At 35.4% G+C, this 288,358-nt stretch overlaps 2 protein-coding genes and 2 pseudogenes across 6 annotated transcripts; all 4 read left to right on the plus strand.

Annotated features, from left to right (window-relative positions):
* The first annotated feature begins 34,763 nt into the window (after window positions 1-34,763).
* Window positions 34,764-35,290, plus strand: LOC150019992 (ferritin light chain pseudogene; annotated as a pseudogene).
* Window positions 35,291-62,540: 27,250 nt separating this feature from the next.
* Window positions 62,541-213,290, plus strand: ANKRD17 (ankyrin repeat domain 17). 4 transcript variants are annotated; one of them, XM_090266774.1, is made up of 34 exons: window positions 62,541-62,578; window positions 62,818-63,463; window positions 131,250-131,403; window positions 134,501-134,657; window positions 137,768-137,915; window positions 138,149-138,296; window positions 139,263-139,496; window positions 142,184-142,278; window positions 144,199-144,436; window positions 146,242-146,433; window positions 146,806-146,915; window positions 148,822-148,909; window positions 150,069-150,196; window positions 150,447-150,590; window positions 150,992-151,094; window positions 152,564-153,316; window positions 157,487-157,635; window positions 165,611-165,722; window positions 165,864-166,009; window positions 169,994-170,136; window positions 170,709-170,922; window positions 171,435-171,610; window positions 172,671-172,833; window positions 175,330-175,425; window positions 176,237-176,353; window positions 187,888-188,059; window positions 189,163-189,613; window positions 190,090-190,245; window positions 192,029-192,178; window positions 193,410-195,046; window positions 200,067-200,264; window positions 210,417-210,665; window positions 211,168-211,346; window positions 211,716-213,290. In XM_090266774.1, exons 2-34 carry the CDS (start codon window positions 63,008-63,010, stop codon window positions 211,899-211,901), a joined length of 7,842 nt encoding a protein of 2,613 aa, XP_090122900.1. In that variant the 5' UTR covers window positions 62,541-62,578; window positions 62,818-63,007; the 3' UTR covers window positions 211,902-213,290. The 4 variants fall into 4 exon arrangements, with proteins under 4 accessions (XP_090122900.1, XP_090122902.1, XP_090122903.1 ...); XM_090266776.1 differs by having other exon boundaries at window positions 62,548-63,463; window positions 211,716-211,880; window positions 212,560-213,290; XM_090266777.1 differs by lacking the exon at window positions 152,564-153,316 and having other exon boundaries at window positions 62,550-63,463; window positions 211,716-211,880; window positions 212,560-213,290.
* Window positions 213,291-219,296: 6,006 nt separating this feature from the next.
* Window positions 219,297-230,218, plus strand: COX18 (cytochrome c oxidase assembly factor COX18). Of its 2 annotated transcripts, none has more exons than XM_090266778.1 (6): window positions 219,297-219,746; window positions 221,268-221,368; window positions 224,154-224,317; window positions 225,005-225,129; window positions 226,891-226,998; window positions 229,639-230,218. In XM_090266778.1, exons 1-6 carry the CDS (start codon window positions 219,405-219,407, stop codon window positions 229,810-229,812), a joined length of 1,014 nt encoding a protein of 337 aa, XP_090122904.1. In that variant the 5' UTR covers window positions 219,297-219,404; the 3' UTR covers window positions 229,813-230,218. The 2 variants fall into 2 exon arrangements, with proteins under 2 accessions (XP_090122904.1, XP_090122905.1); XM_090266779.1 differs by having other exon boundaries at window positions 225,008-225,129.
* Window positions 230,219-267,452: 37,234 nt separating this feature from the next.
* Window positions 267,453-267,862, plus strand: LOC150019995 (large ribosomal subunit protein mL42 pseudogene; annotated as a pseudogene).
* Window positions 267,863-288,358: the final 20,496 nt, after the last annotated feature.

Raw genomic sequence — 288,358 nt, forward strand, 5'->3', positions numbered from 1 at the left:
AATTACACTGTCAGCCAGCCAACATTTCAAACACCTCTGGCTTTCTTGATGTTTATCCAACTATTTGTTCTTTTCATGTAATGTTCACTCCAAGGCCATGGGAGCGTTGAACATTAAGTTCTTCTACCTTTGCACTTCAGGACATTAATAGATGATAGACATTTCTACAGTCTTTTATATGAGAAAAAATATATTTCATAGAGGTTGGATTTGTGTAATTATAATAAAAAGCTAGCATTTATTGAGCACTTATCATGTGCTTGGAACTGACTTTACAGTCTTATTTCACTTTAGCCTTCAGAGTAAATAAGAATATTGAGGCTTGGAGAAGCTAGATAGTTTACCCAAGGCCATAGACCTAGTTGGAAAGTAAGCTAGGAACCAAACTCATATCTGATTCAAGTACCTGTCTCTTAGCATTCACCATGTTGTCACTAAAAAGCAGTTGATTAAATCTTGCAGGAAATCCAGTGTTTCAAAAACACAATGTGTACTGAGGAAGACTTAGATAGCATAACCTTTCCAATTCTATGTAGAACCATTATTTTACCTGTGTGTAGACCCATAACAAAAGAAGGAGAAGAGGAAAGGAAGAAAAATAAATTTTATATTTTTCTCCCCTGGAAAATAAAAGTTAAATTCCAAATATATATTATTATTTGGACCATAATTAGTTGGCTCTTAAATCATCGTCTCCCAGGTCCAAACCTATTCTTCTTTTCTATATTTTATAAAGCTGGGACTAGAACTCTGAACATTGCATTTCTTCTTTGTCAGCTAAGTCCTAATAAAAGGAGAAAATTAGAAGGCAGGAGGAGGTCTAATAAATATGAAAAAGAAACAATGTAGACAAGAGCTGAAGTTGGTATAATAGGAAAGATAAAACAGAGAAACTCATTACACACAACATATGGTTCTTTAAACACATTAATAAAATGTTCAAACCTCCAGCACAAGTGATCAAGAAAGAAAAAAAGAGAAAAAGCACAAGAAATTTAAATTAAAGAAAGAACACATAACCAAAATTAAAACAGAGATGAAAAGAAATAATAATATTGGGAGTTTCTGTTTCCAGTGCAACATACTAGAAGATTCAGCTCTTACAAATCAATGAAAGTCTAACATCAATGGCCAATGGACTAGAAACAAAGAAAAAAATGCGTGAGATTATCAGAACACATGATAGTAAACTTTAAACATACACAAAATAGAAGGCTAGTACAATGAATCTTAGAAGAAACTGGGACCCAGACGCTTGAGGAGAGGGCATTACAGATGCTCATATTTCTAAGGCAGCACAATAAGGCTAGTTGTGGGAATATATAAAGAAGGTAGAAACTGGGACCAATTGCTGTTGTGACGGTAAAAGGCCATTGCTAAAGCTAAGCTGATGTCACAGCCAGCAGACAGGAAACAGAAAGCAAGAATCAGAATATGTCAAAAATATATCATTCACGGTGATAGTGAAAGCATGTGACATTTGTGTATAACAGTATACAATCTTTCTGAAGACAGTGTGGCAATATGGATCAAGAACCATAAAAATGTTCATACCATGAGACATGGTAATCCATATTCTGTAGCTTATCCAAAGAGAGGGTTTAGAGATGTGCTCAAACATTTATGTTCACAGTGGCTCATGACAGTTTAAAAATTTAACTACATGCCTAAACATGTCCTATATAGATAGGATTCTCTTTTCATCTTGTTGCTTGAGAACTTGCATTAATGTGAGCTACATAGAATGTCTTCAGTTTAGCTCCTAATTAAGCAATTCCAAAAACACTAAAATTATCCCCCAAAATAATCAGTCAGAAAATTAAGATTACAATGCTCTTTCCAGATGCAGAAGGATAAAAATAGTACAGAGATTAGTCCAGCAATTTGTGAAATAAAAATTGCTGATATCCATGTTAAGCAAGCTTATAAAGCATAACCAGGAATTAATAAGGTGAATAAATTCAGTAAATTTAATATACATGAATCTGTATATAAAAATCTGTTGCATTCCTATATGCTAATAATGAACTATCTGAAAAGTTAAGAAAACAGCCTTATTTACAATTGCCTCAAAAAGAATAAACTACCTAAGAGTAAATTTAACCAAGGAAATGAAAGATACATAAAAAATTATAATGATAAAATTAGTTGAAAAATACAAATAAATTAAAAGATATTCTGTGTTTATGGATTAGAAGCATAAATATTCTTAAAATGTCCATGCCACCCAAAGAAGTCTGCATCTTTAATACAATCTCTATCAAAATTCCGATGGCATTTATCACAGAAAGAGGAAAAAATGTAACATTTGCATGGAACCACAAAAACACCAAATGCCCAAAGTAATTTTGAAAAAGAAAAACAAAGCTGGAGACATCAATCTCCCTGATTCCAAATTATATTATAAAGATACAGTAATCAAACAGCATGATATTGGCATAACAGACACATAGATCAATGGAACAGAATAAAGAACCCCAAAATAAACCCACACATATATGGTTAATTAATTGATGACAATGGAGCCAACAATATACAATGGAGAAAAGACATTCTTTTCAATAAATGATGTTGGGAAAGCTGAACAGCCACATGAAAAAAATAAAATCAGACCACTATCTTAGACCATACACAAATATTAACTCAAAATAAAGGAGGTGGGCAAAATTATTGGAGAGGGTTAAAAATTACAAACTTCCAGATATAAAATAAATAAGTCATGGGGATATAATGTATAGCATAATGACTATAGTAGTAAGACTGTATTGTATATTTGAAAGTTGCTAAGAGAGTAGACCTTAAAAGTTTTCATCCCAAGAAAAAAGAATGTTGTAATAATGTATGTAGTGATGGATGTTAACTGGAGTTATTGTGGTGGTTATTTTGTAATATATACAAATATCAAATCACTATCATTCATCTAAAACTAGCAAAGGAGGGCTAAAAGATATATTGTGGGCAAGAGTCAATGCACTGGGGACTTACTAATATAAACTATAATTATAAAATGACAGAAAAAATCTATCAGTTATAATCCAGGAAAAACATTATTATTACCAGATTTTAGCAATGATGAAATTTAACTTTGAAATTTTAATGCTTTGAGTGCCATGCATAATTTGAAATTTGGATCAACATGAGAAAAAGTTATATCAATATATAACTTGAGGTACAAAAAAAGAGAACAAAACATAAAATACAAATTATTCCATTGTTATTTACATTCATAGCCATCAAAAAAGGAGTCACTGGGAGCGACAGATTTTCCCAAAAGTGCTAGCATTGCTTTCAGAGACTCTTTTTTCAATGGCTATAAATGTAAATAACAATGGAATGATTCATATTTTATGTTTTGTTCTCTTGTTTTGTACCTCAGATTATATATTGATATAACTTTTTCTCATGTTGATCCAAATTTCGAATTTTTACATTTGTTCAAATACTGGCATATTAATTCTGTTATAATTTTTACTTATATTTTAAACGGTCTTTTAAATTTCATTTACCTTTGCAATAATCGTCAAAACTCTATGCAGTGTGCATGATAAGGAAGCTTTTGCTAATGGACATTTTCATTGCTTCATGGTATAGCGTTAGCATTTTGTTTATAAACTGTTTTTCACTGTTGGTATCTATTGATATATGTCTCTAGTGTGAATGCCATTTGTGTTCATTTTTTTGTACTTTATGAAGTTTTCTTTTTTTTTTGAAAAATTTATGCAATATTTGGCATACTTCTTGCTTGTTATCCATGTTACTGTGTGTTTTTTCAAATTATAATCATAGGTTTTATATTATGCCAAATATTATACTTCAAAAGCCATATTGAAGAAAAGGATTTATTTTTCTAAAATAATTGTTATAATAAAATAATTTTAATGCAATAAAATTTTTGATAAATTGTGTCAAAGAACACTGCTTACAAAAGAAGAGTGTATTTACTATATGTTGTGAAATTTTCAGCAAATTATTATGAATAATAATGGTTTTATAGACATTTTTCATAAACTCTGCATTTCTCAGCAAAATAGCCTGGCATTTCTCACACGAATTTTAGCAATTATGCATGGCACTCAAAGGGTTAAAGAACAATAATATATTAAGAATCACTATACAATGTTTCTTCATATGCTCTCCATTTTTATACCCTGTGATCCCAGTACTTAGAATAGCACTTTGTACATAGGAACTAAGAAAGTGCTTATTGAGTGACTTAATCAGGAAGAACACTAAAAATAAATAAATAAATATATAAACAAACAAACAACAAAACAAACAGAAAAATGCCACCTGATAAAGGGGAATACGAAGTAGCATTCTGGTCATTACCTAACAATAAAAGCATAACAGGCCTGAAGATGGATCAAGAAATAATAAATAGTCATGGATAAATAAATGACAATGATTGGTATGTAAATATACTAAAATAATTGGACTTGTTTGACAAAAATAGATTACATTTGTTACCACACTGTTACATACTTCACATATACTTCAATCTTCACACTCCTGCCCAGTGGAGGTGCTCAAAGAAGGCTTGTAAAAGGAAGTGATATCAGTGTTGACTCCAAAACGACAAGCAGAAATCATCCACAAAGATGAAAGGACAGAGAAAGCTCTAGCTCGAACACTACCGTATACAAATAAAGCAGGTGCAAGAGAGCAGGATGAATTTTAGGAACCTCAGACATTTCCATCATGAAGGAAGGGGGAAGATCGATGGTAGACGAAGCAGGATTTTATCCTGAAGACCACGGAGAGCCTTTATTTCTAATAGAAGTGTCATCTAATAATTGTTTTAGGCATGTATATAGAGCAACGGTAAAAAGATGATTGTTATAAAGATTAAAATAAATAATGAAGATAACTAATAAGTGTACTATGAAGTACTTTCAAAACACTAGTTCTTATTTTTCTTAGGTTATTGCCATACAATGTTTTGCCTCTCTGTCCTATTGTGTCAGTCTACTTTCTCAAGCCCATATATGGCTCTGGGCCCCGTTTCTGTCAGGAAGAACCTCAATGATGTTCTGACCAACCACATTTTCGGCTCTGTAGCACTCACAGGACAAGAGTGCCACCTTGTGTTGTATTGCTGACTCTTCATAATCTTTTCACTTGATCTACTTGTGGATGAAGCCACTCAAGTTTCCTTCCAGGAGTAACTTGGAAAAGAAAATTGTTAACTGATGTTTTGCCAAATACAACGGAGAGGGAGACCAGGACCTTTTTAAATATAGTAATAGTACTATTGCCTGAGTTTAGTAGATTGGTTGCTACGTGCTGGAAAATGCTTAACCTATGTCCTCTGAACTATTGGTTTTAAACTTAAATTTAAAAACACAACTGAAATTATGATCTAGGGCTGACATAGGTTAAGTGAAAACCTACCCTGCTGTCTTTCATAGATGCCCCATTTCAATAATAAGTTCTGAGAAGAGGTTCCAAAAGGTTACTTGAAAGTACATTCCTTGACGTCTGCAAAAGAGGCTGTAAGCCTTTGCAGACAGACAAACTATTTAAACTATTTCAAGAGAATTATTGAAGAAAGAAATTTCCTTAAATTCCTGGAGAAGGACCATGCATGGATTCTTTCTGCCTCCTCCTCCCCACACTCATCCACAGGCAGTTTTGCTCTACTTCTCTTCTGGCTTCTTTTTTTCTTTTCTTTTCTTTTTTTTTTTTGTATTTGTTGAAAAATTAGCTACCACCACCTGAAAGTTTATTCTTATTTTCTTAATCAAAGTATAAGACAATATACTGTTGCTACATATCTAAAAATGCCACTGTGCACACATGGTGAGCTTGTAATGCAAATTGACATTCTGTGTAAGAAAATAAAACATGTCTTTACCGAGCACTTTACGTATATTAACTCATTGAATCCTCACAAAAATCTAATATAAGTGTTATTGTTCTCACTTTAATATGGGAAACTGAAACTCAGAATGAATTATACAAGTTCACCTATTTATGAAGTGGTTGAGTCATTTCAAATCCAAGTATCTCTGACTCTGTACCCGTGCCCATAACCATTATGCTTTATTGCCTCTGACCATAAATCTCCAAATCATAAGGACATGCTAGTACCAACTACCTCTAAGTAAAACCCAAAGATAAATTATGTATATATGTCAAAACTGATATAAATTTGAAAATAAGATGATTATTCAAAACTTACTGCAAAGCTACAGTAACCAAGACAATGTGTAGTGGCATAAGGATAGACACATAAATTAATGTAATAGAATTAATAGCACAGAAGTAAACCCATTTAGCTATGGTCTACTGACTTTTGGTGAGTGCAAAAACCATTAAATGAAGAAAGAATAGTCTTATCAACAAATGGTGTTGGGAGGAGTAAATAACTACATGCAAAATAAGGGCTGGACCCTTACTGCAAGACATAAATGTAAGAGCAAAAACTATTAAACTCTTAGAAAAAAATAGACATTAATCTTTGTGACCTCAGATTAGGCAGTGGTTTCTTAGCTAAGATACCAAATACACAGGCATCAAGAGAAAAAAATAGATAAGTTGTATTTTATCAAAATTTAAAACTTGTATGCTCCAAAGAATGACATCAAGAAAATGAAAAGTCACCCCAACTGATGGGAAAAAATTTTTGCAAATTTTGTATCTGATAAAGGACATGTACCTAGAATATACATATGTAAAAAAACAAAAACAAAACAAAACAAAAAAAAACCTCTTTACATCTTAATAACAAAAAGAAAAATAACCCAATTTTAAAATGAGAGAAGTATCTTAATAGATAGTTCTCCAAAAGATATAAAAACAGTCAATAAGCACAAGAAAAGCTGTTCAACATTATTCGCCATCAGAGAAATGCACCTCAAAACCACAGTGAGATATCATTTCATACCCACTATGACTATAAAAAAAAAAAACAGACAATAACAAGTGTTAGCGAGAATGTAGAGAAAATAGAACCCTCACACATTGCTCATTGGACTGTAAAATGGAGGACTTGCATTGGAAAATAGTCCCTCAAATGGTGAAAGATAAGTTACCAAATGATCCAGCACTTCCATTTCTAGGTATAGACCCAAGGAAAATGAAAAGATAGTCACACAAAAACAAGTACAAAAATTTTCATAGCAACATTATTCATGATAGGCAAAATGTGGAAACAATGCCAAAGCCCATCAACTGATAAAGGAATAAACTACATGTGGCATACTCATACAATGGAATATTATTCAGTGATAAAAAGAAAAAAAGTAATGATACATGCCACACCATGGGTGAACCTTGAAAACATTATGCTAAGTGGAAAATATAGTTTCAAGGGACCACATATTATATGATTCCATTTATATGAATTGTCATGAATGGGCAAATAAATAGAGACAGAAAGTAGGGCTGAGGAAGATGGGGAGATTGAGGGGTGATATCTAGGGGATGCAGGTGGATTTGGGGGTAATGAAAATGGTCTAAAATTGATTTTGGTGATTGACGCATAACTGTAAATATACCAAAAGCACTTGAATTGTACACTTTAAATAGGTGAATTATATCTCATATGAATGAAATGTCAATAAACCATTAAATTAAAAGTTGTATGTGATGGCATACTGCATGCAATTTAATGTGATTTTAAAATTTAATCATTGCTTAAAAGGTTTCAATAGTTAAATGTATATCTAAATGCTGTTGAATATTTGAAGTAATATGTATAATAAAATCACTTAAATGCACTGTCTTGCCACAACCGGTACATATGGGCTCTATATTCACATGTCCTTTTTTTCTGTGCAAACATGACATTCATTACCCATTAAAATTTTTTTTTTCCTGGTAGGCTAACATTTCTTAACTAAGCTGCAAATTAGCATTGGAATGATAGAACATTTTGCAAATGCATCTTAAAATATGAATTCATTAATTTGTGGAAGACTATTTCATTTAGAATAGCTTCTTGAGGGCAAAAAAATTCATAAGATATTTTGCTTGTTATATCAGCCAATCAAACTCGAGACTTTATGGAGAGTACCAGAAAAAAAGATAAGAGTACATTTTGGAATGGTAAATGGTCTAAGTATGAATTGATGAAGGCTTTTCTTGATTTTCAAAATTATTACTATTATTGCTTCCTGATAAATGTTACTTACAATTTTGGTTTAAAATATTTGAATCATGTTCAACAAATTAGAGACCTAAACCATTCTAAAATGTCATATGTACCAGCAAAGTATATTTATACACCTAAAAAAGCCATGTACTAAAATTTATTATACTTCTAGTTTATGTAGGGAAAACTGCTATTTGAGGGTATCTGATTTAAAAGTACTGGATTAAAGTAAGAAACAGCATCAAAGTTTATGGGAGCTTTTCATACAGGTGCATATTTACTGTATACTGGACATAGGCAGAAATACCATTTGCATAACATCCTGTACAGATCTTAAACTACGTGAATATACATTTACCACTAGCTGGCTTTAACTAAGCCCTAATTAAGGATGGGTTGTTTTAAATAGAATTTAAAATATACTTATATTATTTAGTGATTTTTATAATAAAAATTGTCCTGGCTGGTTTTGGCTCAGTGGATTGAGCGTCGGCCTGCGAGCTAAGTGTCGCTGGTTCGATCTTCCAGTCAGGGCACATCAGAGAAGGAAAACTCTGATTCCAAAAAACCTCCGCTGCCTTGCGGCATACCTCTTCAGGGGAAAGGCTAAGGGAGTAAACCCCGACAGAAAATCCGGAGCCGGAGTCCCTAAGGCGGTTCGACGTTGTAGTCAACACCGGCAATTCCTGCGGCGCACCTGAAGCCAAGCTGTATTGACTCCGTCTTTCCCTTGGACCCTTCAGCTGCGAAGAGAGGGGGGGTCTGCTGCATGGGCAACAGCAGACCCTCCATATCACCCTGCCCAGGCTTTGTAGCTTCACTGGAGAGGACACTCCAGCGTCATCGCAAGATGTCGATTCAACACGGGAGGAGACAGATACCGTGTCACTCCCCAGTCGGACTGCACAACCATTCTCGGCGGTGCAGATAGACTCTTAAGAAGCTACACCATCGTCTCTCGAGACGGACGGCTGCCGACGATATGATGGCCATTCAGCAATATTTAGCCTTGAACACAGCAGCAGAGAATCACATACTGACTTTGAGAGAATGCCATATGTCATATGTGAATGTAAAGAACTACAAGCCTCTAAACCTCATATAGCTGCCCTTCACAAATGTATTAAAAACATTATTGGCTTTGAAAATAAAAGAGTTAATGAGAAAAGTAAAGAAAAAGTACCTAAAGCAATGAAACTGCTGCAAAGGTTACCTTGATAATTTTGAGGATACAAGTTCATGAAGATAAGTTATTGCCATAGACTATAGACTTTCAGGTTCCTTTTGTTATGGGGAGCAAAGAGAATATGAGTCAATATTCTTGTGCCAAAAATGAAGTCTTGGTAAGCCTGGAGATTTTTCAGTTTCTTTAACCAGCCTTAAAACGATAGTAAGAGACTGAAGAAACCATATTACTTCAGGAGAAGCCCTACTCTTGAGTTAATCTTTGGAAATAATGTAATAGACATGTAATATCTTAGTAATGAAGAAGTGCTTTTGAAAAATATTCATTTTTTACTTGGAACAGCCTATCAAGGATTCAAGGTAGAAACTGCAAGGAATATTCTGAGTAGATATATAGGTCAATTTCTTTAATGATAATGTTATACTTATGTTTTATTTTTAATTTTATAATTTGTTTTGAGAACATGTATAAGTATATACACATATACATCAGTATATATATTGTCTTTATGGGTTGTATATTAAATTTTAATTATCTTAAATTTTAACTATGAACTGATATGCAATTATTGATGAGTTTATATACAAATCATCTTTTGCTAGATTATGCTACAATAACAAAAGTCACAGTCTCTTGGGGCTTACAACACTTAAAACAACAAAAATATTGTGACTTTACTTGTCAACTAGGGGTTAGTTGTGTGCTACACATTCTCTTCCCTTCACGATCCAGGTAAAGAACTAGCCTCTATGTGGAACTTTGTCATTGTTGTGGCAGAAGGAAAAGGGAGAGAGCAGAATGTAGAATGGCTCTCAGAATTTCTGGGCAGAAATGGCACACATAACTTCTGCCTGCACTCCCGTGGCCAACGCATGAATCTGGCAATGCCTGACATCACTAGCTGGGAGTTAAAATTCCCACAGGGAAGAACACAACTGGTCACATGGCTAAGTCTGACATCAGAGGAAGGGGAATGATCAACCTTTCACAGGAGGAAGCAGCAGATATGTAAGAATAATAATCGACCATCACTGCAAATCATAAAATCTGAAGGAAATCTTAAAGATCATCTCATTCAATCTCAGCTGTGGGGGAGAAGTCAGAGGCCTAGAAAGGGAAAACGATTTACTTAGAGTTACAGAACTAATTAGGACTAAATCTTTGATAAAATTCTCTCTCTCTCCACACAGTAAGTTACCTTTTTTACATGAAAAAAAGATCTATAAATAAAAAAGCTATAGAGTAGGGCAATTTAACTATGCATCTGCACAAAAGAGTAACTATTTTAACCAACAAATTCAAGTATATGTTACTATTGATGAATATCATTTATATTCAACAGGGTACTTAAAAAGAAGCAAAATTACAACAAACAACAAGTGCTGGCGAGGATGTGGAGAAATGGGAACCCTACTGCACTGTTGGTGGGAATGCAGATTGGTGCAGCCACTATGGAAAACAGTATGGAATTACCTCAAAAAACTAAAAATGGAACTGCCTTTTGAATCAGAGATTCCACTACTAGGATTATACCCAAAAAATCCTAAAACACTAATTCAAAAGAACTTATGCACCCCTGTGTTCATAGCAGCACTGTTTATAATAGCTAAGTGCTGGAAACAACCTAAGTGCCCATCTGTAGATGAGTGGATCAAAAAACTGTGGTACATCTACACAATGGAATACTATGCAGCAGAAAGAAAGAAGGAACTCCTGCCATTTGCAACAACATGGGTGGAACTGGAGAGAATTATGCTTAGTGAAATAAGCCAGGCAAAGAAAGAAAAATACCATATGATATCACCTAATACAGGAAACTAAAGAACAATATAAACAAACGAACTAAATAGGACAAAGATCAGAATAGCAGTCAATAGGGGGGAGGGGGGAGGGAGAGAAGGGGGATAAGTAAGGGAAGGGTTTAGTCAAGGAACGTGTATAAATGACTCATGGACATGGACAATGGGGAGGGATATGATTGCAGGAGAAGGGGTGGGCTGGGTGGCAGGGAGCAATGGGGGAAAAAATGGGACAACTGTAATTGAAAAACCAAAAAATAAAAAAATAAAAATTTTAAAAAGGAAGAAAAATTATTTTTATTTAGTTTTGGACACAAATAATTGAATCTCGATTTGTTGTTTTAATGATTTTTTAAGAAAAGTATGAGGAAACTGTTAATGCAGATTAAACTTAAAAGTATATCATTTCAAAAAAAGGGGAAAAAGAAAGAAAAAGTGTATTATTTCATACCACATTGTAACAAAAAATTGGAGTAATATTCTTTCAGTATTTAAAAACTATCTAATTTACACATGACCGGCAAATAAGTGAAGTTTCAGCATTGATCTGGGTTTTCTTCTGTCTTACTTGTTAAGGTAAACTTATCAATAAACATTATGCTGGAAACACGCCTATTCATCATTTGCAAACATAGGGCAGCTTTGGATACCAGATTTTGGTAAAAATCATTGAAAGAATTCTGTGAGAATCAATTGGCTATATGAAATTCATAACATGAAGCATTATATAGTTTATTATTATTTGTAAAGTGTTACACATCCCTTATGTCAATAAACTCTATAATAGATGTATGTTAAATATATGCATACTTTTTTCAGAAAGGTGTAGGAATAAAGTTTCTGATATTTGTCAAATGCTTTTATGTTCATATAATTAAGCACCTACGAAGTGTAAAGATTTATTTCTAATCTCTATGTTAAAAACAAAGATGAAGTCTCCTTAAAGAGTTAAAAATCCAGTAGAGGAAACAGTTGGCTAAGCTTGCCTCTTGCAAACACTCTTAAAACCAACAAGAAGAGAATAGGATTTAAATACAAATGGGGGGTTGAAGTTCAAATAAACTTCAGGTTAAACACAAAAAGATAATAAATAAGAGTCAATGATAGATTCTCAAATTTGTCCTGGTTTTGAGGAGATAAATAGATAAAGAGAAGAGAGGCTGAAGAAAGGAAAAGGACTACAGAAATAAGAATCTAGGAATGAAACAACACTCTGAGCCTTCACATCTTTGACCTAGAAAAAAAAATTGTGGGCTACAATATTTTGTGATAGAACTTCAATAATAGTTTAGGTTTCATAAAAGTTTTTTGTATCATTTTTATGCTGAGAGCACTCCCTGGGACTTTAACTGATGTCTCAAAATAAGTATATGTAGATTGATTTCATTCCCTTGAATTCTATGTCAGAATAATATATCTATTATTTTATTTCATAATGTGGTACATGGAAATATGATGCAATAATGTCTAGAATCTACTGCATTTGAAAGATTAACTTACATAAATAGAATTTTTAACTTGTTAAAATGAACAATAAAAATGACATTGACAATTAAGAAAAAAAAGTAAAGTTCTATATACTAAAATTTGTTGGGTACACCCAAAGTGCACCTAGAGGGAAATGTAAAACATTAACTGCATTTATTGGTTGAGAGGCAGAAGAAATGGCAAAGGAACAATAAAAAATAGAAAATATAACAGCTAGTTATTTGAAAACGCTAATAAAATTAACAAGTTTTTAGCAATCAAGGGGAAAAGATTAAAGTAGTCACACAAAGGAACTACATTAGGAATAAAAGAAATTCTGAAAATCATAAAACAATGGTATAGTTTACCAACACTTTATGCTTTTATATACTTTATTTTGTTAATTTTGATAGACAGTACATCCACATGGCACTAATCTTCAAACACTCCCAGTTCATATGGTAGGAATTCTCCTACCATAACCTACAACTACTTGGTATTTTTTCCAAAGACATCTCAGTCTTTGTCACTTATTTGTGAATACTTGCAAAGACATTTCATTCATTTACAAATTAATACCAATATGGCCTCTCTTACCCCTTATATCACACACAGAATAAATTTAACTGGTAGATTTTAAAGATTTTCCCTGACAAAAATTTACAGGTATATGTCAGAAAACATTCAGGAAACATATCATTCTTGCTTGTACATGTTGTTTCAGACAACAGAAAGTGAGGGAGAGTTACACATGAACACCAATGTAGGTTGCCCATTTAATACCTAGTCTACCTTCTTGGAACAGGCAGAAGCCATATAAAACACTGACTTCCCTAGAATCTCTTTTTCTCAGGTTCCAGATGTCCTTTGAGGTCTGCTATGCAACTTGACTCATATGAAACTTTAAATTAGAAGTGAATCTAGGGAGGGAGGCAGCGTGAAGAGCACTTTGCTGCTGTAGATTGTAACAAACTCAGTGTAATGCCTAAGTCAGTAGCCAAGCTAAGGTGATGCGATTCTGGAGCTGGCAGTAGAGAAATTTCTGTATCCTGACTGGCAGGTAACTTCTTGATTCAATGGCTTACTGATCATGGAAGAGATGGTAACTTAACTTTTCAAATTCTCGATCATAACACTGGCACTATGTACCTGGACGACCCAGTTCTGTAACATGGATTGTGTATAGTTCCAGAAAAGTCAGATAAAAGTCTCTTTTCCCCCCTAGTAATATATCTCTAAGTAAGTCATTTAACATCCTTTAGGACAAATTCCTTTTAACTTAATGTGAAATCTATTTTCTTAAATTGAACCCTGACTAGCATACTACCCAATTTACCTTCTGACTAAAACTGGAAAAAGACAATATGAAAATAGAAGATTGTATGTGGCTTTCATTACAAATATAGATACAAGATGCTAAATAAAAAATTAACTAATCAAATCCAGCACTGAGGAGCTAGAGCCAGAGTAACCAAGCAGGGTTTACTCCAGAAACTCCAAAAATAGAACAACCTCAGAAAGCCAATTGATGTGGTTCATTGAATTAATAGATTAAAGGAATAACTTATGGCTATTTCAATTAATGAAAACTGCATTAGAAAAAGTCAATATACATTGATAAATTTAAAAAATATCAATCCAAGAAGACAAGAAAATGTGTTTAACTAAAGATCATTTTTAAAAACCTTCCGCAAACATCATTAAAGATGTAAATCTAGGAAGTCTCTAACTAATAAAACCTCTACTTTTCATCAATGTGCTGGAGTTTTCAGATAATGAAATCAGAAAAAAAATAACAATTATAGACATTGTAAAGAAAAAAGATTTTCTTCTATATCTTTCTTTGTCCTCATTGTGTAGCAACAACCTTACCACCCTTCATAAATACAATCAATCAACTCTGACAACACTCAAACCTCCTTTTTTTCTAATCGCCCAAACAGTCAGTTGGATGTATCCATTTTCAATTAAATTAAACACTATTTTTGATCTCGGAGAACAATTTATTTTAGATATTAAATCCTCTAAAACAGTAAAAACTAGTGTTCTAAAGACAGAATGCAAAACATTTACATGTAGAGCATTAAGGTGCAATTCTGTAGACCATCACATAAAGTCATTGCTCCCCAATATATGCATCCTGGTCATAAGAAAAATTGCACCACACAGAGGTTGCTGGTTCTGAGTATATATAAACGCGTCCTATAACACAACAATTTGACCTCTGAAGATACTGCCTTTCCGTCTAGTAGTGTAAGTTAGTCTTCAGTAGTATATTCTTATAACCTATAAGCAAGTGGTAAGGGATAAACTGTAAACTATAAAATCATTTCTTTGAAGACAATGTTGTATGGGATACACTGAGTGTAAATAAGATAGTCAGACACGCCATGCAACAGTGGTGCTAACAAAAACATAGCAGGAAGAGAAATCCAATATATAACCTTCCTAGCTATGTGCTCTCCACCTGTGTACTCAACTCCAATTTATGGTACTATGGCAGAAAGACCCTAATGGTGGCCCTCAAGATCCCCACCTCCTTTTATAATCCCCTCCCTTTGAGTATGGGCAGAGCCTGACTTGGCTGTAGCCAATAACTATGGCAAAGGTAATGCAGTGTCTCTTCTGTGACTACATTATATCATAAAATGTAATAGATATCATTACTGTGGTTACCTAATGTTAAAAAAGTCTCAGACTTAATACACTGGAGCTAAAGACTCTCCTTGCAGTATAGGACTGGCTACATAATTTGTGGTGCCCAGTGCAAAAGCAAATGCAGGAACTTTTGTTCAAAAATTATTAAGAATTAAAAAATTATAGTACTTTACACAATAAAATACTATGCTGCCATTTAAAAAAGGAGGAAATCTTAACATTTCAACAGTATGAATGAACTTGGAGATTATTATCATAAGTGAAATAAGCCAGACACAGAAAGATAAATACCATATGATCTCACTTATATGTGGAATCTAACAAACAAAATAAGATGATGAACAAAATAGAAACAGAGACATGGACACATGGAACAGACTGACAGATCTCAGATGGATGAGGGGACTGGATGAAAGAAGATGAAGGGATTAGCAAAAGAACATATATGTATAACCTAGAGACATAGACAACAGTGTGGTGATGACCAGAGGGAAGTGGGGTGGGAGGCTGGGTAGAGGTGGACTGAGGGATGGAAAATGGGGACATCAGTAATAGTGTCAAAACAAAAATAAAGTTATAAAAAAGGAATTTCAAAACAACTACAGAAGAGCATTAAGCCAGCTGCTTGTGGGTGTAAAGAAGTGGCCATGTTTAAGAAAACTACTTGTCAAGAAAATATGGACAGCCTCCAGACAACAACATGCAAAAAACTGGGGCCATTGATCATATGACCAACGACCTGAATGCGTTTAGAACTTGATTCTTGCCCATTCAAGCCTCCAAATGAGAATACAATCTGTCCAACACTTTGATTACAGCCTACCAAGACCTTGAGCAAAGGACTCAGCTAAGCCATGTGCCAACTTAGTACCCATGAAAACTGTGAAACAATAAATGTGTACAGTCTTAAGCTGCTAATTTTGATAATTTTTATGCAATAGAAAAACTAATGGATTTATGACATAAAAGGTTGAGGATATGTTGTTGCTATTGGCAAGTTAAGCATTCAGCAATGGTAAACAAATCAGCATTCAGGAGTAAACACTGAGTTCATACATATAACATGCATTCCTACATAGGCTTTTATTCATAAGCCTATTGAAAAAGCAATGATGTGGCTGTGGAAAGAAGCTAACAGTTAAATGAATTGTCATTTTCTGCATCTGATTATTTTCTATGGAAAAGACTTCTCCATGAGCATTCATACAGAACAATATTCTTCTGTTCTAGGTCTATTGGACCTCTTGTCTCTAACATTCCAATCTAATCTTTCTTCCAGTTCCATTAGCCAATGACCATGACTGAACGTGGATTTGTGACTCAGATCACACCTTGCATGAAAATTGGAAAATTACCTGAAATATTTAAAATTCCACTCATGAGGAGGATTCCTTCTAATAGTCCTTATGGGCCAATCTTGATTGAGGTTGTAAGGCAACAGCAGTTCACCTCCACATGATACCAGCAAATCGCATAGATTAATTTGCTAACCAGAGTCAAATATTTAGAAAATAAGGAATTCACCCTGAGGTCCTAAATGAGGTTGAGGGAGAAATAACAGTATAGTAGAAATAGTATGCTCAGAATGTGATCCATCCACATCTGCAAATTACTTATGCTTCTAGATATTTTCAATTTAGTTTGATATATACTACTTCCTTGAGGATGGATTACTGCTGGACATGACCAACTTTTTGGTTATTTTTATTTGATAACATGTGATTCATCATGGACAGCTATGATCAAGCAGTTACTTGGTATTTTAATGTGAGCTATTGTCTGAATCTGTCAACCAGCAAAGAAAAGAATTATAACCACTCCCATCCAGTTAAGATGGAGGCATAGGTAGACACACTTTGCCTCCTTGGACAACCATAGAAAGAATTATAACCAAATCTCAAAAACAAATAATAACCAGAGCCACCAGAAAATTGAGCTATATGGAAATCTGACAACCAAGGACTTAAAGAAGCCACATTAATCCAGATGGGTAGGAGGGGCGGAGTTGAGGAGACGGGGTGGAAAGACAATGGAGGTCAGACAAGCCGCAGTGACAGCAGAACAGATATGGCAGACAAAAATTGGGAGGAATAACCTGGGAATGAGTGATCCCATCCACAGGCCAGACAGCATAGCCTAAGGTTCCAGCATCAGGAAGATAAACTTGTAGTACCTCTGAGTATAAAAACCAATGGGAGTGGGGCAGCAGAAGAAACTACAGGATTTTCATCGCTTAAAGGGCCTGCATGGTCTTAAAACATATGCAAACCCCAGGGCAGCAACTAGAAGGGTGCCAATCACATACAGGAAGTGAGTGAAGTGACTGGAAATGAGGCGAGAACCAAGCAAGTTGCAGAAGCCAGACAGCGGCATGGTCCCCTCTCCAGCCTACCACCACAAACAGTGAAGTGGGTGACCTCATCCTGGCAATTACCTAAAGCTCCACCCCACACAATTTATAGATGCCTTTGCTATGTAGGCCACACTGCTAAGACAGGGAGTAAAAGCAGCTCTGCCTAACACACAGAAACAAACACAGGGAGGCTGCCAAATTGAGGAGGCAAAAAAATATGGTCAAATGAAAGAACACAACAAAACTCCAGAAAACAAACTAAACAAAATGGAGATAGTCAACCTATCAGATGAAGAGTTCAAAAACACTGGTGATAAGGATGCTCAGGGAACTCATAGAATACAACAGAAAAATAAAGGAAGAAATGAAAGTTGCACAATGTGAAATAAAGAAAAATATACAGGGAAGCAACAGTGAAGAGAAGGAGACCAACATTCAAATCAATGATTTGGAACAAAAGGAAGAAATACTCATTCAACCACAACAGAAAGAAGAAACATGAATGTAAAAAAATGAGGAGAGGCTTAAGGACCTCTGGGGCAACTTTAAACGTACCAACATCTGAATCATAGGGGTGCCAGAAGGAAAAGAAGAGCAAGAAGTTGAAAGCTTACTTGAAAGAATAATGAAAGAAAACTTCCCTAATTTGGTGAGGAAAAAGACATGCAAGTCCAGAAAGCACAGAGAGTCCCAAAGAAGTTGGACCCAAAGAAGACCACTCCATGATACATCATAATTAAAAAGTCAAAGATAAAAGATAAAGAGAGAGTCTTAAAAGCAGCAAGAGAAGAGAGTTACTTACAGAAGAGTCCCCATAAGACTATCAGCCAATTTCTCAAAAGAAACTGCAGGCAAGAAGTATTCAAAGTGATGAAAGGCAAGGACCTACAACCTAGATTACTCTATCCAGCAAAGCTATCATTTAGACTGAAAGGGCAGATAAAATGCTTCCCAGATAAGTGAAAGCTAAAGGAATTTATCATCACCAAGCCATTATTACATAAAATGTTAAAGAGATTTACTTAAGAAAGAGAAGATAAAAACTATGAACATTAACATGACAAAAAAAACTCATAACTACCAACAACTGAATCTAAAAAATAAAAACAAAAACAAAGTAAGCAGACAACCAGAACAGGAACAGAAGCATAGGTATGGGGATCATTTGGAGGGTTATCAGCTGGAAGGGGGAAGGGGGACAATGGGGGAAACAGAGCAGGTATTAAGCATAATTGGTAGGAATAAAATAGACAGGGGGATGTTAAGAATAGTATAGGAAAGGGTGAAGCAGAAGAACTTATACACCCACAATCCATGGACATGAACTAAAGGGGAAATTGCTGGAGGGAAGAGATGGTGCCAGGCAGTGGAGGCAAAGGGGGAAAATTGAGACAATTATAATAGCATAATCATAAAATATCCTTAAAAAGAGAAAGATTAATAAAAACAAGTAAGATAAAAAATAAATAAATAAAACCATTCCAGATGTTTAAGCTAGTACATTAAAAGTCAAATTCTGATTCAGTTATATATTAAATTATCGTCTTCTTTTTTTACTGGTCTAGCATGCTCAGATTCCATTATCATATATATTGGTCAGATGTCTTTTACATAGTTTTCAATCTATCTCCTAAGTTAAAATTTTCAGAATGTCATTCCTTTTTTTAAAAAACTGTTCAGCAAATCTATAAACAAAATTCCCAGTCCATTCGTGGTGTTCATTAAGTCAGAATTTTTAGTTGGAAACAAAAAATAACAAAGTTCATTTGACTTAAGTAAAATATGAACTTATTAAAATAATTTTGGATAACTCAGAGAATCACTAGGAAGACTAGACAATTAGAAGTGGGGTTTTGGTCCAAAAATTACACCATAGAAGTTGTCAAATGGGAACCCCACTATGGCTCCCACCAAACAACAGTTGTTGCAGCCTGCATTGAAAACAGCTGTCTCTGTACACTAAATGACACCAATAGGATCTGTGCCACTAACGCTATATAATGTAATCTTGTTGCAATGACCTACACAGCTGTCCAGAGTTCCTCTTATCTGATGCACTGACTCCCAATTCTGAGTACAGAGCCAAGATTATGTGTCCACATCCTAGCTGGAAGGAAAGCAGAGAAAGCATTTGAAATTTTCAGTATTATAATGGAAAGGAGGCTCTGCCTCCCTTCATATCTATAAAATGGAAAGTTTCCAAAGCATAGGAAGGCAAATTAGTTGATGAGCCACAATGAATGACAAATATCAACTATCATTAAAGTTATATATGTACTCTATGATCCACAAATTTGGCCTCTAGAATTTCTAAAGAAATCGTCACATTTGTACAAGACAGGAGCAAGTATGCTTTTTGAAGTGTTGTATGTAACAATAAAAATGTGAAAAGAACTCAAATGCCATTGGGAGAGAATTGGATAAATATGTTATGATATGTTAATATCATGTCATTTTTTTATTTGGATATTGAGAAACTGTTGTGTCTGACACAAGCTAAGCACTGTAGACAGAGATTGGGATGGGTTGGGCAGAGGGTTACAAATAAAATTTTTCAAAAGACTGCCTTTGAAATGCCCCCAATGGAATAGGATATATATAGAAGTATATCAGTAGCACATATGTAATGCAGCGAAGGTTCAAATGAGTCATGTATATGGTGCTGTGAGGGTACACTTAGAAGAATATAACTGCCTGCATTAGTAGAAAAGGCATCACAGAGGAAAAAGATACAAATGTAAGTTAGTATACTCTGGTTTCTCTTCAGATCGTATAAATCTTTCGCCTTTTACAAATGTAAGTTAGGCCTTAAAATATACAGAAGAGTATAAGGTGTAAAGGAGGAGAGGTGAATTCCAGATAGTGCAAGTTTTATTTGTAAAGTCATTGAAGTTTGTTATAACACAATGTTTTACTGAAAAGTGCTCTTAGTGTGTGCCGTGCCTGATATTAAGCAAACTCTGTAGCCTGTATCTATACTATAGCATTAAAGAAAACCTCCAGGAAGAAATTTTGTTTCATAAGAACTCACCTTCAACCTCAAACTAATGTAAAATAAAACATAAACAGATAGAAAAATAATGTAACACTCCAATTTCTGTGCACTTAGATTGCTGACATCACTATATTACATCATTGAAAAAGTTTTCTAGAAATAAAGCGATTATAATTTGGCCAACCAAAGATAAATAATCCCTTCACAGAAAACCAATCAATAAGAAAACTGATACAAAAAACTTGTACAACCTAGAAGAAATGAATAAATTCCTAGAAATGCACAACTTACCAAAACTGAATCATAAAGAAATAGAAAATCTGAATAGACTAATTACTTGAAGGAAGGTTGAATCAGTACTCAAAAACTTGCGACAAAGAAAAGTCCAGAACCAGATGGCTTCACTGATGAATTCTACTAAACATTTAAAAAACTAATACCAATCTTTCTCAAAGTCTTCCCCCAAAAAGAAAAAATAGAAGAGGATGGAACATTTCCATACTCATTTTATAAGGCCTGTATTATCTTGGCATTAAAACCAGACAAGGACGCCACAAGAAAAGAAAATTATTACAGGCCAATATCCCTGATGAACAGAAATGCAAAAAATATTCAACACAATAGCAGCAAATTTAATTCAACAGAACATTAAAAGAATCATACACCATGACCAAGTATAATTTTTTCCTTGGATGTAAGGGTGGCTCATATGACATATCAATCAATGTGGTACATCACATTAACAGAATGAAAAATTAAAAATAATCTAATCAATAGATGCAGAAAAGCTTTCGACAAAGTTCAACATCCATTCAGGATAAAAACTCTCAACAAACTAGGTACAGAAGAAATGTACCTCAACATAATAAAGACCATAAGACAAGCTACAGCTAACATACTCAATAGTGAAAAGCTAACAGCTTTCTTTCTAAGACCAGGAAAAAGACAAGAACATCCATTCTTGCCTTCTGTATAATATAGTTCTGAAAGTCCTAGTCAGTTAGGCATAAAAGAAAATAAAAGGCATCAAAATTGATGATATGATACTATATAAAGAAAAAAATAAAACTCTACCAAAAAAACTGTTAAAACTAATATGCAAATTCAATAAAGTTGCAAGATACAAAATCAATATACAAAAATCGGTTTCTTCTTATATACTAACAACAAATTATCAGAACAAAAGAATTAGGAAAACAATCATATTTATAATTGCATCATAAAGAATAACATACCAAAAAATAAATTTAAACAAGTTGATAAAAAGATCTATGCACTGAAACCTACGAGATTCATAAAACAAATCGAGAGCACATAACTAAATAGAAAGGTATTTCATGGTTATGTAGTAGAAGAATTATTATTGTTAAAATGTTCATTCTACCCAAGAAGTCTGCACATTCAATGCAATTCCTGTCAAAATTCCAATGAAATTTTTCACAGAAATAGAAAAACAATCCAAAAATGTGTATGGAGCCACATATAAAGACCTGAATAGGGTCTTTGAGAAAGAAGAACAAAACTGGAGGCATCACACTTTCTGATTTCAAACTATATGACAAAGCTATGGCATTGGCATAAACACACATGGAATTGAGAGCCCAGAAATAACCCTCCACACATATGGTCATTTTATTTATGATAAAGGAGCCAACAATATACAATGGGGAGAAAATAGCCTCTTTAGTAAATGGTGTTGGGAAAACTGGACAGCCACATGCAAAAAAAAAAAAAGAAACTGCACCCCTTTCTAACATCATAAACAAAAATTAACACAAAATGAATTAAAGACTTGAACATAAGACCTGAAAACATGAACCTCACAGATGAAAACATAGAGATTAAGCTCCTTGACATTGGTTTTAGCAATAATTTATTTTATTTTATTTTTTTTATCTAAGTATAGCTGGTATACAACGTTATATGGGTTATATTAGTTTCAGGTGCACAATATAGTGATTCAATGTTTTTATACCTTACAACGTGATTACCCCACCAATTCTAGTAACCATCTGTCAGCATGCAAACCGATCACAATATTATTGTCCATGTTCCCTTTGCCCTTTTCACCCATCTCCCCACCCCTTCTCTCTGGTAACCGTTGCTTTGGTCTCTGTTTCTATGAGTTGGTTTTTGTTTCATTTTCTCATCTGTTTTGTTTTTAGATTCCACAGACAAGTGAAACAATATAGTATTTGTCCTCTGCTGACTTATTTCCTTAGTATAATTTCCTCAAGATCCATTCATGTTGTCACTGACAATGATTTTTTTTTAATTTGACACCAATAGTAAAGGTAACAATAGCAAAAATAAACAAGTGAGACTAAATCTAACAAAAGAAAGCTTCTGCACAGCAAAAGAAACCAACAACAACATTTAAAAGCAACCTACAGAATGGAAGAAAATATTTGCAAGTCATGTATCTGATCAGGGGTTAATATTCAAATTAGGTAAAAAATTTATATAACAAAAAAATCTGATTTTAAATAGATAAAGGATATGAATAGATAATTTTCCAAAGAAGACATAGAAATTGCCAACAGGTACATGAAAAGGTGCTTAACATCACTAATCATCCTGGAAGTGCAACTCAAAACTACAATGAGATATCACTTCACACCTGTTTGAATGGCTATCATCAAAAAGCCAAAAAGATAACAAGTGTTCGCAAGGATGTGGAGGAAAAAATCCTTATTCACTGTTGGTGGGAATGTAAACTGGTGCATTCACTATAAAAAACAGTATGTAGGTTCCTCAAAAAATTAAAAATAGAACTACCATATGATCCAGCAACCCCACTTCTCTGAATATATTCAAAAGAAATTAAAACAGAATATTGAAGATATATATGCACCACCATGTTCATTGCAGTATTTACAAAAGGCAAACTATGTAAACACCTTAAGTGTCCATGGATTGATAAATAAAATTATATTTATATTATATTAATTATATTATATTACATTATTTAGCTGTGAGAAAGAAGAAAGTCCTGCCATTTATGATAACATGGGTGGAACTTGAGGGTCTTATGCTAAGTGAAATGAGCCAGACAGAGAAAAACAAATACTGCATGATATCAATGATATGTGGAATTTTAAAAAATTCAGACTCTTAGAAACAGAGAATAGAAAAGTGGTTGCCAGAAGGTGGGAGATGGGGCAAATGGAGAGAGGTTGGTAAAAGGGTACAAACTTTCAACTAACTATGAGATTAATGAGTTGTGAGGATCTAATGTAAAACCTGATGACTCTAGTTTATAGCACTGTATTGTATAGTTGGAATTTGCTAAGAGAGTAAAACTGAAATGCTCTCACCTAAAGAATAAATAAATAAGTACATAAGTAAAATAAAGTGATGGGTATGGTAATTAACTATGAGACTGACGTGCTGCCTACTGCGCTAAGAGGGCACCTGGGTATGATAATTAACTAGATGGGGGGAATCCTTTCATAATTTATGCACTTATCAAATCACCATTATGTACACTTTAAATATCTTGTCATCTTGTTTGTCCATTGAACCTTAATAAAACTAAATTTTTAAATAAAAAGTTACTTTTTCACCTTAAGCAATAAGAACTTTTGAAAATGATGCCATCTAGTGGCATCAAATTTAAAACAACAACTAGAACAACAACATCAACAACGAAAACTGGAAATCAGCCAACCAAGTTTACTAGGAAAAGTTTCCTTAACAGTTTCAAATAAACAAATGTTACACTGTGCCTCTGTTTTAAGAGAAAGCACTCTGCGTTTAGGCTGCTGGGGTTTTAAATTTTGACTTCTTCATTTACTAGCTGAATGACCATAAGCAAGTTGCTCAATTTCTCTGTAAAGTGCACATAAAAATAGTACCTACCTCTCAAAGTTGTTAAAAATTAATGAGAAAACCCATATAAAGTTGTTTAGCACAGCTTTTGGCTCATAGAATATACACAATAAGTAGTAATTATTATATTAATTGATAGGAAATAGTTGTTGTCAATGAGACTAAAGTTGAAGTGATGTATCACTTAAACTATGGTACTTTGTTTTGTCAATTCTTGTTTCAGTGTCATACTCTTTCTTTCCTTGAACTACTAGAAACATGGTATTGGGATATGCTTGCTATCTAAATGGTAGGTGTTAATGACTGCCATTCTCTAATTTTGAAAGATCTCTGATTCAAACTATGATTTTGATTTACTGTCAAAAGATTATCAAGTATAATTTACCCCTGATTTTGTCTGTTGACAATTCTACAAGAAAATATAAATCTTTCTACGAAGAGCATAAATGAAGTGAAGGAAAGGAAGCTTCACTAGTTGGTTTAAAAAAATCTTGGCCTATATAAAATGTAATCAGCCCTGTCTGGAAGGGAAGGATAGGACTGGTCCTCTCTATTTCTGACATCCTTTGAACTATAGCATTGCTATGACTTATTTTACATCCTTGAAATTTATTTTTATTTTTATTTTTTTAACTTATTTATTTATTTGTTTGTTTGTTTGTTTTTAGAGAGAGGGGAAAGGAGAAAGAGAGGGAGAGAAGCATCACTGTGTGGTTGCCTCTTGAGCCCCCAACTGGGGACCTGACGTGCAACCTAGTCATGTGCCCTGACTGGGAATCGAACCAATGACACTTGACTCGCAGGCCAACTCTCAATCCACTGAGCCACAGCATCCAAGGCTTTGACTTGATCTCACCTGTCCAATGAAGTATAAGTAGTGTGATTTTTTTTAAATGTTTGACAAAAATGTGTCCTAAAATCTCCAAGGACATGATGATAAAATGTTAGTCCAGTGACAGCACTGTTGAGAATTTGCAGCTAGGTAACCAGCAATAGTCATAGCATTATTTAGTGGACAGGAATCAGTCAGGGGGTGGGGAAGCATGCCACAGGGCTCTCACAAACACCACTTCTTCAATATGTTTTTATCAAAGACTTCAGTAAATAAAGAATGCTTTGTTTAAGTTGCAGAAAATTCTGGATGGACTGCTGTGGTAGGCAGCCTCTAAGATGGCCTCAATAGTTTCTGCTTCCGGGCATTCACACCTTTGTGTAACCCTCTCTCTATGTATGAACAATCCTAATGACTCACTTATAATGAATACGATACAGCAAAAGTGATGGGAATCACTTCTGAAATCAGGTTACAAAGAGACTATGGATTTTATTTTGCATGTTCTCTCTAGCTCTCTCATGCTAATTTGCTGTAATGTAATCAGTTGTTCTTATGGAGAGGCCCACCTGGTGAGGAACTGAGGAAGGCCTATGGCTAACTGCCAATGAGGAAGCAAGGCCCTCAGTCCAACAGCCCATGAGGAATGGAATCTGCCAGTAACTACATGAGTGAGCTTGGAAGCAGATCCTTTCTCATTTGGGGCTTCCAATGAAACTGCAGCACCAGACAGCACCTTCATTAGAGCCTAGTGAGGAACTTTGATGCAGAGGCACCCAAATATGCCATACTCTGGATTGCTGACCCAGAAATCAATATGTGAGATAATAATGTTTTATATTTTAAGTCACTATGTTATGGTATAATCATGGTATAATTTGCTATACAGCAATGGATAACCAATACAGTTAACCAGGGGTCAGCAAACTACAGCCTATGGGCCAAACCTGGTCTCAGGGCTGCCATTGTATGGCCTGTGAGCTAAGAACGGTCTTCGCACTTATAAGGGATTTTTGTTTTAAATGAAAAAAAAAAAAAAGAAAAGAATATTTAACCAAGACCCACGGCCCACAAAGCCTAAAATATTCAGTATCTAGCTTTTTATACAAAACCTTGCCAACTGTGCAGTAAATAATATAGTCAATAAGAACATCAAGATTCAAAATTACTGAATCTGATAACTATAAAAAAGTGAAGTAAATGAGATAAAATTTGGTAGTCATTAATAGTTCTGCCCTTAAGTTCAAAAATGCAGTCTCAAAAATATAGCATAATGATTATGTGAAAAGGATTAGAAGATTTTTGTGAATCCCAGGCTCACAATGAGCAAAAATTTGATGTGGGTGCTTTAAAAAGAGCTAATATAATCCAAGATTGCATTAACATATATATAAATCCAGTTCACAGAGAAATATAACCTCAAGGTTACTATGCATTAGTCAGACCACATGTGGAGTATTTTAACATGAATAATTTAAAAACTATCTAGAGACAATGGAAAACACTTTTGTTTATTTCAGTGAAAAGACTTTTATTTCCTTAACTAATTCCAAGATACATTTTTAAAAAATCATATAATAGGTGGAACAACTAGTATCCAAAGATATGCATTTTGTCTGTATTAATCTCTCTCCATATTTTTACATGATTCTTTCTTTGATGTCTATTTGTATTTTATAACATACTTATGTTTTTCTTCCTGTTTTCTTTCCATGTATACCCAAAGGGAAGGAAGAGACACCCAAGTCCATATTTTTGTTTGATTATGGAGGTGGGATACAGTCTGTGTGTTTAAGAGTATTGTATCTTAAATGTCTTTTATAACTTCTTGAAATTGGATCTATCTCTATCTATCTATGTTTATATAGCTGTACGCATCTATGCCTACAAATATATTTCTTAGAAATTTAAGATAAAAGTCACTGCAAAAAATGCATGTAAAAACAAATAAAAAGCAAGTAATTTTAAACTAACTAAATCCACATTTATGCATGTTAAGAATGACAAATATAGAAACTAACCAAATGTTATTTGAGTTCAAAACATTTTGAATGAATTAACTCAAATGAATTAAAGACTTAAATGTAAGACTCAAAACCATAAAAATGCTAGAAGAAAACATAGGCAGTAAAATCTCAGACATTTCTTATAGCAATATTTTTTTCTGATATATCCCCTTGAGAAATGTATACAAAAGAAAAAAATAAACAAATAGAGCTATACCAAACTAAGTAGTTTTTTCACAGCAAAGAAAATCTCAACAAAATAAAAAGACAATCTACTGAATGGGAGAACATATTCACCAATGATATATCTGATAAGGGGTTAATATTCAAAATTTATAGGGAACTTATAAAATCAACACCAAAAAACTAAACAATCCAATTTAAAAATTTGCAAATAACTTGAATAGACCCTTCTCCTAAGAGGTTATATAGATAGCCATTAAATACATAAAAGGATGCTCACCATCACTAATCATCAGAGAAATGCAAATTAAAACCACAATGAGATATCACCTCACACCAGTCAGAATGGCTATCATCAGTAAATCAGCAAACAAATGTTGGTGAAGATGTGGATAAAAGGGAACTTTTGTGCACTGTTGGTGAAATGAAAATTGGTGCAGCCACTGTGGAAAACAGTATGGAATTTCATCAAAAAATAAAAAATGAAACTGTCTTATGACCCAGCAATTCCACTTCTGGGAATATATCCAAAGAAACCAAAACACTAATTCAGAAGAATACATATACCCCTATTTTACTGCAACGTTATTTACAATAGTCAAGATTTAGAAGAAGCCCAAGTACCCATCAGTAGATAAGTGGATTAAAAAGCTGTAGTAATTTACTGTTACTCAGCCATAAAAAAGAAGAAATCTTTTTGCAACAGCATGGATGGACCTGGAGAATATTAAGCTAAGTGAAATAAACCAGTCAGAGAAAGACAAGTACCATGTGACTTCCCTTATATGTGGAATCTAATGAACAAAATAAACAAACAAAATAGAAATAGACTTATAAATGCAGAAAACAGATTAACAATTTCAAAGGGCTCAGGGGCTGGGTAAAAAAGGTAAAGGAATTAAGAAGAAGAAAAAACCCACCCCGTAGACACAGCCAACAGTATGGTGATTATCAGAGGGAAAACAGGGTGGGAGGAGGTAGAAGAGGGTAAATGGGGGATAAATGGTGATGGAAGGAGACTTGAATCAGGGTGGGAACACACAATACAGTATACAGGTGATGTGTTATAGAATTGTACACCTGAAGCCTATATATTTTTATTAACCTATGTCACATTAATAAATTCAATAAAAAATACAGATGATGCAGTATAGAGTTGTATACCTGAAACCTATGTAATTTTCTTAACCAATGTAACCCCAATAAATTCCAATTTTTAAAAATGTTTTTGAAGATAAACTAAAGATATGATGTACTCAGAGACACAATAAACTCCATTCATTCTTTATATACAACAAAATCCAATTTCATCTTGTTTTCTGGAAAGCTACTGGTATTTACTTAACCTTTATAGTCCACGATTCCTTGTTGTTTGCTGTTATCTCTGAGAAATTGTCCTGAATGTGGTAAGCAGTGATTGAGTCAGAACCAGTGGCTTCTTTAGCTATCACACCAGCCAAGGGGAGTACAATCAGGGAAAACGGTGATAAAAATAGCCTTTGATGCTAAACTGTGAAAAGCAGAACTGTGGTGGCACTAACAAAATCCCTCTTGGAAAGAATATTTCCACTCAACGTGAGAGAAAAGTGACTGCTATTTTCATAATCTAAAGGGAGGTGCAGACTTTTACTAAACTGACTCAGTGGTAAAAAGACAGAAAAAAAGATTAAAAGAAAAGAGGAAACAAAAGAAAGAAGATGACTAAATGTTCAATATTCTTTCACTTATCTTAGAACTGGAAAGCCACATGTCCAGGAAATATTCTTTTTTAATATGAAGTATAGTTATATGCCTATTGCACCTTAACTTTGAATTTGACTTTTCTTTGTTACCATGTATTGGCCATAACAGATATTAATACATGGGTCAGCTAGAAATGAAAATGCTTCTAGAATTAGTATTGTTTAAAACATAGTTCATCATCTAATTATTATGAAGTAGAGATATTACTTATATTATTAAATATCATTATTTTAAAATTTTATATTCATATAATGCAGAACTTTATTTTTCTCCTGATTTTTATTAAGTAAACAAACAAAATGACAATAAAGAAAAAGAAATATTGACATGCTCCTCTCATACAGCTACTTTGTCATTTCCTTTGTTCCCTTATTGTTGTGCCTATATTTATGTATATTTTAAATGGTTGCTTTCATTATAGACAAAATGTTATTCTTTAACCTTTTCCCTTAAAATTATATCAAAACTGGTTTTCTGCTTACTGCATAGATTCATAATTATCATATTAATGTGTAGATACTCAAAGACTTAGAAAAATGAGATAGGGTATTGAAACTGGAAAAGTCTGCACTTGTGCTGCCTGTCTCTACCAGAACCAATAAGTAGAGACAAGAGAGTGCTTTCTTTATTCAGATGCCAGCTGAGTAGACAGTAGGTTACGTGCCCTAAAAACTGTCTTAACATCTCATCTCAAGCCAACCTTTTTATAAGGAGAAGGAAAGGGTATGTAAGGGGTTTGGAAAAAGGTTAATCAGATATGAGTAGCAGTCTGGTGGCAATTTTCCTAGTATTTCTTTCTGTACTGATCAGCAGTTCTTTATCTGCAGCACAGAGAGACATTCCCTCCCTAGAACGCAATGGCTCAGATACTATCTCCATTGATTAAGATGCCCTGGGGCACAAAGGCTGAATTGCTTGTCGACCTCTTATAGTTACATAGATCATGTATACCAGTCCCTGGAATAACAGCTTTCTACATGCCTTAATCACTTAAGTCTATCAACTATAACTACAACTAAAATCTTTAACTCTTGAATTCCCCTCTCATTCCCCACTGTTAGTTTTAAATTATCTCATTTCTATGAGATTAGTTTCATATGCAAGCAATCATTTTGCTGTTGAACAAACAGTCCTTCCACAAATTAGAAATGATCTTGCAGGCAAATTGCCATGATTAAAGACATAAGATACATTAGTGGTGGTGTTGTGATTCATCTCCACATCTACTGAGAGCATAAAAGAGTATTTAGTAAAGTCAACAAAAGGTGCTCACTCCCCAGCTGGAGCTACTTAGCAATTTTTAAATTATAGTTTATTGATTATGTTATTAGAGTTGTCCTGATTTTTCCCCCTTTGCTCCCTCCACCCAGCAGCCCCCCTCTCCCTTAGGCAATCTCTTCATCAGTGTTCATGTCCATGGGTCACGTGTATAAGGTCTTTGGCTACTCCATGTCCTATATTGTAGTTTACATCCCAATGGCTATTCTGTAACACCTATTTGTACTTTTTAATCCCCTCACCTCTTCACCCATTTCCCTACACCTCCCTCCCGTTCGGCAATCATCAAAAATGCTCTCCATGCTCTCCATATCCATGATTATGTCTCTGTTCTCTTTGTTTATTTAGTTTGTTTTTTAGAGTCAATTGTTGATAGATATGTATTTTTGCCATTTTATTGTTCATACTTTTGATCTTCTTTTTCTTAAATAAGTCCTTTTAACATTTCATATAATAAGGTTTGGTGATGATGAGCTTTTTTAGTTTTTTCTGGTCTTGGAAGCTCTTTATCTGCCCTTCTATTTTAAATCATAGTTTTGCTGGGTAGCACATCTTGGCTGTGGGTCCGTGCTTTTCATGACTTTGAACATTTCTTGCCAATCCCTTCTAACCTGCAAAGTTTCTTTTGAGAAACCAGCTGACAGTCTTATGGAAATTTCCCTGTAGGTAACTAACTTCTTTTCTCTTGCTGTTTTTAAGATTCTCTCTTTACCTTTAACCTTTGGCATCCTAATTATAATGTGTCTTGGAGTAGGCCTCTTTGCATCCATCTTGTTTGGGACTCTCTGTGCTTCCTGGACTTGCATGTCTATTTCCTTCACCAAATTAGGGGAGTTTTCTTTTATTATTTTTTCAAGCAGATTTCCAATTTCTTGGTCTTTCTTTTCTCCTTCTGGCACCCCTATGATATGAATGTCAGACCTCTTGAAGTTGTCCCAGAGGCTGCTTTTACTATCCTATTTTTGGATTCTTTTTTTTTTCTTGTTGCTCTTCTTGGTTGTTTTTTGTTTCCTTTTGTTCCAAATCATTGATTTGGTTCTCAGCTTTATCCACTATACAGTTGTTTCCCTGTAAATTGTTTTTTTATTTCAATTAGTGTATCCTTCATTTCTGACTGGATCTTATTCTGCTGCTGAGGTCCTCACTAAGTTCCTTGAGCATCCTTATAACCAGTGTTTTGAATTCTGCATCTGATAGATTGCTTATCTCCATTTTGTTTAGTTCTTTTTCTAGAGTTCTGTTCTGTTCTTTCATTTGGGCCATATTTCTTTGTCTCCTCATTTTGGCAGCCTCCCTACATTTGTTTCTATGTATTAGGTAGAGCTGCTTTGACTCTGTGCCTTGGTAGTATTGTTGAATATAGTAAGTGTCTTGTAGGGTCCAATGGCATAGCCTTCTTTATCACCCAAGCTAAGTACTTGAGGTGCACCCTTCATGTGTTCTGAGTATGCCCTCCTCTTATCATTAAGCCCTGGCTGCTATTGGCAGATCAATGGGAGGGATTTACCCAAGCTAGTCAGTTGCAAGGACTGACTGTCACCAGTATCACCAACCTCCTCCCTCTATGGAGGATCAGTTGTGCAGGGGCAGGGTGGTGGTGCTCCAACGTGGTCTGTAGCTGTCCACTAGTACACTGGCCCTGGGGTTTCCTGGGTGGTGCAGGCCAAGGTCAACCCCCACCTGTGTTTTGCCATGGGCCACCCTGCCTGAATTTAAAGCAATCTGAGATGGTTGCTACTTGTTCTGGGCTTGGAGATTCCCAGGTGAAGCCAAGCTATGAATCTAAGCTGGCTGCTGCTGGTGCCAGGACTGGGGCTCACTGAGGCCAGCTGTTGCTTGTTTGGGAGGATTTAGGAGGTTGTGCAGTATGAGCCAAAACCAGCTGTTCAAATGGAAAAGCAGTTTCAGTGGACCCATAGGTTGGGTGGGGCTGAATCTCTGGGGATCTCCATGGCAGGTCAAACAGAGTTAGCCAGGTTGATGGAGTCTCGGATGTGGCAACAGTTTGCCAGCTCTGTGGCTCTGTGGGGGGAGGGCTTAGAAAAGGGACAATGGTTTCTGCTCACCTTGATGCCAAAATCTTCAGTTCCTCCCTGTATGCCACTGGTGCCTTTCAAACTGCTACACCAGTGCTGGAGCTCAGAGGGAGTGAGTCTGAGTAGGTGATTCTGTTACTGGGTACTTTAAGAAGAACTGTGAGGGGCTCCAACTGTTTCTTTCTCCAACTCAATCCCCACTTGTTTTTGCAACTGGAAGTTGCAAAACTTATTTTCCTGGCGCTGGAACCCTGGACTGGGGGGCCTGGTATGGGGCTGGAACTCCTCGCTCCCAAGATAACCCTCCTGAATTTTTATCCACTACATGTGGGTGTGGACCAGCCCATTCAGCATCAGCACCCCTCCTCCAGCACCCCTACAGCCTCATATTCCACCATACACTACTTAGAGGTGCACCCTAGAGAAGCAGTTCAATTGCAAATCAACGACAAAAATCAAAATTACTTCCTTTGTGAATTTTGATTGAGGCTTATATTCAAAACTCTTTTCTGTTTTCTTTGTTCAGATGTTTCAATATGTAAGACCTGTCTCTCACAACTGAAGTACCACAGGCCTCAATTTGGGCTGTCCCAGAGAATTACTGCCTATGTTTTTTGAAGTGCTCTCCATAAAAGGATTTACTTATAATGTGGTACATCCTGATAAACCCATCATAAGTTGAAAATATCATAAGTCAAAAGTGCACTTAGTACACCTAACCTACTAAACATCATATTGTAACCTAACCTTCTTGAAACATGTTCAGAACACAATATCCAAAATACACTGGCAACATGGTACACTGCAAAACATAGGTTGTTTACCCTTGCAATCATGTGGCTGAGTGGCAGCCATGGCTGGCTCACACTGCCCAGCGTCAAGAAAGGGTATTGTACCACATATCGCTAGCGACAGAAAAGATCTAAATTCAAAAATTGAAGTACAGTTTCTACTTAATGGTATCACTTTTCCACCATTTTTAGTCAGAAAAATTGTACATCAAGCCATCATAAATCAGGGATCATCTTTATTTAGACTGGGTCTTCCTGGGTTCCTTTTCTGAGTTCATGTCATATCATATCATATTTACTATATCATCTTATATATTACATTACATTTTTGGTCACTTAATTCTTTTGCATTTCGATTTGCATCTCAGTAGTCTAAGAGTATTCTAAATTTAATAATTATACACATTGAAATAGGTTAAAAATAATATTCTTCAAAGTATAATAAATTATGTGTGCTACATACATCAGCTATCAAACTGCAATACAAAAATGAAGGGAAGGAGAGAAGAAGAGAGGAAGCAAGAGAGACTGAGAATTTACAATTATAGCCTATAACTTTTTTGTAGCACATACGTGAAAACACAAACTGTATTTCTTACATTTACATTTGTAAATGCCTGCTGTTTTCACTTCCAAGATGCAAGGCTCTCTACCATTCCTGAGAATAAATACTATCCTAGGTTTCAATCACAGTTAGACATTCTGTAAGGTATGATTTTATATATCTTCCAACCCTTGTATTTCTAAATTCTAAAAACAGGAATGTATAGATTTAGATATATACCGCTCAGGGCAACAAAGAGAGCCTGTCAACTATGCAGACAAGTCCTTTCCTGTTTGTCTGGTCTCATCTGTTTCACTAAAACTTATGTGTGTTTCTAGATTGTCACAGTGTTCATCAGTGAGGTACTGGAAAATGGAAGGTTAAAAAAAAAAGTAGTGTAGAAGTCCGTGGATTAAGAGCTCTGAAGTAATTAGGGCTATTTGGGGTGGCAACAACTAACATTTATAAGAGGAAGCTAGTGTTACAATTTCTCATTCTTAGTGTAATATGAATATAAAAGGGAGGGAGTGGGAAAAATGTCAAATATTAAAATGCTTACACAATTCCTGGGTAAGCCCCATGACCACGTTTAAATGATTCCTGGTATTCACTCAATGTATCCAAATTATTTTGGAGGAGATTTTTAAGTCTTTATCACCCTCAACAAACATATTGAAGGTGGAATTTAGCACTTAAGAGATTAACAACAAAATTTTCAGTTAAGATTTTTAGGCCAATAGGTGACTTTGTTTGCAACAAAAAGCATTATTTGTTGACAGTGCCCTCCGCGGCCCTGGGATCTTTTGCTTCAAAAGGGTTTGGACGGAACAGACCTAGGGTCGCGCTTTCTTTCCAATTACTGCCCAACCTTTTTTCTAGTCACCACCTTTGGAACCACCTCAGCGATCCTCGGCCTCCGAGACCAGCCAACACCATTTTTTTGGCCTTAAATCTTCATTTGGGACCATGAGCTCCCAAATTCATCAGAATTATTCTACCGAGGTGGAGACCGCCATCAACCGCATGGCCAACCTGCAGCTGCGGGCCTCCTACCCTACCTCTCTCTGGGCCTCTTTTTCCACCCAGGCGACGTGGATCTGCAGGGTGTGGGCCACTTTTTCCGAGAGTAGGCCAAGGAGAAGTGCGAGGGCACCAAACGTCTCTTAAAGCTGCAAAACCAGTGCGGTAGCTGCACTCTCTTCCAGGACGTGGTGAGGCCTCCCCAAGATGAATGGAGTAAAACCCAGCATGCCATGGAAGCCACCTTAGCCTTGGAGAAAAACCTGAACCAGGCCCTTTTGGATCTGCATGCCCTGGGTTCTGCCTGCACAGACCCTCATCTCTGTGACTTCCTGGAGAACCATTTCCTGGATGAGGTGGTGAAGTTCATCAAGAAGATGGGCGACCACCTGACTAACATCCGCCGGCTGGCTGGCCCTCAAGCTGGGATGGGTGAGTATCTCTTTGAAAGGCTCACCCTCAAGCACCACTAAGAAGCCTTTGGAGCCCAGAGGCCTTTGAGGGCCCCCCTTGCATTTCCCTGGCATCTGCCTTTTGCCTGAGCCTCTCCCTGAAACAACTAGACACCCTTTGAACCACCCTGGAGCCCCTCCTATGCATTGGACCAAATGGAAACAATAAAGCTTTTAAGTGGCAAAAAAAATAATAAGTAAAGTATTGTCATTTGAACATGGAAACAACCGAGAGTATGGAAAGTTATAGACTGTCACAATTAATTTTTAAATTATTTTTTAATTTTACTTTTCAGTTACCATTTACATTCAACATTATTCTTAGTTTTCACGGTTGACTTTAATATTTTGTGTTTAATGTGAACTCTAAAATCCTAAGTGAAAAAAAAGTTTTTAAAAAAAGATCTGTCATATATATATAAAGAGAGAGCAAGCAAGTAAGCTTTTGTAAGGACATCTAACTTCAATTCTCAGAAAGGTATTATTTGCCCCTAAATGCCTTAGGAAGAAAATGATTTTTACAAATCTATTTGTGTTTTTAAAATATAAAATCTTAATAATCATGCCATAAAATTATGTAAAGATAATTTCTGCTTCTTTAAATGTTTATGACCTTTAGTTAAAGAAAACAAAAATTTCAGCCTTTAGATTTTACGCACTGTTGATTTTTTCTATTAATGTTTCATCATACCCCTTTTTACATGTTCTAACTTCTAGCTAAAGATCGAAGTAGAAGGCACAGAGTAGAAGTTGCAAAAACTGTTGCCAATATGACCTCCTTTTTAAAGTATTTCCAACAGTGAGTCCCTTTTCAAACTCTCTCCATCTAATCTCCTTTTCAGGGTCTTAGAGTTTCCAGAGAAGTGGTGCAGGACCCAAGTGAAAAGATTCTTTAAGAGAGTTTCAACCTTACCCAAAAGTAATGAGAAGCAATTTGGGGATTTTAAGAAAAAAGACATTCTGACCATATTTGAGTTTGAAAATTAAGGGCTGCAGGGTGGAGAATAGATTGGAGGAGAAAGCAGAGAATAGGATCATCTCTTATACTCTACAATCATGACATGCTTTACTATATTTCAATAACCAGATAAATACCATAGTAATTGGAAGGACTTTCTTTACTGCTTGAGCTCTCATTGAGCACTTTCTTTCTTTTAAATTCCAATAGCATTTTTTTTAATTCTGACAACACACCTTTACACTATAACCTCATCACAATGCCAGTGTCCTGAGGAGAGGAAGGTTACGGAGAGTATTAGTCATCAGTCTTTCAAGAACAGCTCCAAGAAAGACTCACAAGGTATACAGGTTGGATTCCTGGAAAGTACACTCTGAGATTGAATTTAGTTGATGAGGACAAAGGAGTACCCATGCAATCAGCATCTGTTGAAGGGAGGGAAAGGAAACAGGAGTGGGGAGAAGGAGAAGTCAAACAATAGCCTTAACAAAACCCATGAAAAGCTTTGGAGTTAGAATGGGCTTTCAGATGGCAAAGCCTTTATTCTTTACATCCATCAGCTATTGAGGATAGGACTTCCTGTGACTCTGTCTGAGGCAATCTCTGAAAGTGCTGAAAGCTCTCTGTAGATATCTCCTTCAGCAGCTAAGGCCTCAGTCATTCATTGAAGGGGGTCCAAGTGGTATACCACATACTGGGATAAGATAGCCTGGACTTCTGACCAAGCTGATTAAAATCTTTTATCAAACTTCATATATAGCAAGCTAATCATACATCCTAGTAGCTGTGACCTCCTCAGAAGAATGATGGATTTCCACTGTAGATAGACAGGTAGAGAGGAGGACTATGGAAGAGAAGAAAAAGAAACTGAGTTTGTACTGAGCTCCAAACTGCCAGAACGTTTGGGGGGAAAATATCTAGACATATATGTTAAATAGATATATGCTGCTAGAAGATTATTATCAACTAACTAGAGATACACAGTGCTGTGAACTCCTGGAGTAAATTAGACAATATACTTCACCTGAGTCTAGCATTGCCACAGGTCATGGGATAACTATTATACCTGATGCTCTCATTCTTGAGGATACACACACATACACACATATTACATATGTGTGTATATATCCTCAAGATATATCTAGAATACTATAATATTTACATGTATATATATTTAAAGATTTTATTTATTTTAGAGAAATGGGAAGGGAGAGAGAAAGTGAGGGAGGGAAACATCAATCGGCTGCCTCTCACATTCCCCCACCAGGGACCTGGCCTCCAACCCAGCCATGTGCCCTAACTGGGATTCGAATCAGTGACCTTTTGGTTTGTGGTCTTCTAGATACACTTGGAATAATTCAAGTGTTTGATGATACTCTTTAGCCACTGGAACACTCATGTAGTTTTTTGATTATCCATAATCAAACATGTAGCCTCATATGATTTCCTGGCTTTTGTGGCCCTAAGACCACTATATCATCTTTATCTCGGAGGAAACTCAAACAAATATATCTTTGAGTTTTGGATTTGAATGTCTGTGCTGTATTTTGTCAATAATTTAGCTAGTACTGAAAACTACAGTTCCCAAAATTCTCTTCCTTCTATGTTATTAGGTTAGAGTTGACCAAAAGAAGAACTGCATGAAATTTGGAAGGCAAAAGTGAAGTAGAAGTCATTACTCTCAGAAGGTCATTGAAGTAAGACATGGAAACAAACACATAAAGAATACTAGCAAGTCCTCGCTTGTCCTCACCTGCATTTGGCTCATTTTCCCAAATGTTGGCCTTGCTGATCAACAGTGATCCCAGGATCTCCACCAGTTGCTTGTCAACCAAGGCAATAGCTATGTGAAGTAATAACTTCTAAGAGGCAGCAATTTCCATAGACCTCACCACAAGTCCCCCTTTGCTATTGCACTTTGGCAGTGTTAAGTAGTTGGCTTCTTGCTTTTTCCTGCAAGCTTTGACTTGCCCACTAGGCAGGTATTTTTGAAGTACCAATTGGTGATTTCTCTGAGACTCTGACTCCCCTCTTTCATAATTTCATTCCAATAGCTCCTTTCACATTTTGTAAGTACCTTATTCCCACTATAAATTTTATAGTGGCTCTGTTATCCTGACAGAATTCTAAATGATACTATTTCCAGCAAAGCAAGTTAGAGGGAGCAGATATCAGTGGTCTACAAATGGTAATGACCTTTCAAAAGTGAAAGAACTTCTTCACCTCAACCTCAACCATACCCTGCCATCCATTTCCTCCTCTCATCATAAAAAGTGGCCTCCATCATCTCCATGGAGCAAGCGTGCCATGGTGGCACCTGAGGCTGAGGTGAACTCTGCCCGTGCACATATTTCTGGAGAAAGCTATATATGGCCATAATAAATGACACAATATATGAGACTGAACATGGCCACTGTAAATACTGTCTTTAAAACCTAAATCCATTTACTTGAGAGGCCTTAAAACTATTCCATGACCTGATATTCTTAACAAGGAACAGCACAAATGGCAGGAGGGCTAAACATATGTCAGGTGCAGTGTATCATATTCTTCTGGGAAGTCTAACTCCATATCGTATATATACCAGGTACCTATAAGGCAAGGTTATTTATGTCCAAGTGTCTTTGCTCAAAGACTGACATGGTCCTACAACCACAGATAGGAGTAAAATACTTCATCATGGAGAAACATGAAGCAGGCACTTGGGCCAAGCAGCACCTGAGGGAGCTCCAGAATTACTGCAAGCAGCCTTAAAGAATCAAGATGTTGCTTCACCACCCTGGCCAGGAAGCTTGGTTGGAGTGTGGAGTGTGGAATGTTGTCTCGATGTGCCAAGGCAAGGTTGCAAGTTCAATCCCCAGTCAGGGTTCATACAGGAATCAACAAATGAACACATAAATAAATAAGCGGAACACATATTGACCTCTCTCTCTCTCTCTCAAAATCGATCAATAAATTTTAAAAAATTAAAGATGTTGCTTCACCAGAGAGAAGCCCAGACAAATGTTGACCTGGTTGTATACTGAGGTCCATTCAAGACCCTAAATATGATCCACGAGGATGTCTGGAAATCCTTTTTCTGACAGAACTTTCTGAAGAACAACACTGCTTACATGATTTGATTCTGGAATCAAAGTAAGCTCAGGATGTCCTGGGAAAAATTATACTCTGATCCCTCAGAACTCATTAAAAAACTATTAACCATAGTTTGTAATATCCCTTCCCTTTCATATAGATTTAGTATAATTCTTAGTGCTTCCACCAAGATGGGGCACAATGTATTCTTCACATTGGGTCATATTCTGAAATAGAGCCTGCTGCCTTGCTGAGTAAGGAGGTGTTCTATCTCCATAAACTACCAGAAAATTCAAAGTGAGTCTATGTATTGCATTTAGTGTTATGTTTCTAGAGCGCATCCCTCAAGATCTTCAATGTCTGAATTTACCCCTCTCCTAGTAACTATCCACAGATGAAGTTTAAAAAGAATGATCAACCAGATATAGAAAGAAAACCTCTATGGCTGCGTAGCAAATAAACAATATGACTAGGTCACTCATCATACAACAGAGAAGTTGACCTTTAACAATTTTTATATATTCCTTCATCAACAAATACAGATGTCGTGCCTACTGCTTTCTTTATGCCCAACATCACCATCACTTTTGCCACAAGTCTATTCCTGGAAGAAATCCAAAACAACCTAAAGGAGTTACAGACATCCAATACAAAACTTTTGTGATTTCCATTATCACCCAAGCCCCTTAGCATATGAGTTTTAGTTTGTACAGTCAGCATTGTCCAGATCTTCCAACATGTGGATTGTCAATTTCTATCCACATGTTGGTCAAGTCCTTTGGCTTCTTCCCACAATCTGTCCCCATCAAAGAAATTCACAATGCCTCCCACCCATGCTTCCATCATCTGGCAAATTGTATGGTCACCCATCCTCTGCTTCAACATCATCACCATATTACTTTCCATTTCCTATCTTCAGATCTGTCCCCACCCTCTCCTTCAGAGCCCAACAAAACTGCAAGGACTTATCCTGAATACTCCACTATATCCTTAGAAACTTCTCTGAGCGCTCATTTTACTCCCTTTCTTTAATTGAAATCTGGCTGTCCCTTGAAGATACCACTTCTCCTAAGCCCCACTCTAGTGCATGTTTGTTGGCAGGTAAATATGAAAGTTACTGTCTAGTGGCTTCTATTGTCTTAGTAAAATAGGGGGTGAGATCATCTAAAAGTGATCAAGGAGGTGTGTGGGGATGTGGTTAGAGATCAGAGTAAAATGTTGTGTTTCATTTCTAAATCATGAGCAAGTTTTATTTCCTCTGATTTCAAAATAAATTTTGAATCCAACCACTTCCAGCTATCTCCGCCACAAACACAGAAGTATAAGACCGAATTATATCTTGTCTGAAGATACCAAATCAGTATATCTGACTGGTCTACCTACATCCTATTTGTCTCCTCCATATACACAAATAAGACGACCTTTTCAAAACACAGATCATAGCACTATCTGGCTCAATACATTTCAATGGTACTCCATCTCTCGTTGGTAAAGGCAGAAATCCTTACAATGGCCCACTCTGATTGGCCTTTACTTGCTTCCTAGACTGATATGGCAACATGCTTTATACAGCTTCCTGACATAATGGAACAATAACATTCTTTCAACTACTTGATGCCACCATAATTCCTTTACCACAGGAACTTTGGATGAATATGGTTCATCCTTCCTTTACTTAGTTAGTTCCTACTTTCCCTAAAGATCTCAAATCAACCATAATTTCTCAGGAAAGCACTATTATATTCTCTTATAGTACCATGTACTTCTTCATTATAGCACTTAACATAGTTATAATTTTCCCTTAATTACAGTTATATTATTATAATTGGTTATATGAGATAGTTATTATATCTAGTAATTATTCTCATCAAATAACTTTTGGATTAATGTAAAATGTCTTTCCCTCACTTAGCTTGTACACTCAATAACAAAAGGGACTATGTCTCTTTTTGCTCATCATTGTTTCCCCAAGTTCTAGCCCAGTGCCTAATACATTTATGGTCAGTGCTCAATAAGAATCTGTTAAATAAATGAAAGCTTAAGTTGACTGTCTTGAACACTGAGGGAGACAAATACAGAGAGCAAATTCTGTGGCTCCTCTCATAATAGATATGTACCACCCATTTCTACTCTCTAGCCTGTAAAATAACAAGATTCCTGACCCATAAAGTGCAGACCTTCCACTTCTAGGTTTACTATCCTTGCATTCTAAATTTATTTTTATTAATCCCTGTGCACATGGCCTTAGAATTCCACTTTGGAACCAATACCTTTGCAACTTACCCCAACTGCCAGGGAAGAGGAGCCAAAATACACAATAGAAAATGATCTGGACTTTGCCATTATTATAGCTAGACTTCATCTGGTAGAGACAGCACTTAGTAGAGGAAAAAACATATGAACAACCACAGATGTGATTCCCTCATGTAAGCCCCAGTGGTCTTGGCTGAGGCACTGCTCCATAACCAGAAATAGGGTTTTGGTCCCTATAGAAATGAGGGTGAAGTCCTACAGAGTAATGAAAATGAAGTAGTTTGAAGTGGGAATGATCATTAGAACACTTTTTTGAGAGCAAGCCAAGAATCAGAAAGAGGAAACCAAATACCAAGTCTAGTTCAAAGGACAGGGGCAGGACTATAAAGTGGGAATGGAGCCACCATCCGAGGCCAGATGGACTATGGAATGAATGAGTGCAGATCAGGAACCAGGGAGGTGTCTACACTATAATTATAGTAAACAGATCAGAGAAGGCAAATGCCTGAGGTCATGGCTCTAAATGACTGATTTAAGACATATAGGTGGAATAGAACTTCAGATCAAAGAAAACTGACAATACTTTCCAGGGCAAGCCCTGGGAAAGTCTTCCCTTCCTTAAGAAGGGGAGCCTGGGTGTTTGTGTAAAGATCAGAGGAGAAATCCCCCCCTAACCAGTTTCCTTTAATTCAGGCCCCTCACATACTCAGCATGTGACCCACACCCCAGCTTCTCTGGTAACTAACAGGGAGTGTCACATAATCTAACCCTTCTCACATCTAGAGTTCTAAATACTCTAACTTCATTGCCACCTTACTCCTTTCTCCCACTGTATTCTTGTGTTGACACAACTTATGACTCTGATTTGTCTTCTGGGTTTTGGGCCAATATCCATTCCTTTCTTCTGACAACAGACTGAATTTTATCAACCTGCTTTCCAGCTTTTTACTTTGGGCAATGCTTTATACTTACATTTTTCCTGCTTTTGTTTCTAGCTACCACAGATAATGAACTAAACTATCTGATACTGCCTCTGGAGTCCTTTATCTAGCTTAAACTTGAGTAGCTGATTTCTCAACATGTCTTAAACCTTCCCACTCTCAGGGTAGCAAGGGCAGGACTTATAGAATATATAACTTGATATGCAGGGTTTTTTTTTTTAATTTTTGATTTATTGTTTTTCTGTTACAGTTGTCCCACTTTTTCCCCCATTGCTCGTCTGCCACCCCTTCTCCCACAGTCAATCCCCACCTTATTGTACATGTCCATGGGTTATTTGACTATAATAGTTCCTTCCCCTACTTAACCTCTTTCTTTCCCTCCTCTCCTCCCCTCTGGTAACTGTTAGTCTGTTCTTTGTTTCCATGCCACTGGTTCAATATTGCTCCTTTGTTTGTGTTGTTCATTAGTTCCCTATGTTAGGTGATATCATATGATATTTTTCTTTCATTGTCTGGCTTATTTCACTAAGCATAATTCTCTCTAGTTCCATCCATGCTATCACAAATGGTAGGAGTTCCTTTTTTCTTTCTGCTGCATAGTATTCCATTGTGTAAATGTACCACAGTTTTTTAATCCATTTATCCACAGATGGGCATTTAGGCTGTTTCCAGCACTTGGCTATTGGAAATAGTGCTGCTATAAACATAGGGGTGAATAAGTTTTTTTGAATTGGGGTTTTGGTATTCTTAGGGTATAATCCTAGCAATGGAATTGCTTCAAAAGGCAGTTCCATTTTTAGTTTTTTGAGGTAATTCTATTCTGTTTTCCATAGTGGCTGCACCAGTCTGCATTCCCACCAACAGTGCACCAAGGTTCCCGTTTCTCCACATCCTCACCAGCACTTGTTGTTTGTTGATTTGTTTATGATGGCCATTCTGACTGGTGTAAAGTGGTATCTCATTGTGGTTTTTATTTGCATCTCTCTGATGGCTAGTGATGTTGAGCATTCTTTCATATGCCTATGGACCCTCTGTGTATCCTCTTTAGAGAAGCGTTTGTTCATGTCCTTTGCCCATTTTTAAATTAGGTTGTCTTCTTGGTGTTGAGACATGTAAGTTCTTTATATATTTTGGAGATCAATTCCTTGTCTGAGGCTTCATTGGCAAATATGTTTTCCCATATGGTTGTTTCCCTTTCATCTTGCTGATATTTTCTTTTGCTGAGCAGAAACTCTTTAGTTTGTTGTAGTCCGGTTTGTTTATTCTTTCTTTTATTTCCCTTCCTTTAGGAGATATATCAGTGAAAATATTGCTATGTGGATAACTGAAATTTTCTTGCCTATGTTTTCCTCTAGGACTTTTATGGTGTCATGGCTTACATTTAAGTCTTTGATCCATCTTGAGTTTATTCTGGTGTGTGGTATAAGTTGGTGGTCTAGTTTCATTTTTTCGCACGTCCCTGTCCAGTTCTCCCAGTTATTAGCTTTTATTTTTATTTATATTTTAAAAAATCCTCACCCAAGGATATGTTTATTGATTTGAGAGAGACAGAGAGACATCAATGTGAGAAGGAACATTGCTTGGTTGCATCCCATATGTGCCTCAACCAGGGACCCAACCCACAATCTAGGTATGTGCCCTGACTGGAGATTGAACCCACAACATTTTAGTGTATGGGATGGCATTCCAACTAATTGAGACAGACACCCACATCTGTTAGCTTTTAAATAATTGTCCAATTTCTTTTGTTTCCTGTAGGTAGGCCTTATCTCACTAAATAAATATTAACTTTCTTAAGGAATAATATTGATTTTATATTATCTCTCTTGTGCTTATAATACTGAGTACCTAACAAGTAATGACAAATTGTAGGTAAGGGACAATGGGTTTGGCAATTAAGCCTAAGTTAAATGCTACCAGATCCTACTCAACACTTCTACAATCAAATTTAATAAAATACTCGTCGTCGTCGTCGGCAGCCGTCCGTCTCGAGTGCAGTCCGACTCGGGAGTGACATGGTATCTGTCTCCTCCCGTGTTGAATCGACATCTTGCGATGACGCTGAAGCTACAGAGCCTGGGCAGGGTAATATGGAGGGTCTGCTGTTGCCCATGCAGCAGACCCCCCCTCTCTTCGCAGCTGAAGGGTCCAAGGGAAAGACGGAGTCAATACAGCTTGGGTTCAGGTGCACCGCAGGAGTTGCCGGTGTTGACCACAACATCAAACCGCCTTAGGGACTCCGGCTCCAGATTTTCTGTCGGGATTTACTCCCTTAGCCTTTCCCCTGAAGAGGTATGCCGCAAGGCAGCGGAGGTTTTTTGGAGTCAGAGTTTTCCTTCTCTGATGTACCCTGACTGGAAGATCGAACCAGCGACACTTAGCTCGCAGGCCGACGCTCAATCCACTGAGCTAAACCAGCCAGGGCTAATAAAATACTATAGTCTTAATAAGTAAGATAGTTTTCAAAATTATGTGTTTGTTTTCAAAGAATGCACATTATCAGCTCTGGCCAAATAGCTCAGTTGGTTAGAGCATAGTCCCAATACATCAAAGTTGTGGGTTCAATCCCTGGTCAGGATACATACAAAAAGCAACCAATGAATAAATAAATAAGCAGAACAACAAATACTCTTTGCTATCTCTCTCTCTCTCTCTCTCCCAAAATCAATAATAAAGAAGAATGTACATTATGTCAAATCACAGAGATTTACAATTGGAAAGACCCTCAGAAATTATTTACCATAAACCTTGTATATTGCCGAGAATCTACTTAATATTAATATTGATCTCTAAGCTTGTGGAAACAATCATAGAAGGATAACTTATAAGGTAGGCCAAGGACAGTTTCCTGAAAAAATGACATTCAAGACAAATTCTAAATTATTGGTATGAGTCACCTAGGTAAATGGGGGGTGCAAAAAGTATGAAGTAAAGCATGGGGGAGGAGAGGCAGAAGTGTCTGCTGAGTTTGAGCTACTTGAAAGAAAGCTGAAACAGAAAGAATAATGAGCTAGAAGCAGCCAGATTTTGAAGACCTTCCTAAGAATTATGGACTTTATCTTATAAACAGTGAGAGAACATTGACAAGTTTTATAAGGAAAATATACTTGTGTTTTCACCACACAAAAAAATAATACTATATGAGGTAATGCATATGTTAATTAGCTTGATTATGGTAATCATTTTACAATCCAGGTGTATATCAAGACGTATTGTAAACCTTAAATAGATAAAATTGTGGTCAATCACACATAAATAAAGCTAGAAAAAACTCATTATTATTTAAGTTATTTACTTATTTACTTTTTTTTTTATCCTCCCAAGAGGACTATTTCTTTTTATTCCTGTTAGAGAGAGAGGAAGGGAGAAAGAGCAACATTAATGCAAGAGAGAAGCATTGATTTGTTGCCTCACGTCCATGCTTGGATCCGGGATGGCATGCTTCTGGACCAGAAATCAAACTTAGGCATGTGCTCTGACCAAGAATCGAACCAGTAACCTTTAGATTATGGGATGACACTTCAACCAACTGAGTCACACCCCCAAGGCATTATTTAAATGTCTTTAGAGACAAATGACTCCTTAAGGAACCGAAAATAACATATTGTAGTGTTTGTTAAATATGTAGAGATAAAATAAGGCAAAATACTAAAAAGGCAGGAAGGGAAAATAGAATTAAACTTTTGTAAGGTTTTTACACTGTATATTAAAGTTAATATAATATGTAATAATATAATACTTGAAAGTAGAATGAGGTAAGTTAAAGATATATAGTACAAATCATAAATAAGCTAACAAAGGGGATAACATGGAGTAAAAATTGCACAATTGCTCCAAAAGAAAGCAGAAAAACAGGGAAATGGCAACAAAAAACAGATAGGACAAATAGAAAAAAAGTAGCAAGACAATATACTTAAGCTCAAACATATCAATAATCATATCACATGTAAATGGTCTAAACACTTATTTAAAAACCAGAGATTGTGCCTTGGCTGGTGTGGCTCAGTGGACTGAGCACCAGTCTGTGAACCAAAGGGTTGCCAGTTCGATTCCCAGTCAGGGTACATGCCTGGGTTGAGACCAGGTCCCCAGTTGGGGGTGTGCAAGAGGCAACCAATTGATGTATCTCTCATAAACATCGGTGTTTCTCTCCCTCTCTTTCTCCCTCCCTACCCCTCTCTTTAAAAAGAAAATCTTTAAAAACCAGAGATTGTAAGATTGGATAAAAACAAAGACCAACTATGTGGACATATAAGTTAAAAGTAAAATGATGAAAAAAAAGCCTCATGCTAATACTAATCAAAATAAAACTGGGTGGTTATATAAATATCAGACAAAATAGATTTCAAAGCAAATAATATTACCAGAGTTGAAAAAGGACATAAAATAGACAAATTACTTGAAGTACACTAATTACTAAAGTTCATTCAAGAAAAAATACATAAGCTAAATAACTTTATAGTCATTAAATAAAGTTTTTAGTTAAAAACTTTCTCACAAAGGAAACACTATGCCCATATAGCTTTAATGGCAAATTCTACCAACCATTTAAACAAAATAATAGCAATTCTACACAAACTCTTCCAGAAAATTAATGAGGAGGGAACACTTTTCAAATCATTCTGTGAGGACCACATTACTTGATACCAAAACCAGAAAATGACATTATAAGAAAACTATAGACTAGTATATCTCATGAATATATATGCAAAACTTCTTTTATTGATTGATTGATTGATTGAATGAGAAACGAGAGAAAACGGAGAAATAAAGAGAGAGAGAGAAACATCAATTTTGTTGTTCCACCCATTCATGCATTCATTGGTTGCTTCTTGTATGTACCCTAACCAAGGATTGGACCCACAATCTTGGTGTATTGAGATGACGCTCTAACCAACTGAGCTATCTTGCCAGGGCTATGCAAAACTTCTTAACAAAATACAATAATATACAAAATGGATAATAAATCATGAGCAAGTGGGATTTATCCCAAGAATGCAAGGTAGGTTTGATAGTCAAAAATCAATCAATGTAATTCATTGTAATATCAGACTAATAAAGAAAAACCACATGATCATCTCAATAAATACAAAATGGCATTTGAGAAATACAAAATCTATGCCTGGTAAGAATTCTCAAAAAAATAGAAAGAGAAAGAAATGTCTTCAACCTGATAAATGGCATATATAAAAAATCTATAGCTAACGTTGTACTTATAGTGAAAGACAATGTTCTCTTCCTAAAACCAGGAACAAAGAAATGATGCCTATCTTACCATTTCTAATCAACACTGTACTGGTGGCTCTAGCCAGTGAAATCAGGCAAGAAAAAGAACTAAAAGACATCAAATTGGAAAAGAAGAAATATGATTCCCTTTATTCACAGACAACATGATTACTTAAATCTACTTAAGATTGTCCACCAGTGAATTATTATAACCACTCCAAAATAATGATAACTAATTGAATTGAGAACCCTAGATCAATAAATTTGACTCTAACATCATGTTCCTTTCTTCTTCATCCTTATATATATTCCAGTTTTGGGGAGCTGTTGGTAAATTAGCAAAATCTTGCCACATTTTGTGCACAGAACTTTGCTTAATTGATTATGAGTCCAGTTATAGTTCTGGACTGGATCAAGTGGTATGACATGAGGTTGCTCCCTCAAATTAGATTGCTACAGGGATTTCAGGCATTTGAAGGACAGTTTCAGCATAAAGAGAAGAGGAGCTGCTGGCAAGGAAGACCCACTGAAGTTTCAGATGTTTTGTGGACCACTTAGTTATCTGAATTCACCCAAAGTTCTCAGGGTCCCATTATATCCTACACCTAAAGTCCCTGTTTACACATCAGCCCGAGAAATCCTGTAAACTCAACTTTCATTTTAATTCTGCAATTGAGAAGATCAGACTCTACATTTTATTTTCAGGTCTGATTGTCTTGCATCTAAAGATATGAGTTTCTTCTTTTTTTCCTTATTAATTTGTTTGTTTGTTTATCTATCCTTCAAATCCTCACCTAAGGATATGTTTTTTATTGATTTTAGAGAGAGAGAGAGGAAGAAGGAGAGTGAGAAACATCAATAATTTGCTGCCCCACCCCCGGTACAGCCCTAACCAGGGATGGAACCCACAACCTCGGTATGTGCCCTGATGACGGATCAAACCCACAACCTTCTGGTGTATGAGACAATGCTCCAACCATCTGAGCCACCTGGCTAGGGCACAAGAGTTTTTTGTAGGGCAATCACAGAAGCTCCCTGAATCTCAAATCTTGCCTGAAGCCTGGAATTTAAAATCCTAGGTTTATCATGGCCTTTATTTAATGTTTCTTGGTACATTTAAAAGCAGAGCCCACTCCACAAAACTTATACTCCTCATTCTCACTGTAGTCATATGGTTTGCTAGTCTTGCCTTCAGTAAACACTTCATTCCAGGCAATCACAAAGTGATTCTTTAAGTAAAAGCTTTTCTGGTTCCCACCTGCTGATGCTAGAGTATTTTTGCTCCCATAAAACTCACCGAGGTCAGATAACTAATCACAGGTCCCCATTTTCTTGAAAGGATGCTGTCTATAGCAACTTTTGGTACTTCTTTATTGGCAGAGTTACATTGAACATAGATTATACTGTAATTTAAGCAGAAAGAGATATATTACAGGGCATTAAGTGACTTACAAAATTATTTTAGTGGACAGATAAAATTGATTTTAGGTGAGCTTCCAGAATTAATACTTAAAGCCCACAACTCAGAAAAGGGCCACCAAGGGAGCTACTACTGCTCCTGCCAAGATCAGGAAAGTGCCTGCCAAGTTTAAGTCATAGCTGAAGCATCTGGCTCCAAAACCATGTGTAGCTCTGTTGCTAAAGCTTTTGGGTAAAAAGTACCATTGTGGTTACAATCAGAAAACTTCCTCCCAAATCTTGAAGTTTATGCTTTAAAAGTTTCTGTCAAAATTTGTACCAGCAAAACGCATGTCCTACACTCTGTCTCTCCTCTTTTCTCAGTTCTGACTTCAAGATTGGAAGAAGCTATATCAGATATGAACCGCTATTTTCAAGGCAGGCTGGAAAAAGTAGTTTTTACTCTTCCAATGTCTTCTGTACAGGAAGACACATTAGGAGGAGGCTAGGCCTTTCTATTCTCCTGTATGTAATGTTTGTCCCTCCAACTACTTGTATGCTTCTCTTGTTCCTTCATTAGTTCTTTGTTCAGCTGTCACTTTTAAGAGGGTAGCTTCTGTCTATCGTGGATATGAGTCTCCCCCTCTTTCAGCACACTCTATCTCCTTCTTTTAAATTTGTCTTATTCTCCAACTGGAATAGAAGTTAAATATGGGCAGAAGTTTGGTTTATTTTGTTAACAGCTGGGTCCTCATTGACTAAGCAAATGTTCATTATTTGCATGAATTAATGGCAAGCCACCAAATTCACTAGGCGCAGTGTAGATATCTTTGGTCATAAGAAATGTTCCTTCGGTTGGTGAAATTTATCATGTTTTTCCTTATGGATTATGCTTTTTAGTATCTTGCTTAAGAAGTCCTAACCTCCTATGTAACATATGCATATTTTTTAAGTTTCAAACTTTTGCTCTTTAGATTAGGTCTTATATATGGTATTAAGTGGGGCATTAATTTCATTTTGTCCAGTTCTCTCATCATTGACTGACTAGTCCCTTTTTCTCTTCTGAATTATAATATCCCCTCTGTCATGTACCAAGTTCCCATATATGAGGGCAGACCCCAAAAACTGGAATTTATTTTTTAAAAATTGTGTATTTACTTACATATTTAAACTTTAGACACCTTCAAAGTACTCTCCATTTGATGCGGTACACTCATTGAGACTCTTTTCCACTGCTCAAAAGTTTTTGTTTTGGATTTTTTTTTACAAATTGAAGGCTTGTGGCAGCCCTGCATCATGCAAATCTATCAGTGACATTTTCCCAGCAAAATTTGCTCACTTCATGTCTCTGTGTGACATGTAATATTTATAATATTCCAAACATTTTCATTATATTACATATGTAATGATGATCTGTGACCAGTAATCTTTGATGTTCCAAATATAATAATTTTGGGGCACCACAAGCTGTACCCATATAAGATGATGAACTTAATCAATAAATGATGTGTGTTCTGACTGCCCCACTGATTAGCACTTATCCCATCTCTCTCCCTCTCATTGGGCTTCCCAATTCCTGGAGACACAACAATATTGAAACTACGACAATTAATAACCCTACAATGGCCTCTAAGTGTTCAACTGGAAGGAAGAGTCCCACATTTCTCACTGTAAATCAAAGGCTAGAAATCATTAAGTTTAGTGAAGACCTGTCAAAAGCTTAGACAGGTTGAAAGCTAGGCCACTTATGTCAAAGAGTTAGCCAAGTTGCGAATGCAAAGGAAATGTTCTTGAAGGAAATTAAAAGTACTACTGCAGTGAACACACAAAAAATAAGAAAGCAACACAGCTTATTGCTGACATGGATAAATTTATAATGGTCCAGATAGATCAGACCAGCCACAGCATTTCTTTAAGCCAAGCCTAATCCAGAGCAAGGCCCTAACTCTCTTCAGTTCTATGAAGGCTAAGAGAGGTAAGGGAGCAATAGAAGAAAAGTTTGAAGCTAGCAAGAATGTTTCATGAGGCTTAAGGAAAGAAGCTGTCTCCATAACAGAAAAGTGCAAGGTGAGCAGCAAGTGCTGCTGAAGTTGCAGCAAGTTATCCAGAAGATATAGCCAAAGACAGTTGGTAAATATGGTTACTCTAAATAACAGATATTCAATGTAGATGCAACAGCCTTATAGGTATTGAAAGGAGATGTCATCTAGGATTTTCATAGCTAGGAAGAATTCAATGCCTGGCTTCAAAGTTTCAAAAGACAGGCTTATTCTCATAGGTGCTAATGCAGCTGTTGACTTTAAGTTGACATCAATGCTATTTTACTGATCCAAAATCCTAGGATCCTTAAGAATTACGTGAAATCTACTCTCCCTGTGATCTATCAATGGAATAACAAAGCCTGAATGACAACACATCTGTTTACAACATGGTTTATTGAATATTTTAAGCCTACTGTTGAGGTCTACAGCACAGAAAAAGATCTCTTTCAAAATACTACTGCTCATTAACCATGCACCAGGGCACCCAAGAGCTCTGATGGAGATGTAAAATGAGATTGATGGTGCTTTCATGCTTGCTAACACAACATCCATTCTGCAGCCCACAAATCAAGGAGTAATTCTGATTTTCATGTCTTATTATTTAAGATTGTACACCTTTTAAGGGTATAGCTGCCATAAATAGTGATTTCTCTAATGATTCTGGGTAAAGGAAACTGTAGTAAATAGGTCTTTAGTAATGTAATGGTAAGGTGTGGGGAGAAGGGAAGAGTTATATTGTTCTATTTAGGTCTCGGTCTCTGGTGAGCCTCTGCCCCTAAACCAGTGATTTTCAACCTTTTTAATCTCATAGCACACTTAAACTAATTACTAAAATTCTCTGGCATACCCCCAAAATGTATTTTTTGCCAATATGACAAAAAAATCAGTATAATTTTTATTGATTTACAAAACAAATAACAATTACCTACGCTTCTGCTCCAAAGCGACTGTTGTTGTTGTTCTGGTTCTGTGAAATACACCACTAGCATCTTGATAGAAATTGAGTTGAATCTATAGATTTTTTAAAAATCAGGTGCCTATATTTGTATATAAGAATTTCTGGTACCAAGAATTAACCAATCAGATGCAATCTTACTATGCCACGTGACCAATAAGATGCAATTGTATTGTATGATCTATATATTTATGGTTCAAGACAAAGCATTCACACCTGACAACTATTGTGTGTTGGCTGTTGTCACTTTTCTATTTGACAGTCTAAAGGAAAAGAGGTCACTGACCCTGACTAGTCAGATATTGCATGTTTTAAAAATTATTGTGGTACACTGGTTGAAAATCGCTGCCCTAGAATGAATTTCAGTAAGCCTTCTTAGTCTCTTCCCTTCCCTCCCCCACACCCCGCTTAGGAGAGACAGGATGGCTAGGGGGAGCTAGAGTCGGGTATTTCCTTTCTTCCAGGTAAATTAGACTTTGATAAAAATCCCAGCGGGTTAGGCTTTGGTAAAATAGTCTGTTTTCAGGACAGGCCTTTTTAAGAACATAATGCTCTGGCATATTTCAAAATGGTTACTTTCCCTCTCCTCCTGCAAGAAGTATGAACATCAAATTTTCCTCCAATATTCACTGTGAGGACCTGGTAGGGTTCCTAAAGGTAAAACCCACTAAAGCATGGGGCTCTCCTTTGATTAGATCTCCCAAGGATTTTACCTCTCAGACTTAGTCACTATAAGCCTGTAGCAATATTTTTATTCCAGTTCAGGTCCCTACCACAGCGCTGGTTCTCACGGAGATTTCTGTGCTAGTATGCTGCAATTCTCTGTGTCTACTTGTCTTGTGTATCTAATTTTGGGCTAGTGGTTGTTCTATGACCTCACTTCTCTGATAGAACTATGAAGAGTTGTTTTCAGTTTGTTCAGCTTTTTATTTGCTGTGAGAATGGAGTGGCAACTTTTAAGCTTTTTATATGCCAGACCAGAAACTGTGCATTTTTAAAAGTCATTATGTGTGAAAATGTCAAAGATTAGTTATAATTTATTCTATTTTCTGGGTTAAGTTATATAAAATATTTGCATATTTGAGGATTTAAGGTTATGGGAGAATCCCTTGCATGAATGCCAAGGATCTACTAAACTATTTTCTAAAAGGAAAATGCATAAACTTTGCCCTTTTGTCTGAGCTATACCCAGTGCCCTAAATAGCATATATCATACAGTAGATACTAATAAGTATTTGTGAGATAATCAATAAATGAATGACAAAAAGATTACTTTGGGAATCCCTGGTATCTTTCAGATATTACCAGACTACTTCCCAACTTTCTAATGGACTTAATTTATCTTGAGAAAGAAACAAGCCAGGAATTGTTCCAACTTTTAATATTGCTGCTAGTAGTTAATATATTTGTTTGCTCAGAACTTGAACTCTGCAAATGCTTCTCTTAATGTTCAATTTGAAAGTAACAAATTTAGGAACTCACAAATCTCTATGTAGTTGTTCCATGCAATAACTACTTTAAGTCTTCCAAACAAACAAGGACAAAAATTGTCAAACTGACATAAAATGAAACTGAAAGTTAAATGTGGGTAGCTTATTTGTTTAATAACCAAGAGCTAATACACATTATTAGTTGTAGAGTGTCTTTGGCATGTTTTAAATCTCAGACTGGCTTTCTCTTGCTATCCAGGAATCTCTGTTTTTCCATTCAAATTTATTCCCCTCTTTGTCCAACCTGAGAGTACAAACAGAAAAGCAATGCTGATTTTAATTTTAAGCTACATGAAATTTAAGAGAGACAAATTTTTGAACAAAATTAAATTTAAAATAAAGTGTAAAATTGTTACCCAACAATATTTAATTGATTATGAATTATGTAGCAACTGCGTTCTACTAAAGTGGCCAATAGTTAATTAGTATTCGTGTTAGATTGTCATTCCCCTGGCCCTCTGCTTAACTATTTCTTACTTGACCCTTTTCAACTCAAATGTAACTTCCTTACTCCAAAACAAAAGCAAACAAACAACAACAAAACATGTAACAACAATAAAATAAAAACAGGTGACAAAAACGAGGGATAAGAAAATATGAATTTGTGGAATTGTGGAAACCATGGGGAATTGAAGAGAGTTGATCTTTTGTAAAAGCATTCAAAATTCAAACAACTTTGAAATGCTATGATGATAAAATATAGCCATGTCCATATACCAGTTTTAGTTATAGGCTGCCAGATTGTACTGCTTGTCTTAAATAAATTAATATATTCATTACATGTCCAATACAAATGATATTATAGAAGACATTTAATGCCATGAGAATATGCTCACATTTTTTAAAAAACCACATTAAAAGCAGCAGCAGCAGCATTCTTATTTTATTTAAAATACATAGAAAAACTGAAAATGTCTGTATTGAAATGTCATCAGTGGCTGTCTCTAGCTGATGGAATTATATATTCCTCTGAGTTTTTTCCTGTATTTTCTTAATGTTCTACAATAAACATGTATTGTTTTTGCTTGTTTTTACAAGGTAGAGAAGTTATGTGGCAATATGGAACAAAACGGAGTACAGTAGGATCATCAGAGATTAATAGTATTGCAAAATACGGGTGAAAGATGGAAGAAGCCAAATTAAAGCAATGGCTGTGAGAACAAAGAATGTAATTCAATGTAAGACATAGAAAGGATTTGATAATCTTGGAATTTTTTAGCGTGAATAGAAAGGTTAAGAAAACGTTAGCTTAAAAATAGTATTTCCATTGGTGATCTTTGATCTATGTGGGTTGGATACATGGGTTATAAATTCATTACCCTTAAACATGGCAATTGAAATTGTGACCCTAAATGAGATTCCTTAGGGAGAATATACAAAATAGAAACAGGGCAATGGCCTGAATCATGGGGAACTCTTAATAGTTAAGAGCCAGACAAAGTATTAAAAAAGCCTACAAAGAAAACTAAGTAGGAATGATTAGAGAGATAAAGCAACAAAGAGATTATTACAGAAATTAAAGGTAGGTTTCAAGTAAGATTTGGTCCATGATGCTAACAGAGAAAGGATCTTGCTTGTTTCTGATGTCTGCTTTCTACAAAAGGACTTCAACTAGTTCTAGGTCTCTCTCTGCACTTGGGGCAACTGAGTGACTTATATTAGGGAATTTGTGAATAATATCTGATTTAGCTTTGTCCTCCAGCCTCCAAGAACAAGATTGTCTCGACATTGAATTCTCATTTGATCCTCCATGTTGTCTTTGTCAAGCGTTGCTAGAAATTGGAGGTAGAAATCTGCCTAATTCTAGGAATCAGGTGGCAGGCCTATTTGGTTTTCACACTAAGCAACATCAACCAACTTAGTTTTATTAGTAATAAAGTGATATTTTAGCTCCCATTTCTACACTTTGTTTTATTTCCCAAATTGTTCAGAACTTAGGCAAGAAGAGGGGAATTAGTTTATTGGGCTCTCCTTATAAAATGCACAATTGTTAAATTCCACAAGAGTCAGGTAAAGTAAGGGCTGAAGGGGTTAATGACTTTGATAGTTAGGAAGTAATCACAAATCGCTATCTTCTTTTATAAAGTTAGTTTCTGTAAGGAAGGCAATGAAAGAATGTCTTCGTGGTGGTGTTGGTGGGGCAGCTGTAACTACTGCCCCAATCCTCGTTCTGTAAGATTCTCTGAGAATGGGACTCTGCCACCCAGGGAAACCATACCACACTCATGGCTATTTTATTTGAAAATTAATAAAATTTACCTTAAAACGGCTTCAATGAAGGTGGCTGGGATGGGTGGGAGAAAAGGCAGAACTCAGTGGCCAATTAATTAATGAAGAACAATGGGTGACTCTTTGATCCCGGCTTTCAAATGATATAATCTGGTCTCTACTCTCTACTGATCATATCTGCTTCCTTCCGTTCTTGCTGCATGGTAAGAAAGGCTTGCTCCGTGTTGTGTCAAAGACATAGTCAACAGATCTAGCCTCAGGAAAATTTTCATAAATGACTCTGGAAAGACTGGCTTGGCTCATATGCCTATCACTATGGCAGGGAAAAAAAAGTCACATATTGACAACTTTATCAGTCAGGTAGGTGAAAGGCATTTCCTGAAAGGATGGACATACGAAAAGTAACAACATGCTGTGTACTTCATTCTACTCTTTGGTTATCCAGCATCTATATTTGTGCTTCTGTTAGTACACATAATTTTTAAAATGCCTGAGTCCAAGACAATGTAATTATCCCATAGACAACTCTCCTCCCCAGTGGTAGACATGCCCAGCTCTCATCCAATTACTGCATCTTGCTTGAAAACCAAGAGTTCTGGATAATGTGCATTCCTTTTGGTCAGGTCTGGGTGCAGCACTTCATGGTACAGCATAATAAACATAATTTAAAATAGTGGCATATACTTAACAAGAGGAAGAACACCCCAATTACCTATTAGATGAGGTCTTTGGTCATTTAATATAGTGGTCTTGAGTTTGCTCTCTGGAAGGCACTCCCTTACCTCCTGCCCACATGTAAAGAACACTGGAATTAAGCAATCATAGGCCTTTGTTTGCAAGGCTTCGTGTTTCTGTCAACACAATTCTCTTGCAATCTTAGCTGCCTGCTGGTCACTTACTTTGCTTTTCAGTAACTGTGGTTTAGAAACAAAAACAGAGATGGTATTTCAATGCTTTCTATCCCTTTGTAAAGGGTTTCAGGTTGGAATACAATGTATACCTTCAGGCCAACTAAACTAAGTATTTCTATTTTGATCTTTGTAGCCAAAATTATAGCTGAAGAATGAGTTTAGAAGAAACACAGCTAGGATTTTTCTCTGTTCCTTTGACCCTAAGTTCCATCTCAGTGAATGGCTTCTCATGGTAGGACTAATTTGACAACCTTTGTCAGACAGGATATACACAGCAAGAGGCGCATGATGTGATCAGACTTAGTCTCTTTTATCCAGGGTTCGAGTAATGTCTTTTATTGTGTTTCTAACTCCCTACCTTTGCTTGCACTATTTAGTTCAGGAGAGAATATGGGTTTTCCAACCGACAAACTGCAGGCTTATTTGATTCTCAGACACATGGCTTACTGAGTACAGGCAGAAAGGGGATGGCAGAAACACATTCTTTCTTTTGCATTTAGTTAGCTAGCTTGAAGTGTATCTCTTTCTTGTAGGAACTCACTAATGGACACACTCCAAAATCCTGACTTTTTCTACCAAATTCCCTAACACTTCAATCTTGATATATGGCATTGTCTAAGGTCGAAAATTCCAACAGGTTCCTTGCTTGCTACAACATAGTAAGTTTTGCCAAAATCCTAGCCAGGGTTAAGGAATTCTTATTACTGTGCACCCACCTAGGCTCATCACCTCTACACTTCAGGGTGGCTCCTCTGTTGACACTGGTACAATTTTATGTACTTGTCAGGAATAAAAATCCAAACCTTGCTATTTTGAGATTTCTTACTCCCTTCCAATTTCACATCAAATTTGGTTTCAAGTTCAGGGAATTTAAAGTTTAAGGTATTATTAGACTCTTTTCATCTCTCTAAGTTTTTATCTGGTTGCTAAAGATAAGTTCTTCACTGCCATGACATTGGAAGAGGGGCGTCTGGTCTGCATGCTACCTGAATTTGTTGCTGAAGGGTCCACCGTTGCTACAACTTGCAATTTATTCTCAAAGTATGACTTTTCCCTCTAGCCTTACATCAGAACTTATGGATGTTAGTGTCCTCTCAATAGGATCCTCTATCCAACCCATGGACTCATACCAGTCTGTGCCATGAGTTCCCATTACCCTGTACTGCAGCAAACCCCTGGAAAGCAGTTAGGCTCTTCCTGTGAACCAAATTTACGTTCCTTCTTAAGAATTCTGTATTTTCTTTTCAGTCCACTGTAGCCAAGACACAGGAGTGGTTATCAATGCTGTCTGGTCCTTTCCGCTTAAACATATTATGCTGCCATTTCTACCTGATTGTAGTTGCCTACATTAGGCAAATTTCCAGGTGGGCTCTGGGCACAAGCCATAAGCTCCCTGTTTTTGAATTCCAAAGTCTTCCTGACTGTATCTAACTCTTACTCTTTAGGGTTTCAATCCTGAGGGAAGAGTCAGGAAATATGTGTCTCAATTCATGGGCTTTTTCCTTCTCCTACAATACCATTGACACTGCCTCCATTTTCTTCTAACGATTTCATTCTCAGGCAGGTTCCCTCAGCATGCTGGCCAAAGCCATAGTTAACACGTTTTGTACTGGGGTATTTAAATGCCTTTTAATCCTCTGTTCCAGCAGGTTTTTAAGATTTAAATATGGTTATATGCCTAATATTAATGAAATGACTTCACGAAATTAACAATTATGCTACTACTATCCTTGATTAATAAAAAAAAGTAAATGAAAAATTACTACTGTATGTCTAAATAACCTTATTTGTTTAAAATTACGCGATCAAATGACGAGAATTCTTGCCATCTGAACGCAATGTGTTAAAATGTTTGCTCAATTCCAGAGTGAAGTCCCTTTTCTCAACAGTGCTAACTCAAATGATGAGGCTGTCTCTTGTCTCTGATTGGCTTCATTTTGTTAATTAACCTGCCCATTCCTGAACTGATCATATTATACTTGAGGAATAGGGTGCTTTGGCTGGCCTGATTCGTGGGACCACAACCCTGTGCTGCAGGAGTTAGGACCAGGTAATGGATGGTTGCACCTGGGGAAAGAAGGGTAGGTCTCTATTAGAATAAATTCTCATCGCAGTGACTAAACACAAAAGAATGTATATGAACTCTAGCACAAGTATTACTAATAGGCAGGCAGCTATCCTCCAAGTGACAATTCAGGAAACCAGGGTCCTTCCTCACTGAGTTTCCTCATTTTCAGTACATGTCTTCCAATAGAAGTGTTCATCTTTCCTCAAGTTGATAGGGAATGAGGAGATCTTGGAGGACTTCATGTGATATTTTTATGGACTAGAGCTGCAATAGCAGCACACCACTTCTACTCATATTCCTAGTTAATTAGACCCTAATTGGCACATCAAACCAGTTAGCCTAATTGCAAGGGAGGCTGGAAAATATAATCTGTGTGCCCAGAAAAAGAATCTTAGTGTCTGCAAGAGTCCACTATTATGATCACCAAATATTTATTTTACCTCTCTTCATACACATAGAATACATCCTACCCCAATGGAAACAACATACAATTCTACCCAGTCACTAAGTCAGGCTTAAAATCTAGATTTTAAGATAATGCTTACTTAATCTTAGATGCAACCTATGAACTAAAAAGATACGTTCTCTCTCCTATCACCCCATGTCCCAGGAAAACAATGTATATAAAGATGGGAGACAGGTAACTACAATATGTTCATATTTAGAAGAGAAAAATGTGACACAAAGCAATACACATGTATAGCAATAAGGAAATGATGCATAGGCATTCTGTGATCTACCTCCCTTAAGAGTGGAAGACGTTTTGATGAGACCTCAGTCTAGTCTTTGGGAAGAACTCCCTTGTCCTCTGTTTCTGTATGGACCTGATACAAGTCTCTGAAATGTCCTTTGTCATTCTCCATGGCCGCATCCTGTGTAGGTATTGGGGAGCTGTAAAGCATTTAAGCCCCATTTTCTACTTATGCAAGTTGCTTGTTTTAACATCTGAACAATATTTGAACCAGGTTTATAATTTGATTAGTAATAAAATTCCTTCAAAAATTTAGTCTTATATATATTTGCTTGTAGTGACTACTCCCAAAGCTCTTTCTTACATAATTGTCAAATCTGAATTAATTCTTTGCTTTCTTGCCCCCATGTCAGTATCTGTAAAATATTATCACAGCAAAAATAATGGTCTTGGATCTTTGTTTCAGAACTAAATCTTAAAGCAACTGCACTCAAGGCCTTTTTACTTCTTTTATTTATTTATTTATTTTTTAAATTATTCAAGGTCTAGAAAAAGTCATCTCTTCTAATCTTTTCAAATGTCTCCATTCATTTTAATTTCTGCAATTATTTTCAGAGCTCATTTCTTTAGTAAAATCTTTCTAAAAGTAAAATGTAAAATCAAAATATACTATTACTTTTATTTTTTTTAACTATTTTCCTCTGGACTACAGTCTTAATAGATGGGTGATATGCTTTTCAATTATTGCAGGTAACAGTTTTACCAATTATTTTGCCACTACAGAGCATGACTCTCCTTCTAGCCTCTGATATCAGTTTCTTTAACATCTGCTGTATCATCACTAAGCCAATACAACATATTTTAGATTATGTCTTAGCAGTACCCCAATTCTGATATCAATTTATGGATTAATTATAGTCATTCTAGTTCCTGTAACATATAAATTCTCAAATCTCATTTTTTTTCTTCTATAAGAAGTCCAAAATGAAGTGTTTTCTAATTTGGAGGTAGCTGTCTTCTAAGTAGTGATTTAGCCACTCAATGCTCCTTCTCTCTTCTAGCTCTGGCATCCCTAACAGTTTTCAGGGTTACCATACTCTCTAGCTTCAAGTTGGTAGGGAATGATGATGGGAAAATGGGAGGACCCCATCAAGCCTGGAAATGAGCATAGTATGTTCATTCATATTTCACTGACTAAAGCTAACCACATGGCCACAACTAACTGCAAGGGAAATTGGGAAATTTAGCCTAGCTGTATGTCCAGGAAGAAGAAATAATTCTCATGAATGACTGGCTGGTTAAGTTTCTGCCACAAGTTTCTAAAAGAAAAAAAATGCTAGATAAAAATAACAGGAAATCACTTCATTTGAATAGGTCTGACCTTATCCTATGAGTCCCACCAAGATAATTTCACTAACTATATAAAAGAGCAATAATTCATTTTCTTCTAAACAATGGGATTACTTTAAAGAGAGTATTTTTGGTAGTGTAATAAATACAGAATTTAGACGGCAGAGGGTTAATGAATGAAATTCAGTTAACAAAGACATTGAACATAGAATACTCTTTAAATCTTGATTGTGAAGGAAATAGAGTGGAACTAGAAATGTGGAAGATTAAAGACAGAAAAGATAATATTTGGAAGAGGTACAGATGAATAATACCTCTTTTATAAGAGTGGGGAATGTTTCATTCTTCTGATACTGGAGAAAAGCAAAGAAGTACAGTACCTAATTTTCTAGTATTTGGAAAATTGTAGGAATTTGTGCCTAACACCATTAATTTTCTTGTAAAGTATGAAGTCATATAATGAAATGTGGCCGGAATTTAAAGACTGCAAAAAGTATTCCAGTGGGAAGGGAGACAAAGGTGCTAAAGGATACACAAAGTAGGAGGGAGAAATCCAGCTGAAGTTACAGAACTTAAATCTGTAGTGGTAAAATACAATGTAGCCTACTGTTCTGCACAGGAACTCAGTAACCACTGTGGGAAAGAAACACGCAGAAGATTAGTACTTTCTGTGTGGATTACTGTAACACTTATTACACTGGAAGCAGAGACTTTGATTTCTTAAACTATGCACACAGTAGGCACATGATTAATATTTGTTTGAATGGATTGATTCAGCCATTGCCAATTCTGCTATAGTACTCTGTAGAGTACTGGCAACTGCCCACATTTCATCCAGTATGCCAATGCTAAAAAGAAAAAAAAAAATGCTAAAAAAAATTCGGGAACACACAGCTAAATTGGCAGTTTGAGATGGCAACTATGTCAGCGGAAACATACTTCTTATCTTGTGCCAGTGCATCTGTTTTTGACGTTTGATTCATTTTCCTTATGCCACTGTGCTTTAATTGGATCAGAAAGTGATAATTTTGAGTTTAATAAGCTAGGCTGTTATTTCGAAAGTCTCAGAGGTTCTACAGACACCAACAATAAACTCGAAACCCCAAGGTTGATTGTTTATAATACACACTTCACAGATAAAAGTTAAGTCGGTGAGGGGTGGGAGAACTATACCGGAGTCTTTCAGTGACTTGCCTGCCAAGTATGGCACAGATCCTGTTTTCTTTTCCACTTTGGAAATTTACCGTTGTAATGATCAGGATTCCATCTTTACAGAAGCGTAAACTCAGGTTCAGGAAGTCTATGACCCAAGACTTAACTAGGCAAAGGGGGCTCTTTCCCTCACACTAGGCCATCTCTTGAGCTCCAAACCCCTAACTCACGATTTGACAGCGAGCAAAAAGGCCAGGGATGAAAATGTGTACAACAGTTCAAAATAAAGCCCCACCTCCCGGACCTGGCGGTCCCGGACTCCCGCTGGCAAGGCTTCCGGGCCGCGCTTCCGCACTGGCTTCCCACTCGGCACGCAGCCGCTCCTCCGCGGCCGGTCCCACGCACCGGAGAACTGCCCGCCCGCGGGCGTCGGGCACTGGCCCTTGAAACCTCACTTTCGTCCACTCCCGCGCCACGGTTCTGGCGACATCTGATTGCGTCACGTGCACTTCCGCCTGCGGCTGCGTTCTAGTCTAAAGCAGGGAAGGAAGAAGGGACGGCTGAAGGGCTGTGAGTTGGGGAAATAGCGAGGAAAGAGAAGAAATCGGGGCACTCGCGGGCGCTACGGCAGTGACCGCAGCCTTCCTCTGTCCCCGCTGTTCCCCCATTGGAGGTCGCCGTAGGCACACTTCCCTCGCTTCTTCGTACTCTTCCCCTCCGCTGAGTCTTCCGACACCCGGGTCTTCCTGTACGTCTCACCCCCCCGCCTTGCTCCCTTACGCTCCCCCCTTCCTCCCTCCCATCGCCAGGCTCCCCGCCCTTAGTATCGCGAGACGAGGTGAGAGCTGGCAGAGCGGCGGCGGCGGCTGTAGAGGTGACCGAGGCGGTGGAGGCGGAGGCGGCACCGAGCACTGTGTCGGCCCCGGTGCGGCAGAAGTCGAGGTGGAGGTAGCCCCCCCACGCCCCTCCCCCGTCCGCGCCCTCCCTTTTTCCCTGGAGATGGAGAAGGCGACGGTTCCGGTGGCGGTGGCGGCGGCGGCGGCGTCGGCGACTGAGAGAGAAGGGAGCCCCCCGGCGGCGGCGGCGACGGCGGCGGCGGGCCCCCCCTCGGCGCCGGCGGCGGCGGCGGCGGCGGAGGTCGGCGGCGGCAGCGGGATTCCCTCGGTCTCCTCTCCTCGTGGGATGGTGCGAGTCTGTGACCTGCTCCTGAAGAAGAAGCCACAGCAGCTACAGCTGCAGCAGCAGCAGCAGCAGCAGCAGCAGCAGCAACACCAGCACCACAAGGCCAAGCGAAACCGGACTTGCCGACCCCCTAGCAGCAGCGAAAGCAGCAGCGACAGCGACAACAGCGGCGGCGCTGGAGGCGGCGGCGGTGGCGGCGGCGGCGGCGGCACCAGCAGTAACAACAGCGAGGAAGAAGAGGACGACGACGACGAGGAAGAGGAGGTTTCTGAGGCAAGGGCCTGCTTTAAAGGAAGGAGGGAGGAAGGGACTGTGGAGGGTAGGGGCCAGAGGTGGGAGGGCACTGGCGGTGGGTCAGATTCCCGTGGGTTGATTTATCCTAGGTACTAGGCGTCCCCTGCCCTCTTTATTTCCCCGGCCTAATTCGTGAGGTGTGGGGCTGTGGGGGAGGGTAGTGACACGTGGGGGTGGGAGGGCCACAGAGTCCACGGAGTTGGTGGGTAGGACGTAGCCCGGGGGTGGAGGGAATTGGTTAGACTTCTTGCAACACCTGGTCGGGTCGGCCAGGGGCCGGTGGGGTCCTTTTATTTCTGGGGTGGGGTCGGCACCAAAGCGATAGGAGTAAGATAATGATGGGTGGAGGAGTCTCTTGGGGAACGACTGCAAGTTTGTCAATTTCCCGCACTTGTGAGGGTCGGGGAGCAGTTTGGGGGGAGGTTAAGTTGTAGTGGATTTAGAGCCGAGTGTGTATGTGAGAGACACGTGAGAAGCTGTACTTTTCCATAGTGTTCTGCTGCAGATTTTTTTTTTTTTTTTTTCATAATGTGGCTGCCGAAGTAACCTTCACTTCCTCCATCTTTCAAGGATTTTGCGTGAACTGATCTTATGGCCGGATACATTTATGTAAAATGCAGTGGATGAAAAATACATTTAATCCTTACATGTACATTCGCATGTATCTTCAAACGCTTCCGTAGTGAGGGAGAATTGTTAGGTTCTGTTGTTTTCCGGATGACACGGGGCAGCTGAAGTGTCTGCTTGGAGCCAGCCTTGGTTGTGGTGAGTTGGAATAGGAAGGCCTCTTGGTTTGTCCTAGTGATCTGGTTTCATAACTGTTTATAATTTTTCCTGGCTCCACAGACAGGCGGCGTTGCAGGACCTCGTTCTTCACGGAAGGCCGATAACCCAAGGGCTTAGTGAAACATACCTTGCTGACAACAAACTGAAGGGTTAGCCTTACTAGTTATCAGCTTTTTTGGTAATTCTTGGCTACTCTGACATGGAAGCTAGAACATTTTGATGTGGATAAAGAAGTAGCTTAAGGCAGCGAAGTAAAACAGCTTTACAGGCTGATTATAAGTTTAGTTATGAGAGAACAACTGAATTATGTAGAAGTGCCACTTGCCATTTATTCTCTCCCACAAACACAGAGATGAACTTGGTGCACGGCTGGTTTTTGAAAATTGCATTTATTGGATCTTGGTTTCTGTTCAAATAGAGAAATACTTTTTCAAGAGTTTGAGACTTGCATATTAGTAGAGCACCCGATTCTCTTTTACCTCAGACTGTAGGGTGTTATATAAGTAGAGATGTAACAGTTCAAGTATGTATACTGAAAAGATGGACCCTCCCTGCTCTTCCACTAACCTATTGAATTCTGTGGATGCGCTTGTACTGATGGATTAATACTTGTATTGACCTAGTTGAATGTGTCAGAATAGTTAGGCTCCAGCTGCACTTGAAACATTGAAAAGAGGGATGTGATGAGGTCCTATTGCTAATACAATCTATTGCAGTGGGTAGAATTATTCGATTGCATGGGTTCTTCACAGAGATGAGAACATTTTAGAGAAATCTAGTCCAACCCTTTTGTTTTAAAGATGAGGAAAACAAGGCTTAGAAGAAACTGGTTGTGGTGGGTAGTAGCAAAAATAGAAATCAAAGTTTTCTAATGGTTCAGACCAGTATGCTTCTTATGACAGTTTTATTTCCTTATATTCCCTTCCTGACCTCTTTCAAAAAATAGGTAGCGAATTGCATGGTAACACGATCATGCAGTTATGGGGAAAATACCAGCATTAGGATTTTAAATTCTCCAACAAAATATCAAGCTCTGGCTTAGGAACTCAATGTCAAGTTGAGTGCATTACTTACTGGAATATTATGCTATAAACTTCACATACCTAGGTAGTTTTGTCCTTTAGATTTGACCTGATAAGCAGGACTTTTAATTATTTCTTAAATCAGTAGAATAGTGTTTAAGTTTATAGGTGTGATAATTTTGTGTTGACTTTTCCTGAAAAACAGGAATGGTATATGTTGACTTGGATCAAGTAAGTTTCGTTTTTAATTTATTTTGTCTTCTGCACGGTGGTGTAAACAGTAGGTTTGTCATTTGTTTTGACGATGAGTCAAAAGATGTAAGTGTAAGAAAGTACAACCCTTAAAAATAAATCTATACGGGTACATGATGAGGGATGAGAAGAAAGAAAGGAGCACAATATGTCAACAACTGGTTGCATCTTACACCAAAATAAAAAATAAAAGAGACCTCATGGTCGCTGTATATTATAAGCTAAAGTAAACACTTCTGCAGTGTTTTTCACTTCATTACCATTTTATTGACATTGTCAGCAGAAGTTTAAATTTCTAGTGTTAGGAAATCATGTGGCTAACACTCATATTTAACTCCTTTTTCTAATTCACTTATTGGCTATACAATGAAAAATGTGCATAACGTGATCCTTGGGATTTTATTTCCATTAAAAATCACAAGGTTAAAGAGGAATATGACAGGTTATGGGTTTTGGGTATTAACCTGAAGAGATGGAGGATAGTTTAACAATATATACATTTGCTATGAAGAAACACTAGCTGGATATTTGCTATTCTACTGAAAGAGGAAAAGTTGAAAAGAAAGGAGATGTGATTTAAATAAGAGCTTTATTTGAATGTTGAAGAACAAAAATCTAACTCTTATTAAATGTTAGAACAGGTTATTGAGATTGGATTTTCTGTTCAGTATTTCAGAATAGAATAATCATGTTTTAGATAATTTGTGTAACTTTGTATATACCTGGGAACAAAGTACAAAACCAAGAGCTTCCCCGTCATTTGAGAAAAAACCTTAGATGAAAAAAGGAAAAATGTGTAATTACCTTGTCTTTTCAGTGGATAACTGACCAATATGGAAAATAGAAAGTGCTGTGATACACTTCTTTTCAAATTAGTGGACTAAATTAAATTACTAAATCAAGTGTTACAAAGAAAAAAAACTTGTTGAAATTGCAAGTGTTTATACTTAATTTCAGATTGTAATATTGCATTCTACTGAATGTTTTTAAATGTAACTTAATTGCATCAGTGTTTGCTAAAGCAGAATTCAAAGGGAAAAACTTGCTCTTAAAAGTAGGACTCATGTACAGAAGTAGCATTTTTGTGTGCATAAAATGTAATTGTAGCAGAAGTTGATCAGAATTTCCATATATTTTTATAGGTAACTTAAGGCTTTAAATTTAAGGGACAAACCTAGCAAACAAATTTTAGATAAAGAGAGCCAGTAAATAAATTAATACTGACTTAATTTCGAAAGGATTTGGGAGAATCTGTTTCTTGACATGAAAGAATTAGGGCTGAAAATGAGAGAGAAATCTATTTCAGAAGTAGCTTGTGTTTCCACAAGTTCACTTCCAAATTCTTTTTTTCTTTGTGTTTTAATGGAAAAATGCCATCCAAGTTCCTCTGTTGTAATGGTAGAATTCCAAATAGCCCAGAGAAGCTTACTTGTTTCCAATTTCATATCTTAATTGATGAAACAGTATTTGTAAACTAGATGTTAGACTCTTTGAAGCAATAATTGTGTCCTAATTATTTGGTCTTCTATTCTGCTTAGTTCTTGATTAAAGAAAAAAAAAAATTTCCATGAATTCATTTAGGAAATCAAGAGAAAGAACAGTGTTCCTTCTTTCTTGGATACAGGGCTGCTGAATAGTTGAAGTTTGAATTTCAACATCTTTCAGTTACTTAATTACTTCTCTTAGTGATGATGATCCTCCATAGGTATTTGAGGGAAAGCCATTTAAACTAATAGACATTGATTATTGGATGTCTCGTTAAGTACCTTAAGCCATCTAGATATGTTTTTTTTTTTAATATAATAAAAACAATTATTTATTCAGTGCCTATCATGTGTCAAGTCTAACTTATAACTTAATGGTTGAGCATGACCTGGAGCTTGTATTCAAATCTTTGATCCATCCCCTTGGTCTTGGGCAAGTTACTCAACCTCTCTCCACCTCACTTTTCTTGTATATAAATTGTGATAATAATACTTCCTACCTTATAACATTGCTATGAGATTTAAATGAATTAATACAATTTTCCTGTATTCTTATTTTACCATAACCCTATATGAAATAGATGCCATTGTATTTGTTTCATTATTTAGTAAACGGTTGGAGTTCCTACTACATGCCAAGCATTTTTGCTGTACTGGGTAGACAATGGTGAGCAAAGCTGTCTTAACACACACTGATTTGAAAATGTACAGTGATTAAATATAGATTTGGGGAGGTATAAGAGTGGCATTAAATGGTTACATATATATTCTGAATAGTTTCAGAAGTAAAGAAATATTAAAGGGGATATTTATTTTAGAGGCAAAGATACTAGTTTAGAAGGGTTTTAGGTAACTTCACTGGTGTGGCAGAGCTAGCCGCCGATTCGTGGTAGAGTGGGGCTTAACCTGTATCGGTTTGATTCAGACTTGCTCATTCATTCACTCATTCACATGCTTTGTTATGCCGTATGATGTTGAGTGTAAAGTAACGTTTTTGATGTTGGCATTTCAGATAATTTTAAGATAACTTTGGATAGTATAGAGTAATATACTTTTTGGCAATAAGGCCACCATTGAAGACAAGTTGACTGTCCCGAGTTTTTCTTTCCTTTTCTTGTTCTGAAAAACTTACTAAAAAAAAATTAAAGAAAGAAATAAAGAAATACAGCAAAGTCCAGATATATATACCCACAACCTAGAATTAACAGTTGTTAACAAAATGAAACTTGATAGTGAAAATTACCCTTTTTAGAGGAAGTCTGTTGCTTCTCCCTGACTCTCAAGATCTTTACTTTTAAGATTATCTTCCTTCATTACACTAAAAAAAATTCCATTTTAAATAGCAGTTGCTAACTTGTGGTCTTGATAGGCGATGAATACCCTGAAATTAAACACAAGATTTGTTGAAAGTGCTTATAATTTTTTTTCCCTCTCTACCTCCGTTGTATGTGTGCAAAAGAGGTCTGTGACTACCTCCCCCCTCTCTCCCATCATGTTATTTTGAAACTTTATCACTGCAATGGTAGTGGGGAATCAGGCTGGCATTTGTGTAAATGGATAGTTTGTAATTGGGAAACTTTCTGATACTGTGGTAACAAAGAAGGCCTATTTGTGTAGTGAAGTAGGGGAGTCCAAGATTTAGCTGTTCTTCCTGGTAAACTGGCCCTATACTTACCCTCTCTTCTCTTAAATTGTTATATTTTGTCTTAATTGATGAAGCAGTTTTCATCTAGTCTGCTATGGACTATTAGATCTGAAGACAGAAACTTTGTCTTACACATCTTTATATCTCCTACTGCCTGTACTATGTGTATTCCTTAAGTCTTAACTTCTTCTGCTAGATTTTCATGAAGTCAGATCTCTGAAGTAAAAGTGATACATAAATATTACTTCTTCAGCCACTGCTCTGGAAATATGTGGTACCTCACTTCTTAAGGTATCCAAACTTGGTTGTAGCTCTATGGTGGACCTCTGTCCGATGTTTTTATTGGACGCTATTCAATTTAACCCAGTCATCGTTAAACCTCACCAATCTAATTGGAGTATTGTAAAATTTTTCATTGTTGAATAATCATCAAAGCAGCACATTGTGGCTCCTAGAAATTCACTAGACTGTTCATTAGACTGCTTCTACTGGCATCCAGTTGACTAGGAGGTTGATTTTTTTTTTTTTTTCTTTTTTGGATTGGGGGGTGTGGTGTTCTTGAGGCAGTGTATTTGCATTTATAACAGTATCCTACATTTTTATAAAAATAATTTACTGGGTTAGGGGATGTGCATATAGTGAACTTCCTTATAATTTTTCCCTACTTGACCATATATGAAAAGGTGTTTTTACTTCACAACGGTGTATAAAGTAGTGCCTGCTATTAGGGCCAATAGGGGGCACCAGTATTCTTGGTAAACTATGCCAAATCTAACTTCTTTAATCATTCACCTTCTGGAAAAAGCAAGTATGTTAGGGAATTCAGGTAATGGATAAATATGAATGCACTTCTGGTCCCTGGAACCTTTCCTGTCTGGTAGAGTTATGCTTATCCACTTGCAATCCAGAAGCAAAATACCCTTTCTGACTTATGGTGCTTAACTTGTTATTTTATTTTATTTTTAAAGAAACTGTCTTATCCAGTCATGAGCGGAAGTGGAATTGTGGAGCAGTATAGTTATCACTTATCTGATTTATATTTTGGGATTTTAATTTTTAAAAGCAGCACATTGAATTTTATTTTCAACAAGAATGCTGTGAAACTTAAAATTAATATAGACCTGATTATTGAAAGCAAAACTGAAGTTGCTTTCTGTCATCCTGCAGAACTCATGCTAGAGAGTGACATTTTAAATTTACTTTTGAATGAGACTAGAGATAAAAGAGGGTCGGGTGGAAAAAATTTAAAAATCACAGTACTTAAGGAATTCATTTTGTAGCCAATATTAACTTAGTTTCTTAATAAAACAAGTTTGATATGTATGATGCAGTCTCTCTCCAAGCGTGCAGATAGATCATACTGAATTGTGGTGATGGGAATAAACAGCAAGACTGTTGGGAATAGATGGAAAACTTTAAATAGGTTTTTTGAGTCATGGATAAAAAATGTTCTCTTTTGGGTAAATGATCTGGAAAAAAAGTTAATCATTATAATAAATAAGATTAAGGTATTGGAGATAGACAAAATCATAATCCTTATTTAAATAATGCTATAATACAGCTATTCAAAATTGGTTTTATATATATATATATATATATATATATATATATATATATATATATTTCTGCCTGCTGTACCATGAAAATGAGCACTAAAACTAGGGAAGTTTTAGAGAGAAGTAGTTTAAAAGTGATTGGGGGTTTAGGGATGGAAACCATGAATAAGGAGGACTGCATATAATACTTAATTATATTCTTATTGCTTGGTAATTAATGTTCAAATTAACCAATTACTCAGACTGAATCATAACGTAGAGAAAAAGGTGAGGTGTATTAAGATACTGATATTTCAGTTTTGAAAATAAGTGAAGTCCTCATTTCTCATTTCTTGAGATTATTTGAAAGTACAGTGTAGACATGACAAATTTATGAAACTAGTCTATAGCTATGCATCTCTAGCAGGGCATGTCCCTTTCCTAGGCTGTCATTTGGTCTCATTTAATCTTCTATTTTGTTTATCATCCCACCCCCTCAAAAAAAAAATCCCCCTAGAAAAGTAATAAAAATAATTTTTAAAAACCTATTGTAAAATTAATTATTGATCTGAGTTTTTCCTCATGGATTGTCTTTTAATTAAAGAATCTTGGAAAAATATTTGAGTCTTTGGAAAAATTGGTTTCATCAGTTTTGAATTTGGAATAAATAGCATGGAGTTCTATTTTCCTTTTTCTCTCCTATCACCCTAAACATGAAACCTGAGAAGAAAAGGAAGTCTTCCTGTTTGTCAGGTCTATTTCCAGTTCAGTCTTTGACACCATTATTATCTGTCTTTTCTGTGCCATGTTTCCTTCTTATTACAAGTTAATAACAATAATAGTTCTGTTGCAGAGCCTCTGACTGTATAGCTTTTGCTAGTGACAGATGCAATGTAAGAGTTAATTCTTTACTTGACAGACATAAATACTATTTCCTATCTGTGGCTGTTTTCAGTATATAATAATTTCAGTCATTTCCCTCTCAGTGAATTTGAAAAAGTTAATACATTTAAAATCATAGCTGTATGTGTTGAGTTCAGTGATTTTATACATACTGTCTTTAGTAAAGCTTTTAAACTTAATGTATATCAAAACTAGAACAGTGATGGAATTGTTTTTTATGATTTTTAGAAGATATGTCACTACTAGTATACCTTTCTAACTAAATTTATTTAAGAAGCATTATTGACATCCAGCAAAGTTGCTTAGGGATTATGAGGGTTTTGAAGAAACTGAGACAGTATTTCTAGCTTTATACAATTTAAATCTTGTTGAGATAAAATAATAATAATTTTAAACTATGAAGATGATTTTAATCCTGTGTAGCTACTTTATTTGGGAGTGTATGTTTTCAGTGTAACTGTGTTTAGAATTTGGTCTCTTTTTAGGGATTGTTTTGTTTTTGAATACTGGAAGGGTGTGCTCTGTATCTTTTAAGAGTGTCTTTTGAAATGCTTGATAATTTTTGATATCTTTTTGTTTTTTTGTAAGTCGAGGTCTGTATGTGATATGTTCTAGAGAGTCCTTGACCATAAATTACACCAAAGGATTATCCATTCTAATTTTTATCCTGAAGATTTTGTAGTAAGAAAAAAGGTAGCTATATATTAATATACTTGTTGTTGCTACAGTAGGTATGTGTTAAAATATGAGAAATTGAGGTGTAGGGCAGTGGTAGGGCGCAGTGTTAAATAGCTTTTAAATTTGATTTTAAATGAAGTGTTTCTGTTAAATATTATTAATTAAATGTACATATGTATAGAAACATATACCTACATAATTAGGAAAATTGACAAAATCAAAAAGATCCAAAGCATGCAAAAATGACCTAATAATCCTACTGTCCAGAATTAATCATTATTATTTGAAATTGTCCTTTCATTCTTTTTCCTTGGTATGTTTAATCAGATTATCACACAGAGCAGAACTGTCACTAGAAATTTTGTCTGCTAAAATTTTCATTGATGAGCATTCTTAAAATGTATCAGTTGAAGAGATGAGTCCAGATAATGATTATACATTGATTTAACTATGAAAATTAATGAATGCATTCATACTTCTAAAAATGAGTCTTCTAATACATAAAGGTTTTGTCCCACTCTTTGTCAATGTAAATGCTGGTAACAGGTTGGTGAGTATCAAATGTTAGGCTGGCTTTCTTGGTGGAAGAGAGTGTGTGTGTGTGTGTGCCTGAGAGTACATTAGGATTTGCCTCATTGTTCTCATTGATTATGAATGTGCATAATTCACTTGATTTTTATGTTGGTAGACATTTAGGTTTTTTGAATACACTGCTATTGCACATACAGTGCTGAAATGACCATTCTTTTACAGTATTTTTGAGTATTAAAAATATTTCTTTGAGATGGATTCCTGGAAATGGAATTACTGGACCAGAGGTTATTATGCCTATGTTAAATCTGATGAACACTCCCAAGTTTTACTTCCATCAACAGTGTATAAGAATGCTGTTAGACATGGCCACTCTTATTAGTTTATAAAATCTTTTAACGACAGTGTTTTATCTGTTTTCATTTTTCTGATTACTTGTGATGTTGAGTAAATTTTTCTGTTTATCTTTTATTTCGATTTCTTTTGAAAATTTACTGTTTTATCCTTTATTGTTAGAGTTGTCATTTTGTTACTGATTTGTTGGTGCTATTTATATTTATGGGTACTAATTCTTTACAGTGTTGTTACATGTATTCTCTATCTCTTTACAGTATTTTCATGATGTAGGAAAATGTTTATTTTTGTATAGGAAAATGAATTATTCTTTGATGACTTCTGGAGACCCTCACCCCAGTTTTTTTAAAAAAAGCATTTAGAAATATTTTTCAAAGATATATTGATTTCTTTTTGAATGTAGTGATTTAATTGTTGTGTTCATTTCTTATTTACTCTCTTCAGTAGCATTTGACCTTGTGGATCCATTCTTGCCTTTTAAAAAAAGGTCTACCCTCTTTGCTTTTATAATACCACCCTCTCCTGTTTCTTTACTAGTTGCTTTTTGTTCTTTCTTCCTCCTGCTTCCCTCACTCTATATCCTTTGATTATTTTGCCTCATTGCTGAGTTCTGGGCCCTTTTCCATCTTGTTATCTGGACTCACTTTTTAGATGATTTTATCTAGTCTAGTGTCTTTATATACTCATTTGCTAGTGACTTTCAAGCGTAATTCTCCAGTTTAATCCTTTCTTTTTGAGTACCAGGCTGACTCTCTGGCCACCCAACATTTGTACCATCTTTTCTTCCAGCACAATCCTCTTCCCTCTCAAGAGAATCAATCCAAAGTCCTATCCAGTACTCACAGAGCTCAAAATGAGGAATATCCACATAATGTTTTGCCTCCTAATTCAGTGCAGTAGTCTGTAAAATAGTAAACAATGTATCTGTCCCTCTTTTACCCAACCCACTGTACAGTTGTGAATAGGTAGAGGATAATAAAAGCTGCTTTGGAGAAGGGATGAATAGAAAGTAGACAGCAGTCATTGGTCTATATTAATAACTGAAATTCTTCTGGACAGGAGAATACTTTGCTCTGGCAACTATGTAAATTCCTTGGTTAAACTCTGATTTAGCTCTATGGGGGAATTGCCCTTTTGACAATTATGTGTGCCCTTGGCTTTGTTCTTAGGTAATTCTTCCTTGTTTGTTATCTTCTTTTGCCATATCTGAAGTAATAGGCACTTGAGAATATGACATTGCTAAGAATTGCACAACTTTTGTAGCTCCCTACCAGTTGGTATAGATTAGGAGTTGCAGGGTTAAAGTTCAGTCATAGGTTTGTATAGGCCATTAATATAGTTTGGTGGTAATACTCTTAAAAATGCTTCATAGATTTCTATTGTCAGTACCATGTGAGAATAACTATAGCAAGATCTCTTTTATGTTATAATTTTTGAAAATCTACTCATTCTCTCTTTTACTAGTCTCTGTGTTAGGCCTGTTTCTTCTCTCCCTCTCTCTCTGTCTCTCTGTCTCTGTGTGTGTGTGTGTGTGTGTGTGTGTGCGCGCGTGTGCGTGCTACCTCCCTATCTTGAGGGCATGTGAAATAATAGGCTTGGATGGTTTTTCAGGTAGGGTTTAACACAGAATAAGCAGGAGATTTATAATAAGATAGAAAGTTAGGTATGTACTAAGGGGGCTGACTAAGCAAGACCAGTTTGTAAAGCGGGACAATCTCAGGCAGGTTGAAACCCAATGGCCATATGCTGTTCTTCATAGACAGTCCGGAAAGGAGGATTCAGGAAGGGAGAGTAGTTGTAGACTTAGCTGCTGTTTGAAGTCTTATTTGCCAGGAAAAACCCATTCTCTTTAAGAGTTGGACTAGGTCAAGCTCAGTAAGGATGATCACCCTACACTAGTAAAGTCAACTGATTAGGGATTTTAAATACATCTGCAAAATCTCCCCACAACACCTGGATTTGTTTTTGAATAACTGAGAGATGGTATTTACAAAATGGCTGCTGCCCTCCTCTCCTTTTAGATTAGCCTAACCAAGTTGACACACAGAAAACCATCAAGGGTGGGAAAGCAACACTATTAACCTGATGAAATTTGTTACTATCTGGCAGAGAACCATGGAGGTCACAAAGTATCCATGTATTTGGTACAGAGAAGCAGCTGCCTTTCCCAACCTGTGAGGTCTCAAATTACTGGACTCTTAATTGGTTAGAGTTTGCTACTGAGTGGCATAGTTCTTATGTCTGTTTCTTCTTGCAGACCACCTTATTTTTAGTTGAGTTGGTCTTTCTGGTTGTTCTTTAAACAGCTAACACACACCAGTGTTCTGAGCTTTCCTAATTGATTTACTTAGAACTACACATTTGATAGTCATGTGATATGCCTTCCAGGCAAGAGTTTTACTAAATGTTTTGCTGTTGTATATTGTTAACTTTCTATCCGGAGTTATGTTTCTTTGCTGTCTGTTCTCTAAGTCTTATCAGAGTTTAGAGAATGTGTTATAGTAGCACTCCACTTCTAATTTATTCTGTTAGTTAAGGTATAGTGAACAGACAGACTTTAAAACACATGTGGTTCAAGCAAGATAGATTATGTGATACTCTGGTGGTACAGTCCTCAGGTCACATGTAAATCTTCAGTTTCTACTGTTTTGTTACACCACCCCTTAACTTGTGTTGTTATGTGGCCAGTACAGCTGAGGGTCTGGATTTTTAATTTTATTAAATTTTAATTAGTCATGTGTGGCTGGTGACTACCATATTGGACAGTGCTGGTGTAGAACATTTTCATCATCACCCAAAGTTTTGTTGGTCAGCTTTGCCTTAGGGTGTTAACTTCATCTACAAGGTCTAATCTGGCTCACCAGCACCACATCTATTTTTCAGAATATTTGAACTGTGTTCCCTCAAAATTCATGTTGAAGAGCCAAACCCCAGAGTGTCAGAATGTGACTGTATGTTGAGGTAGAGCCTTTAAAAGGTAGTTACGGTTAAATCAGGTGAAGTGGGTGGGCCATAATCCAATCTGACTGGTGTCCTTATAAGAGGAAATTTTGACACCAGGGTTGTGTGCTCACAGAGATGAGGCCATATGAAGAACATATTGAGAAGGTGGCGATCTACAAGCCAAAAAGAGAGTCCCAGAAGAAACCAAACCTGATGCCTTCTTGATCTTGGACCCTCAAGAACCATGAAAACAAATTTCTGTTGTTTAAGCCACTTAGTCTGTGGTATTTTGTAGGGCGGTCCTAGCAAACTAATACACAGCCCATGAGAAATAAGAAACAGAAAGGTGGGCACAGATAACTTCCTTTTAAGGAATTGACCAAGAAATTGTAAGCATTACTTCCTGTTATTAATGGACCAAAGCTTAGTTATATGTCCATAGCTAAGACCTTGTTTTGCTTATGTGGCCCTTATACTGAGATGTAGCTTGAGAAATATTTTAACGAAAGAAGGAAAGTGTGCATATGGAGGGATAATGTCTTATATAATTCTAGGATTACACTGTTCTTATGGCTAATGATACCAGAAAAAATTACTCCACATTTCTGCAACAGACTTGTTGGCCTGCCTTGGCCTAGTGCCCATTCCTGAACCAGCCACGCTGTCAGTAAGGAAGAAGATGCTTTGTTCAGGCCTGTGTGTTATGTGTTGTTAAGTTGGTTCTGACTCCTGGTGATCCTATGTGTGAATGAGTGACGGCCACAATGCCCTTTTTTCCTCAGCTCTGCTCAGCTCCTATAGGCTTACTCCTGTGGCTTCTTTTATGAAGCCAATCCATTTCATTTTATATTTGGTTAAGAGGTGGACTAGGAGAGGTCATCTCTACTTGGTCTTCATGGAATGGTTTCCCAAAGAAAGAGTTTTTCTGTTGCCAACATGTGAGGTTGGGAAGTGGGAAGGGAAAGGGTATTGGACATAAGACCTCCAAAGTATAACTTGAAATTTCCCACCTCTCCATCTTAGCTACCTTCACCGTAGCCCAGGCTCTTATTATCTTGGATATTATAGTAACCTCCTAGTTTGATCTAGCTCTCTTCTGTCTCTTTATATTTCATTCATTTTTGCTGCAGCTACAAGGATAATTGCTCTTAGAATAAAACCCAGAGTCCTAACCTAGCCTAAGACTTTGTATGGCTTGTTCTTTTTATTGTTCTACCCTTATTTTTTATCTCTTTCAGTTCATTTGCTATATTTTAGGCACACTGACCTTTCTGCTCTTAGAGCATGCAGACTTTCTCACTTGGGATCTTTTTACTGTCCTCTGTGGTGTTCTTTCCTTGGTTCTTTGCTTCTCATCTTTTAGGTTTCAAGTTAGATATCCTTTTTTTCCCCAGGGTTGTTGGAATAAACTGACCCCCCCCCCCCCCCCCCACCATCTTTCCTCTTCTTCACTTGCCTTTGTAGTTTTTGCCTGTAACTGGGTAAGTTTAACTGGCATGAGAACCACAAGACCCTGTTGGTCTTTGACCAAGCTATAATGGTATTAAATAGTTTAGTGGACTCTTACCTGTTTTTTAGCACTGAAAGAGGGATTTGTGGGTGGTGGGAGTAGGGGAATTTGAGTGTTGAACTTTCTCAGATTATTCCTAACAGCCATTTGTTTATTTCTATGTCTACACCAATTTTAGTTATTAGAACCATTAGAAATTGCCTGCTTTGTACCTCATAAGTCACCAGATATCTGTGATTTCATGTGGTTCCCCTAATATGTGAGCGCCCTTTGATGTGTTAGAAGGCACTTCTCCCTCATTGATCTTCTTTGCCAAGAGTTTTGGATATTGTGTGTTTAACTTTTCAGGTGTCTTTTGTAAACTGCTGTAAAATATGCCTCTTGAGATTTCGATTGGATTTAAATTAAAATTTGGAATAATTGGAGGAGAAATAGATATGTAACACTGAGCGTTCTCATCCAGAAATATGGCATGCTTCTTTTTTTTCATGCCCTTTATTTGTCTTTATTGAAATTTTATAGTTTTCATATAGAATTTACACATTTCTTATAGAGTTCAATCAGGATTATTTTGTAATTCTTATTGCTATTATGAATGGTATTTTTTTTCTTCCATTACACTTTCTAATTAGTTATATTTGTAGTATAGGAACCTATTGGTCTTGTGTATACAGCCACTAAACTGAATTCTCATGTTAAGTGAGTTTATTCTGTGTCTTTTCTGACTAAACTGTTGTATTGATGTCAGTAAATGATTTTGTCTTGTTTTTTTTCAACATTTATACCTCTTGTTTTTCTCCTATTGCGTCAGTTTTGAACACTCCATAAATGCTGAATAAAAGTGGCAATAGAGGCTGTCTTTTTTTCCTTTGTTTTAATGCTTGTGCTGTTGTGTCACTATTAAGTGTTCTGTAGTAATTTAGTATATCTCTATTAGCTTACTGTGTTTTATCAGAAGTACCTACTGCATTTTATCAAATTCATTTTTGGCATCTGTTGAAATCATTATTTCTCTCCTTGCCCCTGTGGTCTATTCATATTTCCTTACATCAGTCTTGTAAAGATTTGTGCTTAATAGAGTCAGTTTATATGCATCCTATTTCCTTTTACTTTTACATGTTATATTTTTAACCATATTTGCCACTGAGAATTTAGAAAGGAATTTGATCAGGTGCTTTATCTGATTTCTCTATAGTTTAGAAATTTGTAAGCGGTTTATATAATTTGGTGTGTGCCTCTTATTTTTTAATAATTAAAAAATTAATTGTGGTAAACAACATACAAAAATTAACATTTTAAACATTTAAATGTACAGTTCAATAGTATTAAGTATATTCATATTGTTGTGCAACATCTCCAGAACATTTTCTCTTGCAAAACTGAAACTTGATACCCACTGAACAACTCCTTTTCCCCAGTTCCTGGCAGCCATCTTTCTACTCTTTGTTTCTGTGAATTTGATTACTTTAGGTATGTCATACACGTGTCATCATACAGTATTTGTCTTTTTGTGACTGGCTTATTTTCACCTAGAATAATGTCCTTAAGATTAATCTTAAGTAGGCTGATGTTGGACTTGGACATTTGTATAATACTTGTATTATTAGGGCAGGACCTGTGAACTCTATGGATGTGTTTCAGTTCTCTTGCATTATCATTCCAATGTTCTTTAGTTTTGTTTCCATGTTTTTAAAATATATTTCAGATAAACTAAAAATAATTTAAAACTGACACAGTTGCTATTCAGGAAGTGCTTGAATAAAATAGAAGAGCTACTGTAAGACCTGGGGAGAATGAGCTTTAATTCTGTTGTGGGGATGACAGATCTTTGAAATCAAACCTGTGCAAAGGATGCGGCGATGATACTAAACTATGACTGGTATTTTATTTCTGCTTATTTAACATTTTTATGTGGGAGGAATCTTAAAGGGAGATTGCATTTTTTCTGTTTTTATTAAACATGTAGTACATGTAAATGTAAAAATTTAAACAGAAGAAGAAAAGCAATATGAATTGAAAATCTCTTATTTTTTATCCCAAGGTATAAATTTTAAGGGCACATAATTTCATGCCCCTTTTTTGTGTGTGTTTTCACATATATTCACATGTGTATTTATCTAAACTAATTTGTTTTGCATAAATGGAGTTATGATAAAAATATTCTGAAGGTTTCTTTTTAAGTTAATAGTTCATTATAGACCCTGCTCATATAAATAAATACCCGTATAGTTCATCTTAGTAATGGCTGTGGAGTATTCCCTTGTCATGTATCATGAATTCCTTTGTTTTAGCCAGTGTTTGTTGCCAGTGTTTTTTTGGTTGTGTTCAGTGTTCTGCCATTACAAATAATAATACAGTGGACTCTTTCTGACATATATCTGTGTATGCGTTTCTATATCTTGATAAGACATATTTCACTGATGAAAGTGGTAGACCAAAGGTGGGTGGGTCTGTTGTTGTAATTCCCATTTTATTATTTGTGTCAATACTATGTGTGTTTATTTTTTTTAACTACAGTGGTTTTGTAGTGATTTCGGATGTGCTAGGTGTGATGTCAGCTTTCTAGCCTATTAATCTATTTTATCTGAATGTTACTCTCTTTTGGCTGCTAATTTGTCCATAAAGTACCAGATAAAAAATATTTTATTCTCCGGGGTGTTCATAACACTTAGCACATTGGATAATTATAACCTCAATAACTAATATTAATAACTAATATTTTCATAAATGCTTACTATAGGCTAGGCGAGTTATAATTGCTTTACATATAGTGTGTCATTTAATTTTACGACAGCTCTAAGGTAGATAATAATATTATCTACATTTTATAATTAAAAAATCAAGCCAAAAAATAACTCGCTCAAGGTCACAGAAATGATGAAAATGAAATAAAATATGGTAAAGAAACTAAATAGAGCAAAGAGTAGAATAGCAGTCAATAGGGGGGAGGGGAGAGGGAGAGAAGGGGGAAAAGTAAGGGAAGGGTTTAGTCAAAGAACCTGTATAAGTGACTCATGGACATGGACAACGTGGAGGGATATGATTGTGGGAGAGTGGGTGGTTGGGTGGGGGAGAGAAATGGGGGAAAATGGGACCACTGTAATTGAAAAACCAAAAATAAAAAAAAAAATTAAAAAAAAAAGAAATAAAATATGGGCAGTCTCACATCAAAGTCTTCTTTTTTAACTCCTGTAACCCACTGCCTCCTTTCTATTCTTTATGGCCTCCCTAATAATTGCTCAAGAAATATGTTTTATGTGAGTTGTAGAGCTCACTAGCTCAGTTGATCTTGTTTCTAGGTTCTCATTATAGATCTTTGTGAATGACATCTTAGTCTCATTCAGGACCTGCCTCTAAATCATTACACTTAAGTATTGTAGTAATAGTCCAGTTACATTTTCAGAGTTGGTTAGAACTTCAGGTTATAAGACAACTCCCCTTCCCCAAAAATGACTTGATCAGAGTGTAACTGGTTAATGTTACTCTGTTCTGTTGTGTCTTGTTTTCTTGATTCTATCCATTCTGGGAAAAATTCATGTGGTTGATCTTGAAGCAGATTTCATAGTATACTATTGACCTTTTCTGGAACATTCAATCCAAGTACATATCTTCTGGTTGGCCTCTTTTATAGTAAGTTCTCAAAATGTGAAGTGAGAAGAATGCAGTTTTAGACCCTGTTACATCTCTTAATGCATGCTGTCAAAGAAGTATGATATGCAAGCTAAATCTCAGATCCTCACATAAAAGGGACATGAGAATACCTTCTTTTGGTATTCTTATAATGTATGTAAAACATTTGTAAACTATAAGGGTCTCTAAAATTTTAGCTAAATACTAGCTGTTAAAACTGAACTATGAGGAAAAATGAGAGTTTTGTGAAAATGGGATTACTGACTAGTGAGATAAGATGTTTGGCTATTTAAAAAATATATAATTAGAAATATGTAATTTCAAAAAATATAGTTTTTTTCTTCCGTTTAATTTGAAATTTTTTTTTGGAATTCATAGATTGCCAATAAGTTTCTTCAGCTGTAATTTTGCATTTGGGTAACTTTATTTTAGGTGGAATTGATGTTAGCTTAAGGAGTGGGATTCTGTAATGAAGATTTCACAGATGATAGTTAAATGGGACAAATGCTCTTTTAGGATTATATTCTGGGTTTATTAGATCTTTAGTATATAAATAGAATATTTAAATTGTCCCAGAATTTAAAAATGTATAGTACTTTATCATACTGTTAAAGGACAGATAAGATTGATGGGGAGAAAGGTAAATATTTTTATCTTTTTCTGGAATTATGGAGCAAACCATTTTTCTGTGACTTCTCTACTATAGGCTTAGCAGATGATTCTGTGGTTCTAGATAAAATGGCAAAGTATCAAATCAGAGATTTGACCACGCACTTTTCTAAATCTCGAGATTTTTAAAACATCCCTAACTTGCTGTGGATTGCTTTTGCTTGTACTTTTTCTACCTTTCTTTTCTTACTCTGCCACCATATAATCACCTCACAGTATAAATTCTCTATTGTTCAACCCAGCTTTCTGGCTCCAACCCAAACTCTAGTACCCGAGTTCTCTTGACTAGATCCAAGTACTGGAATATGTTTTAAGTTGTACCTTAGTATGTGGGAGGTCTTACATATTTTAGCCTATCATCAGATCCTTGTCTTCTCTGCCAAGACTTAAAATACATGAGCTTGGTATTAGCAGCTTTTTGTCTTATATGCATGAACAACTTTGTTTTGCATTTCATGGAGTCCAAAGAACACCTTTGCTTGAAAGAGGACCCATTCATTGGCTTTGGCAGCCTTGAACATTAATAAGGTTCATTCATCTTAATCAAATACTAAGGTCCTCCTGACCTCACTATCAGAAGCAGAATTTTCCCTGAAAATCTTAAATACCAATTAGGAAGAAGAGTCAGATTCCAATTTCATTAAACCCTAGGCATGTGAGTGCTTCTCAATTTCTGTGCCTGACATAAAATTACATTCCATTATGAAGTGATTCATTGCCTTTGTTTTTCTGTCCTTATCAATATTTCTCCTGGAAAAAGGATTACATGGAAAGAAGTTGAAATCAACTTGGGAAACTTACTTTTGAATCCTGCTTTAATAATGTGTGACTTTGAAAAGTGACTACTTAACCTCATTTTCTTCATTCATGTTGGTGCTAATAATATTTTTCTGAGTTTTTCTAAAGAACAGAGATATCTTTATATCTAGTATACTACTGTCTTATATGTTGGAGGTGTTTATTCATTACTTAAGATATTTTTCTGGATTTAATCATTCCATATAGTTCTTAAATGAAGTTTTCATTGTTATTTTGCATTCAGGAGCAGTTTTTACCTTTTTGTGTCATGGATTTTAGTTAGATTCTTATGAAAATTGTGGACCTGTTTTCTCCCAAAATGTATTTAAATATATATATATAGAGAGAGAGAGAGAGAGAGAGAGAGAGAGAAAGAGAGTATTTTACAGATTGTTTCAGGGCGATTATAAAGTTCCTCAGGCATAAGTCTATGAACCATGGATTATGAACCTTAGGTAAAGAATACTCGATTTTATCTTATATTCATTGAAGCATTCAGTGACCTGTGCTCTTCATCACCTCCAAAATTAAAAAGTAAACAACCTTTTCCCTACCTATGCTACAGAGTTTGCCACTATGTAACCATTCAGAGAGGTTTCCTTGTGTAGTAGTAGATTTAGAAAATTTTAAATCACTACACTAGCATCCTTCCCTTTGCTCTTTTTGAAATAATTAGAATCTTCACTCAGAAAAAACTAATTTAGAGATTATTGGATTTGAAATCTCTTTCCTCCCCTTAGAGGGATGAAGGCTGCCTTATGCACTGATAAGATGTACTTAATAAAGTTTGCATCTGTTTATGCATTATATGTTTAACCCCAAACTACAAAACTTTAATTTTATTTTAGGGGGCTTATTTTACAGTTATTGTTTTAACTTTTCTTTTAAATACGGTAGATTGAGCAAATTAAAAAAATAGATTAATTTGAGAGACAGAAGAAGGGAGAGGGAAAGAAACAGTAATTTATTGTTCTACTTATTTATGCATTCATTGGTTAATTCTTTAATGTGCCCTGACCAGAGATCGAACTCACAACCTTGGTTTGTAGGGACAACGTTCTAACCAATTCAGCTGCCCGGCCAGGGCAACAAATTTCTTTAACTTCCTTTCTTGTGAATGTCCCACTGATATTGTTTAAAAATTGAATTAAACTTTAGTTCTGAAAAGCAAGAACAGATGTTATTATATTAGTCAAATGACTATGAAGAGGAGCAAAGGGCCTCATTAGCTCTCTAACTTTAATGTGTGTTTGCTTGTGTGTGGGGAAGGAGGGGCCAAGATCCACCTTAGGCATAGATGAATCCAGATATGAATAATGTCATTTGTACTGTTTTTCTCTCAATCTTTTTAGTCTCTCTTTTCTTCTTTATTAACTTTATTTTCACCAGGCAAAGATGGCTGTCAAAGGAGAAGGGGATGGGATATTCTAGCCAGACCTGGGTCATATGGCCACCTCTGTGGTGGTTGGAAAGAATCACCTCTACCCAAATCACATGGAATATTTTCCCTATAGACAATAATGATTATTTTTACTATAAAAAGGGGGTGGGGGGAAAGGCATGTTGAGCAGTAAAATTACAGTTCACAGTCCACTACAGGTACCATCAGAGGACCAGAAATTTTGGAGAAGATAGAAAGTTCACAAGATCGGATTGACAGCAATATCTCAGAGGAAACTGGAACTCAAGATAACAGAGGTAAGCTCAGGTTTTCTTAGGGGAATCTCAAAAGGCTCCAAGCTTGGAGTCAACCAATACAAAGAACAGTAGTAGGCAATTGGGTAATCAAGAATTTTTAAAAGAATTATTTTCCAAAGTGCTGTGTTAGGTGAGCCTTCTTGCTTCCCTTTCTCCACTCTAAACAGTTCCCTTGGCACTGGTGCCTGTCCTCAGGCCTGAAGTCTAAGAACTGAGTTCAGTAGGACAGCTACTGAGATATTGGAACCTGAGAGAGAAGCAGAGGCACTAAGGCATTGTACTCCAGGGGAAAAAAGAACAGTTTTGGCAGTACCCACCAAGTTTAACTTCATGTCCAGGTACCTTTCTGGGATACCTGCTTATCCATGTGCCCTGTCTGTTGAATTAGTACTACTTTCCCATTTAAGGGAGAAGCCAGTTGGGAAAACAAACCTGAACAACCTCAGAGAAAGGTCACATTGGTTTCCTATACTACTCTCTCTCTAAATTAACCATTCGTTCGCTAGTATAAATAGGGATAATCATACAATTGAGGAGAATCATGATGGAAGAGAAGATAATAAAAGAACAACTAACCTCAGATACAATTCAGAAGAAAACTTCAAAGAAAAAGTGTAATCGTATTTCATTTAAGATTTAAGAGTGTGTTGAAATGATTAATTGGAAGTTTCACTGAAAAGGGGGCAGAGAACCAGAAAAGATTTTGAAAATTATAAAGAAAAAACTTAATGGATGGGATGGGTGGGCTAAATAACAATTTAGTGTGATTGAAGACTTAATTGTTGATTTGGAACTAAAGAGGAGGAACTCTGCGTATGAAGCAAAAAACAAACAAAAAATAAAAACTGGAAAAACAAAATTAAAGAGGTATGGAAGACATATCACAAAGCTTTCATGGCCGTAAGTATGAGTTCTTCAAGCAGAGAACAGGAATGGTGGGAAGGAGAAAATATTGAAAGAAGCAATTGAAGAAAAGTTCATGAGCTGAAGAAAGATAATGAATTTCAGACTGAAAGAGCTCATCTAATACCAAGCAGGATGAATGGAAAAAGATCAACATCTAGACACATCTGGTAAAATTTCAGAACTCTCCTAAGGTTAGAAAAAAACAAACAAACCCAAGTTATTGCTAGAGAGAAGGAATAAAAAATGGAAAATCAAATGATTGAGTTCTTCAGTGCCTTCATCATTTGACGAGGAATAGATTTGGGCCTAAATTTTCTATATTAACCACACTATCACATGAGGACAAGTACATGTTTTACACTTGTCAAAACTATGTCTCTTATATGAAGATATTTGAGATACTATAATACAGTGAAAAGTATAAGATAGCAGATATCGTGATAGGGCAGTGCGGAGGGGAGGAAACAGTGGCAATCTTCGGCCCTCATAAAGAACTGGAGAAAATTTAAGAATATTATCAGCCTAGAATATGTGGACAGTTCTCTTTCAACCAGTACTGTCTAATTGACATAAAATTACATTTCCTTCATTAATTAGTATTTACCTATTCACATTATATATACGCATTTATTTTTTAGTTTTTAGAATCATCCTAGAAAATATATAAAATTTAGATGCATTATGTATATGAAGTAGAATACATCATAATCTTTATAATATAAGTAATATAACCTATAAAATTAGGATATAGAGGGCAGTAAAGTAAGGGTTAATGCTTGTTTCTTCAGTGAACAGTTGATCGCATATAAAATTGGTGAACAAGAAGCAGAAATAAAATATTAAAGTTGATAACTACACTAGAAAGCTGTTAACAGTGTAGTAATATATTGCCATTTTGATGCCTTTGTGGACTTTGAATTTTAAAAAAGAAATCCCACTTGTATGTATCACATTTGTAATATTAAAAAAGATTGCGGACATGCTGCATCTTCCTAGTTAATGCTTTTATTTGTAATGTAACATACAGTACCACATGGTTTTTATAATCTATCTGATACAGAAAGGAGGAAATGTATTCTAGAAATTGGAAAGTTGCATAGAATATACATGTGACTGCTTTTATGCCAGATGTGTAATTATTTATTGACTGTCTTACATTCTTGATTTTGTATGTCAATTCCTGAATCCTTTCTATGATTTTTTTAAAAGTTTATTGTTAAAAATGTGGGTATACGGGAAAATTCTGAATCCTTCCTCCTGCCAATGCCTCTAAATAAGAAGACATTTTCTCTTGATATATTGAAGACCCAGATTAGAAGCCTCGCTTGTCCGTAGAAGGAACTCATGTGGTCAAGAAATGTCTTAGCTGCTGGGGGCTGAGTGTGTCTTCTGGAAAAACTGGAAGAAGGAAGATGCCAGTAGAAATTATCTCTTTTACCTTCTAAAGAGAGAGCTGATGTTACGACCCTAGCCAGACAATATTTGTTGAATGAAATAATTTTCTTTTAATGGCACTTCAATTTAAAGGCAGATTGACTGCCTGTCTATGCTCCACACAGGTAAAATGTTGCTTTGTTTTAGGAGTGTTGCATCAGAAACATGATCTTTTTTGGAAGCGTATTTCTAATTGTATGGTTTTTGGATTTGATTTTTTAAAATATAAAATATTAAGATATTATACACCTTTAAATATTGAAAATATAAACTGGAAAAGACCCTACAACCTAGGTACACTATAATAACTCAAATTATATATAGTTTTCTAAGCAAACTGGGTTGCTAAACAATCAAGTTATACAAATACATACCTTTAAAATAATTTAATTATGAGAAATTCTTTAAAAACTAAGCATTTTACTGGAAATTGTGGAATTTGTGTAAGAAGGAGGTGGTTTCCTCAGTCACTCACAGATTATTAAGTATAAACTCTTTGACAGTTCAGTTATGCTTTTAAACATTTTGTAAGCTATCATTCAGTGCCCTACCCTTTAAACAATATTAACTACCATCACTGAGAGACATAGCTTTATTTTTTTGAAGAGGATGGGAGTCGATAACCTTTCTTTAAAAATTCTTGATTCTGATAAGAAATTGGTGATAGAGAAGTTGAAATATATGAATGTGGGTTAAATTTCATGTCATAATGCATCCTAATGAGATTACTACTACACACATCCAAGTTAGCATATATTGCTTTTAGTGTTTTTATATTGTGTTAGTTTTTGTTGGACATTTGGTAATAAAGTTAGATATCTAAAATTTGGGGTGAGGCGGGAATTGAAACTATTGATAACATTGCTTCTAGCATAGCTATGCTTGAGATATATCCTCAGGATAATCAAAGAGGTAGTTCACAGTTGTAGTGACTGAAAAAAGTTATAAAGTTATATATATATATATATATATATATATATATATTTATGAGCACTGTATGGTAGTCATGTCTATTATATCTACTTTGGGAATATTGGAATGTCACAGTTATGCTCTGAGATTCTCTCTATGTGAAGACCCCTAAAGATCCTCTATCTGGTCAGGATTAGGTTAGTGGAAAAGGAAATGGTGCTCCTTTTGTAATTTTTGGTCTAGTCGTATTTCTCAGGAGGTAAAATTATGAATTTGAAAGAGTAGTCTTTTGGTACTTGGAATAATTGTTTACAGAGAAACCATTCAAGATTTGGTGTAAATAAGCTAGAAATAGCATAGTGGTAGCAGGCATTTTGAGAGACCAGAATGAAGGAGCTTGTTATCAGTAACCCCAGGCCATGAAGGAACCAGAGGAAAACCAGTGACAGCAATTGAATTCCAAGGTTGCTTTGGTAGTTTTTACAACCTGATTATTCTCCATGCCTTTGATACTAAATTTTAAGTGAATTACCTGGCACTTCTTTTTTAGTCCCCAAGGCTAGGACATTTGTCCTTTAGAAGAGTAGTGGAAATTGGTGGCTCTAAACAATAGGCTTTGGACTTAAGTCTTTTCTTGTAATTTGTACTTTTATTCCCAGCCCCCTCACTCTACCACTGTGCGTGTGTGGTGTATGTGACAGCGGTGGAGGTTGTTGGTGTATTTTATTTGTTTGTAGACACTTGTTGCTTTGAAGCAGAAGATGGTTAATGTGTTGCTGACCAAATAGAGAATGCTATACTATCATAGATAGAACCTATTTAAGGCAAAACCAAAAACATTGAAATAAGTAATTTCTATTACGTATATGCTTGTTTTATTTTTACCTGAAGGTGTTGTACAATGCAGACAGATTTGAGGGGGCGAATGTGATTTAAAGACAAAAAATATGTTTTATCTATTTGATACATAGAGCCTATTGTGAAATACTGAAAACAGAATTAATTCATGGGTAGAGACAACAAATGCAAGTGTCCAACACTCACGACTATTATTGGAGATGTGAAAAGAGAGACAAGCTACTTTGTTTTTTTTACTATGCTTAGTATGTTATAATATTTGGACAAGATTGTGCTTGTATTTTATTATGTACGCAGGACACATCTGGGTAAAATAGTTTGTTTAAATATGATATTTTTGTAATGTTCAAGTTGAGCTTTGGGTTTTACTTATTAGTTGGATTATAGGAAAATGAAAATGTTTGTAAGTCAGAGAAGAGGAAAAAATTATTGAAGGTTTTGAATAACTTTGTCTAGAAACAGGATCAATATTCTAGGCATAAGAGTCTCCATTATAGACTCTTCAAGATGTGTACTAATTTTATTTGTCATTCTGTGACTATTATGTAATTTAAAGTGTGTAACGTAGTAATCATTTAGTAAATATCCGTATAAATGAATGATCAAATCTGGTAGTTATGATCTTTAAAAAAAAAACACAGTTTACTAGGGCTTATAATAACATTAGCCTTGAGAAAAATTTTACTTACGCAATTAAGTAAATTATTATTAAATAATTCACACCCATACTTACATTTAGAATATACTCCTGGATGCCTTTTGTATTATTTTATTTATGAAGTTACAATTTTATATATCGTTACTTAATCCTTTGTTACCTAAATCTTTTAGTTATTCCTACACGTATATGAAGCAGTGTCCAACTGTTAATGTTTACCTTGAAGGTTCTGGTGAAGTTTTAATCATTCTTATTTTTAAATACTGTCAAAGTCAGACTGGGATATACGTATATCAAGGAGCTAAGATAGAAACTATGCAGGGATATTTGTGCTAATAAAAACTGCTTATGTGTGGCTTTATCTGCTTGGTACATGTTTGATTTTGGAAGGATTGCTTTAGAATTTTATGCTTTAAAAATGAATAGTATGAAATAAATGTGTATGGTAAGCAAATAAATATGTCCAACAGTACAGTATTTTATTTACCTTAGTGAGAATATACTCAAATAGTTCTAGATCTTTAGAATACTACATTCTGGCAGAAACTTTAGAATTTACTCCTAAATTTAAGAAGACCCATTAAACCTAGATGGAATTTTATTTTAGTAGAACAGATTATTTGACTCCTCACTCTTCTCTCTTCTCCACTCACATATGTATACAATAAGAGTCTGTTGTGGCTTTTTCTTTTCTTTTTCTTTTTTCTTTTGTAAATAATTGAATTTTTTAACCTGTCATGGAATTGAATTTATGTGATGGGAGTTGGGGTGGGTAAGGGACAAAAGTTAGATGAAAGGAGGTGTAACTTTCATTTGAGATTTCTTGAAAAACAGAAATGATGAGGTACTAAAAATAAATCTAGATACGCCTTTTAAAACTGCTGTTCCCTGATCTGGGTTTTATTTGTAGGGAAACAGGCAGTCTTCTTCAATGTCAGAGTATATCTGTATTAGTTCAAGTTGTTCAGAGGGTAAATTAGTAACAAAATTTTAAATACATATACACGTCTATAAATTAGCCATACAGTTATATTGAGGCATGTGCAGAGTATGGGTACCTTTTCATCGGGCTTGTTCATTGCAGCATTATAAAATGTTAGAAACAACACAAGTGCCATTCAATAGGGAACTGGTTAAATACATTGTAAAGTAACTCTTAAGTGAAAATTTAAGCAGCTATCAAAATCAGAGAGATCTACATGTGCTAATCTGAAACAATTATGGAGAGATCTATAATATGTATAAGAACAATCTTACACTAAGATATGCTTCATATAGGTAGGTTATTCTGAAAGAATACACTAATTGTGTCTTTTAGAAGTTGTGAGAGGTTAGTTACTTTTCCCTGTATAATTTTTTTTAGTAGCGTGTATTACTTTATAGATGAAAACCATTGTTAATAAAAAAGTAAGTTATGAAGGTAATGGAAAGAATATTACCCTGCTGTATTAGCCATGTATTTAAAACTTTCAGTTATATTGTGGCATAATCGATTCTGGAGAAATAAATAGTAAAATGATGGGGATAGTGCTGTTTGATTAATGTATAGGCTTTCAGAAATTTGACCAGATTTGATTAGCCTTTTAATTTAAATTCTGTTTAACTTTTAACACCTGTATCTCATTTATGTTCAAACCAAGCTGTTCTCAGTTGAGTTTCATATATCTGCTAAAATGTAATTTACAGTGTAAAAAAGAGAAAAAATAGAGGTACTGTAAAGTAATGACTATATTTCATTTTGTTTGAGAGGTGAAGAGGGTTCAGATTTTGTTTATGTAGGTAGGTGAAATTATTAACATTTGTCCTACCACAAATTATCTGTCCTTGCGTCAGTTGAAAATATGAATTTTGAGAAGTCTTGCCCTTTATTAAAATGAAAAAATACATAAAATATATATTTGATGAGAACAGAACTCTTTTACAAGTAATTTTTGCTTAATGTGGGGGAACAAACATCAACAAAATGTTAAATCTTACAATATATGGTTGCTTGCTTGACAGTACCTCTGTGTGTGTTTGGTTTTCTTGTTCTTTGCTTAAAAACCCTGTGCTGGTCCTAAATAAAGTTGTAAATTTTAGATGATTCCTTCATTGAGCCTTCTTCTGCCATTCACCGCCCCCCTCAAACACCCTCCCACCCCCAACCCTGATTTTAATGGTAAGCTTTTCTCTTCACTTTGAATCTTCTTATTTTAGTATTTTCTTTTATGATTTAAGTTATTTATATGTATTGGTTTAGTTTGCATAACTGTTAGTATTTTAACTACTATTTACACTTTAATGCTTTTGTTATTGGCATAAATAAAAGACCTTGTAATATTGAAATCCATTTTAGGCAGATGGAAAAAGTTTTTTTGCCTACAAAATGAGGTTTAAATAGAAGGAAGGTGGCTCGCTTTTAAAATATAGGATCTTAAGGCAGACCTATATGAAACTTTTTCACACTCTTTTGCCCAGAGTATCTTATACTGTGGCATATAGGTCATCATATTAACAAAAAGGACTAGAAAATAAAATTAATATGGTATATAACAAAGAATTACAGGAATTCTGAAAAAGTCATTCTGTTTATATTTACTATTTCTATCGTGACCTATAGGTAGTAGAGAACAAATGTTTTTGTCATCAGAATAATTTAAGAAGAATTAGGATGCATTACTGGATATCAGATTATTCCTTTATTCATTAATTTGTTATTTAATCAACAAATACTTAAGTTCCTGTCCTATGCCAGAGACTGATGGTGCTGGCTATACATATGGTTAACAACTTTTTGCCTGTTTTCATCAAGCTTCTGCTCTGTAAGGGAGAGAGATGACAAGTGGTATATAAACACCCATAATTCTGTAGAAAAACTATATCACATATTTATCAGTAAAAAGTTAACAGTAAATGTCAGAAAACTCGAGAAGCACCCTAATAATCTTGTAACAGAAGGGAAGGAGAGAGTGAGTGGTTTGATTGACTTGAGCCTTAGAAGGCCAAATATCTTGTCATTTAAAATTGGAAAGCCTTATTGGTTTTGGGAAATGAGTACCCCAACGTGAGTAGTCTTTGAACTGAAACCTCTCTTTGCTTATGGTAGAGGAATGTTTGAAAAAGAAACTTTATTGATGACTTCTCTTAGTCTAAGGATGAAGCATTTACTTGAAGCGTAAAAAGAATTAACCTGGAAGGCCTGAAATAGTAAAAGCCAGTTGGCTAGTTCTTTTTAAGCTAGGTCTTAACAGTGAAAATTATTTTGTTTGAGAACCCTCCAAATGCCAGACATATCCATACATAAGCACTGTATTGGGTTGGCCAAAAATTCTGTTATGTTTTTTTCCGTACCGTGGCTCTAGTAGTGCTTGGTTGTCTTTAACTTCATTTAAAACAATTTTGTTAGATTGTATTGTGACAGCCATCACATCAGCGTGTGTTTTTTAAAAAAACTTGCCAAAATTGGTGAATTTTTGTGCAGCCATTTTAATACTGAAGATGAAAGGAAATAATACAACATTTTCGTCAAATTAAACTTTATTTTCAAGAAAGATAAAACAACTGAAACGCAAAAAGAGATTTGTGCAACGTATGGAGAAGTTGCCATGACTGATCGAACATGTCAAAAGTGGTTTGCAAAGTGTCTTGGTACTACTTTGGTCAAATAATTCTTTGCTGTGGAACTGTCTTATGCATTGGAAGATATTTAGCAGCACCCCTGGCCTCTATCCATTAAAAGCCAATAACGGGCGATAGCTGACATACTCAAAATAGCCAAATTCATAAATTATTGGTGAAAATGAAAAATGTGTCTTTTATTTTACAGAAGAGACATAACAGACTTCTTGGCCAACCCAATATATGGTGTGAAGGAAAACATTATTTTTAATACTATTTGTTTTCCATTAATTTCACACAGCCTTTGGTCAGATTGCTCTTGGTTTGAGTCCTAGTTCTTCTATATGACTGTGTATACTATCTGAGATTTGATCTCCTCATCTGTAAAATAAGGATAATATCACCTGGACGGAGTATAGTAGATGGTTCAGAGGACATACTCTGGAACCAACTGCCTGCATTCAGATGCAGCTCACCTTAATTAGCTCATTAGTAGTAAGTTCGAAAGTTGCTTAAGCTCTCTCTGCCTCAGTTTCCACATATATAGAATGGAAATAATGATAGTACCTTTTTGTTCTTTTAGGATTATTGTGAGAATTAAATTAGTTAATATATACAAAGCACTTAAAATGGCACATAGCATATACTAAGCACGGTGTAATTATTAATGTTACTGTGCTTTTAAGTTATCATTTAGGGTTATTGTGAGGGTTAAATAACATGTTTATGAAAAAAGGAACACATTGCCTGACACAATATAGGTGTCTGCTTGATACCAGAAACTGAGTAGTAGATACTTGATCACATTTTATCGTCATATAAACCTGCAAGAAGAAAGTTTTATCTGTCCTTTTGACTGTACCTAGAACAGTTTCTGATAAACAGTAGATATTTCATGTTTAATAAATGTTATCTCTTTTCACAGATTAATAAACAGGCTCAGGAGAACTCCAAAATCTCTTTTCAGTGGCATCCCTTTTGGGGAGACATTACTCGCAATGTGACTCATAACACTTTCTAAGCATAGATTTTGCCATATGTGTTAATAATAACTTTTTCTGTTGTTGGGTTTTTTTTTTCTTTTAAAAATTCTTTTTTTTTGGTTAGGAAATTTTAGACTGGAAGAACTCTTTACTTTAAGATTGATTAATCTGCACATTAAAGGATCACTTTGAATTCAGTTTGTGTGGCCCTCCTAGAAGTGCAGTTATTTTATTAATGCTACAGAGCATAAAACATTGTTCCTTTCCCATTGAATTTCTTCATATTCCGGGTTACATAGGGGGCACAATTTGACAAAGTAACAAACTTTACTAAACTGAGGAGCAATTACAATAAAGTGTGTAATATGAATTGGTTCTGTCCCTCATTATATTTGCTGTTTAATGATCCAGATACAGCGTTTCTAAATTTCAGTTATCTGATATATCTTCGTCTCTTGTAATATTTATGATGGAGTGGGGGCATTTATTCGGTTAGTAAATGAAATTAAAGGCATTTCTAGAAAATAAATATAACTGTGTTATGTCTTGCTTTAGTAATTGTAAGTCAGCTCAATGTTCATGTCATTCTCAGATATTTTCAAACAGATCAATGTATAGAAAACCAGTTACCATAAAAAAAACTGCATCAAAGTAATTATTTTTGACACCCTTATGTCAACACCTGTAATAAGTATGCCATATAATGCATTTGTTTGATGTAGTGAATTCCTAATTTGCTATTACCTTGCCTCCTTTGCATTTTTAATACAGCCATTAATCTCACTGCAAGGCTTTACTAAAGATAAATTGCTGTGTAACCTACTTCAACCTCTTTTGTTCAGCCAGGAAGCCAGGCATGTTAAATAGCTTTAAATATATATATGTCTTTTTTGAAATTTTAGGGTTTTAAGTTTTGAAATGGTAAAATAGGAGACTGTCTTTATTTTGTCTGTTGAAATTACTTGAGAGAAGTTTGCTCTGGAATAGGGCTTCTGTATCTTTAAAAAATACAGAGTGAGTCACCCCCTGCTCTTTTGGTAGATGCCTGGCTAGTGAACAGCTAAGCTGCTTTAGGCATGTAATAGAACATTCCATTTCCTGTTCCCTTGCTGACACAGAGGAGTGTTCCTGCTGGCAATGATCTAATCATAGTGCAGTAAGAAACATGGCAGTTTGATAAAACATGGTGGAGACAGCGGCTGAAATGGAAGCATATGTTCTAGAAGACATTCTTGAGGTAGGGCTAGATTTGTAAATGAAATGAAAGTTGCAATCTAAACAAAGAAATTTGTGTGACAGAATTATTTTACAGATGAATAGATTAGAGGAAAGAGCAAAGAGAGGCAGAGCATAAAAGCAAGATACGGTCAGACCTTGTTCCGTGTGAGAATGCCAGTCTGATTCTTGTGATTACTAAACAAATCTTGAATTATTTTCTTTAAACTTCATGTTTTATAAATTGTAAGATATATGTCTGATAATAAATTTTAAAAAGAACGGGTCTCGGACTTAATAAAAAGCCTGTGCTGATGGTGACCTTTAGATTAACTCATTAGAAGGTGGGGTCTGAAAAGCTGCTTTGAGTAGGTTTAGTATCATATGTCTTAGAATTCATTTACATATTTAAGCCTAAAGCCCTACTTGCAGTTAACTATTAAAAACAACTGGTTAATTTTGGGGGTAAAATTAAGCACATATATATATCTTGCTTAATTTTAGCTGGTACATTCTGGTTCTAGATTTTTCATGTGACTGATTATTATAAAATAAACTATTAAATAAAAATGAAAGGATCTTAAAATATAAGGCACTAATGCTTCAGAGCTCACAATAAAAACATGTATTTTGAGTCATGAGAATTTTAAATTTTGTTTTTATTTTCCTGGTTGTATCAATTTTATAAGAACCTATTTGAGTATATAAATCAGTTCAAGGAAATACATGTCAAAGTGTAACTATAATTGGTTTTGCGTTAGATGTAGTATATTAAACATTTGTATTTATAGGTACAGATATTTAAAGTACATTTTCTTATATCTATAAGTTGTAGGGTATTTCCCCCCTCATTAATATAAGACTGGCTAATTCAGATAAAGAGGTTTCATGATGCTGAGTGGTATTACTAATACTCAGACTGTTAAGATGATTTATTAAATATTCCCCTATTTTCAGAAAGAGATTTGATTAGGGGGAGAGAGCTTGAGAGAATAAGCTGCAAAAGGAAGCTAGGCGGGGTTAGCAGGGGAAAAAAGCCTATGCGCATTATAAAGTGCTGCATGATCAATGAGCATTTTCTGGAGTCCCTCAGTGTGAGCTTGGAGCTGACATTGCAGCAAGTCTCATGGTTGTTCTGCAGAATGAAAACTGATTCCATTGTACTATCTAGCTTCTTTCAGACACCTGCCAACATACTCTTTTCCTCCTCTCCCAACAGCTTCTTGTCTTGAGTTGAATCCTCTGGTTAATTTCCATTATCTACCCCCTGCCCCCAGCTTTTTTTGATACTATTAGTGAGTTTCCTTAGAAATGGTATGGTGAATTATCTACTTAGAAACAGTGGTATATACACTTACATCAAGGAGATTCAGTAAATAGGAGTGGTCACATGACTTTAGTGGTTGAGTTTAAACAAGTCTAATTCTATTAAAAGGTTCCAGTGTTACGTTATAATTTGCTTTAAGAAATTTTTGCTTTGGAATTTAAAGAGGTGTACTTAGTATGTTTCAATAGGTCTATTTGACTTTCTTTGCCATTTAAAATTGCAGTATATAACAGATTTTAAAAGTCTTATTTTCTAGGGAAACCTACTCGAACATAGTTTTGTGCCTTAAGTATAGATTTTTCTAATTGGCGTTATATGATTTCCACTAAAATTGTTTAATACTGTGTTAAGATTTTACCGTACCTAATTAGTTCATTTTTACTAGTTATTACAATAACCTCTGTAATTTGAATTATTTGTCCTAATTTTCAATCTCTTAATTTGGTTCCTTTATACCTTGTTGCATTAATCTGTTGTGACTAGTTTTCTCTTTATTTAATATTATTTGATTTAACTGAATACTTTTCCATAATTGGCAGGCCAAATGTAAAAATTTTCCAAGTTGTACTACAATATGCTTTCATTCCGAAAGTTGTAAGTTTTTATAATGACCTAAGGCTAAAATAAAAGTTCAAAGAGGATGAACTTGCTAACTCTGAAGCTAAGTGTACCATTTTCTGAAGTTTCTCATATTTCAAGTAAAAAGATATAGTTACACAACAAGCTTTCCAGAAATTTATTTGTTTAAAGGATTAACTCCTTGTATAGATGTCCAACAGTGAATAATGAAGTTCCTCTTTATACTGTAGTGACAGTTTTATTATTGTACCTAATGTCAAGCTATTTTAAGTGTCACCTTAATATTTATCTTTGTGATTTTATTGAGCATCTGGAATTTTATGTAGATTTCTGTTTATTTACATTAATCATTGGACCCCTTCTATTTTTTTTACCTGTTTTCCAGTGTAATTTGGTTCTTTAAATCATTAATTTTTTTTTAAGGTTTTATTTATTTTTAGAGACAAGGGAAGGGAGGGAGAAAGAGAGGGAAAGAAACATCAATGTGTGGTTGCCTCTTGTGCCCCCCCAACTGGGGACCTGGCCTGCAACCCAGGCATGTGCTCTGACTGGGAATCAAACTGGTGACCCTTTGGTTCGCAGGCCGGCCGGCACTCCATCCACTGAGCCACACCAGCAAGGGCTGAATCATAAATTTTAAAAAGCCTCTCAAATCCAAGTCATCAGTGAACATAGTACAGATCAATTCATATAATGCTATGGTTTGTGGTGATTGTTTTATTATATATTTAACAATTGTTATTTAACTTGAATTTTTAAATGATGTTTAAAATCTTAAGTAATATATTGTGAGTTTTTAAATTACATAAAACTGGAAGAGGCTGATTTCAACTTGCAGCATTGCTTCTCAGATATCCCAAGGTAATGGATTAAATAGAAAAACTGGGTTACTTAAATTATCCAAGTAATCCAGTTAGTAATTTTATTCTCCTAACCAAAGTAGTCAAAGTATTTCTGTTACTTTTGCTCACCTTAACTAATATTGAGGGCATTAGCCAAATACAAATGATAGGAGAGGGCTGGGAGCCTGTTTATGTATCTTTTCTTACATTGCTAAGACATTATTATAATTTCAGAAATTCAATACTTTTTCTTTAAGTCATACGTGATAATGGATCTTAGTACTTAAAAAGGTCAATAAAAAGAGAAAGTCCTCCAAACTTCTTCCTTTTGGGGAGGGGGGGCAGGAATACTCCAAGTTTGACCAAATACTGTGTATATAAACCTGAAGTTTTTATTTATTTTTCTGTTTTTTTTTGTTTTTAAATAAATACATGTAACATGAGAGGTCATTTTAGAAACATTTTCTAGTTTTATTTGTAACTGAACTGGTTTTAGTAGTTTTCTACAAGAGTTGTTTTAAAAATGAGACATTTTCACAAGTACTCCTTTTTATTTTGAATAAATTCAAAATGCTCTGTTCAGGGTATAGCATAGCACTTATACTTTTGCTTTAAAAAGGAGCAATTTTTATGAAAATAAAAATATTTACAGTTAAGTGTGACAACTGTCATGCCCAGTCTTGTTTCTTTGTCAGCTAAAGGCAGGATTTCTAACTTCATCTATACTTGATTTTACAGGTTGTAATATATAAGGTAAAAGTCTCAAATCTTTATGGTTGTTTAGATTACAGTGGGTGGAGGGTTTAGTTGAACCCCCTTCGGTTCATTATGGAACAATGTCTTGCTCTGCATTTATCTGGACACCAGAGGGTTTAGTTTTGTTTTTTAATTAGATTGACAGAGTCATGGGAAAGTTGTTTCATTTTGACTTGTCAGTATTATGGGCTAATGGTAAATAGTGCATTCTGGTTCAAACAGGGGAAATCCACTTGATATTATTTTAACAATAATATGAAGTTATTTTTAGTAATGATATAAAATCTTCATGAAGTAGATTCTTTTGGCAGGTACTTGCTATATTTCTTTTTATTCTATAAAACATATTGGTTTATGTAATACACATATATTTCTAAAGTGAAAGTCCTATATTAGTATAACCATGGTGACCTTTTTCACTAGGAAGTGTTGGAGTTTCTCTTAGGACATAAGTGTATATGTTGTTCTAGAGACAGAAAAGTTTAGCTAACATGTAATTTATTTGAATTGATATACATAATATTTTTTATTTATTAAAAGGTATTGGAAAGATTAGACACGTTTGATAAATGAATCTTACAGTTTCATTCCAGTACTTACTGCGCACATTCAATGTGTTAGGCACATGAAATTCAATGAGATTAGTCTAGCTAATTTTTCTTCACAAATGTAATAAGATAAAATGTCTATCATTGGTAAATGAAACATTCTTGCATTTAGGATGCCTACAGATATGTATTTGAATACTAATATTTTACTTCATTTTTTATCTGAAGAGTTTGAAACCCATGTTTTCAATATTCTGAATTTATCAATAAGCATATTTTTCTTTATCTGAGCCACCTTTAGGTTACATTTTTTATGTTTATTTTTGTAATTGTTATGGATATCATTATGAATGTTGGGCTATCTAGAAGGTTTCCTGTATCCCAGTTTTATCTTTTTGTCCTTAAAGATTTTTGTATTAACATTTAAATTATTATATTCTGTGTATGTGTATGTGTATACATACAATACACTCACATATATGCTTACACATACTCTACTTAGACATATTTGTGTTCCTGACATATGCATTATGAATATGTACTCTTATTTGAAAGTGGGGTTTATCTTGAGTGGGATGTAGAAGTTGCAGCATTGCTTTCACACCCCACCTTTGGGGGAATGCAGGGAGAATAGTAGAAGACACACTTAGGATAGCTAATAATTTCTGTAAAGAAGATTGACAATTTAGTGGAGTATGAAGGCTCCAAACAGCTTTCAAAAAGGTAGTGTAACTAGAAATGTGTGAATTAATCTATTACTGTTATAAGAGGGTAAAGGCCAGGTTGTCCAAATGTCATTAGTCCCACATTAGTTCATTTTAGTTCAGTGGTTAATGTGTGTATAGAAAATGAATTAGGAAAAAGTCTACATCATGTATTATCTGCATATACATGCAATAACATTGGCACTTTCCTGCTTCTAAATTGTTAGGGGCCTTTGTCCTGCCACTTGACTGAAAGAACTTACTCTGCTATGAAGTGACTTGATCACTCCAAAGTTAATGAGCATCAGAATCCTGCTTAACAACTGGTTTGGATTATTATATAGTTTCCAGGCTTGCTAAGACAAAGACCTTTCAGGGGGTGTTCATAAATGTTAAATGTCTATAAGATAACTTTGGTTTAATGAGTGATTAGATTAATACCGACCATTAATAACTTGATCTTGGATATGGTATCTGCCTTCTAACTGGCTGGCTATATGTTGTACATAGGATGCCCACAAAGTTTTATGGTGGCAATAGCAATTAAGCACATTAATTAACATTTCTTAAAAATTTAAGTTATTTGGAGGGACTGTGCCAAGTGATACACAAGTATTGTTTTTAATCCTCTAAATGACTATGAAGACATAGGCATCCATTTTCTAGAATATTTGTAAGGGAAAATTAGATAATCTGTGTAAACATTAAGCCCAGAACTATGCGCATAATTAATACTAAACCGTTGCATAGTTAATACTAAACCGTTGGCTATTTTTAAGTGAAAACCCTCATACACTATTTTATGTTTATAAATATTATCCCCCATTTGATAGAGCAAGAAACTACTAGCTTCACAGGTGATTGGAATAGCAGTTCTCAAATTTTTTGTTATCAGGACTCTTATACTCTTAAAAATTATTGAGGGCTCAAAAGAGTTTTTGTTTATGAGAGTTATAAGTAGTTATAATGATAATTAAAATTAAATTTTAAAAACATACATATTTATTTAAAAATAAAATAATGGGGTTAATAACATACCATGTTAACATACTTTTATTTAAAAACAACTGTTTTCCAAGATAGAAAAACTGTGAGAAGAGTGGCATTGTTTTACATTTTTTCAAATATCTTTGAAGTGTTATTTTAATAGGAGAACTAGACTCACACACTTGCTTTTATATTCAGTCTGTTGCAGTACATTATTTTGGAGGAAGTCTAAGAAGAAAATCTGGTCTCACTTATATAAGAATAAAAAGGGAAGATATTTGTATATTCTTCTTTGATAGCACTTCTAAAACTACTCAGATGGTAGTTCCTTAGAGGGTATAGTGTGGCATCTGAAACATCAGTGAATTTTCTGAACTTTGTTAGGTTAAAATCCACTGGTTTATTGCACATATTCAATGGATTTTTTTTCCCGTGTTTAATTTTCTGACATCCTACCTTGGTCACTTGGGAAGTACTGGTTTACTTACAGACTTCCCAATACTGCTATAATTTTTTTTTAAGTCATATTTGCTAATATCACCACTGATCTCCTTAGAAAAGTCAAAAACAGGGTAGATGCCATGTTCACAGTGCCAGCTAAGTTTGCCAAATTTTTAATTTTTGCTTTAAAGCTTGAATTTTACCACTGATGAAAAAGTGAGTTATCCTTCAAATGACAGGCTCACTGCATTTATTTTTGAGAAAATGTCTGCCAAATAAGTCTGAATAACCGGATTTTGTCTTAAGTAAAAATTATATTCCGTGAAGAAAAGCTACTGGTTTAGCTCACATTTACATTTACACAAGCGATTTTATTGAGGCAACTATGTTATTAGGTATGCAGTAGAAATATTTTTCAATTTGTTACAGAGAATATTAAATCATTCATTGTTAAAAATTTAAAAATTATTATTTATTACTGCTTCATAATGGAACTAGCCTTTTCACGCTTTTATTTTTCTTTTAATTGTGAGTTCATGGCAGAGAAGAATATGATTGGTGACATGGCCTTGATTTGTGTATTAAGGAGCCCGCAGTTTTATCCATCATTTTTTTTTTTTCTAATATCATCAGAATGAAACAGACAAATGACATGTTAGGATTATAAAAATGCTTTGACCTCATAGATCCTCTAAAAAGAGTCTTAGGGATCCCCTTGGATCTCTATCCTTCAGCTACAATTATAGCAGGTTTAAGAAGTGGGAAAAAGTTTATGTAGGAATTTGAATATTGCTTCTTTTCAATATCTTATCACAGGTCACACTGCTAGTTTTCATCCAGTCGAGAGTTTATTTTCCTCTGAGTCTAGTTATCTTTTATATTGTCCATGAATATGAAAAATAACGATTCCAATAATGTATATCTTGGTTATCCAAAGACTGAGCTGTTGGTTTTAGATTCTTTTGCTTCGTAGCAAAATTGAATCATTTAGAATCTATAACTTCTTGTATTTTTATTTATATAAACATTGATATTTATTCATACTAAATTTTTGCTGTCATTTGAAATTGGCATTCAAGTCGTGTTTTAGAGGAAAAGAGAAATGTCAGTAACTCTGCACATCTCTTTCCACTTCTCAAATTCTAACCCTTCCCAACTCCAAATTCTAAGCAACTTTGAGGAAAGTTATTGAGCCATTAAACTACTTGTTGGTGTTTCCTGCTGTTTAGTTTCTGACCTTGTATTATTTAGCCTCTTTCTCTTACTCTTGATACCTGCTGCCACTTTCATTTTGATTTCTTTTTCTTGCTAAAGATTGTCTGGATTCTGATTCTGTACTTGATGTTTGGGTGTTGTGATCAGCCTAACTCCTTGTTTACACACAGACCTCATTTGTTGACCTTCTCATTTGTCTAACTAGTGTTTATTCTTAGCTGGTTCTAACCTTGAATTTATCTAGTTGCCACTTCCTCAGTCCTTGTCACATAGTTCTGCATTTGTAATTTATGCCCTCTCATCATAACAAAGACTGACATATACTTGTGTGAAATGTTTAAGCAAGTTTGAGAAATACATTTCCAAATACTTATATTTTATAAGGAAATACTATTTAAGATTTTCCAAAAACATGTATGGTTGTTTTAAGTGTTTATAAATAAATTGGGAATTTTTCCTTTTTAATATTTTGTCACATTTGTATAAAATTTTATCTTCTCAGAATATTTTTCTTAGTTTTTCTCTCCTATTGTTTATAGTAATATTCATGAATATAGTGGTCTTCATGAAGTAAATGGAAGTAACAGTAAATAGAAAGGTTTCTCGTCTATAAAGCTATCCATTTAAAGAACCAAAATATTGACATTAAGCCTTGCATATATCATTTAATAAATCTTGAGGTGGATCATTATTTTGTATTTTATGAATTATAAAGATTATCTTTTATAAAGTGATAGGTAACTGAGAATGCTGAATTATGTTGACGTTGATTTTTAAGACTTTCTAGATACTAATTAATGAGATTCCTGTCTCATTGTTTTGAGCTTTTAGTGTTATTGTTTAATTTTCTGTGAATAGTTTTATTCTTTTTGGTGTCTTCAGTGACTTAACATTGTATCTCAAACACAGTGAATGCTTGTTTTATCATTTTAATTTAAGATAGTGTGTATGAAGGAATCACCTTCCTATCTTTTTCCCAGGGAAGTTTTTGAAATCAGCTTTGCTTAGATTTATACATGGAATGAGGACTAAAAGTCATATGTTACTCAAGTCATCCAGGTGATCAGTAGGTTGGAGTTTTAAGACTCAATCTTTTTATGTTATTTGAAATAAGTATTTTTAATTTTTAAAAATAATTTTAAAGTTAACTTGTACCATATAGTTTCTCTACGATTCCTTCTAAATGTAATACTCTGTATATCTAGTTCACTTTATGTAGTAGTTTTAAAAACTTCTAAACAAAAAAGTTTGAGATGATGTCGTGTATCTCCCATATATTTCAAAAGGTTTGCAGTCTGTTTTACAGTGTTATTTCACATTTAAGGTTCAAATCCAAGCTCACTTTGGCACCTGCCCCATTATATGACTTCATTGTATCCACCAAACTCTGTATTTACCATATTTAATCTGAATCATTTGCTTTACATTGTGTTCTAATAATATGTTACTGTTCACGTTGTCTGCTTGCTACCTTCTTAACCATCTCTTCACTTATTCAAAGTCCTACTGCTTACTTGGGTTTTATCTCCCTAATTTTCCTTTTTATGTTCATTATCTCCTACCTTTTTCTGATCTTAAAAAGTAATGTGAGACCACATCCATTTAAAATAATTTTATGATCTTACCCTGACTGGTATGGCTCAGTGGGCTGGTATGGCTCAGTGGGGTGGGCGTTGTCTCAAAAACCAAATGGTCACCAGTTCGATTCCTGGTCAGGGCACAGGCCTGGGTTGTGGGCCAGGACCCCGGTTGGGTGCACGTGAGAGGCAACCAATCAGTTTCTCGCACACATCAACGTTTCTCCCTCTCCTCCTTCTCTTCCTGTCTCTCAAAAGATAAATAAATGAAATCTAAAAATATAAAATAATTTTGTGGTCTTTATTATGTCCTTGATTAAATAGTGAATTCTTTAATATGGGTGCATTAGTTCTCTTTAAAAACAATACTTATATATTTTTATGTACAAGATATTTCATCCCACAAAATAGAGTAAAGTACATACTCAAGAAAAAAAGGATAAAAAGGCAATATTAGTAAATTAAGATCAGAGGTAAAAGTACATATAGAAATACATATTTAATATATAACTCCTAAACTTAGACTAAATTGACTGCCATTCAGAGCCAAATTAGATACTTGATGAGTTGTGGGGTTAGAGTTGTCCACAAACTCCACAGGCATACTGAATGATTTGGAGAAGTGGTAATATTTTGTGCATTTTAGGTCTCAGAAAAAATTTCTCTTTGGGCCTCTGTGATGAGGTCGTCGTCGTCGTCGTCGTCGGCAACCGTCCGTCTCGAGAGACGATGGTGTAGCTTCTTCAGAGTCTATCTGCACCGCCGAGAATGGCTGTGCAGTCCGACTCGGGAGTGACATGGTATCTGTCTCCTCCCGTGTTGAATCGACATCTTGCGATGACGCTGGAGTGTCCTCTCCAGTGAAGCTGAAGCTACAGAGCCTGGGCAGGGTGATATGGAGAGTCTGCTGTTGCCCATGCAGCAGACCCCCCCTCTCTTCGCAGCTGAAGGGTCCAAGGGAAAGACGGAGTCGATACAGCTTGGGTTCAGGTGCGCCGCAGGAGTTGCCGGTGTTGACTACAACGTCAAACCGCCTTAGGGACTCCGGCTCCGGATTTTCTGTCGGGGTTTACTCCCTTAGCCTTTCCCCTGAAGAGGTATGCCGCAAGGCAGCGGAGGTTTTTTGGAGTCAGAGTTTTCCTTCTCTGATGTACCCTGACTGGAAGATCGAACCAGCGACACTTAGCTCGCAGGCCGACGCTCAATCCACTGAGCTAAACCAGCCAGGGCATATGTGATGAGGTACTGCATTGTTATAGTAAGTAACTTCTTCAGCATTCCAAAAATAAATGAGCTTTACATTATTTCTACAGAATGTAAGTTAAGGATATACTGGTGGAATGCACTTGGGTTAAAAAAATTATGTAGTCTGAATACTCAGTTTTCTAATGATCTCTTTTGTTCCAAGGATGAAATTTAGAATATTCAGAGCAGAGTTTGCAAACTAGTGGCTCAGTAGACTTAGAAATGTGTTTTGTTTAGCAGCATAATCTTGGCCCACATCGTGACTGCTTATTTACACTTTCTTTGATTTCTCCCAGCTCTGTTGTGCAGGTTTCAATGTTCAGGTCTTGGAAATATTTTGTTAAATTTGCCCCTATAGGGGAGGAAAAACTTCCTCTTTACCCATTTAGGTTCAGTGGTTAAAAGACAGAGGAATAGGAGAGAAGATTCATACATGCATGTGGTAACCTCACAGAAAAGAGATGGAAACCTGAAGAAAGCAGTTAGGCTAGGTAGCTTATATATACTGTTTTAACAAAGGGTTGTAAATTATCAAGTGACTAGCCAAAGAAAAAGGGATATGACCTTCTAGGTGTGGTAAATTGTAGGAAGGTAAATACAGTATATGGGAAACTAATCCTAGATAAGGGTTTTTTACTAAGGTTTCTTAGGCAGACTTCAGTAGGCAGCATCACCGGTGATAAGAGTCATTTCCAATGAATAAGAATCTTTCTTTTCCTGATACAGGAGAGCAGGATGGAACACTTCACAAAGGGAAATTCATGCCCTGCTTTTAGGCAGAAAGGGGGGGCACAGAGTTCTGTCTGCATCTGCTGTTTCTCAATTAACTTCAGTTAATATAGTCCTTATGCCAAAGTGGCATATTATGGGGTGGAATATTTTGATACCTTTCATCTCCTGAACGTTATATGCTTCTTTAAATTATTGTAAATGATAATTCATTTCATTTTTCAAATGTATGTTGCTTATATAGGAATGCTATTGGTGTGTATATATATATATATATATATATATATATATATATATATATATATTCACCTTATGTCCTACAGGCTTGCTAAATTCACTTAGTTCTACCAGTGTTTTCATATTTGAAGTATGTTTTTTTGTAGACAGCACATAGTAACTCTTGCCTTTTTTATTCATACTGTCAATCTCTGACTTTGAATCAATGTACTTAGTCCATATATTTTATGTTTGAGTCTACCATCTTGGTGTTTTCTGTTTGTCCCAGTTGTTGCTTCTTTTCCCTTTGTGCCTTTTATTTGATTATTTTTAGTATTCCATTTTATTACTTCTGTTGCCTTATTACCTTTTTATTTTTGGGGTGGTGGTTTTCGGGTTTGCGGTATATGTGTTATAACTTATAGTTACTTTCACATAGTATACCAATTCACATATAATGTTGAGAACCTTACACCAGTATTTTTATTTCTTCCCTTATGTTTCTTGTGGGATTATTGTTATACACTTTATTTCTACATATATTGGGAATGTTCAAAATAGATTGTTGTTATTTAAAAATATTTTCTTAATTGAGGAAAAGAAGACACCCATTAAAGTTATTTTTTTGTGTGAGTTCAGCTTCATCAGGTACCTACTTGTATAATTTTAATCCACTTGAAAAATTTCCCTTAGCTTTTCTTTTTTAATAGTGCAGGTCTGCACACAACAAAATTTCTCAGATTTTGTTTGCAAGTGTCTATTTTCCTTTATGTTTGAAGTATATTTTCACTGCATACAGTATTCTTGGTTGAAAGTTTTTTTTTTTCTCACCACTATAGAAGTGTATTTCTTTTGTCTGCTGGTTTACATTCTTTCTGATGAGAAGTCAGCAATCATTCTTACTTTTCTTCTTTTGTACTTAGTGTCATTTTTCCTCTGGCTGTTTTTAAGATATTTTCTTTATTACCACTTTTCAGTAGTTTCATTGTGACACACTTGTTAGTTTTCTACTTGAAGTTTGTTGAGCTTATTGGATTTGCAAGTTTATATTTTTCTAATTTCGAGAATTTTTAGACATTATTCAAATAATTTTTTCGTTTTCTCTTCCTCTAGTCTGGAATTCTAATTACATACACACTGTTATATTCTTCTAAAGGTAATATTGCCTCTGGACATTCTTTCCAGTTTCCTGTCTTTGTGCTTTAATTTGGATCATTTCTGTGTTCTGTCTCAGGTTCACTGGTCTTCTGCAATGCCCTCCAGTGAATTGTTTTGGTAACATATACTGTACTTTTTCAACTATGAAAATCCTGTTTGATCCTTTTTTTTTTGTAGGTATCATTTCTATCTTCATTATGTTCACATTTTTCTTTGAATCCTTGAGCACATTTAAAAGAGATTTAAGTCCTTCTCTGCCACCTCCACACATCCTTTCAGCCTGTGTCTATATACCTGTTTTATCCCTATTTACGGGACATTTTCTTGCTTTGGTAATTTTTATGGTGGAAATTGTAATATTACACTGTTGAATGTCTGGGTGTTGTTCTTTTTTAAGGAGTATTGGATTTTATGTTTGTTTGTTTCTTTGTTTATGGCTAGCAGTGTAAATCAGCTTCATTCTTTTGAAGCATTGTCTGGCTTCTTTCTAGTAGGCTGTCTTGCACAGTTAGGTTGCCTTACTCTTGTATGTGGCCTTTCTGGAGTCTGTCAAATAGCGCAGGTGATCAGTGTAATCCCTCTTCTCTCACTGTTTGGATCTCAATACAACCCTACCCTGTAGGAACTCCTATAGTTTAGCTTAGAATTCCCCAGTACATAGTTCTTTTCCCAGTTCTTTTCAGTTCTCTGCCCCACAGACTTTAACTTTCTCAGCTTCTTTTTCTGATCTTCATCTCCTTAACTGAGTAAGACTGTAGTTCTCTGCTGTGTTTTCCTCAAACACTGTTGGGTATGGCAGGAAGATGGGGAAGTGGTGGTAGGGTTATGTCTTTGTTTCTTTTGAGTTATGTTATTATACTCCTGTTTTGTCTGTTGTTCATTGTCTGAGAAGAGACAGGAAACCTAGTCAAGTACCAGTTACTTTATCGTGACTATAAACCATATAGTCATTGTATTTAAACTGCTGGATTGTGGAGAGAATTATATTAAAATAGACCAGGTAAGTTGTGGCAGATGGCAGTGAAATATTTTTCATGGCTAATGGAGCGCCGCATATTTCTAGGTAGTTATGAAGTCATTTCCTATCATGTATATACAGTATGTACTCAGTGGATACAGTGTCACATAAAGTTTCTTTGCCAGTTCTCCTACTGCCAGTGTCAACTGTTGATAGTGTGCTATGTTTGTATAGCAGTACTTAATATGCTTCAGTTTCATAGTACATTTCAAGGAGGCCTAAACATATTTAGTGAAAATTTTTGAAAATTGCTCTCAGCTACCCGTGTTTAGAAGAGTTAGTTAATTATTGAAGCAATTTAAAATAAAATGTTTTAGGTTGTTAACTAATGGCATCACTCTATTATCAGCTCTGTAGGGATAGGATGCAAAACTTTATTAATTATATACTCTCATAGAAAACTTGGAAAATACAGAATGGTTCAAAGAAGGTTAAAGTATACTATATTTTGGAATTTTTCTTTCAGTCCATTCTCTGCAAATCCAGATGAATGCACATTTTTAACATTAGGACAACATTATATAAAATATTATATATCTCAATATTTTTCCTTCACATATTTGTATTTTCTGTATCACTTTACATTTGTTGGAAGTATTATTTAAATAAATGAGTTTTTTCTTTTTTCTTTTGCTACAATAAATAATACTGCATTCAGCATTTTTCTGTGTTTTCTCTGGATTAAAAAATATTCTAGTAGCTTTATAGATCAAGGGATATTGATTTTGAAACCTTTTCTGATAATTACATGAATACATATTTAAAGATTTTGAGGTATAAAGTAAAAACATGGATATTTTAATATTTATATCCCAGTCTTTATGCTTATGTTTGAAATATTTTTACTAAGGTTGAGAATTTGATGTTCTAACTTTTAATCTATGTATGTATTGAGATTTTCCTGTATTATTTATTTTTTGAAAATAGTTCTGGTAATTGCATATTTTATCTTGAATATAACTTAACTGTATATTTATATTGTTGGATATCTGGGTTACTTTCACTTTTCCTGTTGGACAAAAAGTTTTTAAAACGTCTTTGGCCATTTTGCTAATGGAATTAAAGCTTTTTTTTTAGAGAATCTTTGTTAATGTGAATCTTAGTCAAATGTGATTTAAAAATTTTGCTGACTTTACCCTTTTTTGTTAAGGGTGGTTTTGAGAAAATTTTCATATGAGCATGTCTTTTTTTTTTTTTTTTTTTTTTTTTTTGTGGTTATTTTCTCTTAGAAAAACCTTTCCCTCTGGAGATCAGATGATATTAATATGTATGTTTTAATCCAGTCTTGCTAGAATTTATTTAATATTGTAATTCATGATATGATGAGAATCTGAACTCCCTCCACACCACCATTTAAGCAGATGTTTATTAGTGAGGTCACATTTTTTATATTCTGGGATGCCTATTCTTTACAGAATGAATTTCATTTTTTTAAAACTAGGATTGATTAAGTCCTACGAATAATCCTTGAGTGGAAACAGAGCTTAAAATCAAACAAACCTGTAGTTAAAACTGAACACTGGTTTCCAAAAAGTAAATATTTGTCATTGCAATTGTGCCTGGACCTAGTGCAACCTCTGATGGAAAGGAGAGAGCAATCATAGTGGTGGTTTAGGCGGGGTCACCTGAAAGGTAGAGGTGGATACAAGAGTACAGGGATCCAGTTTTATCAATCAGTGCCTAGCATAGTGCTGAGTACATTATAGCTGTTTTTAATGTGTTTGTTGAGTAAGAGAAAGCATGAGAAAATTTCTGCTGGTGTCTTTTATGTGATTTACAAAATGTTGGATTACTTTTGAGTATAAACAAATTTAATAGCAGTTAAAATGACTAAATGTCTTTCAATTAAGAGAAGTTATTTTTATATTTATAAATATTTCTGCTGTCTTTATTTTAATTTGTAATCCAAACCTATTTTATTTCATAATCAATGTAGAGACAAAAAACTCTTCTATATTTATTTATTTTTGGGATTCTGACATTCATAATGGGTTAAAAATATGAGTAAATCTCTGTTAACACAAGAACATTTTTGGTGGTTAATGTTTTTATGACTTCCAAGGGGATATGTACAAAACTGATAAAAATTTTCATTGTACTAGTACTGTGCTAGATGAAAAATACACTATTTACAGTTTGTTGTCAGAAACGTTTTAAGGAAATGAAAAAATACGGGAGACATAGAGATGTATTTTAGCATCTCCAAATTCCGGACTTGTCAAGGTTAAATATACTTAATAATACACATAGTAATTCAACAAGTACTTATTGACTGCCTTGTAGGTGTCCTGCACTGCTTTTGGCTTAGACTACAGCATTGAAAAAGACTGATGAAATTCCTGCTTTCATGGAGCTTACATTTTAGTTGGGAAGACTGACTATACAATTAATCTAGAAAATAAATAATACAATTTAATATAGTCATTAATCTTTTTAAAAAATAAAAGCCAAGTTGAAGTAGATGACGACAGGGGAGGAAGCTGTTGTTCACAGGGTCAGAAAATACCACTCTGAAAGATGAAAATATTTAGGCAGAGGGAACTAATTGTAAATTCTAAGGTTTTGCCTCTGCAGTTAATGTTTTGAAGGGTGTTAGAATTAATGAGAGTATTTTATGTGATACAATGAATTGGAATCGAGAGTGTTGTTCTCAATTAAATAGGGACTTCTTACTGGGAAGTGCCTGGTAGCCTGACTTTCTCTTTGTCCTTGGGTTTTCATTTCCATTTTCTTCTTTTACTTTCCTTGTCTCCCTCCTCTCCTGCTAACTCTCTCTCTCTCTGTCTCTCTCTGTCAGACACACACACACACACACACACACACACACACACGCGCGCGAGAATGGGGAGTTCTCTGAATGCACTGTAGCCACTTTCTTTTGGATTTTCACTCAGAGAATGGGAGTTTGAATTTTTTGATATTGAACTCTTCAAATTCCTGTATTTTTAAGTTACGAATTTTAGGTCACCTTCCTTAGCTAGGATGGTGAACCTTCATAATTCCTAAAATCTGTAATTTGTTTTCTTCATGCGTCGTTTTATTTATTATGTCATTCATGGAGAAACTATTTGGGCATCATTTTGGGGGGAAAGGATGGTGTTGACGCTAGGGAGTGTGTGAGGGAGGCCAGATATTCAATGAAAGGAATTTTGGTTTAATCTCTTGTGATTTGGGGCGAAGCTGTAATTACTAAAGTAAATTTTAATTTTTTTCTTTCTCTCTCTGATACTAGACTTTATACAAAGGAATTGCCTTTTGAAATATTAATGTTGAATTATGTGACTGTTAATAACATTCAAGTTGTCTTATTTCTTTTACAAAACTGGATTTTGGATGAACATGAGTAGCATTTGGCTAGTAACTGCTTTTCCAACTTCTATCACAAGAACCTTTCTTGTAGATGCGCTGTATTAGCAACACAAGATCTAACAACTGTTTTCGAGCTACTCAGTTTATAGTGACTGATAAGGAGTTGGTGGCTCAAAGGATGCTACTCAGAATATATACTGAGTTCTAAATAACCAGACAAATAGAACATTTGAATTAGGAATGCTTATAGATCTCTTTCTGAAAATTGAATGTATGAATTTCCTTTAAACATTTTAAATGCAGGAAATACAATATGCTATTTATGTTAAATTTAACCAGCAATTATGACTTTTCATGTATGAAGTGTGGAGGAATCAGAGATGAGTAAAGACATAGACCTTACCAACCAGAAGTTACTGATCTCATTATCGACATTCACATCCAGATTAATTATCTAAACAATGTCTGTTGAATTGCCTAGGGAGATTATTTTAATAATGCAAATAATAATTCATTTTTAATCATCTTATTGAATTTTTGGGGATGACACTGGTTAACAAAATTATTCAGGTTTTGGGTGCACAATTCTACAACACATCATCTGTACACTTTATTGTATGTTCACCACCCCAAGTCAAGTCTTGGTCCATTACCTTTAATCCCCTCATACCCTCCTCACCACACCCCCTCCCCCACAGTTACCACACTGTTCTCTTTGCCCATGAGTTTTTTTCTTTCTTTTCTGCTCAATCCCTCCAGCCTACCACCCTCCAACTCCACCCCACAGCTGTCAACCTGCTCTGTATCATGAGTCTGTGTCTATTTTTCTTGTTAATTCAGTTTGTTCATTAGATGCCATATATAAGTGAAATCATATGGTACTTGTCTCTTTGGCTTATTTTATTTAGCATAATGCTCTCCAGGTCCATCCATGCTGTATCAAGGCTAAGATTTTCTTTTTTCTTCTTTTCTTGTCTTTCTTCCTTTTTTTTTTTTTTTTTTTTTACAGCCAATTAGTATTCCATTGTGTAAATGTACCACAGCTTTTTATCCCCTCATCTACTGTTGGACACTTAAGCTGCTTCCAAATCTTGGTTATTGTATATAACTCTGCAATGAACATAGGGATGCATATATTCTTTCAAGTTAGTGTCTTGGGTTTCTTCAGATAAATTTCCAGAAGGAATTTAAGGTATTTTAATTTTTTATTTGCTTAATCCAGCTGCAAAATAGACCTGTTCCTAGGCTGAAGACAAGAGTTTTGTGGTAATACTATGTGATTCATACTACATGTCTGCTGCTTGTCTGCCAGCAAGACAAGAAGATCAGTGATTTCTCTGGGGAAACCATGACAGGGCAAGTTGAGTAATCCTATAGTTTGAATATATTTTCCTGGGCATGTGTTTTCATGATTGTAATTTCATGTAAGTCCAGGAAAAGTATTTCAAAATGGGAGTTACTTAATGATAGCCAGCAGAGAGCAGTATTATTTCCAGGGGCCATTTGAGTAATTTGTGAACCTTCTATGAGGACAACCCAAAAAAACAAAGCAATAAAACAAACAAAAAAAGCCAACCCACAAACTTAGTTATAGAAAGCTCTGTATGTTTTTCCATTAAATGAAATGGTTGTAAAAGTCGGTACTGATCAAGGAATCTATTATAAGAGCTTGAATATAAACTTTAGGTATACAGAAACTACTTAAATGTCTACTTATTGATAAAGTAATTTTCAAAAATATTGATTCTTAACCACTTTAATGTTTTGTAAAATAATTTATTTTTTACATATACCTTTGATATTAATATCTTGAACACTAAATCAACTTTTTGGGTTATTAGCACAGTTCTGCAGAACACATCTTCTTGTGAAATAAAGTATTTTCACTATGTGTAATAATTGTATATCAAACCACAAATACCTATTTTTATACCTTTAAGACAACTTAGGGTTTTCATTTTTTTCTCTTTGTAGCTATCTACTCTTGATATTCACAGTGAAATCATTTACTGGGTAGTTTTTTAAAGTGATCTTTAAAAGCCATCTTTATAACAAAATCGTCGTCGTCGTCGTCGTCGTCGTCGTCGGCAGCCGTCCGTCTCGAGAGACGATGGTGTAGCTTCTTAAGTGTCTATCTGCACCGCCGAGAATGGCTGTGCAGTCCGACTCAGGAGTGATACGGCATCTGTCTCCTCCCGTGTTGAATTGACATCTTGCGATGACGCTGGAGTGTCCTCTCCAGTGGAGCTGAAGCTACAGAGCCTGGGCAGGGTGATATGGAGGGTCTGCTGTTGCCCATGCAGCAGACCCCCCCTCTCTTCGCAGCTGAAGGGTCCAAGGGAAAGACGGAGTCAATACAGCTTGGCTTCAGGTGCGCCGCAGGAGTTGCCGGTGTTGACTACAACGTCAAACCGCCTTAGGGACTCCGGCTCCGGATTTTCTGTCAGGGTTTACTCCCTTAGCCTTTCCCCTGAAGAGGTATGCCGCAAGGCAGCGGAGGTTTTTTGGAGTCAGAGTTTTCCTTCTCTGATGTGCCCTGACTGGAAGATCGAACCAGCGACACTTAGCTCGCAGGCCGACGCTCAATCCACTGAGCTAAATACACCATTTAGAATTGAAGTCCAGGGACATTTTAACCCTGCTACATTTCTTTGCCTTTAAAACATTGCCATGTAAATTGTATATATACTTAAATGACAACATCTGTCCAGAAGGTATCCAGCCATGTGCTATGAAAAAGAGACATTTATTGACAAAGATAAAAGAAACATTGTATATAGGACAGTGATGCCTCAGTCCCCTTCAAAGTAGGCACCTTGGGACCTCACATAGTTCTCCAAGTTGCTATCAGCTGCCCTGTCATATTTTCCTGAACATCATCGATAATCTAAAACCTTTTCCCTTTCAAAGGTGATTTTGGGAAAAGCCAGAAATCTCAGGAAGCCAAATCTGGCCTGTAGGGGGGCTGAGCTACCTGGGTGATTTGCTGTTTCACCAAAAACTCTGCATAAGTTGTGATGCATGAGTGGGCACGTTGTCATGATGAAGCTGCCAATCACCAGTTGCCCATAGCTGCAGCCTTCTGAATCATCTGAATAGTTTCCATGGAGGAATGTTTAAGCTTAACACAAATTTGATGCAGATTCATTGCTCTGCTTACTTAGTCATTTTGAATTCAATGGCCACCCAGTACACATGCTCCCTCAACGGTGTCTACCGTCGCCACCCCCTCCCCCACTGATTAGTACAGTGAAGTCATCATTGTTCACGCATGTGCATTCCAGTCCACTCTGCTTGGCTGCCAGGTTACATCTATGTTGGACAAATCATTCTCATTATATTAACAATGGTTGGACCTTTTCCTGACAGACCTTGTATATCCTGTGTCCTAGACTTGCATTGCTTTAGGCTAATGTGTCTTCCCCAAACAAGGAAGTATACAAGGTGACTGCCTCTTGAAGCATTTTGATGGGGAGAAGAGGGTAATAAGCATTTGCTTTACAGATTTGGTTGTATATGTTGCATCTATATGCAAATTCAAAAGATTACCATTTTCTCTAGTTTTAGGGTTTTGAAAGTCAGTGAAAGTAAAAAACAAGCATCAGTGAAGCTTTCTTTATTCTTATTGCATGGCATAGAAATAAATGTGCTTCCTTTTGGATATACCTTTAGACTTACATAAAGCAAGATTAATGGTTAGAAAAAAGTATTATAATAGACAGGAATTACTTGTTTGAATTTATCAGATACGGTACATATAAACTTATCAATTAATGAACAAGTGTCTAGTGTTCTAATGTTACTTCTCACCATTGTTTTATATGCCAAGAATATTCTTTTTTGTTGGGTCTCACCCAAATATTGGAAATTATTTATTCAGCAATTCTTTTATTGAGCATCTGTCATATTCTTAGAACTTGGGTTACGTAAGTGGCTGAAACATAACTCTTGACATCTTGGGAAATTATAAAGACTTTGACATTGATCTAGGTGTAATAGAAGCTATTGATAATCTTGAACAAACAAGAGGCAAAATCTTATTAACATTTTAAAGGGAATCAGAATACTTAGAAATCTGACTTTTAATTATTATTTGAGCTAGATTAAGATTTAGGTTATATAGATAACTGAGATAGGGTTCTGTCTCCTGTTGTTGCTACCTTCTATGTAGTATTGTTTCTGGTCAGTGGAGCCAAAGAGATGAAGATAATAAAGGCAAGGCTTTATACTTTTTTATAGAAAAATACAGGAAGAAGAGGTTGTTTTATTTTCCGAGGCAAGGAGGTGGGGAAGAGATTTAAAAAAAAAAAAAACATATCAGTTTAATTGAGGTGTCTATAGTACATCCAGGAAGAGATCTCTAGCAATTTGCATTAATACAGAACTACAACTCAGCAGAGGAGTTTGGGAGGGATAAGTATTTCCAAGTTATCAGTGAAATAGGCCTTAGTTAAAACTTGGGTTTCTAGATGACATTAGTATAAATTAAACAAACCAAAAGGCTCAAGATGGAATGAAGGGGACATATTAATATTTAAATGAGTTGGACGAGGATGATATGCTCGAAGGGACTGATTAGAAAATACTTCAGGGGCACATTCAGTTGTGAAATGGGCAAGAAAGAAATGATTCAGAAGACAACAGTAGACTAGATGAAAAAGAAAATGTTTAGGGTTCTTGAATGCAATTAAATATAGATTTAACAGCTGGTAAAGTAATAGAATTAAGGGCTAGATATTAAAATTAAAAATTCAGAGTTAGGAAAATGTAAATCTTCAAGGCATAACCATGAGAATAGGTTTGGACTATGAGCTTTAAGATTCTACTTTTAAAATTTTAGGATTCTTGGAATGGAGCATTTATGTATTCTATGTGTGAATTTAAAAGAAATATAGATACTAGCAATTTTTCTGTTTGACTTTTTAATCTCAAATTTGATGCTTATTTAATAGTGAAATCTGCAAACCAACAAGTTATTTTTCCTTTTTTTAAAATTTTGTTATGCTGAAATATACATAAAATTTACCATTTTAACCATTTTGAGCATTAATTTTTTGAATAGTATTTTTTTGTCAATTACATTTTCATTTAACTAAAATTTTTATGAACTTCAAAAATATTTTTACTTTGATTTTAAAATTGTATGATAGCTGATCTTCATGGAATTAAACTAAAATTTTTTAAAAATCTCTGGAAAATCTCCAAATATTTGGGAATTATACAACACATCTTAAAAGTTATAAATAATACTTGGGTCAAAGGGGAAACCTCATGGGAAATTAGGAAATATTTTGAATATAATGTTATATATCAGAATTTGTTATATACAACTAAAGCAGTGCTTAGAGGGAAATTTGTAACACAATGCTTATATTAAAAAAGAAGAAACTTCAAATTTCTGCATTGAAAAAAATGAGAAAAAGAAGAGCGAATTAGACCAAAGCAGGCAGAATGAAGGCACTAATAAAGATAAAAGCAGAAATCTATGAAATTAAAAGCAAAAGCAGTGAAGGAAATAAATCTGAAAGTTGGTTCTTTGAAAGAATCATTACAACTGATAAACTTCTAATCAAACTGATTGAGAAAAGAGAAGAGACAAGTTACCAATATCAGCAGTAAAAAAGGACATTACTACAAATCTTTTCCATATATATTAAAAGGTTAGTAAGGAGCTATTTTGAATAACTTTCTCAACAAATGCAACTTAGGTGAAATGGAGAAATTCTTTTAAAAAAACAATCAGAGCTCACTCAGCAATAAATAAATAACCAAATAACCAGAATAATATCGTATCAATGGAGAAATAGTATTTCTAATTTAAACCGCCCCCCAACCAAAGAAAACTGTATGTTTAGATGGCTTCATCTGGTGATCAAGTTAAACATTTATGGAAGAAATAATTTCACTTCTACACAAATGTTTCCAGAAAATATATGGTGAGGGATTACTTTCCAACTCATATTATGAGACCAGCATTACCATGATACCAAAACCAAAGACATTATTCACAAGATAAAAAAATTATTGAACAATATATATATATATATATGAGCTTCATCGAAAATTTCTAACAATAATAGCAAACAATTAACTATATAAACAAGACTATATGTCATGAACAAATGGTATGTATACCAGGAATGCAAAATTGAGTATATTAATTTACTATTTTAACACACTCAAAAAGAAGCATTTCATAATCTCAATAAATACAGAAAAATATCTGACAGAATTCTACATGCACCAATAAAATAAATTCTCAGCAGACTAGGAATACAAGAGAACTTTGTTAGTATTCGAAAAACATGGCTAACATCATGGTTAATAGTGAGGATGAATGTTTATCCCCTAAGACTGAGAGTTGTCTATTCTCATCATTCTTAAGTCAACATACTACTTGAGATTCTAGTTGGGTAAGTTAAGAAAAAAGCATGGAGATTGGAAAGAAAGAAAACAGCTTTATTCACAGATGACATGATTATGTAAAAAATCTGATGAAACCTACAAAAAAGATACTAGAACTAGTCAATTTAGCCAGGTGTCTCATATTTCTATCTTTTAGAAATGAATATTTGGAAAATGAAAAAAATTTAAATTATCAATTATAATAATACCAAAAACATGAAACACTTTAAGTATTATATAATTTATATGCTGAAGACTATAAAATATTCATGATAGATCACAGATTATTTAAATAAATGAAAATATTCATACTGTATTATTCATGGTTTGGAACACTCAATACTATTAACATATCACTTGCCTCCAAAATGAATTCAGCATAATTCCAGTCAAAATCCTATGAGGCTTTTTTTGGGGGGTGGGGGGCTGTGATAGAAATTGACAAAAAGCTTCTGATATCTATATAGAAAGGAAAAGACCTCAGACTAGCTAAAACAATTTTGAAAAGAGGAGCAAGTTGAAGGATTTTAAGACTTGTTCTAAAGCTGTATTAACTAAGATAGTATGGTATTGAGGAAATGATAGACATAGATTTATAGAACAGACTAGAGTCTAGAGAACATCTGTGTCTGACTCAACCGATTTTTAACAAAGGTTCCAAGGTATCTATCTTTTACGAATAGAGAAAATGTGGTCTTCTCAACAAGTGATGCTGGGACGTTGGGATATCCTTTTACAACAGGAACTTAAACTCATGCTTTATTAAACTAATGCAAAAATTAACCTGAATTGGGTCATAAACCTAGACATAACTAAAACAATAAAACTTCTAGGAGAGAAAATAGAAAATATTTATGACCTTGGGTTAGGCAAAGATATATTTTAGATAGGTTTCAAAAAATACAAACATAAAAGGAAAAAAACGATAATTTGGACTTAATCAAATTTAAAAACTTGTTCTTCCGAAGTTATTGAAAAGAAATAATTTTGGAAAAATTTGCAAGCCATGTGTCTGCTAAAGGACTTGTTCCATAATATATTAAGAATCCTCACAACTCAATAATGAAGAAACAACTGAACAAAAAATGCAGGAAAGGTTTTTTAAATGTGTAATTTATCTAAGAAAATATACTTGCTATGTAAGCAGAGGAAAAGATGCTTAATATCATTCACTAGCCATTAGGAATTGTGGAGTATTTCACAGTGTAATTTTATCAGTGAAATAGAGAGGTTCAGAACAACCAGAACAGGTTACAAGTGGGAGAGCAAAATGGTACTATCATTTGGAAAAGTGGAAGTTTCTTGCAAATTTAAATATACACTTGTTGTACGACATGTTCTTCTCATGTGTTTACCCATGGGAAATGAAAAATGCCCACATAAAGCCTTGTACTCAAATGTTTAACCAGTGAACAACTAAACAATGGTGGTACATCCACATTATGGAATACTATTCAGCAATAAAAAGGAATGAACTACTGATGCATGCTATAGTTTGGATGAATTTCAGAGTCATTGTGCATATGTGAAAGAAGCTGCACTCAAAAGTCTGGATGATTCCTTTCATTCTGGAAAAGAAGGGAAAAACAAAAACAAAAAACAGAAAACATCCTGGTTGCTAGGGGTAGAGAGTTAATGGTAGGGGATTGAATTGCCTACAAAGTAACATGAAAATTTTTTCAGTGTTAGAAATAATGCTTATCTTGAATGTGGTAGTGATTACATAATTGTGTATTTTTGTCAAAATTCATAGATTTCTACAACTCAAAAACGGTGAATTTTATCTTAAATTTTACTTCAGTTAATGTGATTTCAAAAACAGTTTTTTGGATATAGAAGGAAAAAGAAGGAAATTAATGTAATGAATTTCTTATTTTGCTTCTGTTGAGAAAAGTAGTTACTTTAATTGAATCTTAAAGACTTGCTTTTGATGCCAAGATTTACTTCATTTATTTAAAAATAATTAGGTTGCATATACATGCATTGGTACTGAATTACATATACCTGCAAGTTAATCCTGTATTTCTCAAAATAATACAAATTGTTATGGTAGCTCTTCAAATTTTTGTTAGCAATATGGAAATGGTTAGGTGATTCCTGATATTTTTCTTTGAAGGTCTAAAGTAGTTTTTAAACTTTTTTTTCCTTTTTTTTTGCTAAAAATCACGCACTAGGGAAGTATGTGGTCATTTTTTTTTTTAAGGTAAGCAAAAGAGAAGGGTACCAGCAAGTAAAAATTAAAATTTTCTCATTGATTTCACTCTTTGATTAACACTGTTAATAACAAGTTTATAATCTTGAAAATATTTGTATTTTTATGTATGCATATCTTTTTTTACATCAACTAAAATAGATACATACATACCAAGTATGCTTTTTTTTTTGCAGCTTGTATTTTTCACCTAATGTAATGTAGATATCTTTCTGCACCAATATTTACATTAATTCAGTAAATATTTTTAAGTATTTTGTATTTAAGACTGTATTCTAGATGCAAAAGATGGAGCAAGGAACAAAATAGGGTCCTTTCCCAAATGAACTTATATTCAAGTAAGAGAAAGCCAATAAGCAAATTGGGGGCATAAATCACTATTGTTAAGTTTCATAAAGGTAAATAATGAAGGTTAAAGGGATGAAAAATGATGGGACAGAATGATCAGGACAGATTCATTAGATAGTTGTGGTATGATGTTTATATGTAGATCTCCTTACTTTATTCTTCAGATAGCTGTTATTTCATAGTATTATCTATAATCATTCTGTTGGTGGTCATGCGGATTATTTATAATTTTTTCTATAATCAATATGGTAATGAACACACTTGTACATTTTTTTTTCTTATATGTATGTACAAGTATTTCTGTAGACTAAATTCCTAAAAGGAAAATTGCCTTTTTAAATGTTGGTTTTTGATTATGTCAAATTATCCTCTAAAACATTAGACATTATCTGTTAATGGATGAAAAAGAATACCTCATTTTAATTTGTACTTATTTACCTGATTCCCAATGATGATTTTTCATATAAATTGCCTACTCATTTTGCCCATTGTGGGGTTTGTTATTTTCTTACTGAAATTTTAGAATTCTTTTATAATATATTATATTTTATAATATTTTTTTCTGTCAGTTGCCTTACTTTATGGAATCTTTGGGTGTTTATTTTATTTTATTTTATTTTAATTGTTTTTCTATTACAGTTGTCCCACTTTTTCCCTCATTGCTATCCCCTACCCAACCCTCCCCTTCTCCCACAGTCGATCCCGACCCCAATGTCCATATTCATGGATTATTTATATTAGTTCCTTGCTAAACCCTTCCCCTACTGGGTTTTTCATTTTTATACTGTCAAAATCTATCAGTCTTTTCCTCCCTAGCTTCTAGGTTTTGTGTCTTGCAGAAAAACCGTCTTATAGTAATTTAGTCTCTTACATATTTTTTCTTCTTTAGTTTTATTTGTTTCTAGTAGATTTTATTTCATCTGGAAATTTTAAGAAATATATTCTGTGGTAGAAACGTCACTATTTTTTCCAGTTAAATAATCATCCTCCCAAAATAATTTATTAAACAATGTCTTTTTTCCCATTGACTTGAAATACTACCTTTATCAATTTTAAAAGTCCAAAATACATGTATTCCAGATTTAATACTTAATTATTTTGATTATTATCATTTTATATGTGACATCTGGTAGGGCATCCCTCCAATTGTTTTTTCAAAAATTTTTTGGCAATTTCTGTGTATTTTCTCTTCCAGATGAACTTTAGAATCAACATGTCAAGTTCCATTAGAAATCCCTTTGGGATTTTGATTGGAAGTGCATTGAATTTACAGATTAATTTGGGGAGAATTGACATCTTTACACTGTTGAATCTTCCCATCCAGAAACATGGTATGCCTCTCCATTTCTTCAGGTGTTCTTTTATGTCCATTAGTAAAATTTTAAAGTTATTTTTTAATGTAGGTTTTACAGTTTTCTTGTTAGGTTTATTCCTGGGTGTTTTATAGTTTTTGTTGTCATTGTGAATTACATCTTCCATTTTACATTTTATTTTTCAATTGGTTATTGCTAGTCTATAGGGAATCTCTTGGCTTTTGTATGTTGATCTTACCATTTACTTAGTTTTCAGTTAATTCTCCTGAAATTTCTAGAAGGGTGATTATGTTTTCTGCTAATGATGGCATTTTGTTGTTTTTTCTTTTTAGTATTTATAGTTCTCCAGGGCTTTTTTGTTTGTTTCATTTGTTGTTTCTGATTGTGTTGTATTGGTTAGGTTTCCAGATCTGTTCATTAATAGTTCTGATTTGGGCATCTCTCCTGATTTAAATGGAATGCTTCTACTTTTTGAACTTTTATATTTATGCCTTAGATTTCTGGTAAAATACATTCTTGGAAACAGAAGTTTTCTTCTTGGTTTAACAAGTATTTGCATGGTAATGGATATTGTTTTATTGTGTGCTTTTTCTGAGATGATCCATATTATTTTTCACCTAAAAATTTAATGTAAGGAATTATGTAATAAATTTAGCTAATATTGGCTATGATGTTTTATTTTTAATATTCAGCTAGTATTTATTTGGATATTTGTATTGTGCCAGGAACTTTGCCATACACTGGTGAGTCTCTTAAGTCTGAATGCGTCCTCTCTTTTTTTATGTGGAGAAGAGAGAAAATAAACACATACCCAGGAACAAGATAATTTTAGGCTGTACTAGTACTGTGGAGGAAACAAAGAGGGTGGTGTGGTAGAGAGATGAGGAGAGTACCTCCTTTTATAGAATCATCTGAGAAGGTAAAATATAAACTTAAGACCTGAAGAAAGTAGGTTTTGGGAAAAACATTTCAGCAGGGGAAGATCACCATTTCTGTATGTACAATTATTTTTTTGAGTATTCTATCTTCTTTTTTGTATTTGTTGAATGATATTCTTTTATACAACTGCCAGGTTTAATTTTCTCATGGATTATTTATGTTTATGTGCTAGAGAGTTTTCTCATCTGCTTTATGGGCTTTGTAAATCTGTGACTACTACCTTTATTAATATTTCTTTTATGGATGTGTTCTGTTAATGTTTCTACAATCTCTTTAGTTAATTTTTATAATTCTTTTTCTTAGAAAACTACCCATTTTATTTAGATTTTCATATTTATTGATTTATAATGTTAAGTTTTCAAATTTAAATATTTTCTTTCTCTCATTTTCCATAATCAGATTACCAAAGGCTTGTCTCTTTCTTGCTAGACTTACCCAAGAAGCAGTTTCTGGTTTTATTAATTACTTATGTGTCTTATCAATTTCCTTATTTCTATTATTATTATATATAAATTCATATATTTTGATTTTTGAAGGTTTTTTATGTTTTAAATGCTTGTTGTGTTCTAATGAATACATTTGAGGCCCAAAATTTTCTTTAAGGACAGCTATGGCTAAATCCCTCCCATAGGAGTTAGGCTCACAATTTAAATTTTCATTTCCTCTGTACTCTGAGAGTTCATTAGTAGTCTTTTTTTTTTTTTCTTTTTAAGTTTTTCAAGTACAGTGTCATCTTATTGTTGATTTTTAGTTTCTTTTAGCTTTGTGGACCAAGACTATAATCTGTATTATTGCTATTTTTTAATTTGCTGAGACTTTATTTTGCTTAAGAGATAGTTAAGTTTTTGTTTGTTTTCAAAGACTGTATTCTCAGTTTATAATATACTAAGTTCTTTGTTACTATGAAATAGTAGTATAGTTCATTGATTAATTTCTGAATCTTCCATATCCTTTCATAATCTTTTTGCTTTCCTCATTTTCTGAGATAGGTATGTGTAAATTTCCCACTACGGTGTGTGAACTTTCTAGTTGCTTATATTTCCAGCATTTTTACTTTATGTGTTTCTAAATTATATTGTTAGGTGCATAAAAGTTGAGCAATTACATTATAATATTTTTGGTGTATTATACTTATTGTCGTTGTAAAATACCCTTTTTACTATTTAATGCTTTTACATTTAATTCTTTTTTGATTGATAATTAACACCCTTTACTGGAATTGCTTTTTCATGACTCTTATTTTCAACCTTATGACTAAAACTTTTGTATATTTCTCTTAAAATAGCATATAGCTGTTTTTTTCTTTTTAACTTATTTTTATTGCTTTTCTATTACAGTTGTCCCACTTTTTCCTCCATTGCTCTCCAGCCTACCTCTTTTCCCACAGTCATTCCTTGCCCCGTTGTCCATGTCCATGGGGTATTTATACTAGTTTCTTTAGTAAACCCTTCCCCTACTTACCCCACTCCTCTCCCTCCCCCCCTCTTTTTTTTAAACACTTAATCTACGTGTCATTTTTTTTTTTTAATAGAAATTTTCCCATTTTTATGTTAACTTGGTATTTTGGCCTTTGCTTTTTCCTAATTTCGAAGGTTGTGGCAAACATGTTATATTTTCTTATTATCCTCCACTCCCATCTCTTGTCTTTAGCTGAATTTATCAAGTTTTCATTTTGTTTCATTTCCAGTTTGAAAACTATGTGTTATATGCCAGTTCTTCTGCAGGCATTGCATTGAGTGAAACAGTATTTGTAATAAGTTGCTTCCTTTCTCTGAAAATAAGTTTTTGGCATTATTTCATTCAATCTTGGCTTTCCTAGTTTTTAAATAATCTGACATTTTAGTAATATGTTTATAATGTTGTAATATGCTTTTAATTTTCTAACTTTAAGGTTTTTTTTTATTAACAATTACCTGAGATGTTAAAGATAAGGCAGTATTATACTAGCTTTTTCTATCTGCTTAGTCTTATTATTCCAAGGCTGCCCTGTGCTTGCATTAATTTTTGTTGTTGTATACATACATTGTCTAAATTCAGAATTGACATTTTTACAACATGGAGTTTAAGTGTGCTTTTATTTAATCTCATTTTATTTCAGTGTATACATAGATCAGTGACTCTACTGAAGATTTTCTCTTTAATTGTACAGAAGAAATATGTTGAAGTATATTAATTTTGGAATTATTTATTCTTTATTAAGAACTGTAGTGTTTTAGCTTAAGTTTACTCTATTTAACAACAGACGTAAGAAGTTTTTATTAGGTTCCACTGCCATATGCAAAATATAATAAATTATTACAACTATAGTTATGAATGTCATATTTTACATATAATCTGTGTTTGTATTCAAAGAACAAGGAAGAACAAATACCCAATTTTTCTGGGCTTGTTTGAGAGACATAATGTAAACTATTAATTTATTTAATCAGTGTTAATAAATAATGAATAGATTCAAATTGCTCAACTTTTTAATATCCATTTATTTAAATGCAGCTTTTTAACAGCTATTTTTATAATAACAAGTGATGCCAAGATTCAAACTACTGTTGCTTTGAATTAATGTTTACGTAGGCTGTTCTCTAAATATCCCTGAATAAGTGATAACACAAGTTATGTAATTCAGTCCAGGATGACGGCCTTAAGTCAAGTTGTTCTAAAGAACTTTTATTTTTTGTGGGCAAAATGGCATCAGGTATGATCTCCGTCTGTAAAATCATTTTGCCATTGAAATGACAAAATTGGTTATGAAAGTCAAATCACTAACATTTACTATAAGGAAAAATCTTTAAGATTTTTATGTATTGACTGGATTAAGAAATCTTCAAATTTTAAGCATGGTGAATTTTGGATTGAAGATAATCTTGTTTTCCTGGACCAAGAATGGGAATTCGTTGTTACTCTAAAAACATTTGTAATACAGTCTAGATCTAGGTAACCTTTCTTGAAATATAGATTAGCATCTTGAAATTCCCATTACCAGCTTGAAATTCAATGATAAATACACTGGGCAGTTTCTAGGACAACTGAAGCAGTAATAAATTGTTGGGTAGGGGTGGTATGGGAGAATGGGGAGTGTTAAAGGTCAAGAAGTCCAAATTCTGGAGTTACTGGTTTCTCATTTTCTAAAGTATGTTTATGCTCAGAGACTGATCCTTTTTCCCAATTCCATCTTGCATAATATGTCATTTGACACGATTGAAGTAAGTTCCTAACAGATTATTTTATCATCACATCTATCCAAAACCATTTTTCACAAGGTTTTTAATTATTTTTTCTCAAACACTGATTACTTATATTACTATAGCATCCCTCAGAGATATTGCAGGTTTGGTTCCAGACCACCACAATAAAGTGAACATCGCAATAGTTATATGAATTTTTTGGTTTCTTAATGCATATAAAATTATATTCACACTAGTCTATTAAGTGTCTAAAAAAGTACTTAAAAATACTTTATTGCTAAGAAATGTTAACCATTATCTAAACCATCAGTGAGTCATATCTTTTACCTGGTGAAATGTCTTGCTGCTGACCTATCAGGATGGTCATTGCTAAAGGTTGGGGTGGGTGTGGCAATTTCTTAAAATAAGCAGTTTAATTTAACTCATCAGTTGACTTCTCCTTTTACAAAATATTTCTCTGTAGCATGTGATGCTATTTGATAGCATTTTACCCACAGAAGAACTTCTTTCAGGATTGAAGTTGATATCTTAAACCCTACTACTCCTCTTTAAAAAACATTTATGTAATACTGTAAATCCTTTTGTCATCTCAACAGTGTTCTCAGCATCTTCACCAGTAAATTGTATCTCAAAAAACCAATTTCTTTCCTCACCCAGAGATTGCAACAATTCAGTCACATCTTGTATCACATCTGATTGTAGTTCCCATGCTGTTTCCACCACATCTATAGTTGCTTCCTTCTTGAAGTCTTGAACCTTTCAAAGTCATCCACGAGGACTGGAATCAACTTTATCCAAACTCCTGTTAATGTTGATATTTTGACCTCTTTCCATGAATCTTGAATGTTCTTAATGGCATCTAGAATGGTGAATCCCTCCCAGAATCATCAGAGGAATCAATATCAGTGGCAGATATAGCCTCACAAAATGTATATTCTTACATAATAAGACTTGAAAGTCAGAATTACTCCTTGATTCATGGCCTTCCAAATGCATATTTTGTTAGGAGGCTTGCAAACAACATTAGTCTTACTGTGTATATCTATTAGAGCTGTCGCGTGACCAGGTGCGTTGTCAGTGAGTATTAATATTTTGAAAGGAATAATTTTTTTTCTGAGTAGTGGGTCCTACCAGTCGGCTTAAAAGATGGAGTAAACCATGCTGTAAAGAGATATGTTGTTATCCAGACTTCGTTGTTCCATTGATAGAGCACAGGCAGAGTAGATTTCACATAATCGTTAAGAATTCTAGGATTTTTGGAACAGTAAATGAACAATGGTGTCAACTTAAAGTCACCAGTTTGTGTAAGCTCTTAACAAGTAAGTCATCCTGTCCTTTGAGCCAGGCAGTGACTTCTGCTTTCTAGCTATGAAAGTTTTAGATGGCATCTTCTTCCAGTATCAGGCTGTTTTATCTACGTTGAAAATTAATTGTTCAGAGTAACAAACTTCATTAATTATCTTAGCTAGATCTTCTGGATAACTTACCACAACTTCTACTTTAGCACTTGGCTGTTCATTGTGTATTTGTATATTATGGAGACAGCATCCTTTCTTAAACCTCATGAATCATCCTTGCTAGCTTCAAACTTTTCTTCTGTAGCTTCCTCACCTCTCTAGGCCTTCGTAGAATTGAAGGGAGTTAGGGCCTTGCTGTGGATTAGGCTTGGCTTAAGGGAATGTTATGGCTGGTTTGATCTATCTAGATCACTATAACTTTCTCCATGTCAGCAATAAGACTGTTTTACTTTCTTGTCATTTGTATGTTCACTGCAGTGGCACTTGTAGTTTCCTTCAAGAACGTTTTCTTTGCATTCACAACTTGGCTAACTGTCGTAAGAGGCTTAGCTTTCAGCCTTTCTTGGCTTTTTCACAAACCTTCCTCACTCAGCTTAATCATTTCTAACTTTTTTGATATCTAGTGAGAGATGTGGGACTCTTCCTTTCAGTTGAACACTTAGAGGCCATTGTAGAGTTAACTGGCCTAGTTTCAATGTTATTTTTCATTGAATAGGAAGGCCCAATGAGAGAGAGGGGATGGTTGGTTGATGGAACAGTTATAACACACATAACATTTATTGAATAAGTTCTTGCTTTTATATAGGTGCAGTTTGTGGCGTCCCAAATCAATTACAATTATAACATCAAAGATTGCTGATCACATATCATCATAACAAATATAATAATAATGAAAAGGTTTGAAATATTCCAAGAATTACCAAATTTATTATAGAGACACATGGAGCGATCAAATGTTTTTGGAAAAGTGGCGCCAATTTGCTTGACATAGGGTTACCACAGATATTTAATTTGTACATAATGCAGTATTTGCAAAGTGTAATTAAGTGAAGGTCTTGAAAAGTGCAATTAAGTGAATGAAGGTCAATAAAACAAGCATGCCTATATTTAACTCCTTCAGTAATCTACCATATACATTTTAAGCTTTTCTGCACAGTATGAAAGACCCCATCTTCCTTAAGCGTTATTCTTATTATGCTCGATCAGAATTTTTTTTCTGTGTAGTTACTGTATTATTATCTATTTAGTATAGTTTTTTTAAATCTTGTTTGATATATTAGCTGTTTGCACATAGAGTTGCCTTTCTAGCCTTTCTATATTATATGTTTGTGGAAGGTATTGGTTATGATAAAATGATTGCATTTTTATTCTCCTTTGACTATCTTAAGGCTTTGAACATAGTATGTAATTGATGGTGAGTGAATATTTAGTAAATTGAATGAAGGTTGTATATATGCTGTCCTGGTAATCAGACTATACTATATCCATATCCTTTGAAATGAATACCAGTTTATTACACCACAAAATGGACTGGTCTTCTGTAATGGCAGTGATAATATGTCTTTTGAAAGGGAGTTACTTCGAAATGTAATGCTTATATTCACTATTGGTCTGGGTGGATGTCCATACATCTCCAAAGTTCCATGTGACTTTGTGTTTTGAGTACTGAAGGGTACCATTAATGGCATAAACATATCTAGACCTTGTTTTATCTTGTCAAGTATTTATATTGTTTATTTTGGAAGAAAGTGAAAAAAATACACAAGGATTTTAATTACTTTGTTAACCTCAATAGTATTACTGTTAAAAAATAATTTTTTTAAACAAAAGGAATCTGTAGTAAATATCACCTTTAATCTTTCAAAACCAAAAGGCTTAGTATGCACAAAAGTGTAGAGGCTAATGTAATCAATTCTCTATAAATAAGTCAGTGAAGATAGCATTCTGCTTTACCTACTTTCTAATGAACAGCTTTTCTATATTTATAAGTATATCCTTAAATTTATTTTTTGTAGCTAACTATGCTTTCTCTAAATGCACTTTAGTCCTTTATAACCTGAAAGGGAAGGTTCCCCAAACCATCTTTTATTACTGTAGATTTATTTAAGGCCTGAGAATGTAATGAGCAAAGCTCTAGTTGCTGGATACATATCAGTGAACCAAAGAAGTTCCTGTTTTCATGAAGGTTAGAAAGGCAATAAATATATGTAGTAAGTTGTTTGTGATAAATTTGTGAAAAATTTATGCGGAATAAAAATCTAGAGATGGTTGAGAGACTTCCTTAGGTCTCATAGGTAGCAGCTGAAGCAGTTTTGGTAACTAGATACTCAGATCCAAGCATTATCCTTGAAATTAGTTTTCTTCATTAATCTTAAACTGGGAGTGGGGAGGATGTAATAGATATTTATTCCCATTCTTTATCCTAATACCTGCAAAAATCTACATACAGAATTTCATTGTTATTTGAGTTTACTGCTTTTTAAGTTACCACATTTTTCACATAGTAAGAATAGTGGTCTTAAAAAACAATGTAAGAGTTTGTGGAGAAGTTTTAAGTCAATAAGAAAACATTTCAGTCGTTAAGTATCCCTCATGAACAGATTGACATGATTTTTTCTTAGTAAGTTTTTACCAAGCTTAATTAATACAACCCGGTATAGGGAACTTTGAGTTTGAAAATCACTTTGAGTTGAAATTTAATACCTTCTGTGATCTAACTTAACTTTCTGACTTTTCCTACAGTAAACCCTTTATTCTAGCATATAGAAATTTTATACTGTCTACCAGTGATATGTTCTTTCTTCTCCCCTTTCTTACACAAATGAATTTATTTCAGTCAAAATCCTTTCATATCTTTCTGCAGTTTTAGTACCTATGACCTTTTTTTTAAATTTGGCACTTAATCATGCACCACTCTGTGAGATCTTTTGTTTTCTAAAACTTTAAAATATTATTTAAGTTTTCATCTGTTTATTTTACTTATGTTCATTTTTCCATGTTTATATCCTTTATTTTCTTTACTTCTACCACTGGATTGAAAAATTGTAATATTGCTTAATGGAAAATTTCATTGCAAAGCAACTTTTCTTTAGAAACCATCTTTTTAACTTATATCTTAACAGTTATTGATTGGTTAAGATTAACACATTGTCAAGTTTTTCAAATATTTACTGAAATTATTTTCAGATTGTTCTGTGTCTATTTGTATTTGAAATATTAGACATCTGCAATGTTATTTTATGTTAAACTGCATTAGTTTAGGAATTTTGGAAACATATTATTTTCTCCAAATTTAACCTTCAGTACTAAATGTGTTAATTAAATATGCTATTCTTGTTTGTAAGTAGCACTATGATAAAGGATGTCAAAACAGTTTTTTCCCCCGTGTCTTAGGAGTTTGCTACTTTTTAATTCTTTAAGTTTTAAGTTGTACTAGTATCGTTGTGTTCTTCATTGCTATATACTCACAGATTTTTTTAAAAAGTCCAGTTTCACCTTAAGAATAATCTTAATCAAGCAGTAAATATCAATTTTATGAAATCTTCACTTTTGAATACATGTCCTTTTAATATGATTGCGTGTGACAAAATGGGAAGTACACATAAAGAACTTTTGCTGCATATAAAAGTGGTGTTTGGAGGAAGAGCATTTGTGTTTTTTGTTAGGTGTTGGGTGAATTAGCTCCCTTTTTTTCATGAAATGTCATTTTTGCTTAAGAATATAACTGACAGACACGTCACACTGATCAAACTTGGTTTTTTGGCAAAAAATCTTAGAAATGATAGAAATAAGCCTGTGGAGGAAAATGATTGGCAGTTTTTGTTGCTAGTGATAAAATTAAGCTTTCAAGCACAAATTAGAATTTTGGGATAGTATTTGATTGCACTTGACAGTTTTCCAGAACTTAAAAACTTTTCTGATTAAACCAGTGGTGATGTTAATGAATATGGATTTTTTAAGATTATAGTTTAATTTCTAATATGGTAAATAATAATAAATTTAACCTTTATATAAAGTTTTTGGGAGTGCAGTACTTGATAAGTGTAACGAAGGGGTCCTGAGAGCAGATCATCTTAAGAACAGCTGATTTAGCTTCGCTTACCTAAGTCAAAGGTTTCGCAGTCTAAGAATTAACCTTATAACCTCCTACTCAACCCTCACCCCACCAGATTAAAATTGTTTTAAAAAAATGAAACTGCATGTGAATAATACATTTTAAAATTCTTCTACTCATGTAATTTTCTCTTAAACAATGGGTTTATATAATCCCATTGAATTTATTTAGGACTATATCGCATTTATTATCATTTATATTTACTTTAAAATACTTTTTCTCTTCTCTTTTTTTTTTTGTTTATTTCTTTCTATTTTCCCTTTCTCCTTTCATTTCTCCCTTCCTTTCTATTTGTTTTCTAGGTGGAGTCTTTCATTTTGGATCAGGATGATTTGGAAAACCCAATGCTGGAAACGGCTTCCAAGTTACTCTTATCAGGTACTGCTGATGGTGCAGACCTCAGGACAGTAGATCCAGAAACACAAGCTAGACTGGAAGCTTTACTAGAAGCTGCAGGTATGTCTGCAAACCACACATAGTAATAAATCTACTTAATCATATAAAGTTAACAATAAATATAAAAAATTCCTGTTGTTATCAATGTGTGATCTTGGATATTTAGCATAATACTGTTCATAAAGTTTGATGTGTTATTTTTTAGAGAATTACATGAAATGCTTCATTAAAGAATATTTTCATTACCAGAGTAAGATACAAGGTTGTTGTCACCATTTTCAAAAAAAAGGGATTTCTTATATAGTCAGTTTTCATTAGTCCCAAATTCCGTATTTGTGAATTTGCCTACTTGATAAAATGTATTTGTACTGCAAAATTAGTACTCGCAGCACTTTCTCAGCCTTTCATAGAAATGTACAGGATGGTAAAAAATTTGAGTTGTCCTATACACATGTTCCCCGCTGAGGTGGAATGAGGTGATGTTCTGCCTTTTGTTCAGCTCTCCTACTGTAAACAAGTGTCCTTTTCATGATCTACTTAGTGCCACATTTTTAAAATTTGTGTGCCTTTTATTGGTAATTTCACTGTTTAAAATGTCTCCCAAGTATAATGCTGAAATGCTCCCTAGTGTTTCTAAATGTGAGGAGGCTGTGGTGTTCCTTAAGAAAAATACGTGTTAGATAAGCTTCTCGCATGCATGAGTTATATAATGCTGTTAGTTATATGTTTAGTGTAAATGAATCAACTACATTAAATAAGGTTGTCTTCAAACAAAAACACATAAAACAAACATATATTGATTGGTTAAAGCAAATGTTATGACCAGAGGCCTAAAGAAACCTACCCCTGTTTTCCTGTAGGAGCAGTGGTTCAATATGCATTAATTCAATGTTCCCAGCAACTCTACAGAACATATATACCATGAATAATGAGAATTGACCCTATATGATTTCCCCCAGTTTTTTGTCAAAGACTGTGTCTTGAAACCCTAAGAAGTGAATCATCATTACATTTTTGTAAAGTGTATCATTATTATATTGTCCTTATAGGCAAAGTGTTTTAATTACATAACATAATTAGAGATTACATAACATAATCAAAGATTTAGCAGTATACATATATAAGTATATATATACCTCCTTAATTATAAGTTAAGTAACTTGATTATTTAAACAACCATGTTTTCTTTTCTAAAGTAGACATAAATATACTGTAAGCATTAATTGTTCATGGTTTGAGCACCTCTGTATGTTATATATTGTACATGCAATGCTTGTTAAAAACTGCTACTTAATTATAGCATAAAACTGACCAACTGGTCTTTGGTAGTTTTTTCAGTAAATGTCTTTTAATACAGCATCAAAGACTCATGTTTAAGTTTTATTTCTATCCTGGGTAAAATTCTAGGATGGATTATTAAAGGGATCTTAACCAAATACAGATAAAAACATAGTAGGGGCACATGCCAGGTCCTGTCCTTGAGTATAGAAAACTATTTGTACAGAATAATAGACATATAATTTATCATTTGCCAGAAATTTGATGTTATTATAGAAGTTTATGTGAGGGAAACAGGGATTGTGAAATTATTTGAAAACAATGTCATAAGAGGAACAGGGAATTTTTCTCCTGAAGATGAGAAAACTCAGATTGAATACAAGAGGGATGTTTGTTTTCTGTGGCTCCAAGAGGCAGAACCAAGTTCAGAGATGCTGCTACATGAAAGCAGATTGCAGCTGAAAGGAGCTGCTTTTGAAGGTAGTGTTCCATTCTATTTTCTTTACAGTAGCTAACAAGCTAACCAGCCTCCTCCCTTTCTTCCTTTTTCCTTCTCTCACTTTTCCTTTCCTTTCCTCATTTATTTTCTTCCATTTTTTAAATAAAAAATATCACATATAAACCCAGAGAGAATAGTACAGTGAACCCTTGACATATCCATCATCCAGCTTCAACCGCCATCAGTGTATGAACACTTTTGTTTTATCACTACACATTACCACCTCACTAACTCCCACTCCACATGTTAATATAAAGCAAACCTAAGCATTATATTTCATATATAAATATATACTTCAGTATGTAACTCTAAATTAAGAACTTTTAAAAAAGAAATCTAATCATAATACCATTGCATATCCAAAGAACATCCATCATAACATTAGATGTTTATCATCAAGTTGGAGCAAAGGTTCTTAATCCTGGCTGTACATCAGAATCTTTTTAGAGATTTTATATGTAGATGCCTAGGCCTTATTTCCTACTTACTGAATTGCATTTTTAGATACAGGAGAGCTCAGCATCTGTATTTTTGTAAAGCTCCGCTCCTTGAGGCATAACCTGGATTAAGCACTACTAAGTTAGAATAATAAAAGTTAGAGATAAACTTTCTTTATAGCGGTACTTGGAAGAGAATGAGTTATGTTTCATGCAGATGGTTACTAACCATTTCTGCTTTTGAATTTTTTCTTTTGTTATTATGAATTTTTTAAAGATAGCACATTAAGGTAAGATTTTATGTGTAAGTCACAGTCATAATTTAAAATAAATAGGTAATTAAATATGTTATCTTTTATGTAGCCTATGTTTTATTAGGCCATTTTTGGTCACAAGTAATAGTAGCCCAACTAAACATTCTTAAATAAAAGTGGGCATCCTACCAAAAAGTATGGGCATGATGCTGGCTTCTGTCACTACTGGTGTCAGTGAGTCAAAAAATAACTTTATCAGAACTCTGTCTCCTTTCTGTTTTTCTTTTCTCCTTTGTTGATTTACTTTGGGAGTAGTCTTTTTCGTTTGTGGTGATGTAAGTGGCCAAATAGCTCAAGACTCACTCTTAGCAATTTGGCAACCTTTGAAGATAGGTTCTTCTTTCAAACCTATGGCAAAAGTCTGAGTGAGGATTCCCAGTTGTCCTATTAAAGCCAAAGATTCATTCCTGGTGTTGGAGAGCCACAGAACCAAGTGGTTGTAGAACACTTGAAAGGAATAACAATGTCAGAGAATTAGAGGAGAGCAATTCCCCCAAAGATTCAGGACAGATAATGTATATTTACAATGTACCATTTGTAGGTTATTTAGTAACATTATGAATTAAATAACTTGAATTTTGCTTTATTTTCCTTTTGGGTGCATTCATTTTGGTGTGAAAATGATATAGGAATAGGCAAATTATCCACGGCGGATGGTAAAGCCTTTGCAGATCCTGAAGTGCTTCGGAGATTGACATCATCTGTTAGTTGTGCGTTGGATGAAGCTGCTGCTGCACTTACCCGCATGAGAGCTGAAAGCACAGCAAATGCAGGGCAGTCGGACAAGTAAGTACATTTTTTCATTGTGATCAATATAAGAAACTTTTCTTAAAAATAACTTTAAAAATAACTAACATTTATTTTATGCCTCGCACTACACTGGGCACTTTGCATGTGTTATCTTGTTTATACTCACAAAAAGTCTTAGGCATGGATTTTGTTTTTATACCCATTTTACTCATGAAAAGCATAAGAGAAGTGAGTAACTTAATCAAGTTTAAATAAGTAACAAGTGGCAGAGCTGGGATTCCACTATCTGCCTGACTGCAAAGATGACTTCTTAGCGGATGTGTTATAAAAGACCTTTTGCTGATTTAGATTTTGTTTTCTTTTAATGTTTTGGTGTCAAAGAAGTAAATGCTTTCTAATTGTTGTGCCATTTTCCAGTTCATATACATAGATCTGACTCTTTAAAGGGCAAGGTTTTTATATGTTCGTTTTATGATTGGTCAAAAAATGGCGTAGATCTAGTTCCCATTACTTGAATGTAAGTGCTACATTCAAGAACATTGTAGCAATACATTTATTTTTGTATATGTTACAATTCCTTTTATGTAGTATAGTAAGGGCTCACTCAATATTTTGTGAATTAGCTTTTTAAGGTTTTCTGATAATGATTGCAATAAAAATCACTATCTCATGTAAAAACAATTATCTACGTAGTATAGTAAAAAAAGTGGATGTAAACTGCAAAGAAACAGCTGAAAAAATCATTAATACATCTTCCTTTTTTCACTTGAAAGTTCTTTTTTTCTTTAAAAAGAAGCAATTTTATTTTAGCAGTTGCCTTTAAGTAGTTGAGAAAATAGGAATATTCTTTTATTTTTTTTTATTATTTATTACTCAGGAATATGTTCATTGATTTTAGAGAGAGAGAGAAGGGGAGAGAGAAAGAAAGAGAAGCAATGATATGAGAGTATGAATTTGTTGTTTCTGTTGGCTCTGTATTGTCTTTATTTGTTATTTGTATGGGCTTTTTTGTTCTAATTAATTTATTTTTGCATTCTTTTCATATGATGATTCTTCTTTAGGTAACCTCAGATTCTATTCCTTGTTTAATAGTTCAGTTTTTCAGGCATTCAGTATTACTGATCTCCAGATATATTTAATGTGATGCCTGCTGAAACTGGCAAGACAATATTAAAAGCTCCTTGAAGAGTGTATTAAGGCTAATTAAAAGTAGAAATAGAATAAGAAAAAAAATCATAGATTCTTTGACATTGAAAATACTAGAAATTGTCAGTAAAAACAGTAGAACATGTTTGTGACAGCCATATTTATTCAGCAAGGCTTGAGAAATAGTGGAGTACAGTGACTGCTCTGTGCCAGATTTTACATTAGTTGAGTGCATACAATGTGCCAAATTTAGCATATCCTTTGCTCGTGAGTTCTTAAGTTCAACTGTTGCTAGAATAGTTTTTGTAAGATTATTTTAATGCTAGCATACACATGTGAAAATTGAATGAAAGTCCAAAAGGGAAGGTAGAGGATGGTGTGTGCCTGAGGCAGGGAGAGAGAATGAGAGACCACTTGAAAGAGAGAAAAGGTATGTTCTTATACAGGAAATGTCTTGTGGGAAGGACTTGTTCTAAACTTGCTTAAAGATGGTAGAGAACACTGAGACTCTAGGAACAGTTGGTATCCTATAAAATGGAAAATAAGAGACAAGCTTATTAACTTCTGTACAAGACTTTGACTTTGGTAAAGAGAGAGTACAAGTGGATAAAATATGTAGTATGGCACACAGTGGTAAGAAATATGGGGAAGAAAATTGAATGGGAAAGTGCTAGGGCCATATTTGAGGTTGGAGGCCACTTTGCATTTTTAATAGGATGGTCAGGGAAATCTTCACTTAAAAGACAAAGACCTGAAATAGGTAAGGGAATGAGCTGTGGATGAGAGAACTGTCTTGGTAAGAGACAATAAATATATACACTTTGGCTTTGGAGCTTAATTAGCATTTTTTATAAAAAGCAGGAAATTCAATGTGGCTAAAGTGGAAAGAGCAAGAGTGAGAATAGTAGGTGATGAAATCGGAGAGGTATAAAGGAAGAATGTGGGATGCTACCAATGCACAGATCTTGTAAGGAGTTTGTCCTCTATTGTGAGTGAAATTAGAGGCCCTTCTGAGCAGAAGAGTGACATGATCTACTTTCCTTTAAACAAGATCTCTCTGGCTTCTTCATTGAAAAGAACTTGAAGGAGAGCAAGGGTAAAAGCAGGGAGACTGTTTAGGACACTTCGCCATAGTCTGGGCTAAAGATAATGTTCTGAATCTAGTAATAGAGGTACAGAAAAGATGCTATTAATGATGTCTTTAGTATCTGAAGTGACGGCCCCATGTTTTAAGAATTGAGTTAATATTTGAAATAATAAGAATATTTACTAACAGCCTTGGATTTAATATGTTTTTTAGAATAAATTATATCCACAAGTGAGAGAATCTTCAGAAATGTCTGTTGTTGGAATTGTTTTGGGAGGTTAATAGGGCAGGCACTTGACTCCTAGTGTAAGTTCCTGTTGCTCCACCTTTTCTATTCTTCTTTTGCTTGAATTCAGCCTTAGCCTTGCCAAATATTTTTCAGGCTCCCCCAGAACATGATGACATAAGTAAATATTCAATAAAAGATTATCTCCTTATTATGTATTCATATATTAGCCAGAATTACATGTTCATATTTTTCCTGCCTGATTTTTCTTTACTTAATTGAAGAACTCGCATAGGCCTTATAAATTGGTATAGGTTTTACTCATTTTATTAAATACTTTTTTATGAAATTTTATAAAAATTTTTCAGTAACTGAACAAAATGAAGTGTAATTGTAACCTTATTTTGTTCATAATATTTTATGTTTTAAAATTTTGGTTTCTTTACAATTATAATAAATTGTACTTTATTTTTGCATAGTGGAAAACCTTTTATAATGTTAAAAATTTTAATTCAGTGACTTTTATATGTCGATTAAAAACTCAATAAACTGAGTCATTTTCAGTTTTATTTTTGCTATGGATCCTATTGAAATGATTATTCTTGCTTAGCACTACTCTTCAGTACTAAGGCTGTACAGTGTTTTATAATCTCATATTCTGATACTGCAATATTCTTCCCCTAATAGCCGCAGTTTGGCAGAAGCCTGTTCAGAAGGGGATGTAAATGCTGTGCGCAAGTTACTCATTGAAGGGCGAAGTGTAAATGAACACACCGAGGAAGGGGAGAGTCTCCTTTGTTTAGCTTGTTCTGCTGGATACTATGAGCTTGCACAGGTTTGTATTACCAAAATAAAGCTTATGGGTGTTTTAATTTTGTTTTGTTTTTAATCTGCCCTGCTTAGTAAGGAAATAATGGCAACCATTAGACTCATTTCAACCAATAGTTTTTGTTAGTTACATTTTGTGTTTATTGGCTCTTCTCCTACATAAATTGTGGTTATGTAGGTGTTAACATGTTCAAAATTTTTTAATGAAATTATCATTTTCTAATATTAATTTTTTATAAGGTTTTGCTGGCAATGCATGCAAATGTGGAAGATAGGGGAATCAAAGGTGACATTACACCTTTAATGGCTGCTGCTAATGGAGGACATGTCAAAATTGTGAAGTTGCTGCTAGCTCATAAAGCTGACGTCAATGCACAGTCTTCAACAGGTTATGTGTTTTTGCTTTTAGTTTTGCTAAATTATTAGTATTCTTTGATAATAATTATTTCACATGAAGGTGGTCATTAGTGATGCTTTTGCAATTCTCTTATAAATGCTGCATGTTTGCATAAGTCTGTAAATTAGGTGTAAAGTATATAGGATATATTTTGAATGAAATTTCTCCTATTCCATGTGTGAGGGCAATTAGTTGGCCTTTTAAGATTCTTTTAGATTAAACACTGGCCCAGTTAGAAGGACCGCTCTCTTGGAAATAGATAGGCGTGAGCTATGGCTAGCAAACCCTGGTTTCCTATTTTGGGGGGAGGAGGGAGAGAAGATACGGAGAACAAATAGGATATTGAATAAAAGGGAGATCTTTCATTGCCTACTCCTTTAAATTGCGACCTGTAGAAAAAGAGAGTATATGAAAACATTGTGTCCCATAAGGGACATAACTTTAGTCTAAATTAATTTTTTTTATTTTAAATTTGGGCATAGATAGATTTGTATAAAAGCTCTAAAATTATAGGGAAATATATTTTATGTTTTTTTTTTCATGCAGGATTTTCAAAATTATTAAATTAAGGTCTACAGATTCTGGTTTGAAGGCATTTTAGAAATCCTTATTTTACCCAGAAAGTTGACTTTTTTTTACCCCCTGTAACCAGGGAGAAGGAATATTTTTGAAGTCGCTTTAACTCTGATCAGTTAACTGATGTTTGAAATTGTAGAAGAAATAAATATGTATGATTAAAAGGAATAGTGTGAGGTATATATGTATATATGATGAATATTTACAATCTAAAAAAAAAAAGATTGTGAAACATTTCTCTGATTAAAGTTAGAATGAATATAACCTGTTTCTCACCTGAAAAGTTAGTTTCAGAATTGCTCAGTTGTTTTTAATGCTAAATTAGATTGTTTTATTTTATTTTATGTTAATTTTTTTGTTTGTTTTTCTTCACTAAAATAGGCAATACAGCACTTACATATGCTTGTGCTGGAGGCTATGTAGATGTTGTAAAGGTGCTCTTGGAATCCGGTGCTAGTATTGAGGACCATAATGAAAACGGTCATACTCCTCTTATGGAAGCTGGAAGTGCTGGCCATGTGGAAGTAGCCAGATTGCTGCTAGAAAATGGGGCTGGCATTAATACGCATTCCAATGAATTTAAGGAGAGTGCCCTGACATTAGCTTGTTATAAAGGTATAGTATAAAATATTTTTTATAATGAAGTTTTAAATATGTGACTGGCAGTTTATGTTTTTAATTAAAATAAAAGTAAAATTAAAACAATAGTATATAGCATCTAATTGACTGATAAATAAAAGTGTTTATAAAGTCAAAGTCTACTATGTAAACTTTTAAAATATAGATTATCATAAATATTGTCAATGAAAAATTACTATTGACCCATTTACTTTATCAGAAAGTTGTTTAATTTTAATATGTGCTTTTAAATGGTGTTGTATGTTAGGATAGTTTTTCTGTTTCAAACAAAAGAATCTTATTGAATTCAGGAGTATTTAGCCTGTAACTTGAAAAGAAAACACAATAAAAGTAGCTAGAATGATCTACTAACAAGAAGTTACTTAATGTATTTTTTATGATACCATAAAGAGAAATATTGAAGAAAACAGATGAAATATGAGAAGAGAAATGAGAAATGGTCTGGAAGGAGTTTGAATTCAAAAGAACAATTTTAGAGTACTATCAACACATTCAGTAAAGTTAGAAGTAAGAGCAGGTTAAAATTGAGAATGCTTACCCATATGTAGCTGTACAAAGGGGGTACATGATATTTTAAGTGATACAAACCAATCTGAAAATATTGATAATACAAAAAATATTCTTTTTTGGGAAAGGCAAGATAATTGTCTGAAAAGATGCTTTGGTTTTCAGCTAGCAAATGCTCTATATTCTCCATTCTAAAAATACACCCACAAAGCTGGATATTTTTTCAAACTTCACCTTTATGACAGATAAATGGCTACCAACTAAGGAACTTTTAAAAAGCAAATTTCATGCAATTTTATGTCTGCATAGCAATGACAGTTTAATGTTTCATACATCTGCATCTGTGCAGTGCTTGTGTCATAAAATGAGATTAATTCTTGACCTTGAGGCATTAAGAAAATACTCTTGCAAGGCGAGACACTCATTCTCAGTGGCTGAATCTTCACTTACCTGATCTTGAGAGTGAATACCTCCTTAAATTTTGCACCGAGGACTTTGTTGCTTCACCCTAGTCCTGGCCCTAGTGTTGTTTTGTTTCATTCTATTTGAGAGTAGCCAAGATTGTGTGAGTTCTTTTGGAATAATTTCCTTAAAAACATGGTTAAAATAATGCTCAGATACATAAATGACTAAAATTTAAGTAAAATGGGAATATATGGTCTATCTAAAGTGCTTTGATTATCTGGTGTTAACAGATTTTCAGGTATAGGCTGATTAGGAAGCATAGCTGAGGTCCTTAGTTCCCCAGTTCTGTTAGATAATTAGTCAGGGGCAATCTTCTGGGAGGAGAAGAATTAAGCCTTGGGGCAGCCTCTTCAGGGAAGACTGGTTGGGTGGCTCTTTGTCCTTTTCACAACTACTTTTTGAACCTACCTGTGTTTTACTACTGAGTCCCAGCTAGCCAGAAAAGCATTGCAATGGGCTACATACAGCTGCTCTTCCCTCTCTTTTGCTTGTAGCCCCACCCTGCTTTCCACAAGGGGCATCGGGAGTTGGGGCTTGCAGGCATTAATTAGGAGCTGGATACAGAACTGTGCTGGTGGAGAACATCTCTAGTACTTTCATGGATCCAAGGACCCTCTCCCTTTCCTCTGTTTCCGGTGAGGTCTCCTAGGCCATAGATTGACAAAGAGGAGATGGGGAAGGGATAGGATTCAGGCTGAGACTAAACATTGATGTGGATCTTTGGGAAGGGAGGATGACAGAGGAAAGGGAGGGTGGAGGGTAGAGAGTAGGTAGCAAAAACAAGATATGGCAGGTACTACAGTTAGTTACCAAAGTTAGTTTTGTTTTAACTGTGTATTATATCTTAAGTCCGTTCTAAAATTTGTCTTTATAACTACTCATAAGGTGCCTTTATCTTAACTGAAGCATATGGTTTTTTTGAGGATACATAAATATGAATTTGTATATGCATGTGCATATATATGTATATTTATATCTGAATAAATGAATAAATATAGACTACATGGTGTTTCAAAAATATTTTTACATATGTAGTTTTTAACTTACATGCAGGTTGTTCCTAAAAAGTTTTAGTTATTGAAACTTAAAACACATTTTTCTCATAGAAATAACTTCAATGATTATAATTACCCCAGGCTTCTAGTTCATAATAGCTAATTTACTCTATACCATAAATATAATAACTATAGCATGCCTGGGCTCTGGAAAGGTTGTAGAGGGGTTCTGGCTGGTGTGGCTCAGTTGTTTGAGTGCTGGCCTGTGAACTGAAAGGTTGCCTATTCAATTCCTGGTCAGGGCACATTCCTGGGTTGAGGGCCAAGTCCCCATTTGGGTGTGTGTGAAACAACCGATCGATGTTTCTCTTCTTCTCCGTCTCCCTCCCTTCCCCTCTCTCTGAAAATAAATAAAATAAAATATATATTTCAAAAGGGTTGTAGAGGGGTATTCTAGGTGTTGGATTTTAATAGCTTCTTTGCTCACCTGCAGCAAGGATTCTAGTAGCAACACTTACTAGGGTAAAAAGTAAACAGTAAAGATCACTTGTATGTGTTGCATTCAACAGTTGAGGTTCCTTGTAGCTGACTTTAGTATTATGCTTAAAAATTTATTGCTATAATTTAAGTAAAACTTTTAAAAATATTGTAATTTGTCTTACTCTTTTAAGTAATCTTAATACACTTTTGGTTTAGGACACCTAGAGATGGTGCGATTTCTTCTGGAAGCAGGCGCAGATCAAGAGCATAAAACGGATGAAATGCACACTGCCCTAATGGAGGCTTGCATGGTAAGATTGGTGAAATATGTATATGAAATATATTTATATATTATATATTATATAGTGTACATTGAGGGCCTTTTCCTTGGGCTCAGAAATTCTCTTTATCATAGACTTAATATGGAGCAGAACCTTAGCTATCTGAATTATCGGTAGTTTCTAGAACCAGTTGTACAACATTAACTTCTGTTGGAAGTGCTTTCTGAGGCTTTACACTACCTTCATTTTCTTAGTCTCACATAACTATACTGCTTTACATAGTTGGCACAAAAAGTAACTTTAAAAGTTGATCAAGGATATTAAAGAGGAGACTATAATCCACAGAGTATACACATAATACTGGTTTAACATGTTTGTCAAACCAATAATCTATTTTATGAAATTTTGAAACTAGAATATTATTTGTGTTACATAATTCTCTCTCTATCTTGGTCTTTTTTGAGCCCTGAATTCCTTTTGTAAGAACTCTTATTTGTGGGAATGGGCCGTAATAGTGCTCTTAAACTTGTGTGTCCCAGTCTATGATTCGTGATACGGAAATGGATCATAGTAACATTATTGACAGATTCATGAGAAAAACATGCCAAAGATAGATGAAGGCCCCATATGAATTTGAGGTTTCTTGTCTCAGCTGCCTTTCAGGGAGTGGTTATCAAAAGGATGTTAATTTTTAATTACTAATTTACAAAATATTAGGTAGACATATAAGACTTGAATTGTCTATTTTTTTTTTTTTGTAATTGTCATGCCAGTGATTGCTTTAGTGAATTTTTTTTTCCATTTTCTTATTGTTCTTCTATTACAGTTGTCTCATCTTTCCCCCACTGCTCACCCCTGTACATTATTCTTTATACAGACATAAGCTTCCTTCCAAGGTTTTGAGTTTCCCATTTTTTAAGATAAGGAATAATATCCTTCTCTGGGGTTGTTATGGAAATTAAATGAGATAGTGTGTATAAGACATATCAGTTATATCTTACGATAAGGAACTTAAAACATCTGCCACTTTCACTAGAGTAACAACCTATAAGTAAATTAAGAAATTAAAAGGGATTGTTCTATAGATCTAACCAGCATGCACTGAATGAAAATAAGTGTTATAAATAGATGGAAGATACTAGTAGGAGCCAGGAAATGTTGGAATTGACTATGGAGGTGGAAAATTCTGAGCTGGAGAAACATCAAATTTACCTTAGTAGTAAGACATTAAAGTGATATGGTAAACACAGAGGTAAAAATGGGCATAACATGTTAAAAAGATGAAAGCCTGTGAGGTAATATATAAAAGGAGAAAGGAATGGAAAAGGAAGCCTTAGAGCTGCAAATAGTTAGGAAAGCTGTGGTAACTGAAGATAATAAGAGAGAATTTCTTTTTTTCTTTTTCTTAATTTTCATTGGCATTTGAATGTTGAACAACAAAGAAGCGCCATGTGCATCTTGTGTTCGCCTTTCCTCTGACACATCGTGCACAGTTCTTACACTCCTGAAAATTAATGCACTTTTTTTTGCCTACCTAATCATAAGATTACTTGTTCTTAAGGTTTCCAAAAAAGTCCAACTTTCGCTTCCTAACCTGTATCCTTTTAGCATTTAAGGTAACATGCAGGGTTGATCATGCAGTGTTGTTATCTCATATTAGCCTCTTATTTTATGTACTTAGTGTTTTTATCCTTCAGGTAGTTAATAAAGTTCTTGATTGAAGGCATCTTTGTTCTTTGTTCTACATGTTTTATATCCTCAATCTGTTTCCTACTTTGTACTAAGGAAATATAAATAGGTCTTAATAATATTTGCTTACTAAACTATTATGTGTAGATTTATTATTTTTTTATATGAATGGAGATCAGTATGCTTCATTGTTTAATAATTGAGACATCTTCATTTTTTCTTAATGGTGCTAATTTAACTTTTTTATTGCATTATAATTAGGATGGCCATGTTGAAGTAGCTAGATTACTTCTTGATAGTGGTGCCCAAGTGAACATGCCTGCTGATTCATTTGAGTCACCATTGACTTTGGCTGCATGTGGTGGGCATGTAGAACTTGCGGCTTTACTTATTGAAAGAGGAGCTAGCCTGGAAGAAGTCAATGATGAAGGTTATACACCATTGATGGAAGCAGCTCGTGAAGGACATGAAGAAATGGTGGCGTTACTTCTAGGTCAAGGTAATTGTTCCAATCAAGGCACTAAAGCATAAATGTGTAAAATATAAGATTGTAATTTTATAAAATTAAACTCAATATTTTGTCTTTCTAATAGATTTGTAATTAGAGTCATCACAAAAGCTAATGATAAAATATATGCTTTGAAAATGCCTTCTGTACTGTACTAAACAAAATCAAATACGCTTATTTAATATAGAACTTTCACAGCCATCATGTGCTGCATGATTAAAAACAGAATGGGAGCCCTGGCTGGAGTGGCTCAGTGGACTGAGTGCTGGCCTACGAACCAAAGGGTCTACGGTTCAATTCCCAATCAGGGCACATGCTTGGGTTTGTGGGCCAGGTCCCCAGTTGGGAGCACGTGAGAGGCAACCACACATTGATGTTTCTCTTCTTCTCTTTCCTCCCTTCCCCTCTCTCTAAAAATAAATAAATAAAATATTAGAAAAACAAAAAACCAGAACTGGAGGTGTGGTAGGGTAGTAGGTTATGTAGGAGTATATGTGAGATTCAACACTTCTCAAGCTTGTATAAGAGAATTTCTCTTGAGGCAGAATACCCATTAATATGTCATATATCTAGTGTTTCATGAAACATAGTATGAGAAATCCTGCCATAAGCATTAACTTGATGAGAATGCCCATATCAGAAGCTGTCAAAGAGCTCAGTACACATGGACTTCTTTTCTGGAAAAAATAGAAGAGTACTTGACTGTGTCAAGATACTTTTAAGATTAGAAGTAATCTCCGATCTTTAGCCATATTTGTACTCTAGTTTTTATATCTGTTTTAGTAGTAAAGTTTTTGTTTGGACAGATTTAAGAAAAATGGCACATTTATCAAAACCTTTTTATTGAGAGGTAATATTGACTAGAATTTTAAAAGCATAGTTTTGGTGGAGACTTCTTAAGTTTGAATCACAGATCCACTGCTTGTCAATTTTGTAACTAAAAGCAAGTTTCTAATCTATTCCTCAATTGTGTTATCTGTAGGGTTTTTGTAAGTAAAATATCCACACACACACACACACACACACACACACACACACACGTGAAATATATTGCTTTTAGGCTTTTAGAATACTGTCATAGAATACTTATTAAGTGTTAGCTATGGTGATGGTGGTAATAGTGATGATAATATTGTGACCTTGGGCAATTTAATTAACCTTAATTTTCTTAGTTGTAAAATTGAACTAATAATATGTAAAATGCTTTCATTTTTTTTTTTTTTAAGATTTTATTTATTTTTAGAGACAGGGGAAGGGAGGGAGAGAAATATTGGCATGTGAGAGAGAAATATCTATCAGTTGCTTCTTGCATGCCTCTAGCCGGGAACTGGCCCGCAACCCAGGCATGTGCCCTGACTGGGAATTGAACCGGTGACCTTTTGGTTTGCAGGCCCACACTCAATCCACTGAGCCATACCAGTCAGGGCTAAAATGCTTTTAATATTGCCTAGAAAATAGTACCAACATATTAACCATTAGCTTTTATTATCACCATCAACATCTTCATCAGATTTTTTGAATCTTTAAAAGTAGAAAATGTAGTTTATTTTTCTAAACTCTTTTATCACCTAACTTGTTACTTCTGGCTGAATAAATCTTACTTCAGCTGTGTACATCAAATATGACTAGTGGCTATGGTTGGATAGTTTATTTTTAACTGCTTCTCAGAAGAGGGGAGAGTCATTTTATTATTTAGAAAAGTAATGTAAAGGTTCATTTTGAAGTATGATTTATTAGGAAACAATCGTGGTTTGCTTATCTCTGGAATAAGTTAATGCTTTCTTTAAATATTTTAGGAGCAAATATCAATGCACAAACAGAAGAAACTCAAGAAACTGCCTTGACTTTGGCTTGCTGTGGAGGCTTTCTGGAAGTGGCAGACTTTCTAATTAAGGCAGGAGCTGATATAGAACTAGGGTGTTCCACCCCTTTAATGGAAGCTGCTCAAGAGGGTCATTTGGAGTTAGTTAAATACTTATTAGCAGCAGGTAGGCATTTTTGCATTTGGGAGAAGTCTTTGCATGATTTATTTAGTAAAAATGTTAAAATGCAAATAATTTTTTCTGATACTATGATACACTGAATATATGTGAAAAAGTGATGTGGTAAAATTTGTGTGTATTCTGAATAAATAATTTATTGCTGTTTGAAATATTGCAGCTTAAATTTCAAGTAGTGATTTATTTCTAATTTTATTCTTTGCTTTTAAAGAACTGGACAATATGCTTTATTTCTAGAAATGGATAAGGCTATTTTGTCTAATCTGAGGAGATATGGCTTATCTAGAAGAAATTTCTATGTCACTGTTTGTGTTTTATGATTGCTTTATTAAGTCTGTGTATTGTTTAATAATATTACAGGAGCTAATGTTCATGCAACAACAGCAACAGGGGATACAGCACTAACATATGCCTGTGAAAATGGTCATACTGATGTAGCAGATGTCTTACTTCAGGCAGGAGCAGATCTGGTAAGCTTTGTCACTTTTTCAATCCTAGTATTTAAAATAATACAAGAAATTAATTAAAACTATATGGAGAATTTAGACAAAATGTATTTCTTGACTTGTAATTTTATGTTGGTCTTTTTACCATTATTTATCTCATTTAGTCACATTTTTATTTTCTGCTTTGTTTGGTATCCATTAGTATTGTCCTTGTTACCAGGACCGTCGAGTCTACTACCCCTTGTTCCCCACCAAAAAATTTTGTGTTAAGACATGTTAACACAAAATTATTTTCTTTTAGGTATTTAGCCACTTTAAGCAGCTTTTCTGATTTGGTATAAAAAACATAATAGCTTAGAGGCATTTCACTGTACTCAGGAAATAAATTGTTCTTATGTGTTCAAAGCATTAGTAAATAAAAAGTTGTATATAAATATGAAGATTTAATAAATAGTCTTTTCTTTCAAGTAACTTTTAATTTAGTAAGAAGGATGAAATACTGAGGTCATTATAAGGAAGATTATGAAGAGATGTCATAGGGAAAGTACGTATACAGAGTAAACAAGGCCAGAAGAGGTAAAGGCGTCATTTAAGATTATTATAATTTTGAGCTGGGTAAAATTTGGAAAGGTACACCATATATGGCAATATTGTGACAAAAGAGATATTCTAGTTGGAAGAAATAGTATATAATGAGTATAGCCTGAGAGGCAGGGAAGCATAAGACAAATGTGTATGGGGAAAATAACATAACTAGTCTTCCTGTTTAACCTGTGAGAGGTTGGGGTAAGACATGGAAAGGTGGTTTTAGTTTTAGTTAAAACATAAGCACTCATATGTTCTTGAGACTGAGATTAATAAATAAATGTATTTTCCTAAAGAACTTCATTGTTTATGACAGAAATTCATGTACAGGAAGAAATAGACTGTCCATGAACTAGTTTTGTGAACTTAATTTAACTTCTCTTTTCTCATTTATGAAAGGAGAATGTTGAATTAGATTAGTATTGTGGTCTCTTTCAGCTCTGCATGTGTTGGTATAACACTTGAAGCACTTATGTCACACTTTATATTCTAATTTATTGTGTGTATGCTACTCCCGTATTAGACTTTGAGCTTCTTCAGTGTAGGAACTATATTTCCAGGGTTTACCACAGTGGCTGTGAAACATGGAGCAATGTAATATTGATTGCTTAGTTAATTGCAATTAGGAAAACCTAATGTGTGGCTTAAGAGAAAAATCAAAAGTTGTTCATCATATGTGAGTGTTAAAATATATGTAAAATAACTTTATAAAAGGTATTTTTTCTCAAAGCTATATATTCTAAGATCTGAATATTTTTCCAGTAATGTTCTCAATTACCCAGCAATCACAGGAATGCAATAGGTTCTTCGTCTTTTTGAGATCTTGAAATATCTACTAGTATCTTATAATCAGGGGTTTTAGAGTTATTTAAGTTATCATTAGCCTTGTTGTTTTTATAAAAGGTAAAATAGGGATAATGGAAAGTTATAAGGAAAGAGTGATAATAGGATACAAGCTTACGAAAGGAAAATCACTTGGAGTGGTTAAGATTAATGCTTATACTGTTGATTGTTTTCAGAGGGCTATGTCAGAGTTCTGCCATTCACTGTTCAGGTTTCATAATCCTTTTTGTAGAGAGGGAAGGAAAACTTACCCAGCTCAATTTAGATGAGGGCATCACAATCACATGAATATAACTCTAGTTCTTATTTATTTCCGTAGGACATGTTTCTAAACTTAGATTTGTTAAATTGAATAATGTATTCCCTTATTTTCCTTCAAAGGATTATATTTAATATATTTAGATTCAAAAATTAGTCCAATTGTTTTCCATTTGATTTTCACAAAAAAGAATAATTGTTCACTAGCAATTAAATATCAATTAAGTCTGTATTTTTTAAACAGGAGCATGAATCTGAAGGTGGAAGAACTCCTTTAATGAAAGCTGCAAGAGCTGGTCATGTTTGTACTGTTCAGTTCTTAATTAGTAAAGGTAGGTTTGTGTAAAATGGGTTTTTTTTGTTTTGTTTTGTTTTTAAATCAAAGCTATCTCTTCCCTGACCTTAGACATTTAAAGATTGAGGATAAAGGACATTTTTTTGGTATCACATGCTGAGATTTTTGTGAGTGGGTAGTTGATAAACATCCAGCAATACATAGGACAGTTCCAAACTAGGAAGAATTGTCATACTGAGTAACAACTTTGTCAAGGAACATTTTTATAAAGAAAAATTTCTCTATATAAAACATTGAGGGTTTAGGTAATTTAAAGTATGTTCTATTCATGGAATAATATATCTTGAAACCTGGATTTTTATGTTCATGCCGCTTGCTTAACTTTGTCAAAGAGAAAGACTATAGAAAGACTGTATACAATTAAAAAGACAAGTTATGCCATTTCCTTTTTACCAAAAATACTACAGTTTGTAATTTTTTATAGATAAAGAAAATAAATCAGGGCTATCTTACTTGATAAAATTATTTTAGGCAATTTGAACACTTACTTGTGAAGTATGTTTTTACCGTAATGTTTTGAAGAATGGAATTATTTACATTATAAACATACCTCTTTTTTGGTTACTTTTAATGAATTTGATTCTAGTTTCTTCTTCTTGTTTTATTTCCATTTTCCACATTGTTTAGCACAGTGCTTCATATTCGAGACAAATACCTGTTTTCATTCCCATATAACCCCACTGAAAAAAGGTGATATTTTAACTTTGTATTTCGTGTTCATTCTTTACATATTTAGCCCATGGGGAGCAGTGTTTATTTTCATTGTTTTTTAGTCCTCTTTTCTACTGACTAACTTAAAATGTAAATGAAACTTTCTATTTTACTTTTTAAACATAGTGATTCCATTAGTAGCATTTTCTTTTATCTTGACCTTTTACTGACACATACTGAAATATTTATAGATGAAATTATATCATGTTTGGGATTTGCTTTAGAATAATTCAAGATGGGAGAAGAGAATTGATGTGGGTATATGTGAAACAAATTTGGCCCTGTGGTTATAATCTTTGCAACTGGGTAATGGCTATGTGGGACTTTATTATACGAGTCTCTCTACTCTTTATGATTTTGAAATTTACCATAATTTAAGAAACTACACTCTAATAACATGATTTTTCATCCCTTGTCTGTTTCAGGAGCGAATGTGAACAGAACTACAGCTAATAATGACCATACTGTACTGTCCCTGGCTTGCGCAGGGGGTCATCTGGCCGTGGTGGAACTACTTTTAGCTCACGGGGCAGATCCTACTCATCGTTTAAAAGTATGTATCTGAAATGTTTCAGGTAGCACTGTGGATTCTTTATTCTTGAATATTAGAAAATATCATGTACAAGTTCCATTTATAATGGCATTCTAAGCATATATATTTTCTTCTGTTTTATTAGAGGAAAGTATTCTTTACTAAACCTGTGATTATATTGTCTGGGCCTGTTACTTTTACCTTCGTTAATGGTTCTGTAAATTAACTTATTAAAAAAATTTTTTTTTTCCTTCCATATTTACTCTTTCAGGATGGATCAACTATGTTGATAGAAGCAGCAAAAGGTGGCCATACAAGTGTTGTTTGCTATCTTTTGGACTATCCTAATAACTTGCTTTCAGCCCCTCCACCAGATGTCACTCAGTTAACGCCCCCATCCCACGATTTAAATAGGGTAAGATTGAAAACTTGAGCATTTTATATTATAGTTTTTTTATTCCTCCTTTACTCAGAGATTCATTTTAAACTAGATTATTTTTTGTTGTAATATGTAGTTCTTTTTGTAGAGGTACTTGATGTGGTTAATGAACATCTGGTATAATATTTATATTCTAGATTGATAGGACTTTGCTTTGTTCTCTTATGACCAGTGTAAACCATTCGAATTCAATGTTCAATTAAAAAATGTCATGGAAAATAATTGGGTACCAACATATTTTAAGTAAAAATGTCTTTGAGAGTAATGCCATATTAAGAATATTTTGAATAAGTCTTTATAACTTATTCTTCATTTAAAGCAGATTATTTAATGGTGTGTAAGAAAAGCAGAAATATAATTCCTCTCCTTTGTCTTAGGCTCCTCGTGTACCAGTTCAAGCACTGCCCATGGTTGTCCCACCTCAGGAGCCTGATAAGCCACCTGCCAATGTTGCCACCACTCTTCCCATCAGGAATAAAGGTTAGTTATACTTCTAAAGACTTTGTAACATGTTCTCCAGGTAAAAATGATAAGATTACAAAAATCTAGCCATTTGAAATTATTTTTCCACAAAAATTGAATATTAAGTTGGCATTAAAGATTTTTTTTACCAATGCAAAAAGCTTGTTATTGGGAGAGAAGATAGTTAATAGCACTAATTTGTGCTAGAATTAGAAGTTATAGCAAGAGAAATTCAGATGCTCATCTTTGATGCAATTCTGATTATCCATGATTTCTTCTAATAATTAGTCATTTCTGTTCATGTTAAATGTTAGGCTGGGTATAGTAGGGTAATGCTTTTTTGTAAATTAAATTTCTATAGTGATTTGAGGCATACAATTATCAAATAAAAATAACAAATTAGATGAAAATTAAAATTTATAGTAACTGGTGTAATATATATTTTATATCTGGGATACCTTTTCTCAACCAGAAATTCAAAGTTACTTCAGATATGCTTGTTTCTCTAGAATTCTGAGGTCCATATTTGATTTGTGGATGTTGCACAGTGCATGTTCATAAGTTATGTCCCAAAACATTACAGCTACCAGTTTTAATCAGTTTTTCTTTTTAAAAAGTTTTACCTGAAGAACCAATGTGGTTTAAATTTTTTGGTTTTTTGCTATCTATATTATTTTACCAACAAGAATACTAAGTATTACCACCAGCTCTTTCCAATCACTGCTACCAACCTAGAGCCTTGGCACCTTTTTCAGTTTGTATAGCTTCAAACAACTGATTGCTGTACCTGTAGCCAAATCTGTTTTTTTTCACCTGGCTATCAGAAGATACAGTGGATGATGTAGTCCAACATCTTTTCTTCCAGGAAAACTGAACCCCAGTTCTCTACTGGCCAGGTAGCTGTGTGAATCTGTGAATTTATATCTTGCCTTTATCAGTCTTGAAGATGGTAGGCCCCAACAAAGACATATTTTAGTTGGATTTTAATTTCCCGGTACTTATCAGTGGTTTGGGTACTCTTTGTGTGTATGTGTGTGTGTTTAAAAGGCACAGACTACTAGATGTGGAAAAACCTTGACTTAGATGTCTAAGTTTTCCCTACATCTTAATAATGTAGCATTATTTTTTATTCTTTTGATAAATTTTACATTATTATAACCAGATTACACATAGCCTTAGATTTTACTTTAATTGCACCTCTGAGTTATCACAAACCCGCATCCCTCTTATTTTCTAATTTTAGCCATGTGATATTTTAGAAATTCTGAAATTTATTTCCCAAAGATGACTCTATGCACATAATATACATACATTTTATACTTATGATAAAGAAGGTGAATTTGTTTTTAACTCCTTCACAGTGCATTTTCACCTTCTGTGGCTATGATAACTTGGTGCATAACTGTTGGCACTAAACCTCCCAACAGTAACTCTGTAATGAGGATGCCATTCATGTGCACTTCTGAGGGGGTTTCTTTTTCACACAGCTGCTTCTAAACAAAAGTCCAGCAGCCATTTGCCAGCAAACAGCCAGGATGTACAGGGTTACATCACCAATCAGTCTCCAGAGAGCATTGTAGAAGAGGCTCAGGGAAAGTTAACAGAACTGGAACAGAGGATAAAAGAAGCCATAGAAAAGAATGCACAGCTGCAGTCCTTGGAACTGGCTCATGCTGATCAACTTACCAAGGAGAAGATCGAGGAGCTGAACAAAACAAGGGAGGAACAAATTCAGAAGAAACAAAAGATTTTGGAGGAACTACAGAAAGTAGAACGAGAGTTACAACTGAAAACTCAACAGCAGCTAAAAAAGCAGTATCTAGAAGTTAAAGCTCAAAGAATCCAACTTCAGCAGCAGCAGCAGCAATCTTGCCAACATCTGGGACTACTAACTCCTGTTGGGGTTGGAGAACAGCTTTCCGAAGGAGACTATGCACGACTACAGCAGGTGGATCCCGTTTTGCTTAAAGATGAACCCCAGCAGACTGCTGCTCAGATGGGTTTTGCACCAATCCAGCCTCTGGCCATGCCTCAAGCTTTGCCTCTGGCGGCAGGTCCCTTGCCTCCAGGGTCCATCGCAAATCTTACAGAACTGCAAGGAGTGATAGTTGGACAGCCAGTACTGGGCCAAGCACAGTTGGCAGGGCTGGGGCAAGGAATTCTGACAGAAACACAACAAGGGTTAATGGTAGCCAGCCCTGCTCAGACCCTCAATGACACGCTGGATGACATCATGGCAGGTGGGTTTATATTGTTATGAGCAGGTATCAAAATATGATTTGCTTAAGGCGAGTAAGAGTGTGCCCGAATTTTTTGCCATTGCCCAACTTGGGAACTATTTTTGGACTCTTGAACCATGTATATCTTTAGAAATATTAGTTCAATCTCAGAAATTCTCAGTTGGATACAGGTCAAATTAAAGATTAGGTTGTTCAATACAAGTGACTGAAACTTTCTGACTTAGCTGAGTAGCCTGGGAATCTTAAGTTTTTCAGTAGGGGGTTGATGTTTGATTTTTTTGCTTTTGTTTTTGTTTTTTAAGTTCAGAATACTAAGATTGAATTGTGTCTTTTTGCTTCTGTATTCACACCAATAAACTGGGCAATTGATAGACGTTGAAGTACAAAACTTAGTAAGACAGCAGGAAGCTTATTTGTGAACAGAAATACTTTATATCCTAATGAATCAGACTTCAAACTGATGGGTATTAAAAACACAATCAAACAAACTTACCTTTAAAACAATAATAAAGTACCAAACCAAAGAGTGATTGATTACTCTATGTCAGTGATTTTATCCCCTGTGAATGTTAATGTGTAGTCTCTTTCTAATTGTATTATGGGAAGGTGTGGTCCCCTCACAGTATCATAAATATCTCTTTTAATGTGTAGTCAAGTAAATTTTATTCCATCATAATTAGTTTCATTGGCTAGAAGAAATATTTTAGAAGGTTATTTTAATGGTTTTACTTATCAGTGCTTATTTTTCCATGAATTCTGTAACAAAGTAGTACAATGACATTTTTCAGGATAATAAACCATAATAATGTTATACTGAGAAGGATCATTTTTTTCATTTAAAAAAGGTAAAGAAAAAATAAATTTGCAGAAGGGAAGAGGAAAAACCAAGGGAGTAAATAGTTCACTCCCCCTTTTTGTACTCTTTGGTCTGTACTTTAAAAGATGATTGAATTATTCTAATTTTGAAACTGTGTTTAGTATAATTACATATTATGATGAGGTTATATTTAATTTGACTTTCACCTTTTAAAAGAATAAACTAAATTGTATTTTGTTGACATAGCCTAACATTCAGAAACTAAGAAAAACCAGCTAATGAGACGATTTTCTATACTTACAAATACTCTAAAAGTTTCCCAGTCCTCTTTTTATATCACCTCAACACTAATATATGGAATGAAAGTCTGCTAATCTTATAGGGTACAATAATGACCTTGGGGGAAGTGCTATTATTAGTTAAGAACTGTAAAGATTCTTATTGATTAGTATAAAGTTGTTCTATTGATTTGAATACTACTAATTATAGTATTCATTAGCTGGTTATAATAGTTGGGAATACAATTTAAAAGAATTAGATATCTTATGAAAATTGGAACACAGTAGCCAAAAATTCCAAATTTGATCATTACTTCCAATATCATTGATCTAGTATGTCAGTTGATCTACCAAAGAATGTATATAGTTAAGTGTTATTTATCCAATTAAATGAAGAATAGACATTCCATACCATTGGATGTTTACTATTTTTTGATATGCTATCAGAATTTACCTGATGTTCTTAGGCATAGTTATCAACAATGATTTGTCAGTTATTTTTGTACAGTGGTGGTGCTGATCTGAATTATAAGAGGTTTGTTAAGTAGTTTTTCTATTGATTCATATACCAAACAAAAACCTGAAATTCTGCCTACATGTTCCAGGTGTTTCATGTAAAAAAAAATTAAACACATAGTTTTTCAGGAAATATGACAGATATTTGTCATACTGTGAAAATACTTTACCTCTTTATTATGTTCATTTACATAGAGATAGGAGAGATGGCCAGAAGGAAGGACAGGACTTTTAAAAATCCATCTACCTACCTGAAACCTACCCCTGTCATCATGCATATGCACATGCATGTATACTCATGCACTCACTTCTGCAACCTTGCTTTAAATTTCTGTGGTCTTACTTGTTCTTTCAGTTGAATAATGATTACTTTCATTTCTCTCTTTGGGTTGTTTACTATCTTACAACCTCATTAGGCTCAGTCGTGCCTCCCTCCTTCAGCTTAAAGCTCTGTTCTTTATCCTTTATTTCCCATTTATTAGACTGCTGTTAACAAGGTTTAGTTTCCTTTTCTCTATTACCTGGCTGGCGAAAATGTGTCTTCCCTGTTATACATACTTGCCAAAGCAAAATCAGTCTTAATCCCTTGCCTTTGCTGTGCTCTCAGGTTTCCTCTTTCTTTACCTGATGTTAAAACTTTTCCGAGCACCTGGTTCTCCCTCTTTAAAAGCTAACCCTAAGCGAAGTCTCACATGTAAAGAGCTGTACCAGAGTTCCTTCATATACCTACATATTTATAATTATTACTTTTAAGTATAGAGAATGGATGAGTGACAGGCAGTTATTTAGTTTTAAGTAAGGAAATGAGGGAATTGATTTTCCTATCTCCTTTTAAATGAGGTGATACGAACAATTACTTTGACCAGGACAAAAGAAATCTTTTTAGTATGTTCTTTAAGAGAACTTACTCCAGTTGAAATGTAAATTATATTTTAGTCATTTTAACAATAAAGCTTGAATTTTTTTGTTTAGTATCATGAAATAAAAATCAGTTCTTTGGACAGATTGGTGGTCATTTTGTTTAACTTAATTTTTGTATTTAGTATTTTCATTTTGAAAAATCCAATTAAAGGAGAATATGGAATCTATATTAAGAGCCATGAATTTTATATATTTGAAATGTATAAATAGAGGATGTACATTTAAATTATCTTGACTTTTTATTAATATACAAGCTTTCAAATGGAGTAATAATAATGAAGGTCATTAGATGATCAGTTTAATATATTAGTATAAGCCCTTTTCTGTTGATCTGATTTGTAAGGATTCAAACAGTGTTTTGTGTTTTGTTTTGTTTTGTTTTGTTTGTTTCCTCCTTTGTTTTTCCTTTGGCTTTTAAGTGAACTTAAAAAATGTATAATTATAGAATGTGTGTTGCTATAATGTATAGTGTATGTTTGTGCCTGAACTAAAGATTTTGTAAAATAGTTTTCTTAATTGACAGTTATGTTTATAATGTTATAATAAGAGCAATTTAGTTTTGTTCTTGGCAGGATTATAACCTCTTTTGCCTGGTTTCCAATCCAGTTGTGAATCATGATTATTTTCTGTCTGATGTAGTGATAACTACATTGGTAACACACATCTACACTACTGGTGACCATTCAAAGATTAATGCCCAGACTTTAGTGTTATAGCATGTTTAATAGGGGTAAAAAAAGGATTGGTGTGCACATACCAACTCCAAAAAGGCATCAGTGAGGGAATAAAGTACCCTCAAAAGCCACCACTTTTGGAATTCTCCCACATGCCCCTTATAAATTTGCATATTTTGTTGAAAATAATATGGTAAATTATACTTAAAAGAACTCACAGTAACCTGTATTTGAAGGATGACCATATGCATACATTTATTTCTACTCTGATCTTTTAATTTTGTCCTCATATGTCAGTGTGATTGCTGGATTGATTGGTGGACATTTTACCCCCCTCTGAATAATTCTACTTGTGAGAAACTATTTCTGTGTGAGGATAAAATTTTTATATTTGAGTATGCTGTCATACTGAGGACTACAATTCAGAATATAATTATCTCCATGTCTGCAGTTAAGTAGTAGAAGGTGTTTTTAAATGATTGGATAGCAAGGTTCTCTCCAACAGTGATGTTACTTACATTAGATTTTAGAATTTAAGGTATAATATTGCCAGGTAAAAATCACATTTTCTCCTTCTGACTATTTTACCTTTTATTCCTTTTCTGATTAAGAAGATATAATGGACAACTTACCCATTTGCATTTATATTTAATTTTAATTCATAAAAATATTTTTGTTTTCAGGACTAGTTTGAATTAAGGTTTTATGGTTACATACCCAAAGGGGAATTTGTTATTCAGATGAATTATTAGTTAGAAAATAGGTTACTCTCACTATACATTATAATTTTGGACCATTATCTAAAGTCAGAAATAACTAGGAAACATGAGTTACTAGTGTTATGGCAGTCTACCTATAGACATTTTGTTTTTTAAAAAAGTTTAAAAATACTTTCTAATAATTACTTCTTACTATTACCTAACAATGTTTCATCTTTATTAAGTGCAGTTATTTTGTTTAACAGCAGTCAGTGGAAGAGCATCTGCAATGTCAAACACTCCTACCCACAGTATTGCTGCTTCCATTTCCCAACCTCAGACTCCAACTCCAAGTCCCATCATCTCTCCTTCAGCCATGCTTCCAATCTACCCTGCCATTGATATTGATGCACAGGTAAGCTTCGAACTCAGGAGTGGTGGCTTTTAACTGGAATTGTAGCATCTTTAAAAACGTTAATCAGTGAATTAAATCATCTTACAGTGCTTTGTCTCTGGGCAAAGACCTGAGCCACAATTATAAATAAATTAGAATCTCCATTTAAAAAAATAAAATACCAAATATGTAATGGTCTGGTTTTTAAGGTCCTCAAATGATCTTTGAAAAAAAAACTTTAGAAGAGGATATTCAAAGAAATAAATTATTTAAGATTTGTATATATTTTCTTCCAATCTTAAAAGATATGTTTTAAAATTCGTAATGGATTGCATGTAAAAGAAAAGATTATTTCATTATATACTCAATTGTATTTATATTGTCTTTGAAGATTCTGATCCTGCTGACTGGCATGTGTAATGAGTCTGTGTTTGTTAAAACTCTTAAGTAAATAAATAACCATAAACAAAACAAAAGAGTTCTTAGGAGGGTGGGTGGAGGTGGAACAGGGTATAGGGGTTGTAAATGGTGATGGAAATAGATAAGATAGATAGAGAAAAAGAAAAACGTTTACAATGAAATCTCACAGCAAAGTGAGGTTGGAGAGGAGAGGATAGCTTGAGCTTCATCCTAAAGCAATTATAAGTGAACTAGCTTAGAAGACAGTTGAACAAGGTAAGGGTATATGGCCTTCTTCAAGATTGATAAATATTTACAGTTTATTTAGTTTTGTATTTTGACAGGGTATGTGCCTGTACGAGGGCTGTGCATTATAAAGTTTTAGTTATGTAAATGATCGGTTCTTTATAAACTTGAATTTCAGGGTGTTTGTGTGTGTGTGTTTGTGTGTTGTTGGACAATTTAGAACATGTACTTTTTTAAGTTATTTAAAATATAACCTGTCATTGAAATGTTTCATGGTGATGTTTGAAAAAGGAATTGCATTTTTGTTCTTACTTGCTTCCAAAATGTTTGCTTTATTTGTGTCTTCTTTTTTTCTTTTTTGCATTTAAAATGGTCAGGGACTGTTTTTAAGGAGTTTTCTTAAGCTGTATATATGAAATAGCTGTTCTTAAATATTCATTTCCCTAATGAAAAAACCAAGATTATTCATTTAGCTAAGAAGTGGTGGGGCTGGGGGTCAAATTTAGGTCATTTTGACTTGAAATGCAACCTTGTTAAATAACATACTATACAGACTTCTTTAAAAATATAAGGCATTCATTTGATGAACTATAATGGCTTACATTTAATATTCATAGTGTTGTAGAATTGGATTGAAGTTGGTATTGAATTTGCATTATTTTCTTCCAGTCTTTTTTGCTCTTGAGGTTATTATGCTTTAACCAGAAGTATATTTTCTAGTTTTTGTGTGATCAAGATTGATCCATAAGCAAAAGTAGAAACTAAAATGTAAAAGGATTTCTTATTTAAAATGCTTTTCAGTAATTCACAGGAAAAGTTCCTGCATGTATGATCATGATTTTATTGAATTTGAAATTATTGTAATGACAAGTGAAATTTTACCTGCTGTACCACTCAGTCAACCATCACTTAATCTCTGAGAAGTTACACATAAGTACTTTTAAAAGACCTTTTTTTAATTTAAAAAAGTAACTTACATTTTAAATGCATAGTAGACATGCTTATGTAAAAAAGATTTGACTGCAGCGCCTTAAAAATCTCCTTTTTTAACCTGGTCTCTACACCGAGGTTTTTCAGTTGGGTTAACCTAACACAAGTAACACTACTTTTCATGGAGTGTACCATAGTAACTTAGTTAGACGTTAGAAAATGTATTCTTTGGAAAATGTAATACAAAATATATATTCAGAAATAAGTCTTCACTTTTTCTTTAATTCTTGATGTTCCTTTTAAAAAATTTTTCTAGTTTTCATGATACCAATCAGGTACATTAAGTGATAAAAATATTATTTTGCCTGGCTGCTGTGGCTCAGTGGATTGAGCGTCAGCCTGCGAACCAAGTATCGCTGGTTCAATTCCCAGTCAGTGCACATGACTAGGTTGCACGTCAGGTCCGCAGTTGGAGGCGTGAGTGAGAGGCAACCACACAGTGATGTTTCTCTCCCTCTCTTTCTCCCTTCCCCTCTCTCTAAAAATAAATAAACAAAAATAAATAAATAAATGGATGAATTTTTTTTTTAATTAGTAACTGACAATTTAGAACTATGTCAAACACTCTTAGCCAGGTAATCTAGGTCAACATGAAAAAAAAAAAAAAAATATATATATATATATATATATATATATATATATATATATATATATATATATATTCTTTTGTAATTGAGTCATCTGACATTTTCTTTAGACCCCAAATAAAAATTTCTTGAGTTTTTTTTTTTTTTTCTGTGTGGTTGCCTCTCACTTGCGCCCCCAACTGGGGACCTGACGTGTAACCTAGTAATATGCCCTGACTGGGAATCGAACCAGCAACACTTGGTTCGCAAGCCGACGCTCAATCCACTGAGCCATGCCAGTCAGGGCCTTTGAGATTTTACTTAATGTGTATTTTGGTTTATGTTTGACAGTTCTGTGCCGTAACAGACAAGTGATATAATAAAAGTAATAATAATACAAAGATGTTTTTCTCTGTTTTGAAAATTTAAACATCCTCTAATAATTGGATCCTTTGTTTATTTAGTAAGCCTTGACACATGTACATGTTTAACACTTTATAACTTCTTTAATTTAATCTTTATAACAACCCCATGAAATACTGTTATTATTCACATTTTACATAGAAGGAAAGTGAGACTTAGGAGATATTAACTACCTTGCCCAGGAGTTAATTTATGGTAGAGCCACCTTTCAAAGTACCTCAACACTTAGGTTCTATAATCTATGCTTTTAACTATTCCTATGCTACCTGGTTTTTTGTTTTGTTTTTTTCAATTTTTATTTTAGGTGTGAACCTGAGATTTGAATTATATTAACCTGGCAAATTAGTTTATAGGAAATGAGTCCACCATCTAGTGGCAGCAGATCATGTGTCCTTCCTCTTTCCATCTTTTCAGCATGTTCCCTTGACCGTACCACGTATTTACATATAATTCTAATTTAAGGAAAAACAAATGTTAATTTTTTAAAGCCTCAGTATATGTCTTCTTTTTAAAACGCTAATGATTCTTAAACTGGTCATGCCTTAAACTTCTTTAATGGATTATTATGCTTAGAAAATAATATTTTTATCAAGGATTAGCAGGAATCCTGTTTGACTTCTGGGCATTGAACACTGCTTTACGTAAGAGTTTATATTCTTTATAAATTTCTTCAAATCTCACATTACATAACTAGAGTTCACCTTTGGTGTGCAAATGTGTGCTACAGGCTTCTCACCTCTCATGCAATGGTATCATCAAATCAGGCCTGGATATTTTCAAAACTCAAGACTAGTACCACATTAATTAAAATTCATTTTAGGAAACATTATTAAGTGATAGTTTGAAGGAATTACTTGGGACTCTTGCTAAACTTGATAGCATAGCTCTAATCTTTATTTTTATTTTACTTGAATGATATAACAAAATTATACAGGTACTTTAGATACAGAAATTAGGAATCATATAGAGATTTTTAAGAATCATTGGTTTTATATGAAATAGTAAGTCTGGTAGAAGGTTAGAGTTGAATGCCACTGAATTAATTAAATATTTTCTGTATTCTGTGAAATTTTGATTAACTCTAATAGCCACTCTTAAGTGAGAAAGAACCAGTCATTCTGTTCATAGGTTGGAAAAATTTTTGTTCCAGCTCCCCTTCTCCCTCTAACTCATATATTTAGATTGAAATGAAAAGTATGTAAAATTATATTTTATCTATAATATTATAAATATCATTTTGATATTTTTCCCTTTTCCTGTGGGTTTTACAGTACAAAGACCAGTTTTATCACAATGATTTAATGAGAGAAATTAAGCAGACCAGGAAAAATAAGTTAATAATGATATGTTATATGCTGCCATTAAAGCATTTCACTTTAAAAATGCATTCATTCTACTTAAGCGTAAACAGGTTATTTACTATTTTACTGATTATTCATATTTATTAAGTATCCTAAGTGCTATCATTTTTAATCTCACATGCCCCCTGACTTGATTAGAGGATGTGTGGGATTATGAAGTTATGGAGGTCTAACAAAGTTTACCACTTAACTTCTAATACTTTTCAAAGTCTTTAGATGTAATTAATAGATATACTTCCATTTTTATAGACAATCCAGGGATGTTTTTTCACCTGCATTCCAGATCATTAAAAGTTGCCTTTTCATTTAATATTACATCTGTCTTATGATTCCTTCTTGTTTTCTCAATGTTACAGATTTGAATAGTCATATTGATACTTAGAGAAAATTTTTACATTGTATATAGTTTTATCATTTTTATAAGCCAGAATCATCATAATATCTGTTATAGTACAGAATGGCATATTTTATGGTATCATGGGCTAAATGGGATTTTTCTTAAAACCTGTATGAGTGCTTCACAAAGCTCTGGACATCTTTCTCCTTTTCTGATTTCTCTAAGATATACGACAGAGAATGTGACTTGTTTTCCTGTGTAATATAACATAACTTTAGTGATATTTTCCCTTCCAGAAAGTCATTACCTATATAACTATCATTATTTCTTTGATTAGCAATATTTAAACTACCTAGTTTTTTCTGAACCTTGTGAGTCACTGTTCATTTTAACTCAGACTTCTGCTTCAGTTAATTTGTTTCTTGTTGTCTTGCAAATCAGGATAAAATTCCTTATCTTTCTGGGTTTGGGGTAGGGAGGGTGTCATTTTTTCTTTGATTAAGCATATTTATAATACCTACTTTATTCTGCACCTTTTAAGTCCCTATTAATTTTAACCCAAACTTCTACTTCAGTTAATTTGTTTCTTGATGTATTGCAGATCAGAGTAATACATGTTATCATTCTGGGATTGGGTAGGTCTCTGTTAGGGGTGGGGAGGGTGGAAACTTCACTTAAAAAATTCTTTCATTCTTGTCCTTAAACTGTGGTCATAAAATGTTAGTTGCTATAATTTCTCCTTAATGCAGATACAGTGAAGTTACCTACTCTTAAGTTCCCCAAGGAATTTGACCACCCCTCCTCCTCAGTTTTAAATAGTTTCTTCAGTTCTCATAATATGTTGTTTATTTTTCTCTCATAGTTTGAGCCTAAGTTTGCCTTGTACAGTAATCGGTAAGTTCATAGTGAGCAGGCTCAGTCCTAGAGTACTTATCAGAATACTTTGATATAAAAGGTGTTAATAAATGTCAGTTGAAGTGATATTTTATAATGCGATCAAAAAGAATAGTATTTTACTGATCCACTAAAATTTTTCATACTTACTTTTTCAATTTTGTTCTTTCATTCTCTTAAGATTGGCACTACTTTCCTAAATTACTTTTTAACCCCCAGAAGATTTTTAGAAACTTCATGAACTTCATAAAGTTGACTCTTCTACTGTTTGTTTATAGAGAGCACATAAGACAGATAGGCTTAATGTTACATTGACCTTAGTCAGCTGTGCCTTAGGGCTGCTCTGTAAGGTAATGGAAAAACAGGGTTTTGTTACTCAAAATCTTCCTGGTTTTTTAAGCAAGTACTTATGAGTTATTGTACGATTATTTCTCTGAGCCTTTGTCTCCTTTTCTCAGAAATCGGACTAATAATTTCTTCCTTATAAACCTGAAATGAAGATCAAATACTAACACAATCAGAGCTCTCACTCACTTAAGTATTCATGTCCTTCTCCATTGTTGTAGTTGGTGCATCTCTCCCTTGTGGCCATTCCTGATCTCTGCAGTCAGTAGCTCTGCTCTCTGCCAGCCTCTTCTGCAGAGCAGCTCTTGCGGTCTCCCTCTTCATCACTGACTAGTAGGCTTTTCTTATTACTTGACTATCAATTTTGCTTTTTGTCTCTTGTTATTCATTTTTTTAGTAATGGAATTTCGTTTTTAGAGTGTTGACCTTCTGGGAAAATATACCTTTCCTTTCATATTTACAGGGTGGGGAAAAAGTAGTTTTACAGTTGTATGTGAAACACAGTTTATTCTTTTATTATTATTTACTAATTTATTGTATTATTTTCCATATGAACAACTGTAAACCTGCTTTTACCCTACCCTGTATAATCCTTTGGTTTATTAGTAATAGTCTTTGTGACCATATTGTCACTTATTCAGCTTAGCAATTATTATTTTCTAACAAAGCATCAGTTATAGGTGGAGAATGCAAACATGAATAAGAAATGTTCATTACCTTCCAGGAATTTATAGTCCTCTGAGAGTGATAGACACATAACTAATGTTAGCATAATAAAGATTGGTGTTAAGTGCTATGATAGAGGTACATATGTAGAAATGAGATAAGATGGCTTAGAATAGTGCTGTGCAACAGAAAAATAATGTAGGGCATACATGTAACTTAAAATTTTCAGATAGCCACACTTAAAAAGCAAAGAAATAGGTAGAATGAATTATAGGAATATATTTTGTTTAATTTAATATATCCATAATACTGTTTAAATATGTGATCAATACCAAAAAAATGCTGTTATTTACATTTTTATTTCATACTAAAAGTCTTTAAAATTCATTGTATATGTTACACTTACTGCTTAAAGTGATCGAATAAGTCAGTCCTGAGCAAATTGGGATATTTTTTCACCCTATTTAGAAAATACCTCAATTTGGACTTCACTGGAAAATAATGATTTGCACTTAGGTTTGATTAAGTACATTAAGTAGATTTAATTGAGTTGGAAAAGTAAATTCATATACTGAAATTGCTCCAGGCATGCTAAAAGCTTTCCAATAACCAAATCAAGTATCAGTTTTAAAATTTATATTAAATAAAATTTAAAATTCAGTTCCTCAGTAACATTACACGTATTTCCAGTTCTAATAGCCACGTGTTGCTAATAGTTACCTTTTTTGTACAACACAAGTTTAGAGTACTAAAAGTCAAGGACTTAATAAATAAGCATTTAAACTATGATAGAGTATGACCACTGGTGGTGAATCCAGCATTGGTTACTATCATTAGCAGAAGTCAGAAATAAATTGTGTATAATCAGTGTCTTGTCTCAATTATAATAGTCTTTGCCTTTCCAAATAGTTTGTTATATATATATATTTCCTTTAAGTATTTTGGGGTTTTGTTTTAAATACAGTTAAGTTCCTTGGAGACTTTTCTTTTTTCAATTCAAAGCTTGATTTTCAGCTTTTTATTTATTTTTTATTTTTTTAAACTGGGTCCAGAACAGCTAATATGGCCTCACAGCTGAGGACTTTACTTAATATCCTTTGTGTTTTGAGGTTTTTCTACTCTGGCTAGTAGGAACCAAATTATTTCTGGCCCTATGTAAGATCTGGGTATTGTTCAGCCTGATCCTTTCTGGTGGTCTTTCCCTGGCTTTATGCATATGTGCTGATCAAAAGTCAGCTGAAGACTGGAACCCTCTGCAGATCTCTGGAGCACTCACTCTTTGTAGCACTTTTCTCTCCAGTACTCTGCCCCATGAATTCTAGCCACCTTGACTTCTCCAAACTGTCTTCTCAACTCAGGGAGACTGCCAGACTCCGTTCGGGTACCCTCTTTCTGCACTGTAGCCGAGAAACTCTCTAGGTAATAAGTTAGGTAAATCATTTATGTCCTCAGACGTTATTGTCATGTTACTGCCATTAATGGCTGGAAGCAAAAGTGAATCCACAATATTTTTAATCTTGTAGTTGAAAACAGCATGTGGTTGAAAATCTTACTTCTTTTCTTCATGTTTGCTTCAAGAATTGACAGTAAACAAATAATTCGTAGCCTTTTAAAAAGTACAAATTGATCACTAATGAAAAAAACTACTATTCAAATATTTGCCACCGTAGAGTGGTTCATATCTGTTTGTGTGTACATGTTACAGAATTGGTGCTGTTAACATTTCTTAATTATATAATGAGCTAATCATAAAGTTAATTTTTTTACAGACTGAAAGTAATCATGACACGGCGCTAACACTTGCCTGTGCAGGCGGCCATGAGGAGCTGGTACAGACATTGCTAGAGAGAGGAGCTAGTATTGAGCACCGAGATAAAAAAGGTATGGCCTACTTTTGTTAATCTTTTTTCTAGAATATTTGTGTTCTGTGAAGAAATGCCACTACTGCTAGCCATATTTTGATGGAAAATAGTATTGTACCTTTGCTTAGCATGTAGTGAGGTGATCATTATTTTTCTCCAGGTTTTACTCCACTTATCTTGGCTGCTACTGCTGGTCATGTTGGTGTTGTGGAAATATTGCTGGACAATGGTGCAGACATTGAAGCCCAGTCAGAAAGAACCAAGGACACACCACTATCTTTGGCTTGTTCTGGGGGAAGACAGGAGGTAACATTTTCTCCAGTGTAATTTTTTCCCTCCATCTATTTAGCAAATGTACGCCTTAACTTACATGATTTATGGTAACAATCAATTGACATGTAGATTTATCACAGTAACTGAAACTATTATTTGTTAGCCAAAGGAAAAGTATCACTGTTAACATAAGCTATCTCGCCAGAAAAATCATACATTATTATTCTGCTCATCTAAAAGGAGTACCTGCCTAGGAATTCCCCATGTGCTTCATTCAGGCTAAGAGAATGATTTAAGATATTCAAATTTGATTCAAATCAAATCAATAAGCTCCTGATAAGCAGGATCTATCTATATTCACTCATCTATTCCTGTCTCAGAGCACCTAGAATGACAGGTACTTAAGCTCAGCCAGTATTACTCTCTATGTATTCAGTTTTTAGTTGTTTTGGGGAGTCTTGTCTTTTAATTATTCCCTACTCTTCTCAACTCTGCAGGAAAGGTTCTCAAATGAGAGCATATGATCTTTTAGTTTTAAGGAAGGTAGAACAGTTTATGTGATCAAGTGGAGGCCCAAGAAAGTATAATTTACACTGCCATTCTTCTGGCATTTTAATAATCAGCTGGCTAACTTAATTTTAAAATCTAATCCTATGTACAACAGATTTAAGGCTTTGAATTAGTCAATTGTGTTGTTTCTATAGATTGACAACTTCTTATTCAGGGAGTTATTCAATCTTAGATTTCAGAAGCACCCTAGATCATCCAGATCACTTTCCTCCTCAGCTTAAAATCCCTCTCCCCACCATCCAATTGTTATAAAGTTCTCCTACTTATCAAGCCTAAGGATACTTCCCTAAGTTTCCCACTATTTTTACCTCTGTTCTTGAACTAATGGAAAGAGGTTTATACTGTTTTGTATATTCTGATAGTTGAGTCTATAGTTGCCAGTCACCTATTCTCTATGTGTAACATATCCTATTCTTTTGATTTCACCTTGAGAATGCCTTTTCCAAACCCTTCACCTGCCTACTCTAAATACTCTCATTATTCCTCCTGCAATATATCTAACTGTTCTCTGACCAAGGAACTTAAATTGGCCTCCCCGTCCCTTTGCTATTGAACTCTAGTCAGTTAAACCCACTAGGGATTTTAATAAACTAGTAAATAAAAAATGTTAACAGAATAATCCCCGTACAGAAAGAATGGGCAATCTAATAAAATGGTATATGTATAGAAAATGGGGGTTAGTGACCCCTTATCTTATAGAGTAAGAAGAGTTGGAGCCCAGTGATGATATAGGCATAATTTTCTTTCATGCAATTTTTGCTTTGAGTATTTTTATAATGTTTGCTTTTTTACATTTGGAGTATATATTTATATGTGTGGATAGTCAGATGCACTTGCTAATAGAGATGATCTGCACAAGAGACATAAAGACATATCCCTACCTACTGTGCTATTCCTTCTGGTTGATAATATGAATACATTTGTGTCTTTGTTTTTGTTTTGTTTTGTTTTTTTTGGTATTGCACAGTGGAGGTGATAGGTATGTTAAAAAGATTTTTAACCAAATAATACTAAGATAGTAAAAAAATAGGTTTCTTCCTTTGATAAATTATTTCTACTACATCACAAAAAAGAAATAGAGACCTCCATCATTCTTGAAATGTGATGGCAGAAAATTTTGCAATTAAATAACTATTAAATGGAAAAGCTTATATCAGAAATGTAAGTGCTTCTGATTTGAAATGTAATGAAAAAAATAACTGAAATTATCAATCATTATGTAGCTTGAAATAACACTTGTTTATATAATAAAAGATTACTCAATATTGAATCAAAAACAAATCAGCTGATTTCCTTCCTTTCAAAGCCTGTAGTGTATCATAACCATAATCTTTGTGTTCTTATTAAAATGTAACATATGAGGTTATAACAGTTATAGAAATCTTTTAGGGTAATAATTTTGCCTATAGCACTATGTTGCTTTGATTTGGTATTATTAGAACGATTAAGTAGTTTGAAGTAATTTGAAACACACGAGAAAGTCACTTTCCTATAAAAAATCACACACTAATTTCTTTTATATCGGTTGTTTATTACTTTTGGGGAATAGGCCATTCCCTCTGAGAGATAACTAAGATCAGTCTATCTTCACATAGTGGAATTCAGAAAACTATAGAAACATGATTAGGGTTTCCTACTTTATTGCTTACGGGACTCTTTGTAAGATAAAGTGAACTAATGCCTCTTTTTTTTTTTTTTTTGGTCTCATTTTTAACATAAAACTAAGTGGTTTTGTCATGTAAGCTACCTAGTCTTAATGCCTCTAAAAGCAAAAAAGTAATGGACAAGAAAGTCATATCTAAAATTACTCACTGCTTTATTCAAACAAGTTAAGTTTTAGCAGATATGTAAGACAAAACACTGTTTATTAACATTTATTATTTCCCAGTTAGTATTTTAGGAATTTTTTTTTTTTTTTTAACAGTAAGAGCAAGAGTAGGAGTTATGATCTTAAACTATCCTTAACTTCTCTGTGCCTTATTTGTAAAAAGAAGATGAAAATACTAGGACCTGTTGTTGAGTTGTTTGGTACATTAAATAACATAGTAGACAAAAGACTTGTGAATGGTCAATAAGTACTTAAATGCTAAATATTTTTGGCTATCAGGAAATGCAAATTAAGATACCACCACACACCCACTAGAATGGCTCAAATTATAAAAGCTGATAGTATCAAATGTTGCCAAGGATGTGGAACAACCAGAACTCACTTAGTGTTGATGGGCATGTAAGTAAGTAGTACAGACTCTTTAGGAAGAAGGTTGGGCTTAAATAAACATACACCCAGAAATCCTGCTACTAGGTGGAACCTGTAAGCAACAAAAATATATTTCCACCAGAATGTTCATAGCTACTTTATTCAAAATTGTCAAAAACTGTGATAGAAATGGCAAAATTGTTCATCAGTTGGAGAGTAAAATAACCTATTGCAACACAGTACACACAAATGACTGTCAAACACTGATTTCATTTATGTGAAGATCTAGGTAGATAACACTAATCTATGGGCGGGGTTGACTGGGAAGGGGCCTGAGTAAATAACAGGGATTTAAATTACATTAGGGTTATGAATGTTTCAGTATTCAGTGAATATACACTTAAGTTTTGAGCAATTATTGTTGCACTAAAAAAACTGAAAACAAGTACATAATAGTCTATTAATGATACACATGTTGATGTATTAAGGAAAATTGCATATGTCTGCAATTTGTGATGAAATGCATCAAAAAAATGATGGATGAAGAAATGTGAAAAACTACTAGAATATTCTAGAATCTAGGTAGTGAGTATATGTAAACTCTTAAACTTTTCTGTATGTTTGAAAATCTTCATAATAAAATGTTGGGAAAAAATAAGTGTTAGCTTTACTCCAATTTTTAAAAAAATATCATTACTTTTTTCTTTTTTTCTTCCCCCCAGAGAGGGAAAGGGAGGGAGAGAGGGAGAAAAACATTGATGTGCAAGAGAAACATCAGTTGTCTTTCACATGCCCCCCACCTGGGACCCTGGCCAGTAACTTAGGCTTGTGCTCTGATCAGGAATTGAACCCATGACCTTTCAGTTTGTAGGACGGTGCCCAATCCACTGAGCCACACCAGTTAGGGCTAAACATTTAGTTACTGATTGTGAGTTTTTTAAAAGTATTTTAAAGACATTCACATGTTCAAATGAAAAAATTGTATTTTATTTTACCACTATGTGTTGGAATAACACAAATACTATTTCCAAAATAGCATTATAAAGCAACACGTGAGGTCCAGATCTTTCATGGACACACTGCCAATTCAACTTCTTGCTATCATCTGAAGCTGAGTTTATGCAAAAGATGAAAGGAGTTTTTCTTTTTTTGTTATACAATAGACCAGAACAAAAAGAGAAATTAAAAATATATACCTTGCAAATTGTCTCACTGTAAGAAGAAAACATTTTTTTCTTTTTTCTCTCCAGGTGGTGGAGCTATTGTTAGCTCGAGGGGCAAATAAAGAGCACAGGAATGTTTCAGATTACACACCCCTAAGCCTGGCTGCTTCTGGTGGCTATGTGAACATTATCAAAATATTACTAAATGCAGGAGCCGAAATTAATTCTAGGCAAGTTTTACTCTCTCTTTCAAGCCCCTTAAGACTGTTATGTTAAAGTGATATTTGTAGAACAGTTATCTTTTTAATGCTATATTTAGGAAATGCCTTCATTACAAAATTTAGAATCCAATTTCTTAGAGATTTTTAACTTTAATTTTATTTAAAACTGTTGACAGAACTTGAAAAACTATCAATTACTCTATTTCTTATGGTACTAAAAATAAACACATCTTTCTTATGAGTTTTTATTAAGCAAGTTATGTACTTAAAAATGGATGTCCATATTAATAATAACCTAATAATTAAATAATCATTTTTCAGCGCTAATCATTATTTTGAATGAGATACAGAAAGTATTCTAGATCTGGGCAGTAAAATACTTCTAATGGAGTCTAGATATTATCTGAAAGACTTACTAGGGCTGAGAAAAATTATTATTTTAAATAATCCTGCAAAATAAAGGATCTTAAATATATCCTGCAATAAAATTCTGTAATGTCATGTAATTCGGGGGGGATATTTAAAATGTATATTTTCCCTTTTGTTCTCCTCATACTTCCTTCTCCCCCCCCAACCCCCAGAACTGGTAGCAAATTGGGCATTTCTCCTCTGATGTTAGCAGCTATGAATGGGCATACAGCTGCAGTTAAACTCCTGTTAGACATGGGCTCTGATATAAATGCTCAAATAGAAACCAATCGGAACACTGCCCTTACCTTAGCCTGCTTCCAAGGAAGAACTGAAGTGGTTAGTCTTCTGCTTGATAGAAAAGCGAATGTGGAACACAGAGCTAAGGTAAGAAAAAGTTAGTGCTTTATAAAGCTATTTATTGATTTGATAATTAAGCTGTACAGTAGCAATATGCTAAGTATAATCTTAGTATTTTCTAGTAACATTTTTCTCTTATTAATTCATGTGTATGTAATCAGAAATTATTCTCTATGACTCATTCAAGCATTAACTCTTAAAAACACTTCAACAATAAATTACATAGATAATCATGATAGGATTATTAGCTGAAAAATACATGCCATTATGAAAGAGAAGAGAGGGAACATTCATTAAATGCTAGTTACATGTCAAATGCTTAAAGATTTCTTTCTTTACAACAAATTGATAATAGGTAGGATTGTCTTCTTTTAATAGACCACACTATAACTCAAGAGAGGCTAGGAGTGTTAGTGTTGAAATTTAGTTGCAAGTCTTTTTACCAGCTATACAATATTGTTCCCTCAGATTGTTGATCTTTAACATTTTAGCTTTTTCCTTTCTTTTATGTGTTGTTTTATATTTTTCACTAAACGTAGACGGGACTCACACCACTAATGGAAGCTGCCTCTGGTGGATATGCAGAGGTGGGCCGAGTTCTTTTGGATAAAGGTGCTGATGTTAATGCCCCTCCAGTGCCCTCCTCAAGAGATACAGCTTTAACCATAGCAGCAGATAAAGGGCATTATAAATTCTGTGAGCTTCTCATTGGCAGGTATGATGTTACCATACCCTTCATATGTGACCGTGGTGTTACCTAGTGATTACTGTTCTCTCTGGGAAGATTGTGCTATTCAAAAATCAAATGCAACGACTTTTATAAACTACGTGTTTTATTTTTTAAACCTACCTCTGTTATTTTCCACCCATCCAGAGCTACATTGTTTGATTTATTTTAATGCAACCTAGAAATATTTTCCTTCCTTGCTGGTGTGTGTATATACTTTGAAAATGCTATAATAAGCTCTCTGAACATCCAGCTATTGCCATCCATATTCGCATCTCTTACCTAGTTTGAGTTTCGCAAAGAGTACCACTTCAAGTCCTAAAAGTCTGGCAGTAATCTAAGTCTTCATTGTTTAATTTTGTTGTTGTTCTTCATAGTAACTTGGGTTTTAAATGACAAGTTCAGATAAGATCCAGGATAGTTTCTGCTGTCAGTCACTTAGAAGTTGCTTGCCAGTTTTCCAAAGATACTTGCCTGCTTAATTAGATTTGCTAAAAACCTTTGCATGGTGTCCTAAGCAGTAGTATTTAGTAGTAGTATCTACTAACAACTGGTATTATTGACCATGAGTCTTACCTATTATGATTCCCACTGAGTTTTAAACCTGCATGTTATTTTGAAGCTAAACACAAATACGTGAGTGCAAATAATCTGAAACAGATGCAGTTGCCTCAGAGGATACTGTTTGTGTCTCTTAAGATACTGTTTATTTAACATATTGATTATGACGTTAACAGGATGTACTTTTATTTTTCACTAAGTAGAATTTCACATTTTCTCAGGATTTAAAACTCAGAATTATATACCAAGTCATTATTTTTAAAATAAAAATCAATTATTGCTTTATGGTTAATTTTTAATTTACTGGCTTTTAATTCAACAACTGGAAATTCTTTATAATGTTGTTTTAGGAGAAAAATTGTTTTTTCCTTGAATACTAAACATTTTTTATCTTTACAGAATATTTTCACAAGTTAATGGTTGAATTTTATTGTTAGTGAGTCATTCCATTTTATTTTAAACAGTGATATCTGTCTCATTCATTTAGGGGAGCTCACATTGACGTACGTAACAAGAAGGGGAATACTCCCTTGTGGCTAGCAGCAAACGGTGGACACCTCGATGTGGTTCAGTTATTGGTGCAAGCAGGTGCAGATGTGGATGCGGCAGACAACCGCAAGATAACTCCTCTTATGGCTGCATTTCGAAAGGTAGAAGTCTTATCCTCATTCACATGATGTTTTTTAGATAGCCTCGGAAGTGCATAGTTCAGTGATCACCAAAGGCTCTCATTTTAGGATTTAACAGCAGTGATGAAAGCGCTCTGATGGCAACACTGAAATGGCAGGTACAGGTATCTCAGAAAAGCTATTGCTATAACCCACATTGGACATAGAAGCTTAACTTTAAAAAAAGTTGTTCCCAGTAGTATTTTCAGAATTGAGTTGCAGTTTCACTCTTTCACAAAATGTAAATCCATCTAATAGTAACTATTCAATAATTACTTGTTTATGAATGTTTTCTAGTAGTAGCACAACAGATAAAAATTTAACTTAAATGAAAACCCAACCACCAATATTTAAAACTACTGAAAATCAAGTGTATTAATTCAGAAATAGAAATATTGTGAAAGCGAGAGAAACTTTTTTTCTCTTTTCTGTAGTGCCTAGCACAGAGCTGTATATAAGTAGTTTAATGATTTGGTTGATGTCTTCAATGCAGTTTCAGTTTTTTACTGGGAAAATGAGATGAATGTTTCAGGGATTATAATTTTGAGTTTTGTCGTTCTGGGACATGTAGGTAAAATCCCTTGTATATTCCAAGTTATTGTTTTATTGGAAATGTTTAGAAATTATAAGAAATCATCTCTTTCTTTTTTTCTTACTACCTTTATTCTCTTCAGTTTCACTGTTCCCTGGGCATTGCAGACTGCCCAGCCACTGACTCTTCTTCCTCAGCAAACTTGTTCATTGTCACTAGCTACTTGCAAGCTAGCATATCACTATCAAGTGAATCTTCCTAACCACTCCACTGTGTTACTGTCCATCTGTAAGAAACTTTTCCTATCTTCTCAGTCTCTGTAATACTTTGAAATCCCCATTTAGTTCATTATTCAAAGCCACCACACTCTAACGCTCTAAGAGCTAATTTCCCATTATGAGCCCCTAAGGTGGAGAGTCTTCTCACTTGGTCTTTCCTTTGTCCCTGTGTCTCCCATCATCTTCGTTCTCGCCAAGGAATGACCACACCCCTCCTGATTTTTCCAGACTCGCTTATTTTTGGATGTAGTTTATTTTTTTAAAATTTTATTTATTTACTTTTAGAGAGGTGAAAGGGAGGAAGAAAGAGAAGGAAAAGAGCACCAATGTGCAAGAGAAGCATCAGTTGGTTGCATCTTGCATGCCCCCAATCGGGGACCTGGTCTGCAACCCAGGCATGTGAGAATCTAACCAGAGACCCTTCAGTTTGCAGGCCCGCACTCAATCCACTGAGCCACACCAGCCAGGGCTGGATGTAGTTTAAATCTCCCCTTCAGAGAAACCTCTTCCTTTCCTATTTGAGCTCACATTGAGATATCTAATACCCTAAAAGTTGAAGACATTTTACAGCTTGTTATTACCTTCCTCATTCAGTTTGACAAATATGTATATCTTTATACTATTCTAATGTCTAACATGCATGTATCTTATCTTTCTAAACAGACTTGGCCACTTAAGAACAGTGCTTATCTTTTATACTCTTGTATTCATTCTATTCTTCATTTTTTTAGTACCTAACACGTACAACTGTAATGGTGGGGATATTACATTGTACAGAGTGCGGCCGCAATTTTTTTTTTTTTTTAATGTATGATTTAATTAGGGAGGTAAGGCCCATACACAAAGTCAGATAACTGAGAGTTGTCCTGTATAAATAATTAAATACTGTAGAAGTGTTGGCAGGGTATGAAAAAATGATACAAATGGCATTTGAGCTGTTAATATGAAAAGATAAAGGATAGTTTTAAAAGGGGTAGATGAAAAGGAAGAGATGCAATTGAGGGAATATACTAAATATAAACAGCTGTTTTTCCATATTGACTAACTTATAGGTGTTGTGACAAAGCAATAGGGTGGATTGAAGGAAGTGGAAAGTCTTTTAAATGCTGAACTTTGTAAAAACTGAAGGTTTTGAACTTTACTTAGTGAACTGTGTTACAGTGAATAATATAGTCATAGTTCGTGCTGTAGGAAAGTGTATTTTATTTCTTTCACACTACCTAGTACAGTGCTATGCATTCAGTTTTTATCTGAAAGAAAGAACAAAATTGTTGTTTTTACTCTTAATGCTTAGAATTGAACAGGTGATTCATTTCTACTGAATTAGGGGGAAAAAAGATATGCTGTGTTTTTTTTTCCCTCCTAGATATATTCTCATTTCTTCATACCCATTTTTGGGGTTTTTGTTGTTTGTTTGTTTTATTCAGAGTGATTTACATTTTAAGTCAGGTTATTCTGTTATTTTTTTTGAAAATGGGATGAGAATGAACAATGTAGATTTAACTTACTACAATCAAAGCCTCTTTTTCATTTACAGTGCAAAAAATACCCAATTAAGCCTTTATTTTGTAGCACTGATGCCAAAGGAATCTTAGTTAAGTCACACTGTAGAGTTATGGAATTCCATTAGAATCTGTTTTAAATCTGACATTAACATCTATTTTTTAGGGTCATGTGAAGGTGGTGCGCTACTTAGTCAAAGAAGTCAATCAGTTTCCATCAGATTCTGAATGCATGAGATACATAGCAACCATCACTGATAAGGTAACAAATTGATCAAATTCATCCTACTATATGAGCTAGGGATATCATTTGGTTTTATATACATATATCCCACATTAAGAAAAAAAATCTTAGTTTGAGCAGTAATGTATGGTATATAGCAATTTTCATTTAAATAGTATTTGGGAATGAAGTGTGCTATTTAAGAGACCCTTAGGATAATTCACTGTCTTGCCTGCCTCTAGATTACTCTATGATAATTATCATTCTTGGATACCCCTAGGCTTTTTGGAGGGGAGGGGAATATTAAAATAAACCTTTTTGACTTAATAGGAAAATAGCCCTTTCCTGTAAAAAACAGTGTTCTGAGAATGAAATCACTGAGAAAAATATGTAGTACCTATGTCTTTTATTTTTTATGAGTGATTCTTACACATGAGGTTGTAGCAACAAAGCTTAAATATGTGACAACAGTTCTTGTCAGTTAAGTACTAAAAAAAATTTAAATACTTTTTTTAATTGACATTGATTTTTTTCCCCTTAATTCATTAACCAGCTGATATAAATTATTACAGTTGTTTGCTGTATGATTTCTTATATTCAGATTATAGAAGTAAATAACTTTAGTTTCCAAAGTATGAGTCAAGTGAATATTATTTTGAAGAGTAGAGGCTCTTTCCTTGTATATTTTTAAAAAGGTGTTTTTATTTGCACTCTTCTTTGCCTTACCGCTGATCTTATAGTTTATGTTCATTTGTTCAAGTACCTTAATTAATATCTTCATGTTTTCAGGAATCTCTCTAAAGGTGAATTGTTTCTTTGAGGCTGGAAACATCTTATATTTTTATTTTAGGAGATGCTGAAGAAGTGTCATCTTTGTATGGAATCAATAGTACAAGCCAAAGATAGACAGGCTGCTGAAGCAAACAAAAATGCCAGCATTTTATTAGAGGAGTTAGACTTGGAAAAGGTAACGATAAACTTTACATGTGAAAATACATATTTTTTTCCTTCCTGCTTCCGCCCTCCCCGATTTCTAATCTTTTCTTTTTTTCTTTTGTTTCATTTTATTGTTGCTTTTATTTTAAATTATGTACATGGATTTCTCTCCAAATTTGGCTCAAATAATAGAATTATGAGTATTTTAAATATCATGAAAAGAATTTTCTTGGTAATCAAATTAATAAAATTTTATTATAGAAATTACATTGATCTGGAAGTTAAAAAGCCTATCCAATAGTGCTCAATTTTAGTCTTATCTCAACTAATGAGCTCTTAATCCCCATCCAAATCTATACTTCATTGATCTTAGACCTTGTAATTTGTTGCCAACAGATGGACTAGAAGTACCAACTGTCCTGCTAAGGCATAACCAGTTAGTGAAATACAACCACTTGGTGGAATGTTCAATAAGCATATTTTTTAAATGGATGAATTCTCTTGCACTTCTCTTTTTTAGCAGACCACAGTATCATTTTTGTCTGTTCATAAGGGGAATAGAATATACCAAACAACATATAGTTTGGGTAGTTCCAGAGCTCTTTCTTTAGCCCCCTTCCTATCAATAACTATATCTTCAAGTGAATAAAAAAAATAAAAATCGTGCAGGAAAAGAATTGAATGGCCTTGAAAATTATGGAATACATATTCTACCATGTTTTATTTTCTATGAAAAGGTTAAAAATGCTATGAAATTTAATATATACAGTTCAAATTTATAAAGGATGTAGTGATGATTACAACCTTTTGTATTTGAGTCAGGTCTATTTTTTACCATTATATTTGTTGACTTTGTTAAGCTATGCATTTCGTTTTTTCATTTTGCATAAACATTTTATTCTAATTTAAATGTGAAAATATACTGATATTTTCTAGAAAATGTGTTTAACATTAGAGATTCTTCATTAAAAAAAATTCTGATGTAGATTCTGAACAAGCAAAGTTGTCTTTTTTGGCCATTTTGAAGATTTTTTGTTGTTGTTTTTAAAGGAGCACATTGAGAGTACTTACTGTTATAGACACTATAAATATAATTTTTCCTATTTTCACATTTGTTTTCACCTGATACTTACTCAATGCCTAATAAATACCAGTTAATATAATAGAGTCGAGTTTTATGCTAGAATACATATTATTTTAGTTTTCTTAGTAAAAATATTATTACATTCATATTACAGGTGGAGAAGTTAATCAGCTTGCCTAAGCTAGTCTAGGATTTGAACCAGTTATTATTTTTTAATTGTAAATTTCCTGGTACCCTCCCCTCCCTTTACTGAAGTTAACCTACCTCTTAGTTCTTTCTTCCTAAAGTATTATAATATCCTGTTTTTTAATTACTCTCTTCTTTTTTAAAATGCTAGAATATTAATAGTTATTTGATGAATTGTTTCTTTTGCATTTTTATGAATCTAAAAAAACATTTCTCCTATAGCTGAACATAAAATCTTTATTTTTCTCATACCTTTGATGTTTATACATTTACATTAAATACATAGAATTTATTGCATATCTGTGGATTACAAAGTAGGAAGCAGCTTTTAGGAATGATCCTATTAAGGAGGTCTGTTCTCAATCTGCTTCATTGATTTTTTTTTATTATTACAACAATGTGTTCAGTTTAAACTGAAGTATACAAAGATAACTAAAGAAGAACATAATGTCATCATTGTAAGTTAACGAAAGTTATAAACCTTATATGCTAACTAAATTTCTCACCTCTACAATTAATTACCTATGAAGCCTTTTAAGACCCTATGTGATATGTCCACCCACACTACTCCTTACACATCTCTCATCTTATTTTTTTAATCCTTTTGATCACTTTGTTCCATCCATACTGACCGTCCTTTCTTTGTTCTTGCTGTGCCTTCTGTCTTAAAGTCCCAAGTAGATGCCTCATATTTTATTCCCCCTTCCACAAACACTCCTCCTTTTCTTTCCTTCTTTATTTTTTCCTTCTAACATTCTAAATACTATATTTTATTTAGTTATCTTGTTTATCTCTTCCTACCACTAGAATGTATACACCACTAACTGGTGCCTGGCATGTTGTAGGTACTCAATAAGTATTTGGTGAACAATTAAAACTTTACATATATGGACGTGGTGTCCTTTTAAAAAACAGAATCATGCAAGCATATTACTTTAATACTTGCTCCCTGCCCCCCCCCATTAACTGATGGATATCATCAATTGATGGTGATTTAAATAACTGCAGAATATACGCCACAGTAAGTTTGTTTCCAGTTTTTTATCACTATAAATAACATTGCAATAAACATCCTTACACATATTTTCTTATATTTTGGTTCTTTTATTTTTACAGAGTAAGTCTATTCACTTAGGCCAGTATATTTTAAATTTGATACTTTCAGAATATTTTCTTAACTGCCATCCACAATATGAGTGTCAGTGCCTTACATTCTTCCCAGCATTTCTTACCTTGATGTTCATGGTTTTAAGAACCTCAGATTTAAATCAAGTCAAATGGAACTTTCAAATGTCATTACACATTTTTTTTCATAATGTTAAAACTCACCCTGGCTGGCGTGACTAAGTAGATTGAGATCCAGCCTGCAAACCAAAGGGTTGCTGGTTTGATCCCCAGTCAGGGCACATGCCTGGATTACAAACCAGTTCCCCAATTCGGGGCGTGCAAGAGGTGATCACACATTGATGTTTCTCTCCCTCTCTTCCTCCCTCCCTTCCCCTCTCTCTATAAATAAATAAGTGAAATCTTAAAAAAACAAAAAACCTCAAAGATAATAAGTAATTTTAATTATAAATTAATTAGACATTTATAAATTAATTAGACATAAGTTGATTCTTCCACTCTTTATAAAGAGTTTTGAATTGTGTGGTGCATAGGTAGACAAGGTTTGGTAATTTCAGTATTTCTATTTAAAAATTACCAGGTTGGGATCTGATAGGGTTTAGTTCACTATTTTTTAGGAAAACACACTTTTTTGCCCTTTGAGAGTCAGGAGAGACAGTACATTTTGGTTCCACAATTTCTGACGTAGAAACATCACTGGGGTTGGTTTTGTCTGGTCTAAATTGATGTCTTACATGGGTAAAAATGTTTTTTTGATCAGCCTAATTTGAAAACTTTGGGTAATATGTTTGCCAAAACTGCTGAGAATACTGTCCCTTATATTTTGCAGATTCATTCCCTTGTCGTTATTCAGTAAACATTTACTTACTATTTACTGTGTGGTAGGGTTTTCACTGTGAAGCAGTTTATCTGGTTGAACCATGGAATTTTCAGTAAATTACTTGTTCACTTGTGGTTAAAACTTTTAGTGGGTATTGTTGGTTTGCATTTTTGATATTTGTTTCATTCTTCCATTTTACTATTTACTGTTTCTCTTCCTACCTTTTTCTTTGTAAGTGTTCATAACCTTTTGGGAGCACTGTAAATATTCCTAATAGGTTTTTTTGTTAGTTTGTTTGTTTTTTTGCCATTACCACAATCTCCAATTTTATACATTTCAGTCTCTGATTAAACTTCTGTCTTTTCAGCTTTACTCCTTTTAGAATTCTGCCTCCAACAATCCTGGCAACACTGCTTACCAATAAATTATAGAATCTATTTAGCTTTCCGCACATCGCTATTCTTAATATTTTCTTTCTCCTTATTCTCAACTGTATCCTAGTAACTAAATGTGTCTAGGGGAAAAAAAATTCAACCGATGACTAATTTTACTTTAAACGTGGGACGATGAACTGCATATTTCCCTAGTTTAATCCAGTCTCCTAGCCATGTACACCACCATATATTACTTTCTCCTTTAGCCTCTGATGTCTCCTTCACCCTCAGTTGATGACGCAGCATTTTACATCAGTGAGAAAACTGAAGCATCAGAAATCTGCCAAGACTTTTCCCACCCCATATACCCACCCACCAATCCCTGTACCCATATACTTCCTACCAGATACTAAATAAACTTTTTGTACTCAGTTCCTCCATTTTTGAACTAGATCTCATCTGGTCTCCCGTACTTACAACACTTGTAACAAATCTCTTTTCTTTCTTCAATATCATTTATCCCCATCTCTTAGATTATTCTCATCATCTTAGGCCAATATATACAAGCTTATTTCTCCCATTAAATATAAAAATCTTTGATTCTTCCAACCCCTGCTCTCCTCAGTTTTTAGCTACAAACCCATTTCTTTACTCTCATTTGCATTAATCCCCTTGTCTATTTTGCCTAACTCCAATTCTTTTTCTTGAATCTACTCCTGCCAGGTTCTCATTCCCACAGCTCCACCAAAACAAACTACTTTTATTTTCTCCAGCGACTTTAATGTAGCTAAATCTAATAGTAAGTTCTCTGTCCTCCTTATTGTGCGAAGCCTAATAATGCCTGACATACTCTCTTCACCTGCCCTTCATTACACTACACACTCTTAGTTTTTACCCTGCCTCTTTGTCTCCTTTGCTAGTTCCTGGAGTCTCAGCTCTTAGTTGGTGATCCCCTTAGTTCATTACATGATTTACTTCTTTATCCACTGGTCATCTTATCCTGCTTCTTAACTTTAAATATATATCAGCTAATCCCAAATTTATATTAGCCCAGATACCTTTCCTAAAGACAAGTCTCATATATCCAACTTGCTACTCATGTCCATTTGGAAATCTAACTAGACGTGTCATACTTGTGTCCCAATGTGAACTCCAGATCTTTACCCCCACCAAACCTACAGCTCTGTCTTATAATTACTCAGGCTAAAACCTTGAAGTTGTCCTTGATTACTCTCTATTTTCCAGTGTATTGCAAGAACCTTGTTACCTCTGTCTTAGAATTATATCTAGAATCTTAATCACTTTTTATCACTTTTCACTCTGAAGTCACTAACCATCTCTTACATGTATTACCTCAGTAGTTATTTAACTGGTCTCCCTGATTCCACATTTGCTCTTTATTCTGTTTAGCCTCTGAGACATTAGCATACCTGAGGCACCCCCAAACCCCCACAGTAAGACCCACCCTGGCACATCACTCTCACCCACATCTAGGCATATGGGCTTAGATGAAAGCCTGCTTTCTGATTTAAACTTTTCCTATTTTTAAAAAGCCTTCCCTTCCCCTAAATATTAATCACAATTACTCCTGCCAAAGACAAATTTAAAAATCCAGCCAAATCAAAAACTCATGTGGCTGAGTCAAAAGTCTTAAACTTCACTGGTTATTTTGAGCCTTCAAAAGGGATTTCCTGTACCTTTCTCAAAGCTTTTCTGTTCATACAAGCATGATATAGATTAAAATATGTTTTATTATTCCTAATTCTGAATTAGAGAGGCTTTATAACTTTAGCCTTGGTTGCTTTACACACGTTCACCCCCACTTTCACTCCTTCTCTCCCCGAAACACTCAACTATTCATTCCATCAAAATTAGAAGAGGTCAGCATGGCGGTTTAGGCAGACATGGCTCACCTCTTTGCATAACCCCATCAAAATTACGACTAAAATATAGAACAGCCATCACTCAGAACTGTCAGAAATTGAATGAAAGTTGAATGGACGTCTGACAGCTATGGAATTAAAGAAACCACATCCATCCAGACTGGTAGGAGGGCTGCAGGTACAGAATGGGCTGGTCTCAAACCCATATGTAGTGGATAAAAATTTGGGAGGGATATCTCAGGAGCGAGAAGTCCCAGCCCCACACCAGGCCCCTCAGCCCAGGTTTCCAGTGCCAGGCAAATAAGACCCCACAACTTCTGGCTACAAAAACAAGTGGGGATTGAGTCGATGAAAGAAACTGCTGGAGCCCCAAGTATTTCCTCTTAAAGAACCCACATTCGGACTTACTCAGACTCTCACCCTCTAAGCTCCAGCACCGGTGTAGCAGCTTGAAAGGCACCAGTGGTATACAGGGAGAAACTGAAGTGTCTGAGACAAAGAAACACAGCCCAAATGAAAGAACAGATCAAAACTCCAGAAAAAGAGCTAGACAAAATGGAGATAAGCAGTCTCTCAGAGGAAAAGTTCAAAACACTGGTTGTAAGGATGGTCAAGGAACTTAGTGAGGAACTCAACAGCATAAATAAGATCCAGTCAGAAACGAAGAGTACACTAATTGAAGTACAGGACAATTTACAGGGAAACAACAGGAGAGTGGATGAAGCTGAGAATCAAATCAATGATATGGAACATAAGGAAGCAAAAAACAACCAGAACAAAAGAAACAAAAAAACAAAACGAGAATAGTGTAAGCAACTTCAGGGACAACTTCAAGGGCTCCAACATTTGCCGCATGGGGTGACAGAAAGAGAAGAGAAAAAGCAAGAAATTGGAAATCTATTTGAAAAAATAATGAAAGAATCTTTCTTAATTTTATGAAGGAAATAATCATGCAAGTCCAGGAAACACAGAGTCCCAAACAAGATGGATGTAAAGAGGCTCTTAAAGCAAGAGAGCAGAAGTCAGTTACCTACAGGGGAGTTCCCATAAGACTGTCAGCTGATTTCTCAAAAGAAACTTTGCAGGATAGAAGGGATTGGCAAGAAATATCCAAAGTCATGAAAAACGGGGACCTACAGCCAAGACTTCTCTACCCAGCAAAGATATTTAGAATTGAAGGGCAGATAAAAGTTCCCGGACAAGAAACAACTATAGGAGTTCATCATCACCAAACCATTATATGAAATGTTAAAGGGACTTATTTAGAAAAAGAAAATCAAAACCATGAACAATAAAACAGCAAAAAATATATATATACAGATCTATCCACAATTGAATTCCAAAACACAAACTAAGCAAACAATAACAACAGAGACAGAATCGTGGAGACGAGAGGGTTTTGATGGTTGCCAGATGGAAGGGGGTGTAGCGGAATGGGTGCAGAGGTGAGGGGATTAAAAAGTACAAATCAGTAGTTACAGAATAGCCATGGGGCTGTAAAGTACAGTAGAGGAAATGGAGAAGCCAAAGAACTTAACATGAGTGATCCATGGACATGAACAGTTGGGGGAATTGCCTGAGGGAGGGGGGTGCTGGGTGTAGGGGTGGGTGAGGGGGGAAAATCAAGACAACTGCAATAGCATAAACAATATAAATAAACAAAAATTAAAATAAAAAGAAGAAAGACCTAAAACAATAACAACAAAATTAGAGCAAGACAGACAACCACAGCCTCCTCACTGGAGCTCAGGAGACAGTTTTCCTGAGGACCAGCAGGTAGCCCCATTAAAGCAAGACTCCTTTTTTTTTTTTTTTTTTTATATGCTTTATTGATTATGCTGTTGAAGTTTTCCCAATTTCTTTTCCCTTTGTTCCCCTCCACCCTTCCCTCCAGTTACCCCCATCCCTAAGTCCATGAATTCTTTTCCCACTCTCGTTGCCTACGTGGTTTGCCTTTGTTTCAGTTCCCTAGCTTCTGTTGTTGGTTGTTGTGATGCAGTTTTCATTTTATTGTTCATAGTTTTGATCCTCTTTCTCCTAAACAAGTCCCTTTAACATTTCATATAACAGTGGTTTGGATCTGATGAACTCCTTCAGTTTCACTTTGTCCTGGAAGCAATTTCTCTGCCCTTCTATTCTGAATGACAGCTTCACTGGATAGAGTAATTGTGGTTGTAGGTTTTTGCTTTTCATTACTTTGAATATTTCTTGCCAGTCCCTTCTTGCCTGCAGGGTTTCTTTTGAAAAATCAGCTGATAGTCTAATTGAGACTCCTTTGTAGGTAATTCTCTTTTCTCTTGCTGCTTTTAAGATTCTCTCTTTATCCTTAATTCTTGACATTTTGATTATAATGTGTCTTGGTGTGGTTCTCCCTGAGTCTAGTTTTTTTGGAACTCTCTATGCTTCCTGGACCTGTAAGTCTATTTCCTTCCCCAAGTTAGGGAAGTTCTGCTTCATTATTTTTTTCACATAATTTTTCAATTTCTAGTTCTTCTTCACCTTCTGGTAACCCTATGATTCAGATGTTGGTCTGCTTATAGCTGTCCCAGAGGTTTCTGAGCCTCTCCTCATTTTCCTCACTTCTCATTTCCTCTTCCTGCACTGGTTGACTGTTTGTTCCTTCCCTATGTTCTGATTTGTTGATTTGATCCCTGGTTTTCTTTCCCTCACTACTAGTTTCATATGTGTTTTCATTCATTTCAGCAGGACTAGCCTTCATTCCTTCCCTGTCTTGTTTAAGATCTGCTGTTAGGTCTGTAAGCATTTGTATAACCAGACCTCTGAACTGTGCCTCAGAAAGATTTCCTATCTGCTGAGCTGTTAGATTAGATATTTGCTGTCTGGTCAGCTGCGTGATTGGGATCTCTATTATGATCTGTGCCATCCTGACAGTTTCGTGTTTACCTTTGCGTCCTAGGTGGGGTTGTCATACCTCCGACGCTGTAGGGTCAGAGCCACGTGCATTCATCACAACCGGGTGACCCTTCTCACCACATTGTAGCGTTTTGCGTGGGGGTGGGGGTCCAAGATGGATTCCTGCCGTTCACTCTCCACTGAGAGATCGGGAGCCTCGTCCTCCGTCCCCACGCTCTCCAGCCCTCACAGTCAGAGGCAATGGGGGTCTGCCTTCCCCAGCATTGGAATCGCAAGCTGACAGGTTTGGCCTGTAGCCGGGGGTGCTCCCCAGGCACTTCTCGCCTCCCTTTAAATACGGGTGTCTGTGCTTACTGTTTTCCCACCGCCGTCACCGCAGCTGCTGCCACCAGCACAGCTTGACCTCTCTGCCCTGGCTTTGCCCCTCCTACCCATCCAGACGAGTACCACTTCTTTATAACTTCATATGTTGGACTTCCATGTAGCTTTATTTTCTGGAATTTTTGGTTATTTCTCTTTTTGTGGTAGTTGTATTCCTTCTTAGTTGTGGAGGGAGACTGAGCATGTCAGTCTAGGCCTCCATCGTGGCCGGAAGTTGTCTCCTTATCTTGACAGGCTCCTGTGTTTGTTTGCCTCTGCCAAAGCAAGACTGTTTAATGAGCTGAGTTACACATGCTCAGGTCCTTCTTTTAAAATCACCAATCATATATTAGTCTTCCTCTGTTAGAGTGAACTAGAAGTGAAGTCCACCAAGCAATTACTGTTTTCTTCCTAGTCCTTTCAGAAGTCAAAAGCTCATCTCCCCTGTTCAGATCTGAGCTTATGTACTTCTAAAAGACTAGCAAAAATTTCTAGGGGATGCTATTGAGACAATTTCTAGAACTTCAGCTTCCATTTGTATTCTTTCCTGAAGTCTTACCTGCTTGAGAAAGTATCTATTTTCTATAGGTTTTCCTTAACTAATAGTGCATTGCCTCAGGGTGTAAAAACTCTATAAATGTGGGCAAAGCCTTTCAGGCATGTGACAAGGATAATTTGAAATTCAGACTGGTGCAGCCACTATGGAAAACAGTATGGAATTTCCTCAAAAAAACTAAAAACGGAACTGCCTTTTGATCCAGTGATCCCACTGCTGGGATTATACCGTAAGAATCCTGAAACACCAATTCAAAAGAACTTATGCACCCCTGTGTTCATAGCAGCACTGTTTACAATAGCCAAGTGCTGGAAGCAGCCTAAGTGCTCATCAGTAGATGAGTGGATCAAAAAACTGTGGTACATTTACACAATGGAGTTCTATGCAACAGAAAGAAAGAAGGAGCTCCTACCTTTCGAATTAATGGATATAGAGAATATTGTGCTCAGTGAAGTAAGCCAAGTGGCAAAGGACAAATGCCGTATGATCTCACCAATAAGAGGAACCTAATGAACAAAACAAATGAGCAAAATAGAACCAGAGGCATGGAAACAAGGAACAGACCCATAGTGACCAGGGGGACAGGGATAAGGGGGACAAGATGAGAAGGGCCTAGTCAAAAAACAGGTATAAATGACCCATGAACATGGACAACAGAGTGGGGATTGACTGTGGGAGAGGGAGGTGGGCGGGGCAGGGGAGAGCAACAGGGGAAAATTGGGGCAACTGTAATAGAACAACAATAAAAGAAAAATCAAGATGAGGGAATTCCCATAAAGAACTAGGTGTAAATAAAAATATTATCTAAAGTAAACCAAAAAGAAAGAAAGAAAAAAGAAAAAGGAAAGGAAGGAGTAGCAAAAGACAAAAAAAGAAAAAATTGAAGTCAGACATTTTCTAATGAAAAATAAGTTTGTTCGTTTTTTAAAAAAGATTTTAGAGAAAAGGGAAGGGAAGAGAGAAACACCCATGTGAGAGAGAAACATTGGTTAGTTCCCTCTCACAGGTGCCCCGACTTGGGACAGAACCCACAACCTTGGCATGTCGCCTGACTAGGAATAGAATCAGCAACTTTTTGTTTTGCGGAGTGAAGCCAAACCAGCTGAGCCTCAACAGTGGGATCAAAAATAAGTCAATTTGGCTTATGAGCGTGTCTTTGATATCTGGTATCATTAGGTAGGATATTGTGATATTTTCTGTAAACTGGGTATCGTTTTGACACATACTATTTAAAATACATATCAAATATACGGAACACTATATACAGTGTATAGTTTGAAAACATCTGTAAAGGGACATGCAAACAAAATAGTGAGAAGATTTTTCCCACTTTACGAACCAGAGGGGAAAATTTAATACTTAAAATAGCTTATTAAGAGATATTATTAAACTTTTAAACTTACTCTTTTTTCCCTGTGAAAGTAATTTGTACTCATTTTGGCAAATAGAAACAATGTATAGTTATATAAAGTAAAATAGAAAGTCATCATCTTTCAACTACCCCTCTCCAGTACCACCCTCTAGAGGTAGTCACTGGTAAGCCTTTGATTTGTATCTTTAGTCTTTTTTCTGTAGTACTACAAATAGATTCACATAAGGGTGGCCTTCCCCTATAAATGGGAGAAATGGTATGCAATGTGCCTTTTTTCCTCCTACCAAATGTAAATTATGAGCATTGCCCCAAATATATATTTAGAATACTTTTCATGGCTGCCTATTATTGTATGAATGTATATTGTTAATTTGTCCCCATCATTTGATAGATTTACCTTTTCTTCTGTTTATTGCCATTATAATTAATTTTACACTGAAAGTTATTGAACCTATATATTCTCAGTATAGATACTCATAAAGAATAAATTCTTAGGATAAGCAGTTTATAATTTTCATAGGAGGCTTTCAAATTACCTTTTCAGAAATGTAAATATTTATACCTATAGCAGTATAAGAAACAACTTATTTCCAGTACTTATGCTGATACATGATATCTTTTTTATTTTTGCCAGATTAATTAACAAAACATGTTATTTTTAGATTTTTTAAAATGATTATGAAGCTAAGCTATGTATCTTAATCATTCACCATTTTTAAAGTCAGATTTATATCATCATTTTGATCTTGATGCTTTAAAAATATTCTCTTTACAATGATTTAAATATGATCTTGATCAAACAGTGAATTAAGCTATATGTCTTCAAATTTTATGGTCTCCCAGTTTCCATATGATAAAATGACATCATGTGATAACTTTTATCCACAGTAAATTCCAGTGTTATCATTTGCCTTTATTGATCCTTTAACAGTTAAGAGAAGAAAGCCGGAGGCTGGCTTTGGCTGCCAAAAGAGAAAAGAGAAAGGAGAAAAGGAGAAAGAAAAAGGAAGAACAAAGAAGAAAACTAGAAGAAATTGAAGCCAAAAATAAAGAGAACTTTGAACTCCAAGCTGCTCAAGAAAAAGAAAAGCATAAAGTTGAAGGTATTTTCTTTTAAAACCATCTAATTTTTTTCATATAATATATTCTGTTGAAAATTATATTTTTAAAATATCAGTAACTTAGGTAAAAATAGATTTCTAAGCTATTAAGCCCTTAAAGTATGTATATGCTATTTTCATTTATAGCCCTCTCCCTAGCTTTTTATTATTAAGAATTTCAAACCTACAGACAAATTGAAAGAATGATACACTTCACCTAGATTTTTAAAATAAATATTTTACCATATTTACTACTTTTTCTCTAAATGTGTATATAGATATTTTTCTAGGCCATCTGAATATAAATTACAGGCATTTTGATATTGTACCTATAAAGTTTCAATATCTGACATTTGCTTACATGATCATAATACCTAAAATATTTAACAATAATTTGATAATATCATCTACAATCCAGACCATGCTCAGATTTTTTTCTCAAATGAGGGAATTATTTTTAACTAGGTTCTAACTAAAAGATTATTTGAGATGAGAATATTGTGAGCAGGAACCATTGCTACTAAGCCACCAAATATGTATGCAGTGCATGTGTGCATGTGTTTTGTTCATTTCTCCCTAATTCAGCCTTTTATTTTGAAAAAAAAAAAAAATTAAGAAATGTTTAAGGATTAGTATGATAAACACCTGAATATCACCTAGATTCTTATAACATTTTGGCACATTTGTTTTGTTTATCTTCTTTCTTCTCTTTATTTTTGAACAGTCTGCATGTAAGATGTATGCATCATGTGAAATCACCCCTTAATACTTAAGTATGTATTTCCCAGAAAAACAATGTTCTTTTACTTGTCCACAATTACATTATTACACCTAGGAAATGTGATTATGTAAAATACATGAGATACAGTATATATTCATGTTTCTAAGATAATTCCTTATAACTGCCTGCTATGCATTGTTTAGGATTTAGGGACAGAGAATAAATCAGTCATACCCATCTCATTACTAATGAATGCTGGAGTGACTGGTAACTATGTCTGATAGTAGCAATGTAACTCCTGGGTTTATTTTTCTTGCAGTGCTTAAAGCTAAATATATTCTAAGAATTCTTAGAATTTGCTGATTCATTATTACTACTTTTACAGATGAGCCTGAAGTCTTGACAGAGCCTCCAAGTGCCACAACCACTACTACCATAGGTATATCTGCAACCTGGACAACTTTGGCAGGTTCCCATGGTAAAAGAAATAATACCATAACTACAACCAGTTCAAAGAGGAAAAACAGGAAAAATAAAATTACTCCAGAAAACGTTCAAATTATATTTGATGATCCACTACCAATTTCATACAGTCAGCCAGAGAAGGTGAACGGAGGAGAGTCAAAAAGTAGCAGCACCAGCGAGAGTGGGGACAGCGATAACATGAGGATTTCCAGCTGCAGCGATGAAAGTAGTAACAGCAATAGCAGCCGAAAGAGTGACAATCATTCATCTGCTGTGGTCACCACCACTGTGACCAACAAGAAACAGCCATCAGTTCTGGTTACATTTCCAAAAGAGGAGAGAAAATCTGTTTCTGGCAAGGCTTCAATAAAGTTAGTTCCAATTTTTATTTGTACTATTCACAGTATCGTCATGAAATGCTTTGTTGGTGAATATTTTGATAAAGCAATCAAATAAAGAATGGGAGAATAAGGATTTGCCTTTGTGCTAAAGAAGGCACAATTTCATTTGATTTAAAGACTAAGCTACTTTTTAGATTTTTGTATTAATGAGAGATTAAATTATTTTTACTATGTAACTTACTCATTTTGGTTGTTAAACTTAGCCCATGAAAAATATTGATTGTAGTTTCTCAGGTATTATTATTATAACTCATCTTGGCCAACTTTGACCCTAGATACTATCTTTTTAAATATTGGCTTTTCAATAAAGTGAAAAATAAATTCTTATTTTGCTCACCATATTTGTTCCAAAAATAAAGGAATAAAATGATCTAACTTATGTCTCTATCACTTAAAAATTCTACATCTGTTCTATATTGAATGTACTTTTCCTCCTTCTGTTAAAGATTGTCAGAGACTGTCAGTGAAGTAACCAGTAATTCTCTATCCACTTGCACAAAATCGGGTCCATCTCCCCTTTCCTCTCCAAATGGGAAGTTAACAGTAGCAAGTCCTAAGCGTGGACAAAAGAGGGAAGAAGGATGGAAAGAAGTTGTAAGAAGGTGAGTAATTGTTTACCTGATTGTTTTTCCTCATTCTTTTTATGTGCTGTATTTCATAGTGAAGTGTGGTTTATTACCTTATAATTAAATTCCTCCAAGTATTCCAAAGGTTGCAAGCTGGTGGCCCAAGGCTGAATCTAGCTAACAGAAACAACCTACATCATATTTTAGATGGAAAAAAAAAGTATATGTTAATACTCCTAAAATTGGGAGCTTTTACATAAAAAGATGACTGGTTTTGGTAGAGAACCAATTTTAAGTTTTTTACGGTGGTAGTGTTTTGTTCAGGTTTGTAATTTCAGAGCCTGTATAATATCTACTACATGCTTACAACTATTTGAAGGATGAATAAATATTGGTTTTTAATTATTATGGTCTTTAAATTACAGGATACCTTTATTTCAATGATTTTAGGAATAAAATAGTATTATATTTTGCTTGGGATTTTTTAAACTAATGTATATCAAAAAGTAAGACAGTATTCCTGAAACTAAAAGGTGTGGAGTCGTTATAAGCCTAGAAAGGATATGATTCATTATAAATCTTTGATAATCAATTTTAAAGAACTCCCCAGAAATTCCATCTAAAAATTAAATTTGTGATTATTTTAAATAAGAACTGTTTTTATCTCTTTGTCTCATACATACACACTGACTTATTCACGTACACTACTGAACTAATTGAAATCACAGTATCAGACTGCTCTCTATACAAAAGAAAGGTAATTCAATTTTTCTACATGCATTTTATATTGTGATACACAAAGATAGTTCCAATTAATTTGAAAATAATAATCATTGACTCATTATTATTCCCTTTTGGGAAGGAGGAATTGTCAAGTAACTTAATTATGTATATAAAGGGTAGGGATCATACCTTACTTTTTATAAATATAACATTTTAATTTAATATTTAATCACTAATTCTAAATAATTGTTCATTAAAGCATAATCGGCTCATTCTCTTTATTGAGAGCTACTGTATTTTAGAAGTATTTTTTAGTTTAGACTTGTCAGAATTTGTTTCTTCCTTTCCTGAATCTGAATGTATTTTGCAAGTGTTAGATGTGTTTTGCTTTTTTGAAATTCTAGTGGGCTTTTCTTTTTTCTCACACTGCTTAACATCTTTTTAGTGAATTTCCATATCTAGATAATTTTAATGCCTCTGGAAGAATGAAGGAAAACAATAAATTTTGACTATCATCCTTTCAGTTATATATTAAGAATAAAAAGAAGGATGTGTATCAATCACACATGTGCCCACAAGAATTCATTGTTGACTCCTTGGGCTGAATTAGATACCCCCACCACTGTGTGTTTAGTATATCCTATTAAAGCTATTATAGTTTTCTAAATTGGTGTCTACATAATGGATATACATGTGGCAGGAACCCATGTCTCTCATTTCCTATTCTGTTTGCATTAGCACAGTGCACGTCTGCATAGTATGTACTTTACAGATATTTATGAAGGATAACAGTCTAAAAAGCAAACAATCTTTGGTAAATGAGAGGTGAAGCTATGGTAAAGCTTTATCTTTTCCCCTCTATTCTCTTCCCCCCTTCCTCTCCCACTCCTCTTCCTTTCTTTTCCTCTCTTCCTATTTCCTGTCATTCCTGTTGCCTTTTATGACCTAGAGTGAGAATAGATAGAAGACATTTATTCAACAATAATTTATTCTGTATTTTCAGTAACATATTTTAGTAATACTCTTTCCTCTTATTTTAATCAAAACTACTGAGACTAATGATCTATTTTAATATATCTTTTCAACTTTTAAACAGGTCAAAGAAAGTATCTGTTCCATCAACTGTGATATCCAGAGTGATCGGAAGAGGAGGCTGTAATATTAATGCTATTCGGGAGTTCACGGGTGCACACATAGATATTGATAAGCAGAAAGACAAGACAGGAGACCGGATAATAACTATAAGGCAAAACTTTGTCTCTTATGTTTTCTTCCTTTGTGTTTTATTGCACTATAGCTTAATGAAATATAAGCATTTGAGTTTGCAATGGAACTTTGTATATAATAGCATACTTTTTTTAAATGGGAATTCGAGAAGATAAATTTTATAGTTTTTTCTCTGATTTATATGCTCTTCTGAAGTATTTTAAAGGGCTTTAAAGGAATTTTTTGTATGTGTGGCAAAGGTTTGGATTATCTTTTCCTTACATAACCTGTTCATATGACATAGACTTTTTAAGAAGGAATGTCTCTAACACATTTTAAGCAGTAGGTTTCCATCCTTCTCTTAAATTAGCATTTGAGCTTTGTTATTCTGAGATTGTGTCCTTAGAATATGAACTCAGTAATAGATTTAAACCTGAAGTGAATATTTGTCTTGAATTGAATAGGTCTTTGCCTGAATACTGTTAAAATAAAGATGATATTCTAAGAAATTAAAAGTTTGGTTATGAGAGCCAGGTGCCTCTGATAGTTACATAGCTTACCTCAAAAGGAAGGAGGATGCATTTTGTACTTAGTCTCCTCTCCTGTCTTGTTTTCCCTCTCCTGGGACAGGTGGGTAGTCAGCCTGCCTTATCTAGAGCAGAGGAAAGCAGATATCCTTTCTAAGTAATTTCCCCTTTAGGGTTTCCATAACGCTTTCCTTGCAATCAAATATTTTCCTGAAGATCCAACACTTTGGTTTGACCTTACGGTTATTGTTGGCATTATCAGGATTCTTCTCATTTTGAGATATCATTTCAGAAGGATTATAACATCATTCTAGTAGAGAAACCACTAATAAATATATTATAGATGGGGTCATCATAGGTACCAGGATTTAAAAACTGTTTCCTAGTTGTATTGTTTTCCGTGCTTTTTTGTGTTGCTTTTAGTATACAGTAACATTATGAATTAAAGTAGCTTTTAAGTGCAGTGGATTTTCTGACTGTAATGTATTTTACAGTAGAAAAATTATTTCTTAGTCTAAGGAAACAATAGTAACATGGGTTTCTGGAAAATAAATCACTTATTCCTTTGAAAAATATAGTGGCATGTTAGGACAGTTACGGCTTTTTTTTGCAGAATACCTCAAGCGTAGTCAGAAAAATGCTGCTTAACTTTGGTTGTTGTTCTCTGTGTGTATGTGTATACATATATGCCAATGAATTTGGGCTTTATGTAATAAAAATAGACATTTTTTTGTCAACTTACAGGGGTGGCACTGAATCAACAAGACAAGCAACTCAGTTGATCAATGCTCTGATCAAGGATCCAGACAAAGAAATTGATGAACTTATTCCAAAGAATCGTTTGAAAAGCTCCTCAGCAAATTCCAAAATAGGGTTATCAGCACCTACCACCACTGCTGCTAACAGTTCCTTGATGGGAATTAAAATGACGACTGTAGCTCTGTCATCAACATCTCAAACTGCCACAGCACTCACTGTGCCTGCAATTTCTTCTGCATCTACTCACAAAACCATTAAGAACCCAGTGAATAATGTGAGGCCTGGTTTTCCAGTTTCTCTTCCATTAGCATATCCTCCTCCACAGTTTGCACATGCTTTGCTTGCTGCACAGACTTTCCAGCAGATCCGTCCACCAAGGTTGCCCATGACCCACTTTGGAGGTACTTTCCCACCAGCTCAATCTACTTGGGGTCCTTTTCCTGTCAGGCCTTTGAGCCCTGCCAGAGCTACTAACTCGCCTAAGCCTCACATGGTGCCTCGCCATAGCAATCAGAATAGCAGTGGTTCTCAGGTGAATTCAGCAGGTTCTTTAACTTCAAGTCCAACAACAACAACCAGTTCATCAGCTTCAACGGTGCCTGGTACATCTACAAATGGCAGTCCCAGTTCACCTTCTGTCAGGAGGCAGCTTTTTGTCACGGTTGTGAAGACATCCAATGCCACCACCACCACAGTCACAACCACAGCAAGCAACAACAGTACTGCACCCACAAATGCCACATACCCTATGCCTACTGCCAAAGAACACTACCCAGTATCATCCCCATCTTCCCCATCACCACCAGCCCAGCCAGGAGGGATTTCTAGAAACAGCCCTTTGGATTGTGGAACAGCATCTCCAAATAAAGGGGCAGCTTCCTCTGAACAGGAAGCAGGTAGTCCACCTGTAGTAGAAACAGCAAATAGTAGACCTTCAAACAGCAGCAGTTCTTCTGGGAGTTCATCAGTTCATTCTGCTCAGCAACAACCTCCAGGATCTGCTTCTCAGGAGCCAAGACCACCTCTTCAGCAGTCTCAGGTTCCTCCCCCGGAAGTGAGAATGACTGTTCCTCCTTTAGCAACAACAAGTTCTGCTCCAGTGGCAGCGCCTTCTACTGCCCCAGTGACTTACCCTATGCCTCAGACGCAAATGGGATGCTCCCAGCCTGCTCCTAAAATGGAAACCCCTGCTATTAGACCTCCCTCTCATGGCACACCTGCCCCTCACAAGAATCCAGCTCCAGTGCAAAATTCATCTGTTGCAGTCCTCAGTGTCAATCACATTAAAAGACCTCACAGTGTTCCCTCTTCTGTTCAGCTACCTTCAACCTTAAGTACACAAAGTGCTTGTCAAAATTCAGTACATCCAGCAAATAAGCCCATTGCTCCCAATTTCAGTGCGCCCTTACCATTTGGGCCCTTTAGCACGTTGTTTGAAAACAGCCCTACTTCTGCTCATGCCTTCTGGGGAGGATCTGTTGTTTCATCTCAGTCAGCACCAGAATCTATGCTATCAGGAAAATCCTCATATTTGCCAAATTCAGATCCTTTACATCAGTCTGATACTTCCAAAGCTCCAGGTTTTAGACCACCATTACAGAGACCCGCTCCAAGTCCCTCAGGTAAGTTTGTATTTTCTGGCATTCTGCAGCTGCTCATTTACACAAGTGATGTGAAAATTCCTAGTCACTTTCTAATATTTTTACTCTGACTGGGTCAGATGAACAGAGATTGCTGTATGCATGTAATGCAAGTGCTTTAGTCTTTTCAAAAGTACAGTGGATTTTATTTTAAATTTCCTATAAATAAATTTATCAGCTATATTTTTCTCCCAAAGTAAAAAAAGTTTTATATTTTAATATAAGATAGTATCATCAAATTTAGCTTTTATTTCAAATAAAATATTAATATAATTAAAAGAATTTTAAAATTTGATTAATTTGAGTGTCTTTTTAAAATGAGAAAAATATACAGGTACATAGTTTAATAGGGTAGCCACTAACCATATGTGCTATTTAAATTAAAGTTATATGAAATTGAAGATTTGTTTTCATCAAGCTGGTTATATTTCTTTTTAATGTTTTTCCTGTTTCATTGAAGTATAATTGACATATGTTACTGTATAACGTTAAGGTGTATAGCATAATGGTTTGACTTACATATATTGTGGATTGATTGCTGCAGTTGAGTGAGCATACATCATTTCAGATAGGTACACTAAAAAGAAGAACCAAAACAAATTACTTTCCCTGTGATGAGAATTCTTAGAATTTACTCTCTAACAACTTTCATATATATTATTTACCGATGTTAACTAGTCATCCCTAGTACTTATATACAGGAAGTCTGTACCTTTAGCCACCTTCCTTTATTTTCCCCTCTCACCACCACCCAAAATTTAACCTCTTTTTCTAAATTTGGTTTTCAAATTCCACATGTAAGTGAGATTCACAGTATTTGTCTTTTTCTTTCTGACTTACTTCACTTAGCATAATGCCCTTAAGGTCAAACCATGTTGTCAAAAATAGCAGGATTTTCTTTTTTATGGCTGAATAATATTCCACTGTGTGTGTTTTATATATATATACATATATCTCACAGCCTCTTTATATATGTATCTCACATCTCCCAGATGGACACTTAGGTTGTTTCTATATCTTGGCTATTGTGAAAATGCTGCTATGAACAGGAAGTGCATTATCTTTTTTTGTTTCCTTCGGATATATTTCAAATAATGGAACTGGTGGATCTATATGGTAGTTCTATTTTCAATTTTTTGAGGATCATCCATGCTATTTTCCTTAGTGGCTATCAATGGGCCATATTTCAAGTGCAAAATAAGCACATATCTCTCGTGGCTACCGTATTGGCCAGTACAGACATTGAACACATATATTTTCATAGAAAGTTCTGTTAGTGCTGATAGTTACAGAGTATATTTGAAGTGATTGCTTTATTACTTTGAAAGAATTTTAGATGTATAGAAGAGTTTTTCTATAATTACTGCAGCTTCCCCTAATGTAAACATCTTATGTAATCATGGTACATTTATTAAAACTAAGAAATTGATATTTGTAGAATATAATTAACTAAACTTCAGGCCTTATTCAGATTCCATCAGTATTTTTTTCTGTTGCAGTGTCTAATCCAGGATACCAACTTGCATTTAGATCTATGCATTATAATGTGAACATTTCAAGCAATTAAAGATAATCCATGCTAGTGATACACAAAACCTATGGTCCGTGGGCCAAATATGACTAGCTGCCTGTTTTGCATATGTAATTTTTACAAACTGAGATATAGCATTGCGTAAGATTTTTAAAATATATTTTTAAATGTTTTAAAGAATAATATTAGTGATACAAAAGGAAGAAATTCAGATTTTAGTGTTAAAAAGTTTTGTTGAAACACGGCCATACCCATTCATTTTAATATTGTTATAGCTGCTCTCCTGCTCTAATGATAGCCCCAAAATAGTTATTATTTAGCCCTCTACAGAAATGTTGCCAACCTGAACTGTGTTACTAAAGATGTGACATTCTGTAACAAGAAATTTCTGAAATTAATAGGAACTGAATGCTATTTTTACCTATTTCTATAACATGTAACTTACTGGGTAGCCCAAAAAGTCTGTATGGTTTTTTCCATTTTCACCAATACTTTATTGATTTGAATATTTTGAGTATGTCAGCTGTCTCCTGTGTGGTGTAACATTGATTGTTCTCAATTAATATCTCGATTTGATCGATGTCAACTTCAGCTGGTCTACTCAACCTTGAAGCATCGTGAAGCAAATCTCCACCACAAAACTTGACAAACCACTTTCGACACACTGGACCGCACCTTATCCATACACTGCACAAATCTTTTTTTGCATTTCAGTTCAATCTTACCTTTCTTGAAATAATAAAGCATAACATGCTGAAAATGTTTTTCTTCCATTTTCAATATTAATATGCCAAAAAAATTAACCAATTTTGATAACTTTTTTAAAAATGCACACTGATATGACACCTGTCACAATACAGTCTAACAAAATTGCTTCAAATGAAGTTAAAGTCAACTAAGCACTACTCGAGCCATCGTATGGAAAAAACTGACTGAATTTTTTTAGCCAACCCAGTATAATGTAATTACATCAGTAGATATTTCTTTGCTTGGGGTTTGTTGAAATATTTATGTGTACTTTCAAAAAACAAAATAGTATAATCTATGAGGAGGAACCAAAGAAAACTGGAATTATCTTCTAGAGGACAGGCCCCTTATAGTATAGGCTTCCCCTGCTAGGTGAGTGTTTTAGAAACCCATCTGTATCAACGTACCAGCTGGCATTGTTGTGAGAGGCTGCATTCAGCTTCAGTGAATTTTGTTTTAAGACTGTCAACATGTTTGCCCATTTCATGATGGGTGATTTACAAGCACACTTGCCCACACCGCACTGAGTGTTCAGCAATTTTTGACCAAAAACATCATGACACCCGTGCCCTAGCCTTGCTATTCACCAGATCTCACCCCTCACCCCAAGCAAATTATTTTTGTTTCCATCGATGAAAAATGTTCTCAGAGGAAAACGTTTTGCTGATGTGGATAAGGTGAAACAAAAAACAACAGAACCATTAAAAGACATCAAAATCGATGAGTTCAAAAATTGTTCTGAGCAGGAAAAAAACGTTCTGATAGGTGTATTGCATCAAATGGAGAGTACTTTGAAGGTGGCTTAAGTTTCAACGTGTAAGAATAAATACACAATTTTTAACAAATAAATTCCAGTTTTGGGGGTCCCCTTTCATCAAATTTAATTATTTGTTTGTTTGTGTATTTATTTTTAGAGAGAGGGGAAAGGAGAAAGAGAGGGAGAGAAACATCACTGTGTGGTTACCTCTCACTCTTGCCCTCAACTGGGGACCTGACGTGCAACCTAGTAATGTGCCCTGACTGGGAATCGAACCAGCGACACTTGGCTCGCAGGCCAATGCTCAGTCCACTCAAATTTAATTTTAAAAGATCATATAATCATGTAGTGGAAGTGCTTTTATATTTATTTTATGATTGGAATTTAGTGATAATGCTTCACCTTTCAAAACAAAATTGAAGTGCTGTTTTGAGGAAGACTAAAATTAAGATTTAGAGAAAAAGGAAATACATTCTTATTTTGTGAAAAGATACAGTAAACTCTGTAAGGGAGGTGAGAGTTAGGGGGTATACAGTTGAGAGCCAAAATTAAGGTCTTTCAGAGTTCACTCAATTGAGGTCAAAACAGGCATGTTTGCCTTTACAACTACTGCACTATTACTGCACCCAAGAAAACTAATACAATTCAGTAATGGCACCCAATATACAGTAACTTCATCCCAAATTTATTTTTTATGCCTGTGTGTTTTTGTTTTTGTTTTCCTTTTGATCCAAGATTAAATCAACATTCACACATTGCTTTTGGCTGTTATATCTCTTTACTCTTCTAATTCTAAAACACCTTACTACCTCCCTTTGTTCTTCTAGAAATTTGAATCCTTTGAAGATTCCAGTTGTCATAAAAAATGTCCCCCATTTCAGATTCACCTGTTTCTTCAATCCGTGATTACATTCAGGTCAAACATTTCTGGCAGAAACATCAGATAGGTGGTGTTTTTTTGTTTGTTTGATTTTTTTTTTTGCTTTATGTTTCTTTCTTTTTTGTTTTAATCATTTTATTTATTTATTTTTAGAGAAGGGAAGGGAGGGAAAAGAAAGGGAGAGAAACATCAGTGTGAGAGAAAAGATCAATTGCCTCTCATAGGTGCCCCAACTGGGCACCTGGCCTGCAACCCAGACATAGGCCTTGACCTGGAGTTGAACCAGTGACCTTTCATTTTTCAGGAGGATGCCCAACCTACTGAGCCACGCTGGTTAGGGGGATAGGTGGTGTTTTAGACCTCACACTGCATTACATCAGGAGGCAATGACAGATTGTGTCACTGTTGTATGTACAAAGAATGGCCACTTAGTAAAGCTGATCATCAGATCTCTCTGTTGGGGAAATATAGCTACGGGCTTTTCTTTTTCTTTATAGTTTTCTTTTTAAGACTTTATTAATTTTGTATAGCACTTTTTAGGTTCAAAGAAAATTGAGAGAAAAGTACAGATTTCCTATATACACATGTCCTCACAAAGGCATAGCCTCTCCCATCAACATCCCCCACCAGACAGGTACATTGTTACAATTGAGGAACCTACATTAACATATACATAGCAAAGTCCTTAGTTTATATTAGGGTTCACTCTTGGTGAGGTATATTCTGTGGGTTAAGTCCTCTGTGTTTTACTATTCATTCTTACTCCCCCTTAAGCTTTCTAAAGATAAAATTTTTATGCAGCTCCTTGGCCATTAAACCTATTTAAATTCCAATGTTGATATTAAAGCTTCATGTATTTATAATTAATAAAATATCAAATATTAAAATTCTATTTTCCTTGATAATAATTTTTTATAGTTATGATTATAAAATAAAGGTGGAAATGGTGAGTTAATGGACAGAGAATAAGCAAGGAGACTTTTTAATCTAAAATAATTTTGGTCAGGTACTCTTGGAATTTTAAGTTTTTCTAAGTTTTTCTTGGGGTGGGGTAACTTATAAATTATGGTTATCTTTTACATTATAGGTATTGTCAATATGGACTCACCATATGGTTCTGTAACACCTTCTTCTACACATTTGGGAAACTTTGCCTCAAACCTTTCAGGAGGTCAAATGTATGGACCTGGAGCACCCCTTGGAGGAGCACCTGCAGCTGCTAACTTTAACAGACAGCATTTTTCCCCACTTAGTTTGTTGACCCCGTGTTCATCAGCATCAAATGGTGAGTATTATACACTATAATTTCATAAGAAGATTTTGCTTATGCTTCCTTAAAAACAAAGAGATTTGAGTATTTCAAAGTTTGGAATTTTAAACTTTTAAACCTTACCATAATACTATAAAAGTGTAATTGTATTCATGGCAATCTCTGAAACTAGGGAGCATTTCAATAGAATTTCCAGGTTTCTAAATTACTGAAATCAACCTTAGTAAGTTATATCAAACCTAGAATATTTTATTGAAGTTTATTTCTAAGAGGGATCATTTGTTGAGGGGGAGAGGGGAGAGGGGAACCCTTATTGTATCACCTATTGATTTACCTTTACTTTTAGTTTTATTTGAGAATACAACTACAAGGAAAAATATTTCTAACCTTAAAAGTATAAATATCACATGCTTTTTGTCCACCTTTAAATGTCATTTACTACATTAATAGGACAACTATGAGATGTGTATTTTTAACTGTAGTCAGACTTTGGATGCAGTCATTAGATTTTCAAACTAAGGAGAGCAGCCATAAATAGGACTTTGACTCATATTAAGAGAATTCTGTAGTAAGGTTATTGGGTTTTTGTGTTTGTGATTTTCAGTTTTTTTTTTTTTTTTTTGGCGAGGATAAAAACATCAAATTGCTTTCTCCTTGAGGAAATTGCGATAAGAACTGTTTTTTTTAAACTATGAATTTCTTTCTGAGAGTGTTAGAACCCAGTTAATATAGCCTGGTTAACTGAATTAAATAGTAAAAACAAACAAAAACATAAATAAAGATTAAAGAGGTGTGTATTAGAGTACTTTACCAGTTAAAGTATGAAGTAAGTTGTGAATTTACATGCTGTGTATAGTTTGTGTGTGTTTGTGTGTTTGTCAAATGAGGACTATCACAAAGAATATTAATTACCCTTACACAAATGTTCCTAAATGAGAAGAAATGGTTTAAGAAAGAACTCAAAGTGATTGTGATAGAAACATGCCAGAAATAATGTAAGAAATATGAAAATAATGTACACTTTGGGGAAAAGACAGACTTCAGACATCTTCAGTTCTACTTAGGATATTTGTTTCTTAATACTATTGTGGATAAGCAATTCTAACACTGTATGAGATGCACTGTAGGACTGAGCAAATGAATAAGTATATGATGATGATGATGTGATCTAGTTATTCTGTTCATTTACGCAGAATGTCGGAAGGTTACAGTTTTTCTTTGCTTTTGTTTCTGGAAGGATACAGGAACGGAAAGAGAAACTAGGTCATTTACAGAGAGGTTAGGGCAGGCTTCCAGAAAAGGGCCTGGGGGAAGGAAGGTAAGGTTCATTCATCCTTCCTTCTGACCATCCTGCCTGCCTGCCTGCCTGCGTTTCTGCCTTCTTCCTTTGACTTTGTCTTTGTTTTAGTTGTTCTAGGTTAATTTTTCACAGGTATGTAATTGTGCCCTTTTTTAACACATAGTTTAAAAAACAATAAACAAAACTTTGTTTATTCCTTGTGTTTACAGCAGCTTGTGTCCCTTATAGTTCAATTTAGTTTTTTCTGGAGTCTTCTTTCATTTCTAGTACGTCCCTGAATTTTGTCATCTTGTTTCCAGTTTTACTAATTCAGAATTATGCTGTTCTTTCATACTTCTTTTTCTTATGGCTCACTTTGAAATTTTAGATAATAGCTTCTTTTTAATGTGCTTTTGGAATATTAAAATATAGCTTTCTTTCTGTCATGCTTTTATTGTCTACAAGATGTTATGGGCTCATATCTTTTATTTCATATAACTTTCTGTGGAATTTGGCTGCAATTCTGTTGTTTTGCAGTTTTAAATTAAATTAATTTTCCTGAACTTATACAAAGCATATGTGGATCAGAGTATTGTGGTGCCAGAATTCCCTCTTTTAGGGAAATGTGCAAAAATATGGCCTTATACTTGATTGAATCTGCTGGTTTTGTTGTCCTTACCCACCCACCGTTACCACATGTGCTCCACTCTTGACTGGAAGTTCTCTTTGCTTCTGTTGTTCCTTTATCAGTTTGGAATCGGTTCCCAGACATGTCTTATCACTGGGGGGCTTTATCCTGGAAGAACGCTTCAGCAGGTACTTTTGATTCATAAGGCTCAGACTGCACCAGCTTTTTCAGACCTTATTGTGAATCCCTTACAATCACCCAAACTTAGGCAGAGCTCTTCCAGTTTCATCTGCTGTTCTCTTTGGCTTGGCCTGCTTTTCTGTCAGTACTTTTGATTATTTTATGGTTATCACATGCTCCTCTTCTTAGGTCTGGAGAGTTGCTTCCTTCCTCACAAATGCTGATACTATATGAGCCTTAGAGCTGTTGGTGATTTGTCCCCATTCACTTGTATTTGTGGACTCATCAGGATACCTCATCTTTTGTTTCAGATGTTAACCTTGGGTGGTGGTGGTGATTCTGGTTTTGCAAACTTATTGGCCTTTTTTTTTTTTTCTTTTTTTTTATGTGAGGGTTTGGGAAGAATCAAAACCTGTGCTGCTGCTGCCCCCAAAATTCTAGAAATCCTCTTTTACCAGTATAATTTTAAGGTGAATTTTCAAATATTTGTAATTACTTTAAAGACACTTATGTGTCTTTTCCATTTCCTTTTGCTTTGTTAAAAGTAAATACTGCCAAGTAATGCTAGTAGATCTATGATCATAGGAGGTATACTTTAATTTGTTATTAGAGGATAACCATTTTGTTGGTTTACTTTTACAGATAATAAGCCCATCACGTTTTGTGTTGTTGTTCCACAATAATACCAATATCTGTATAATAAGATATGATTTATGAAGGACTTTCACATTCTTCTTAGTTACTGGTCACTACAACTCATTGATAGATGGTATTATTAACTTAACCAAAAATAGACCTCTGCAAGTGCTAGTAAGACGAATTTGATCTCCACAGTACTTTCCAGTCCGTAAGATTCTAAACTATGTATCAGAAGTCTTTTTTTAAACATATTCAGGCTAATAATATTACTGAATTTTCTTTGTCTTCCAAATTCCCAGATAAGTACCTTGGAAAATAGAAACACTCTGCTTTCATGTCTGTGTGCATGCGTGTGTGCAGAAAGAGATTTTTTTTAAGTTTCTTTCATTGTATTTTTTCTATTACCATTTAACCTCCTTACACCCATCTCCTCCCTGCAATCACCACACTGTTGTCCATGTCTACGAGTCCTTTTTCTTCGATCTCTCCAGCCCCTAACTTCTCCCCATGACCCCCAATAGCTGTCATTCTGCTCTTTGTCCCTGTTTTGCTTGTTGATATTTCACATGTAAGTGAAATCATACGGTATTTGTCTTTCTCTGACTTATTTCACTTAGCATAATATTCTCCAGGTCCATCCATACTGTCACAAAAGGGTAAATTTTTCTTCTTCTTTATGGCTGAGTAGTATTCCATTGTGTAAATGTCCCAAAGTTGTTTTATCCACTCATCTACTGATGGTCACTTAGGCTGCTTCCATATCTTGGCAATAGTAAATAATGCTGCAGTGAACATAGGAGTGCTTTTGTTCTTTCAAATTAGTGTTTTGTGTTCCTTCAGATATATTCTCAGAAGTGGGATTGCTTGGTCAAAGGGCAGATCCATTTTTAATTTTTTGAGGTTTCTCCATATTGCTTTCCACAATGGCTGCACCAGTCTGCATTCCCACCAACAATGCAAAAGAGTTTCCCTTTCTCCACATTCTCACCAGCACTTGTTTGTTGATTCATTGATGACAGCCATTCTGACAGGTGAGACACGGTATCTCACTGTAGTTTTAATTTGCATCTCTGATAATTAGTGACATTGAGCATATTTTCATATATCTGTTGACCATCTATATGTCTTCTTTGGTGAACTGTCTCTTCAGGTCCTTTGCTCATTTTTTAATCCGTTGTTTTTTTGGTGTTGAATTTTTTAAGTACTTTGTAAATTTTGGATATTAACCCCTTGTTGGATGTATTGGCAAATATGTTCTCCCATTCTGTGGGTTGTCTTTATTTTGTTGATGATTTCCTTTGCTGTGCAAAACCATTTTAGTTTAATGTAATCACATTTGGTTTTTGTTTTTTTGTTTCCTTTTTTTCCCTTGCCTGGGGAGATATAGCTGATAAAAAATTGCTACAAACTATGTCTGAGACTTTGCTGCCTTTGTTTTCTTCTAGGATTTTTATAGTTTGGGGTCTAATATTTAAGTCTAACATAAAGAGAGTCATTGATCTGCTGCAATATTTCAAGCACAATTGGATCATCTGTGTTGACCTTAAAATGGTCTGCTTCCTTCTTGGACAGCAACGTGGATACACCAAGTATCCCTGTTTTCTTTGTATGTGGGACAGCAGAGCTCATGAGAAGCATTGGGTGGAGTCAAATTGGCCTCCAAGATCTGACCTCAAATCTGGTGATCCAAACATTCTGCATGAGCCACTTATTGACAGAAAGCACATTATATTCCCACCTCTGCACATAAAACTGTGTCTCATGATACAATTTGTTAAAGCTTTGTCAACTGAAGGAGACTGTTTCAAGTATCTCATTTTGGCATTTCCTAGCCTGTCATTTGAATAGATAAAATACCTTAATATGTAAGTTTGGTAGCAGAACTTTACTACTTGTACACAATTTGACTTACAGTAACAATATATAGCCTTTATGTGAATAAAATAATTCTAAATAAAAAAAAAATAATAATAATAATAATAATAATATTTAAGTCTAATCCATTTTGAATTTATTCTTGTGTGTGGTCTAGTTTAATTTTTCTGCATGTATCAGTCCAATTTTCCCAACACTGTTTATGGAGTAAACTGTCTTAAACCCATTATATGTGCTTGCTTCCTGTGTCAAATATTGACTATAAGTTGTGAGTTTATTTCTGGGTTCTCTTACTCTGTTTCACTGTTCTGTGTGTCTGTTTTTATGCCAGTACCATGCTGTTTTGATTATTATGGCCTTATAGTATAGTTCTTTCTCAGGATCACTGTTGCTATGTGGGGCCTTTTGTGGCTCCATATAAATTTATGAAATATTTGTTATAGTTTTGTGAAATATGTCATTAGAATCTTGATAGGAATTGTGCTGAATCTATAGATTGCTTTGGGTAGTATTGGCATTTTAATGATGTTAATTCTTTCTACCCATGAAAACAGTTTGTGCTTCCACTTACTTGTATCTTCTTCAGTTTCTTTCTTGAGTAGTTAATAATTTTCCGTGTACAGGTCTTTTTTATCCTTGGTTAGGTTTATTCCTAGGTATTTTATTCTTTTTAAAGCAATCGTGAATGGGCTTGTTTTTCTTAATTTCCTTTTCTGTTACTTTATTATTGGCATATAAAAATGCAGCTGATGAAAAACAAAAACAAAAAAAAAAGGAAAAAAATAAAATAAAAATAAAAATGCAGCTGATTTCTGGATATTAATTTTGTATCCTGCTACTTTGCTGAATTCATTTATCAGTTCTTCTAGTTTCTTGGTAGAGTCTTCAGGGTTCTCTATGTACAATATCATGTCATCTATAAATAAAGAAAGTTTTACTTCTTCCTTTCCTGTTTGGATGCCTTTTATTTCTTCTTCTTTTCTGATTGTTGTGGCTAGGACTTCTAGTAATGTGTTGAATAAGAGAGGTGAAAGCAGACATCCCTGTCTTGTTCTTGGTCTTAAGGGGAATGCTTGTAGTTTTTGCCTGTTGAGTATGAATACTGGCAGTGGGTTTGCTGTGTATGGCCTTTATTATGTTTAGATATGTTCCCTCTATTCCCACTTTGCTGAGAGTTTTTATTATAAATGGGTGCTGGATTTTATTAAATGGTTTTCTGTATCTGTTGATACAATCATGTGGTTTTTATCCTTCATTTTGTTCATGTGGTAAATCACATTTATTGATTGTGAATGTTGTACCAACCTTGCATTCCTGGAATAAATCCCACTTGATCATGGTGTATGATCTTTTTGATGTATTCAGCCTGCTAATATTTCGTTGAGGATTTTAGCCAGTATGTTCATTAGGGATATTGGCCTGTAATTTTCTTTTTTTGTAGTGTCTTTATCTGGCTTTGGAATTAGGGTAATGCTGGCCTCATAAAATAAGCCTGGGAGCTTTCCCTCCTCTTGAATTTTTTGAGATAGTTGGAGAAGGAGAGGTGTTAGTCTTCCTGGAATGTTTGGTAAAAATCACCTATGAAGCCATCCTGTCCAGGGCTTTTGTTTTTTGGGAGTTTTCTGATTACTACTTCAATTTCATAAGGTGTAATCTGTCTATTTAGATTTTCTTGATTCTTCCTGATTTAGTTTTGTAACATTGTATGCTTCTAGGAGTTTATTCATTTCGTCCTGGTTGTCCAGTTTGTTGGCATATAATTGTCTGTAATATTTTCAGTCTTTGTATTTTTTTTATGTCAGTTGTTATTTCACCTTTTCATTTCTGATTTTATTTATTTGGGTCTTCTCTTTTTTTCTTGATGAGTGTGGTTAAAGGTTTGCCAATCTTGTTTACTTTCCAAAGAACCAACTCTTTTGTATCGTGGCTTTTAAACTCTGTTTTATTCATTTCTACTTTGATCTCTGTTATTTCCTTCTTTCTGCTCACTTTGGGCTTTGTTGTTATTTTTCCTTTTAAGTGTTAAGTTAAATTATTTGATTGAGCTTTCTCTTATTTTTTAAGATAGGCCTATAATGCTATGAATTTCCCTCTTAGCATTAGATTTTGGATTGTTGTGTCCTCATTTTCATTTGTTTCAAGGTATCTTTTGATTTCTTCATTAACCTCACTGTTGACCTATTCATTGTTTAATAACATTATATAGCCTCCATGTGTATTTTTCAGTGTTCTTCTTGTGATTGATTTCTAGTTTCACACATTGTGGTCAGAGAAGATGCTTGATATGATTTCAGTCTTCTTGAATTCATTGAAACTTGTTTGTGTCCTAACATGTGGTCTATCCTAGAAAATGTTTTCTGTGCACTGAAAAGTATGTATATTATTCTGTATTGGGGTAAAATGCTCTGAAGATATCAATTAGATCTATTTGATCTAGTGTGTCATTTAAGGCCACTGTCTCCTTGTTGTTTTTATGTCTAGAAGATCTATCCATTGAAGACAGTGGGGTGTTAAAATCCCCTACTATGACTGTTATTTTTGTCAGTCTCTCCTTTTATGTCCATCAAGATTTGTTTTACATAGTTACGTGCTCTCATGTTGGGTGCATACATGTTTACTAGGGTTATATCCTCTTGTTGGATTGTTCCTTTTATCATTATGTAGTGTCCTTCTTACTATAGCAGCCTTGGTTTTAAAGTCTATTTTGTTGTATGTAACTATTGCTACCCCAGCATTTTTCTTTTTTTAATTCATTTTTAGAGAGAGAAGGGAGGAAGAAAGACAGGGTGAGAAACATCAGTGTGTGGTTGCCTCTTGCTTGCCCCCAACTGGGGACCTGGCCTGCAACCCAGGCATGTGCCCTGACTGGGAATCGAACCTGAACCTACGATCCTTTGGTTCTCAGGCCGACGCTCAATCCACTGAGCTACACCAGCCAGGGCGCTACCCCAGCTTTTTTATTGCCATTTTATTTTTAAAATATTTTCCTCTGTTTTTTTTTTTTTCTCCTCTTCCTCCTCCTCTCCCCACCTCCTCTCCCCCACCCTCTCCTTAAAGCAGGCCCTTTAACATTTGTTGCAGTACTGGTTAGGTATTAGTAAACTCTAGCTTTCTCTTGTCTGGGAAGCTTTTTATTTCTCCTTCTATTTTAAATGATAGCCTTGCTGAGTAAAGTAGCCTTTTCTTGTAGGTCCTTGAATATTTCATGCCAAACCCTTCTGACGTTTCTGTTGAGAAATCAGATGACAGTCTAATTGGAGCTCCCTTGTAGGTACTACCTGCTTTTATCTTGTGACTTTTAGGATTCTCTTCTTGTTTTTAAGCCTTGCCATTTTAATTATGATGTGTCTTGATGTAGGCCTCTTTGGGACCATCTTGTTTGGGACTCTCTGTGCTTCCTGGACTTGTGTGTCTTTTCTTTCATCAGACTAGGGAAGTTTTTGGTCATCATTTCTTCAAATAGGTTTTTGATTCCTTGCTCACTCTCTTCTCTTTCTGATATTCCCATGATGTCGATTGTTACACTTTGTGTTGCCCCAAAAGTTTCTTAATCTCTCCTCATTTTTTAAAATATTTTTTCATTCTGCTGCTCTATTTGGGTAGTTTTTTCCACCTTGTCTTCCAAATTTCCAATTTGATCCTCTGCTTCATCTAACCTACTGTATATTCCTTCCAGTGTATTGTTTATTTCAGTTATTCCATTCTTTATTTCTGATTGATCCTTTTTTATTGTTTCTGTCTTTTTTCATGCTGTTGATCCTTATAATCCTTAAACTCTATATCTGATAAATTGCTTACCTCCCTTTCATTTAGTTCTACTTCTGGAGGATTCTCTTGTTTCATTTGGAGCCCATTTTTCTGTCTTTCCATTTTGGCTGCCTCTTTGTGTTTGTTTCTATGTATTAGGTAGATCTGCAAAGACTGGTCGAGCCTTTGTCAGACACTGCCTGTGACTGTCCCTTAGCAACCTTTTGGGTCTATCAGCAATCCACAGTTTTGGCTCCCTCTCCTGGGCCTGAGTGTGTGTAGAAAGAACCAAGCTGTGCACCAACACTGGCTTTTACCAGTACTGGGCCCAGGGGAGGTAAGCTAAAGTCTCTGAGCTCCCAGAGATCCGCCTTATTGTTAAACTTAATCACTGAGATGACCTCCAGCTGTACTCCTCAGCAGCCCTGCGGAAGAACCTCAGGGTGGGACACAGTAATTCCTGTGAGCGAGGCTATTACTTCCCCTGAGGCAGATGCCACTTAGAAGGGAATGCTCTGCCTGAGAAAGATGGCTCCTGCAGTATGGAGAATGACTCACCACAGGAATACTGGCAGCTGTTCCTTCAGTTCTCTCCCCAGAGCCACCAACTCGAGACCTCCTCAAGCGGCTCTGGTCCACTCTGCCCTCCCTCTAGGGCAGCCCAGCATAAGTGGGTGCTAATGAAATTTTGTATGTCAGCTGTTTAAGAGGCTCTGTGCATCTCTAGCCCTCTCTCCCTGGCTGACAGAGACCCTGCTGCTTTTCACATCTGGATGTTATCTGGGTTCCTTTCCTAGCTTGGTACTGTAGGCTGGGGAGCCCAGCTTGGGGTTTAGCCCCCACACTTCTCAGGGGGACCCCCTCTGGCCACCGAAGTATTCCTCCGGGACTTCAGCTGCTGCCCGTTGGAGCCTAGCCAGCCCTCTCCTGCCTCCTCCGCACTCCCTGCCAGTCACATTGTGGTGAAGTGGTTTTTTCTGTCTGTCCTTGGTTATAAGGCTTCTTTCCAGCTCATGTTCAGTTGGAGGTTTGTGCAGCTTCCACTTACTCCTCCACCATCTTGGATCCATTAGATAGATTTTTGCAAATTTATTAACTATCAGAATCCTTTAGTTAATACAGACACATACAGTATGCAATAAAAGAAAGTTGGGTAATGAGGCATAGCCTTCTCTTGGCTTTTTCATTTTTTGAATTACAGTTTACGTTCAATGTTATTTTGTATTAGTTTCAGGTATATAGTCTAGTGTGTTTGTATTTTATAAGCATACTAAGATTCTGTTTTGTCCTGATTTTAAGAAACTTTTTTTTTTTTCCTTTAGCTAGCTTTTTTAGACTTGCTAGATACTTGAATCCCTTTTTTTTTTTCCATCATAATATATCAAGGGACAGGTATTCCAAGGAATACAGTTTGGGAATTGCCTATATATGCATGATTGTCCCCACTTCCGCTTTGTTGTTGTTTGTTTTAATTTATTGTCTTCTCATTGCTCTGGTATATTTTACTCAGTGTCAAGGATTAATTTATTTAAATATTAATTAATTTAATGGTTTATTACATATGTAGTTGCAGCATTCACATCTTTACATTTGATGATCAAATACCTAAATTGAAAATTTTTGAGCCAGATTTAAAAAATGACTACAAAGTCATGGAACTTTAATCAAATTTTAATTTGTTTAATTTATTATTTAAATATTATTCTTATTTTTCTTCAGAATGCGTATTTAAGATATCTTTAGAATTTAAGATTTAGTTTTATAAAATTATATGCTCTATAGATCATATGTATACTATTTCAAAGTATCTTTTCTCTAGATTCTCCTGCACAGTCAGTATCCTCTGGAGTTCGTGCACCTTCTCCTGCCCCATCATCAGTACCTTTAGGGTCAGAAAAGCCCAGCAACGTCTCTCAGGACAGAAAAGTTCCAGTCCCTATCGGGACTGAACGTTCTGCACGTATCAGGCAAACTGGAACTTCAGCTCCATCCGTTATTGGGAGTAATTTGTCCACATCAGTAGGGCATAGTGGCATCTGGTCCTTTGAAGGGATTGGTGGCAATCAAGGTATGATACATTATCCTGCTTACAGGAAATTAAGTTTATGCATTTAACTAATATATTGTAAGCAGTGTTTAACAGTCATAGTCATTCTTAAAAGATCGGTATTCATATCTCTTTGTTTTAACTAATCACTTTTATTTAAGAGTTCAGAAAATTTATTGTTCCCATGTGATCTTCCTTCGAATTTATCATTGCTTTTTCAAAATAGTCTAATATAAGCATTTTTTCTTCATTTCATATTAAGTAGTTGTTAATATTTCCTTTGGGGCTTTGTAGCATTTATCTTCACTTTTTTCCTTTGTAACACAAAGTTTTAATATAATTACCTACAAACATGGAAATACTGAATTAAATGTAAAAAGTAGATCATTATTCTGAAAGAATTCAGAATTTATTGTGGAAAATATTAGAAATATTTATAAATATTTTATTTTCCTGCCTTCTGATTTTAAATATCACCTTTTTTTTTCTTTTTTTTCCCTCTGCCTCTTTGTTCTTCCCTCAGACAAAGTAGACTGGTGTAACCCTGGGATGGGAAATCCTATGATTCATAGGCCAATGTCTGATCCAGGAGTGTTTTCACAGCATCAAGCAATGGAGCGCGAGAGTACAGGAATTGTAACTCCTTCTGGTACATTCCATCAGCATGTTCCTGCAGGATACATGGACTTTCCTAAAGTTGGGGTAATGGTGATTTAAATAAACATTTTTATTATTTCCATTTTTTTTTCCTATTAAATGATTCTGGGCTTTTTTGGCCTACAGTTATAGGTCAAAATCTGACTAAAATGTAAATATATTTATAAATCCTCATTTTTGTCTCAGTTGTTTAGAGAAATGTTTTTTTTGACAAAATATTTTGGATATAGTAGGCTTACGTGTATAATCTAATGCTAGAATAAATCATATAATGGAAAATAAATTTTAGATTACCTAGATAACTTACACTTTTCCAAAATGAGGTTAAGTTTCAAATATCAGTTTAAAGGCTATTGATTATATTGGGAAAAGCAGTGACTTGAATGTGCATAATATTTGTTTTCTTTTTTTAAGGGTATGCCTTTTTCTGTGTATGGGAATGCAATGATTCCTCCAGTAGCACCTATTCCTGATGGAGCTGGAGGACCCATATTTAATGGCCCTCATGCTGCAGACCCCTCTTGGAACTCCCTGATAAAGATGGTGTCAAGCTCCACAGAAAATAATGGCCCTCAAACGGTAAGACTGATCATTCAGTGAACATTTATGTAGTGTTTGTCAGATGCCAAGACAAACAGGGTACAGATAAATGATGGTAGAGAAAGTATGGTGAATATGGCGGTTGAGGAAATTGAGGGAAATTTAATATAGCTGAAATGTAGCAGAGGGATGTAGACGATGGTACCAGAGGTGTTGTGGTTTGGGGCTAAAATGATGAAAGGTATACTGTATTTCAGTGGGCAGCAGATGGTAAGCAGACATTTTTTAAGTTGTAAAGTGTTATAATTTTATACATGAAAATTTACTAGTGTTAGAAAAAGGGCCATTTAGAGGTTATTTATTGAAAGAATCACAAATGGCAAAACCGTGTATAACTGCAAATTCACAGATATATCTGTATATTATAGCATTTTTTGGTGTATGTTTAATATCTTTAACTCATTTTCCTTCCACAGTTATAAGTCTTTATGTACCCAGGTAATGGTTTTTTAGAAATGGTGATAAATCTTGTTTGAGAGATAAGAGGAAAGGCAAGGAAACAACAGGTAGAAGTGATTTATCATTGCTTTTCTTCATTGTTTCTAAGTATGTTGCAAATTAAATGAGATTTAGCTATTTTAGTTCATAGCTAGAGTTTTAGTTTAATCAAGTATGTGTTGAATATGTATTTAATAAAATGCACATTCTTTATTCATAGGTGTGGACTGGACCCTGGGCACCTCACATGAACAGTGTGCATATGAACCAGCTTGGCTGATGAGGATCAGCTGTTAGCCTGCAGATTCCTTTTCATTCAGAGGAAATCACAAGTGGCCGAAAAAAAAATTTATGCTCCCAAATCATTCTACTGATGTGCTTGACTGAAGTGTGTAGGCTTTTTGCAGAAGAACTTACTAACTGACCTATTTTCTGTGAACATTTGTGACTGCCCATTCCCCATCATCATCCATTTTACCTTAGTTAGCATTTTTCTTATCATTTTTCTTTTTTTCTCTCCCTTCTTCCCTTTGGACATAACTTTCTGTTGAAGCTGTTCTTTGGCTGGTTGGTATTAGTACTGTAAACTGCTTCTGAGCAAACACAGAAATTTAGCAAAATTATGTAAACTTGATCCTGAAGTTTTAGAATGGCAAATAAATGTACAATTGTTTACATAACAGAAAAGGCTAAGCAGAAAGTAAATTTCAGTATGTCAGTATAGAGGCTCTACTTTATGTAGACTTAAATTAATGTGAGATATGTACCTTCATACTCAGAAATCTGGATGTCTTCTTCATACATTAAACTATTAATAAGCATAACTTTTCTGCTTGTGTAATTTAAGTATAAAGTAAAACAATGGGCATTATCAGTGGATGTTTCCTGACATTGGCTTTTTAAATACCCACCTTGCTCCCTTTTGAATTTGTTTGCAGCAAAGCGCATATAGAAGAAATTTATCACTTTTCTATGTCCTTTTACAACCTTGTCACACTTAAAACTAATACACACTTCACTCTTTCTTCTCTCCTTCCCTTTTACCACTAATACCAGTAAAATTCTCCTGCTGATCATGAAATAATTTGTAAACATTTGTAATCTAATGGATGCTACAGAGACATGGAGCACCTTCATCATTGCCTGTGGTTTCTTCTAACCATAAAATGTTTAGCTTTTCTGAGAATTTAAAAAGCCACCACTGGTTCCCAGTCAGCATATACAACTCTTAATGTATTGTTTATTATAAAACAATTAAGTGTACTATTTTATAATGGATAATATTGATTCTTAACACTGGCTTTCTAGTCATCAAGAGTCAACATAAAATTCCAATTTTCAGTAATTTAGGGGAAAACATTTTTCCCCCAATTTTAAAGGCTTCTTTTTCTTTACACTTGTGTATTATCAGTGAAAAGGATCAACAGCTAACTTGGGGCAAGTAATAAAAGAAATTTTGCATTTGCCCTGAAGACAATTTATGGTAGACATGAATACACGGATTACAAAATAAAGTCTTCATTTAACCTGTTTATATAAGATACAGGACCACACTAAACTCTTCAGTGGGATTTATCTATTCCATTCACTTGAAACAATAAACAATAATATACCCAAGAAGAATGTGTCCTACCCTGTCTCATATGGAAAAATAAATTTGTATGGTTGAAATGTAAAAGAAACGTAATTATAAAAGTGAATTTATATATGTATCAATCTTTTCTTTTTTAACTAAACAAGTTCCACAGTGGTGAAACAAACATTTAAAATTCAGATAAATCAGCACTGACAGTATTAATATGGTTCCTTGCCTCTTCAAGTAAATGAAAATATATATTTTTTAACTCTGGTAGCCTGAGTAAAGAGTAAAAAGGAGATTTCTCAAACATCTTAAGGTTTATAAACAAACATACTAATTATCTTTTAATTTAGGAGGTGGTCTTAAAATAGATGAATTTGTTTTTCTATCAATGATTTTAATTTTTTAATTATTTTTTTAGAGAGGGGAAACATTGATTTGTTGTTCTGCTTATTTGTGCATTCATTGGTGATTGCTGTATGTGCCCTGATTGTGAATTGAACCCACAATCTTGGCATATAAGGACGATGCTCTAACCAACTGAGTTACCTAGCCAGGGCCCATCTATCTTATGATTTACAGCCAAATGTAAAGGAAAAGTGAAATGAGACCCTACATATAAATATAGCTATGAAATGAAATTGTAACACTTAACTAAGAAAGGGATGTAAGGCTATTAAATAGAATGTTTTATATGTGACTTTTTGCCACTATCCTATAATTTTTTGGTTAAATTTCTTTCCTGTATTAACCAAGGTTATTTTGTAATTAAAATAATCTTACTAGATAACAGATACCACCCAATATTTATGACATGTGAATTATATTGATTCACAAAACTGAATTTCTTAAAATGTGGTATCTTACTAAAAACAAAGAACAGAAAATTGCCTACATTTTTTTAACTTTAAAACTGGTATGGGGACATAGATTGGAACACTCCATATTTAGCTGTGGAGATCAGGCTTGTTAAGTACAATATAATTGTTTTAGAAGTCTGTACTATGAACATTTTTCAAAAACATTTTTTTATATTTCATATGAAATGCAGTGCATTTTTATTTGAATAATAAAAAAAACCACTTATGGAGACCATATAGGTCTTTTTTTTTTCCCCGTTTTTAAAGTACTATATGTGGTATGTGTACTTGCAGATGACCCAATGTATTTCTTTTCTTTCTTTTAAGAAGTGACTTATTTCTTGGAAATAACACTTAGGTTAGTTCACATTTTACATCCCCCAAAAGTCAGTATCCTAGTTATTGTATAATCTGTTTATACTAATCATTTTATTGTACAGGTGATTGTGTTTACGTGTGCCAACAGAATCACTGTTTCATGCCTTTCAAACATATCTCAACATATATCCACATACTCACAAACACTGATTTTGGTATTTATAGGAAAGATTATTTTCCCCTTCTGTTTCTCATTACTGTAAAGTTAAATCATTTTATTAGTAATTGAAAATGGCAAAAGTAATTTATCTTTCAGAAAAAAAGGGGGCCAGAGGACAGTTTACTAAATGATCCTGTCTTGTCCTTTATGAAAGTATCATTCCATCTTTCTTTTGACTCAAATGACCTAGATACACATTTCACAAAAAATTATTTTGCACACTATATTATTTACTTTATTAAAACAATACAAAGTGTTAGACTACACAGGGAAACTCAAGATCACAAAACCTCTTCAGATCCTCTGATTTATTCAAACTATTTTAATTTTGATCTTCAGAAACATTTCCACAGATCTGGCATTACAGCATGCCAAAGTTATTTTAAAATAACATTTTAAAATCAAAATTATTTTGAAATGATTAAAATATCAAAGGAAAACCGATTCATTGTTTTAAGTCACTATAACATAGTATTCCATTCACTATGATAAATAAACTCATCCAGATTTTTCTTTAATAATGTTTTGTATATTTCTTATACTTTAGAAATTCTAGATGCTCCTGGATCTCCGGAAATATACATCCCATTGAGAAATGTTTGCTTAAATTACAACAGTCAAGGAGCCTAGTACTGTGAATTAACTAGTGCTAATTCCAGATGACTGGCATTTAGCATGACCGCATCATTAGTGCTTTCATATAACTTATTGTCTTACATCTCTTGATTGCAAAAATACCATCACTTGTGAGTGAATATAGCAGTGGGCCACTGTGGCTTTGACATAAATAAGAATTCCTTCATAATGTGACAGATGGAATACAGGACTAACAGATGTGTTCTAAGTGGTTTTATACTACTGCCTTTAAATGAATCACACTTGTGAAAAGTAAAAGCCAATTTTGCTTGTTCAGTGTTTAAGAACCATTGATAAGAAAGCTGATACAAGATGTTTTTCAATAAAGAGAAAAGTACCAGGGGAGACCCAAAGAAAACACAAACTTATCTTTTGGAGGGTGGTCCCCTTGTAGGACAGGCTTCTCCTTCTAGGCGAGTCTTACAGTAACCCATTTGTAACAGTGTACTAGCTGGTGGTGCTGTGGGAGGATGTGTTCAGCTTTAGTGAATTCTTTTGAAGACTTTTAATGCGTTTGCCCGTTTCATGATGGGTGATTTATAAATGCAGCTGCCCACACCAGGCTGAGTGTTCAGCAGTTTTTTGCCAAAACAGCTTGATCCCCATGCTCCGCCCTCCCTATTCACGGGATCTTGCCCAAGTGACTTTATTTTGTTTGTTTCCCCAATGAAAAAAGTTCTCAAAAGGAAACGTTTTAGTGATGTAGAAGAGATGAAACAAAAATGGCAGAAGCGCTAAAAGTCATCAAAATAGATGACTTTTTGAGCAGTGGAAAAAAGGTCTCAATAGTGTATTGCATCAAATAGCACTTGGAAGGTGACTGAAGTTTAAACATGTAAGAGTAAATATACAATTTTTTATAAATGAATTCTGGGGGTTTTGGGTCCCCCCTCATAAACTAACTGTACAATAGCTAGCTTCGATTTTAAAAATAACATCTTAAGAGAAACCCGAATCTGATTTCAGCGATAACTTTAACACTTTCTTGTGAAAATACTTATATTTTAAAGTGTCAAACATTTCAGAAATCATATTTGGGTAATGAGAATTTAAATGATTGAACATATACATACAGTTTATAATAGCCTAAATTCAAGTTTTGAGTTCCTTTGTTCAGCACTACGTTGGATAAGAATTTCAGAAGCTGTAGACAAAGTTAAATATATAATCTTTTTAAGGAACTTAGTCATGTGATCTAACACTAATATTAAAGACGTGGGCTAATTATAAACACTGAAGTTGAAAATTTTAATACGTTGAATAAGTTCATTTGCAAATTGTTATGACTGACATGATTTTGATTGGTTTGCTCAATAATTGTATGGTCATTTTATACTGTACTCTGCAACTCAAGACACGGGACAGGGAGGGTGTCACACTGTTGGATGACCAGTACATATAGACACATTACTGCTAATACTTTTGTATTGAGCTTTATTGTTGACATCTTCCCCCCAACATTCTCTACGAAGTAGATAGCATCCCTATTACTAGTTAAGAGGTGTATGTTTAAATATATGAAATTTAAAAGTTAAAATATTCATCTTTTTAATCACAATATTCAAACAAAACAGTGGAATAATCAAATGAGAATAGGCAACCCCAAATGAAGAGCAGAAACGGTGGATTTACAGTGTTTGAAGAGGTCCCAGTCCTGACCTCTGCCTGATGCAGCTCCACCGTAGGACATCTTAGGAGCTGAGCAATAGCTTGAAAACTTGATTTTGATTGCCCTGCATTTATTTTTTAATATTTATTGTTGACACTATTGCAGGTGCCCCATGCCCCCGGCCCGGAAAACTCTTTAGATTGTATAAATAGTGAATGCATAAATAAGGATTTTTTGTTTTAGGATGTTTTTTAATCAATTTCCTTTTTCCTGGATTGAGTACCTAGGCTTAAGTGCCACTGTGTAAGGGCCAACTCCCACTGTGAACAATTTTCTAGAGAGGAATGCAGCGGAAGTCGCTTCTTCCACAATCTATAAGCGAACATGTTTCCGTTTAAAAACCAATTTTACAACAAAAAATAAATTTAAAAAAGTTTTTTAAAAACAGCAAAAAAATAAATTTCCACTTTAATCAATAGTAGCATCCAGTTGCTTCTTTTTAACTTAAAGCAGAGATTTTCAACTGGTGCAAGAGGCACTCCGATGTGCCCCAAGAATTTTTAAAGCATGTAATACCTGATTAGTCAGGGGCACTGACTTCTTTTCCCTAGACTGTCAAAAAAAAAAAAAAAAAAAAGACAACAGCCAAAATATCTGGTGTTGAGTGAATCAAAATTACACTTTTTTTTTGGTCAGCAAAATATGTGTATTTTCGGTGTGCAGCAGAATTTTAGATATTCATATATAGTATATATTGAAATGTATATTTAACCCCATTTTAAAATTAATGTATGCATTTATCAGTCAATTTTCAGGAAGAGGATTTACATGATCCAGAGATCTATTACCAGTTGCTACAACTTGACATTAACCCAATATTTGCCACAGGCTTGTTTTAATCAACATTTTTATTCCACAAAACACAATGTAGGCTCTAAGTTTCAGGGTGACCCTTCTGTGGAAACTCCTTCATGTCAGTCCAGTTTACTGTAGCCAGCGATACTAAAAATTAGTCCACGTAGACTAATTATTATTCATTTTAACCAGAAGACACGTAAGTCTGCTGTTCAGACTGTAAAGCTTACGTCGGATACATGTAAGCGCTAGTAAAGAGTTCACAGTGATGCCAGTGATAATTCCCCTTAACTCAGGAAAGAACTCTACCTCAGATGTAAAGAGTTTTGCAATGTATAATGAAAGAAAAAACGTAGGAAACTGCAGGTGAGGTTGAACCACGAGCCCATTAACTGTTTATACAAATAATGAACTGTGTTTAGTGCATAAGGGGTGATTTATTAAAACGGCGTCGGTCAGAAATACATGCCTCTGACCCAACTGGCATTTTAGGCACGCGTCGACTCTGGCAGCATAATCTATCTCCATATCTAGCGGAAGCAATCGGGCTGCACATAAAGAGGTGGGGACTACGCTATCGTCACGAAAACCACCCACCAAGCTTAACCCGCTACAAATGTTACAATTAGTTTAAGTAAAATTGAATGAAAAGGCCCACAGTGAAGACTGCCTTGACAAAGAAACACGTCCCGCCCCTGCCTCAGCAATTCCCCTACGGCCTCAGAGGAGGCCCATACCAGCAGCGGGAGTTCCGTTAATGCACAGAAGGCCAGCCCAGTGCCGCGTGGGAAAGGCGGGACTTCCCGGTCTCTTACGTCATCTCTAGTGCGACGCCAACGTCACTGGCTCCGCTGGGAAGGTCAAAGCGGCTGCGGGCGGTTCCGCTTTACGCACGCAGTCGCCAACGCCTGCGCGCGGCGACTTAGACGGTGGTGTCGGTGCAGGTGGTCTGTGAAGCCAGTGTTCTGGGCTCAGCCCTGAAGCACACATGCTGTGCCGTCTTGGCAGTGCGTGGCTGCGGCCGCTGCCTGTCCTGCAGCTCGCGGCGCAGAGCCCGCCGTTTGCGCTGGCCCCAGCTGTGGGTGCCAAGCGCTCCGCTCTACCAGTGTGGACAGTGGCTTCAGTCTCTGCAGTTACCCCGGGCGGAACGGGCGGCTGGTATGAGGCCCTGGCCGCTTCGGCGCCTGTGCAGGGCGCAGAGGAGATGCTGCTCGGCGCGCACAGCGCCACGGGGCTGCCCTGGTGGGGCAGCATCGTCCTCACCACAGTGGCACTGCGCGGAGCAGTCACGCTGCCCCTGGCGGCCTACCAGCACTATATCCTCGCCAAGGTGAGGGGCGTCGAACCGCGCGCGGGCACTGCGCGTCCGCGTCCATGGTGAGGGGTGCTCAGCGTAGGCTGCCTGGCATACTTCCAGAGTGCTTAGTAGTCATTAATCGTGGCCACTTCGTTGCTAAGTTAACTCGCATTGGGTGTGTGAAATTAGAGGTATTTAATGACACAAATATCTGTCATTTCGTTTACCCTACTGGGTTTGTGCTCAAAGCACTTGTGGTTACCAAGCTTGTTAGGGAGAGAAATGAATGAATCAGCAAAAAAAATTGTAGGGTGGAATTGGTAAAATTACCGTTTTTGAGGTTGGAACAGCCAGTATGTCTGCAGCATCTTCAGCCACTAATTAGTCCAACGTATCTTTTTAGGAAAGAAAGTTAGCGATTTGCAAACTTGATTCCCTGTTCAGGCCCTTCCACCTACAACCGTGTGCTTGGTTAGTCTTAGCCACCAAACCTTAAGCGCTTCATTATCTTTTCTGTGGAATAAGGATAGCAATACCTTCCTGCCCTACTTCGCAAGGTTATGAGATCAAATCACATAATATGGGTTAAAGTGCATTGATAGCAAAGCATTAGTCAAAGGTGAGACTTAAGAAAAAATGGCTTTAATATTTTAAGATTATTATCATTAGAGAAAAAAAAAACCTGGAAGCAAAACAGAAGGATTCATAAGCGTCATTAAGGCAGTGAGCTACTTTAGAGAAAGAATTAACAGGGCAGATATAAATGCAAAATTTGGGGGACTCTGGCTGACACAGCATATTAAAGACATTAATAGACTTCTGTTTTCTCAGTTTATGTTACTAGGAAATTTAGGGATGCAACATAAAAGTATAGGGTGCAGTTCTCATTTAATCCTTACAGTAACTCTGAAGTAGATACTGTTATATGTTCTACATATGAGGGAACAGGATTTTAGAGGTTAAGTAAATTGTCCGAGATCACACAGCTAAGTGTATACAGTAGTCTCTATATCGCGGTTCACTTATCGCGTCCTCGTTATATTGTGGGATTTAAAAAAATATTTAATTATTTATCACGGGTTTTTCGCTATATCACGGCATTTTGCGGTAGTGTATACGTATGTTGTTAAAGTTACATAGGTTTAAGAGTGTAGAATATGTTTAAGAACATACGTAGTGTTTTTAAAAGTGTGGAAAAGATTAATAAGGACTGGGAATGGTTTAAAAGTGGGAAGGGATTATAAAGCCTTAAAATATATATAAATACTAAAATAAATGTAAGGTTCCTACTTAGCAGATTTTCACCTATTGCAGGGGTGGGCGGTAGGGTCTAGAACCTAATACCCTCGATAAGTGAGGGAATACTGGAATTTGAATTTGGTTGTAACTGAGCATATCTTAAGCAAATTAACCTCTTATGCTTAGACTTGTTTTTTGACATGCTCAGTAAATCGCACTTTAAATGTGTTGAAGAATTAGAAAAGAAAATTATGAATGGTTATAAATACAGATCCTTCATGTGGTCATAACAAATTATACATTTTTTTTAGCTAGGTGGAAAATTTGCAGCCAGAAATAAAAAACATTGCGCGGCATCTTAACCAAGAAGTTGCATTTCATGCAAATCAGTTGGGGTGGTCCAAAAGAGTTGCCAGGTAAGCTAATTCTATGCATATAAGACCATGAAAATCTATGTATATGATGTATAAATAATTATAGGTTTGGGTATACTGTAGCTTTACCATCAAAGTACTTCATTTTACTCTTTAATATTTTAATAATTTGATGTGACATGATAGTTTTATTTTTTTTAATTGATTGATTTTAGAAAGGAAGGGGGAGACACACACTGAGTGAGGGAGAGAGAAACAGTGATTTGTTTTTCCACGTATTTATGTATTCATTGGTTGATTTTTGTATGTTCCCTGACGGGGGATTGAATCTGCAACCTTGGCGTATAGGGACAATGCTCCAGCCAACTGAACTACTCAGCCAGGGCTGGCATGATAGTTTATATACTGGACTGAAAGCAAAGAAATGGAGAAACAAAGATATGAAGGTTAAGTTTCTTATACTTAAGGGTCCCCAGCCTACTGAAAAGACCTGCAATCAAATAATGCCTGAATTAAGTACTGTAAAAAGATTTTGTGCAAAAAGTTGGGTCATTATGGAAAGTCAGGGAAGACTTCACAGGATGAAGATACTGTGTCAATCTGTTGGGATTTTAGTAAATAAATGATGCAGGTTATTTACTAACCTGAGCTTTTTGAAAAGATACTGTAGGCAGTAGTCCACAGGAATAGGGAAGTAGAAAATATGAATGTCAATGATAGAAGGGACTGGATATCCATGGTGCTGTCCATCCACTGTATTTACCTGTGTAGCAATCCACCTGGTCTCAGAAAATTCTGATACTAAACTGCAACGAAGTATTCACCGTTTCATAGCAATGAGGAAAAAAATATATTACACACACATATACAAGGTCTGTCTGGAAAAAAGTTCAGCCGTTGTTAATATAACGAGAATGGTTTGTTCAGCATCGATGTAACCTGGTAGCTGGGAAATTGTACTGGAATGTGCATGCATGAACAATGACAACTTCAATGTACTAATCAGTGGAGGCGGTAGACACTGTTGAGTGAGCATGTGTACTGTGTGCCCATCACATTCAAAACGACTGAGTGAATAGAGCAATGAATCTACATCAAATTTTGCATTAAGGTTGAACATTCTTCCTTGGAAACTATTTGGATGATTCAGAAGGTTGTGGCTATGGGCAACTGTTGATTGGCAGCTTTATCGCTACAACATGTCCACTTATGCATCATGTTGCCTGCAGAGTTTTTTGGTGAAACATCAAATCATCCAAGTGGCTCAGCCCCGCTATAGCCAATATTTGGCACCCTGCAACTTCTGGCTTTTCCCATAACTAAAATCACCTTTAAGAGGGAGAAGATTTCAGATCATCAATTAGATTCAGGAAAATATGATGGGAAGCTGATGGTGATTGGGAGAACTGTGTGAGATCCCAATGCACCTACTTTGAAGGGGACTGAGGCATCATTATTCTTTGTATAATATTTCTTGTATCTTTTATCTTCTTCAGTAAATGTCTCTTTTTCATATTATGTGGCTGGATACCTTCTGAACAGACCTCGTATATGGTTATTCATATATTTTATCTGTATAGGTGTAAATTTGCCAGCTATCTTCGGTATGAAATTGCTTCTTTTATTTAGTGTTTAAAAGACCTGACATTTAAAAGTCATTGCGATCGCTTAATGTCTACTCGATAAAATAAAAAGTTGGCAAACCTGAGGTTATGACGTTTTACTGATCAGAGAAATCTCAAAACTATAGCTGTAGGTCAAAAGAACAGATTTGTGGCTTGTCACCTGGGTTATAAATGCAGCCTAGATAAGTCTGTGGCATCTGCTTATGCAGCACTGGCAGGATGATAGGCCAGCCACATCCTGATGCAGATGGGTGGACATATTCTAGGAGGACACATTGAAGGTTTCCTGCATTTTCAATGGAATTGAATCTTTAAAGGTGAAAGGGAGTTTTTCAGATAGATAGTCAAGGATTTGGGTTGTCCACACAGATGATGGAATAATTTCCAAAGGCATGCTGATGTGGAAGTCTGATTTTGTTGGATGACCTAAGTAATTCAGGCACCAGAAAATACAGGTCTCTGTAAGAGGAGTAACAGGAGATAACGATGGGGAAGGTAGGCAGAGGCTAACTTACAAAGAGCCTGGAATGTTGGTGTGTACTGTCTTAATTCAATACACTGTAATTCGATTAAATTCAGCAAACCTATTGAATGCCTTATACCTTTGTACAAAACTATGCTGCAAGAGATTTAGATATGAGTAAGACCCAACACTTGAACTTCAAGGAGACTGTAGTGAAGAAAGTGGTCCTTAAGAACAGGTATAACTAATGTGGTTAACAAAGAAACAAATGAAGAAACTCTTCATGAGAAAGAGTTGAAGAATGGAGACCATTTTGACAGGCTAAGCATACACAATACAAAACCACATTGCTACAAAAAATATATTTAGGGATTGGAGTAAAATGTTTTCATCTTTAGTATTTTTGATAGAAATTGCAGTAATACCATGTTAGTTGTGAAGTGTCCCTTGTTAAAGCCTAATTGGCCAAAGATCACCCTGGACAAAGCCTGTAGTCTGACAGCAATTAGATTTATTGAATTGTTATGTAATTTTTGTACATTGCTAGAGAATTTTCAGTAGAAGACCTTATGTAGCTTTTGTTTAGTCAAGCCCTTTAATATAGCTTATGACAGTTAATGCTACATGAATTCTTCAGCCAATAACCACAACCTGGCTGTGTTTGTGCTATGGTTATAAAGTACTATTACTAGTCAAATGACATTTCTCCTTTTCCTTGTCCCCTCTTCCCTCAAAATAGGCTCACTTACCTAAAGCATATGCGGAGGCTTGTTTCGGAGCTGTATGTTAGGGATAACTGCCACCCTTTCAAAGCCACAGTGTTGGTCTGGATTCAGCTTCCAATGTGGATCTTCATGTCTGTTGCTCTCCGGAATTTTAGCACAGGAGCAACACATTCAGAAGGTAGGTAGTGTAGAAGTCCGTTTCCCCCAAATAAGTTCTCTAACATTGTCTTTGTACTCTAAAGGAAAAAAAACAAACAAACATACTTTTATAATTAGAATACTTTAATCATTTTCCTTATAAACGGTATAAATATAGAATTTAAAATATTAATCTGAGCAAACTAGCTGTGTTGAAAAAGCAAATCTAGGAAGGACAGTGGTAATACTCCTTCCTGGAGGTCATAATAAAATTAGTGTTATAATTTCATAATTTGATTTCCTAGCCAAGAATTGGCTTTGTTTATAAACTTAAGAGAGCAGAAGACCTTTCAGTTACAAATGTAAACTTTAATAAAGAAACAATATAAACTAAAGCATTTGTTTTTCACTTTCACTTAAAGACATTTCTAGCCAGAAAGTAATCTGAATAGACTCGTAAGCAGCAGCTTCTGGCTACATAATTATTTAAAAATTAAGTCTGAAAAGATTACTACTACATACTTTTATGCTCTCTACATCTATTTTCTACAGAAAGCTGCTTGCCTCTTTCTGAATATGGGAAGAACTAATTTGTGTTATGGAATGAAAATAGCCTGAATAAAACCAATGCAGGTCTCTAGTGGGAGGAACACCTTACTGGAATTATATTACTGTTTTATATATTTCCTTCTGTTTTTAGAAATTCTTTTATTTATAAAACTTTCAGCAGGTTTTTCTGTTCAGGAGCAGTTAGCTACTGGTGGGGTCCTGTGGTTTCCTGACCTCACTGCACTGGATTCCACTTGGATTCTGCCCATCTCCGTTGGTATCATCAATTTATTAATAGTAGAGGTCAGTGGTATTAAGTAAGATTAGTTTGCTATTTAACTGATTAGGATTTCTGTTGTTGGTATTGTGACATCAAATGTAAGTGTGTTTGAGTATTAATTCTAGCTCACAGCCATTGACTGATTGCAGATCAGCCACTAACAAACCTTCTGTCTTAGGCCAGTTCCGTAATCTCTCTGGGAAGCAGAATACTTATAATTAAAATAAGAGAGCTGAATTAGAACACTTCCAAAGTCTTTTTCAGCTTTAAAATTATATGATTCAAGTGCCCATTGGTAGGTGAGTGAATAAAAAAACTGGTACATTTACACAGTGGAATACTATGCTCCCATAAAAAAGAAGGAAATCTTACCTTTTGTGACAGCATGGATGGACTGAAAGATTATTATAGTAAGTGAAATAAACCATTCAGAAAAAGACACTTACATGTAGAATCTAATGAACAAAATAACGTGATGAGCAAAATAGAAACAGGCATGGACACATGGAACAGATTAATAACAGCTGTGAGTGGGGCAGGGAGACTAGTTGAAAGAAGGTGAAGGGATTAGCAAAAGAACATGCATGCGTGACTCATAGACACAGACAGCAGTGTGGCGATGGCCATATTAAATGTGGCCTCTCAGCCATGTCTTATCATTATCCCATGCTTGTTAACAGTTTATGGGAAGCATGCCTTTAATTTCATAAAGAGCTGTTCTTAAACTCTGAGTAGAACATAGACTCTTTGAACTAGAAGAAACCTTAGAAAGGATCTACCTCAGTTGAGATCTCATAGACATTATGTCCACTGGTCTCTGAAAAATCTAATACACCCCTTATATTTTCAGACAAGAAAAATGAACATGATACCATAAGGTGCTGATTGAAAGTTTATTGAGGAAAGACTCCAGTCTGGGTGTGTTTCCCTAGGGGCACTTAGCAGCAGAGTCTTGTGAATGTGGGTGGTAGTTAGTGAATATTTGCCAGAAGGAAGGAGGTGATAAACACAAGGTCACCATGGATTAATGTCAATCCTGTAGTCTTTCCTTTATGCCATCTACTAACCCAGCATGCATAAGTTTAATAAAAGCTTATTCTTACTTAACATACAGGTTATGTTAATGAACTCATTGAATTCTTAGACTGCTCCTGTGATGTAGATACTACTACGCCTATTTTAAGGGGGAGAAAGTGAGGCACAGGGAGATTAAGTAACATGTGCAAAATCACACAACAGCTAAATGCTGGGCTGCCATGTGAACCTAGGAAGTTTGGGCCTAGAGTCTGCTCATAATAATTACACTGCTGCCTCTTAAATAAGTAATTCTTAAGTCATAACTGCTTTTCCTAGCCTTGGTTCTTCCCCTTAATCCATATAGCCAGAAATACAAACCTTTGAGATACCAAGTTCCCTCTTTATGCCACCACTAGATTTAAGTACCAACAAACAAGGGTAATGATTTCATACCTAGTACCTATCTTGGATGGACTTTCAGTCTTACAATAGTTAAAAAACACTGACTTTTAAAAATTATGCTGTGATTCTATTTAATATAGCTGAATCTCTTTATTGCTATTAAAGATACATTTAAAACTTCTGCCTAATTATTCAGTTTTATAAGATGGTCAACCACATAAATTTATCACTGTCTTATCTTTATTAATTTTTGCTTTTATTAAAATAAAAGTGGAGGCCAGTCAAAAATCAGTTTGTGTTTTAAAGCTTGTTTAATTTAATATGCATTTTAATAATAATTGTGTGTATATATTCTCCCCCTTCAGATTTTTGCTCTACAAAAAATTGGAATGTCTCGTTTCCAGATGTACGTTACACACTTTGTCCGAGCGGTCTCAGTGTTGATGATTCCAATTGCCGCGACAGTACCTTCGGTGAGCAGCGCCAGCACTGTCTGCTAAATCTTGTCTGATCTTAGCTTCGACTGGCTGGGATGCTGCCTCTGCTATTGAGCTTTCTCTGACTACTCAATCCCTTACCGGTTTCTGAGTTTTTCCTGTAATAATTAATTTACTGTCTCTCTTACCAAGTGACAATTATTTCTTGGGGTTGGTTGATCTCCTTTTATGTGAATGTGTCTTAACTCTCCTACTAAATCAAACTCATTTTTTCTTTTTATAATCTTGCAAAATACCTTTTACAATACTATGGACAAAGTATTTCCTCTGTTTAGTTGCTATATTGAATTCTTTCTGTCTACATAGATAGGGCCAAGGAATATAGCACTTAAAAAAAGGAAAACATTGTACCAAGTCCATGTGGGTTCATAGGTAATATTATTTAACCTTAAACAACTCTTTATGAAATAGGTACACTTGTCCCCATTTATTTGTAATTAAACTTTGATAGAAATAGAAAAAAATAGTTATGTTTGCAGTCATTTCTTATTTTTATAGTCTTTTGCTTACTTTTCATGGATACTTAGTGCTAAGAGGGCAAAAGCTATGTCAATTATAGCTCTGTCTTTGCTCACAGCTAATATGTAGACCATAAAGTAGAATCCATTTGTTGCTGATAATTAAGGTTTTATCAGTTTATTCATATTACTTGTCTTATGAATCTGGAACAGTATATTTTCAGCATCAAAATGTATTTTTAAAGTTATCCCTTCGATATAATATTGCCATTAATCCTGTGTAAAGTAAGTTTCCACATTTCTAAAATAGATGTCATAATGTCTGTGAGAATTAAGAAATAACATCAAGTGCCTATTACAGTAATTTTTATATAATAGTATTGTTGTAAAATACCCTTTAAAAATAAAACATACAGATTTACTACATTTCTGGGTAGAAAAAATACCAGTTATAACTGAGGAAACCCCCAGGTCAAATAAAATAAGAGAGTGAAGTTTCAGTGAGGGACTGGATGTAAAATGAGTAACAGATTTAAAAAGTATCTTAAATACCCAAAAGTTTATTCGCTTAAATATAGGAAATTGAGTTAAGCAGTTTAGTGTACAGCTCTTGGAGGACATAAGAGACCCAGCCTGCTGCTTTCTCAGTGCTGCATCATCCACAGTCTGTAATTTCTGTCCTTATGGCCACAGTATGATCATGATGGCTGCTGGAGTGTATCGCCTTCCAGGAATAGTAAAAAGGCGCTGCATGTGTGGTCAGCCCTTTGTAGGGAGCTGTGCCAGATGTCCCCCAAATATTTATGCTTACATCTTAGTTATGTGGCTACACCTTACTGTGGGAGAGGCTGGGAAGTTGGTGTTTGTTCATTTGCTTGTTTTGAGATGGCAGTATACCCAGCTGAAAATTAGGACTTTATTACTAATAAAGAAAAATGATTTTTAGTAGACAGCTTTTAGTCTGTGTAGTTGAATTCAGGATACTTTATGGTTAGTGGATAAATCAGATGATGAAAGCTAATCTTTATTCAACATTGACTTTGTGCCAGGCATTAAAGTGGTTTACATATATTAACTCAGATAATTCTCCCAACAATGCACTGAAGTAGGTGCTATTATAATATCTACTTGAGTGATGAGGAAACTTAAGCACAGAGAGGTTAAGTAACTCATCCAAGGTCACTGATCTATTAAGTGGTGGAGTCTTAGCACACATCCGGGCAGCTTGGCGTTTGCTCTGAACTACAATACTAATCTGCCTTTGGTGATTCGTTACTTTCTGCTCCTAAAAACTTGGTTTTGGAACAAATGGGCCATACACTGTGCTTACTACTCTTCACCACAACCTTCTGAGATAGATATAGTCCTGTGCCCATTTTATAAATGAGAAAACTGAAACAGAAGAAAAATAACATACTCAAAGTCAAATAAATAGAATGCAAACTCAAGCAGTTTGACTCCAGGGCCTGGACTGAACCACCACATAGTCATGCCTTGGAGGTCTGATTACTTTCTGATCCCAAACAGAAGTTAGGAACACTTGCATGTATGGGATTGTTATTAGAGGCTGCAGAACTTCATCACTGTCCTGCATAAATCAATCTGGGTGGTAGGTAGTACAGAGAAAATTGAAGATAATGCTGAGACTATATGTCTCAAAAGAAGTCAGATAATGCATTCCTAACTAAGCAACTGTTACTGGAAAAATTTGGTAGATAGAAGACTCTGTGGAGGAAAATGAGGTCTAGGTAGGCTAAGTTTGCCATCATAATGACTGTGCCTCCAGTGCCTTACCTCCAAAATAGCAGTTTGCCAAGGCACTTGGTGGGGAAAAAACCGTGCTTAAGTGCCAAAGGAGGGAGGTGAGACCTCTTTTGGGTCTCTGGGAGCTACTGTCTCTCATCCACTTTCTATCATGAATACCTCTCCTTTTGCTTTCTTTTTGCTTTTTCGTCTTCCTTTCATCCTTGTTTCTTACCTGTTAGGTTCATCACAGGTACCTAATAGCAGCTGCAGGCCTTGTTCACTCCTAGTGTACTTTTATTTAGAGAGATTATACTTTTCTTTTTAATTGCCTGCCTGTCTCTCAAGCTTGGTGTCCTTGGAGAATGGAGAGGTGTTAACATTCATGTCATTTTCTTGTGTGTTTTTATTGTAGTCGATTGTCCTCTACTGGTTATGCTCCAGCTTCATGGGTCTTTCACAGAACTTGCTGCTGCGTTCTCCTAGGTTTCGCCAACTTTGCCGAATACCCTTGACCAAGAGGGATTCAGACACTCCTTACAAGGATCTCTTTGCTGCCTTTTATGCCAAGTTTATTTTAAGAAAATGACAGTTTTTTTCCAGCAATTTTGAAACAGTTACAAGTGTCACTACCATCTTAACATACTTAGAAGATTTATTCAGATATGATTAATTTCCCTTTATTTAAAATCATGAACTTTGAAGTACTATGGGTTAAAATATAATCCACTTATGTTTGACAATACCTAAAATCTTAAATGCTAGAAATGTATTGATAGTATGTTTAATTGTATCCAAAGAATATAAAAGTGTTTAGCTCTGGTTATAAAATTACAATTTGCTAGAGGTCCTAGAACTTTGGAAAACAGGAGTAGATAGTAAATGATGTCAAGTTGTACTGAACAGTCCCACACATTAAAATTTTATAAAGCAATAGAATCCAATGAGGTGTGAATTATTATAGACCTGTTTAAGTATCTGATAAAACTGGTTTTCTCTTCAGAAAACTCCTAGGATTTACAAGGGGGCCTTCATTGACCACTGCCCTGAAATGCCTCTGGTAACTTCTGGTTAAGAAATCTTATACTGATGGAATATATATTGGCAATGAGTTCATGTGTGATTTTTATAAAATGGACTTGAGATACATGACAGTAGAGCAGTCCATGCATGCAAGAAAGAGCCTACTATGGTAGATGGTGTAGCCTCTCAACCACGCTCTGAAAGAATACAAAAAGTATACATTCCTTTTCCTGTCATTCAAGAAGTCTGGAATACAAAGTATGAAACTAAGTACTGCTAGAGACCAAAGTGGAAAGTCTAAGCATTATGTTTGCTTAGTCAAAGGAGGATAGACCAGAAGGGGGCTACCTATTATGGAGGTGATTTTATAAACTTGTTTACACTAATGGGTTAAAACTATGGTAGATGTTTAATATAAGAAAAATTGACAGGTAATATAAATTGTGGACCACTTGTTTGTTTAACTCAAAAAGGTGGTAAAATTAATTCTGGTTGAGATTTTTAAGAACTTATTTGACAGGCATTTGAGAAAGTCTGTACATTATAAATTTTCACTGTGTTGGAATATGAACCTGATTCTAGATATCCTATCATTCCATCTGATGTTTTACAGTAAAATAAAAACTAAAGTGAAATTATTGATAATCATTTCTTGAGTAATGTTTTGCTATGTCTTAGCCATTTGGTTGCCATGTTATTGCAACTCACTGAAAATTTAGAGAAGTTGAGACTAGGTTCTCTTTTCCTGACTTCCCAGCCCTGGTTTATGACTGCTATTGAGAATACTATGCTTCCCAGTAAGGAATTAAAACTTATGTACAGTCAGTCCTCTTTGGCAGATTTTGTATTTGCCAATTTGCCTACCTGTTAATATTTATTTGTAAACCCCATATCAATACTCAAAATACTCTTGATGTCATTCTTGGACATATACAGGATAGAAAAAAATTTAAGTCACTTGAGGCATATTTTCCCCAGCGAAGTCAAATAAGGCAATGCTGTGCCTTCACATTTCAGTTTTCAAACTGTAAGTATCCTTTTGTCTATTTAGTGCTATGTTTTTTTCTCTGATTTTTGTGTTTTTGTTAGTTATTTCTCTATTTAAAATGGCCTCCAAGTGTCATGCTGAAGTTCTATCTAGTGAAGTTTCTTGAGAAAATATGTGCATTAGATAAACTTCATTCAGTCATGAGTTTAATGTAAATGAATCAGTGATGTATTGATGGTTGATAAGAACATGACCAGAGGCTCATAGGAACCTAACTCTGTAGGAGCAGTGGTTTAGTACTCACTAATTCAGTCTTTGTGCTGACTTGAAAGAATATAACTACCTCAAATAATTATTTGCAACATTTACAGTCAAAGAAGTGGAAACAGAAATGTGTGTGTTTCTTTATAGCAAAAAGAGGAGAGGATATTTGAGAAAAATTTTGGCTATCTTGAACATATGTGCATCATTGTGTACTGATTCAGATATTTTTCTCATGATGGGATGAGGGAAGTCAGCCCACTTTGTCCTACTCAAAGATGTTTATAGTTTTCTTAAAAGTAAAGAATAAAGGAATGCTTAACTCCCCCTTTTCAAAAAGGTGAATCTCCTTTCATGTGCATACTTTCCCTTGTATACTGTGATTCCCCTCAATTTCAAATAGTACCTTTGTATCTTTTTTCAGATGTATATTTTCCGTAGTTTCATATTGCTCTGCTATTTGCAAACTTTTCAAGTTGCTTTTCAAATGTATACAATAAATTTATTTGAGAATACAAGGCCCTTCTTTCCAGATCTCAAAATCATTTCTGCTGGGGTTTGGAGTGGCTGGGATCTTGAGTATACTCATCTATAAAGAAAACTAGTTTGTTATAAACTGAGGTGAATCAGTCACCTGACTTCAGGCTGGTAAATAATCCCCTCATTTCTTTCTCCAGGCAGATTTTATAGTAAGTAGCAAGACAGATTTCAGACAACTCCAAGTTTGTAGTCTTTGATCTTATTTCCCCAACAATTTGTTATAATATGGAGCACTTCCAGAGCCTGTGCTCAGGCAATTAGATCCAAAATGGGCACAGAGAACACATGCTGTTAAGATCACCTAACAACTGCCTGTCTAGTCCTATCTCTGCTTCTGAAGGACTCCTGGCAGAGCTCAGTCCTGGGTTCTACAGTTCAGAAAACCTTTTGTCTTTTCAGGTGGTGGCCAGAGTATTTATTCCTTGTCTTTGAACATGGTTCTTTTTTTTTTTTTTTCCCCAGTGTGTCTCAGCCCAAGAGTCTGGTAAGGAAACTCACTCCTCAATCAGTTTGTATCATTATGACACCTGAGCTCAGAATTCTGTTAGACTTGGTCTTGGTCTTCCCAGAATGACCCAAAGTTAATTTTCCCAAGAACCATTTGGGAGAGAAAACCTGAACAGTCCTATCCTGGCCAAATGTCATAGGTGGGAAGATGTGGCTTTCCAAAAGAAAACAAAATCTCTGATTGCCACCCAGGAGAGGTTGCAAAACTACAAGGACCTTGACGGGAAAACCAAGCCCGAGGGGAAGCCTTTCCAGGTACTGTACCTTTAAAAGCACCAAACCCTCACATCTCAGAAGAGGTTCAGCCAGTCCTAGACCACACTGAAGAAATTATAGTTTCTGGGAAAAAATGGAAAAAAAAATTAGTGCCCAAATAAACCTGAGCAGCTTCTCTCTTTTGTACCTATGCCTAAATCACCCATAGACCAAGTCTGTCTGGAAAAAGGGTAGCCACTGTTAATATAATGAGAATGGTTTGTGTGACATAGATGTACCTGGCAGCCAAGGAGAATGACTGGAATGCGCATGTGTGAACAATGACTTCACCGTGCTAGTCAGTGTGGACGATAGACCCATTGAGTGAGCATGTGTACTGTGTGGCCATCATCGCATTCAAAATGACTGAGTGAGTAGAGCAATGAACCTGTCAAATTTTGCATTAAGCTTGAATATTCCTCCATGGAAACCACTTAGATGATTTAGAAGGCCACAGCTATGGGCAACTGCTGATTGGCAGCTTCATCACAATGACACACTTGTTCATGCATCATGTCACATGGAGAGTTTTTTGGCAAAACATCAAATCACCCCGGTGACTCAGCCCCCTACAGCCCAGATTTGACACCCTGCGACTTCTGGCTTTTCCCAAAACTAAAATCACCTTTGATAGATAGATGATAGATAGATAGATAGATAGATAGATAGATAGATAGATAGATAGATAGATAGATAAAGTAAGTAAGTAAGTAAATAAATAAATAAATAAAATCACCTTTGAAAGGAAGGCGATTTCAGACCATTGAGGAGATTCAGGAAAATATGACGGGCCAGCTGACAGTGATTGGGAGAACAGTGAGTGTGAGGTCCCAAGCTGCTAACTTTGAAGGGGACTGAGACATTGTCGTGTGTACAATGTTTCTTGTCTCTTGTATCTTCTTCAATAAATGTCTCTTTTTCATATTGTGTAGCTGGCTACCTTCTGGACAGACCTCATACCTTCATAGTTTCCTCTGAAGATTCCAGGAACCACTTTTTTTTTTTCTTTTTTAAGAATCACCTTTTAAATTGCTTCAATATCAGATTAAGCCCTGAAAGCAATAGGAACAAAGACCTCAGAAAAAATAATAAGGAAAGTAGTTTTATTTCCTATAGGATGGTAAGTGGAGTTTATCACAGATTGCAAAATTTGGAATTTCAGGCATGACATTTGAATCATGAAAGAATTTAGATTTCTGTAATAAAGCTAAATATTTAAAGCTATATACAAATGTAATGTAAAACATGAGACTGCAGTTACAATAGTCTTTTGTTAGCTGATTCTACCAGAACACAGATAATCTGGAAATTATCCGTATGTATAGGAAATTTTCTATTTGAAACTTATGGGTATAGTTCACAGTTGTAATAACTGATTGTCTAATAGATATATATTTTTATGAAATCATTATTTGGCTTTAGTATATTTGAATTTGTGCAGCATTATAATCATAGATATATTTATCCAAAAGTTTCTGAAACTTTGGACTTCTGTACCACGTTTAAACAACTGAATTAAGAATTTATATATACTCATCTCTCTATACCTATATAAACTTGTATCCGTGAGTATTTCAGGCAAAAGCTACAAATCTTTACATGTATTGTTTGTTAGTCATATGTAACACGAAGGTACCAGATCTCTTTGACAAGCTTTTTAAAAATTGAAAAACGGGCTGAGGTCAACCCAGTGCTAATTGAGAGAATCCTTTAGACCTGTAAACCTTGATTTGACAATATATAATATTAAGACTGTATGGGGAACTTAATGCAAAATTTATTATTTCGTATCTTGAGAAAAGGAACAAAGTAATTTTTTTACTCTCACCCAAAGCTATGCTTTTTAATTTTTTTTGAGAAAAGGAAAGAGCAGGAGAGAAACATGGAAGTGAGTGAGAAAGATCAATTGGTTGCCTCCCACATACCCCCAGCCAGGGACCAAACTCGTGCAACCTAGGCATGTGCTCTGAGCAGAGACCAAACCCACAATTTTTCGGCTTACGAGACAAAGTTCCAACCAACTGAGCCACACTGGCCAGGGCAGAGCAAATTAATTTTTAAAAGCTTAAAATATCAGGATAATGTTTAGAATATTTAAAAATAATTACTGAATACTGTTATGGAGCATTTGCGAGCAAAGAGGACACGAGGCAATTTAGAAATAAATTTATGGCCTTTATTTACCTGGCCAGGGATGGGTCTTCCCACCTTCAGAAGCAGAAGATGGGAGAGCCGCGCCGACTTACAGACTAAAAGGTTTTTAAAGGCAAAAGAACTATACTCATGTCCTTGGGGTAGCCAGATAACAACAAAAGAAAAAAACTACACAGGCGTGAGAAACTACATATATACACACTTTCTAATTTAGAAGGGGTTTCAGCTGATAAACACTTGGCGCAGAACTATACTCATGTCCTTGGCTACAGCTAGGGTCAGCTAGCAAAGGGGGGGCCTCAAGGTTGCTAGGATACGTGAGCAAAAAATAACCTGCCACTGGGGTAAAACGCAAAAATAGCAAAGTAAAAATGACCCATTACAAATACAAGGGGGGACCCAAAAAGTGGAATTTATTTATAAAAAATTTGTATTCTTATGTGTTTAAACTTGAGTCACCTTCAAAGTATTCTCCATTTGATGCAATACACCTATCAAAACATTTTTCCATTGTTCAAAACAGTTTTTGAACTCGTCGATTTTTAGGCCTTTTAGTGCTTCCACAATTTTTTTTTTTTTTTTTTTTTTTACCTCTTCCATATAGGTAAAATGTTTCCCTTTGAGGACTTTTTTGTACAGGGAAATGAACAATCGCTTGGGGTGAGATCGGGTGAAAAGGTCATGGTGGGCATCATGCCCTTTTTGGTCAAAAACTGTTCAACACAGCTTGGTGTGGACAGATGCACTCATAAATCACTCATCATGAGATGGGCAAAGGCATTGAAAGAACCTTAAAAAACGCAGCCTCTCACGACATCAGCTGATACACTGATACAGATGGGTTCCCAGGACACTCACCTAATGGGGGAAGCTTGTACTATAAGGGGTACATCCTCCAAATGATAATTCCTTTTATGAGGGGAATTAGTTTTAATATTACTAGAAATTAAATAATAGGTGAAGAATTACCTTATTCAGCTGGAGAGCATGCATATGAATCTTGTACTTAGAATTATGCATTCAGTCATTAGAGGATGTAGATAGATTAAATAACATTGTTGGGGAGAATTCTGGAGATAGAGCTGCTTGAGTATTTCCTGTCATTTCAAATTACAGTAGACCCTTCCACTAGCAGCTGAAAGCTACAACCTTCTAAATTTTCCAGTTATCAGCTGCTACAATGCCAATGAACAAAGCAAACTGAAACAACGGAACCAAGCTTCATCAGAGGACTACACATAGCCACAGAGAGGGAGTAATTGGGTAACTCCAGATTCATTTGACGGCAAATCATTAGTTGAATGCAGCCGAAAAGCAAAAGGAATTATAAAAAAGTTTTAAACTTCATTCATTAGTGATATTGCTCTTGCTAATATTACATTATTATTTTGGTACTCATTTATTTTCAGGTAAAATATATAATGATATTTATTGGGGGTTATAGTCTTCTGTGAACACTGTAACAAGTTTCTTATGCTGCTTATGCCAGCAAGAGGAAAATATTGAATATATTTGTTGGAGATATTATAAGATACAGTTGACCCTTAACAACAGGTTTGTACTGTGCTGGTCAATTTATAAGCGGATTAAAAAATAAATAAATATATGGTGGGCTTTTTTTATCCCTGGGTTTCCCATCCGCAGATTCAGCTTACCACAGGTTGGAAACTGTTTTCCATCAGTGGTAGGGAATCTGGTGATAGGAATCTGTGGGTGCAAATCCATGGAGTTGGATCACCAATTTATATTGTACCTGGATGTTTGACTGTGAGGGAAGTCTATGCCCCAGCCCTGCATTGTTCAAAGGTCAGTTACATGTCATTTTCAAATTTTTCTTGTAAGATAGATTAAGAGATTGCCACTGAGGAAGAAATCAGTCCCACTAAGGTTGGTCTCTTCCCGCAATTCTCCCTCCACATTCAAAGAGCCTGACCTTTATATCTGCTTCACCTGAGATCTTCCACAATCTTAATTAAGAAAGAACCAAAATGTCCTTCCATTAGTGATTGGTTAAAGAAGATGTGATACATAAATATAGTAGAATACTAATCAGCCATAAGAAAAGATGAAATACTGCCATTTCTGACAACACGGATGGACCTTGAGAATATTATACTCAATAAGTCAGTCAGAAAAAGCTAAGAACTGTATGGTTTCACTCATGTATGGGACATAAAACTGAAATTCATAGACACAGAGAACACTATGGTGGTTACCAGAGGAAAGGAGGGTTGGGGAGTAGTGAAGGGGGCTAAATATATTATGGTGGAAAATGACTTGACTTTGGGGTGGTGGGCACACAATGTATTATATAGATCATGTACCATAGAAGTTACACTTCTTATTAATCTTATTAACCAATGTCATCCCAATACATGAAATTTTTTTAAAAAGGAACAATATATGAAAGCATTTTGGTCCTGGTTGATTCCCATTCATAGGAACCACAAGGCCTGGCTGATACCACAAGAAAAGAATTTAAAGAATTACCAGTTGAGGAATGACAGCAAAACTGCCAAGAATCAACTAGACTACACCAAGAAAGCACTTTCATACCGAGGCCTTACTTAGATCTTCTTAGAACAGTCACTTTTTGCTTTGCTGTAACTTGAACATAAAGGAGATAGGGACACAACTGTCCCAAAGGAATAAGTGACAGAAAACCCTGTTTCCTTGTGTTCTACCACTGACTGCCTTCTAGACTGCCCAGCCCTGTGCTGCTGATTTTGTTTTAGAAAATGAGGACTTTTAGGTGTTTGGGAGCAAAAGTATTTATGGAAAGGCCTGAAAAATAAGTAAGTAAATGCTCCACAAAAAGCAGCCAGTCCTACTGAGTTATTATTCTATCTAAGGCAACAAAAAAGAAATTTCTATCCTTGAAGGTCTCTGCTAGACTCCAGAGGTCCAAAAATTTCATGAAAAAGAGTCCTCTAGGGAGTGCCCAATTGCTGTCTTTTCCAAAGCAATTATATTTGTTTTGCCTCAGCAAGGGCAACATTGTATTTAGCATTGATTTTTGTCTTCTAGCTAAATTGTAGCTCTCCAGAGGAACTTAAAAATAGAATATGAAACATATCTAACTATATTCTTTTCATTGCAACTGCTTTTCTGCATGCTCCAACTAGTACAATTAATTTGAGGAATTTCTTCTAATTATAACCTGAAGCTTCCTGGATCTGTGAATGATGGGTGCTTCTAAGGGTAAGGAGTATTAAAAATATAAATTCTGTATATATGAGAGCATTGACAGCTTTAGATTCCATGCTATTTAAAATTTATCCCATGTGTTACTACAGGTAAACAACTGCTTCTTGTAAGTTTTATTATAGAAGCTTCAGCTTATACTTATTTGAGTTTTCAGATACAAATATTCTATTTGGGGGCCCAAATCAAAACTGAGATTCCTATTTAATACTATAGTCATGATCAAGTACAGATTTTGAAATGAACTTCTTCCTCATCTTTAACTCTCACCTATCTATGCAATAATGTGTTATTTTACTTTAAAATACAGTCGATCTTCATTTTTCATAGATTCATATTTTAAATTCACCTACTCAGTAAAATTTATTTGTGCAATGCTTATGCTGATTTTGCTATTAGTAGACCTTGTGCATGCATGCTTAGAACAGCAAAAAAATATGAAATGCCCAACACACACATTCCCAAGGTGACACTCTGCCTGTTTGTTTCAGCTCACGTACTGTAAACAGGTTTTCTTCTTGTGGTCTACTTTGGTGCCCCATTTTTCTCATTTTAATACTTTTTGTTGATTTCTCTGTTTAAAATGGCTCATGAGCACTAAGTGTAAGAAGGCTATGATGTCCTCACAGAGAAAGTATGTGATAGATAAGCCTCATTTAGGCAGGAGTTAGAGTACTATTGGCTATGAGTTCAATGTAAATGAATCAACTCAATATATTAAATAAGATATCTTTAAAAAGCAACACACAATAGGACAAGGTTGTGTCTAGGTTGGTTGGCAAATTGTTGTGAACACAGGCTTCCAGGAACCTAATGTTATATTTCCCCGAAGAGCAATGGTTCAGTAGTAACTAATTCAGTGTTTCCAATATCTTTATAGAACAAAACTACCACAGATAATGAAAATGAGAAGTCACTGTACCTCATCCTATGCCATGTAGTATAATATGCATGGGATAGTCTGAGTCAGGCATCCTCATATTATGACCCATGGGCCACATCTGGCTCACCACTTTTTTGTACATCCTGAAAGCTAAGAATAGTTTATACATTTTATTTTAGTTTTCTCATGAAATCAGATTATTGGGGCTTGTAAACAACAGAAATTTATATCCCACAGTTTTAGAGGCTGGAAAGTCCAAGATAAGAGGAAGTGTCAGAAAATCCAATGTCTTGTGAGGGTTCACCCCCTGGTTCAAACTCCTGATTTCTCTGTCTCCTCACATGGCAGAAGGAGGGTGGAAGCTCTCTGGGCTCTTATAAGGGTGCTAATCCCATTCGTGAGGACACCACACTCATGCCCTAATCGCCTACCAAGGGCCCCACCCTCAAATAACATCATAGAGAGGATTAGGTTTTAACATATGACTTTGCGGGGGGGGGGGGGGTACAAACATTCAGCCGATAGCAGATGCTTTGGTTTAAATTATTAGAATCATAAAGGTCTTGGATTCATGTATCCATATGCACTATTCCCATACAAATTTGATTAATACTCCTCCCCATCCATCAGTCTCCTTCCTTGTCTTCCTCATTTTAAGATTCAGTAATATCTAGCTGAAGTTAGAGACTTGGGCTCAATTACTCATTACTGTGTTCCGTGCATCCTCGGGCATGATATTGAACCTCTTTAAGCCTTTGTGTTGCCATCTGTCCACTGGGGATTAAAACAGCCCCTAACTCACCAGGTTCTTGCAAGGAGTAAATCAGGTAAAGTATACAAAGCTCTCAGCACAAAGCCTGACACAATTTTTTTCCTATCCCTATAATGTAGTGCTGGGCAGACATTAACATGGATGGTGGAGAAGATAACCAGAGATGTGGAAATATTCAAGGTACAAGTAATGAGGAAAAAGCAGATGATGGAAAAAAATGTGTCGAGATTATTGAAAAGCAAAGTTAAATGGGTCAACTGCAAAATAACAATGATATTTTCTAAATGTTAAGATTTGGAGAATTTTTGTAGCCTTTTGTGATTTTTCTGAAGTGAAAAATTTCTTTAGTGAAACATGACTTCCGTTATAAAAAAAGTGTTGTTACTTACACACATCTTCAGAAACACCTAGTTGAATAAAGCAAGAATCTATGTAATTGTCCTGGGTCATTAAGTAAGGTCTTAATTCCTTCTTGGACAATTATAGTTTTAATGACTTGATATTTGGATATATAATTGAAGTGATTAATTAATGATTGAACTAAAAATGATGTCACTTAGAATAGGGTCTAATGATTGATTAATTTATAATGAAAACAGGAAAACCAATAATGTTAAGCTTTTTATTCTTTAAATATTTATTGCTCTCTTTGGTGGATGTATGTTACAGCAAACACGAGGCAGTGAGTACAGCAATGGGTAGGTGAGCTGCAGACCATTGTGAGAAACATATTCAGAGATTGTTCTTTAGCACCAATCTCACTGCCTACCCTGCAGGTTGTCTTAGGCAAATAGCCCAACATTGCCCACTAGTGGTTTGAGAAACAAAGTATCAGTGCTAATAAAGGGCAGGTGTTTTGTATAGGCTTTATTACACCAAGGACTTTCAAATTATAATGAAATTATTTTATGTTTATAGAGCTTTATAATTCATAATAAACAACTTCTTTGTTTTATAGACGAGAAAACTGAGATGTTAAATGAATAGCCTTAGATGCCACAGCTAGGTAGTAATAAAGATGGGACTAGAACTTGGAACTCCAATGTCCCTAAGCCAGCATAATTTCTGCCAAGCTGAGCTGCCTTCTTAGTTTGCTGATACCCTGGAAATCCAAGATATTTGTCAGACATAGTCCTGAGCTGGGCACTCAATCATACACAGGAAGCTCATAGCTCCTCATTATTTTCAATGGTCCCTTAGCTGTGCCTGCTGAGTCGTGATACCACGGGTAGAGATAGGCCGTTGAATTGTGGGGACCCTGTTTGTTTATCCGAGTTCATGTTATAAAGATGAGCTAATTGAAAACAACACCCAAATATTTTGTTATTGGTGATGACATAAAGCCCACGGGTGAAGGCCAGACTTTCTGGAAATGCACTCCTTGTCCCTAATTGGAACAGTAACTGTCAGGATCTAATATCATTTATTGCAGACATATTTTCATTGTCCAAAGGGTATGTTACTTCTTGAGTTAAGGCTAATGTGAAATTACTGTGGTTCCAATTTCATGACCCCCTGACTCCACAAAGGTAGAATTGTGGCTTTTACATCATGATGCACCTTTCTTGTGGAATAGGCAGCAAGGGAAACCACAAAGGTGCTAACGAATGAGATGGTGCGACAGATAAGTCTGAGGTCCGGCAGGATGTGTTTGCACATCTCCTTCATCTGCTTTCGCTCCCCTCCCCCAATAGTGTTTAGAGATGGGGGCACTTAATTTTCAAGTCTGTGGCGAGGGAGAACTGGGTTTTGAACTTCAAAGTTGACTGGAATGAGAGTCAGATTTATGATTAATGCCTCTAGGTGGTGCCTGTGACCTGGATTTCGATTCAGCAGCTTTGTCAAAACAGAGGAGGAACACTACTATCGAGGAGAATGGCCTTATCTCCTTGATATTTTCCACTTCCTGAGTTCTGTGGGGAGGCAGTGTTCAAGACAAAAAGGTGACCCTATGTGGTTATTCAGTCCTCGTTTCCCCAATTTCCTGTTTTCTCCCTCCTTTGTAAAGAAAATTATGAAGTTGACATAAGAGGATGAAACCCAAGGAGGAAATTGGAAGTTTTTAAAACTCATGACATAAATGTATGTTTTTAGGGGTGATGAAATGACTCTTTTGTGTGTATATTAGCATATAATATTTGTGTCATAAGCATATACAGAAGGTATTCTGTTAGAATTCTAATATCTTTGTCTCTGTGACACTTAAGCATAGCTAATCTTTTCCTCTCTCTTTGTATCTTAGTCCCAGACTGCATATAATTGCCCCTGTTTTCAGCTTTTGGTGGTTAATTTGATCACTCAAGTGTTTTTTTCTAGGGTGATATCATGTATGATTGGAGATTCTGTTAATGTTACAGTGTAACACTTGTAAGTTTCAATAGGTAGAAACTTGGGTGGTTTGCCTCCACATGTTTCAGGCGTTGTGGAGTCAAGGACACACCCAAAAGCTAAGAAGAGGCAGTGGTCTACGGCAGGCAGAAAATAGATTCCATAATAAAATTTTAAATTTTATATCATTATGGCATTTTGATTATCTATCAAGTTTATTTTCTTTTTCCCTTTATTCTCTGTGTTGTTTTCATTTTACTTTTCCCTCAGCTTTACAGAGGTTTAATTGAAAAGTAGAATTATATGTATGAGGGGGGAATCCCCCAAAACAATTATCTTCTGGAGGGCAGACGCCTTGTAATACAGGCTTCCCCCACTAGGTGAGTGCTCTAGGAACCCATCTGTATCATTGTACCAGCTGGCATTTTTGTGAGAGGTTGTGTTCAGCTTCAGTGAATTTTTTTGAAGATTCATCACATTTGCCCATTTCACAATGGGTGATTTATAAGCGCACCTGCCCACACCTCACTGAGTGTTCAGCAGTTTTTGACCAAAAACAGCATGACCCCCATGCCCCAGCCTCCCTATTTACTCGATCTCTTCCTGGGCAACTTTTTATTATTTCCTTGGATTAAAAATGTCCTCAAAGGGGAATATTTTGTTGCTGTAGAAAAGATGAAACCAAAAATGGCAGAGGCACAAAAAGGCATCGAAATGGATGAGTTCGAAAACTATATTGAGCAGTGGAAAAAATGTCTTGATAGGTGACTGAAATTTGACTAAGTAAGAATAAATACACAATTTTTTAAATAAATAAATTCAGGTATTTTTGGTACCCCCTCGTATTTAAGATGAACAACATGATGATTTGATATATCTGTACAATGTGAAATGAATATCCGTCGTCGTCCGTCGGCAGCCGTCCGTCTCGAGAGACGATGGTGTAGCTTCTTAAGAGTCTATCTGCACCGCTGAGAATGGTTGTGCAGTCCGACTCGGGAGTGACACGGTGTCTGTCTCCTCCCGTGTTGAATCGACATCTTGCGATGACGCTGGAGTGTCCTCTCCAGTGAAGCTGAAGCTACAGAGCCTGGGCAGGGTGATATGGAGGGTCTGCTGTTGCCCATGCAGCAGACCCCCCCTCTCTTCGCAGCTGAAGGGTCCAAGGGAAAGACGGAGTCAATACAGCTTGGCTTCAGGTGCGCCGCACCTGAAATGAATATCACAATCAAGATAATTAACATATCCATCACCTCATATTGATAAATACCTTTTTTTGGGGGGGTGTCCATTTTGCTTCTGAACAAGTTTATATATTTATCAGTAGTTATTCAGGCAAAAGAATAATATTTACTGAATATTTGCTGTATGGCAGGCACTTTGCTAGGTGTTTCGCATAATTATTTAATCTTTGCCTGTCTCACAGCAAAGAGTGAGGTGAGTATGAATAACATTAAATGCCCTAGTTTTCTACACCTTTGATTTTCATGATGTTTGGTCTTTTCTTTTGAAATATAGAACAATATCTTCTTGTCAACTGGATTTAACCATGTTTTTGCCAACATATGTCTATAAAGATTTCCTAGTTCTTCATTTTACTAAAGCTGGTGTCAAAGGAGGGGCTTTAGAGAAGCACCAAGCAATAGGGTTGGTGGAGGGCAATAAATCAAGATGAGCTGTATTTGAATGTAGATTCATGAAGTGGGAGAGCAGGAGAATCAAGTCATGAAATACCATTTCACCTTTTGGAATCATTGCCCGTGTAGGAAAACGGGTGAAAATCCCCAAGTAACCCGTCTTCACTAATATGACCACCAGAGGGCGTTCCACACTGTCAGATTGCAGTGGTTCCTTCACTAGTAAAATCATAGCAAACACAGGTTTTCTATAATTATGTCTTTCTCTCTATCCTTTCTTCTTCAGAATGAGTCCACTATGCAGATAATTTGTTCTTGAATGTATCGTGAATTCCAGCGCCTTCATAAGATTCCATGGAAAATAAATAGTCTTTTAGGAGATTAGACTATTTATTACATACGAAGTATTAAACTTGTTAGTTACCTTGACCATTGCTTCTTAGGAAACCTTTCTAATGTTTTCCATGAAGATGATGCTGAAGGATGAACATGCTGCAGGAACACCCTCTGCCCCCTCATCTTCAGTTTTCTCATTTTATTCAGCTGTAGCCCATCCTTTACAGCCAAACTTAAATTTCTTTCTCTTTAATGAAATATATTCTAGCCCCTTAAGTTTTCAGAGAACTTTCTTCTAAAATCTTTTCTTTTTAAAAAATGTATTGGGGTGGTATTGGTCAATAGGGTCATGTAGGTTTCAGGTGTACATTTCTATGATACATGATCTGTATGTTGCATTTGTGCCCACCACCCGAAGTCAAACCAGCTTTTGTAACCACGAATTTGCCCCCCTTTACCCTTTACTTCCTACCCCCTGCCTCCTTCTAAAATCTTAACAGCATTTGGGTGTCAGTCCCTAATTCTCTACTTAGTCCTATGTTGTCTAACACCATCAACTTCTCAGGTGCTGCTTTCTTTCCTCCATAAAGGTTTAGAACTCCTGGAGGAGAAACGATTGAAACCTCCTCCCCAGGCCATACTAGCATAGGAGTGAAACTAAGGCCTCAACGACAATGGTCAAACCTATTTTCAGCCTTGTGTCGCGTTGCATCAGAGAGACTAAGATGGGTCTCCAGCAGCTCTACTGGAGCTCTCGGAGAAAATTCAGCCAGGGTTGGGGGTCCTGCCAGTCTGCTCAAAGCCGCATAGCCTGATCCAGAAATAATGGCCTCAATACCTGTCAGCACGGTTTCTGTCCGTGTGCAGAGGATATAGGCTTCATTAGGTTCGGCTAAGCAAACTTCCTCAAGTGGGTTATTCAAGACATCTACCTTACTGCAGAAACAATGCTAGCTCTTTGTATATTAAACGAATAAACGAACACACAAAACCCCTTTAATTATGTGTGTTTTGATGTGAATGGAATAGTCATGAGATAACAGAAATCTCTTTTTTAAAAATTACTGTTGTTATTTTTTCAGCAGATTCATCTTTACAATTTGTGGCTTATGTTTCCACCGGTTATTATTATTTATTATTATTTTGTAAGCAACTCCCCCTTCCCCCATGCTGTTTTCCTCATGTTTACCCCTTACCCCTCTTAGTGGGACAAGGAAATAAAATAGTATTTTAAGGCCCAGCTCTGGCTGGGAGAGCTGCAAAGGATTTCCACATGGGACCCCTACTAAAAGGCTCAAAAACGGTGAGCCAGCCTCACCTGGGTTTTGTGTTCTTCCGAGCTGGCTTTGTGAGGTGACTTCACAACCTAAAAAGCAAGTGCTTTGGTTGGCTAGGTAAGTCCAGGCACAATTCATTTAGTCAAGAGGGTCTTTTTAGGTGCTTACTGTGTGCCAGGTATTTTTCAAAATGCTAGGGATATGGGAAACGAGATACAGTCCCTGCTCTAAAGGACCTTTACATTCTAGATGAGGATATAAGTTAAACTAAAATGATATGAAAGGATATGAATGATAGGGAAAGGAGGTAAAAGTGTGCTGTTTTAGATAGGATAGTCTGGAAAGACCTCTTTGAGTTGATGGTTGAGCAGAAAACTGAATAAAAATGTTACCAAACAGCAAGTTGGGTCCTGCTGCCCACTGCCACCTCTAAGAAAAATCCCAGAGGCAAAGGTTTGGTAATAAAGGAAAGGAGGCTTTATTCAAAAGCTTCACACTTTTGGAATAACAGCTTTCCATAAGAATTAATCACTTAGAACTGTCAATTAAGGCTAACTTCTTGGTTTTCCTATCATTCCCCCTGTTAATTTTTAGTTATCTTGTTTCGATAGGATTAGTTTACAAACTAAAACAACATAAGATACAAAAGGTACACAATTTTGGAAGAATGGCAGGCTTCTGCCTCAGAGCCCATCCCCTCTAGAGCACCAAAGAATAAAGCTGCCACCCTCTGCCAGGCCAGCAGGGTGCTAGGCTATGCCTGGAGTTTCTTCCCTCCAAAATACTGTCTGTTGGGAAATGCAGGCAGCTGTAGCATGATCATCCAGGCATCCTCAAGGAAGAAGAGCCCAAGAGCCAGAGAGAGTCAGCCCAGGAGCCAGAGAGCCTGAGGCAGCCGGAGACCCTCTGAGCCAGAGGGCTAGCCCTCTTTTTTTTTTCACATCTTCTAGCCATAAATCCATCGGCTCTGGAGACATTCAGCTTCTCAGCCATACCATCCTAGACTGTTTACCATTACCTCCTCCTATGGTCCCTCCCTTCTCCTCCCTGTAATCTGATCAGATCTCTCTGTATCAAAAACAGAGGGAACCTTGGAGGAGTCACAGAGAGGTCAGGGTGTTTAGAGCACAGTGAGCTTCTTCCCCTGGGTTCTATTATTCGTGTTGAACTCTGGTAAATGCCAGTTTTGTTTTTATGCTTAAAAACAAGTTTTGGTATGTAAAGTGCCTGCTATATGAATATAGGAATAAGTAGCATATACCTGAGAGAAATTGTCTTGTGGGTTGGGACAGTAACAATAAAACTGTTGAAAAAATGGAAAGAAAAAAAAAAAAACCAACAAAAAAACACCTAACATATTTTCAGGCTCCATCTTCACCCATTTGGGGAGAACTCCAATTCTCCCGGATTCTTACAAACCATTCAGTGAGTCTGCCTGGGTTTTCTTCCCTGGTTGGTCCACTGGTCACAGTGGCTATGTCGCAGGTGCTCACTCTTCCCCCTGCAGTGATGCTGCTGTTTTTGCTGCCAAAAGCCTTTGGAGACTCTGCGGTATAGGTGACTCATGCCAGGCTGCCGTTGACACCAGGGCTGCCCATAAAAGCTGGCCTCCTCTCCACTCCTTCTGCAGCATGGCCCCTCCCACCCCCTGCCCAGGCCTCTGTGCTGCCCAGGTGATCTGAAGGGAGCATGCAGTTAATCCTCACTGTGCTATGTTCTATGCAGTACAACCTTGTGACTGTAACTAACACCTTAAAGAAATCTTAAGATAACTAGGTATTTCAGTGTTTAGTGCCTTTTATTTACCCCTTTTTATGAAAAGCCATCTTTTAATTTTTCCCCCAACTTACAACTTAAATCCAAGGCCTTTAATCAAATTTTTAAATACAGAAATGTGTCCATGTTGAGGTGTGTGCATATGTGTACATGTGTATACATGCATGAGTTTACAGAAGACTTTTTTCATGAAAGGGGTATATTACTATGTAATTTTAATGATTTATTTTGAAAAAGTTTGTGCCCACCAAATATGAGCATCTCTCCATGAAATATCCACATAGCAATGGCTTGAGCACCAACCTCACGGAGGAGCAGAAAGTCTACTCTTTTCCGGGGTGCTTTTTCCAGGTACCCTAAAACCCTCCAAGGTGACTTACACTCCTACCTCAACTCCTTCCCCTAGCTGCTTCCCTGTGGCTGCCTCCTGCCACTGAGTGGGCCCCAGCAGAATCACCCCAAGGATTTTCTTCACTGTGGAGTCCCTGCTGTCAGGGGTTTACCAGTGTGCTACTTACTTTTGTCCCTGGTCCTGGTGAAAATATCTGTGGATCTACACTTTGAGGTTTGAAAGAAATCCTTCTCAGCGTCATGGTTCATTGAGGTACCCATAGCACAGTTGGCTGGTCCCAGGTGTCCAATTTTGATTTGTTTATTGATTCATTGACTCACTTCTTTTTTCCATTCAAGAAAAATGTTCATTGAGTGCGAACTGATTTCATGTCAGGCACAGTGCTAAGAAGAGGGTAGACATTTTCTTCTCTTGGGTCCTCATTGGGCCGGTTGGAACAGCAGTGAGTGCATGTTGATTCTGAAACCCACCTTCTCTTCCATGACTTGGACTGTGGGCCTCAATTCTGGTGATCAGTGGCCTAAACTTTTTCATATGGGTTTCCTTGTGGTCATCAGCTTGTCTTGACATCTGGCTTTGGTTTGGATATATCCATTCTCAGGGGTATGGCTTTGGGACTCATTTTGTTTTTTTACCAGAAGGCATCTCTTACTTCAGACACACTTATAAAAGCAGGTGGTTCTACTCAACCCACCAAACAGACCTGGACTCAAAATTGAATTGCTATGTTGAGAAAGAACATAATTCTTTTACCTACAAGATCTAAGCTCTGGTTCAGCTGTAATATCCTGTAATAACTGTGTACATAATTTGGAATTCTCTTTTTCTTCTGCTCATTCTCTTCCTCTCCTTTCTAATTTAACTCTATAATAAATGCTAGCAGATATCACCAAATATTCCTCAAAAACATGTCTTTAATACTTGCATAATCATCCATTGTGTGAATGTACCATAAATGGTTTCACCATAATATTGGATAGCTTGTGGGGTTTTTTGCTATATTTTTGTTATTATATAAAATGTTGTGATGAAAAACTTCAGATACAAATCTCAGTCCATACTTTCTAGGAGTAGAATTACTGGTTCTTATTAAACAGGAAAATTTTTTTTAATTTTTTTTTTTTTTTTTACCAATTGTTCTTTCTGTCAGCCAATGTATGAGAAGCTATCCCGCTGTGTCTTTGTTAACAATTACCTTTAGCATTTGTAATTTTGGTATTTTGATAGATGCATTGTTTTAATTTATATTTTTTGATTACCACTGAGAATGTACATTTTAATATTCTCTTGGCTTTCCATTTCTATTAGTCTTAATGCGTTCCATACTGATGTATAAACTTCCTTTATAAGGTAAGCATAATGGGCCTTTGTTATATTTGTGCCAAGAGGTTTTTTTTTCTCCATTATGTTGTCTTTTCATTTTGGCTATAGTATTTTTGATATGTATAAACTTAAAAGTTTTATGTGTTTAAATCTTTTTGTGTGTGTGATTTTCTAGCAAGTACCATTCACACTCAAATATCATCTAAATACCTACATATATTTTCCTATTTAATTTCTTTATTTTAAAACTATTTTTAAAACATGAAGCTTATTAGATTCTAGGGTAGCTTCTTTTTTTTTTTTTTTCCTGCAAGGTTAATCTGGTGTACCTTACCTCCTTTGTTGAATAATTAATTTTCCCCTCTTGTTTTATGATATAGTAGGTTCTTTATGAGCTGTGGTTATTTTGGGTTTGTCATTTTTGCTTAACTGATCTTCCCATCTCTTTCCCAGTACAACGTTGACTTAATTACTATGATTTTAAAGTAAATGTTAATAGTTGGTAAAGCAAGACTTCTTTTTTACTGCATTAAAAACTATTTTTACAATCTTTTCTAGTTATAATTCCAGGCTAAGCTTAGCGTAATTTTGTTCAGTTGGGATTTTTAAATTATTTCATTCCACAAATATTTATGGAGTCCTTTGCTGTGCCAGGCATTCATAATTTTGGGTTCTGGGGAATGGGACGCAGTTGAGCACATGACTGTCGCTGCCCTCATGTTCTCTTAGAGGAGACAGAACATAGACCAAACAGGAATGGCTAAACAACTCCATGTAAGATGGTGATAAGGTAAAGTCAGAGAATGATGGGCATGGGGGTAGAAAATGTTTTCTGAGAATGCTTTCATGACAAGATGGCATTTCAATAAAGTGGGAGAGCAAGTGGAAAGAAAGAATTAGCCATGGACAGAGGGAAAACAGGTGCCTGGTGGTCTGGAGAGGGAGTCAGAAGGTTTGTTGGTTGGGAGGAGTGAGAGGTGGAGGTGATGGTGTCAGAGGTATAGTTAGGGTCCTGATCATGTGGAGCCCTCTAGGGCCTGGAAAACACTTTGGGTTTCAATCAGGTGTTTTGATTAAGATTGTAAAAATTTTATAAATTAATCTGGGAAAGAACTGATGCATTTTCAGAATTCCATTAGTCCATGGAAGAAAATATGTGTCTCTCACATTTTCTTTTACTCCCTCCTCTTCCTTCTTCAAATTTTATGGTAAAAATATGCTGTGTTTTTTACATAGGTCCTTCACATTAAAAAATATGTTTAATATATATTCTGTCTTCTTTATCCATTCATCCATTGATGGACACTTAGGTTGTTTTTGTATCTTGGCTATTGTGAATAATGATGCAACGAATATGGTAGTGAAGATATCTCTTCCAGAGTCTCTTTTCATTTCCTTTGGATATATACACAGAAGTGGAATCACTGGATGATATGGCAACTCTAGTTTTAATTTTTGAGGAACCTCCATACTGTTTTCCATAGTGGCTGTACCAATTTACATTCTCACCAGCAGTGCACAAGGGTTCTCTTTTCTCTACATTTTCAGCAACACTTTTTATCTCTTCTTGATAATAGAGATTCTATCTAACAGATGTGAGGTGATATCTCATTATGGTTTTGATTTGCCATCTGTATACTGTCTTTGTCATCTATGTGTCTTCTTTGGAAAAATGTCTATTCAGTTCCTCTGCCCATTTTTAAAATCAGATTGTTTGATTTTTTTCCCCATTAATTTGTATGAATTCTGTATGTATTTTGGATATTAATGCCTTATCAATATACGGGTATTAGATATTGCAAATATTTTCTCCCATTACTTAGCTTTCCTCTTCATTTTGTTGATTGTTTCTTTTGTTGTACAGAAGCTTTTTAGTTTAATGTAGTCCTACTTGTTTATTTTTGCCTTTGTTGCATGTACATTTGATGTTATATCCCCCAAATCTTTCCCAAGACCTACATCAAAAAGGTTTTCCCTTTGTTTTCTTTTTAGGAGTTTTATAAATTCAGGTCTTACATTTATGTCTTTAACCCATTTTAATTTTTGTGAGTGGTGTAAGATAGGGGTCTAAATTTATTTTTCTGCATGTGGCTATTCAGTTTCCTTAGCGCCATTTATTGAAGAGACTATTCTTTCCCCATTGAATATTCTTGACTCCAATACTAGTTGGCCATTAGATTAATTTTTAAATCAAATTTGAGAAGTTATTTGCTACTATTTCTTCACACTTTCCCCTGCCCCTTTCTCTTTATTCTTTTCCTCTGTGACTTTCATTGGGCATATGTTGGTGTGGCAGCTTAATGCTTTCCTACAGGTGTCTGAGGCTCTGCTCATTTTCTTCATTCATTTGTTTTTTGATCTGGATAACCTCAATTGACCTGTTTTCAAGTTTGCTGATTTTTTAAATTCTTCCAGTTCTGCTATGAAGAAGTAGTCAAGAGTATCTTTGGGGTTGGCTCTACTTTATCTAGAGTGCATGTGGGAGGCCGCTGAAAGGGTGACGTTTGAGTTGAGGCTCGGTTGTGGAAAATATCTATTTCCTAAAGATGATGGGTTGCTCTCAGACTTAATTGTAAACTCTGCTTCCATGGGTTGGAGAAGATGGTTGATTCTTCTCTGGAGATCTTCATAAACCAGTGCATTTGATGAGAGTTTCTGTGTTCCAATTTAAGCTATATAAATAAATGCTCTAGCTCTGAGGGCTTTTTTTATTTTTTTTAAATATCTCATTACCAATTGTTCTAAAATTCCTGCATTTGCAAAGGAACCTTTATTATTTAGACAGACTTGAATTTTTTTCACAGAGAAGTGGAAGGACTTAATTATCGTTTCAACACACATTGACATGCTTGGAGAAATTCAGAGGGAACTGAAAGAATTTTCAGAATTTAAGTCAAGATAGTTATTCCATCTTAATAATGGTTTAAGTTGCTGTTTATTTAGCAGTAAACATTCCCATTGTTATCAGGTAATTTGGGCTTTATTCTGTGACCTGAAGTCCAAATTCCTGAATTTGGTAAAACCAACTGAAAAACTGAATTCCAAAGATGGAATTTCTCCATGGAAAATGTGGTGCTTCCAGTGCATGGTATTCACACCTAAGGCCTGTTGGCAGCTGTTCTTTGGCCAGCTGAAACAGCATGGTGGTGCATAAAGGCAGTTTCTATGGAAACCTGAACCCAAATGATATTGGGGCTTTGAAGATCAAAGGCAACACCCTGAATTGTTTGGAGAGCCCATTGAAGGTCAGAACTTTATTGTTCTGCACAGAAAACACTACAGCCAAGACTTTGGAATATTTTCTTCTCCAGGTGCATTAGAACTAAGTGCACAAAATACAAGTTTGTAGTTTGGTTGTGAATTTATTTGTCTTAATTATTTTTCCAGCTATTTTACCATAACCATCTCTGCCATAAGGAAAATTGTCATCTTTCATTTTTCCTTTTCTCATATTTATTTTAATAAATAGGTGAAGCAATAAGACACAAGAGTATATACTGAGCTTGTACATTTTATAGCAGATAATGATTTCTTCTTTTCATAAATCATGGATAACCTATTCAGTGTATCATTTTTTTCACACACTTTTCTTTATATGTACAAATGACCATGTTGCCAGATGGTCACACAGCTGACTTGCAGTTCTGCCTGTAAAGAATATTTTGACCTAAAATCACGTTCCCTTGCATAAATACACTCTTTAAGCAAATTCCTTTTTTAGTATTTATGTCACAAACCTTATCACAACCTTATCAGAAATTAAAGTAGAAAGAAATATTTTCCAATCAATGTGTCTTCCCAGGGTACATTTTGTGTTTATTTTGTGGATTCTGATTTAGATAAGTTTCTTGAAACTGACAAGCTCCCATCATATAAAAGTTCTGAGGAAAGACAAAGGGGCATTTTCTTCCTGGTTCATGAAGAGTGTCAAAGCAAACATCTGAAGAGTGTCAAATTAAATCTCCACTTTTCTGTAGAGATTCGCATCCTTCATTTCGAAGGCCTTTTTTCAGTTGGCTGGATATATTATGGGTAGTCGCATTGTTCAAAAGCATCATATCCACCATGAAGTAATGAAATGAAGACTATGTTACACCATGATTGATAATTATACTAATCTGTGCACATAAAATATGGAGAAAGAGAATGGTACAATTTAGAAAAGCTCTGTATGAAGTGTTTGGTTAGCCTTTCATAGACTTTACTTCTCATAGATACCCAGAACCAAAGTAATCAAGCTACTAAACTGTATTTACTAGAATCTAGGTTTTTGAACATTTTGGTGGGAGAAGTTGCTTTTTCCTATCTCATAGGAGCACACTTTCTCTGCTCGTTTTCTTTGGGACAGGTCCACTTAGTGCCGGCCACACTTCCAGGCTACTCCTACATATTTCCTTCACTTCTCACTCCTGCTTTCATCTCTCACTGCTGGAGAATCAGATACACACTTGCCAGAGTTTCCTCTCCTAATACCCCTACTTTCTCTTTCCCCCATGACAAAGAAATGACTGAGGATTGTGATATACCTTCATCTGGAATTTTAACTTCTCTCTATGCAAAGCATTATGTTTCAATGATGAGCTGTAACTAGGGTTTAAATCAAACTGGGAAACTGGCTTTTTGTCATTTAATACACAGAATCATAGGATGAAAAGATACAAAAGGGATTTTGGAGAATGTTTATCAGTATTTTCCCGTCATTTTCTCTAAAGGACTTCTAACACAGAGGAAGAAGAGCCTATTCACTGGATGCCTGGAGGCACAGCTCAAATTCCACCCAAAATGAGCATAATATGTCTTTGAAATCTACTAATTTTATCTTTATAAAACCCTACAGCTTTGAAATTGACTCCAAATTATATCTTTACTTTTTTTCTTATGAAAGTACTGTTTAAAAACTTATCATTGAGTACTACTGTTCCCATTTATCCTTCACCTTTGCATAGCACCTAGCACATCTTCATGTACTTTGAGAAGTTTGTAAAACCTGATACAAAAAATACAGACTGAAATATCCTATAGTAGATGAGTGAATTGAGATTTATAAATGTGAAGATATTTGCTTATGATCACCATGGCAGAACCAGCACAAGAATTCAGGTCCAGTGACTTCCAGCCAATGGGTTTCCCATCAAAATCTGACATGTGTTATGACCTGATGTCTTTTCCACATGGGTTCCTGGAAACTAGGGTTTCTGTAAGTCAGGAAATCATTGAACTGGACTCACCCCATTTAACCTGGTTTCTGTACTGTGTAAGTAATGCTGGAAGACTGCTGCAGGAGTAATGTACATCTATATGCAAGGTAGGACAAAAGTAGGATTACAGTTGTTTGTATGGGAAATAATAAATAAATACAAAATTAAACTCTGTGTTGTGTGTACTCACAACCGTAAATCTGCTTTTGTCCCACTCTATATGCTTCTGATAGCAGCCTTGCTCAGCAGGGCAGTTGTGAGGATATTTGTGTGTGTGCACGTATGTATGTGTGTGGCAGCAATGAACGGGGCTGAGTGGTGGTGGGTAGTATTCAACAGGCAGTCATCGTATTTTCTCATTTCATGAAACCACTACTCTTTTCCTGAACCCCATTGTTCTGTTTGGCTCCAGGGTGCCAGAGGAAAGCATTACTTAGTGAGTGCTTCAGGGACTGATTCTTGTGGAACTCATAAGAATTAAATTTGGTTGGTATCAACATTTTCATAAGATTTTGAACTTTCAGGGACATTTTGTACTCTCTTTGTTAGTTTGAGATAAATAGTGCTGTTCTCTATCTCCTTGATAAAAGCCATGGGTAATTAAAAAAAAACAACCCACCTCATTTATTCTATATGAGTGATACAAAATATATTTGAGTGACTAAATAGATGGGTAAATCTTTGTGAATAGCCATTACTCAAATTTACATCTCCATTTTAATGAATGAGAAGGACAATGTTTTATTCTAAACTAAGTTGATGGGGAAAGGCAATATTATGTTTATTGAAAGACTATAATACAAGTAAAATGTATATAGGAGGACCGACCAGGCAGATATAAGGAAAAAACCTTTATTGCTTCCTCTCTTGGACTAGATGATAGAATTCTGGCTCCTCTCCTTGGTCAGGTGGACTACCAATGGGTACTGATTATGTGAATGCTTTTTGTCACACAATCCTGGACTTTGCAGGACACCTACTGAGTGCTGACCACTCAGGTAGAAGTGGGGAATGCAAAGATGACTCAGGTCAGTGAGCTTCTGGTTTCTTACTGTCCAGTGGAAGGACAGCTACACAAGTAACCATAGTAGAATGCAATAAATAAGGTTTATGCTCATGATATAAGCCAGAAGTGGGATTGTGTTCCTTGATATCTTGGAAAGTTAAGGGGGGTTTCACTGAGATGATAAGTTGAAATGCAAGCATGTATAAACATCTTTCCCCTGGCAGAAAAAGGGAAAGCAGAAGGAGGAAAGCAATGGCAAAGTGATGGATGGAAGTGGAAATCGCCATGACCTTTTAGAGAAAAGCAAGGAGAAAAAGTAAGTGCGGATTAGATCAAGAAGGGCATTCATGGTGGGCCAGTATGGATGTGGGAGCTAGCCAAGATTTTCAACCAAGAAATTCATGTTTGGATTTGAGCTCTTTAAAGTGATATCTCTGACAGGAGCTTGTAGAATTGATTGGATGGTGGGCGATAAGAGAACATTGGAGAGAAGGAGACCACAGTTATCTAATTCTGTGGCTCCTTTTTTTTTCTGTTACAGAGTCAAAAGTGTTGCTAAAAATAAAGGCATGTTTTAGAAATGCTGATTTTATTTCTGATTGGTAGGCAAGGCAACCGTAAATATAGGTAAAATGAAGTTGCATGCAATGAGAGGGAGAGGTGTAGGTGCAGGAACTTGTGAAAAAAGAATAAAAATCTTTTTTAAACAAACATGGAGAAACAGGGCTTTGTCCATGGTTGTAGGGATATTGGAAGCAGTCCCAATAGGTCACAATATGATTCTTTAGTCAACTAAAGAAGAATGAGAGGGCACAGAGAAGGCATCTCTGAATTATGTATTTATTTATTCCACGTAATTTAATGTTAAGTGAAAAAATATCCTGATAATAAAACTTTTAAAATGGACATATCTCCTGCCCCTAAATAGTCACCACCTCTCCTACTATTGACATCCCACACCAGAATGGTACATTCATTACAATCTGTGAACCTATGTTGACACAGTATTATCACCCAAAATCCATAGGTTACATTAGGGTTCAATCTTAGGGTTGTACATTCTATAGGTTTAGACAATTGTATGATGACATGTATTCACCATTATAATATCCTATAGAATAGTTTCACTGCCCTTAAAACCCTCTGTGTCTCATGAAACTTTTTAATAATTGTAACAGTTTAAAGAAATATATATAGTTCTTTAAAATGTTTTTATATATAATACATGTTATTATATATATAAAAACATGTATACAAAATTAGAATTAAATTTAGCAACATAGTTTAATAGTACTGATTTTGGCTTTTGATTTAGATTTCCTACTTGCTTGGGCATACTACTGTTCTTTCCTACTATCTCGACTTTTACTAGATCACTGCAGGCCCATGGACATATGTCATCACTGGATCTAAATAATGGTGAAACAGGATTACTTGTGCCAGGAGATAGTTCCTTTTTCATGAAAATTTAGATACAATAAAACATGTGGGGGAAGAGGCTCCTCTTAACTCCATCCAAGAGAAAAAAAAATAAACAGATTAAGGACACCTAAATAATTTCAAAATATTCCTATTTGTGTTGTGGGAGGGCAGTCATTTAGAGCCCCAGATGCTCATATCAGCCCTACTTTCAGACCCTGTAGCAGTAATGTGAATGTGTTAGGAGGTCCCAGCACATCTGCTTTCTGCAAGCAATCATGGTAGTAGTGTGGAGGGTGGTTATTTATGCGAAGAATCGGGTTCCATGATTTTTAAAAAATGTAGTTACCTACAGGGGAACAACAACAAAATATTAATGATAGCTTTTAAAGAAAGAAAATAGCACAAGGAAAAGCATTCTAGGGAAAAGAAAATCTAGCAATATAAGTAAAGCCTGTTTCATACTTCCTTGTCATCTTTTATTCCTCTTAATTTGGGGAATATACTGGTTAGAGAAAGATTTAAAAAATAGAGAATGAAATTTTGTTCAGTTATGAATGGGATTAAAGAAGATGTCCACAGCATTCTTTAAATAGGAGCTATATATAGCTTTGTCTGAAGAGAGATGGGCAGTTGTAAGATTACAGCTTGGATGGAACAAGTTCATGGATAGTTCTGGCAAATAAAAGGCTGATATTTTAATTAAATACAAAATTGGAACATTACAAAAGGGAAATGGTTGGTTGTGTTTTACAGGATAAAAGCATAATTCTAAGAAAGCCTTTTCTTTTGTTCATTTACCATCTACTTTCCTGCGAATTAAATGTAGGCACAATTGTCTTCAGAAGAACATTGGAATGGCACCTTTTGGAATAATTTCCATTTTTTATGGTGTTTAAATAAGGCTATGTTTTGGACGTGCTTGGGAAGGCAGAAAAGATTGGCTTGCACCCAGCTGTATGTCCAGTATCTTTACCTGTTGATCTATGAAGGCACCGGTGAGAGGGAGCACAGCGTAGGGTGATAATACAGATAGAAGCATAAAAGGAATCTTGGGTCTGTTGTGAGACCTGCTTCCTACACCTAGCCCGCATTTCTGGAGTTGACTGGAGTCCATTAGAGCTATACTCCAGTGGACCATGCAAGTATCTCTTCTTCAGATTTTGTGCACAGTGTTAATATCTATTCTATTGCTGAGATTTTTTGTGTGTGTCAATAAGAAGTGCCACTTAAAATCAATACATGCAAAGGTACAAACTAAGTATCAAACCTTCAAAGCTTATTCATGAGATAGATTACTGCCGACTTATTCATTATGTAGCAGGAGCTTGTGAGAGTGTGTGTGGGTGGCAGTAGAGGACTGGGAAGGATCTTCTTGCTCAAATCAAAGATGTTAGGATATCAAGGATGGTTATCAGGACTCCTTTTTGCAAAAGTGTCTCCAAAACTTTTGGGGAAAGCCAACTAATCAGCTAGCTAGCTAATACAGTGAAAAGATTCATTGAACTGGACATTTGTGTTGTGTGTACCTTTCTGAATATATGTTATGCTTAACAAAGTTTACATTAAAAAATTGTGGTGAGTACTTTGTGATTAAATAGACACTGAAGCCACTGGGATAAGGGATTTTAAACAATAGAGAGATATAAATATTGACTGCTGGTTTCTGGTGAAATTATCCCCCATAGATAGGAAACTTAGCTGGAGATAGCTTGACAGCTGGTCCTAAAACTTGGGATACTATTTGATTGTTATTGATACTGAATGTTTTTGAGAATATTACTTATAAATATTCTCCAGCATAGCTTGGGTTAATGTGTCCCACATTCTATCAGGGAGGTGACCATAAAAATTGAAATAGCAATCTGTTCTTTAGTTGTCAAGCAAATACTTTTACATTTGTGGATGGATGCTGTGTGCTGAAAAGAGAAATTCATCAAAGATGAGATATAAGAATTAGTTAAAAAACCACAGTACAAGCATGGCCACTGGGAGAAGGAATGGAGGTGACAATAGCAATGATGGAATTGGTTGGAGGATATAATCCAAGGAGAAAAATGATTCCTCCAGGATTCAACGAGGTAAAGAAGAGTCAGGGATTTGAAATCTCAGAGCTCAATATTCCAATATCAATAAGATTCTCACCTGCACACTAGAAATCCCTGTAACTTCTCCCTTCCCCTGCTAGCTCACCTACAACAAATCGACCTGCAGAAACAGGGGTTGTATTCTGACTGACGTTTTAATTCTCATCTAATCTTGGTTGTTTCCTAAACTGGAATTATTTTAGAAATTAATTTATATTTTAAATTAAAGTAGCTGCAGGGTGGAAGGTGAACTTTATTTAAAATGTGTATAAGTATAAATATATAAGTATATTTAATTCTATCTCATAGTAATATTTAATTCATACATAGATAATAAGTAAGTAGTTTATTTAGGACTTTGTGCTATATGTTGATTGGGAAACCAAGAAGTTAAGACCCAGTCTTCTTCACTCTCAGGAAATTTAGTGAGAGAACTGATTACTATTAATCTGTTTCCAGGTCTTCAGTTCCAGAACTGGATAGTGGTTTGTGTAGTGAGTTGTTCAAAATAGTCTAACTGCTGTAAAAACAAAGCAATACAATTTCCAAACTGAGGAGTTTGCACACTGTAATTTGCTGGTGGTCAGTGGGGATGGAAGGGTCTACTCCATGTAGTAAGTTAGCGCCCTAGCCTTCTTCTATTCCATGCATCTATCATCATATAGGGCTCTAGAGTCATCACCTGGATTCTCTGCATCTGGGATTCAGCTGGGGGCCAGGCCTGGAAGTGATGAATTTTACTTCTGTTACATTCTAAAGGCCATATGACCCATGACCTCAAGGAGGTCTGAGAAATGCACTTGCTCTGTATTCCCAGAGGAAAACCAAGTGGGGGTGGGGATGACACATAACATGATCTATGCCGTCAGAAGGGCTGTCTTAGGCTGATTTTTTCTACTTCCTGAGAGCTTAAGTTGGATTTGCCAATTAGTCATAAAATTTCCCACCTTTTAACAGAAAATACAAGCAGGAAAGACAACAAACACTTATCAAATGCCTACTATATACATACATTAGTCCTCAAAAGATCTCCTGTGATGGGTATAGAGTGTGTAAGTAGCTGCTGAGGCTGGTAGAAGTTAGACAGCTTGCTGGAGGTCACTTAGCTAGATATGGGTGGAATAAATATTTAGATCTGCATGTCCGTTTCCAAGGCATTTGCTCTTTCATTATCTCTGAAGTAGGAAGTTTGGCTCAGGATAAACAAATATTTCTTGAATGAATTAAAAAGATAAAAGAATTAAGTTATGTAAAAAGACAAAAATAAGCAATTTGGAAAAAATTCAAAAAACATTTATGGGGCTTAATAATGAAAGAAAAGCAGAAAAAGTAAATGCGAGTGCTTAGAATTATAAGTAAAAGGTACTCAATTCTTAGCCGTAGTCCCACTCTAAACCTAGAGGGCAGGGATTTTTTTTTTTTTTAACCATTCATGCATTTCTACAACCATGAGATTCAGGGATAAAGAAGACAGACATAGTTCTTTCCTTTATGAAGCAAATGAGACTTTTGTAACTTTTGTTGAGTTTGGGCAGCCCTTTCTCTTCTCTAAGTGCTGCACTTCAAACCTGCCAAATGATAGCTCTGTCCTTTCCAGGCAGAGGAGAGAAGTCCTTCTTATAAAGAAGTGTTTTGAGAATTCTTTCCACAGGGGAGCACAGTACTAAGAAAGTTGTTTCTTATTACTAAAGCCTTCCAAGCACCAGTCTACTTGTCTAGAAATTGTTGGATGGCTTCCCCCAGACACAGGGGGAGCTCAGCATTTAACTGTAAATACCCCAAAGCATCTCTGGAGTAGGGTAGTGAAATAAGTTCTTTCCAGCTCCGCAAAATTGGCCTTCCTTGTGTTTATGTTCCTCCTTGTCAACTGAATTCTGTGATTTTGCACTTCCTAAATTGATTTGTGGTAGAAAAGAGACTTGTCCCTAAAGCTGGGGATATGGAAGGGGAAATCTCAGGTGTGCGCAAGGCATTTCCACTAACTGTGCATTTAGTGACTACCTGAGTGAAACTGTACAAGTTAAATACAACATAAAAGAAGGATAATTATTTGTTTAAAATATTATTTAATATACTTAATAATAAAAATATTAATCTAATATTACTTAGTATACTTCTGTTTGTATATAAAGAGTTGAATGACTAGAATATTGAACTAGTTGTTAGTTCTAGTAATGGAAGCAATTTTATTTTGGTAGCTGGTGAGCTAAAGTGGTGTAGGGGAGGAGGAAGCTTTTTTGACCTTTATATTAGGGTTGCTAGCTGGGTCTGAAAATTAAACAGAAAAAGACAGATTAACAGGAGAAAAGCAAGCAAATTTTATTAACTTTTTACACATACATAGGAACCTTCTCAAGAGAATGAAAATATGAAGTAATCAGAGCAGGCTTTTATATCTTGGAGACAAAGAAATAATAAATTTGTGAAGAATTACCAAGACAAAAGGTTTGGGCAAGGGGTAATCCAGCTAGGGCTAGGTGGTCTATCTTCCTTGATTTGGAAGATAAGGGTTAGTTTAACAAGGTTTGTTTGCAGATTCTGCTGGTTTCATCATTGGACTGATAAGTGTCTCTAGTAATAGGAGAATCTATTTCAGTCTTTAGGCAGAAAAGGGGGAGGTTTTTCTGCATTTACTGCTTCTTAATTGCCTTCAATCCAACATAACTTGTTAAAGAGAAGTATTTTGGGTGACATATTCTGGGTTCCTTTGGTGGGCCGCTGTCAGTTCCTGTACAAGACAAAGGGAAAGGGGAGAGAGCAGCCTCAGTCTGCCCATCACACGAGCCTTCACCCAGAGGACCAGGAGCAATTCTTGAATCTTCCATGTGCTTCCACCCTATCACCAAGGGCTCCACTGAAGCTCCAAGGTAGTGAGATGATTTCGATTCCTCATCCTTGTTCTCTGTGCACATGTCACTTGGCAGGCACTCAGCAAGATGCAAGTCACGATTTTCATGGGCCCTTGGCACTATTGACTTCGTTGACCCATTCCTCCATAAAAAGTACTAAAAATTATATTCTACAACTGTGTTAGTATAAAGACAGATAAATTTATATTCTATTTCAAAATATTTTTGACCTAAAAATGTATTTTTTCTCTGACTTTAAAAGAAATTAAAACATTTTCATGTGCTACTAAACATATTGTGGACCTTAGACACTGAGTTACTGCTGGGCCTAGTGGGTAGGTCAGTCCTGAATCTGTGAGGGATGGCGGTGGTTATGGAAGAAGGTTGAGAATTCAGGAATCCTGGTCTCAGCCAAGTATGATCTGATAACCATGAGCAATTTAAGCTTGAGAAGAGTCTAAAGGATCAAGCAAGGACCAAGCCTCCATAACTTGTTAAAAAATATCTGAGTCTTCTAACAACTGTGAAGGGAAGTAAGTGTTTTTGTTGATGTTGTTCACCTTTTATCCCAGTTTCTTTTTATGCAATGACTGTGTTGGATTTGTCTTTTGCCAAAGTATAACCACATGTCAATAGTCAGGGGTAAGATAGGAAGATTTTGGGAAGCAACACCTGAGCCAAAGACTTTTCTACCTCCAGTCCTGCAGCATGGGATATTTTAACTGCTTAGACAACTGGTTAAATCGACCTATATTTACTATGTACTTAGTATGTGCTGTCCGTGTGGTGCTGGGGTGCTCATGAGCAATGCAGGTATACTCCCTGATCTCGGGCTATGCAATTCTGCATTAGGGAGCAACTAGGGAGAATAGGAGAGAGATGGTCGACCAGGCAGTTATAATACAGAGTGTTAAAGATTCATCAAGTGAGAAGGGGAGGGTGCTGGAGAATCTCTCGGAAAGGACGCAGGGACACATAAGGCTTTCCAGATGAAGTGTAATCAAAATTGAGGAGTGTAGGTTAAGTAAGGTTAGCAACCGATGGTGATGAGGAAGAGAAAGGGGGGGGAGGAGATGATGAGAGGATCTCAAGCAGACAGAAGAAAGCTATGGAGCATAGAGCATATTTGAGATGAAGAGAAGAAGCAGCAGAGTTAGGCAGAAGCCATAGCACAGGGTCTTAAAGGCCAAGGTGAGAGTTTGAACTTTATTATAAAGTCAGAAGAGAGCCATGAAGAATTTTAAGCAGTAGAGTGATGTATTTGTGTTTGCATTTAAGAAAGATTATTCTGATGATTAAACACATTGCAAAGAGACTAGAGTGTGCTAGGAAGAGGGAGAGATAAGAAACTATTGTCATTAATCCAGGGGAAAGAAGAAGGTGAGGGCTTGAGCTATACTGATAGCAGTGGCTTTGAAGAAAAAAAGAGACAGATCTGAGACATATTTATATAGGAACTCTCAGTGATGGGGTTTGTGATAGACTGGCTGTGGAAGCTGACAGAGCAGCTAGTTGTACCCTGCTTTGGGGCTAATACACTTATTGGTGACACCATTCAACAAAAAGGAGGGAAAACCACAGGGAAGATTATTTTTGTGGATTAATATGTCAGCCTGCTCACATCTGGGTATTGAAAAACCTATAAAATTGTTATTTGAGTTGGCCTTTGTTATGGCCCCATTCATGGAAGCACCTGGTCTAATAGACCATTATGCTTTCTTCTTGTTTTCCTCCTCTGCCTTTTATTCTAAAATCCTCTAAACTTTTGCCCCAATTCTAATCCATTTCTTGGAGAAACAGTCTCAGAATGCCAGTCTTATGGTAGGACTGAATTTCAGCAAAAGACCCAGGACCAGCAGCCTCTGGCAGCGCCTTCCTTTGGCTCTTGTATAAGAGCCCTAGACAGAATGTGCTGTAGTTTATTTGGGCTTCACCTGATTTTTGAATTGTCCAAGGAACACCATTGCCTTAAGCAGTTTACAAAGAAAAGCAGATTGTTACTAAGCTGTCACCATTTATTGCTTAAAGCTGCCAAACTTGCCTCAATCTGATTTGGGTAAAAGAGTCTGGAAGTGGTGAGAAAGAGAAAGGTGGATGGGAGTTTGCTGTCCAAGTTCTATCAGATGTTTTCTCTGAAGATAATATTCTCTGAAGAAGATGTTTTCTTTTTCTTCTTTTTACAATCACAAACTCTCCACCTCCTCTAATTGTTAAGCCAGGCCATCCACAGATGTTGGCTTGGCAAGTGTGAACAACGCATCAGACAAATGAAGCTGCCGAGTGTTCAGTGGGCCAAGTACCAGGGCATGAGTTTGCAAGGAAGCAGTTCCTTCCCAGTACACTGGTGAACAGTAAAAACCTTTCACTCTCTATACTCCTTCTTTACTCTTTGGGTTGTTAGAAAGGGTTGGAAGAGAAAGTTGGGTTGGACTGGGGAAAAGGGAGGAAACACTATAGAACTGTTTTTCTATAGAACAGATGAGGTCTGTGTACCATATCTTGTGTTTGGCTTGGTTTTTATGGGCCCACAGTTGAAATACATAATAGACAGGTGCCAAAGGATTGAAAAGTCTTTTGGAATAATGATAACTGCCGAACATGAGGTCATGAGAAGAATGTGGCTCAGTGGGGACATGTGGAAAACCTGTATAGATGTAGGGGCTGCCGCATTGTTCCCTTTCCGGGGGAAGGTAGGTAGGGGCAGCACGCCGAATGTGGATAAAATGTTCTGAAGGGCAAACTTTACATGGCCTGAGCATTTGGAATTTTTTTTGTTGGCTTCTTTCTATTGCCACATTTTCCAGCTCCTTCTTGGCCATAGGAAAGCTCTTCATTTTCTTGCAGGCTTTTAATTCCCTAAGATGTAGGCCTTTGTCTCATTGACCAAATCTAAGCCAAAGGTGAGGACATGAGAAATTTATTGTCTCAGTTCTATAAAGATTGGAGTTATGCTGCCACAAGTCGAAGAACTACCAGAAGTTGGGAGACAAGCCTGGAACAGATCCTCCCCTAGGGCCTTCAGAGAGAGTGCGTCTGCCAGCACCTTGACCTCAAACTTCTAGCCTCCAGATCTGTGAGACAATAAATTTGTCTCATTTAAGCCTTTCGTTTTGAGGTGCTTTGTTACAAGAGCCCTAGGAAACTAATACAGCATCTAAACCCCTTTAACAACATGAGTGCCAGAATCTGTGCTTCAAGTACCTTTTCTCTGTCTCTTTTGCAAATTTTTTTTTGCTAGGGCATGAAGATAACTAGGTCAGATAGAGTCTGTTTGCAGTTTCATTACCAGTGGTTCTATTTCTATGTGCATTCTGCATTTGCAACTGAGGTGAGCTTTGCTGAGTTATGTGAATCTAAGTTTTTCAAAATGGACCTCAATGTAACCTCTAGATAAATGTGTCCTTTATTTTTTTAATCAAGAAAAATAGTTTTTAAGAAGATTTGAAAAACATACTTTTACATTTTTAGATGGATTTCAAGACAATTAAATTTTTTTTATATTTAAATAACTTTTCTATTTATATCAAAATGTTGTCTTAAAAAATAGATTGTGAAAACCCTTTATGAACTGTAAAATACTATACACTTTTGTTGACATTAACCAAATTTATGATTTTTGCTTTATTTATAATTTGCACTCTGCATTCTTTTGAAATGAACTTGAGACATCTTATAATGAAATATACCAACTCTAAGATAATTGAAATAAAAAATAAAATACAAAATTATCTGGGGGAAATAAAACACAATATACCCCACATCCTAAACTAAAATGGTACAGTGGAGACTGTTTCAGCAAACAGCTATACTACAGTTCCCAGCCTTCTCTGCAGTTGAGTGTGTGGTCATGTGACTTGGTTCTAGCCAGTGAGTTCTAGTGAATGGAAGATCTGACTTACAAAGCTTCCTATAGGCTGCTTCTCACTCACAAAGAATGGAATGGTGACAGAAAACCAGAGTGAGCTTGGAAGCCATGTGTTGAATATGGCGGACGTCTGTTAGCCTAGAATGTCTGAGGAACAGAACTTCTTTCTTTTATAAGGGAACCAGGAGCACATGTTCTGGGCTGGTAGATGAGTACGTAATGAACTTCTGCTGTCATTACCTTCTGGGTCTGTTTATTATAGCATATTAGTTTAGTCTAATATGCATAGTTACTGTATTTGAATATAGTCATGTGTCACCTAATGAGAGGGATAAATTCTGAGAAATGGATAGTTAGACATTATTGTTGTTGTGTGAACATCATAGATCTACTCACACAAACCTAGATGGGATAGCCTACTACACACCTGGGCTATCTGATAGAGCCTATTGCTCCTAGGCTACAAGACTGTATAGCATGTTACTGTACAAAACAACAACTGATTAAATCAAGCACAAGAGAAAACGGTACAGTCAAGAGAAGAGTAAATACAAGATGTAGGAGGCTGCTTGCTGCCTGCCTAACATGGCATACTGTTTTACAGAAAGTTTTATTTTTAATAAGTAGACAGAGTACACTAAAACAATGCTAAAATGTATACCATGCTAAATACATAGACCAGTTAGACAGTCATTTATTATTATTATCAAGTGTTATGTACTGTACATAATTGTATGTGCTGTACTTTTATGCAAATGGCAGTGCAGTAGTTTGTTTACAGCATCATCACCACAGACACATAATATATTGTGCTACAACATCACGAATGCTATAACATCAGCGGGCGATAGGAATTTTTTTTAGCTCCATTTTAGTCTTATGGGACCATCATATATGTAGATTTCTAAAACTGGAAGATAGTTTAGAGATCTAGTCCACCCCACTTATTGTTGAGGTTATCGTATCTGTTTCAAATCCTTCAGTATCTCCAGATTGCTTTCATAATTAAATTAAAAATCTTTAATAATACATGTTCTGATATCTCCCTACTTCTCCACCTTGTTTCCTGCCACTTTTTCACTTGCAGACCCTTCTTTGATTAGGCAGAAAAACTTGCCCTTCCTCTAACTTTCTCATTTCTATGTTTCTTGCTCTCCTTGGACTGTTCTCTTTTTCTTGCCTTTTTTGAGATTATCTCAACTGCTACCTCCTCTGGAAACATTTCCCTAACTCTCCCCTCTCTCCTAACTAGTTAGATGCCCCTCTGACATTTTTCCCACAGCACTCCATGTGAATAATTCTCATAACGTTTACTTTGTTGTATTCTATCACTGGTTTGACTTAGGGACTTGTTGACTAGACTAGAGTTCTTCGATGGCAGAAGACTTTTTTGAGACATATTGTATCCCTAATTTCTAGCATAGTACTTGGAAAGTTTTAAAATAAGTGAACAAACTATCTCAGCAAATAGTGAATGCTTCCCACATTCTGGGCACTTTGATAAATGCTAGGATTCAAATGATAACCAAAAATTGACAAGGCCCTTGTTGTCATGAAGATTACAGTCGAACAAGTAAGACAGATAATGATTAAATAATCACAACCTTGATAAGTGCTGCACACATACATATATGATCCATTAGTTCCTTTCTAGTCTGACTTTCAGCACTTGAGCAAAAGAAATTTATGATTTGGCACTCAAAATTATTGCAGTTCCAGAACATGCAGAATTATTGAATCTCATAAATAACAATCATATCTACCACATTATTATGGGTGAGGCACTGAGCTAAGCTCTTTAAAAGGATTATTGCATTTAGATCTTGTTGATCCTCATGAAAACCCTATCATTTATAGACTATTATTGAAGAGAAATAAATTTTTTTGGTAGTGATTTTATTTTACTTTTTATTGATTATGCTATTACAGTTGTCCCAATATTCCCCCCTTTTCCCCCCTTCACTTAGCAACCCCCACTCCCTCAGATGATACCACCTCCTTTACTCACATCCATGGGTCATGCATATAAGTTCTTTGGCAACTGGACCTGGATTGGGGCAAGATGGCAGTGTCCTGGTGAGGATCTGCCACAGGATGAAAATAGGTATGCCTAGAAGCAAATTTTAAAAGCTTTTTCTCTTTGAATCATCTCTTTCATACCACCTGATAAGCATCTTGCTTGATTCACCATGGCAGTAGCAGCAATGAAAGGGGCGCTATCAAACAGAACTATCTTGAAACATTTATTTCCAATTTAAAATGGAGCTTTATATTGTATTTGTCATAAATTCATATATTCTTCTCTTCCAGATGACCATAATTGCAAAGCAGAGCTTATTTTGACTTCTGGTGGCAGGATGTCATATAGTTTGCTACCATCCTTCTGTGGACATTCCATATAACCACACAAAACCTATCCCTTGGCCAGATCCTGTGCACAATTATGAAGAAACACTGAATCAAGTACTGAAAAGCAGATTAGAAGAAAAAGATGAACACTTTGAACAAGGGCCTATGGTAGAATAACTTAGCAAAATGGTATCCTCGTCGACAGTGCCATCGACATCATAAGAAATTGAATCCTCCAAAAGACAGGTGATATTGAGGTTTTCAGTAATCAAAGAAAAATATTTTCCTGTGTCTCATTTGCCATTTGAGAAAATCAAGTATATTCACTACTATGTTATATAGTAAAATAATAATAAAATGTCTTCTCATCTGAAAAAATAAAAGGTTCTTTGGCAACTGCATTTCCTATACTTGCTCTTAACATCCCCCTGCCTATTCTGTAACTACCAATTAGTACTTCTTAATCCCTTCGCCATTTCCCCCATCCCCCCACACACCCTCCCCACTGGCCACCATCCCAATGTTCTCCATGTCTGTGATTCTGTTTCTGTTCTACTTGTTTGCTTAGTTTGTTTTTTTAATTTCAATTGTTGGTAGTTATGTATTTATTGCCACTTTAGTGTTTATAGTTTTGGTCTTTTTCCTAAAACAACTTTCTTTAATATTTCATATAATAATGGTTTGGTGATGATCCATTCTAAATGATAGCTTTGCTGAATAAAGTAATCTAGGTTATAGGTCCTTGCTTTTCAACATTTTGAATACTTCTTTCTATAATGTTCTGACTTGCAAAGTTTCTTTTGAGAAATCAACTGACAGTCTTATGCTCCTTTGTAGGTAACTCTCTTCTCTTGCTGCTTTTAAGATTCTCTCTTTATCTTTAACTTTTGGCATTTTAATTATACTATGCCTTGGTGTAGTCCTCTTTGAGTCCATCTTGTTTGGGACTCTCTGTGCTTCCTGGACTTGTATGTTTATTTCCTTCACCAAATTAGGGAAGTTTTCTTTTATTATTTTTTCATATAGGTTTCCAACTTCTTGCTCTTTTTTTTCTCCTGCTGGCACCCCTATGATGCGAATGTTGGATCTTGGAAGTTGTCCCAGAGGCTCCTCACACTATTCTCGATTTTTTGGATACTTTTTTCTTCTTGCTGTACTGATTAGATGTCTTTTTCTTCATTATGTTTCAAATCATTGATTTGATTCTTGTCTTCCTCCACTCTGCTGTTGATTCCCTGTAAATTGTTTTTTATTTTAGTTAGTATATCCATTTCTGTCTGGGCCTTTTTTATGCTTTTGAAGTACCCACTGAGTTCCTTGAGCATCCTTATAATTGATGTTTTGAACTCTGCATCTGATAGATTGCTTATTTCCATTTTGCTTAGTTCTTTTTCTGGAGTTTTGTTCTGTTCTTTCATTTAGGCCATATTTCCTTGTCTCTTCATTTTGGCAGCCTCCCTATGTTTGCTTCTGTGTTTTAGATAGAGCTTCTTTGACTCCATGTCTTGGGTAGTGTGGCCCAATGTAGCAGGTGTCCTGTAGGGTCCAGTACACAGCCTTCCCTGTCTCTCAAACTCTGTACTCAAGGTGCTCCCTCCATGTAGGCAGAGTACTTCCTCCTCTTGTAGGTGAGACTTGATTGCTGTCATCAGGTCAATGGGAGAGATTTACCCAGGTCAGACAGCTGGTAAGACTGGCTATGACCATTGCCAGCAGTCACTTTTCTCTGTGGCTTGTGGAGGTGTCTGGGTGGTACTCCAATGTTGTCTGTAACTGTCCACTGGGTGTGCAGACTCTGGAGTTCCCCAGGTGGTACAGGCCAAAGATCAGGCTCCACCTGCGTTCTGTCTGGGGCACCTTGGCACACTCTATAAAGCAATCTGTAGGTGACTGCTGTAGTGCAAAGCCCGGGGCCACTCAGTGAGAAGTACAGGGACTGGGCTCAGCTGTTGCTTATCTGAGCAGATTAGGAAGGTCTGAAACCTGTGGCTAGCCCAGTCCTTCATATGGAAAAGCCACTGTTACCAGGGTAGGAGGGTTGCTTGGGTGGGCTCGTAAGTTGAATGGGGCAGACCCTTAGGTAATCATTAGGGCTGGGCTTACCATGTGAGCCAGGTTGATGGAGATTCAGATAGGGTGCCGCTGCACTGTGGCTCTGTGTTGGGGAGTGTTCAGAAAAGTTATAATGGCTGCTGTCCGCAGTTCGGTCTGGGATGAAGTTGTCTCCAGCTCTTGCTCTGATGCCAGACACTTCAGTTCCTCCTCATGTGCCAATGGTGACTTTCAAGCTGATATCCTGATGCTGGAGCCCAGAGGAAATGTGTCTGAGTAAGTCTGTGTGCAGTGCAAGGCCCTTTAAGAAGAAAGGCCTGAGAATCCCTCAGTTTCTTCTACTGACCAAACCCTCACTGGTCTTTACTGGTGTGGGAGTAGGATCCCTTGCTCCTGAGATATCCCTCCATTTTACATCCCCCACATGTGGGTTTGGGACCAGCTTGTTCCACGTCTTCACATCTCCTTCCCTGTGTTCCTCCTACCTTTCTGGATGAATGTGGTTTATTTAATTCCTGAGTTGTCAAACTTCCATACAGCTTGATTTTCTGGTGGTTCTGAGTGATGGTTGCTTTATATTTTAGTTGTAATTTTGTTGTGGTTGTATGAGGAAGAGAGTTGCATTTACCTACACCTATATCTTGACTGGAAGTCCTCAGAAAAATAAATTTGTAATTATGGTCTGCAGATCGAACTTAGAATTAGAACCATCAATATAAAAGTGTATGACATAGATTGGGGAATTAGTTTTCAGGAATACCTCAGACCAAGTTCTGGTCTGACAGCCAGGGCTACGTGAGAATTGATTTACAGCTCCTCTTTTCACAGAGAGAATTAAAAATGGGATGCTTCTCAGATCTGGTGAAACTTCCCTCCAAATTGGTGGTATCACTGGCATGTGTGTATTCCTGTGATCACTTGGGGAGGTCTGAGAAAGTGTACCTCCACCTAAAGTTCCCTGCATGTTCCCTCCTTCCCTCCCTTCCCTCTTTTCTCTCTAGTTTTCCTCTGTTCCTTCCTTCCCTCCTTTCCCTTCTCTCTTTCCCTTCCCTTTCTTCCTCCTACCTTTCTACCCTCCCTTCCTTCCTCCTTTCCCTCTCTTTTCTTCTTTCTTTTTTCTTTCTTGTTTTCTTTACTTTTTTTTTTTTTCACTATTCATTGTCTTTGCACAATTATTTCCACTGTTCAGATGGAAAAATTTGAACTTAGAGAGATTTTGTTGCAGGAGTAATAAGTAATAGATCTAGAGGAATAATCTGATTTGCTTAAATTCAGTTATGAAAAATAGAGAAAGCTCTGTTTTCACAAATAAAAGTTTGATGGCTTATCGAGACAATAAGAAAAATATGTGTTTATAATTTAGCCTATCTAAAGAAAAAAGGAGGCATTCAGGTTTTTCAGGGTATACTTTTGGCCTCCAAATATACTTGGAATTTTACGATCATTTATTCATTCAGATACAGACGTAAAAATGTTCCAGAGAACATTGTCCCTTTCAGAGCAGGACAACATAGATATACAGCAAAAGTAGGAAGACAGTGGCATTTGATTTAGTCCCTTTAGTTTGAATAGAAATTCATGGAACTAAGAGAGAAAGTATGAACTAGGTCAAGTACACAGTGTGCCAGAGCTTAGGGCTATTTCTGTGCACATAGGGAAAGAAGAGAGTTGAGTATGCATGTTACAGAGTGTCCTGGGAGTGTGGTAGCAGTAAGAAAGTGACTGGAAGGAAGGTAGCCCAGCTCATGGAAGGCTTTATAGGCTATGAGTAGCAGTTCAGATATTATCTTACATAAAATATAAAATGTAAATTTAATAAATACATTTGGGACAGGAACAAAACAAACATTGGTGTTTTCAAATGATACCAGTGGAGAGAGGAAAGAAGGATTGCGCTGAGAAGAATTTAAGAGATAGAATCTATGGGACCTGAAGTAATTTAGGTGAGAGGGAAGAATACAGTTGCACTTTCCAATAAGACAGCCCCATATGGTTATTTAAATGTAAGTTAATTAACATTAAATGCAGTGAGAATTAATTTCCTACCAGTCACATTTCAAGTGCTGTATGGTCACAAATGGCCATACAGGACACTACAGACACAGAGCATTCCCATCATCAGAGAAAGTCCTCTTGGATAACGCTGGACTGGAGAGTTACTCCGCTCTAAATTTGAACAGTGACCGATAATGGCACTTATTCATACAGGGAATACAAGAGAAATAAAGTTCGAAAAAAAGAAATCAGCTTGTGTTTGGACACAATGAGTTTGAGATGCTGGCAGGCATTCAGTGAAAGAAGTCTGGTGCTCAGGAGAGAGACAAGGATTACAGGCAACTAGGTCAGAGTCTTTAACTTATGAGTACAGGATGAAGCCTTAGAGGTGGGTGTGAGAAGAGGACCAGGAATCCCCCATAATCTCCCTCAGAGGAGAGTATAGTATGAAGACCAATCCAAGGAGAACTGGTATAAAAAACCAGAGAAGAATTCTGGGAGGGTGATAACCATAAAGTCAAAAATGACAAATTAGGCAAAGATGTCCAAAGCCTTAGAGCATCCAAATAGGATTTGTCCTGAAAAGACTCCTTTGGTTTCAGAGTTCAGGAAGTCATTAATAATCTTGCCTGGAGTGGTTTCAGTGAGTAGTGGGAGAGAAAGCTGAATTGTGGCAGAGTGGGAATGGGATTGGTGTCTGTGTGCGGATGGATGGTATAGGACAGCTCTCCCCCCTTTTGTAAAGTTTGTCTGTGAGGGTGGCAAAGAGAGGTCTCTAACTTGAGGGACAGGAAAGGAGATGGGAAAGATTTTATTTTTTAGAAAGTGTGAAACTTGAATTTTCTTTACCTGTAAGGAAGGAATGGGTGTAATGGAAAAGACTTACATAACCTTGGAGTAAAGGTATAATTATTGGGTCAAGTGTCAGAGATAGTGGAAGAAAAAGGTGGGTGAACCTTGGAAAAAGACAAAATACTTCTGTTTCTCAGCGCCACAATGTAAGGAGAGTAAGATTAATGTTTTGGGGTGGAGGCAGAGAAATTTGGAACTGTTCACATCTCAGTTTTGTAACCTATATTTTTCAACTATGATTTACAGACAATCAAAAACATTATGTAAATGCCTTATGCTAAACTATGATAAGAACCAAAGGCATGGCACCAGCATATTTAACTCAATTTATATGATTTTGAAGTGTGTACAGCTATTGAGGTCTAAATGGACAATTTTCCAGACTGGAGTGACTTTATAGTACATTGTTTAGGCTAGCTTCTCGTGTGTCATTCTCTTCACTGGACTTCTGTACAGCAGGTTAATAATCAGCTTGCAGTTGAATTTTACAGTAAGTGAGACCCAAGGAAGACAAAATAAATAAATAAATAAATCTACTAGCACATCATAATCAAACTGCAGAGCACCAAAGACAAAAAATAAAATAAAACCCAGAAAACTAACAGAGAAGAAAAGACATTATCTCTACAAAGGTAGGTAATTAGATTGGCAATAGACTTCTTTGCAGCAACAATAGAGAACAAAGAAAAAAGGAAAATACCTTAATTTTTTAAAGTATATTTTATTGGTTATGTTATTACAATAGTCCCATTTTTTTCCCCTTTGAAGAAAGGAAAATATCTTTAAAGAAAACAAAGTTGTCCAACTAGTATAGCCAACTAAACTAATTTAAGAGCAATGGTAAAATGAAGACATTTAAAAATAACTACTTATAGATTCTCACTGAAAAAGATACTCATGGATCTATTTTAGGAATAAAAACATTGGATGTATAAGGAAGGAATGAGAAGCAAGGAACAATGCGACAAAAAGAAATTGGTAAAATGGGAATATCTAAGTACAGTAGTCCCTCACTATATCGCGATTCACTTATCACGGCCTCACTATATCGCAGAATTTAAAAAAATATTATATTTAATTATTTATCATAGATTTTTTGCTGTATCATGGGATTTTGCAGTACTGTATGTGTATGTTGTTAAAGTTATGTAGGTTTAAGAGTTGGGGGCACTTTGCGGGGGGGGTCTGAAATGTAATACCCGCGATAAGTGAAGGAATACTGTAATCAATTACTAAAAAATAATGAAAGTAGTACTGATTACTTTGCAGGTAAACCCAAGTAGAAATAAAAGCTAGACAATAATAATATATATAATAAAAGAAACATGATTATACTGAAAATTTTTGGATACCTTTAAATATTCAGGAAGAAGAAAAAAATAAATTGTTTCAGATATTAAGTCAAATTATGCATATGGAAATTATAAGTGTAACTGTAACTAAAATTATAGAAATAGAATATATATAATTCAAATAATTCAAAATCTGAAAATAAAAAGATAAAATAAAACTTAAGCCAAGCAAGAGAACAAAAAAAGAAAATTGTAGAGAATTTTCACATGGTGACTACAGGGATCTTTAAAATTTTAATTAAAAACTTTCTCATTATCAATTGTGAATGATTCTGAATGTGTGGGTTGAGAGAAAAGGGAGATTATGCAGTTTTCTTCCATGTCTACCCCATGCCAACCAATGTAGTGCTAAATAAAAGTGTTACATAGTGTCAGTTTGGAGGTGAAATGATTATATGGATAGAAATTCCAATAGAATTAAGACAAAATGGGTAGAACTAGAATGAGAGTTTATTAAAGTTTTGGGTACAAGACTAATTTATAAAAATTAATAATATTTTCTTATACCAGCAATTATTGACTGGACAATAAAGTTGAAATAAGATGCTGTTTATAATATCACCCAAAATGAATATATTTCTAGGAGCCAATCTAAAAAAGAAATCTAATATCTTTGCGGAGAAATATGTAAAACTCCATTAAAAACATACAAGAAGTTTTCAATAAATGGATAGGCTGATTTAATGTAGTAAAGATGTCAATTTTCCTCATATGAATCTGAAAACTCAATACAATTTCATTAAAATTCCATTTATATTTTTTGAAGAACTTGAAAAACTGTTTCTAAAATTTGGCAAAATAAAAGTCCATGAATAACTAAGCCACATTTGAGAAAGAAAAGCAAGAAGATTTATTGCATCAAATATTAAGACATGACAATTACCAGGGGGGACCCAAAAAACCCAAAATTATCTTCTGGAGTGTGGGCCTTTTGTAGTACAGGCTTCCCCTGCTAGGTGAGTGTTTTAGGAACCCATCTGTGTCAGTGTACCAGCTGGAGTTGTTGTGAGAGGCTGCGTTTGGCTTCAGTGAATTTTTTTTTAAGACTCAATGCATCTGCCTATTTCACGATGGGTAATTTAGAAGCACACCTGGCCATATCAGCAGCGCATTTATCAGTTTTTGACCAAAAACGATATGACCCCTGTGCCACACCCACCCTATTGGTCTGATCTTGCCCTGAGTGACCTTTTTTATTTTGTTTTGTTTTCCTGGATGAAAAAAGTCCTCAAAGGGAAATGTTTTGCCAGTGTGGAAGAGGCAAAACAAAAACAGCAGAAGCACTAAAAGGGATCAAAATTGGCAAGTTCAAAAACTGTTTTAAGCAGTGAAAAAATTCTTGATAAGTGTATTGCATCAAAATAGAGAGTAGAGTACTTTGAAGGTGATTGGAGTTTAACAATGTAAAAAAAAAACAACAACAATTTTTTATAAATAAATTCCTCTTTTTTTTTTTTTTTTTGCCCCACTCATATATGCTTTAAAAAGCAATGTTAGAGCCCTGGCTGCTGTGACTCAGTGGATTCAGCATCAGCCTGCGAACCAAGTGTTGCTGGTTTGATTCCCAGTCAGGGCACATGACTAGGTTGTATGTCAGCTCCCCAGTTGAGGGCACAAGTGAGAGGCAACCACACAGTGATGTTTCTCTCCCTCTCTTTCTCCTTTCCCCTCTCTCTAAAAATAAATAAACAAACAAATAAATAAATTATTATTTTTTTAAAGGCAATGTTGGTTATGGGGTAGACCAATAGACCAATGGAATGGAATCAAGAGCTCAGAAATTGGCTTGTGTATATGGGGAACTTATATAGCTGAAATGCAAAGTGACATTAAAAAATGATGAAAGATTATTCTAGTGGCATTGGAAAATTTCTCACTTATGAAGAAAAACAAACTTGGATTTCTACTTTACACTGTATATGGAGGCAGTTCTGCATGAATTAATGACCTTATTGTAAAAGTTAAAATTATAAGTCTAATATATATAAATATTTATAAGAAAACATCAACAATTATAAAAAGACAAGAAACCCAATAAAAATGGGTTAAGGATATGAAAAGGCAATATAAAGAGGGAAATCTGAATGGTTAACAAATTCATAAAGAGAGACATCAAATGCTGTAATCAGAGAAATTAAATTAAAGCAACAGTGAGGTGTTAAAACAATCAGAGCAGCAAATGTTAGAGATGTGCATACAAAGCATTGGTCAGGATATGTAGGGATGGATACTTTTTTTGTTCCTTTGTGGATGTGGGCTCAGGACAACATGTGGGGATTTCCTGAGACCGAATCAAAGGTTGTGCCCGCTGACTTCAGCAGTGGTTGCCTCTGTAGGGCTGGGAGTGACCAGCCACTTTTTAGTAGATGTCATTGTAGAATGCCCAAAGTCAAACCATATCCAACAACTTCATAAACTGAGGTACCAAGAAAAGGCTTAAAGACCTACAGGTCTTTATTCTAATAGTTAACATCACATGATTTCCATAATATCTATTGATAACATATTGGGGAGGAGGAAGAGGAAAAGCAGGTATTATAAAAAGATTGAGAACTCACTCAAAAGAGAGTTTACCTGAAAGAAATAGCTAAACAGGAAGAGATGTGCCAGTTAGCATGGAAGATTAGATCGGTTTTAAAATAAGATGCTGCATTTCTCCCCTCTGTATCTGAATGAGAAGTGGGTGGCATGACCTGGCTACATTGCCATATACATTTTCATTGCAGCAAATGAAGTATGTGATTCAGGTCATACACTTAATCTAAACAGATGAAAACCTGTGAAGCAAAATGCAGGATGATTCAGAGTGGGAAACATATTTTCAAGAATCATGAGTCCATGGTATTCATGTGTAATGGGTTACCCACAACCTTTCAAACAGAGGCTCTTGTGGGATAAAAGTAGCTCTATGCCTCTTACATATTCTGAGAAGCTAAGAAGCTTGAGTTGGCCTCACTCGGGATTTCAGGACTGCAACAGAGTTCCCATGTCCCCACTTTTTTTTTTTTTTTTAATGTCCTGACAGCTGCTATCTTTAGCTTTTTGATTTTTGGCTAAAACCTTACAGTGGCAATAATGATTGGGAATTCAATTTTATGATTTGACTATTTGAAAATCTCTGTATGTGGACTATAGAGATCCATTCACTACTGGGTGAGAGACAATAGAGAACCCAATTTAGTTTTTATTTCTTTGTTTGTCTACTTATCTATTTGGAACTGAAATAAAAAAAGTCTTATTTGGTGTCCTTTTTTTTTTTTTTTAACCTTTACTCTCTTTTATTGTAGTAAAATATACATACAATAGTTTTTAAAATTGATTTTTTTGTTTTGTTTTGTTTTTTAAGTTAAACATATATTGATGACTTTATTTTTTTAATGTTTTTTATTGATTATATTGTTACAACAGTTCCAATTTTCTCCCCCTTGTTCCCCTCCACCCAGCACCCCCCTCCCCCAGCAATCCCCCCCAAGTCCATACCCCTGGTTCGTAAAAATTAACTATCCCCCCCCTCTCAAATATTAGGACCCTTTGTAATCTTGTAAAGGACAATGGGCGAAGGTCTCAAGCTCCTCTAGCTGCTTCAAGCTGGACATGGTCGTCGTCCTACCTACCCTTGGGTCCAGAAAACCCTAATAAGAGTGGGGTTGTGGAGGGGAGGGTGGCCTTCCCACATGGGGAAGGATCGTGCAGACTCCAGGTCAGTTGGCTGTCTCCGGTCAATGGCGTGCTTGGTTTAACAGGCTGGTGTCCTTGTTGTGTTCTGGGGGCAACAGATTTGGCGAAAAGGGTTAAAAGACATCATTCAATCCATAACTACTAGATGACAAAAGGCAGGGATTAATTTTTCAATGTTCCATATTAGGGAAAAAAAAAAAAAAAAAGGCTTCTTTGTAAGAAGGTGTGCTAGGCACATCTCGCCTGTCCAAAACCCTTTTGCCCATTATACTTAGTTTGGGCTGAGGTAAATAGTTTAGGTTTTTCCCCCTCTCAGACCTCTGGGCCTTTTCTGTCCAAGCCATTAGGATAGAAAAGAGAAACCCGTTTTAAAGTGAAGCCCACAGACCACCCCATTCTTCCCCAACCCAGCCATTTAGTTCAGCCAAACGTTGAGTCTCAGGAGGCAGCGCTGCAGAGAGGATTAAGTGAGGCTTATGCGTACAGATAATCACTCAGGTAATGCGATCATAGGCTTATGTCCTTTGAAAACAAAAAACACGTGTTAATTTATGTAACATAACCCACAAACAAGTCTCTAAATCTGGAGAAGAAACTTTTAAGACGGTTAGTTGCCCTGTTTTATACTCTACTACTGATCATTGTGATTTTCCTTGAATAATAATTTTTCTCCCTAAGGTTACCCTCCTTGTCTTTAAAGGGACTACATTAAGTCCATTTTTAATTTATCCTGTTCATTTGCATAAACATAACAAGAGCAGCAAATGATCACTTATGATCTTTAGTTCTGCTTTGCTGGAACTTACCCAAGGAATATTTGGGGTGACCTTCAGTCTGTTCTTCAGGGCACAGAAGCTGCGCCACATATCTGGCATTCATCCTTGCCTGTACACACCTGTTTTTTCCAAGTCTTTCTGGTCTTTCTTTGTGCCTTAAGGTGTCCTTACTTTTTATAGCAATATAGGTATTTGCATAAGTTCAGTAAGAATCTGTCTTTTTATTAAAACCAGGATATAATTGAACAAATCAATTGTGCAGTTAGGCTTGTTTTATTTGCATTTTAATACTAGATAATGATTCTAGTCTTATCTAATCTCACATGACCAGTCACTTTAAGGAACAAAGGTGGACTGTACTTCCAGAGCTAAAGTCTACACAGTGCTTCCAGGAACACTGGTCTGGTCCCAGGTTTTCAGGTGGTAGGAAAGGTCTCTTCTTCTCAGGTCAGAAACCTTACTAAATTCTGGGGATCTTAAAAAGAGATTCACTCAATTTATAGATACTTCATTTGAAAAATAATTAACACTCAGCTCTGGGAGTGGTTAGAGGGTGGAGGGATGGAGCAAAAAAAGAGAAAGGACTCATGGATGGCAGGAGTGGGAGAAACGAGGGTGGGTAGACATGGAAGAGAGTATAAGGGGATAAATGATGGAAAAAATACAATAAAAACATCTTTAAAAAAATAACTAATGCTCTTGCAGCAGTTATATATAACCAGACCGACTTGATGAGACCAGTCTTATTTTGTGATCAAGAACAATATTTAAGATTATTATAATCACAGGTGAGGGATATTGCAGGAAATATTGTGAAAGACTTTGAAATGAGCCAGAAGAGACTAAATGTCCCTTCAGTGAAAGGTTATATGCTAATATAACCCTCCTGGGTATCTGCTTCTAGGAGTCTGAGACTTTCATGGTTTTGAGCTATGTTACGACACTTAGTTAAAGAAAACTGATGGTGATTCCTGTCCTTAGAAATGCAAATAAATTTTGTCCAGTGAAGATACAGTTGATTCCACTCTATTAGTATTCCTGATTGCCTCTGTATCTATTTGGGTTCTCTTTGAAGCAGTTATTTTTACATAGTTTTGTTTCCCTCATTAGTCAATTAAATACACTTTTTTGGCATGACTTCATATTTGTATAAGAACCATAATATCCTTCTTTTAAAAAATTATACCTTAACATAACCATTGGGGAAGGAGAAACTAAAACATTTAATTTCTAATATTTAGTGTTGATTTTGTCCTCATTTTATCCAATTTCAGCTTATAAAGAAAAGGAGGTTTGAAATAAGAGTAAAAAGTAGAGTTAAATAGTTCTTTTTTAGAAGTTTTGGTGAATGCTTTGTAGGAATCCTCCCGGAAATTGACAAAGTGAATAACTCTATATTAGGTGACAAATGTTTTTCAAAGTGAGGTAGTTTCCAATTCTTTTTTTTAACAGATCAACTTATAGACTATTGAACAAATTTTGGTGCTAGGACACTGTATTAGTTTACTGAGGCTGCTATAACAAGGTACCACCAAAAGGGTAGCTTAAAATCACAGTAGTTTATTGTCTCACAGTTTTAGAGTCTAGAAGTTTGAAATCAAAGCCCCAGCAGGGCCATGCTCTCTCTGAAGAATGGAGAATCCTTCTTAGCCTCTTTTAGCTTTTGTTATTTGCCAGTGGTCCTCAGCATTCTTTGACTTAAAGATATATTACTCCAATCTGATGTCAGATGGTTCTCTTTTCCTTGTTTGTGTTCACCTTCCCTTCCCTCTGAGAGCCTCTGTATCAATATTTCTCCTTTTCCTAAGGGTATCATTTATAATGGCTTAGACACCCACCCTGTTCCATCATGACTTCATCTTAACATAACTATTTACACCTGCAGCAACCTTGTTTCCAAATATGATCACATTCTAAGGTATTGGAAGTTAGAACTCCAACATATGAATTTGAGGGGTGTGCAGTGTGGGGAAGGGCACAATTCAATTCATAACAAAGAGAAAGTCAGAATTCTAGAGGAAAGAAATTGCTAACTCATAGCCAGAGAATTAACCAAGAATCTGGATAGTTTTTATGATCTCTATTTTTGTTCGGGCACTGAGTCAATAAAAATTGGAGCTTAGCTGGGTCCCTGAGTTTTCCTTGCTGGTTGGAGAGCTGTATGGAGGGTGAGTAGGTCCATCAGAAGCATAGTTCTGTTCTAGGGGTGGTTTGGCGTATGGAGCTCCACGTGGGTAAAGGCAGTGGTAATGTGTGGGTGAGCCAACAGGAGAAGTGGACGAGTCCAGACACAAATGAAAAGGACCTTTCTATTCTGGACTCACTTCCAGAATGTCACAGAAAGCAGTTTCTGCTGGACCCAGGCAAATTGCCTTCTCTCCCAAAAGAATGTGAATCTATCCTTCCAGAATCACAGATTTATGAGTTTCCTGCTGGTTTCTTTATTTTTATCTCCCTAGTTGCTGAGAGGAAAATCAGGGTAATTCTGACAGTAGAACTTTCAACCTAAGGTCTTTTATTGCTCCTGGGTTTGTGGTTTCGAGTTTACTCATACATTTACATGCACAAAGTAAGCTTGAGTTGTTGAAATGTGGTCGTTAATTAATCAATTAATCTAAATAAACTTTCTCTCTTGGGCATTTCTTGTATCATCTTTACAGTGGGTTTGAAAACAGGTTTCCAGTAATTTCTGATCATGGAAGCTCCTTTGGCTTAGAATTTGCAATAAAAAGTTCGTGGAAAGCCTAGGATATTAACTTCTTTCCTGGTTGTATTCCAGCTGATTTTAACTCTCTCTGCTTGCTTTGGCTTCCCCGTGTTACCTCTTTATGTGGGTGTTATAGGAACCTTCCTTTCAGCATCTGATGAAACTCACCCCTTCCTACTCCATCTTGCTGCAAAGAGTTGGAAGAACTTGATGGTATTCTTAACTTAAAATTAAGGCCAGAGTGTAGACAGAAGTCAGTAGGAAGGTGAAGTTAAGAGCGGTCATTATCTTTCACATGAACTGTGCCTCAGGAATAATCAGGACTTGTCTTCACAGAGGGAATGGTCCTTAACTTAAAGAGCCCTCTGGAGAAAATATGAATCCCATAGAACATGAATTTTACCTAGATTAAGAAAGGATTAACAATTCACATATGCTAACAGCTAAAAGCAAAAAGGGGGTTATATTCTTGCATTGTGGATGGTCAAATGTCTGTGGAGTTATGGAATGGTCTGACAAAGATGAATAGCAGTGAGGGAAAACAAAGAAGGTATTTCTTCTAAGCAGACAGCTATACTATTAAGTTATCCAGGTAAACATAGATGGGGATGCTCAAGTGCAGAGAGTGCCATACTCTCTCAAGAACCCTGGATATTGGGGTTTCTGTCTGAGTTCTGTCATTAACTAGTTGGAGGATAGAGTATAATTCCTTAGCCCCTGTGAATCTCACTTGTCTTACCATTAGCTCTGGTTCAAATAACTTCCTCATGGGTCTATTCTGTTGTCCATTTGACCAAAGCTTTGTTAAACTGCACATATATGCATTTTGGAGGAATACTATTAATGCTGTTATTAATATTGCTACTGTTATTGTGTAATGGAGGCAACTTGTGATGGACACCACAATTTGAGTGCTTTGAAATTGTTAATTATTTTAATCTTTACAATGATCAAAAGAAGAAATATCATCATCCTTGAGAGCTAGAGGACTATTAAAGTGTCCAAGTAAAAATGGATAGTTAAGAAGCACCCAGCCAGTAAACAGGGCCAGTGGAAATGGGATTCAGACAGGCTGGTAAGATTGTAAAGTGGGAAAGGCCTGTGATGGGTGGCCAATAGGAACTTTATTGTTCAGGAAAGTGGCAGAGAGGGAGGCACTTAAGGGACAGAGGAGGCTGCTGAGCATCTCATACAAGAGCCAAAAAACAAGATAAAGTATAGAAAAGGAAGGTACTAGAGGACAAGATTTTTCTTCATTATATAATTATTTTTACTCCCCTTTTTATCATTTTGAAAATAATACGTGAACACTGAAGAATAATCAGACTGTGCAGAGAAAAATTAAGGAACTGAAAAATATATATTATAGACCTTTTATCACAATTATTTTTATTATTGCATATTACCTCCTAGTTTTTGTCTAATGCTGTCATTTTCCTCAAGTTCCATTCTGCATAATATAAAATAGTAAACATTTTACCATGTTGTTTCATTGTCTTTATCATTATCACTTTATATGGCAACATGCTGGTTCATCATATTATGTATAGTAAACTGTTTCCCCATGGTTAGACGTTGGGACGTATGCGCTTTTATGAATAAAAGAATACATTCTTTATAGGTTGTACTCTGATACATTATATTTAGGGGGAATATGATTTCTAGGAACCATCTTGGGCTCATTAGACACATATACTTGTTAAAAATGAGTTATCCACTATCTATGCCTTCAGCCATTTGTAGAAGATGTATGCACTATTAGAAAGTTGGTAATGTGGATTAGCATTCTAAAAAATTAAAAAAAAAAACTAAAAAAAGGAATGAAAAGCACTCTTTGGTGTTAAGGAGAATCAAAGAGAAACTGAAGGCATTAGTAGAGAGATTAGTGACTGTATTAATGTATTTCTGTGTTCTGGATAAGAAGGCCTTCGGCATAGTCTGTGCAAAATGAAGCCAGAATTCCAAGTACAAATGCAATAACTTTAAGAAAACTTTTCTTGGCAGTGTAAGCTTACACATGTACTTTTATATGCTACAGAGTTGAAAAAATTTAAATTCTGAAGTATTGAGGCCACAGCTATAAAAAATTAAGGTTTTAAACTGATTTGTGAGAGTAAGAAAGTAATGCGTTATGGTATGCTAAATGCTATTCTATACAGTATTTTTTCATGCTGGCTAATGTTCTACTTTGAGCAATGTGAACAATTATTTTTGCTGGCAAAAACAGCTCAAATAAAAACAGAAGAAAGCCACCATTTTTTAACATAGTGAAGCTGAAAATTTCAAACATTTAATGGAAATTATTTACACATTTATTTCATTGTTATTCAAAGGAAGTAGTAGGAATTCCATGGAAGTTTGTATTTATGACAAAAGTAAATTGCTAGTATAAAGGTATTTTGAGGTTAGAAGTATGATAAATAGGGGATAATTTAGAAAGAAACAAGCGTATCTATTTTTAAAAATATTATTGTTATTAGTTTCAGCCTTCTCTGACCCTCGGACTAGGTAAGAATCTGAAAGAGACAGGATGAATAGACTACAAATATTTATTCATTTCTTTTTGTTGTTTAACAGAAACCAAATTTTACTCAGTGTGTCCACAGTTCAGTTAAAATACTTTCCCAGACTTGCTTGCTGTTAAGGGTAACTACATGACATTTTCAGCTGATGAAATAATATAAAAATTCTGCTAGATTCTACTTTTTTACTCTTCCTTTCTTCTTGTTCTTGACTACAAAAAGTAGGTAGCGAGGCTGAGGAAAACAGCCAGCTTGAGAGCATCCCACAGCAAGAATGAAGAATTAAGCTAGATAATGAGAAGGGGGGATGAAAGGATTCTGGGGCAGAGAGGACTCTCTGGGCTGCTCATCTCTGCACTTGTTTTTATCTGAGGCAACGTATTATGAGGCTACTTGGTGAAGCCATCAGATTTCTTCCATAAAGTGCACACAGATCCCAAATGATGCAGAGACCTTGATACAGCCTCTTTTTATATCCTGTATGTCCATGTATTAACTATCTGTTATGGTGATGTGTTTAATGATTTTTGCCTTCCGACCCTCTGAGCTATTAATTACATGGATGAGTTAACATTTGTAAAGTATTCCCCTCCTGCTCATCACTGTATTTAATGCTGAAAAGCATCTGACACTGTGGGCACTTAATGAATATATATTTTCAGGCAATTTGGAAAGATATTTTGACTACATACACACATCTTTATATAAATATATGTATATGCAAACATTCTATGTATTTATAATAATAAATTGTGTGTTTTAAAATTGTATGGCTTTGAAATAGTCAGATATTAGTGAGTTACTCTATGCAAATAATTGTCACTATTTCCTTTCCAGTTAGAATTTGTATACTGCTGTAATAATGTACGTTTATGTGTTGCAATGAATTCTAAGGTCTTAGACAAAACAAGAGAACCGATGTGGCTGAAAGGGAGATAAAGAAACACTGACTTCAGCAGCATTGGTCAGATTGCTTGAATAAGCATTCCATAAAAACAAAACAAACTGAATTTTAAACTCACCTAACTTTTGGAAATACAGGATGTTATACCACTTTTTCTGATGCTTCATAGCCCATTAAAGTTGTCTACACTAGAGAAATATATTTAACTTAGTATAATCCAACACTTCCCAATCTTATGTGATCATGAAATCCTTTTATTCAAGTTACATCTATTGATACCCATTGGAAACTGTATGTGAGACATACCCTGGGTAACCCTGCAATACAGGAACCAGCAACTTAAAAAAAATCACCACTATTATTTGGTATCAACAGGTAATGTCTAGTGCAGTTAGATAGTAATCAGAAATAAGACATATGACTTTGAGAAAGGGGAAGAAATATTAAGACTTTTGTGCAAAAGACAGGAATTACTATTTTATTGAAGATGAGACATTTATTTTGTTCACTGTTTTATCTCTGGTGGCTCTATGTGTAACATGCAGGTGCTCCATACATTCTTGTTTGGTAATGGCAGGAAGGCTTGATGGAGAGAGGTGGGGAATCTCATAGGAAACCTGTGCTCCAGAGACACACCCTGGGAAAGTTACCCAAAAGCCATCGTTTTATACGCTTTTTGGAGATTCATGCCTCATTTATTGCTTTTTTCTCCAAATTCTCATTGTTTGAACTTTGATGATTTATTTTTTTACTCCATTGATAGAATATGTAGACTTGATATTTATCAATCAGAGTCCTTCTCAATATAGTACACCAGGCAACTACTATTGATTGGTTAGAGCAGATGAGAGAGGCGACACCTGACTGCCATCACTCATGTAAGCCTTACTATTCTTCTTTCCTAGTCAGGTAGCTGGTATTTATTTCATAATCACCAGTTTCAGCTCCATAGCATTATCTGAAGACAGATTATTTACTTTTTCTCTTCTTGAATACTATTGTAATTTTAAAATGACCACATATTCTTTGATATTTCTCTCTTCAATAGATAGAAACTAATTCCCCTTCTATTGAGTGTGGGCTGGAGTGGGTTTAGTGAATCTCTTCTAATGAAAAGACCATAATGGATATGGCAATGTGAGGCTTTGAAGACTGATTATTTCTCCTCTCTCTCTCTCCTCTCTCTCTCTCCTCTCTCTCTCTCTCTCTCTCTCTCTCTCTCTCTCTCTCTTTCAGATAATTCACTGGAGGAAGGTAGCTGCTATTCTAGGAGAGGCCTAAATGGCAAGGAATGAGGCCTCATGCAAATAGGCATGTGACTGAGCCATCTGGAAGTGCCTCTTCCAGCCCCAGTCAGGCATTCAGATGAGCCTGCAGTATCTGCCAACATCTTAACCAAACTTTATGAGAGACTCTGAGCCAGAGCCATGTAAATTAAATATAAGCCACTTCTGAAGTCCTGACCCACAGAAACAGAATAATACATGTTTATTGTTTAAACCACCAAGACTTGGGGTAATACTTAGTGCATGAATAGATAACTAATAAAACTATGTTAAAAATTTTTTGAAGAAATAGAACTTATGTATAGCCCCTTTAAAAACCCACCTCCTCCACTCCCAATTTCACCACTTTGGTATGGCCAAGTTGGCTAGTTATCCATCAATATCTTTTTTTTTTTTCCTTCTAAAAGCAGGGATCAGAAACCCTTTTCATACAGGGCCAGATAGTAAATATTTTAGGCCTTGTGGGTCATGTGGTCTCTGTCACAACTGCTCAATTCTGCCCATATAGCACAAAAGCAGCTGTAGACAATATTTAAATGAATAGGAGTGGCTGTGTTCTAATAAAAGTTTATTTATAGGCACTAACATTTTTGAATTTTATATAATTTTCACATCACAAAATATTCTTCTTTTGATTTTTTCAATCACTTAAATATGTAAAAACCACATTTGGTGTGTAGGCCACTTAATACCAGACAGTGGGCCAGATTTGGCCGACAGGCGTATTTTGCCAATTTCTGTATTAAATTAATAGAATTCTTAATATTTAACTGGCACATGGATGCCCAAAATAAAGACAACATTTTTTTTTTCAGACAATCGCCTGTAACCATGTTATGGTTAATGGGATATAGGTAGAAAGGGTCTGTGCAAATCCTGAGTCATGTTCTTAAGGCAAGTGGGGTTTCCCTCCCCCAATTCCTCTTCTCCCACTTTTTACTGGCCAGAAGGAAGATCATCTTGGACCATGTGAATGACAGAAATGTCCTTAGGATGGTGAGATAAGTAGAAAGAGCCAGAATTCTTGCCTCTAAACTGTGTGTAGTCATACCATTAGGAGAGTTAGAAATAGACTGCAATCATGTTTAAACCTCTGTTTTTAGGTCCCTTTCACACCAAATCCATATTCTAACTAATTCAGCCAGTCTGTGGCTAACATCTCGTAAAGTAATGACAGGTTAATGTTCAAGAAACACTGCAGACAGTGGTTAATAGCTATGTGTGGAGTTAAAAAAATTCATACTTGGTTACTTATCAAGTCAGGACAGTCTGGACATAGGATAGCTTTAACTTCTTTTAAACCAGAATTTCCAAAAAATTGCAGGTATTTGCCTTTTCTTCTGATTGTTGATTTCCTGCAATTTGGAAGTGAACAAATGTACCTTTGTACCCCTTTTCTCCCACCTCTCTCACACTTGTGGCCATTATTAATTGGGAGAAACATCAACAATTCACTCCTTATAATCTCTGAGGAAGAAATAATTCACATTGTCTTTTTGGAGTTCATTTATATAAACGAATGGGTTTAACTTCCCCTCCCTCTGTATCCCATAGTCCTAGGAATTTTCTCATTCATATGACAAATGAAAGAAACTGTAGTCATAATAGACATACTTATCTTGTGCGCAGTTTTTATTTTCCACAGTAGAGGCTGGGGGTCCCAGGCTGTGAACAACAGTGAAAAAAGATCCCACAGTCTCAAAGTCTGGAAAGCCCTAGGAGAATTACCCACCATCACTTGGCAGCACCAGAGCATCACGCATTGTCCAAACACAATTGTTTGACTTCTCGTGCTGACACACAGTATTTCCCATTCATCTCTCTCCCCCTTTCTCTCCCTCTTTCTCTCGCCGCCAGAAACCTGACTCACTTTAAGTAGGCACAGTCTTCCAAGTCCTGGCTGCTAGTGTCCTCCGGAGATTTCAGGGAGAAACAGTCTTGGCTGAGAGTTAGAGCCAGAGGCCAGCCAGTGAAAGGAACAATGTCTGGGTTTTGAGAACAGCTGGAGCTTCGGAGGGGGAAAAGCAGCTTGGCGAATGAGGAAAGAATGTGCTTGTCACTTCAAGAGGCAAGAGCCTTCGATTTCCCTCCTGCCTCTGCCAACAAGCGTTTATTGGAAAGGACAGAGTGGTGGTGATGGCAGGTGACTTTAGGTTAGGATTTGACGGAATTTTTCATGTTTATTTTACCTTTTCAAAGAGTAGATAAATGTACAAATCCCACAGTATAACTATTCTGAATGTTGTTCGTGTTTTTATTGGATAAGTGAGTGTTGTTCTTCAGAGTTATTTTTAAGAATGCCGCCCCTGGCCCATTTAAAAACTCTGCTTGCTTTGCCTTGCTTGTAAGCTAATATTTGTTAAAGGGATTTGGGAGAAAACTAGCAGAGGGTATTAAATGGAAAGTGAAGGGAGAAAAGATCCTACTCTGAGAACATGAGCTGGATTTACTGTTGAGGGAATCAGATGGACTCAGTTAGACAAAATAAGAAAATTTTATCTGAAGCCAGGGTGAGCTTATGAAACATTTGATAAAGTTTGGGGGAAAATAGAGTCTTTAATATGTCATGTTCTTTGGCCATGTTTTGATTTCTCTACGGCTTTCTTAGATTCTTATGGAAAT

Source organism: Furipterus horrens, unplaced genomic scaffold (assembly GCF_987537825.1).
Source record: "Furipterus horrens unplaced genomic scaffold, mFurHor1.1.pri manual_scaffold_2, whole genome shotgun sequence".
NCBI classification, from domain to species: domain Eukaryota; kingdom Metazoa; phylum Chordata; class Mammalia; order Chiroptera; family Furipteridae; genus Furipterus; species Furipterus horrens.

Bases quoted from the DNA above. Each gene is read 5' to 3' on its own strand.
- ANKRD17 (XM_090266776.1), top strand. From the start codon at position 63,008: ATGGAGAAGGCGACGGTTCCGGTGGCGGTGGCGGCGGCGGCGGCGTCG. The intron at 200,265-210,416 runs GTGAGTATTATA...TCTTTTCTCTAG, and splicing joins GTGTTCATCAGCATCAAATG to ATTCTCCTGCACAGTCAGTA. The intron at 211,347-211,715 runs GTAATGGTGATT...TCTTTTTTTAAG, and splicing joins TGGACTTTCCTAAAGTTGGG to GGTATGCCTTTTTCTGTGTA.
- COX18 (XM_090266778.1), top strand. From the start codon at position 219,405: ATGCTGTGCCGTCTTGGCAGTGCGTGGCTGCGGCCGCTGCCTGTCCTG. The intron at 221,369-224,153 runs GTAAGCTAATTC...CCCTCAAAATAG, and splicing joins TGGTCCAAAAGAGTTGCCAG to GCTCACTTACCTAAAGCATA. The intron at 226,999-229,638 runs GTGAGCAGCGCC...TTTTTATTGTAG, and splicing joins TTGCCGCGACAGTACCTTCG to TCGATTGTCCTCTACTGGTT.